General features: G+C 47.6%; 11 protein-coding genes and 1 pseudogene across 31 annotated transcripts; 9 read left to right on the forward strand and 3 right to left on the reverse strand.

Annotated features, from left to right (window-relative positions):
- Window positions 1-6,282: 6,282 nt before the first annotated feature.
- LOC128344283 (major histocompatibility complex class I-related gene protein-like) lies at window positions 6,283-29,388 on the forward strand. 3 transcript variants are annotated; one of them, XR_008315765.1, is made up of 8 exons: window positions 6,283-6,395; window positions 8,496-8,771; window positions 10,233-10,508; window positions 15,811-16,095; window positions 19,330-19,404; window positions 21,984-22,008; window positions 24,375-27,761; window positions 27,864-29,388. XR_008315765.1 is itself a non-coding variant. In XM_053294130.1 (7 exons), exons 1-7 carry the CDS (start codon window positions 6,290-6,292, stop codon window positions 24,499-24,501), a joined length of 1,170 nt encoding a protein of 389 aa, XP_053150105.1. In that variant the 5' UTR covers window positions 6,283-6,289; the 3' UTR covers window positions 24,502-29,388. The 3 variants fall into 3 exon arrangements, 2 of the variants coding, with proteins under 2 accessions (XP_053150105.1, XP_053150106.1); XM_053294130.1 differs by having other exon boundaries at window positions 24,375-29,388; XM_053294131.1 differs by having other exon boundaries at window positions 24,378-29,388.
- Window positions 27,541-60,493, forward strand: LOC128343836 (major histocompatibility complex class I-related gene protein-like). Its single transcript, XM_053293272.1, has 6 exons — window positions 27,541-27,739; window positions 43,456-43,737; window positions 49,421-49,702; window positions 56,127-56,411; window positions 57,068-57,110; window positions 60,487-60,493. The coding sequence occupies exons 1-6, from the start codon at window positions 27,541-27,543 to the stop codon at window positions 60,491-60,493; spliced, it is 1,098 nt and encodes a 365-aa protein (XP_053149247.1).
- Window positions 60,494-61,037: 544 nt separating this feature from the next.
- Window positions 61,038-85,278, forward strand: LOC128344280 (zinc finger and SCAN domain-containing protein 21-like). 6 transcript variants are annotated; one of them, XM_053294111.1, is made up of 9 exons: window positions 61,038-62,455; window positions 62,903-63,043; window positions 66,223-66,400; window positions 70,551-71,007; window positions 73,016-73,142; window positions 74,252-74,331; window positions 74,842-74,968; window positions 78,110-78,211; window positions 81,445-85,278. In XM_053294111.1, the coding sequence occupies exons 4-9, from the start codon at window positions 70,606-70,608 to the stop codon at window positions 82,176-82,178; spliced, it is 1,572 nt and encodes a 523-aa protein (XP_053150086.1). In that variant the 5' UTR covers window positions 61,038-62,455; window positions 62,903-63,043; window positions 66,223-66,400; window positions 70,551-70,605; the 3' UTR covers window positions 82,179-85,278. The 6 variants fall into 6 exon arrangements, with proteins under 6 accessions (XP_053150086.1, XP_053150091.1, XP_053150087.1 ...); XM_053294116.1 differs by having other exon boundaries at window positions 78,113-78,211; XM_053294114.1 differs by having other exon boundaries at window positions 62,446-62,577.
- Window positions 85,279-89,423: 4,145 nt separating this feature from the next.
- LOC128344275 (zinc finger protein 154-like) lies at window positions 89,424-119,562 on the reverse strand. 10 transcript variants are annotated; one of them, XM_053294082.1, is made up of 8 exons: window positions 105,146-105,276; window positions 104,116-104,220; window positions 102,301-102,901; window positions 98,454-98,586; window positions 98,135-98,220; window positions 97,782-97,908; window positions 97,147-97,224; window positions 89,424-91,271 (listed from the first exon to the last, which is right to left on the reverse strand). In XM_053294082.1, exons 3-8 carry the CDS (start codon window positions 102,724-102,726, stop codon window positions 90,199-90,201), a joined length of 1,923 nt encoding a protein of 640 aa, XP_053150057.1. In that variant the 5' UTR covers window positions 102,727-102,901; window positions 104,116-104,220; window positions 105,146-105,276; the 3' UTR covers window positions 89,424-90,198. The 10 variants fall into 10 exon arrangements, with proteins under 10 accessions (XP_053150057.1, XP_053150058.1, XP_053150055.1 ...); XM_053294083.1 differs by having other exon boundaries at window positions 105,159-105,192; XM_053294080.1 differs by lacking the exon at window positions 105,146-105,276 and adding an exon at window positions 104,956-105,137.
- LOC128344291 (zinc finger protein 850-like) lies at window positions 105,707-145,488 on the forward strand. The gene is made up of 8 exons (XM_053294153.1): window positions 105,707-105,804; window positions 108,695-109,301; window positions 111,420-111,555; window positions 111,791-111,876; window positions 112,090-112,216; window positions 112,774-112,851; window positions 114,972-116,743; window positions 138,091-145,488. Exons 2-8 carry the CDS (start codon window positions 108,840-108,842, stop codon window positions 139,390-139,392), a joined length of 3,963 nt encoding a protein of 1,320 aa, XP_053150128.1. The 5' UTR covers window positions 105,707-105,804; window positions 108,695-108,839; the 3' UTR covers window positions 139,393-145,488.
- A 4,346-nt stretch (window positions 145,489-149,834) lies between these two features.
- On the forward strand, window positions 149,835-164,499 carry LOC128343318 (zinc finger protein 345-like). 2 transcript variants are annotated; one of them, XM_053292190.1, is made up of 6 exons: window positions 149,835-150,116; window positions 152,191-152,786; window positions 156,588-156,720; window positions 156,955-157,040; window positions 157,253-157,379; window positions 161,858-164,499. In XM_053292190.1, exons 2-6 carry the CDS (start codon window positions 152,370-152,372, stop codon window positions 163,522-163,524), a joined length of 2,430 nt encoding a protein of 809 aa, XP_053148165.1. In that variant the 5' UTR covers window positions 149,835-150,116; window positions 152,191-152,369; the 3' UTR covers window positions 163,525-164,499. The 2 variants fall into 2 exon arrangements, with proteins under 2 accessions (XP_053148165.1, XP_053148166.1); XM_053292191.1 differs by lacking the exon at window positions 149,835-150,116 and adding an exon at window positions 150,378-150,836.
- A 2,467-nt stretch (window positions 164,500-166,966) lies between these two features.
- LOC128343837 (zinc finger protein 850-like) lies at window positions 166,967-206,751 on the forward strand. Its single transcript, XM_053293273.1, has 15 exons — window positions 166,967-167,100; window positions 177,529-177,729; window positions 180,793-181,260; window positions 181,884-182,489; window positions 183,735-183,867; window positions 184,093-184,178; window positions 184,390-184,516; window positions 186,085-188,079; window positions 188,511-188,705; window positions 189,262-189,351; window positions 197,715-198,181; window positions 199,573-199,705; window positions 199,931-200,016; window positions 200,228-200,354; window positions 201,923-206,751. The coding sequence occupies exons 4-15, from the start codon at window positions 182,028-182,030 to the stop codon at window positions 203,449-203,451; spliced, it is 5,430 nt and encodes a 1,809-aa protein (XP_053149248.1). The 5' UTR covers window positions 166,967-167,100; window positions 177,529-177,729; window positions 180,793-181,260; window positions 181,884-182,027; the 3' UTR covers window positions 203,452-206,751.
- Window positions 203,900-206,751, forward strand: LOC128343319 (zinc finger protein 32-like). Its single transcript, XM_053292192.1, has one exon. The coding sequence runs from the start codon at window positions 203,900-203,902 to the stop codon at window positions 204,515-204,517; it is 618 nt and encodes a 205-aa protein (XP_053148167.1). The 3' UTR covers window positions 204,518-206,751.
- A 4,087-nt stretch (window positions 206,752-210,838) lies between these two features.
- LOC128347713 (zinc finger protein 271-like) lies at window positions 210,839-224,233 on the forward strand. Of its 4 annotated transcripts, none has more exons than XM_053302728.1 (7): window positions 210,839-211,103; window positions 213,010-213,618; window positions 215,035-215,167; window positions 215,402-215,487; window positions 215,699-215,825; window positions 216,373-216,456; window positions 218,512-224,233. In XM_053302728.1, exons 2-7 carry the CDS (start codon window positions 213,193-213,195, stop codon window positions 220,572-220,574), a joined length of 2,919 nt encoding a protein of 972 aa, XP_053158703.1. In that variant the 5' UTR covers window positions 210,839-211,103; window positions 213,010-213,192; the 3' UTR covers window positions 220,575-224,233. The 4 variants fall into 4 exon arrangements, with proteins under 4 accessions (XP_053158703.1, XP_053158704.1, XP_053158705.1 ...); XM_053302729.1 differs by having other exon boundaries at window positions 213,050-213,618; XM_053302730.1 differs by lacking the exons at window positions 210,839-211,103; window positions 215,402-215,487 and having other exon boundaries at window positions 213,485-213,618.
- A 5,560-nt stretch (window positions 224,234-229,793) lies between these two features.
- LOC128347723 (class I histocompatibility antigen, F10 alpha chain-like) lies at window positions 229,794-247,413 on the reverse strand. The gene is made up of 8 exons (XM_053302746.1): window positions 247,302-247,413; window positions 245,317-245,586; window positions 242,620-242,898; window positions 240,546-240,830; window positions 239,042-239,128; window positions 236,914-236,952; window positions 231,750-231,782; window positions 229,794-231,263 (listed from the first exon to the last, which is right to left on the reverse strand). The coding sequence occupies exons 1-8, from the start codon at window positions 247,372-247,374 to the stop codon at window positions 231,193-231,195; spliced, it is 1,137 nt and encodes a 378-aa protein (XP_053158721.1). The 5' UTR covers window positions 247,375-247,413; the 3' UTR covers window positions 229,794-231,192.
- Window positions 247,414-247,815: 402 nt separating this feature from the next.
- LOC128343838 (zinc finger protein 501-like) lies at window positions 247,816-256,455 on the forward strand. Its single transcript, XM_053293274.1, has 4 exons — window positions 247,816-248,034; window positions 252,752-252,884; window positions 253,119-253,204; window positions 255,221-256,455. The coding sequence occupies exons 1-4, from the start codon at window positions 247,816-247,818 to the stop codon at window positions 256,316-256,318; spliced, it is 1,536 nt and encodes a 511-aa protein (XP_053149249.1). The 3' UTR covers window positions 256,319-256,455.
- A 19,334-nt stretch (window positions 256,456-275,789) lies between these two features.
- The window catches only part of LOC128347715 (zinc finger protein 271-like), an 8,716-nt pseudogene continuing 1,637 nt past the window's right edge, over window positions 275,790-282,868 (reverse strand).

The raw sequence follows: 282,868 nt of genomic DNA on the forward strand, positions 1-282,868 counted from the left end.
CCAGACACGCCCCCTGCATCTGATGTCAGACGCGGGGGCGTTATTTCGGTCCCCAACAGGGCCACACAGCCCCATTTGGAGCCGAAATTGGCCTGTGCTGTGTTGGCAGCATGGCCGGAGTTACTCTCCCTGCCTTAAAGGCAGGGAGAAGTGCAATACAAAACCCGTGAACAATAGGCAAAGCAAAAAATGCAAAGTATTGCATTTCTTGTACTTGTTACCCATGCTTCCTTATTTTTTCTTTGTCTTTAAAGGCAGGGAGAGTAGCTCCTGGTCTCGCTGCCAACACAGCAGGGCCAATCGATCTCCCTCCCAAATGGGGCCACGCGGCCCCGTTTAGGCGGGAGATCAGCCCGCACTGCATTGGCAGCATGGATGGAAAGGCTCTCTCTGCCTTCAAGGCAGGGAGAGTCGCTCCAGCCCACGCTGCCCAACACAGCACAGGCCGATCTATTTTCCAAACGGGGCCGCGCGGCTGAGGTGTGGAAGGGAGACCACACCTCCGCGTTTGATCTGGCTAGCCGGGCCCCCGCGCCTGATATCAGATGCAGGGGGCAGGGACAGGGGGACAGGGCAGCGGCTGCACACGGGCCGCTGCCAGCCTCTCTCCACTCTCAAACATCACTTATTTAAAATCATTCTATCCAACACGACCCCTTCTCTCTGGTCAGTCTGTGGCTGCTGTTGACTTAGTTTGTGTAACTGCTGATTAAACATAATTCATCTTAATTCACTCTCGTAACTGAACACTTCAAACATTGCCAGACATTAAAAACAAAAACAAAAAAACCTGCCCCCACTGTTCATACTGAGTTGGCTAACTTCCTGAGAATTTATCTCACGCTGTTGGCCTTAAGACCAGTGTTCCCTCTAAGAGGTATTCCCAGATGTTGTTGATTACAACTCCCAGAATCCCAAAGCAAAAGCCTTTGCAGCTGGGGATTCTGGGGATTGTAGTCAACATCTGGGAATCCCTCTTATCGGGAACACTGCTTAAGACATATCATCCCACAACCAATTACACTATCAGAACTACCACCACAATAAACCAGGAAACGTGCATACCCAAAAATGTTCATTGTCGGGCGGGGGGGGGGGGCATGGACACGTTGCACACTAAAGAGCCCCTTTAGAGCTTGTTGCGCCCCTGGGATGCGTGCAGCTATAACATTCTTTATCTCCTTACCATGGTTAAGAGATTGAGAGTGTGTGCCAGCTTACATATTTCTCCCCTTCCCATTTCCCACATGAATTCTTCCTCCCCTCCTTTTTATGGTTTATTCTACAAAGAATTACATCTGCCTTGGACCTAACTTTGGGATGATGGAAGAATACTATTCTGCCTGGCACAATCGCACATGGCATTCTTTGAATTTGTGTGTTTCTAAAATTTGATCTGCTTGTTTCACAAGAAGATGGCAAAAATTAAAAGAAAGTGGTGGCGGCATTGAAGAAAAATCTTACCACTCCATTTATGCAAATATCTAAATATATTCTGTATTCCTGGAGAGTATTTTTCAAAAACAAATTGAAATATTTTTCTCCAGGTTTTCCATAAAGGACCTCAAATATTTCCTGGTTTTCTTTAAAAATAAAAAATAAAAATTCACATTTGTTTGTTTTTGCAGAACTTTAGAGCCAATTTTATGCCAGAGGAGCTTGGGAAGCATTACATTGGAAAATGAGGAAAGAGAACTTGCATAGTTCTGGACAACCACTCAATCATCACATTTTGCTTCCCTCACAGGAAGTGTAAAAGTTATCCAGAAGCCACATGCATGGTTCCAGTTCCTTTTTCAATTTTTAGATCTTCCTGAGCACAGCTGGAAAGTTAATGCAGAAGCTGCAGACAGTGGTGGCAGACCGAGACTTCCCGCCCCATAAATAGCTTGCTTGTTGTGGCAGAGAAGGGGTACCAGAGAGGACCTTCCGATTGACTACTAGGCCAGGGCTTTACTTCAGAGGGGTAACTAGGGGAAACGGCGCTCGGGGCAAGCACTGAAATTGCGCCCCCCCTGCTGCCCCCCCGCCACCCCCCCAGCATACATCTGACTGACACACATGTTTCAGAAAACTTTTATTTTAAAAATTTAAAAAATTACAAAAATAACCAAAAATTTCAAAATTTGATAAATAAACAAAAATGCGAACTCTCCCTCCAAGTAGCCCAGAGTGGTGCACTACATACTTAGGTTTTTCCTCACAAGCAACAACCCTGTGAAGTTGGCCTGTATCTCAAACAACAGAATTATGATGCAATGATGATACACACCACATTATACTTTGGTTTTTCCTCACAAGCAACAACCCTGTGGAGTTGGCCTGTATCTCAAACAACAGAATTATGATGCAATGATGATACACACCACATTATACTTAGGTTTTTCCTCACAAGCAACAACCTGTGGAGTTGGCCTATATCTCAAACAACAGAATTATGATGCAGTGATGATACACACCACATTATACTTAGGTTTTTCCTCACAAGCAACAACCCTGTGGAGTTGGCCTATATCTCAAACAACAGAATTATGATGCAATGATGATACACACCACATTATACTTAGGTTTTTCCTCACAAGCAAGAGACAATCTCCAAAGGTCCTGGCATATAACCCCCTCCCTCATTTTTTTTTGCCAAACTTTGTGTCTTTAGCAGGATACCACAGGCACTTGTTAAAGCTAACACTGCAGGTTTTTCTGAGATGGAGCTGTTATAGGAGCACTTCAGCGTAAACTGAGATCACAAGGCAAGCTTTCACAGTGCAAAAACAAAACATGCCAGCAAGCAGAACTCATGGTAAAACTCTTTTGAAACACCTTGTAACAATGCACAGGCAGCTATGTTACACTGCTTGAGTCAACTCACACTGCTGTACTATCCAGGCTGTGGGAATTGACTCTCAGTTCCATATACACGCATGCATTTAAGATTGAGTGCCAAAGAATCTTTATGATTGTTTTTCTTTCTTTTGGGGCGGAGAGAGGAGCGTATAATGCAAACATTAACACCTGTTAGGCACCTGAGACCATAGTTGGGCAGCTAAATAAAAGCCTGATTCTTTAATATGTTTTTTTTCCCACATGTGGCTTCTGTAGTTTTTGCAACTCATTCTCACCCTGACACTTGGTCTGCTGCTTCCACCCGCCCGCCGCCGAATCCTTTCTTCCGTGCCGGGTGTCCGTGTGTGTCCTTGTCGTCCTGCCTGCGCCTGCTTCAGTGCAGCCCCAGCCCCAGCAACCACGCTTTCCTCCGCGACGGCGACCGCGCCACCACGTGCAGGCGAACAGAGGAGGACGGACACACCGCACACAAGCGCAGTGCGACTCGGCACACCGGCCGAGTCGCGCATGCGTGCGTCACTGACTAGAGACCCTCTGGCTGGCAAGCCACTAGAGGGCCTCTTTCTGGCTGTTCCAGACTAAGCGAGCGATGGAGCGAGCGAGCCTCAGCCAAGGGCAGGCGCAGTGAGCAGCATGAAAGGTGCCCGCCGTGGCGCCCACCGCCGCCAAGCCAGGCCACTGACTGGCCGCCAGCAAAGCAATGGGGTGGGGCGCGGAAGGGACCGCTCGTGGGGGAGGGGGCGCCGACGCTCTCCCTTGACTGCTGCACCGCTGCTGCACTGAGCAGGAGAAATTTGTATTTAAATTTTTTTTAAAAAAAAATTGGTCATGGCGGCGCCCCCCACGTGGCCCGAAAAGATGGCGCCCGGGGCACGTGCCCCCCCTGCCCCCCCTATAGTTACGCCTCTGCTTTACTTACTCCATTTGTGTGTGTGTGAAAGAACATTTCCATGGTTAGTGGGGGAAACAAAACAAGTTGAAGAAGTTAGAAAGGCAGTGCAGAAAGGTGAGGATGGGGGAATGGAATTAATGTGCATCACTAGGAGAGGAATAAACCAAAATCTTGCTTTCTGGAGAAAGTGAAGTTTGGGACATTTTATTGACTGATTGATTGTTAGATTTTTATACTGCCTTTCATTAAGACAATCTCAAGACAGTTTACAAAACATTTAAAACAATATAAAACTACAAAATAGTTACACAATAAAAATTGGAATATAAAAATAAAAATCTAATTAAAGTTTTTTGTTGTTGTTGTTGTTTTTAAAACACAATGAGATGATAAAATACAGAGCGGCAGCATGGTGGCCACCCTCTCTTTTCCAGATTTTCTGGGAAAGTAATGAATTTTTCCAGGGTTTTTTTATTTTGTCGGTAGTTTGGGTGAGGTCTGGAATCCACCAACAAAAATGACATGTTTCTATCTGTTCTGGTTTGAACTGAGAGTTCCATGTCAGACAGTAAGGCCAAAGCAGCTTTTATATTTATAGATATACTGTATACAGCAAAGGGATGACTTGTAGTCTTCATGAAGCTCAATGAGGTCTTATTCCCCATTGTTTCCAATCAGTAGAGGCTAGCGTGGACACCACGGCCGGGGGGGGGACGACCACAAAAGGTACCTTTAAGGGTAAATTAATAGGTGTTTACATCTGCTCTCGCCACACCTGCTCGTAGCAGCAGTAGGCCACCCAGCAGCCCCTGTGGCGGGGGATCACCTCTGCCACTCACCTGGCCTCCGTGGAGCCGATCCCCTGCCTGCTTCCAGCTGAGTGGCGGAAGCAATCCCCCACCACAGAAACTGCTCTGTGGTGGGAGAAATGATCCATTCTGAAAACGTCTTTGTTTACAGGGATAGTTGTGGGTGTGGAAGCTCCAACTGAACTTCAAAAAGTGAAGAAATTCAATATCCATTATATTCATGATATAGCCCATGGGGGCATGAGACCGGACATCCATTCTGAGGTTTTATTGTACTGCCCTACAAAATCATAACCATGTGAACATAATTTGACTAGGTCCTAGACATTAGCTCTCTTTTACTACTTGTGCCTGCTGTTGTTGTTGCCTGCTGAGGCACTCACCATATGCTCAGAGGAACTGTTGCCAAATTCCAAATTATGTTACAATGTTATGGTTTCTTAGGCGAATACAATATCTCAGAATGGACATCTGATCTCATGTTTGAAGTATATGAGCATTCTTGATCACCTGTGCACTGGAAATGAATTCCTCTCACAAACCTCTCAATTAGCACATTTAAGTATCCCTGCCACTTAGCTCAAATGAACTTTGGAAATTTATTAATATTCTGTCTTCCATTACCAAGGAATAGGAACATAGGAAACTGCCATATACTGTCAGACCATTGGTCCATCTAGCTCAGTATTGTCTTCACAGACTGGCAGCAGCTTCTCCAGGGTTGCAGGCAGGAGTCTCTCTCAGCCCTATCTTGGAGATGCTGCCAGGGAGGGAACTTGGAACCTAGATGCTCTTCCCAGAGCGGCTCCATCACCTGAGGGGAATGTCTTACAGTGCCCACACTTTTAATCTCTCTTTCATATGCAACCAGGGCAGACCCTGCTTAGCTAAGGGGACAAGTCATGCTTGCTACCACAAAACCAGCTCTCCTCTCTGAATTAATGCCTCAGAGCCATGCAAGCAATGCCAAAATGGTCTGAAGAAGAAATCTGCCTTGAATTGGTTGACTAGCTACTGTACAATATTGCAAATTACACACATGGAAAAAATAGTCAGGCTGACAATAGAGAATGTGCAACAGCTGTGACATGCAAATGATGAAAAACAATCAAAACAGCAGTTGACACATACTTCGTATTAGTAAGTGCTAGGGAAATGCATTAATTACTTCTTATAGTCCTTGAAACAACTTTTGGGTCTCTGCTGAGGATAGATTTTGAGTAAACATGGCAATAAGATGGCAATAATGAGTCGCATTTAACCCTTTCCATGCCACAGGAGGTGTGTGTCAGCCGAAAGTCCACAATCCAAAGATTTAGCTGCAGGTTTGCAAAAGTGACAGTTCTTACAAAGACCTTAAAAACACATCTCTTCAACCAAGCTTTTAATTAGATTGTAAATGCATATATTGTTTTGAATTGTTTTGAACGGAATTGTTTTTAAAATCTTATATTGTTGTTTTTAGTGCCTCTCAGTTCCCCCAAGAGCACATTTTCTCTCCCGGGTTCCCCCCTGCCCCGCTCCCACCCACGGTTAGAAGGGACTCGGGGGTGGGTGCGTGGGTGGAAAAGCCTCTTTCGCTTGCTTTCTTCACAGCAGAAGAGAAAAACCATGCGGGGGCGAATTCTCCCCTGCAGCTACCCAGCGTCTTCTCCCTATTGGCCAGCACCTTCACCCTCAAGTCACGTTGGGGTCTCCTTCCCCCGGCGGGGCGAGCGAGCGTCACAGCAACGAGGCTTTTCCGATGCACTCAGTTCCTCTTTTCCACTTCATCTCGATGGCGGGCGCTTGCTGCAGGTGCTTCTTGCTCCTGGGGGCAGCTGGCCCTCTAGTGCTGGGTCGCTGCTCTGGTGAGTAGGTCCAAGCGCGGGGAGGAGGAGGAGGAGGAGGAGGCTAAATTTGCAGATTTGCAGGCAGGGTAGAATTTGCACCCAGTTTATAAGCAGGAATGTCTTTATAGATTTGGAGATTCCTAGAAAGGAGGAATGCCTTTATAGACAGGGGCGGGGCGGGAGGTAGATGCCCTTTGGACTCCCCCCCCCCCTTCAGGGCTGGTTTAAAAAACAACAACGCGGGATTCTGCTGGGCATGAAGAACTTCAGCTGCTAGAGAGGAGGAGGGTTGGCATGCAGAGGGGGCAGCTGGGATTCTGGGAAGCATTGGCAAAACGCAGGGGTCTAGTGGAGGGGGGACGCAGATCCACAGAGGCCATTTGTGCACCATGGTTGGGTGGGGGTGGGATGTAAGATGACCTGTTAGTGTTTGGCTTTGCCTACCATTCAGCGGTGCTTTGCCATCAACCCCTGCACCAGGCCCCAGCAGGCAATAAACATCACTGGAACATAGGAAGCTGCCATATACTGAGTCAGACCATTGGTCTATCTAGCTCAGTATTGTCTTCACAGACTGGCAGCGGCTCCTCCAAGGTTGCAGGCAGGAATCTCTCTCAGCTCTTTCTTGGAGGGAACTTGAAACCTAGATGCTCTTCCCAGAACAGCTCCATCCCCTGAGGGGAATATCTAAGAGAGCTCACACTTCTAGTCTCCCATTCGTATGCAACTCTCTGGCGGACCCTGCTTAGCTAGGGGGACAAGTCATGCTTGCTACCACAAAACCAGCTCTCCTCTCCTCTCTCACTGGTCTAAGGGAGCATGAGACCTTGGGCTGGAACTGGTCTGTCGTGTTTATGCTCACAGGAGTGTAGAGTTCATTGGAAGTTTCATTCATTCATTCAAAGTTTATTACGGTCTATGACCAGCACAACAAGGGGGGACGGGACGACAATACAATTAAAATATAAATAATTTTTTAAAAACACAAAACAAGTCAACAGTCTAACCCATCAACAATATTATAACTGAAAGGTTATAGAGCAGCACTAGGACTGTTAATGGCACACTCTTCGAGCTGCTGCACAAAAGCCCACCACTTTCCAAGTAATGGCAGGTATGCTGTCCTCAAGCAGGAAAGCCACTTGTTGGCTAGGCGAATTTCCTGGGAAACGAGCCAACTTCATTGGAAGTTGACGGGGGAGAAATGATCCACTCTGAAGCTGCATCATCTGTCCTGGTAATAGAACGAGAGGGAGTAGGGAGTAGAGTCCGATTTAAAAACTCTATACCAGGATAATGGGTTTGTCACTGTTTTGAATTATATTAAGTCCTATATGGATCCCACTTCCTTCCCCATCTCCCCTCTCCTTTGTGCCCACAGAACAGAAGCAAAACTAGACACCTTCCCCATAACCTAATGGGAGTGGTGGTGGTCCTGCATAATGGATGAGCTTTGGCTAGATCTAACTTGGAATCCTGTGTCCAGTCCTGGGCCCTGCCTTTTAAGAAGGATGTTGATAACCAAAGTGGGTTCAGAGGATGAGTGTTCTAGAAATCAAATTCTATTAGGAAAGGTTGGAGGAGCTGATCTAGCCCATAAAAGAGAAGACTAAGGTGGGATATGTTAGCTGAAGGGCTGCCACACAGAAGCAGACTCGTTCCCTATTGCTCTTCAGGGAGGACTAGAATGAATAGATGGAAATTGCAAGGGAGCAGATCGAAGGTAGACATGAGATGAAGTTTTTCACACCCGGCTTTTAGCTCGCATCTCCTCCGGAATGGAGGTGTCTGTGCGTTCACATATTGGGCAGATTCACCCCAAAGTCCCTGCGAACTCTCAGGGAGCACTTCATATACCATTTGGTTTTTTCACTGTGTGTAGCCCGATATATATCTAGGGTTAAAAAATCCGCTTTTGGCATCAGTTTTGTGAGTTTCGAACTCGCAGTAAAGCCTTTGCATTAAACGTGTGGTAAAGCCTGCTGTCTGGGAGAGCTTGATGGGATTACACTTTCCTAACTATAGGAGCTGTTGGACAATGGAGAGTCTGTCTCATGGAGGAGTACGCTTTTCTCTGCTTCAGCCCTCCAAACTGTCTCCTCCTTTCTTCTCTTGCAGACTCCTCCTTTCATTCCTTGTGCTCATTTTTCACACTGGTGTCGGAGCCCCTCCAGGAAGTCCCCCAGTTTGTGCTTGTGGTCTATCTGGATGGCCAGGTCCTTGGTCACTATGACAGCAGGGAGCGGAGATGTGTGCCTGCAGAACCTTGGGTGAAGAAGATGGTGGCCCATGTTCCTATCTTCTGGGAGCTGTGTGCAGAGAGAGCCAAGGCCTATGAGACGTGGTTCAGAAAGGTCCTGACGACCATACAGCAACTGTCCAACCAGAGCAACGGTGAGTGAAAAGTAGGAAAGGGATGGATTTCCTCCTCTTGGGACAGGAGAGGGAAAGGCAAGGGGGTCAGTACAGCAAGTGAAAAGCAAGTGTGGCAGTCTTCCCAATCAGTTTGCTTTTCTGTTGCCCAGGCTATCCAAAATAATGTGTTACGGGGTCAGGAAATGGGACCGTCTGTACACACCATCAGCACCCTACAGAGGGGCCTGGCCTGGCCTGACCTGTTTTCAGGAAAGTCCAGAAAAGAAACAGTGCTTGCTTGCCACTAAGGCCAGGAACAGCCGAGGGAGTCAGGGGGGAAACAAGGCTACAGCACATGGAGGAGTCCTCAAATTGCACCCCGACACCCCTGAACCAGACTTCCCAGACTTCCTTTCTAGCACATCTATACATTCCTCACTTGGGCATTAAAGCCATTCAGTTATTATTTCCATGGATCCTTCTGAGCTTGAGGGCCAACAGAGCAACTTCCTAAAACCAACATTTTGTTATGTTATGTTACGTTACGTTACGTTACTTTATTTATTTATTTATTCATTCATTCATTCATTCATTCATTCATTCATTCTGTTTCTATACCGCCCTTCCGAAAATGTCTCAGGGTGGTTTACAGAGAGAAACAACAAATAAATAAGATGGCTCCCTGTCCCCAAAGGGCTCACAATCTCAAAAGAAACACAAGATAGAGACCAGCAACAGTCATTGGAGATACTGTGCTGGGGGTGGATAGGGCCAGTTACTCTCCCCCTGCTCAATAATTTTATCAAGAAAAGCCATCTTCCTGTCTGGCCCCTTGAAATCTATTGTTTCCACTTGTCCACCTTCATTATTAATCATTGTGCCCCAAGAAGTGTCTCCTGGATCTTTGGAACTTGTTGCTGATCCTTCATTAATCACTTCCTGAAATCACACTCAATCTTTTCACTTTCCTCCTGCCCAAATATTCCCATTAATGACTTGGCTTCAATTCTATGCACACTTTCCTGAGAGTAAAGCCCAATGAATACAGTGGGACTTTACGTTTGAGTAAACGTACATACATGCTGTTGAGATCACCATTTCCTCCTTTTTAATGTTTATGCTAAATTGCTGCGCTTGTGCTTTCAGTTATGGCGGTGGTGTGAGCAATATAGCACAAGATGATAATGTTACACTGATTATCTGGACTACCTCTAAAATGATTCTTTATCATAAGATATCACTAGTGTGCCTGTAACTCTTTTCTTTCTTTATGGATTAGGGGTTAGCAGTCTGAGAATCCAATATGGGGAGGAGATGTCAGCCTTGTTTGTTGAAATGTTCCCCTCCAATGCTTCCCCGTCAATACCAGTCTTCTCGACATCCCTAGGGACAATGGTCCTTCTACACAAATCATAAGAGCAATCGGACAGAAGTTGAAGGGGTGTGTGGGTCTGATCCTGTTCTGTATTTGATGCCCCTGCCTTCTGCATCTCCTTTCAGGGCTTCACACCTGGCAGAATATGAATGCCTGTGAATGGAGCAAATATGGACACAGAAGAGCACATAACTGGTATGCCTACGATGGGAGGGACTTCATGAGCATGGACTGGGAGACACTCACCTGGATGCCAGCCAATGCTGAGGCCACGGTGGTCAACAGGTGGTGGAAGGCTGAACATCCCGTCAGGCAGGATGCAATGCACTCACAGGATAAAGAGTGTGTTGATTGGCTGCAGAGATCCGTGAACTATGCAAAGGAAGCTCTGTTCAGGAGAGGTGAGGAAGGGGGCCAGGGAAAGCTTGTGGCAGTATGCTTCCTCTATACAGTGCCCCTTTGCTTTCATCCTGCACTTGTAGCTGAATGAAGCAGTAGAACATAGGACTGTACCACTTCATCCTGTACGCAGAGAAGAGTCAGCATGACTTTTCCAAAGGCCCATCCTGCCTCACTAACCTTCTAGATCAGGGATTCTCAATGTTGGGTCCCCAGATGTTATTGGACTTCCATTCCCATAATTGGGAATTACGGGAGTTGAAATCCAATAACATCTGGGGACCCAACATTGAGAATCCCTGTTCTAGATAGAGATGTGCCCGAATCATTTTGGCGCTTCATTAGAGAGGCATTGAAATGATTCAGGCGGCAGCATCTGAAATGTTTCTGTGCAGGGCAAGCGGTAGCTTTAGGAATGAGGCACGCAGGTCCTTACCGGCTCCTCCGCTGCCGCCCCACCACTGTTCCAGCTGCAGCAATGTTCTTCCCAAAAGGCCGCATGCGGCTGCGTCACAGTGGCGGCACACACATGGCTGCTGCACATGCGTGGTGGCCATTTGGGTAGTCACCATGGTTTTGCTGATCATGTGCATGCTGCTGCTGCAACACCTTTTGGGAAGGACAGCGCTGCGACTGGAACAGCGGCGGGGCTGCAGAGCAGCAGGTAAAGACCTGCGTTCCTCATTCTTAAAGCTACTGCTCGCCCCACCCACACTGCAGTTGCCTGAAACAATTTGCGCACATCCCTACTTCTGGAATTCTTTGAGAGAGTCCGCAGGAATGTGGATGGAGATAACCCAAGAGACACTGTGTACTTGGACTTTCCAAAAGCTTTTCCCTCCTCAAAGGCCCTTGAGTAAACTTAGTGATCATGGGATGAGAGGACAGCTCCTTTTATGGATTGTTGCTAGTTAAAGAATGGGACACAGAGAATAGAAATGAATGGACAATTTTCACAGTGCAGGGAAATAAGTGGAGTCTCTCTGTTTTGGGTGTGATACTCTTTAAGATGCTCATAAAGGATCTGGAGTTAGGGGTAAGCAGTGAAGTGACCATGTTTGTGGATGACATCAGATTATTCAGGTGATGAAAATTAAAGTGGACTACAAAGAGCTCCAGATGGATCTCTCCAGACTGGGTGAGTGGGCAACAAAATGGCAGACGTGGTTTAGGGTAAGTGTAAAATGATCCACACAGTAGAGGAGGGAAATCCTAATTTCACATATACATTGAGAAGGTCTGAGGTCTTGTTCATGAAAAAGAAAAGAGGTCTTTTAAAGACCTTGGATAGCTCAAGGAAAACTTTGACCCAGTATTTGGATTCTAAACCAGTTCAGCTATTTGATCTGGTAATATTAGCCAGGGGGCATTCTAATGTGCAGTGGGGCACGTTTTGTGTAGTGAAGCGGGGCAGGGGGTTGGAATGTGTGCAGTAGACTTTTGTGCAGTTGGGAATATGAGGGTTTCACAAGGAAGAGAGTTGTAGAAATAGATGAGGGTGAAATGCCTCAGTCCTCAAGTATAATACCTCAATTTTCTCCAGACTACAAAAAAATGAACATCATATTTCACCAAAACCACATCCAGAGTTTTGTGCCAGAAACCCCAGGTTTTGTGCTGCCTTTTTAGGGGTGTAATGGACATCTCAGATTGTGTGGTTCTCAGGAAATGTTGGGGGGGAATGAATATTGTCACATTATCACACATAGCCCTCTGCTAGAGTCTTGTGCTAGTTTTGTGCTGTTTTGTACCACAAAACCCACATTTTGTGCTGCCTCCTGTAACAGACACCTCAACAGACAGTTATGGCTCCCAAGAAATGCAGGAACAAAGATGAATATTATCGTTGTGATACCCCTCCACATGGTCTTGAGATGTCTGTAGCCACTTAATCAGCCCATTATCACCACTCGAGGAAACCTTCAGCAATCACCCTGATCCCTCAAGCTTCTCAGAGTAGCTGAGTTGTCTTGGCCTGACAATCCTTCTGTCTTCACATGGGAATTGACAGTAAAAGATGTCAGCATAAATGACAACTAAGGATTTGTTCTTGTCTGAAATAAATACACTTCTCTCCTTTACACGGAGCTACATAAAGCCCACCTTTCTATCAGTGGCAGTTTTACGCCAACTGACAGGCAGGGGTGCAGTTAGGAATGGACCGGGGTGGTGGGGGGCAGGTCTATATGCCCAGTCTCCTTGAGGACCCTATGATGTTCCCCAAGGAAAAAGAGGGCTCCTTATATATTTCTGGAATGGCTTGGACTGGAGTTCTGAAACTTGGCACAGATGTGGAACAGGTTATCAGAACTCAGTGTGTTGATTTTGAAGCAGATCGGTGTATCTATTGATTTGTAATTATTTTTTGCCCTCCCCCCCTTTTTTTTTACAAAAAAACTTCAAACAAGTTATATAAGTGGCTTGTTTCATGGCAGAAAATTACAAGAGCTTCTGGAACTGAACCCCCCCACCCCCGTTGAACCATCATTCCACCCCCATGTGGAGGAATCTACCCATTGCCTTCATAAAAAAAAGTGCAACATCCCCCCGCCTCTTTTTTTTTTTTTGCCCACCTCCATAATGGCTGTGTTTAGAGTTCTGAAATTGGGCACACATGTAGCCCCAGATGGCAGGACTCAGTTTATTTTTATTTCAAGGAAATCAGTAAATCCTGTGGTTTTTAATGAACCACATTATGATTAAAGAATCACTCTTTTAAGAGTGTAATATGCAGCTCAAGTTGTGGCTCCGTTTTTTTCTGCATTGGGGTGGCAACAATAGCAACTGCTGGAAGATGCTCTAGTTCCTGACCATCTCGAAGAATGGACACACTGGAAAAGTGTGCATGATAGATTTCCTTCACATGCTGCGAAGCAGCTGTCACCTCCAAAACCTTTTCTTGTGCTGTAGCAAGGGTCAGGTTGGATTCTGAGAGGAGGGGGCATTGCATCACTTCATCTTTACTTCCACAGATAAGGCGATCATAAAGCAGGCCATCTAGGAAGTCCCCAGACTCACAGAATTCAGCAAAAGTGCTGGAGCTTAGCCAAGTAATCTGCTTTGCCTGTGCTATCTTTTTGATCTCTTTAAAAATTGAACCTCTGCAAGGTAATTGGTGGTCATGGGCAAAAATGTACCTTAGGGCAACAAGTTCAACCTATGATCCGGTGCTTGGTAAGGCGGGTGCAATAAGTGAATGGCCAATGGTGAATGTTTTAGATCCACAAACTGTCAAAAGAATAACACATTTCTGTTCTGGGTTTTCTAATCCATCAGCTTATGAGTCCCATGAAGCTGGCTGGCTTACACGGAGCTCTTCAGTATAGCCTAATGCTGTCATTTCGATCACACAACATCGGAGCTGAGGAGAGGAGAATTGGGGGCGGTGGGGGGGGATCCTTCCACATGGCCTAGTCCCTGGAATGAAATCCCACCTTTGTCGCCAAAAATGCAGAGTTATGAGCAGATATGTCAGGCTCAATGATTGGTCAGCCTCAATGAAGGGACATTTATTACACAGGCACAGGAGTGCCTGTGTATTATGAGTGGAGAGGTAAAACCTTCTAGGGATGTTTTAAGGGACGTTCTTATGCTCAGAACTGCCTGCTGCACAATTGTGTCCATTTTTTAAATTGACTCCATGGAAAAGTGACTTGATATGAGAAGCAAATGTTGAAAAGCAGATGTGATAGTTCAGGACCACAGTTAGGTCTCTTCCACCCCACCCACCACCTCATCTTTATAACAGGATAAGAACAGCCCAGCTGGATCAGGCCCAAGAAGGCCCATCTAGTCCAGCATCTTGTTTCGCACAGTGGCCCACCACATTCCACTGGAAGCCACAGGCAAGAGTTGAGGGCATGCCCTCCCTCCTGCTGTTACTCCCCTGCAACTGTTACTCAGAGGCATCCTGCCTTTGATGCTGGAGGTGGCCTCTAACCCTCCAACTAGTAGCCGATGATAGACCTCTCCTCTATGAAGTTATCCAAACCCCTCTTAAAGGGGTTTTTTACCTTCACAAATTCTACCTTCAGAAAGGGAAGCTCAGATTGACTCAATTTCTTTGGAAGAGGTCTCCTTAGAAGATAGTGAGGTCATTCACACAATCAAAAACTGTGTTCTACCCAGGTTTGGGAACTGTGTGTACTCCCAATTTTTGATTGTGTGGAAGCAAGGTTAGAGGAAAACCTGGGTAGAAGTGATTGTGTGGAAGCAAGGTTAGAGGAAAACCTGGGTAGCTTTTTCTCCTACCTTGCTTCCACGCAGTCACTTCTACTCAGGTTTTCCTCAAATCTTGCTTCCACACAAGCAAAGATTGGAAGCACATACAGCTCCCAAACCCAGGTAGAACACAGTTTTTGATTGTGTGAATGACCTCAGTCTGTCTTCAACATGCTTTCATGGGTTTGCCAAGTAAATATATTTTGAATTTCTATCCTTTAAGAAAATGGCACCTTTTAAAAGTGGTGCTTCTCTTTATTCAGCAGGGGGAGAGCAACTGGCCCTATCCACCCCCAGCACAGTATATTGCTGGTGTCTATCTTATGTTTTGTTTTTAGATTGTGAGCCCTTTGGGAACAGGGAGCCTATCTATCTATCTATCTATCTATCTATCTATCTATCTATCTATCTATTTGTAAACTGCTTTGGGAACTTTCGTTGAAAAGCAGGTTATAGATATTTGTCATTTGTATGGTAATGTTAAATTCTGGCATGCTCAGTTCAGTCTGATTTTTCATGAGGAGAAAAGGAGCGGGAGGAAGAAAGGTGGAACAAACAGCCTCTGACCTTGTTGTGTTTAGCCCTGGAAACAGCTGGGAAGGGCCTCTGTCAGGGCTGGCTAGTGAAATCCCCCCCCCACCAGAGAAAGAGAAATGTCCTGAAAATAAAGGGTAACCATTCTGCTTGAACGGTTTAACTCATGTCTCTGAAGCAGATGGGAGAACAGAGGTTTGGGGGTCATATGACAATATTCTTCTTTCTTTCCCCCCAACATTTCCTGGGAACTGAAACTTGAAGTGTCTATTACACCCTTAAAGGAGGCAGCAGAAAACTTGGGGTTTGTGGCACAAAACTAGCACAGAACTCTGGTAGAGGTGTTTTTTTGTGGGGGGGGGATATGACAATAATTTTTACAGCATTTCCTTTACCAGCTTCCAGTGCAAATCCAGGGTGGCGGGGCTTAGGTTAGAATAAACCCTGATATCAGCTCTAAAGCAAGTTACGTGAATCCCCCTACCAAAATACTACCTCTATCCAGTGGAAAGATGCTGTCTTGAATTGTACCAATTGTGTGATTTCCAGAGTCCCCAGTAGTGAAGGTGGCATGCAAGGTGGGCAGCGACAACCTGGAAACCCTCACCTGCCGGGTGTATGGCTTCTACCCCAAAGAGATTGATTTCACCTGGAGTAACGACGGGGAGGTCCAGAAGCAGGAGACCCTCCGCGGCGGTGTCCTCCCCAACTCAGATGGCACCTACTATACCTGGCTCAGCATCCAGATTGACCCCAAAGACAGGCGCCGCTACTGGTGCCATGTGAAACACGAGGCCCTGCAGGAGCCTCTGGACGTGTCCTGCGAGGGCCCTGGTGAGAGACTCCAGGGCAGGAGGGCTGGCGCCTTTGTGTTGGGTGGGGGATGAGAAACACCGCAGGGGAAATGTTCACTAGGAAAGAAGGTGGGGGCTCAGAGAAGAGACCCCACTCAGCAGCATCACAGATCATAATAGCAACGCCCAGCGGGAACTCATATGTGCTTTGGGGAGGAAAGGGGTTGATGTGCAAGAGGAGAGCACAAAGAACACAGTTATGCACTGAGCACACCATAAACATGTTGCAGAAGATCAGGAAGGGCCTTTTTTAAAAAAAAGAGGGCGTGCCTGTTCTCATGATCATATGGGGATGGAGAGCCAGCGTGGTGTAGTGGTTAGAGTGCTGGACTAGGACCGGGGAGACCCGAGTTCAAATCCCCATTCAGCCATAAAACTAGCTGGGTGACTCTGGGCCAGTCACTTCTCTCTCAGCCAAACCTACTTCACTGGGTTGTTGTGAAAGAGAAACTCTAGTATGTAGTACACCGCTCTGGGCTCCTTGGAGGAAGAGTGGGATATAAATGTAATAATAATAATAATAATGGAGGGGAGGCATACCAGTACCCTATAGCTCCCAGACAACCCAAGACCACAGTTGGGCTTACTTGCCCCACCCCCACACGATCAGGCTGCTGGACACTCCAGGAGAGAATAAAAACCCGATCCGAGTCCTCCAGTATCCCACAATACATCATGTGAGCAGCAGGGAGGCAGCCCTCAGTACTGCAGGAGCTCTTCCTGGCCCCACTTTCCACAGAACTCTTCAGATGACCCAGATTAGAGATGTGCACGGTCCGGACCAGTCCGGACCGGCACCGAAGGGGGGCCCTTTCTTTTAGGGCGGGAGGGCTTTCTTACCCCTCCCGCCTCTTCACCCCCTCCAGCGCCCATATTTAACCAAATAACGGGGCGCTGGAAACCAGCCGCCCCCGCCGCCGCCCCCCCCCAGCAGATGCACATAGAAAGGTGCCGCCATACCCCTGCCGCCGTCGCCCTCCCTCCCTCCCAGCTGCCTGCCCGCCCAAGTCCTTACCCAAAGCTGGAGTAGTGAACGAGAGGAGCTCCCGGACAGAGCTCCTCTCGTTAGAAAGGCCTGATACAGAATGAAGGTGCTTTGCGCGCGCGCGCGCATGCACACACCGCAAAGGATGCCGGAGGCCCGGTCTACCCGCCGGGAAAAGGCTGGGTAGACCGGGCCTCCGATCGCCGGAGGCCCGGTCTACCCGGCCCTTTCCCAGCGGGTAGACCGGGCCTCCGGTGTCCTTTGTGGCGTGCGCATGCGCGCGCGCGCGCAAAGCACCTTCATTCTGTATCAGGCCTTTCTAACGAGAGGAGCTCTGTCCGGGAGCTCCTCTCGTTTACTACTCCAGCTTTGGGTAAGGACTTGGGCGGGCGGGCAGCTGGGAGGGAGGGAGGGCGACGGCGGCAGGGGTATGGCGGCACCTTTCTATGTGCATCTGCTGGGGGGGGCGGCGGCGGGGGGGGCTGGTTTCCAGCGCCCCGTTATTTGGTTAAATACGGGCGCTGGAGGGGGTGAAGAGGCGGGAGGGGTAAGAAAGCCCTCCCACCCTTAAAGTTATACCCCCCCACCCGGACCCGGACCAGCAAGGGCCGAACCGGTCCGGCAGTTCGGCCATTCCTTAGAATGGCCGCCGGACCAGTTCGGACTCACCCCTAACCCAGATAAAAGGGTAGGATGGCTCTCTTCATGTCTTACCTCATTTTTAACCTGGGCAGCAGATTTGGGCTACCCAGGTTCAGAACTGTTAGGTTGGGAGGGCTCCTGGTGCCAAATGACCGCACATTCCTGGATAAAGCCCCTCCTACCCAGGAAACTTTGGTTGTGAGAACAGCCTCTGTGTGAGCTTCTTTGGAGGCCTACGATGCTTGGCCCTGTTGGGCTTCCATGGGGAAAGAATAACTTTATATCTGGGCCACACTGTAGAGAAGGCCATGTTGTGCACCCTCTTTGATATCAGAAATGAAGTAGCATATTTTCATGGTCTCCTGGCCCCTGGGAAGATGCATACACATGTGCATGCTCAAACACACACCTGCTCTTCAGCTCCAGAGGGATTCTAGTTAACATTACTGCTTGGGCGTTGACTCCAACTCACTGTGGTATGCACTTGCTCATATATTGAGCTTTGCTGGAGAGGTCCTCATTCAAATCCCAACAATAGGGGAAAGTGCATTTGATGAATACATGAGAGAAGACAGAAGGCCGTCTCTGCGGTTATATCAAAGCTATGGAACCTCTCCCACTGGAGGGACATCTTGGCTACCTCTCTGCTGCCAAATGAAATGTTGTTCTTCTGAAACCTATTTATAATGGTCTTTAGAGGGTCTGTGGCTTTTCAGAGCTTCTGTATCTGTGGATGCTGCTTGCTTGTTTCCTGCTTTCATTCTTTGTGTCAGTTGATTAATCATGTGTGTCTTTTTGGTTGTGATGTTAGCTTCCTTGTGTGTTCTATGAGTGAAAAGGCAAGATATACGCATAGTATTAAATTAATAATTTAAAATATTAGAGCCCTAAAGACCCATCTTTTCAGCCCAGCTTTTAATATTTTAATTGGTTTTAAATAGTTTATTAAGTGTGTTTTATGTTAATTATTTTTATTTTTATATTCATATTAAAAAATGTAACTGTTATATTATCTTAAATGGTTTGTGTTAATCACCCTGAACTGTTCTGGGATGGTTAGTATATACATGAAATCAATACATAAACAAACAAAACAGATAATGAAGGGGAGGGGAATATTCCTTGTATAATTCAGACCTCAAGTGAGGCTGGCTAACTCCCTGTGTGTTTTCTAGGCCTGTACTTGGCCACTCCGAATATGAATAAATTGCACTGTTGTGCTGTTGAAAGGTGGAGGCTCACGACATGCCCAGCATGTTTCCTAAGCCAAGTCCCATAAGCCCTGACGACATGGGGGCACAGCAGGAATTGTGCGCAGGGAGCAATGGGTGGGGTAGTTCCTCTGAGAAATCTATGGGCAAGTGCTCGGCAGAACTATCTCTGCCCCCCACACTGGATGTGCACAGTACTGTGCATACCCAACCGCACTGCGAGTGGCCAGTTCCATGGGACGCCAATGTGATGGTGCAGTTAATTTGGAATCAGAGTGACTGATGCACAGGTCTAGTGCTCCCATCTCTTGCACACAGAAATCTCTTTCCCATATAAAAAAAAATCTTTGTGGCTCTTTTCTCTCTCCCATTTCAGTCTCTGGGCCTTTTGGGCTTATTGTGGGAGTCCTTGCTGCCATCCTCCTGCTTGTGGCTGGGATTATCTATGTCAGTAAGTAAACTGTGAATGCATGTGTGTGTGTGTGAGAGAGAGAGAGTGGGCGGGGGGGGGCAGAGAAATAAGAAAAACAGCTGGGATTGTCACAGGCTTTCTAGAAGTGGTCATCATGCCCCACAAAGACTTGTGGTATGGTCAAGCCCTACAACAACCCTGCTGGATGTATTACATCTTCCGCCATAGCGGAGCTGGGGATTTGAGGCTGAAAAGCCAGCTTGCTGCTCACCCCAGGCATGGATAAATGAGAAAAATATGTGGTGATCTCATTTCCACGCACTTGGGCTTCGTTACAGTCTGGTGGTGTGAGGACTGCCTGGATAGTCATTGGGAGAGCATTCCAGAGACTGGGGGCAACATCAGAGGAGACCCTGTCCCATGTGTACGACAATCTAGCCTCTCAGTGTCAGCACACGGAATAAAAGCCCTCTCAGATGATCTTGTTGGGTGGGCATAAACCCTTGGGAGCAGGCAGTCCTTCAGGTATCCAGGGCCCAAACCGTTATGGGCTTTAAAGGTAATAACCAGCACCAGGTAAGTCCCATAAGAGTCCATTACATGGGTGTGCTGCTCAGGATGGTGCAGTCATAAGAGGCCCAGAATCTCTGGCTTCTGGCCGTAATTCCCTGGGGCCAGAAACCTGAGGACTCCACTTATAGAGACCCAGACAATATCAGGGACAAGCCAGTACAAGCCATCTTTTTCTCCATCAGGAGGGGCTTGGGTTGCTCCTCCCACACATTCTTTCTAGGCACAGAAGGCACAATGCTGTGTACTTGCAAGTGGCGGTGGGAGCACATCAAGAGTTATTTTGTGTCCAGAAGTGGGGGAAATGAGCTCCCTGCAGCTGTTCCTTCTCTAAGCAGCAGTGCCTCTACAGCTCCCAAGAGGACTGAGAAGAATCCCCAGAAGGTCCCATTTTAAGGTCCGTTGTGCTTCTCAGGACAGCCATACGAACTGCCTTATAGACCCCTGTGCTGGATCTGACTCCTCCCCCAAGAGCCCATGGATTTTAGCAAGCGTGAACTGTCCCCTTTGCTAAGCAGGGTCCACTCTGGTTTCCATTTGAATGGGAGACTACATGTGATCACTGTAAGGTAGGGATGTGCATTAACCAGCACTGGGATGGTTTGGCGGGGGGGGCTTACCTTTAAGGAGCAAGGAGGGTGCTCACACACACACACACACACCCGCTGCTGGATTTCCCCTTCCAGCGCTGTCTCCAAAACTGCTGATGCGGGGTGGCAGCATAACTCTTTGCCACCCCGGTCGGTATTAGACTGAAAGTGGCCAGTGCACATGCGTGACATGCGCACGCACACCGACCACTTCCGTTCCGATGTTGACTGGGGCGGCAAGAGGTATGCTGCTGTCCCGCGCCAGCGGTTTTGGAGACAGCACCATTGGGGGAAATGTGGCAGGAAGGTGATGAGCACCCTCCCGGGCTTCTTACCTTACAGGTAACCCGCCACCACCACCGAACCAGCTCCAACTCTGGACCGGTCCGGTGGTCCAGAAAGAACCACTGAACCGGTTCGTGCACATCCCTACTGCAAGGTATTCCCCTTAGGGGATGGGGCCGCTCTGGGAAGAGCATGCAGAAAGTTCCAAGTTCTCTCCCTGGCATCTCCAAGACAGGGCTGAGGGAGACTCCTGCCTGCAACCTCGGAGAAGCCGCTGCCAGTCTGTGTAGACAGTACTGAGCTAGATGGATCAACGGTCCGACTCAGTCAGTGGCAGCTTCCTATGTTCCTGTTTCTGGATCTGCTTCCCTCAGTGATCTGGGAGGATGGTGAGCAGTCAGGAGGAGGAGAACTGAAAGGACAAACCAGCACAAACCATCCTTTTCTCCAAGGCGATGTCCCCAAATTATTAGCCTGAGCTCTGGGGACCCTTCAGCTTGATCTGCCTCCCCATGCTGCTATCTCTGAAGCCTCAAAGCCAATGGGTACTGCATCCTCCTTCCCCACTTCGTAACCTTTTGTACCTTTTCCAGCCTGCTCTGGTAACATTGGTATCCTCTGCAGAGAGAGGCTGGAGTCCAGTTTCACCTCTGATTCTGCAGTCCGCTTTCCAGCTTCTGAAACATGCCATGCCAGCTGCAACCAGCCACAAAGTGGATGCCCCGATTGCCACTCTGACCTTTAAACCTCTTTTCCTTTTGGAACCACCGTACAGGGCTCTTTCAGGCAGCTCTGATGCTCGGGAGGTTCTGCTTTCCATGGGTGGGCAAGAAGCATCCTGTTTCTCTCTTATCAAAGAAAGATGCTTTCATCCATTCAACCAGCTTCTTTGCACAGTGATCAAAGCTATCCTCCAACATTGTTCCAGAAGGAAGGACTAGTGGCAAAGGGGTTACTGGTGGAATTAAGCAGGTGGTGAATTGATACCTGTCAGGACTTCATCACTCTGGAAACAGCAGTTGCTTAGGCGTGGGCTGGGACCTCCTTACCTAGAGAGGCATCGGTCTAGAAGGCTTTGTGGTCCTGGAACCTTGCCTCACTGCAGAGAGTGCTTTTGGCTCATTTGGGAAGGTGGTCCCCTTCAGTTCTGACTCTCTGATTTTGTCTTTGCAGAGAAGAGGTGGCAGCAGGGGAACAGGTGAGTGACTACCTTTTTCTTTGAAATGTTAGTCTATCACAGGGCTGCTCAACTTTTGCCCTCCTGCAAATGTTGGCCTACAATTCCCATAATCCCTGGCTATAGGTCACTGTGACTGAGGATTATGGGAGTTGTAGTCCAAAAACAGCTGGGGGGCCTAAGTTGAGCAGGCCTGGTCTATCACATTGCAGTCTGAGGTTGAGAAATGGGATAGAACAGCTGTGCACAAGGGGAAGATGTCTAGGCATTAGGCTGGCCACGAAACAGTAGGAGACCTCCACTCCCCCATTTAGTGATCTGGGTCCCAGTTAGTTGCACATACAGCCAGGCTGCTAGGGCTCGTATCTGATCATGAGAAGATATAAAGTCTAAGGCTAGGTGAAAATCCTTCCCCCACAATTATTGTTACATTCACAGGTGGCCACATTGGGATGACGGGCATTGGTCATTTTGTGGGGGCCAAAATGGGGACCTTATGGTCATCACTCTTCTTGGCAGATTCCATTTCCCCGCAGAGTTTCAGGAGGTCTTATGACTTGCACATCATCCCAGAGGAGGAGTTCCACCACAAAACAGAGAGTATCGAGGTTTTTAATGGTTGGGTTTTTATTATTGAGACACTTATCACGTATGTATCCTCTAAATCAGGGATTCTCAAAGTTGGGTCCCCAGATGTTACAGGAGAGGAGAGCTGGTCTTGTGGTAGCAAGCATGACTTGTCCCCATAGCTAAGCAGGGTCTGCCCTGGTTACATCTGAATGGGAGACCTGATGTGTGAGCACTGCATGATATTCCCCTCAGGGAAGAGCAGAAGGTTTCTTTCCCTCCCTAGCTTCTCCAAGATAGGGCTGAGAGAGATCCCTGCCTGCAACCTTGGAGAAGCCGCTGCCAGTCTGTGAAGACAACACTGAGCTAGATAGACCAATGGTCTGACTCAGTATATGGCAGCTTCCTAAGTTCCTATGACTTGAACTCCCATAATCGCCAGCCCCAGTGGCCTTTGGTTGGGGGTTATGGGAGTTGAAGTCCAACAACATCTGGGGACCCAACGTTGTTGTTGTTGTTGTTGTTGTTGTTATTAAAACTTTTATACCGCCCTTCCAAAAGGCTCAGGGCTGTTTACATTAAAACACCATTAAAATCAGTTAATAATTAAACAAAAATTATAAAGCATAAAAACAATAATTAACAATTAAAAACATCCTTGAGAATCCCTGCTCTAGATTATTGATTTGAAATGGCTTGTGGCTAAAGAAAGTAATCAGATTGAACAGATGGGGAAAGAGGGAAGGGGCTGGGGCGATCCCCACAATCCACACAGGATTATGGACTTTCCCTTCCCAGTGGTCAACAAAGGGCCTAACAGCTCTGTCGAGGCTAAACTGGGGGTGTTTAAAAGCAAAAGGACATGCCTCCAATTTAGAATGGATCTTATATCCCAATTTTTTCACTTAATCCTCCAAGGCTGCTAGGAATGAGTTAAAAATCAGGGAATGTGGACATGGACTCTGCGAGGAATGTGCTTTAATTCTGAGGTTTTCTGTGTTCCTGTGGCCCAAACGTCAGAGTTTTCCAGGAGTTACATAATCCGGGGAAGTGGGTAAGATTTTGTACACCACCTAGAGGTGTACATATCAAGTGGTATAAAAATATGATTGATAAATAAATGATGTATTGGGGATGTGTTGGGTACACAGACTATTTATATACCGCTTTTCAGCAAAAGTTCCCAAAGCGGTTTACATAGAAAAATAGTAATAATTAAAGATGGCTCCCTGTCCCTGAAGGGCTCACAGTTTTAAAGAGAAACATAAGAAAGACATCAGCAACAGCCAATGGAGGGTTGCCGTGCTGGGGGTGGGTAGGGTGCTGTGCACCTGTCTTGACTGAACTTGTGCAAGAACTGCTAAAGACTTGAAGGAGGAGCTGTGTGTGTTTTTTTCCAGAATATGAGGGCAGGCACCATTTTTGAGGAGCAGGGGGGATTTCTCCTCTGGGTCAGACTTCTTAGTGCCCTGTGGGTTTTCTGCCTTCCCCTGACACCGGCAGCTTGGCTCACTTGCTATTTAAACAAACCATTTGGAAGCATTTGCTTGCTCTGCTGGCACTTGATAGAAGTAGAACTGTGCTCTCCTAGTTATATCATATGTTGTGTGGTGGGACAGTGCTTTAGTTGGCCTTGAGTCCCTTCCAGTTGCCTGACTCTAACGTCCACACACTGACAGTTCAGTTGTTTTGTTTTATTTCTCAAATTTGTCTACCGCCCCAAACTTTCGTCTCTGGGTGGTTTCTTTAGGCTCTGGGAGGTTTTTGTAACTTTGCACTCTCTTGTTCCCTGTTTCTGTATCGTCCCATTTGTGTGTGAGGAGAGAGCAGAGCGAAAGAAGAGAAATGATGACCACACAACTGCACGAAGCCTGTCATAGCCCACCTCAGGTATCCAGACTTCAAAGCAAAGATGCAGCTCCAACCAATGATCAGACTACACTCTGAACTACTGTGTAAAATCCTATCCCCTCCATTTCAGGACTTATAAGCTATGAAAAGTTGGCAGGATTTTCTCTGAGAAAAAGACACGTCTTAAGAACATAAGAACAGCCCTGCTGGATCAGGCCCAAGGTCCATCTAGTCCAGCATCCTGTTTCACAAAGTGGCCCACTAGATGCCGCTGGAAGCCTACAGGCAGGAGCTGAGGGCATGCCCTCTCTTCTGCTGTTACTCCCCTGCAACTGGTACTCAGAGGCATCCTTCCTCTGAGCCTGGAGGAAGCCTGTAGCCTTCAGACTAGTCGCCATTGATAGACCTCTCCTCCATGAAGTTATCCAAACCCCTCTTAAAGCCATCCAAACTAGCCATCCACTTTCTCTACACCATGCATGATTTTATAGACCTCTATCATGTCTCCCCACAGTCATCTTTTATCTAAACTAAAAAGCCTGATCATCTTGGTTGCCCTCTTCTGCACCTTTCCCAGTTCTACAATGTCCTTTTTTAGAAGTGGTGACCAGAATTGTACACAGTACTCCAGGTGTGGCTGCACCATGGTTTTGTATAAGGGTGTTATAATATTAGCAGTTTTATTTTCAGTCCCCTTCCTAATGATCCGTAGATGATCCCCTTCCTAATGAGCCCTAGACCACGTCCACAAGATCCCTCTCCAGGTCAATCACCAAGAGCTCAGATCCCATCAGCGTATACTTGAAGTTGGGGTTTTTCATCCCAATATGCATTACTTTACATTTGCCAACACTGAGCGGGTGAGCACATGTTTATCGCCCACTCCCCCAGTTTGGAGATATCTTTTTGGAGCTCCTCACAATCTGTTTTGGATTTCACTATCCAAAAGAGTTTGGTATCATCTGCAAATTTGGCCACCTCGCTGCTTACCCCTGCTTCTAGATCATTGATGAATAAATTAAAAAGCACCCGTCCCAGTACAGATCCCTGGGGGACCCCACTTCATACTTACTTCCATTGTGAAAACTCTCCATTTATACCTACCATCTGTTTCCTGTCTTTCAACCAGATAGCAATCCACACATGTACTTGTCCCCTTATCCCATGACTGCTAAGTTTCCTCAAGAGTCTTTGATGGGGAACTTTGTCGAAAGCTTTTTGGAAGTCCAGGTAGACTATGTCAACTGGATCACCTTGATCCACACACTTGTTGACACTCTCAAATAACTCCAAAATGTTTGTGAGGCCAGATTTACCTTTGCAGAAGCCATGCTGGTTCTCTCTCAGCAGGGCCTGTTCTTCTATGTGCTTTACAGTTTTATCCTTGAGGATGCTTTCCATCAATTTGCCTGGAACAGATGTTATGTAACCGGACTGTAATTTCCTGGATCACCCCTGGATCCCTTTTTGAAAATCGTTGTTATATTTGCTACTTTCCAGTCCTCTGGTACAGAGCCTGATTGCAGGGATACGTTATATATTTTGACAAAGAGGTCGGCAATTTCACATTTGAGTTCTTTGAGGACTCTTGGATGGATGCCATCCGACCCTGGTGATTTGCTGGTTTTTATTTTTTTCAGACAGTTTAGAACATCATCACTTGTCACTTCTATCTGACTCAGTTCTTTAGCCTCCATCCCCCCAAAAACTGGTTCAGGAACAGGTATATGCTCAGTATCCTCTGCCGTGAAGACGGACGCAAAGAACTCATTTAGCTTCTCTGCAACTTCCATATCCTCCTTAATAATCCCTTTCACTCCCTCATCGTCTAATGATCCAACCGCCTCCCTGGCAGGTTTCCTGCATCTGATGTATTTAAAGAAGTTTTTGTTATTCCCCTTGATGCTTTTAGCTAAATGTTCCTCAAACTTTCTTTTCACCTCCCTTATTGTCACCTTGCATTTCTTTTGCCAGAGTTTGTGTTCCTTTCTGTTCTCTTCATTTGGAAAGGCCTTCCAATTTTGGAAGGAAGTCTTCTTCCTCTTTATGGCTTCCTTGACTTCTTAGCCATGCTGGCATCCTCCTGGACTTAGTGGTACCTTTCCTCCTTTTGGGTATACAATCTGACTGGGCTTCTAGTATTGTGGTTTTGAGTAAACTCCATGCATTCTGAAGTGACTCTCCTGATTTATCCTTTCAGCTTTCTTTTCACCATACTCCTCATTTTGGAGAAGTTTCCTCTTCTGAAATTCAAAATGTCTGTATTAGACGTCCTTGGTGATTCTCTCCCAGCATGTGTGCTGAATTCGATCTCACTATGGTCACTGTTCCCTAAAGGATCGATGACACTGACATCACACACTAGGTCCTGGGTGTCACTCAAGATTAAGTCCAGGGTCGCATTCTCTCTTGTTGGTTCCATGTTCAACTGTTCTAGGTCACAGTCATTCAGCGTATATAGAAATCTGACCTCTTTGTCATTAGCTGACTGTGAATTTACCATGTGTGAGTAATTGAATTCACCTATTGTTACTGCCCTGCCTCTCCTTGACGCCTCCTTGATTTCCTCCTGCAACTCCCAGTCACTGTCAGCATTTTTATCAGGAGGGCGATAGCACATCCCCAGTAGCACATTTCCTTTCAGGCCTTGTATTGTCACCCACAGGGTTTCTGTGGAGGACTGCAGTCCACCTAGGCTTTCTTCTTTGTTAGATTCTATCCTTTAAAGCAGGGACCCTCAATGTTGGGCCCCCAGATGTTCTTGGACTTCAACTCCCATAATCCCCAGCCAGGGGCGTAACGATAGGGGGGGCAGGGGCGGCACGTGTCCCCGGCGCCATTTGCTAGGGGGCGCCAAAAAGTACCCCCGCAGATCCCCTGCCTTTGCAGAATTTTTTTTTTTAAAAATTTGGTGCATTGCAGCTGTCCGCCAACTTCAAAGAGCTCTCCCCCGGTCCCGGCGCCCCGCCCCCCCCATTGCTCAGCTCCGGCAGTGCCGCGGCGCCGGCGCCTAAACTTTGCAGCTTTGTCTCTCTGACTCTCTCTCTTTCGCGTCTCTCCAAGAGTCTGCTGACGCCACTCACCCGCCGCCCCACCCCGCCCCCAGTCACGCATGCGTGTCAGGAGGACACGCGCATGCGTGTCTGGCCTGCCTGGGACTGGGAGGAGAGCTCGCTACGCCGCCTGCACGTGCACGGTGCACTTTGTCTTCCTGCTGTGCGGTGCGTCGGGCTGTGTCTTCCTTCCTGCCTGGACAAGGAGAGGAACAGGAGCGGACTGCGGAGGAAGGATCCCAGGGGCCAGGGGTACTGGACAACAAGCAACAAGGACGGAGGTCGGAGGAGGACAAACAATAGGTGTGTGTGTGATCTCTTGTCTTTTTTGAAATCTCGTCCTCTCTGGCTCCGCTCCCCCTGCCTCCTTTTAAAAGATTCTTTCTCCTTTTTAAAAAAATCTAGTTTTTTGGATCCCCCCCCCAGAGAAGATGCGGTGTTTTCCCTTTGCTTTCGGCAGGAGCTGTTGTGTGTTAAGCCTTCGCTGATTTTCGTGAGAGATGCTCCGAAGTCTGCACCGGTGTGTGCGTGTGTGTGCGCGCGCCAATTTAGTCCCGTGTGCTGAGAAGTAGAGGTTTCAATGGGACTAACTCCCTAGCGTGGGCATGGAATCGAAGCCTTTTTTTAATTTTTTTGCCTGGTTATGGAGTTCAGTGAGGGGCTGGGAAACTGTGCGCAAGATTGAAGCCTACATGAGGGGAGCCTATATCAGTGGAGCTTGCTTCCAAATGAGACAAAGAACCATAGCCTTAGTTTTTTAAATGTTATCGTAGACATGCAGAGTCAAAGGCATTCTCTCCACTTTCCCCTTTCCTTTAGTGGCATCCATGTGTTGAAGCCTCAGTGTAAGGGAATTGCTCGAAGAGGAGACCAGTAGCAAAAAGGAAAGGGAAGGGGGGAAAGGAAAAGTTCAACTCACTTGCAAAACTATTCTCTGCTCAGAAGCTGTTTTCTTCTTCGCAAAGGGGAGCGGATAACACGCTCTCCCTCTCGGCCAAGTTAGGGATCCTCTCCAAATGTCCGCCCCCGCTCGCACAAGGAGGAGGAAGCAATTCCCTTACACTGAGGCTTCAACATGTGTGTGTGTGTACATATGGTGTGTGTGTACACAAGCCTACTTCACAGGGTTGTTGTGAGGAAAAATCTAAGTATGTAGTGCTCCCTGTGTATCAGCTCCACTGATATTAATGGCATTAGCTTCCAGGAAAGTTTGTTATTGAATCAGGATACACACAAAATGCATCCATAATTATCTCAGAACACACATATACTTCTCTGCAGAGTAAACAATCTGCCACCATACAGGAAAAGACTCACAGTAAAAAACTAACCAATCCACTTACATTGCAGAGGGCTGACTAACAGAGAAGGGTGGGGGGAGGAGTACTGTCAAGTTTGTGTGAAGTTATGAGACTGCCAATTACATTTGGTAATCAAGCTGTGTGTGTACATATGGTGTGTGTGTACACATGGTATGTTTGTACACAAGCCTACTTCACAGGGTTGTTGTAAGGAAAAACCTAAGTATGTAGTGCAGCACACACACTGGGCTACTTGGAGGGAGAGCAGGATATAAACTGTAAAAATAAATAAATTGAAATACAAAAAATAAATACTATTTTATCTCAAAAAACAATAATAGCACCTCTGCTGACTGGAAGAACAACCAACCACAAACCAATAAATAAACCAAATTTATTGCATTTGTGGTTATTGCATTTTGAAATTTTTGGTAATTTTGGTAATTTTTGTAATTTTTAAAATAAAAGTTTCCTGAAACATGTGTGTCAGTCAGATGCACGCTGGGGGCGGGGCGGGGGGCGCAATTTCAGTGCTTGCCCCAGGCGCCGTTTTCCCTAGTTACGCCTCTGTCCCCAGCCAAAGGCCACTGGGCCTGGGGATTATGGGAGTTGAAGTCCAAGAACATCTGGGGGCCCAACGTTGAGGATCCCTGCTTAAAGAATGGTTAGAATTTAACGAAGTAGAAAACCTAGTTGGACTGGAGTGTTACTCCACTTCCAAGGTGCCCCTCCCTGTCCTTTCTATAGAGTTTATATCAAGAGATAACAGTGTCCCACTAGTTCTTACTATACCACCATGTTTCTGTTATGCCCACTATATCTATTTTTGTGTTAGCAACCAAGTATTCCAGCTCAGTCATCTTGGCTCGGAGGCTTCTGGCATTGGCAGATAAGCACCTGTAAGCTGAATCTCTTACCTGGTGTATGCTATCTTTCTTTGGACTCTTTGACCAGCTGGCACAACCTTCTGTCTGCTCTTTGTGGTTCTGCTCTGCCCCCTTCTGTTTTATCTGAATCCTTTACACCCTCACACTTTAAAGGATGGCATTTGCTGAACCGGATACTGCCCATCTCCTGTAGGCTATTCCCCAGGCATCCTTTTAAAAGCTGCTCTTTGACATTTTTGATTTTAAGCACCAGCAGTCTGGTTCCATCTTTGTTCAAGTGAAACCTGTCCCTTTTGTACAGGCCTTGCTTGCCCCAAAATGTATCCCAGTGCCTAACAAATCTAAATCCCTCCTCCCGGCACCAACATCTCATCCACGCATTGAGACCCTTAAGCTCTGCCTGTCTCTCTGACCCTGTGCCTGGAACAGGTAGCATTTCTGAGAATGCTACTTGCAGGTCCTGGACTTCAATATGCTATCTATCGCCTAAATTTGGCTTCCGGGACCTCCCAACTACATTCCCCGGAAGGAACAAGTACACAGCTTCTGGATCCAAGCCTCTCCCTAGTGTCCCAGGTTGAGGCAGTGGCCAGAAGTGCCTTCTATCAGCTTTGGCTGATACGCCAGCTGCCTCCATTTCTTGAGATAAACAACCTCAGAACAGTGGCCCATATGCTGGTCACCTCCAGACTGGATTACTGCAATGCGCTCTATGTGGGGCTGCCCTTGTGTGTAGTCCGGAAACTACAATTGGTACAGAATGTGACAGCCAGGTTGGTCTCTGGGTCATCTGGGAGAATCCATATTACTCCCGTTTTGAAAGGTCTACACTGGCTGCCGATAAGTTTCTGGGCAAAACACAAGCTGCTGGTTATAACCTATAAAGCCCTAAACGGCTTGCGCCCTGGGTATTTAAGAGAATGTCTTCTTCGTTATGAACCCCACCGCCCATTGAGATCATCAGCAGAGGTACGTCTGTAGTTGCCACCGGCTCGTTTGGTGGCTACTCAGGGATGGGCCTTCTCTGCTGCTGCCCCAAAGCTTTGGAACACACTCCCTGCTGAAATAAGAGCCTCACCATCTCTGACAACTTTTTAAAAGTCTTTAAAGACACATCTATTCATCTAGGCTTTTAACGAAATATTGTTTTAATAGATTTAACATTGTTTAAAATGTTTTAAGGTTTGAATTGTTGTAGAGTTTTAACTTTTAAAACTTTTATCATTTATTTTGTTTTAACTGGTGTTTTAATTTTTGTTGTCATTTTAACTGTTGTTTTGACTTTTTCTGTTTTGTTTGCTTTGTTGTTAACATATAAATTATTTATTATTCATATGTTAAATAAATAAATAGTAGTAGTAGTAGTAGTAATTTCCCTACATTGTTGCTGCCGACGTGCACCACGACAGCTGTCTCCTCCCCAGCACTGCCTAACAGTCTATTGCGTGATATTGCGTGATGTCCACAACCTTTGCACCAGGCAGGCAAGTCACTGTGCGGTCAACACGTAGGTCACAAGCCCATCTCTCTATACCTCTAATGATCAAATCGCCCACTACAAGGAGGCCCCCACCCCCCAGAGGAGTATCCCCAGTGCGAGAGGATATGGGCTCATCATCCACGGAAGGGGTCCCTTCTAAAGGAGCATTTCCTTCTTCCTCAGACCGATGTCCTCCTTTTTTGAGACTTTCTTTCTCCCCGACAGCAGAGGAGCTATCAGCCCTGGAGTGGGATGCCTCTACCATGTCCCTGAAGGTCTCATCCGCATGTTTCTCTGAGCTTCTCCAGATCCACCCTGGTCTCAAGAGAACAAACAAAGTTGAAGAGGAGGGCACATGCCCACACAAATGGACATACACACAGAATGCTGGGTGATCTCATAAGCCTACTGGAAAGTAGGCTAAAAGATTGGGAGGGGGCACAGAAGGGGGGGAAATGCAGTTATGGGTGGGCCAATTCTGTCCCGCATATTAGATTTTTGAAATAGAAAGAGGGTGGGGGTGGGCCACTTGTCTGGGGCTGGAGGAGCTTGCCCATCCATACCCCCCTCTGGAGCTGCCCTTGATTCAGAGGCAAATTGAAAGGAATCATAAGCTGTTGAAAAGACTTTTATAAATCAGTTGAAGCAGGGGCGTAGCTATAATTGAACGAAAGGGTTCAAAGAACACGGGCCCCCAACTCCAGAGGGCCCTCCAGCTGCATCCCTCCCTATTTTCTTCATTATCTCCCTCAGTCTGGGGGGCCACCAGAAAGAGGGATGAACACGGGCCCCCTCTCCCCTAGCTACGCCCCTGAGTTGAAGCATATCAGTACATGTGTGTACGTAGAAATTTCCATATGGTGTTGGACTACAATTCATAGGAACATAGTAAACTGCCATATACCGAGTCAGACCATCAGTCCATCTAGCTCGGTATTGTCTACACAGACTGGCAGCAGCTTCTCTGAGGTTGCAGGCAGGAATCTCTCTCAGCCCTATTTTGGAGATGTCAGGGATGGAACTTGAAACCTTCTGCTCCTTTGGGTATGGTGCTACTGTTCTGTCAATCATTCACCTCTCCAAGAATTCCATGCCATCTCACACTGCACTATGGAGGAGAGCTGGTCTGGTGGTAGCAAGCATGACTTGTCCCCTTAGCTAAGCAGAGTTTGCCCTGGTTGCATATGAATGGGAGACTTGATGTGTGAGCACTGTAAGATATTCCCCTCAGGGGATGGAGCCACTCTGGGAGGAGCAGAAGGTTCCAAGTTTCCTCTCTGGCATCTCCAAGATAGGGCTGAGAGAGATTCCTGCCTGCAACCTTGGTGAAGGTGCTGGTAGTCTGTGCAGACAATACTGAGCTAGATGGATGGTCTGACTCAGTATATGGCAGCTTCCTATGTTCCACCTTGATTTGAGAACTTTAACCTGGGTGCAAGGAGTGTGCAATTTCTACAGGCAAGATCAGCCCTGCAACTGTGGCTGCAACAGAAGCATATTTTCCCTATTGGCTAAAGTTTTCACCTTCACCCATTCCAGAGCTCAGCAAATCCCTCCAGAGGCTACTCCTACACTGGGGGACTGCTCTGGTGAGTAATGGGGGGAGGTATAAATGCCCCACTCCATTTGCAGTGGAGGCAGGTGGGGTGGAATTTGCACCCAGCCAAACCGGTTGTGTGCAAGCAAGAAGGGAAATATTTTTTCCATGTGCAAGCTGTTGTCGTTAGTGTGACTTAAAAGATTTGGGCCCTAGGCCCACAAAGCTCAGCTCTGGCCCACAGCCTCTGCCCCACCACAATGTTTTTGAGAACCGTTTCCATGCTCTCTAAAGGATGCAAAACTCTCTTCCATTTTTGGCAGACATTAATCGCCAAGACAGCCTTCTTATAGCTGGCGTATTTAGCCCACCATAAGGTAAAGGTAAAGTGTGCCATCAAGTTGATTTTGACTCCTGGCGCCCCCAGAGCCCTGTGGCTTTCTTTGGTAGAATGATTGATTGAATGATTAAGTGCCATCAAGTCAGTGTCAACTCTTAGCAACTACATAGATAGATTCTCTCCAGGATGATCTGTCTTCAACTTGGCCTTTAAGGTCTCTCAGTGGGGCATTCATTGCTGTCATAATTGAGTCCATCCACCTTGCTGCTGGTCGTCCTCTTCTCTTTCTTCACACAGACACCCCACATACCCTGAGTTTTTTCTTTTTAATTTTTTCAGCAGTGAAGCAAAGAAAGACAAATTGAAGTCCTAACCACTCAATCTGGCTTGCTTGGCCTTTAAACTCTTTCTCTTTTTCTTTCTTTCTCTCTTTCTTAGTTGTCGTGCTGCTGGCTTGTTGCCCTCACGCTCACACACTGCTCTGTTTTCTTCATGCTCTAGCTCTCTCTTTTTAACTTGAAAAAGTAAAAAACAACAGCTGTTTCTTTTTCCCCTGCTGTTGAGAGTTTGCTGCTGCAGCTGCAGCTGCAGCTGCCGCCACCAACTAAGAGAGCAAGCTGGTCTTTTCCTCAGCCATGGTTGAGCGGCCAAGGTGCTGATGAGCATAGGCAACCGCCAGCCCCCTGGGAGGGCCTTCTGCTCCCTCTGGAACTTCATAGCAGCTTCTCTTGTTCCCATCTGCTGAGTACCAGGGACAAGGAGAGTGTTGCTTAGCCCTGATGGGCTTAGTTTTTTGTTGGTTTTTTGGTGAAAAACAAGTGAATTAGGGATACTGAGGCCGGGATAAGAACATAAGAACAACCCTGCTGGATCAGGCCCAAGGCCCATCTAATCCAGCATTCTGCTTCACACAGTGGTCTATCAGATGCCTCAGAGAAGACCACCAGTAACGGGTGAGGGCATGCCTTCTCTCCTACTGCTACTCCTCTGCAACTGGTATTTAGAAGCATCTTGCCTCTGGGGCTGGAGGTGGCCTATAGCCCTAAGACTAGTAGCCATTGATAGACCTGTCCTTCATGAATGTATCTAAACCTCACTTAAAGCCATCCAGGCTGTTGGCTGTCACCACATCTTGTGGCAGAGAATTCCACAAGTTGATTATGCATTGTGTGAAGAAGTACTTCAAGGGGGCTTCAACCCTCTTTCTCCACTGCCACAGTCCCCATCAGTGGGACCCATTAGTGTGCACTAAATATATTGGATCAAGTCTGACAATTGCCTTTATTAGTTGCCAGAGTGCCCCCCACCCACCCAACACAAGGGCTGGAGTTTGCTACTTAATTTCCACTATGCCAGGGGTCCTCTAACGGGGGTCCCCAAGGGGTTCCAGACAACCTGAAAGGGGGACCCAAACACCTCAGGAAGCAGCTGTCAGGAGGACAAAGGTCTTACCTGATTCCTGTCGAAGGTGTGGAGATGATCAGGGAGGATGGGAGGCAGAGAGGGGGACAGAAATCAATGACTCCTTGCCTCCTCCGCCACTCACAACACCCAGGGCCAGCACAGCAGTGTGGAATGAGGGGAAAATGCCTTTTCTGAAAGCTGCTTTGTAATTACTTTGTTCTCATGGAATGGGAAAGTGTCTTTACAATCCAGTGCCTTCGTAATCGTTCCACTCTCCATTTTCCGAGATAGAAACTGCTCGAAGTTTTAGGGTGGTGGTTCAGCCACAAAGCGCGTGAGACAGAACTCAGGTTTGCACTGGTCAAGAAATGGTTAATCAGGTTTGTAAGTTGCCTTGCCTAATTGCAAGTTGTAAAACCATAAATTTGCTGACCTGGCTAGAATGTGAAAAGAGGCCCCTCTTCTAGTATCTCCTGATAGCCGAGCCTGAAAAATAACACCTCAAGGACACATCTGGCTAGAGAAAGGAAAGGGAGATAGTTTTGCTTATCAATAGGTAGTAGAAAAGGCTAGACTGAAATAGAGGAATGTTTGTCTAATTAGCAATGATTATAATATTTGTAAAATGACGGACAATGATGCTAACCAATGAAGATTGTATCCAATGAATGTAATTATGCTAAAGTATAAAAACCTGAGACAAAGGCAGCTGTGCGCGACTCTCTGGTACAGCCGTGAGGCACAGAGAAGTCCGCCGCCAGCGCTGGCTGTAAAACAATAAAAGGTGTTTGCTTCTTTCAGCCATCCTTGTTGTCTGGTTTGTGGTTGCTGGGTTGCTCCCAGGTAACAGCAGTGGCACCTCTTAGGCTGATGGGCCAGAGGAGAGTTTGTTTGTTTGTTTGATATCCCACTCTTCCTCCAAGGAGCCCAGAGCGGTGTACTGCATACTTAAGTTTCTCCTCACAACAACCCTGTGAAGTAGGTTAGGCTGAGAGAGAAGTGACCGGCCCAGAGTCACCCAGCAAGTATCATGGCTGAATGGAGATTTGAACTCGGGTCTTCCCGGTCCTAGTCTGGCACTCTTACCACTAATCCACACTACTAAAGAAGTGCCATTGCTGTGCTGCCCTTGGCCTTGTGAGCAGTGGAACAGCCGGGTGATCTTCAGCTCCTCCCAATCTTTATAAAGACTATTTTAGTATCATTGTGTGTGTGTGTGTGTGTTTGTATGATTGCGATTTTTAAAACTGAGTCTTTTAACTCCCTAACTGGACTGTGTCCCATTGTAATTTATTTATTTATTTATTTTTATTTTTAACGTTTTATATCCTGCTCTTCCTCCAAGGAGCCCAGAGTACTACAGTACTAAGTACTACATACTTAGGTTTCTCGTCACAACAACCCTGTGAAGTAGGTTAGGCTGAGAGAGAGGTGACTGGCCCAGAGTCACCCAGCTAGTATCATGGCTGAATGGGGATTTGAACTCCGGTCTCCCTGGTCCTAGACCAGCACTCTAGCCACTACACCACGCTGGCTATTTAAAGGATATTTGCAAACATATATGGAACATAGGAAACTGCCATATACTGAGTCAGACCATTGGTCTATGCATCCCTGCGGACGACCCTGCTTAGCAAAGGGGGCAAGTCGTGCTTGCTATCAGAAATCCAGCTCTCCTCTCCAGACCAGCTCTCTCTGGCTCTTGCTCGCTCTCGCCCTCTTCCCTCGCCCCACACACATGTGGAACCTCGCTTGGACAAATGGATGCTTTGTTGAATCCATATAGGGTCGTTTTTTGTCGCATTCGAATAATGAAACACAACACACAGTATGCCGAGCATACTGTGAGTGACTCATGCCATTCGAGCCGCCTCTCTCCAAATTCTCCGACAAACGCATTTCCTCTTTCGGTTTTGATCGCTCCCCAGCAAGGAAGAACGATCATCCCAGTGGCACAATCTCTCTTCTCGATCCCAGCGACGAAAGAGCGAAGCGGAAGCCGGCGGGGGCGAGTTCTGCCTAGCAAATGCCCCGGGGCATCTTTTGGCCAGCGCCTTCTCTCTGGGGTCACCCGCGGGGCGCCCTCCCCGGCCTAGCATGAGCAAATCCCGCTTCACAGCAAGACTTCTGTTCTGATCTTCTTTTCCTTCTTCTCCGTTAAGGCCTAGATGGAGGGTTCTCTCTGCTGGTGCTTCTTGCCCTTGGAGGCAGCGGCCTTCCTAGTACTGGGACTGGGAGGATGCTCCGGTGAGTAACTGAGGCAGGGGAGGTCTGCATGGGTGCCCCCTTATTTGCAGGAGATTTGTAGGCAGGGTGCAATTTGTCGTGTGTTGTCCCCTCCCCCCCGCCCCACCCACTATACTGAACTGGCTGGTGCTGCTTGTGCTCAGAAAGGTCTAAAGAGCCAGCCTTGGTGGGCAAATCCACATTAAGTGGAAGCAGATGGGCGGGAAGCAGATGTGGGCGGGAAGAAGCCCTTTTGGACCCCCTTCCCCCCTTTTAGGGCTGGTTTTTAAAAAATCAAACATGCAGGATTCTGTGGGGCCTCAGTGGCCAGAGAAGGTGGCGGGGTGGGGGGAGGGTTAGGGGTTCTGAGGCTGAGGAATGGTGGGGTGCGTTCAGACAGGCAAAACACACCCAAGACTGAAAGGAGACGGGTTTTAAAGTGTGTGTGTGTGTGTGTGTGTGTGGAGGGGGGGGATCAGCCCATATAGCCACATCGACAAGTTATCCTACAGAACAGGGGTTCCCAACTTGTAGTACTCCAGATGTTGATGGACTACAGCTCCCCATCATCCTCAGCTACCGTTTATTGGGGCTGGGGATGTTGGGAGTTGTAGTTCAGCAACATCTGGCTGGAATTCCACACGTTGGGAACCCCAGGAGAGATACTCTTTCTGTCTTCTAAAGAGGAGGCTACAACTCAGACATTGGCTATTCCTCGTGCTGGAATGAGGCTCATCGCCATGGGCGTAACGATAGGGGGGGCAGGGGGGCATGTGCCCCCGGCGCCATCTTCGCGGGTCACGTGGGGGGCGCCGCCATGACCCCCACCGATCCCCCCCCCCAAATTTTCAAAAAAATTTTTCTTTAATAAAAATTTCTCCCCAGCGGTCCCCGAGCGGCGCCCACAGCGCCCGCCCCCCATTGCTACTGGTCTGGCTCGGCGGCCGGGGTGCCGCGGCTGGCGCCTATGCTCACTGTGTGTCGACTAGTGACGACGACAACTTATCGGCAGAGCAGAGGCCCTCTAGTGGCTTGCCTGCCTGCCAGCCAGGGGGGGTCTCAGTCTCTGGCGCACGCGCGACTCGGCGGTGTGCCGAGTCGCGCTGCGCATGCGTGCCATCTGTCCTCCTCCCAGCTCGGCTCGCCAGCTTATGCACGTGGCGCGGCGGAGCCGGACGGTGAGCGACGTTGCTTGCTTGGGCTGCAGGGCGCAGGCAGGAGGAGGGCCGCCGAGCAGAGCTCCCCGCAGTTTGCACCACCAGCAGCAGGTCAAAGAAGTCAGCAGCTTTTTCTTGCCGCCGCCGGCCGGTCCTTAAGGTACTCCTTTCATTCCCCCCTACCCATTAGACTAATATTTTCCTGTTTGTTATGTTACCAGTTCATGCTGTGGTGCCGTAACAGGAAATGCGAACTTTATTGTGGCCACTAAACAGCTTGTGATTTTAAAAAAACCCTAGAGGTGTCCCCCCCCCTTGTTTAAAAATGGACAGTTCGCGTTTCTCTCTCTAGAAAGTTTTTAGATTGAGTGGGGTTTTTCTTTTCTTTTCATTTCCGTTCCAAGTCCTGCTGCACGCTGTCCTATAGGACTAGAAACCTGCAATTTTATTCACACTTAGAAATCCCCCGCTTCATCTCCCCCCCCCCGCCCCGCCGTGGTGTGTGTGTGTGTGGCATGAGATCGCTTCTATCTTCTAACAGAGCGGAATGTAGCCGGCTGGAAAATGCAGAACTCAAACTCCGTGTGCACCTCATTCTCCAACAGAGAGGGCAACGTGAGCTCACAAGGGAGCCGAGCAGCCGCCGCCAAAGGCAGCTTGGAGGGTTAAGCCCGCTCTTTCTCCCCGCCCCACCCCAGGGTACGCTCCTTCCAATGAATGAGAATGGACAGAGATGAGTAGAAACAACAAATCAAGGAAGCCGATGGACTTGGGAGGTGTGTAAACTCCCCTAGAAACGGGACGGGAGGGAGGTGAGCGCAGGCTAACTCGGAGCTGCACCTAGAGGCTGCGTTGACTTGAAGGCAGCTGCTCTATAGGAGAAAGGAAGCCAGTTTTTCGGAGGCACCCTGTGGGCAGAGGGGCTGGGGACACGAGCCTGGATATGCTTGCTTCAATCACTGCCTTCTCCCTCCTCTAGTAAAACAATAGAGTTTTAAGCACGGATTTTGTGCCTGTTATTTTGACACACATCTCTTTTGCCCCAAACAAATAGGGCCCCCGAGGTTTGAAATGCAGGCTGCTACGATTTTTGACCTCCAGATTTTTTAATTATTTTTTTTAAAGGCGGAGAAGGAGGGGTCTGATTTATTGGCTACAGATAACAGAGTCCCCCTTTCTCAGCATCAGGTGGGGCGGGGAGGAACAGAGCATCTCACAGGAGAGCAGCGGGACTTTTTAGAAATGTGTCTGAAAAGTCACTTAGAAACGAGTCCGCCTGCAGGCATCCCCAAAGGGGCTCCCCGATCTCCTCATCAAACCCGGAGCGTCCTTCTAGACATGCAGCCTTCGACATGCTCTAAGCCCCAAGAATCTAGTCCGCTCCAAAGGAGGCCTTGGGCACGCGGGTGGTGGAAGAGCAAGCGCTGCCTGCTTCCCTTGGGGGGAGGGGGTTATTTACTGCGGAGGACGAACGGGGAGGGAAAGCGCTGAATCGCTTCCTGTTTGGGACACTCAGGGTTTTACCCAAGTTGCTCCCCCTCTCCTTCCTTTACTAGGAAGCGGGAGAGAAATTGGGGCGGGAGAGGGATGTACTTGTGAGGGAATCAAGGAAGTGTTGCTTTTGGTGAGGTGGTGGAGTGAGGTAAGGCAGGCACTTTACTGAAACTGGAGTATGTTGCCCCATCTTTTATGGTAGAAAATTTCGGTCGTGACGCTTAAAGAGGGAGTGTTTTTGTGACAGGCCTTCTCCCTTGCTGCCCTGAGGCTTTGGAACCTGCTCCCTGCTGAAATAAGAGTCTCTCTGACCACTTTTTAAAAGGCAGCTAAGACACATTTGTTCATCCAGGCTTTTAATTAGTTTACAGTTTTTAACAGTTTTAACATTGTGTTAAATTTTAAATGGTTTTAATATTTTAATTTTGTTTTATTTTGTATTGTTTTTATTGTAAACTGCCCACAGACTTATGTTTTGGGTGGTATTTGTTTGTTTGTTACATTTATATCCCGTTCTTCCACCGAGGAGCCACCGAGGTTATTTTTATCCTCACAACAACCCTGTGAGGTAAGTTAGGCTAAGATACATGACTGCCCCAGAGTCACCCAGTGAGTTTTATGGTTGAGTGGTGATTCGAACTTGGGTCTTCCCAGTCCTAGTCCAACACTAACCAATGAATGAATAAATAATTGCTGGTGGAAGTGCAAGAATGCAGGTCTCTGTTTGAATTTGTGTGGAAGCTAAGATAGAAGGAAAAGGAAAATTGCAATGGTAGAGGTCTGGGAAGTCAGGATTCCAGCCTTTCTGGAATTTTCCTCACCAGTTAAAACGGGGGGCATACACAATTTTTAAAACACTTTAAAACTCTCTCTCTCTCTCTCTCTCTCTCTCTCTCTCTCTCTCTCTCTCATCTCCTAGGTGTACCCATTGCGAATCCCGTGCATGGCAGCTTTTGCGAGCAGCTGCTGGATAGTGATGGGGATGGGCAGGGGGGAAGAAAAATGGTGGCAGCAGGCAGGCCAGCAGGGGGGAAAGAAAGCAGCTGGGCAGCCGGCAGGCAGGCAGAGAAAATGGTGGGAGTGAGTGGGAAAAGGCGTCCGTGGGCAGGCGGGAAGAAAACGGTGGTGCAGGTGGGCAGAAAGGAGGGAAACAGCAGTGGCAGGCAGGCGGCGGGGGGGCAGGGTGGGAAGAAAACGGTGGCGGGTGGGGGGGAGCGGTGGCACAGATGCTTTGTGCCTAGCCCAACTAGTTAATTAAAACATTAAAAACAGTTTAAAAACCCTGGAAGGCCAGGCCAGACAGAGCTCTCTTGAAGGCCAACAATAAACTCAAGCTACGGATTTCTGCCGGAAGTGCATTCCACAGCCCAGGGGCAGCTACAGAGAAGACACACACACACACCCCGATAGATAAGGTTGTTCACAAACTAGGGTTTGACACAGAAGGCCACACATTTCTGTTCTGTCACATAACCTGCTTAGGAGAGTGATTTTTCAAGGACCACCACTCTATACTTAACTGTGAGGTATTTATGGGCAAAACACACCAGCTTGACATACACACACTGCTGGGGGTCTTAGCTGTTGGTGGCTGAACAGGAGAGGGATCTTGGGTGTTTTGTGAAATTGAAAGTGTCAGCTCAGCGTGCAGCAGCATGCTAGGATCATTAGGAATTATAATCTTACTAGCTGATCCCACACAGGGCATGTGTGCGGTAGTACACTGCTCCCAAGCCTTCTGCCCCAGTCTCTCGTGCTGCCACCGCCTCACCCCACCACCTCTACCGTGGCCAGCTCCCCGCTGGCTTCACCCTTCTCTTTCCTCCTCAGGGTGGTGGGGCTTCACCCACTGCTGGTCTTGTGGTAGCAAGCATGACTTGTCCCCATAGCTAAGCAGGGTCTGCCCTGGTTGCATCTGAATGGGAGACTTGAATGTGTGAGCACTGCAAGATATTCCCCTCAGGGAATGAAGCCGCTCTGGGAAGAGCAGAAGGTTCCAAGTTCCCTCTCTGGCTTCTCCCAGATAGGGCTGAGAGAGATTCCTGCCTGCAACCTTGGAGAAGCCGCTGCCAGTCTGTGAAGACAATACTGAGCTAGATAGACCAATGGTCTGACTCAGTATATGGCAGTTTCCTATGTTCCTAGGGCGGTGGGCGAAGCTCTCTGGCTTCAGTGGGCGAAGGCTTCCTCCTCCTCAGGGCGGCAGGGCTTTGCCCGCCGCCCATCCTCCTCCCCACCCACTATCTCTGTCTCCTCAGGGCAGCAGGGCTTTGCCTGCCACCCATCCTCGTCCATCCGCCCTTCTTCGTCCTCATCCAGCCTTCCTTCCGCCGCCCGTCCTCCTCCCCACCTGCTGTCCCTGTCCTCAGGCCGGCGGGACTTCGCCCGCCGGCCATCCTCCTCCCCAGCAACTTTCACACACTCTTGCGAGAGTTGCAGCGCATTCCCACACCTGGCCCATCTACAGGAATTACATATATACTAGCCGACCCCACACAGAGCATCTGTGTGCTCTTCGGTGCCGGCAGTTACCTCTCCTCCCCAGGGCTGCCTCCGCGGACGGGCCCGCCGCCACTGCCTGCCTCCGCAGACGGGCCCGCTGTGGCTGCCGCTTGCCTCTGCGGCCGGCCCGCTGCTGGGCCGAGTGCCGCCTCCACCGCCGGGCCGAGTGCCACCTCCGCTGCCGGGCCCGCTGCCGGGCCAAGTGCTGCCTCCGCCACCAGGCTTGCCACCGCTGCCACTTTCCTCCACGGCCATGGCTGCCGCCGCCTCTGGTCTCCTGGGTGTGCCAGCGCCCAGCCAGTCAGCTGGGCCGCCAGGACGGACATTCGAAGGCACACCCGAGAGAGAGAGAGAGAGAGAGAGAGAGAGAGAGAGAATACCTTTATACAGTTCTATGTTATGTACAGTTCTGGTCACCATTTCTCAAAAACAATATTTTAGTACTGGAAAAGGTGTGGAAGAGGGCAACCAAAATGATCAAGGACCTAGAGCATCTTTCTTACAAGGCAAGGCTACAACAACATCCGGTACTGTTTAGTTTCGAAAAAAGGCAACTAAGAGGAGACATGATAGAGGTCTATAAAATTATGCGTGGTATGGAGAGAGACTTTTTTCTCCCTCTTTCACAACACTAAAACCAGGTGTAGTTCCATGTAACTGATTGCTAGGAAAATTAGGACAGACAAAAGGAAGTTATTTTTCACACAGAGCATAATTAATCTATGGAACTCTCTGCCATGGGATATGGTGATGACCACCAGCTTGGATGCCTTTAAAAGAGACAAATTCATGGTTTATCACTGGCAACTAGTCAGTGTTCCCTGTAAGAGGGATTTCCAGATGTTGTTGACTACAGCTCCCAGACTCCCCAGCTGCAGTGGCCTTTGGCTGAGGATTCTGGGAACTGTAGTCAACAACATCTGGAAATCCCTCTTAGAGGGAACAGTGGTCTTGGCAGCTACAGGCTACCCTCAGGCTCAGAGGCAGGATGTCTCTGAATGCTAGTTGCAGGGGAGCAACAGCAGGGGAGAGGGCATGTCTTCTTTTCCTGCTTGTGGGCTTCCCAGAGGCATCTAGTGGGCCACTCTAGGAAACAGGATACTGAACTAGATGGGCCTTTGGCCTGATCCAGCAGGGCTGTTCTTAACATCCTCTTATCTCCATACTATGTCATGTGGTCACAAAGCTCTTTCCTATTGCTCTTCTTAAGGGGGTGGGGTTCACACTGCCCAGTTTGTGCCCTGAAAAAAGGCACAAGATGGTCACCACTCTTTTTCACACAAGCAACCCGGAGCAATTCAGAGCCATGAAACTGATGCCAACTGGTCAAGGATGATGGTGCGTGTTTGTAGAGTGGTATTTCTGCCCCCTCCAAATGTGCAAGATGGCTGCTCTGTATGATTGCAGCCTTAGAGCAACTAAGAGTGTGAAACCTATAAATGTGCTACTCTGCTGTCACATACCAGAGCGAAACCAATTTAAAAAATCATACTGGCCACGCCCAGGCCAGTTCAGAGATAAGTCACATGGCCTAGGTCCTACATTCCTATGACGTAAGTGCAGCCTCCTGGCCCTAGGATAATTAATCATTCTGGAAGGAAGGTACCCCGCTCTTACTACTGAGGGCCCACAGCTTCAGCTCTCCTAACTGTGTCCCCTTCCCTCGCAGGCTCTTCCTTGCACTCCCTGAACTTTTTCTCTGCCATGATGTTGGAACCCATCCCGGACGTTGTGCCCCAGTTCATGACTGTAGTGTATTTGAATGACCAGCTCATTGGCCACTATGATGACAACAGAAGCAAGTGTCTGCCTGAACCGTCTTGGGCAGAGAAGGTGGAGAAGACAGAGGATGCCCCCTTCTGGGACTGGTGCACACTGGTTTCCCTGAAGTCCAAGAACGGTTTCAGAGAGGATTTGTCGAGCCTGCAGAACCACGACAAGCAGAGCAGAGGTGAGTGGAGGGTGGGAGAGGCTTGGATTCCCCCCTTCCCCAAGGAAGCCCCCAAGGAAGCAAAGTGGGGATGCAAGTTCCAGGAGAGAAAGGGAGGCAGTGTTCCCTCTAATGGGGATTTCCAGATGTTGTTGACTACAGCTCCCAGAATCCCCAGCTACAAGGGCTTTTGCTTGGGGATTATGGAAGTTGTAGTAAACTAGGAACATAGGAAGCTGCCATATACTGAGTCAGACCATAGGTCCATCTCACTCAGATTGTCTACACAGACTGGCAGCGGCTTCTCCAAGGTTGCAGGCAGGAATCTTTCTCAGCCCTATCTTGGAGATGCCAGGGAAGGCACTTGGAGCCTAGATGCTCTTCCCAGAGCGGCTCCATCCCCTAAGGGGAATATCTTACAACACTCACACTTCTAGTCTCCCGTTCGTATGCAACCAGAGTGGATCCTGCTTAGCTTAATGGGACAAGTCATGCTTGCTACCACAGGACCAGCTCTCTTCATCAACTACATCTAGGAATCCCTGTTAGAAGGAACACTGAAGGTGGGGGGAGAGAGAGAGGCTTATTTTCCCTTCACAAATTCACAACCATCTTTCCTCTTCCCATGTCTTCTGACTTAAACCAGAGGGTGAAGAAGAAGGGGGCAGGGGGCTGGGGGTGGATGGGCTAAGAGTAGGCACCAGAAAACAGCTGCCACAGGGTTGGGCAAACCTTTTAGCTCCTGCTTATTGGGCCTTCATAGATGCAGATTCTCAGGGGGAATCACCCCACACCTTCTAGTCCATCTATTCCATGCTCCAAATGCTTAACTCCTCTCTCATTCAGTGGATGGAAGCACTTTTAAGTCACTTTGTTTGGAAAGGGGAAGGGACTTCCCTTAGGGTGAGTTATGGAACAGCAAAATGAGTAGCTCCTTCTACCTCTTCTCTCTCTCCCTGTCTCCACCCTGTGCTTTTTCCTAATATAAATATCCCCCAACAAACACATGCACACACCAAGGGCATTCACACAATCAAAAACTGTGTTCTACCCGGGTTTGGGAGCTCTGTGTGCTCCCGATTTTCAGTTGCGTGGAAGCAAAGTGTAGGAGGAAAACCTGGGTAGAAGTGATTGTGTGGAAGCCAGGTGGGAGGAAAAGCTACCCAGGTTTTCCTCCTACCTTGCTTCCAAGCAACCAAAAATTGGGAGCACACACAGCTCCCAAACCCGGGTAGAAGACAGTTTTTGATTGTTTGATTTATTTATTTATTTATTTATTTATTAGGCACATTTAATATACCGCCCACTCTGAAGACTCCGTGCGGTGCACAAAAACATGCAAACAAGGCAACTTTAAAAATGACATTCTAAATTCAAAACTAAAATAACTAACAAAAAGCAAATAGGTAAACTACAGGGCAAAAGCCTGGCGAAATCAGTAAGGAAGGGGCTAAACGAATCTGAAGGGGAAGAGAGTTCCAGAGAAGTGGGGCCACAACCGAAAAGGCCCTTTCGTGGGTCTGAGAGCCCCAAACGTCTTGGAAATCAGGAACCGACAAAAGGGCCATCTGAGATGATCTAACCAGATGGGATGTAACTGGATGGCAGAGGTGGGTCTGTAGGTAGACAGGCGCCAAGCCCCACAAGGCTTTGAAAGTCAGAATCAGGACCTTAAATTGAACTCGGAAGTGAATAGGCAACCAGTGCAATGACTGCAGGAGTGATGTTACCCTGTCATATTTTCTGGCACCCATGAGGAGGCTAGCCGCTGCATTCTGGACCCGTTGTAGCTTCCCAATCGTCCTCAAAGGTAACCCTAGATAATATCACCTTCTGCTTAGTTTTCATACAGAAATAGAGACAAGCACACACATTCTGCCAAAAGGTCAACACTGGATCGACACATTTCTTCATAGGTTTTATAGAAAGGTGCCATTTGTGTCCAGGGCCTGCACTATAAAAAATATCTGACTCAATTGTTTTGACAAGGCACGGATCCTCAATACTTTTGTGGGACAACCTCCAAAATACACTACCTAATCTGAGCTCACCTCCATGCTCACTGAAAATATCTTAAAAATACAGATCTGGCATTTTCTAGTGCAGCCATAGTACAAAGACAGAGACCTGGGGCAAAAGCAAAAAAATAAATAAATCCCACATTAAAACAAGGTATGGGGCCACAAATCTAGGTGTCAGGCAAACATTAGCATAGATCCTCAGTTATCCCCTGGTAACTGAGCAAAGAGGCACCTTTTTAAAGTGGTGATCCTCTTTATTTAGCAGGGAGAGAGCAACTGGCCCTATCCACCCCCAACACAGCATCCCTCCAGTGGCTGTTGCTGGTGTCTATCATGTGTTTTTTTTTTAAGATTGTGAGCCCTTTGGGGACAGGGAGCCATTTTTATTTATTTATTTATATCTATGTAAACTGCTTTGGGGACTTTTGTTGAAAAGTATTCATCATATTCATAAGAACATTATAAACAGACAATTCATTGGCTAATTGTAGCTCACATCCATGCCTGCAAGATGTATTGGATAGTTTATGGATGCAGCAATTAATGGCACTGCCCTGAAACAGACATATAAATGTGAGGCCGAGATCCTTATGAATTTGCTTCTAAAATTCATCAGCATGCACAAGGCAGAGTTTCAGAGGCACCAGAAAGAGCTGCCTCTGTGTGTGTGAGGCTGGAATTAGTGGTCCTAGCAGTGGGCTGTGAGATAGTGATGGACTGGCAAGCAGTGATCAGGAATGTCCATGAGGATCCATGATTCAGTTTTGTTTTGTTTTAAAAAATTAGAATGCTTACTGCTTTTCAAAAAGCTCTTACAGCTGTCTTACCTGGCAGTAGTAATAAAGTAATGTTTCACTGCCTCAAAGGTACTCAGAATTAAAAAAGGAACACAGTTGGATTGGATAGGGACAATTGCTCCCCACCTGCTAAAGACAAGAGGCTGCCATTTTAAAAGGTTCCTTTTGACCCAGTCAGCAGGGATGAAGCAGATACCCTGTACAGAACAAGGGATTTGGGGATTTGAACCATCGTAACACCATGCAGCACCGGATTCATGTGGCCATGGATGTCAACAACAACAATAACAACAAATATTTATACACCATTTTCAACAAAAGTTTCCAAGTGGTTTACACAGAGAATGAATGAATGAATGAATGAATGAATGAATAAATAAATAAATAAATAAAATAAAATAAAATAAAATAAAATAAAATAAAATAAAAATGGATCCCTGTCCCCGAAGGGCTCACAATCTAAAAAGAAACATAAGGTAGGCACCAGCAACAGTCACGGGAGGTACTGTGCTGTGGGTGGATAGGGCCAGTTACTCTTCCCCCTGCTAAATAAAGAGAATCACCACATTAAAAATGTGTCGCTTTGCCCAGTTAGCAGGGGATATGATTAAATGGAGAATTTGGAGCATCTGCGGGGCCAGAACTATCATTGGGTGACTAGCGTCAATGAACACGGGCCACCCGATAGGGCTGGAGTGGGGCCACATTCCATCGTCCTTCACAGCCGCCTGCCTGCCTCGCTCTCTACCTTCCTTGTCCATGCCAACAAAGAGCCGCCGTGCATGGGGCCAGGCTGGGGGAGCTGCCTGCCATTTTCTCTCCCTCTGCTCTTGTTAGCACTGGCCATGAAGGCTAATGACATCACTGGAACATAGGATCATAGGCTGCTGCCACATACTGAGTCAGACCATTGGTCTATCTAGCTCAGTATTGTCTTCACAGACTGGCAGCGGCTTCTCCAAGGTTGCAGGCAGGAATCGCTCTCAGCCCTATCTTGGAGATGCCAGGGAGGGAACTTGGAACTTTCTGCTCTCCCCAGAGTGGCTCCATCCCCTAAGGGGAATATCTTACAATGCTCACACTTCCAGTCTCCCTTTCATATGCAACCCCCTGGCCACATGCATGCAAATTCCTTGCCAGCCCTGAAAAAGGAGCATGAGGGCAGTGGGAGTCAGAGCCCCCAAAAAAGTCCAGCCGTGGGCCACCACCCACACTGCTATGCCACTAAGCATCTGCCTCCAATAGTCATGAAGATCCTGCCTCAGACCTAGGTTTTTCAGCACAGAATCATCATGTGGGTATTATGGTTCAGTTCTTTTCAGCAATGAACTGTACAAAGATATTTGTGAGATGTTGGTTAGGGCAAGTGTTTTATAGGCTGTATTAACACATAATGTGGAACTGAGGGTCCACTGGACCCACAGTTCTGCACCCCCACCCCACCTGCTTACTTGTCCTCATTCGGACGTAACTGCCAGGACCTGAGATGCAGTCAGGGAGACAGTAGACAGGAGGGGGAACTGGATGCTGGGCTTCCTCTTTCACATGAAAGACAGCCATGGCAGCCAACTGGGACACAGAGAGGGAGCAACGTCCTCCGTCAACACCGCTTTCAGAGAATCCAGCCTTATGTTCAGAATTTGGATGTACTGCAGCTGGTTGCAAACCTCAGGTAGGAGCAGTGAAACGTACAACAGACCAAGGGTTCAGACTGGAATTTGGGAAGGAAATCTTGGATTGTTATCCCTACAGGCAGAGGTTCCATGCATTTGGATGCACAGGAAATCCAACCTCTGCTCCGGAAAACTCCGGTTTCCCGTTATGTGCGAATTCAGCCTTACAGTGCCATCTATGGTAAAAGAGATGACCTGACATCAGAAGGGAGAACCTGCCTGTAGAAATGATAGGAGTTGATTGCTTGTCTTGAATCTGCATGTTTGTGCCATGATGGTGCCAAGAAGGGCTTGAACATTTTTCCAGAACAGTCTATGGGCCCAAACTGAGCCATGATTAGGCAGTGGCTGCAAAGTCAGGGGGCCCATGCAAGTCAGGAGAACCTGCATCTCAGGTTGATGCATTTGTGATATGGTGGGGAACCCCTCAGAACAGGGCTGTGTCCATGTTTTTGACTGGGCAGTACCATAGATGTGAGACACAATTAAGGAGTGGATTCCCCCCCCCACTTGTCCCAATTCAGAGCCCAGGTCATGGGTTCTGATCGGGTGAAAGGGAGCACTGAGATAGGTTTTCAATTAGAAATCATTTGGCCTTGGATTAACCTCATGGTGTTTGTTGAAAGAGCTCCGAATGCCCCCTCCCCAAATCAGTATCCTCAATCTGGAGGAGAGTGATGGGGGAGAAAAGCTTCCTGTGCAGATCAGAGGAGCAATAGTGCAGGGGGTTGGGGTGGTGTGTGGGACTGATCTTGTTCTCTCTCTGATAGCCTCACTTTGTGTGTCATAGGAACATAGGATGCTGCCATATACTGAGTCAGACAATTGGTCCATCTAACTCAGTATTGTCTACACAGACTGGCAGTGGCTTCTCCAAGTTGCAGGTGGGAGCCCTATCTTGGAGATGCCAGAGGGGGGACTTGGGACACGATGCCTCTCAATACCAGTTGCAGGAGAGCAACAGCAGGAGAGAGGGCATGCGTCCTCTTGCCTGTTGGCTCCCCAGAGTCATCTGGTGGGCCACTGTGTGAAACAGGACACTGGACTAAATAGGCCTTGGGCCAGATCCAGCAGGGCTGTTCTTATGACCTTCTCACAATGTTCACATGTAGTCTCCCATTCAAATGCAAACCAGGGCAGACCCTGCTTAGCAAAGGGGGAAAATCCATGCTTGCTACCACAAGACCAGCTCTCCTTTCCTGTCTCCTTTCAGAGCTCCACACCTGGCAGTGCATACATTACTGTGAGCTGAGTCAACATGGAAACAGAACACCACATTACCGGGTTGCCTATGATGGGAAGGACTTCCTCAGCCTCGACATGGAGACCCTCACCTGGAGGGCAGCTGGAAATCATGAGGCGTTGGCCCTGGTGATCATGAGGAAGTGGGAAGCTAAGTCTTATGTCACTCAGGCCAAGGCATATTTCACGAAGGAGAAATGCGTGTGGCTGGAGAAGTTCTTGAAGTATGGAAAAGAAGCTCTGTTGAGGAGAGGTGAGGGTGGTGGTGGAGAGAGATTGTGGCGTGAGAGGCAATGTTCCTTTTTTACTCCCCCATCCCCGCATTAATACTACAGTAGATAAGTTGCTGAGTGAAGTGGTAGAATGTGAGACCATACCACTTCAGACCGTATGGGGGGGGTGTCATGGGCAGCTGACAGATTCCAAGGATGAGGAGGAGACAGGCAGTGTGACAGCAGAGGAGGGAGTGCCGCAACCTCAAAGGCAAGAAGTTGCAGAGGTAAGTGGGACCGACGCATGGGACGTTGAAAAAGAAATGGAGCCTCTTATGACAGCTCCTGTGGAGGAGGCGCAGCCGATCTCAGCTGTAGAGAGGCGTCAGGAGGAGATAAAGGAGACACACACAGAGAACGGCTCGACAACGAGAAGAGCTGCTGAGTCAGGGACCCATGATTGAAAGTACATGGCTTCAGCCTATTTAAGACGGCCTTGCCTCAGCCGCATTGCTGGTAGCAACGTTGTGCTTTGGTGAGTGACCCAGCTGTGTTCCTGCTTGTTCTGACGGTGCTTTGACTACGGACCGTTTGTACTCTGCTTGTGGAATTTGACTTGGTTTGACCGACTGGATATTGTGATGACTCAGACTGGCTTTGGTTTGGAATTTGCTTACTGCTTGGCTCTGACATTCTCCTTTTGACCCTTTGCCTACTTCATGCTCCATCTGCTGATACATAGCTCTAGATTAGCCTGACAGGTTTACAACAGCAGGAAGATTTAGCATGGCTCCTGCCTACTTGGCTAACCTTCAGAGTACTTTGAGAGTCTCCGCAGGCATGTGGGTAGAGGTGAACTGGTGGACTTCTTTGTCTTTGTCTTGGACTTTCCAAAGGAATTTCACAAAGTCCTTCATCAAAAGTACTTGAGTAAATTCCAGCCGAGCACTATTGAAATGCAATGTTCAGCACTCCTACAACAAATGTATGGTATGCACAGGTACAGATCTGTACACAGGTACGGTTACTCACGTGTTATGTTGAACACAGGTCCAGAAGTACCCTTCCTATCTGTACCAAGCATTTGAGGGGTTCACATTTACAATGAACGCAGGCATAGACATGCATACCGTCATGGATTTGACACTTTTTATTAGGAGAGCCTGCATATGTGGCAGCCACGACTGTATACATTATCTCAATTTAGGCTTTTCCTCTCCAAGCAAAATGAACACCTGTGGTATTAGGCTAGGCTAAACAAAGGATAGTTGAGACAAGTGAAAAAGAAGATGGGACACTTACCTTCAGTGCCAGATAAATTGATGGAAAGCATACTTAAGGGCAAAATGGTTAAACACACAGAAGAACAGGCCCTACTAAAGGAGAAACAGCATGGTTTCCGCAAGGGAAAGTCTTGCCTCACTAACCTTTTGGACACTTCTTTGAGAGTGTCAGCAAGCATGTGGATAAAGGTGATCTGGTTGACATAGTATACTTGGACTTCCAAAAAGCTTTTGACAAAGTTCCCCACCAAAGGCTCTTGAGTCAACTTAGCAGTCAAGGAATAAGGGGACAGGTTCACGTGTGGATTGGTAACTGGTTAAAGGACAGGAAACAGAGAGTAGGAATAAATGGACAGTTTTCACAATGGAGGTAGGTAGGAAGTGGGGTCCCCCAGGGATTGGTACTGGGACCAGTGCTATTTAACTTACTCATAAATGATCTAGAAGTTCGGGTAAGCAGCAAAGTGGCCAGATTTGCAGATGATATCAAACTCTTTCAGGTAGTGAAATCCAAAACAGATTGTGAGGAGCTCCAAAAAGATCCCTCCAAACTGGGTGAGTGGGTGACAAAATGGCAAATGCAGTTCAATGTAAGCAAGTGTAAAGTGATGCATATTGGGGCAAAGAACCCCAACTTCACATATATGCAGATGGGATCTGAGCTGTCAGTGACTGACCAGGAGAGAGATCTTTGGGTTGTGGTGGGTAGTTCATTGAAAGTGTCATAGGAAAGTGTCATAAGAGTCAGTCCATTGGTCCATCTAGCTCAGTATTGTCTACACAGACTGGCAGCGGCTTCTCCAAGGTTGCAGGCAGGAATCTCTCTCAGCCCTCTCTTGGAGAAGCCAGAGAGGGAACTTGGAACGTTCTGCTCTTCCCAGAGCTGCTCTATCCCCTGAGGAGAATATCTTACAGTGCTCACACTTCTAGTCTCCCATTCATATGCAACCAGGGTGGACCCTGCTTAGCTAAGGGGACAAGTCATTCTTGCTACCACAAGACCAGCTCTCCTCTCCCCAGCTCTTAGTGTGCGGCAGTGATTTTAAAAAGGCCAATTCCATGCTAGGGATCACAAGGAAGGGGATTGAAAATAAAAATGACAATTTATAATTAATTAATTAAGGTATTTATTACATTTATAGACCATCCCATCCAAAGGCTCTGGGCGTTTAAAAAGAAATAAAAACAAACACAATTTAAAACACACTGCTTAAAACAATATAAAAACAATTTTAAAATAATTCAAAACCATTTAAAACAAATTAAAATACTTAAAGACAATTTAAAAACCTTGGAAGGCCAGGCCAGATAGGTTTTGAGGGCTCTTTTAAAGGCCAACAGTGAGCCTAATCTGCAGATATCTGCCAGGAATGCATTCCATAGGCCAAGAGCAGCTACAGAGAAGGCCTGGTTATGAGTCACCAGCAGACGTACCAGTGGTAACTGGAGACGTACCTCTCAAGATTACCTCAACATGCGATTTGGATCATACAGAAGAAGGCGCTCTCTAAGGTAGCCTGGACCCAAACCATTCAGGGCTTTAAAGGTAATAACCAGCACTTGTATTTTGCCCGGAAACATCGGCAGCCAGTGCAACTGTTTTGAGACAGGCATAATATGGTTTCTCCGGGTTATCCCAGAGACCAGTCTGGCTGTTGCATTTTGAACTGACTGAAGTTTCCAAACTACGTACAAAGGCAGCCCCAAGTAGAGCACAATGCAGTAGTCAAGCTTGGGGGTTACCAGCTGATGCACCACTCTTTTGAGATTGTTCTCTTCAAGGAATGGACGCAGCTGTCGAATCAGCCGAAATTGATGGAAAACGCTCCTGGCCATAGCTTCCACGTGAGATACCAGGGTGAGGCCTGGATACAAGAGCACTCCTAAGCTCTTGGGAGTGCTCACCTGTTCCTTAAGGGGGAGTGTAACCTCATCCAGCACTGGAAGATCTAACTCATCCCTCAAATTCCGATCCCCCACAATGAGCAGTTCCATCTTGTTTGGATTCAGCTTCACTTTGTTATCCCTCATCCAGCACATTACTGCCCGTAGGCAGTAATAATATTATAATGTCTTTATACAAATCTATGGTGCAGCCACATTTGGAGTACTGCATACAGTTCTGCTCACTGTACCTTAAGAAGGATATTGTAGAACTCGAAAAAGTGCAGAAGAGGGCAACCAAGATGATCAGGGACCTGGAGCACCTTCCTTATAAGGCTAGGCTACAGCATCTAAAGCTTTTTAGTTTGGAAAAGATGCAACTACGGGGAGACATGATCAAGGTGTATAAAATTATGCATCGGGTAGAGGGAGTGGACAGAGAGAAATTTTTCTCCCTTTCTCACAACACTAGAACCAGGGGTCATCCCATGAAACTGAAGATTAGGAAATTTAGGACCTACAAGAGGAAGTACTTCTTCACACAACACATAATTAATCTGTGGAATTCTTTGCTATGGGATGTGGTGATGTCCACCAGCTTGGATGGCTATAAAAGGGTCTTAGACAGATTTATGGAGGACAGGTCTATCAATGGCTACTTGTCTGGTGGCTGTGGGCCATCTCCAGCCTCAGAGGCAGGATGCCTCTCAATACCAGTTGCAGGGGAACAACAACAGGAGAGTGACCTCAGCTCCTGCCTGTGGGCTTACCAGAGGCATCTGGTGGAATACTGCAGGAAATAGGATGCTGGACTAGATAGGCCTTGGACCTGATCCAGCAGTGCTGTTCTTATGTTTCCCCACTAATGTCTTTTTATGTGTAAACTGACAGACAAAATACATGTTGGCATTAGGCCATGGCACATTATTCAAAGAAAAGTTGCAAAATTGAAGCAATTATGTGATGTCAAGGTACACAACCTGAAGAGGCTTTCAGTTTCAAAAGGCAGTGGCAGTAGCAATAAAGCAAATGGTCCAAAAATCCAAAAAGCAAGCTTCAGAATAAAAATCTCTCTCTGTTTTGGAGGGCTTGTTAGAAAAAGCTTTCAGGGTTGGCTTATCTATCCCAGATGTCTTCAAACTTGCTTCAGTATCCACTCAAGTTGTTTCCCTTCTCTGCTCCAACATACTGTTTTAGGCCTCAGTTAAGCTATTTCTCTCTCTCTTTCCTCCTCCCAATTCAGAACAAAAGTCAGGAGCAGATGATCTCATTGTTTTGGCTAGGAGGGCACAAGTGAAGCCCAGGCACAGAGTGCAAAACAACAAGGGCTGCTCTCAGCAAAAACAAGGCCTCCATCTTACATAAAGAAGACATAAGATGGCTTCTCCAAGGATTGCCTTTAACTTCTTTTCATCTTTTGAAAGCAACAAACAGCCCCCAAATAAGTCTGAAAAATGGATGTGATACATGACAATACAAAAATATGGTTAAGTTAGTTAGTACACGAGCCTGCTGGGATGATCACTACTGTCTGGGAGGACCAATGCTTTTTAGCCTACTTTCCAGTAGGCTTATGAGATCACCTGGCATTCCATGTGTGTGTCTGCCTGTCCACTTGTGCATCCCCTCCCCTATCAACTTCACAATGCCTGAGCCAATATGAAGCAAATTGGGTATAACTGTAGGGACACACCTCAATGGTGTAATTTGTGATTATGTCACCCAGTCCAGTTCAAGATGGCGGAAACGTCAACTTCCGATGCTCAAGTGGGCTAACTTGTGAACTGCCTAACCGATTAGAACCAAATTTGTTACTGCTGTAGGAACACATAGGGATGCCTTAGTGGCATAGTCTGTGATGATGTCATCCACCCCGATTCAAGATGGCAGATGCATGGATGTGTGAGGTGCAAATGGGCTAACTTGTGAACCGCCTAACGGATTTGAACCAAATTTGCTATAGGTATAGGGACACACAGGGAAGGATCAAAGGTGTAGTTTGTAATGATGTCATCTACCCTGATTCAAGATGGCGGATGCATGAACATTTGTGGCTCATGTGGGCTAACTTGTGAACTGCCTTACCAATTTGGACCACATTTAATCTACAGTGGGTTCAGGGCACCCAGTCAAACACTTGGGGCACAAGGCCTCTCATGCCCAGTGCTAGCAACATCAATGCAAAGTCTCTCACCAAAAACTCTTGAACAGGAAGCAAGGAGTAGGAATAAAGACAATTCTCATGATGGAGGGAAGTAAGAAAATGATTGACATCATTGATTTAAAACCAAGGTCCCCACTGATAATTCTTCACATGTTTCTGAAACAATGGTGCAAGTCTGTTCACCCAAACATGATGATTTACAACTCCCTAGAGTATTTACAATATCTTGGAGGGTTTGTGTAACATTTAGATAAGTTGAATGTTTCTATGAACGTTTTTCTGTGGCAAAGTGTAGGAGGAATAGAGGAAACTGTACTTAAAGAATGCAATTGCAGCAGGTTTCCTTTATATGTTTTCCCTTTTTGACCCTGGAGAGGAATTTCTTCATAATATTCCCAGATAGCATCTCTCTTACATCCAGATGATAGTGTTTTCTGTGGCAAAGTATGGGGAAATCTAGGAAGTTGTGTACCAAATCATGTCTTCACTTTTTATTTCCACTATTTCTTTCTGCTTCACTTTCTTTCTTCGATTGTATCGCTGCTTCAGCTTAATGCTTCTGCCTTGGCCCAGCCCCACCACAAGCAACGATTCTGCTATCCAGCCTGCATCTTTGCACATGTGATTTTAATGTGCTTGGAGACAGAAACAAAAAGCCTAGAAACGTCTAGAAGCAAGAGCTTGTAGTTCCTGGGCAGGCTATAGCAATTTTTGCAAGACGAAACTGAAACGAATGCCTGTGTTACCTTGTTGGTCACAATGTGTGTGAGAGAGCTATTAATTATTTTTTAAGTGAGCTTAGGAGTAGCGTGTTTGTGATGACATTAAAATTTAGCCATATTGTGGTTTAAATGAGGAATGTGATAGTTTTAACTAGTTTTAACTGTGTTTTAATTGTGTTTTAATAGTTTTAACATTTTAAATTTTAATGTGTTCATCTTTTTATTAGTTTTTATTGTCTTGTAAACCGCCCAGAGAACTCGCATTTTGGGTGGTATAAAAATGTGATAGATAGATAGATAGATATTTTATCTACATATCATTTTTTAACAAAACCAATTTAAAATTTAAAATCTGCTTTTATTTTTATTTTAAAAACCCATCTTCAGTTTTTATCCACCTTGATTTCCACAGAGCCTCCAGTGGTGAAGGTGGTACGGAAGGCAGAGCCCGATGGTCAGGAGACCCTCATCTGCCGGGCCCACGGCTTCTACCCCAAGGAGATCAATGCCACCTGGAGGAAGGATGATCAACCCTGGGAGAAGAAGACCCTCCATGGCAGTGTCACACCCAACTCAGACGGGACCTACCACACGTGGCTCAGCATTGAGATCGACCCCAAGGACAGGGACCACTACCGGTGCCATGTGCAACATGTTAGCCTAGGGGATCCAGTGGACGTGGCTTGGGAGGAGTTTGGTGAGCAGTGTTCTCTCTATTTATTTTTTCCATCTGTGTGGGGGGAAAAACAGATGAAATCTGTTTTGAGTTTTGTTCTGGGCAGTGCAAGGCAGTGTCTGTGCATGTGTGCATTCAGAGTGGGACCTTCCTGGTTGAATCAATCTGGGTGGAATCTAAAATTAACTGAGCAGATATCCAAAAAGGTGGGTGCATTTGCGCACACCCTATTGTTTGTTTGTGTGTTTGTTTGTTTAACATATTTTTATACCACCCAAAACTCACATCTCTGGGCGGTTTACAACAAAATAAAAACAGAAAGTAAAACATTAGTTAAAAACAAAAACAAAAAGTTTAAAATTTTACAACAATTTTTTAAAAAGATTAAAACAATATTTTAAAACAGCATTAAAACCATTAAAACAATATTAATTAAAAGCCTGGGTGAACAGATGCGTCTTTAAAGACTTTGTTAAAGAGATGGAGAGGCTAGAAGGAACACTGCTGGTGAGAGACTGCAGGGAAGGGAATGCTTCTATGCAGGGAGGTGGGATAATAGAGAGAGGGGTTTTCTCTCAGGAAGGAAAGAGGGGCAAAAACGAGAGACCCCTTCAGCACCAGCACAGGCTACAAGAGCAACGCTCTGTACGTTTCCTGTCTGAGCCTTTTCTGTGCAGGCATCCGTAGATCCACTTGCCAGTTCTCCCGGTTGGCGGTCAGGTGGGTAGGGCACCCATTGCCACATAGATCCCCTCCCCAGAATCCTGGCACAAGGATGGAGGAAACATCATACAAGAGTCCTTTGCTTCAACATATTCTTTGCATCCTCCAATCCTTTATTGGAGGGATATGGCATATGTGTATTGGCTAAGACCAGTGTGAAGAACTGGTTAAATCACTCCCTAATTGATGCTCAGAGAGACTAGCATGGATAGCTAGCCAAATGTCCCCTGGCATCAAATCAGGGTTGATCTTATGCAATTTGAGAAGGGGGGAAATCATTAAAAATTGTGTTCTGCAACTCCACATTCCAGGTCAGGATCAGCCTTAATGAGATTAAGTGCTCTGTGATGTTCCACCCACAATTCCTTTGTAATATTGTCTAAAATTGTAGTTTTTATTCATACAGATATGGGGGTATGGACAACCTCTATTGCATTGCATTGGAAAATAAAAGCGCTATGCATTTATGGTGCTGGGGTCAAATTGACCCCACAGCATTGTAATACTGTAAGCACTCTTCATATCCATAGATGCTGAGACCAAAACCTGTTCCTTCCATGTCTTGTGGGAAGGGAGATAGAGACTGAACACACAGTAGGCCTTTTCACACAACAATTTGGGGGTAGATTGGGGGGTTATTGATTATCAGACCTCTGTTTGGGCCAGCAAACCCAGGAAACACACAAGTAAATCAAGTGAGGCATCCATTGCTTAAATCAGAAGCTGTGAGTCGAGAAAGTCGTCTGAAGGCCTAGTAGACCTTCCCAACATGCTTTGCGCTGCCAGTAGACTGGAAAGTCTCATTATATCAGTAGTTGACTTCCTGCCATGAAGGACAGGAGGCAGACCCAGACCCAGCCCAACTGAAGCTGCTGCAACTACAGGATCATAGAGTATGCTTTGCAGAGTGGCACATCCACGGATGGCAGCCCCAAGGTAAGTGGATTCACACAACCAGGAAAGCAAAGCAGGAGAGCTTTCCTGTCCTCCTACCTTGGTTAAGAGCAGGGTGCAAAAGTTGGACTGCCCTGAGCAACCTGGGTTGGAGGGATTTTCACGAGTTCACACAACTATTTGAAGCAAGATGGAATGCCTCTTACCTTGATTTTGATAACTGTGTGAACAGACCTAACATCTTTTCTAGAGATGTAAGCAACCAAGTACTCGGTGTTCTCAATATCTCTGCAAATGGCTTGGGGGTAAATAGTAGCCCAAGGACACTTAAAATGTACCTCATCAATCTAATGTTGGGGTAACAGGTACCCCAAGCTGCCAAGACACTTTTAAAAGGTTGCATTAAGCATAATGCTAACTGCACAGGAAAAAGCCAATGCCTTATTTACAAAGAAAATTAAAAAATTAACAAAGGTGGCACTTGGGACACATATCACCTCACACTTTTTGTTGCCATTATGAATACAGCAAAGATTTTGTGTGTTCAGCATCTATGTTGCTTTCCCAAAAGACATGGAAGGAATCAATTCTAGTTTTAAGCATCTATAAACGTAAAGAGTGATGTTAATATTACAGAGTATACTGTGGGGTCAATTTCACCCCTAGCATGATAATTACACAGTACTATCATTTCCCCTTGCAGTGCAATAAGGGTTTCCATACCCCAATATCAATAGCTGTTTTAGACAATATTACAAGAAAGTGGTGGATGAACTACCTCAGGGCACTTCACCTCATTAAGGTTACTCCTGACCTAGAACATGCAGTTGCAGAAGACTGAACACAATCCCCGCCTCCCCGTTCTCAAATCCACCCTGATTTAGACTGAGATCTAAGAGCTAAGCTCACGCCAGAGCAATGCAGGATGGGTGGTAGTAATCTGTCCATATAGGGAGAGGCAGTTGGAAAGTAGGCTCCCCACAGCTGAAGGGAGCTGGTAGTGGCCTATCTGGCAACTCCTGATCGTCTATTAGAGGGTTTCCCAACCAGTGGCACTCCAGATGTTGTTGAACTACAACTCCTACCATCACCAGCTACAGTAAATGGAAGCTGGGGATGATAGGAGTTAGGAACAGAGGAAGCTGCCATATACTGAGTCAGACCATAGGTCCATCTAGCTCAGTATTGTCTTCATAGACTGGCAGCAGCTTCTCCAAGGTTGCAGGCAGGAATCTCTCTCAGCCCTATCTTGGAGAAGCCAGGGAGGGAACATGGAACCTAGATGCTCTTCCCAGAGCGGCTCCATCCCTTGAGGGTATGTATGTATGTATTATTTTTACATTTTATAGCCCACTCTTCCTCCAAGGAGCTCAAAGCAGTGTACTACATACTTAAGTTTCTCACCACAACAGCCCTGTGAAGTAGATTCGGCTAAGAGAGAAGAGACTGGCCCAGAGTCACCCAGCAAGTCTCATGGCTGAATGGGGATTCGAACTCAGGTCTCCCTGGTCCTAGTCCAGCACTCTAACCACTACACCATGCTGGAATATCTTGCAGTGCTCACACATCAAGTCTCCCATTCAAATGCAACCAGGGTGGACCCTGCTTAGCTAAGGGGACAAGTCATGCTTGCTACCACAAGACCAGCTCTCCTCTCAGTTGCAGTTCAGCAATATCTGGCGGACCACAGGTTGGGAATCCCTGGTCTAGCACAAGATAGTAGGGCATGTGGAACAGGATGGTCTGCTTGAAGGCCTCTGGACTTGCCCTGGGAAGAGTCTGGTGAGAGGCTGCAGGGGAAGGAGGTCTGGTTCCTTTGCAGGTAGGGAGGTGGGCTTCCTGGAGGTAGCTTTTTCATCCAGGGAAGAGGTTGGGGGCTCAAAGGACAAACCTCTCAGAAGTTACATTCTGGGTGACATCAGCCACTCCTGGTAGTTCCCTGTATTTGGGGCTGAAATGTCGCTGATGTATTTCTGTGCTGAAGGCTAGAAGGAGGATACAGGTGGGCAGAGTAACCCTGCTGAAGCCAGAGACGTGAGGATGTTATTTCTATGTGGGGGCGACATGAGAATGCACTACAAGGAAACTGTCCTCTAAAGTCAGTCAAGACCTTTTGGAAGGAAGACGTTTTGCAAGCTTCCCCAGAGGCCTGTCGTGCTGGCCTCTGGGTGGGACTCCCAAGGAGGGAATGTTGCTCTCTCGGGGCCATTGAAGAGGGGCCTGGAGCTCAGTGTTTTGCAGGTGTGAGATTCCACAGTGGATTCCAGCCACTGGATTCCAGCCCCCAGTGTCTCCGGCAGTGATCCTTCTAACAGGGATTCCCAGATGTTGTTGACTACAACTCCCAGAATCCCCAGCTGCAATGGCTTTTGCTTGGGGATTCTGGGAGTTGTAGTCAACAACATCTGGGAATCCCTGTTAGAGGGAACACTGGTCTCTGGTGAAATAACAATAAGCATTTCTGTATGTGGCTCTGCAGGGCCTAATGCAGAAATGCTTATTTTACCAGAGACCAGTGTTCCCTCTAACAGGGATTCCCAGATGCTAGGGACATAGGAACATAGGAAGCTGCCATATACTGAGTCAGAACATAGGTCCATCTCGCTCAGTATTGTCTACACAGACTGGCAGCGGCTTCTCCAAGGTTGCAGGCAGGAATCTCTCTCAGCCCTATCTTGGAGATGCCAGGAAAGGAACTTGGAGACTAGATGCTCTTCCCAGAGCGGCTCCATCCCCTAAGGGGAAATATCTTACAGCGCTCACACTTCTAGTCTCCCTTTCATATGCAACCAGGGTGGATCCTGCTTAGCTTAAGGGGACAAGTCATGCTTGCTACCACAAGACCAGCTCTGTTCACTAGACCAGCTCTCTCTAGTTGTCGACTACAACTCCCAGAATCCATAGTAAAAATATATTTCTCCCATTTCAGCCTCTGGGACTGTGGAGATCGTTGTGGGAACCCTCTTGGGGATTGCAGCTGCTCTGCTGGTGGCTGGGATAGTCTTCTGCATCAGTTAAGTAAACTCTGAATGCATTTGCTGGGTCAGGTGTGAGCACAATAGATTTTGGATTGTGATCCCCTTGGGCCATGGAACCGCTTTTCATTTAGTGCAAAGCAGAGGCAGCCGGTTAGGGCAGTGCTGGAGCGGGTAGGGTGACATAACAGACAATTACCGGCAGCCCCCTGCCTACTGTCACCATCCCGGGTGGCAATTTCCCCACCTACCGTAATTATGAGCCCTTTGGGAACAGTGACCTATTTTATGTATTTATTGATGTAATTTATTGATGTGTAACCGTTTTGGAAACTTTTGTTGAAAAGCAGTATATGAATATTCAGCATATATTCATATAGTGCTTTTATCTAGTCTCTGTGCAGAGGCCAGATGAGTACGGTAGGTGGGGCAGCCGCCGAGTGGGGCGCCGATGCTCCCAGTGGCTTTCCAGTGCCACCAGTATGCCTCTCGCTGCCCCAGCACTGCCCTCACCGGTCACCTCTGCCTGGCAGGATGGTACCCAATCCCTCCCCACCTGAAGTGATATCTGGACATGCACTAGAAAATACCTGTCATATCATATTTTGGACACATTATGCGAAGACCCAGCTCCCTTGATAAGACCATAATGCTGGGGAAAGTTGAAGGAAAGAGAAGAAGAGGATGACCAGCAAGATGGATGGACTACCTGTAGATTACAACAGCAATGAATGCACCACTGAGAGACCTTAAAGGCCAAGTGGAAGACAGATCATCCTGGAGAGAATCTATCTGTGTGGTTGCTAAGAGTCGACACTGGCTTGACGGCACTTAATCAATCAATCAATCAATCAATCAATCAATCAGAAAGTACCTGAAGCCATCTGGTCCACTCAGATGCTTTGGAAGCAAGGTTCTTTACATTTGGTAGCTAAATAATATTTTACGGAGCAAGTATCTAAATCTCATAATCTGGTGAACTCGCAACAACTTGCCCTTTGGCTAAATTTTTCATCTGGATCCTAAACATACTTAGTTTGAATTCAGTCCCAATGTCTTCTGTGGAATTCCATCTTGCACAAATACCATCCGTGCATTTAAGAGGCTCTGCTTCCCCATGAACCTTCTCCCTTTGGCAGGAGGGTGTTCAGAAGAGAGACTGATTTTGATAGTGGGCTGAGTTTTCTCCTCCCTCCCTTTCATCTTGGAAGTTCTCATCATGAGCCTCCAAAACCCAAATACACCAGGCCTCTTGTTGCACCTCAAGCTGCAGCTTGCATTGAGCTGCGATATTCTCCTCTCCCTCCCATGGGTGGGCAAGGGGCACTTCAGTTCTGCGCTCCCAGGAGTGACCTCTGCCCACGCAACCCACCTCTTCTGGTGCTGATCTAAGTTATCACTCCCAGCTCTCACTTTTGGATTCTGTATTTGCAGAGAAATGGAAAAAACGAGTTGCCTACGAAGCAGCATTACGTGAGTAACTCCTTCCTCTTCAAAATTTTGATTTATATACTTCCATGTCTTATATCTATTTCTGAAGGAGCTGGGAACCTTATGGACTTTAGAGGTGGATAACTTCTAAGGAACTTCTGTGGGTGAGTGGGAGATACCAGTAGACTTGGAGTGACCTGCTGATATGTTGGTGTACAAAACATTTGAAGGGAGAAAACCCTAGGGGGCCAAGAACCCGCAAAACTGCTCCCATATTAGTCCATGGGACAGAATGTTTGTGGGCTCAGAGTGCTGTTAACAAACAAAACGGTGGCCCGAGCTAATGAAACTGTGGTGAAGATAGGAAGGAGGGCTTAAATAAAAAGAGGGGGGATTTTCTTAGCTTGGAGAATACTCCCTCAAGATAGTCACAACTTCTTCAGCTTCTGAGGGGGGCAAGTGTGTAAACCTCTTTTGTTTTCTCGCCAGCCATTTGACAGATCTGTGTCTCTGAGGGTTTGAAAAGAAGCTGAGATGGAGTACCAGGAAACCTGTGTGGTTTTCCTACCTTTTTTCTCAAGCACACAACTTGACTCGCTTGCTGGAGCCATCAGCTGGAGGCATTTCCAGGTGGGCACCTGCCTGAGCTCTGCCTTTTAGCACATCTGGTGTGTGGCCTGATATGTCGGAGGATGGTAGCCTCCACTTGTGGGGAAGCTTGGACTAGATGAGCCCTGGGGCTCTAATGCCCCCACACTGACAGGTCCATGATGTTGGCTTTTAACCTCCCACACTTCTGTTTGGGGGTTTCTGCAGCATGATCTCTTGTTGATGGGTGAGAAGAGAGCAGAGATAATGCGCTGAAGGTTTCCTGTGAATAGCACCTGCTAAGAGCTCCTGTCCGCACCCGATTGTAAATCATCCTGATGCTCAATTAGCTTTTAAATGAAAAGAACAAATTAGCAGTGGGCTTCGTATTAGTTTCCTACAGAGTGTTTTACACCTCTTTTGCCCAAGAGGGAAACTGGAACAGTATTATTGATCTCTGTGGGAGTGAAACTCAACTGGAAAATGCTACTGCAGGAGAGCTGGTGTCGAAATGCGGCTGACCCATGATGAAGATTGTGGGGTGGGGGGAGATAGATGATATAGCCAAGACTCATTGTTTGCAATCAGAATATATTTTGACATTCCAAGTGTTTTATGAGGGTAGTAAGCCTCTACTAGGCATATCGGTGTTGCCGAGTGGGCTAGAAAAGACTGATCACATACTACTGCAGTGATCTTCACTATTTTTCAAGTGTGGGCCACTTTGGCGAAAAGCCTGCAGTGTGTGAGAGGCATTTCCTGCCACACTGGCCTCCCCACAGCACCTTGCTTTCCCCAGCGCTTGGGGGTGGGGGCTTGGACTTTAAGAGAAGTGGAATCCAGTAGAGTCACAGCACCATCTTGGAAGGCATACATGGAGTGCTGGGAAGGGAAATCCTTCCTAGCATTTTCCTCCTAGAGTTCCATGGGGAAAGCACTCTGAAGGTCTACATTTCCTGGCGCTATGCACGCCTCCTAGTTCCCCTTAAAGGAGCCCCACTGTCTCTGGGCAATGCTTCCCTATGATGCAGTGCTGCATTCACCTCCATGAGGTGAATTTTACGCACAGCAGGTTTTACCGCGGGTTTACAGGGAGGCCTTACTATGAACTTGAAGTTGTCCGAAAAATCCGACACAAATTGTGCATATTTTTTTTACCCCGGATATACATCGGGTTACTCTAATGCACAGTGAAAACCCCGAATTGTGTGTGGAGTGCTCCCTGATAACCTGTGGAGACTTCAGGGTAAATTTAGCAGATACCGGTATGTGAATGCACCCCCTCCATTCCAGTTAAAGGGCTTCAAAAGCCCCATGTGAAAAGCTTCCAAGAGAGCTATGTGAATTATCCCGCCTCAGCCGAAGCTTTGCAAGGTTAGGGAGCTACACTTAGGGTTGATGGGCTTAAGCTTGGGGAGTAATTCCTTAATTTTGAGCAGGAGTGTGAAGAGACTTATGGTGGGGAGATATGGATGATTCGGTTGGGCAGTGGGGGAGTTCATTAAAACGAGGAAGGGAACTCCTCAAATGCATAGCAGGGGGCTTTGCACCCCTAAGCTCCCAGGCCTTGCGATGAAGAACTCTAATGTATGTATCAAGTGTAAAGTATCAAGTTTCTTGTTAGAGTGCCCGGCTGACATGATGTTAGCCTAGTAGGCGGGGCCCGTCGTTGGCCAGGCAAAGCTCAAGAAATTAAATATATGTAATAGAATTTTTTATGAATGTGCTTGCAAAAGAGAAGTAACAGAACAGTTTTGAACACGTAGCATTTCAAATTCAAACATTATTCATTTTGTTGACTAATTGCCATACATGGTAACTTTGAATCTGAGATTTTCTGCTTCTCTTGGGCATGCTGTCGTTTTTGAATTATTGATCTGATTATTGAGAGTTGGAACTCTGTTTAGAACAACAGTTAAAGTATGAGGATTATTTATTTATTATTGATTTTAAAATGTCTTATACCTCCTTTCACCTCCTCCAGAGACTCTAGGCGGTGAAAGATTATATTCAGAATTTATTCTAAAACATACCAAAAAAAATCAAACCTTTCAGACACCATGTTCTGGTGTAAAAAGTAGTACATTCAGCTAATTTAAGTGGCAGGATTGTGTATGTAAAATTTGGTATCTGCATGTAATCTGGAAGTATGACTTTATTTTGCACAAACAAATGCGCAAATGTTTATATATAAGAATAGATGAGACTATTTTGAGTAATTTTCCTCATTATGTCGGCCTCTATGTTGGGGGAAGGTATGTAAGGGGGAAGATACTTTTTTGATTAGTATGATGTTTGGGACTCGGGCACTGAAATTTGCATACTTACATTCTAAGAAAGACTTAATAAATTTTAATTTTTATTCTTCTATTATCATAAATTATAAATTAACAAGCAATATTTGAGACAAATATATCCTTCTGGTTTTGTGTGGTTTTCTTCCACCATCCCCCAAATTCTCCAAATTATGTTACTCTCTTGCCATCTAACCTGAATTCAAAGCAAATATACAACTTGGAATTAACGATGAAGTCACCAAAGTGGTAACCAAATTTTTTTATGGGGCAATGAGATAAACATCCCGCCACGGTCTTTTATAGGTTTGATTTTATGGTAGTTTTAATTTCATTTGTATATGTATTGCTATATTTACTCTATTTATTGTAATTTTGAATGGCTGTGTTATTGTCACTTCTGTTTCTGTTTGGCCTATGGCTGCAATAAAAGAACTACTACTACAACTTTGAATTGTTACAGCTGCATTATATATTCAGTCCTCCAAAAACCTTTGGTTTAATATGAGAGAAGCTGCTTTACATTTTCACTCGTGCTCTGAAAAGAATGGAAATTGCAAGTTAAGGTGCCCATCTTAGATTCTGCTCCATATACGCTGTAAAGATGTTGTACAGTCTACTATATGATGAAGACTTTAGAAATGAGGCTCCAGGCACTCAAACTTTGCCTTGATCAGAGATGCATCAGGCAGAAATTCATCATGGGCATCTCTAGGAAGTGATCAGGGGAACTTAACCTGTTAAATGTCTACCTGGATGCATCCCTCCCCAGCCCAATGTCCAATTGAAAGACCAAGACAATGTGTGGGTGGATGGAGCCTTATTTCTAAAGCTATCATGATATACCAGACTATACAAAGTATTTCCAGCTTGTGTGGCGCAGAAGTTAAGGTGAGCACCTTAATTTGCAATTTTCATTCTTTTTAGGGCACGACTGAAAATGTCAAACAACTCTCATCTTAAACTGAAGCTTTTGGATTATGGAATTTCCAGGTGTTTTAAAAAGGGAAATCCAATTAGACACAATGGGGAAGAGCTTACTCAAACCACAAAGTAGAACTTCCTGATGTTGGACACCAAAAACTTTGTAAAACCTTCAACTAAGGTAAAGTCACACATACCCCTCGCCTGAAAACACACAATTAAATGAAATTACTGGATTCAATAATGGTGACAGTGTGAGATCCCACCTCATGATTATTCAGCAGTGAATAAGGACACACAACAAGAAGCAAGTAGTTTGTATTCACTTTAAATCGGTACTTCATTTTCTCTCTCTTAACACACACACACACACAAACACACACATACGATAATTAGAAATTTAATTATTAGAACTACTTTTAACAACAGTGTTCAAAGCTATGTGGTTCTGAAAGAGAGTGTTGCAGGCCTCTATGAAGAGTGCTGCTTGGCCTATATGGTCAAGAATCCAAGTGGGACATAGAACTTAGGAAGCTGCCATATACTGAGTCGGGCCATCAGTCCATCAATCTCAGTATTGTCTACACAGACTGACAATAGCTTCTCCAAGGTTGCAGGCAGGAATCTCTCTCAGCCCTATCTTGGAGAAGCCAGGGAGGGAACTTGGAACCTTCTGCTCTTCCCAAAGCGGCTCCATCCCATGAGGGGAATATCTTACAGTGCTCACACTTCTAGTCTCCCTTTCACATGCAACCAGGGCAGACGCTGCTTAGCTAAGGGGACAAGTCATGCTTGCTGCTACAAGATCAGCTCTCCTCTCCCTACATCTGCCTGCAAGTGCATCTACCTGGCTGCTATTCAAGACTGTGGCATCCTCTATTGTAGCTCTTTGGGGCTCAGGACCAACCATGGATGCCTCAGTTGCTTGGAATTCTAGGAATCCACAGTCTCTGCCAGCTCTGACACCAGACAATGCTGAGGCCTGGACATAAAACATCTGATACAATGCTGCCTATTCAGGCTCCATCCCCAGAAGGATTCTGGCATTCACAGTCTCTTCTCACAGCTCCTTGTTGAGCTGCCCTTGGCGGCTTTATGTAGGCATCATGACTTGTAAATCTACTATTTTCCATAAATACATCTTATCCCCTTTTGAAGCCATCTTGCCAAGTCGCCATCAGCATATCATGTGGCAGTGAGTTCCATGAACTAATAATGCATTGTGGGAAGTATTTCCTTACTAGTTTTTTCATGCCCGTTAAGATAACGGGCACTAGGGGAGTTGTGCGCTCTGGGCCCCGCGCCGCCATTCCCCCTCCCGCCACCGTCAGCCTCCATGCCGCGGTCGGTCTCCCCGGCTGGGCAAGGGCCCCCCGCCACCTCCGGCCTCCCCTTTTCTGCTTCCCCCGCCGCCGCCTCCTCACCATGTCCGGCCACAGCGGCACTGCCACCACCTCGACCAGCTTCTTCCTCTCCCTTTTTTTCCCGGCGGCCGGGCAAGACCCGCTGCCGCCTCTCCTCTCCCCGCGGCTGTTTCTGCGGCAGGGCCGGTCCTGCCGCCGTCCCCCCCCCCCCGCAGTCAGGCCAGTCTGCCGTCCCCCCCCCCCCGTCAGGCCGGTCCTGCCGCCGCCGCCGCCGTCTTTCCCTGCCTTGCGTCTTTCCCTGCCCCATCTTTCCCTGCTCCCTTCTCCCGGTCCGGGAGCCAACATAGCCGCTGCTCTCTGGTCGGGCCAGTCCCGCTGCCGCCGCCTTTTTCCGCCGTACCCCCCCCCCCCCCGCGGTCAGGCCTGTCCTGCCGCCGCCTCCTTTCGCTGTCCTGTCTTTCCCTTCTCCCTTTTCCCTGCTCCCTCCGGGAGCCAATATGGCCGCCGTGTCCCTGCGGCCGTATCTTTCTCGGACGTTCTGGGCATGCGCTCTGCGCATGCCCAGAACGGCCAAGAAAGACACGGGCAGGGACACGGGCACACACAGCCATTATAGAGGATGGCTCTCCTGATTCTCCTGCCAATCTGTTTCACTAGATGACCACAAGTTCTCCCACAAGGATAGAAGAAGAAGAGAAACACACACACTTCCTCTCTTTGAATACCAGTTTCTGGGGACCAATGACTGGGCAAGACTGTTGTCCTTTGAACATTCTTTGAACATTCATATACCATTTTCCAACCACCACCACAACCAGAGGTGCATGTAGGTAATTTTGGTGTCTGGAAATAATGGCCTTTGGAGGGCCCCCCTCCCCTGCAAATTAAGCATCATCATGCTCAGCCAGATGACCACACCACCCGGGGCAGACTAAAGAGAATGTGGGGGTCCCCAGAAGCTGTGGAGGCCCCAGACTACAAGAGAGTTCTCAAATTGGTGCTCTGTCTCATAGGAAAATAAATGAGTGATGCCTGCTTAGAACTTTAGAGAGAGCCAATGTGGTGTAGTGGTTAGAGTGCTGGACTAAGACCCGGGAGACCTGAGTTCAAATCCCCATTCAGCCATGATAACTGCTGGGTAACACTGGGCCAGTCACTTCTCTCTCAGACTAACCTACTTCAAAGGGTTGTTGCGAGGAGAAATTTAAGTATGTAGTACACCACTCTGGGCTCCTTGGAGGAAGAGTGGGATATAGATGTAAAATAAATAAATAAATAGAACAAGGCTTTGCTGTCGGGCCCTAAATTAGCTTGGGGGGTGGGGTAGTGTGGGACTACCGCGCCCATCATCCGCAGTTAGAGAGCTACCGTAGTAGCTCTGAGCTACCGCTTGGCTACCTGTCCTCTGCTCGAAGGGGTTAAAGAAAACGAGCCCTGATTCCTAGAGAGCCGCCGAAGGAGGGGGCGGGGATGCGCTGGAGCATCACTTCCTGGTATTCCCCCTTCTCGGTCCTCCCCACCACCCCTGGAAAGGAGCTGTGGATTCTCCCACGCAGCTGTCGCCCTCCGAGGGGTCTAGTAAGTGCATTTGAGGTGCAGGGGTGGGAAGAAGGGGGGAAGGTTGAAAGGCCGAATGTGGGGAGAGATGCCCAGCCGCAGCAGAGAGGAAAGAGGCAGAGAGCTCGCTGGCTCGCTCACTCCATATCGGGATGTGTGTGATTGTGGATTCGCCCTAAAGAGAGGTGGATTGTGTCTTCCACTCCTCACAGCCCCACCCCCGCCAGTTAGAGAGCTGTCAAGCCAGGGTGTCACCAAGAGCAGGGGATTCTCAATGTGGGGTTCCCAAGATCTTATTGGACTTCAATTCCCATAATCCCCAACCAAAGGCCATTGGGGCTGGGGATTATGGGAGTTGAAGTCCAATAACAAGTGGGGACCCAACGCTGAGAATCCCTGGCCAACAGCACCTTCCTCCACAGGCGGTTGCAGGCAGGCAGGGTGAGCCAGCCTGGTCTTTAAATCTCTGAATGGCTGACACATAGAAAAGGGAGTGGACTTGCTCTCTGTTGCTCCTGGGTGGAAATGACAAGGAGGAGGCAGATTCAGGCTAGACATTAGGAAGCGTTTTGTAATTGTGAGGACTGGCTGACAATGAGACCGTGCCTGCCTCACAGTGTTCCCTCTAACAGGGATCCCCAGATGTTGTTGACTACAACTCCCAGAATCCCCAGCTGCAATGGCTTTTTCTTTGGCGATTCTGGGAGTTGTAGTCAACAACATCTGGGAATCCCTGTTAGAGGAAACACTGCTGCCTCATGCCATGGTGGTGGACTCTTCTCCTCCAATGTTCCCTCTAACAGGGATTCCCAGATGTTGTTGACTACAACTCCCAGAATCCCCAAGCAAAGGCCATTGCAGCTGGGGATGATAGGAGTAGTAGTCAACAACATCTGAGAATCCCTGTGAGAGGGAACACTGTCCCCCTGGAGGTTTTTGAACAGAGGCAGGACAGGTATCAGGGATGCTGCAGCAGTTTCCTGCACTGGAGATGGGGTTGAACTAGAAGCCCTCCAAAGTCCCTTCCAAGCCTACCATTCTATGACTCTATATGAGAGATTTGAGAAGAAAGTGGGTGAAACAGCCCAGTTATTGTGGGGAGGAAGGGGGTGAGGGTTGTGGGAAAATGCTAGAGATTCTTCTTTATCATTTTGGATGCAGTACAGAGGTCCATGGAGGAGGTACCCCCCTGCCCTCCCTCCCACTCCCTAGTCACCTCCTCCCCCATTGATGTTCATCTGTCTTTCTTACAGGGAGGAAAACAAGCCAGAAGGAACCTTTTTTATTACAGTCACTCCTTGGCAACTGTAATAGCTGCATGGGGGTAGGTGGGGGGACTTGCTACCTTGTGCAGGACTTAATCCTCACCCATCCCCCTAACTGCAGCATTTCTTGTCTTGACACTTGCAGCAGAGCAAGAAAATCTTTCTGCCAGCTGGAGGCAGCTCTGGAGCATAGGCAGGAGATGGAAGAGCAAAACCTGGGTGGTCCTGCAGTAGTTCGAGACCCTGAGTTTGGAAGCACTGGGGAATTCTGGGAAAGGACCCAGAAGATCCTGAGAGGAGACCGCACCAGCTCAGATGCCCAGTGCCGGAGATTCAGGCAGTTCTGCTACCAGGAGGCTGAGGGGCCTCGAGAGGTTTGCAGCCAACTCCATGATCTTTGCCGTCAGTGGCTGATGCCAGAAAAGCACACCAAGATGCAGATCCTGGACCTGGTCATCCTGGAGCAGTTCCTGACCGTCCTGCCCCCAGAGATGGAGAACTGGGTCAGAGAATGCGGAGCAGAGACCAGTTCCCAGGCGGTGGCCCTGGCAGAAGGTTTCCTCCTGAGCCAGGCAGAGGAGGAGAAGCAAGAAGAGCAGCAGGTGAGAATGTTTAATCCAGATAGATCTGTGGGGCATAGAATGTATGGGACAGTATCTTCAAAAATGCCCCCTAGTTGTCCAACTTGTTCTGTACGTTCTGGAAATCATGCAAAGAAGAGACATGAAATCCTTGTAGGCCAGTGGCTTTCATTTGTGGAGCTGACCTTCTTTAGGAGAGCATGAGTCACTTGGGAGGGACTGGGAAACTCCAGGAAGGGCGAATCCTGAGTGATGTCAGAATTCAGGAACCGGATTCTGTCAGAAGCTGTTTTCTCCCAGCGGTGAAGGTTTAGCTCTTGTGGTCACCAAAACTTATACAGTAATAATCGAAGCTGCAGAGAGACAGGGAACAACTGTGGGAGATATCGGTGACAGCAGCTTCACCCCTCCACAACTCTTTCCCTGTCAGGGCAGGGAGTCTCTGAGGCCCTATATCATAGGAACTTAGGAAGCTGCCATATACTGAATCAGACCATTGGTCCATTGAGCTCAGTATTGTCTACTCAGACCGGCAGCAGCTCCTCCGACTGCAGGCAGGAATCTCTCCCAGCCTTATCTTGGATGCTCTTTCCGGAGCGGCCCCATCCCCTATGGGGAATATCTCTCAGTGCTCACACATCAAGTCCCATTCCTATGTGACCAGGGTGGACCCTGCTTAGCTAAGGGGACAAGTCATGCTTGCTACCACCAGACCAACTCTCCTCTCCTTCAGCCCACTTCTCAAGCCAGGATTGGACCGATATTCCAAATGCACGGATCCCTATGTGCTCACCTGTGAAAAACAGGGTTGATGGTGGGATTTGGGGCTGGGAAGACAGAATATGTTTAGGAGGAGACCTGAGTTCTAAGAGAGTGGGGAATGCTGTCCCTCTGGGCCTTTTCCTCTTCCCCTTCCTTCGTAATCCTTACATAGAAAGCTGCTTTATACCAAGTCAGACTATTGGTCCATTCAGCTCAGTATTGTGATCACTAGTGTTTCCTGAAGTGTGTACATAAACACATGCGTGTGTGTGTGATGGGAAATCTATATAACTAGCTGGGCCGGGCTCAGAGCATCTGCGCCTCTGCTGGCCAGCCCGGCCCGCTTCTCCCCACCCCCCGCCTGGTTGCGGTTTCTGGCTGGCTTTCAAGCTGGCCGGCTTTCAGGCCTTCCTCCTGCCCGTTACCTGCTCCTGGTGGCCGGGCCGGCGCCGCCTCAGCCCAGCAGCCGGGCTGGCCCGCCACCGTCTCCTCATTCTGGTGGCCATTTTCTTCCCATCCCCGTCGCCAGTCCAGCAGCCGCTCGTGAACTCTCACAAGAGCTGCCACGCATGGGATTAGTGACGGGTATGCCTAGGAGAAATAAATATATAGACGGAAGCATGCTGCCGTCCCCCCCGCCCCACCACCACCTTTCTGGTGCTAGCAAAGGTACTGCATGGTTAATATTTATTTATTTTCTGCTTCCTTTGCTTGATCATTTTATGCAATTTATTCTTATTGATAGCAGTCCCTCATGTCCATCTTGGGGCTGATTCAACCCATAATAGCACTTAGCACTTAGCACTTACATTTATATACCGCTCTATAGCTGGAAGCTCTCTAAGCGGTTTACAATGATTTAGCATATTGCCCCCCAACATTCTGGGTACTCATTTTACCGACCTCGGAAGGATGGAAGGCTGAGTCAACCTTGAGCCCCTGGTCAGGATTGAACTTGCAACCTTCTGGTTACAGGGCGGCAGTTTTACCACTGCGCCACCAGGGGCTCTTTTATGCCCCAGGAAGGAAGCACCACTCCCCGTGCATAAGGGAGTGAGCCAGCTCTAAAAGTAGGGAACTGAAACTTGCTCTCTTAGGCACCGGGAAGGATACATCTTCCTCGTGCCTTATGGGCCAAGTTAGCTTCAAAAGTAAGGAGTTTAAGCTCTGTGTCGATCGTTGCAGATAATGAGCTACAGTCCTTCTACTGAGCTGTGGTTCCTTCCTCCCCACCCTTCTCTGCCTGGGATCTTCACTCCTGTTTCAGGTGCAGGGGCCATCAGCAGAAGTGACCACTGATTTCCTGGAGACAGAGGCGGTTCCATTGGACACCAGAGAGAAGCCACTCTTCAGGTGGATCTTGCAGGAGGGTGATGCAGGGGCCACTCCTCTAGGTAAGGATTAGCATGGCGTGTTTCAGCTTAATAATAGTAATTGTATTAAGAATATGTATATACTGCTTTTTGACATGTGGCGGGGGGCAGGCATCTCAAAGTGGTTTACATAGAAAAAAAGAATTAGATGGTTCCCTTTCCCCAAAGGGCTCACAATCTAAAAGGAAAACACAAGGCAGGCACCAGCAACAACCAATGGAAAGGAACAGTTACTCCCCCCTGCTAAATATTTTCAGTAAACCCAAAACCTTTGATTTAGGATGAGAATTAAGATGCTTACAGTTCTCACCCACACTCTAAAAAAGTGTAGAAATTGCAAGTTAAGATGTCCTCTGTGCCATATAAGCTTAACCTCCGTGCCATATAAGCTGTAAAGACTTTGTACAGTCATTCATTACAGTCACTACAGCCAGCGTGGTGTAGTGGTTAGAGCGCTGGACTAGGACCGGGGAGACCCGAGTTCAAATCCCCATTCAGCCATGAAACTAGCTGGGTGACTCTGGGCCAGTCACTTCTTTCTCAGCCTAACCTACTTCACAGGGTTGTTGTGAGGAGAAACTTAAGTATGTAGTGCACTGCTCTGGGCTCCTTGGAAGAAGAGCAGGATATAAAATGTAATAATAATAATTTCTATGATGCTGGCTTTAGAAATGAGGCCACACTTTGCCTTGGTCTTCCAGCTGGACATTAAGCTGGGGAGGGATACAGCCAGGAAAAAATTCAACAGGTACAGCTACCCCACTCACTTCCTAGAGATGCCCCTGAAGAATGTCTGCCAGCTGGATGTCTACAAGGCAGAGTTCCCTGCCCCCACCCCCGCCAAATGTCATGCCTGATAATTATGAGAGTCACCAGTTAAAAAGATGCATCTTTGCTATGTTAGCAGGGGTTAACTTAGCCTCCCTCTCTCAACCGTGCCCAAAATCCATGGGCTGCTTTTACAATCCCCTGGAGCCTGTGTGTAGAAGATGCTTTTACAAATCCAAACCAGCGCTTTGAATTGTGTCCTCAAGCAAAATGGGGACCGATTGGTTTTTCACTCAAGGAACTACACTATAAAAAGCTTATAAAGAAGCAGGGGAAGCTCACTTCCTTTCTTCCTCTCACAGGCAGCGAAAAGGCCCTGAAGCTTGTTTCTTGGACTTCTCTTGGTGGTGGAGTGGAAATGGTTGATGTGCAATCAGATCAGGTAAGGGAAGAAACATGGAGAGATGGGGAGGAGAGGAGAGCTGGTCTTGTGGTAGCAAGCATGACTTCTCCCCTTTAGCTAGGCAGGGTCCACCCTGGTTGCATTTGAATGGGAGACTAGAAGTGTGAGCACTGCAAGATATTCCCCGCAGGGGATGGAGCCGCACTGGGAAGAGCATCTAGGTTCCACATTCCCTCCCTGGACGCATCTCCAAGATAGGACTGAGAGAGATTCCTGCCTGCAACCTTGGAGAAGCAGCTGCCAGTCTGTGAAGACAATACTGAGCTAGATAGACCAATGGTCTCACTCCGTAGCAGGTTCCTATGTTTCTGTGGGTAGGGTACAGCGGAGGTGTTTCCATTTCCCAGATGTCTCCTTGGATCTGAAACAACCCGGCTCTCCTTTACATCTGTCAAGGCTGCCCACTAGGAAGACTTTGGATGCGCCTCATGAAACATCGGGTCCTGCAGAGGGAAACTGAACCACCTCACCCTTTTCTTCCTCTTTCAGGGCCCAATGACCTTGGAGGAGGTGGCTGTGTGTTTCTCCGAGGAGGAGTGGGCTCTGCTGGATGCAGGCCAAAGGGCTCTGCACAGGGAAGTCATGGAGGAGAATTCTGGGCACCTAGCCTCACTAGGTAAGGGTCCCTTTTTCCTCCACAGCAGGCCTGTTCAACTTCAGCCCCCCTGCAGAAGTTGGCCTACAACTCCCATAAGCAAGATGGAAGTGCTCATTGTGGGGGATTGGAATCTGAGGGCTGAGTTAGATCTTCCTGTGCTGGGTGGGGTTACACTCCCCCAGAAGGAACAGGTGTGCAGCTTGGGAGTGCTCTTGGATCCAGGCCTCACCCTGGTATCTCAGATGGAGGCTATGGCCAGGAACGCTTTCTATCAGCTTTGGCTGATTTGACAGCTGCGTCCATTCCTTGAAGAGAACGGTCTCAAAACAGTGGTGCATCAGCTCTTAACCTCCAGGCTCAACTACTGCAATGCACTCTACGTGGGGCTGCCTTTGTATGTAGTTCAGAAACTGCAGTTAGTTCAAAATGCGGCAGCCAGACTGGTCTCTGGGGTAACCCGGAGAGACCATATTATGCCTGTCTCAAAACAGCTGAACTGGCTGCCAATATGTTTCCAGGCAAAATACAAAGTGCTGGTTATTCCCTTTAAAGCTCTGAACGGCTTGGTTCCAGGCTACCTTAGAGAGCGCCTTCTTCGGCATGATATCCATCAATCTGAAGAGGTCTGTCTCCAGTTACCACTGGTACATCTGGTGGCGATTTGGAACCGGGCCTTCTCTGTAGCTGCTGCTGGCCTACGGGATGCACTCCCGGCAGAGATCCACAGTTTAGGCTCGCTGTCGGCCTTTGAGAGAGCCCCAAAACTTACTTGTTTGGTCTGGCCGTCCAAGGTTTGTAAAGTGTTTTTAAAAGTATTTGAATTGGTTTTAATATTGTTTTTAGCACTGTTTTGAACTGTGTGTTTTTATGTCTTTTTTTTTTAGTTGTTGTACACTGCCCAGAGCCTTTGGATGGGGCGGTTTATAAATGTAATAAATAAATAATCCCTGGCTATTGGCCACTGTGGCGGGGGTTATGGGAGTTGTAGTCCAGAAACAGTTGCGGGGGCGGGCCAAAGTTGAGCGGTCCTGCTCCACACTGATGGAGGCAGGGACAGCCCAAGATATGCTTGAGGCAAGGTGCCCCAGGTTGCCTTGCCCCGAGCCCCTGATGGGGGCAGCCCCCATTCATAACCAACCCTTGCATGCTTTGAAAAGGACACAGGTGGGCAGGGAGGGGGAAGTTTGCCAGTTTGCCTCTTCTCTCTTCATGCAGCTTTGCAGGGAGTATGAGGAAAGGTGTTCCTTGCATAGCTTGCAGGGGTCAGATCGGTCCCAAGGAGCTGCAGTGGCAGGGTGTCATCCCCCCCCCCGCCGTGTGTGTGTGTGTGTGTGTGTGTGTGTGTGTGTGTGTGTGTGAGTGAGTGAGTGAGAGAGAGAGAGAGAGAGAGAGAGAGTAGAGATAGATGTTCTAGACCAGAGATTCTCAAAGTTGGGTCCCCAGATGTTATTGGACTTCAACTCCCATAATCCCCAGCCAAAGGCCACTGGGCCTGGGGATTATGGGAGCTGAAGTCCAATAACATCTGGGGGCCCAACGTTGAGAATCCCTGTTCTAGACCACTTCGCTTCTGAGCATAATTCTCAGTTCATTGCTTTATTGTTTCACTTATGAAAGGCCTTTGGTTGTGGCTGGTATTATCTTCTAGTCTAAAGAACTCTAGGAACTAAGCAATGTGAAGACTGCTGCCTCACTTTGCCTCATGATCCAGGGTCACCCCCAGTGTTCCCTCTGACAGGGATTTCCAGGTGTTGTTGACTACAACTCCCATAATCCATTGTAGGGAACACTGGTCAGCACTGGATAAAGCAGACCTGCTCAGCTTTAGCCCTCCCATTGTTTTTGGACTACTACTCTCATAATCCCCAACCACAGTGGCCAATAGTTGGGGATTACGGGAGTTGCAGGCCAGCCGCTGTAGGAGGGCCCAAATTGAGAAGCCCTGGGATAGAGAGTCATACTTTCCACTCACTCCAGGAGTTTCACCGTCTCCAGGACCCCAAAACCGATCTTTTTGTCCCTTGGAATAGACAGAGCAGTGTGGGAAGAGAGTTTAGGAATTGTGTAGAAAGGGACCTTGGGGGTCTTCTGCTCCTACCCCCTACTCGGTACAGGAAGCAGCTGCAGCAAAACACAAAACCAAAAAGCCCTTGAGATCAAGCATCAAGTGGCAGCTTAATACAAGCAAGAAATCCACGCTTCAGATTCCAAGCAGGAATCCTTCACACACATTTCTGCATCATATGTACACGACGGAGTGAAGAGATAGGACTGTTCTGTGTTTGCTTGCTTTATTTATTTATGTATTTATGTATTTATTTTCATTTATGGGCTCCGGGGGAGCCTAAATTCCGATGCCCCACAATGAGCACCTCCATCTTGCTTGGATTCAGCTTCAATTTGTTATCCCTCATCCAGCCCATTACTGCCTGTAGGCAAGCATTTAGGGAGTGAATGCCATTTCCTGATGATGATGATGATAATGATGATGATGATGATAAGGAGAAATAGATTTGGGTGTTATCAGCATACTGATAACACCCTGTACCAAATCTCCTGATGACCTCACCCAGCGGTTTCATGTAAATATTAAAAAGCATTGGTGACAGAATGGAGCCCTGAAGGACTCCCTATAGCAGCTCCTGTTTTGAGGAGCAACTGTCACCCAGCTCCACCATCTGGAATCTACCTGAGAGATAGGAGCAGAACCACTGCAAAGCAGTGCCTTCTATCCCCAATTCCCCCAGGCAATCCAGAAGGATACCATGGTCAATGGTATCGAATGCCACTAAGATCCAAAAGAACGAACAGAGTTACACTCCCTCTGTTGATTCCCCGGTAAAGGTCATCCATCAGGCCGACCAAGGCAGACTCAACCCCATAGCCCGCTCTAAAGCCAGTTTGAAATGGGTCTAGATAATCGGTTTCCTCCCAAACTGCCTGGAACTGGTTAGCCACCACTCTCTCAATCACCTTGCCCAACCATGGGAGATTGAAGACCAGCCTATAACTATCCATCACTGAGGGATCTAGGGAAGGCTTCTTAAGAAGTGGTCTCTGTGGATGTTGGGTTAGTTCAGACAAGCTGGTTTGGGCTCCCTGAATATCTGTTTTAGTTGCAAGTGCCATCAGTAACTCCTTCCTTCCTTCCTTCTAAAGAAGGACTTCTAGTTCCCAGAGCTGAATTCCCATCCTGTCTGGAAGCGGGGGAAGATCCACTCATCCAAGTGGAGGACTCCGAGGAAGGAGAGAGCTCAGCAGGTACCGTCTTTTTTTGATTGATTGATTGATATACCACCCCTCCAAAAACGGCTCAGGGTGGTTAACAAACAAATAAAAACAATTAAAATCAATTAACAGTTAAAATCAAAACTAAATCAATAATAATTATTTTTTAAACAATGTAAACAATTAAAATCATTTAAACATTAAAAACATTAACATTAAAATCATTTAAAACCAGCATTATAAATTTAAACCATGAATCTAACTAAAATCCTGGGTGAATAAATGTGTCTTCAGCACCTTTTTAAAAGTTGCCAGAGATAGGGAGGCTCTTATTTCAACAGGGAGCACATTCCAAAGTCCAGTCCAAAGTCCAACTAAGCGCTTTGTCGGTGACGGATCTCTTGGTCAGGCATAAGAGGCTGTGAGTTCTCCTTCTGAGCACATAGCTAGCCAATTAGAGAGTGAGCCTTTGAGAAAGAATGGAGCGTGGCAGAAAAACTCCCTGCCTGAGGTAACTTAACATTGCAGGGGGCGCGGGAAGGAAGCAAGAGAAAGCAACCTCCTATAGATTGACAGAGAGCATTGGAAGTGTCCACCATTGCAGCAAAGCAAGGGTAAGGGATGGGAGAAAGTGGAGGACACTTATGGGATGCTAGGAGGGCGAGGCCTCACCTGCCTTTAGTGAGGGACTCCCCCTGCACCACTGCTGGGTATGGCCCACTTCTATCTGGTGGCCCACCAAGGTCTTTTCCAACCCTACTGCAGCTGTAAATGTCAAGGATGAACCTGTGACTTCACACAATCAGAGCATCCACAATTCAATAGGTTAAAGATAAAGTGTGCCGTCAAGTTGATTTCAACTCCTGGCACCCACAGAGCCCTGTGGTTTTCTTTGGTAGAATACAGGAGGGAGTTACCATTGCCTCCTCCCGTGCCATATGAGATGAAGCCTTTCAGCATCTTCCTATATCGCTGCTGCTCGATTTAGTACCAGTGGGGATTCGAACCGGCAACCTTCTGCTATTTATTTATTCATTCATTCATTCACCGCCCTTCCAAAATGGCCCAGGGCGGTTCACAATTAAAACGAACCATTAAAACAGTAAGGAGCTAAAACAAAAATTAAAAACAATACAATATAACAACAATTAACAATTTAAACACATTTTAAAACAACAATTAAACAATTGCAATAATTAAAAACCCTGAAACCAGGTTAAAATATTAAAACCAATTTTAAAAACCTGGAAAGCCAGACCAAACAAGTACATTTTAAGGGCTCTCCTGGAGGCTAATAGAGAATTCAGATTATAGATCTTCGCAGGGAGCGCATTCCACAGCCCCGGAGCAGCTATAGAGAAGGCCTGCCTCTGAGTCGCTACCAGATGAGCTGGTGGTAACTGGAGACGGACCTCCTCAGATGACCATAATGTGCAGTGGGGATCGCGCAGAAGAAGGCGCTCTCTGAGGTAACTCGGGCCTAAGCCGTTCAGGGCTTTAAAGGTAATCACCAGCACTTTGTATTTTGCCCAGAAACATATCAGCAGCCAGTGCAATTGTTTCAAAATAGGCGTAATGTGGTCTCTCCGGGTTACCCCAGAGACCAATCTGGCTGCCGCATTCTGAACTAACTGAAGTTTCCGAACTACGTACAAAGGCAGCCCCACGTAGAGCGCATTTCAATAGTCAAGCCGGGAGGTTACCAGCTGGTGCACCACTGTTTTGAGGTCATCCTCCAAGGAATGGGCACAGCTGTCGAATCAGCCAAAGCTGGTAAAAAGCATTCTTGGCCATAGCCTCCACCCGAGAAACCAGGGTGAGGCCTGGGTCCAGGAGTACTCTCAAGCTGCGCACCTACTCCTTCTGGAGGAGTGTAATCCCATCCAGCACAGGAAGATCTAACTCACCCCTCAGATTCTGAGCCCCCACAATGAGCTCCGTCTTGCTTTGATTCAGCTTCAATTTGTTCTCCCTCATCCAGCCCATTACTGCCTGTAGGCAGGCATTTAGAGAATGAGTGCCATTTCCTGAAGAAGAAAGGGAGAAGTAGATTTGGGTGTCATCAGAATACTGATAACAACCAGTACCAAATCTCCTGATGACCTCACCCAGCGGTTTCATGTAGATATTGAAAAGCATTGGTGACAGAATGGAGCCCTGTGGGACTCCATATAACAGCTCCTGCTTTGAGGAGCGACTGTCACCAAGCTCCACCATCTGGAATCTACCCAAGATATAGGAATGGAACCACTGCAAAGCACTGCCCCCTATTCCCAACTCCCCCAGGAGACCCAGAAGGATACCATGGTCGATGGTATCGAACGCCTCCAAGAGGACCAACAGAGTCACACTCCCTCTGTCGATTCCCAGGTAAAGGTCATCCATCAGGCCAACCAAGGCAGTCTCCACCCCACAGCCCACCCGAAAGCCTGTTTGAAATGGGTCTAGATAATCAGTTTCCTCCAAAACTGCCTGGAGCTGGTTGGCCACCACCCTCTCGATTACTCTGCCCAACCAGGGGAGATTGGAGATTGGCCTATAACCATCCATCGCTGAGGGATCTAGGGAAGGCTTCGTTACAGAAAACAAGTGCTGGCCGGCAGGTGGCGCTGCTGTGAACGTGAAAAGGTGAAGTGTTCTGTCAAGTCAGTGTTGACTCCTGGCAACCACAGAGCCCTAGGGTTGTCTTGGGTAGAATACAAGAGCATGAATTCATGTTAGAAGACAGAACACAAGCCTGCTGTGGTGTGTGGAAATGGAGTAAAACCACACTTGGGAAAGTGCTGTGCTAGCACTGCTTAGCACCGTCTGGAAGAGTCATTCTGTTGTTTACACAGAAGTTACCATATTTACCCAAATCCAGTTCTTCCCTGTTAAATATTGGGGAGGGTGGGCACCTTAAATTCAGGGTCCTCTTTCTTTTGGGTAAATACAGTAATTATTATTATTAATTATTTATTCGATTTCTATACCACCCTTCCAAAAATGGCTCAGGGTGGTTTACGCAGAGAAAGAGTAAATAAATAAGATGGATCTCTGTTCCCAAAGGGCTCACAGTCTAAAATGAAACACAAGACAGACACCAGCAACAGTCACTGGAGGTAGTGTGCTGGGGGTGGATAGGGCCAGTTACTCTCCCCCTGCTAAATAAAGAGAATCACCACGTTAAAATGTACCTCTTTGCCAAGTTAGCAGGGGTTAATTGGTGTTTCTCCCCCAGTTTGGAGAAGAAGCACAGTTCTTCACCTTTCTCTTTGTTCTTGCAGGCGATAAGAGGAAGAGTGAGAAAGACAGTGAATTGCATCAGTGGAAAACTGAAGCAAAACAGAAGTGGAGAGAGAAAGCCCTTGCTTCTGAAGCTGTGACATTCCATGAAACTCCAATCCAAGAAGAAAATCGCAAAGGATATGTAAGGAGCACCTTCCCTCCCTATGCGAGCATTTTAACCAGCACATCAAACCTTAGAACTGACAGAGGAGAACAGTCATATCAGTGCACAGAATGTGGCAAGAGCTACAGTCAAAAGACAAACCTTACTAGACACCAAAGAGTCCACACAGGGGAGAAACCATTTAAATGCTCCGACTGTGGGAAGAGCTTCAGCCAGAGCTCAAGCCTGACGTACCATCAAAGAGTCCACACAGGGGAGAAACCCTATCAGTGCTCTGTATGCGGAAGGAGCTTCAGCCGGAGTGCGAACCTTACAAGACATCACCGAATCCACACAGGGGAGAAACCCTATCAGTGCTGGGAATGTGGGAAGAGCTTCAGTCAGAGAAGGAACCTCCTTGCACATCACCAGATCCATTCACGGAAGAAACCATCTCAGTGCCAGGAGGGTGGAGATTGCACAGTTTGTAGCAAAAACCCAAATGAACACCCGAGAACTTGCACAGGGGAAAATCCAGTGAACCCCACAGTTGCCTGGAGCGCAGAAACGACTTCAGGTGAAGCACAGACTTTCGTGACAATGATCTTATACCCAGGAGAAACTGTATAAATAATCAGAATGGAGCTTTTCTGACCTCTCCAGGAGAGGAGATCTGATCTGGTGGTAGTAAGCATGACTTGCCACACTAGCTGAGCAGGTTCTGCCCCGGTTGCATTTGAATGGGAGACCACATGTGAGCACTGTAGGATATTCCCCTCAGGAGATGGAGCCGCTCTGGGAAGAGCAGAAGGTTCCAAGTTCCCTCCCTGGCTTCTCCAAGATAGGGCTGAGAGAGATTCCTGCCTACAGCCTGGGAGAAGCCACTGCCAGTCTGTGTGTAGACAATACTGAGCTAAATAGACCAATGCTGACTCAGTGTATGGCAGCTGCCTATGTTCTGTGATCCTTAGCATCTTCAGGTAGGGTTGGGGAAGACTTCTGCCTGGAGATCTGCTTCCAGTTAGTGTAGACCAGGGACTCCCAACCGGTGGTACACCGGCTGTTGCTGAACTACAACTCCCATCATCCCCAGGCACAGTTTGTTGTGGCTGGGGATGATGGGAGTTGTAGTTCAGCAACAGCTAGCATACCACAGGCTGGGAACCCCTGGTGTAGACGGTACTGAGCTAGCTGCCCCACTGCTCTGACTTGGTATAAAGCAACTTCCTATGTTCCTGAAGCCCACAAGAGAAACAAATGCTCAAAATCTTTTATTTATCTATTTTTTAATATATATTTACACCTCCTTAAACCCTGTTAGAATCAGGGTTCTGGTATCTATAGACATTAAGAGTGACTACAGTATTATGATGGGATTTTGTGGGGTCTCATTGATCCCTAGCATAGTAAGTACATCGTTCGTTCTTAACAAGCAATGCAAAAACTGCACTTTTACACAACATTACAGGGCGGGGGGGGGGGTGAGGGGCTGAAATGCCACAGGGCACTTAACCTCATTAAGGTGGATCCTGACCTGGGACATGGGGTTGCAGAACAGTGAACACAGGTTTTATTCCCCCCCCCCGCCACACACACACACACACACACACTTCTCAAATCAGGTACCGTACACCATGATTTTGACTGAGGGTTATGGGATGGGATGTGTAGAAATATGCAGAACTTTCTGCTGGGATGCTGATTGTTCTACAAATCAGAGAATGAGCAATTGTGGGAACAAAACTGTAGTGCACTGCAGGAGTCCCCAGATGGTGCTGGACTACAACTCCCATCATCCATTGCAGCTGTGGATTATGGGAGTTGTAATCCAACACCATCCAGAGGCCCAAGTTTGAGAACCTCTGCTGTAGTGAATCAGATTTTACTCTGTGACCAAATTTCAGCCATTTCCTTGCCCCCAGCCCTTGCTGTTGCTTGGAGCTGCTGCAGAGGAGAGATGTTAGCCAGGGAGCACTCCTCAATCTGCTACTCCAAGAAGAGAAGCCGGCTGCCCCCTGCAGTTGTCATCTGCTGCTAGGTTCTTCATCGTGGCTAGCTTCTTGGGGATTATTTACATCCGGCCTGTTGCAGCTTTAACAACGACCCTGCTCCAGGCCCATCATCCAATGTTGAAATCAGAAGCTGATAGTTCTCCAAGGCCTCCATACCTTCCCAGCATGCTTTGCTTTGCCCGTAGTCTGGAAAGCCTAATTTCAACAGGAGTTGTCCTCTGATTGGCTACGAAGGGGCAGGAGGCGGATCCAGCCTTGCTGAAGAGGCTCCAGCGGCTCCAGCTTTGCTGAAGTACCTCCAGCTCCAGGATCATAAAGTGTGCTTTGTAGAGTGGCACCATCCATGTATGGCAGCCCCTGTAGCCACAGCACTCTATTGTTTCCAGTCCTGCTGGGTAGAAGAGGTAAGTGGAGCCACATGATCAGAAAAAGCAATTTTTTCCCCCTACCTCATGTTAAGAGCAAGGTTACCTGCAGGATGGGTTACCCAGCTTTGAGCAACCTTAGGATTCGTGTGGGTTCTCACTCTCACAATAATGCAAAACAAGACAACATAGCTGTGACTGAGCTGTCATGGTGACTGACCAGGAGAGAGATCTTGGGGTCGTGGTGGACAGCTTGTTGAAAATGTCGACTCAATGTGCGGCAACTGTGAAAAAGGCCAGTTCCATGCTAGGGAACATTAGGAAGGGACTGAAAATAAAACTGCTACTATTATAATGTCCTTATACAAAATTATGGTGTGGCCACGCCTGGAGTACTGCATACAATTCTGGTCACCACATCTAAAAAAGGACACTGTAGAACTGGAAAAGGTGCAGAAGAGGGCAACCAAGATGATCAGGGGCCTAGAGCACCTCTCTTATGAGGCAAGGCTACAACACTTGGGGCTTTTTAGTTTAGAAAAAAGATGACTGCGGGGAGACATGATATAAAATCTATAAATCATGCATGGAGTGGAGAAAGTCTATAAAATCATGCATGGAGTGGAGAAAGTGGCTAGAGAGAAATTCTTCTCCCTCTCACATAATACTAGAACCAGGGGTCATCCCATGAAATTGATTGCCACACATAATCAACTTGTGGAATTCTCTGCCACAAGATGTGGTGACAGCCAACAACCTGGATGGCTTTAAGAGGGGCTTGGATAACTTCATGGAGGAGAGGTCTCTCAACGGCTACTAACATAAGAACAGTCCTATTGGATAAGGCCCAAGGCCCATCTTGTCCAGCATCCTGTTTCACACAGTTGCCCACCAGGGCCACCTCCAGCCTCAAAGGCAGGATGCCTCTGAGTACCAGTTGCAGTAGAGTAACAGCAGGGGAGAGGGCATGCCCTCAACTCCTGCCTGTGGCTTCCAGCGGCATCTGGTGGGCCACTGTGTGAAACAGGATGCTGGACTAGATGGGCCTTGGGCCTGATCCAGCAGGGCTGTTCTTATGTACCATGATTTAATGTTTGGACAAACCAGCATTTGGTGTTTACATTTGTCTTTGGGCAGGTTTTCAAAATCACTCCATACACCCCTAAACCTGCTGCTCCCACGTAGTGCTCGAACTACGTACATATCTGGCTTCCCTGACCTGTTCTCTCTTCCCTAGGAGCTCACGTTTCAGAACTAAATAAATAAGCTTTGCACTTCCAATAGAATCTGCCAGTGTCAGGATAACGGCAAGCCTTTGGATGGGGCAGGATAAACCTGTAACAAACAAACAAATGTGTCAAAATTCTTGCTTCATTCTCAAGTAGACCATGCTTTGTATAACTTTGACAGCACCAGCTAGCAATGGGTTTTAATGGAGGTCCAGAACACCTTCGTAACTTTTGAACTGCTGCTCGAAATATCACCAAATCAAAAAACTATTGACTTACTAAAAATGGCTGAAAAGAAAACACCAGTCATTTTCAGCACAATGTGAAAGAAATACATGATATGGGTATCTAAAAAATGAAGAAGAAAAGGGTCTATGTGCCATTTTCTGCCATCTTAACTTGCTGTACTTGTGGCCATTTTTATCAGATTACTTTGAAATGAGACACATTTGAAGGCCCTCCTAGTAGAGCATGTATGCCAAGTGTCAAGTTAGTTTCTCAATAGGGATGTGCATGAACTGGTCCAGAGGCCATTCTAAAGGCCTCCAAACTGGTTTGAAGGCGGTGCCGGCTCGAAGGTTTGATGCCGGGGGGGTGCACTTACCCCTCCTGCCGGTGCTCTGTTTTTAGTGAAATCCATGGGGCGGCAGCATATCTCCCTGCTGCCCCTTCCCCTGTTCTTGGCCGGCAGTCTCGCCTATGCACATGCGCGACTGCACATGCAACAGGCACACACACAGGCGATATTTCCAGCCAAGAGCGGGGGGAAGGGGCAGCAGGGCGATATGCTACCACCCCATGGATTTTGCTAAAAATCCAGTGCCGGCGGGAGGGGTAAGTGCACCCTCCCCCACCCTTAAAGAGGCATCCCCACCGGCATCATAGCACACCTTTGAGGTTCCGTGCACATCACCATTTCTCAATCTGTCATATTTATAAAGAAGAAAAAGTTGAGACTTAACCTGGCAGAACCTGTTTTTTGTAACTCTCCTTAACCAAAAGGGGAGTCCTGTGCCCCTTTAATAGGCCCAGAATAAAAACAAAGTGAGTTAGAATGAGATTTAGCAAGGCACTGTTCCAGAAAGAAGTCTTAAGCTTGTTTACACTGGATCAAATTCATCAGGATACAGCCTTTACAAAAAAATATGTGGGCAGCAAAAACTTGTTCTTGAAGAGTTCGTGCAGAACGCAACCGACAGGGATATGTCAGTTATATCAGTAACACCAGAAAATAAGTTCATGCAAAACTGGACTGGGTGACAACTGTATTAGCTGCAGGCAGTCCATAATTTACGTTAAGCATATTTATTCATTCATTTGATTTCTATACTGCCCTTCCAAAAATGGCTCAGGGTGGTTTACACAGAGAAACAACAAACAAATAAGATGGATCCCTGTCCCCAAAGGGCTCACAATCCAAAAAGAAACACAAGATAGACACCAGCAACAGTCACTGGAGGTACTGTGCCGGTGGTAGATAGGGCCAGTTACTCTTCCCTTGCTAAATAAAGAGAATTACCACATTGAAAGGTGCCTCTTTGCCCAGTTAGCAGGGGTTAACGAGTATCTGCTTAGAAACAGGTTGTGATAAATGATGTGAAACTTGAAAATAAAGTGGATGTTAGCCTTTTCAAAGTCATGATGCATTTGCCTTCATCATCCACAACTGATTTCTTTTGTGATGTAGAGGAAGAGAGTTTTGTTTTACCTATAACCCGTCGGAGGTGGAGCTTAAGGCAGCAGAGGATGCAAATCTAGGTGATTGCCTAGGGCACCAATTCTGGGGGGACACCAGCACTGCTGCCCACCTGCCCAAGTAAATTAGTCCATGTGTGGGTGAGTGCAGGTGCTTCACCGTACTATAGCAGCCAGGTAGTCAAATTTGGGAGTGTGTGGGTTGGGGGGGGGTGGACCACCTCCACCTGTCTGCAGTGGTGCCTTCCTGGCTGAGGGGAAGATGATGCTTTGCTGTCCACTGGCCTCCGCACCCACCCACTGCCTGCCACAAGCCATCTTTACCTGCCTGCTTGCAACTCTCTCTGCCTTCCCTGAGTCCCTGCCATTACTCAGAGGTGCAGCCGGACACATGCAGGCCCTGGAGCATGCCCCTCCCTTGAATCTCTGCTGCCAGCGCCCCACCAGCAATTCCACTCACAGAGAGAGATTCCAAACTAGCCAGGGAAGGCGAAAGGAGAGAAGGGGGGGAAAGAAAGGGGGAGGGGAGCCCAAAGAGGAGAGTGCTGCGAATCTAGCAATGGGACATGCAGGAGAAGCGCAAAGGGGGAGTTAGGGGAGGCAAAACAGCACCAAAAATGCCACTCGGGGAGTTTCCCAGCAATCCAGTAGGCAACTCACCAGTGCTACTCATTGAGGCATGGAACACAGGGGCTACGAGGGCTCATGCCAATGTTACCTCTCGTTTGGACACTTGTAATGTGCTCTACCTAGGGAAGCCTTTGAAAACGATTCAAGCCTTAACTAGGCCAGAATGCAGCAGCCCGGCCTGCCTCCTTATGGGGGCGTAGATTTGATAGTGTTACACCTCTTTTACGGTCACTGCACTGGTTGCCTGTTCTCTGCCCGTTTAAAAGCGCTGGTTCTCACCTACAGATCCCTTATGGGCTTAGCACCGGAATATCTCCGGGATCGCCTCTCTCAGCTGGTTGGATCCAGTCCTGTGAGGTCTTCTCAGCTGGCCCTCCTTAGTGCCCCGGCCCTGGTGTGGTGTGTGGGGTCTGGGCCTGCAGCAGGGCCTTCTCTGTGGCCGCCCCCCGCCACCCCCACCAGATTCGATCAGCCACCTCCTTAGTGGCTTTTAAGGCCCTTGTTAAGACATACCTTTTTCGCCAGGCAGTGGCCCTTTAACCTTTAAAAAAAAAAAAAACCACCTGGTTTTGTTTTTGTTCACTGCCCAAATCTTTGGAGGGGGTAGTATACAAGAAATTTTAATAAATAAATAAGTGTCCACCACAATGGTAACATGTTGGGGGGGGGGGAGAAAAAACTTCCTTGCTGATAGCAACCCCATTGTTTTCCCCAGCAATCAAAAAGTATGGTCAGAAGGAGCCTTAGAAGGACTACAGCCAGGCATTCAGCAGTTCAGGCTCTTAGGAGGATCAGCAACAGTCCCCCGGTTCACATCATGAGGACGGCCCAAGAATACCTCCACACATTTTACCGAGCCCTGGCTCCCACCTCCTACCGATTGCACTGTCCTCCAGATCTTTGGCATCCAGCTTGCTGGTTCCAAGTTACACATGAGTCCTCTCAAGGCCCCCTGGCTTCACTTAGGATTAGAGTTTACAGAGATGGACAGAGCAGTGGCAGATAAGACTACACCCTCTAGTGTACGTCCAGTTCTGAACTGGGACTATTGCCATCCAGGACAAGGTCCCCATTGCTTAGAGGGGCTCAGACACTGTCATCGACTCTTCCATATAGTCACACTGATATACCACACTAGTCCAAAAGTACCACTGAAGAGGTTAGCCAGCACTCCTGAAAAGTTTCATTAACACTCTTCTCAAACAGTGTCCAGACTGGGAGGGCGGGATGCTGTTCGTGGCAGGCAGAAAAGTTGGCCTTCTTAAAGTTTTTCCACAATCTGAGCATGTATGTGGTGTCTCCCTGTGTGGATTCTATGGTGGACAGAAATCCCACCCTTCCAACTGAAGCTCTTTCCAGACACTGAGCATGTATAGGGATTTCTCTCTGTAAAGAATCCACCCACTGACCGGTCAAGGCCAGCTACTCAGGAGGGAGGCTTTATCAGCTGAGTCAACCCTCCCTGCAATCTGAGAAGCTGACTCAGATTGCACACAGTCGTTTAATCTTTAACTTTTAAGACAAAAGATAAATAAGAGACTCTGGCAGTTTAAATTGCTGCCACCAAATCACTCCCTAATAAATTTGCTTAACGGGAATTGGAGTGATTAAAAATCCCAGTTTCAGACTTTACTTCCTCCTGCTAACAGGCAAAGACAAAAACAACTGCTCCTCCCCACCCGTATGCCTGCACATGGTGAGCTAACAATAGCTGGCTTAGTGTCCCTGTTTGGAGACAGACTGCACTAGAGCAGGCCTGCTCAACTTCAGCCCTCCTGCAGATGTTGGCCTACAACTCTCATAATCCCTGGCTACTGCCTACTCTGGCAGGGGATTATGGGAGCTGTAGTCCAAAAACAGCTGGGGGGCAAAAGTTGAGCAGGCCTGCACTAGAGGATTCCCCTCCACCAAGAGTTAATAAAACACTCTATGAGGGTTTGTAAATACAGAGAAAAATCTTTTATTAAGTTTCTACAAACTAGGGGGTTTAGGTTTCACCTTTTTGGTTGCACTTAGAAATGCTTAGCTTGGTTGCAATAACATTCAAAATGACCAGATCTTTTCGTAGGCGGCACATAGTTCATCTTGGTTTTTCAGTTACAAGGAACATATATTTAAGAAATGCACAGCAACACACACGAAGTAAAATAACTTCTGACGTTAGTCTTACTAACAATACTTTCTCCTGCACTAACTTCTGAAAGCCAAAGCCTGACTTTCTCCCCCTTGACTCTCCCCAAAGCCCTGGCGAGATCCAACCCCCTGCAAATCTGTCTCGCAAGATTCTGCAGACTCAGACGGAATGTGGTCAGCCTCCATCATTCCCCTCTCGCCTGGACAACTCCAGCCCAAGGAGCCCTCTAGTAGGGATGTGCACGAACCACTGAGCCAACGGTTCGGTGGCAGGGGAGCTGCCTTTTAAGGAGTAGGGAGGGTGCCGTTACCCCACCACCACATTTCCCCCGCTGGTGCTACTGCTGAAACTGCTTGAACAGGGTTACTGCGTAGCTTCTTGCAGCCCTGCGCCAGTGGTTTTGGCAGGGGCGGGTAATGGCACCCTCCCTACTCCTTAAAGGAACCCCCCCCCGAACTGTCTGGAAAATGACCCCCAAACCAGTTCTTACACATCACTACCCTCTAGTCCCGCCTGCATGGTTGATTGTTTGGTCAAGAGCTAGGGTAGCCAGTCTGGCAATCAAGGACATGTGTTCCTTTCCTGTTAACTCTTATCAGTGCTGGCAGACTGCTCACTACATTCTCTTGTGTGGATTCTTTGATGGGCAGAAAGGTAGCTCTTCCGGCCAAAGTTCTGTCCACATTCTGAGCAGGTATATGGTTTCTCTCCTGTGTGGATTTTTTGATGGGCAGAAAGCTTGTCCGTCCGACTAAAGCTCTTTCCACACTCTAAGCACATATATGGTTTCTCCCCCGTGTGGAGTCTTTCATGGACAGAGAGATGGCCTTTCTGACTGAAGCTCTTTCCACACTCTGAGCATGTATAAGGTTTCTCCCTTGTGTGAATTATTTGATGGACAGAAAGCAGGCCCGTGCGACTGAAACTCATTCCACACTCTGAGCACATATATGGTTTCTCCCCTGTGTGGATTCTGTGATGGATGGTAAGACTTGAGGAGAACCTGAACCTCCTTCCACACTCTGAGCACATATAAGGTTTCTCCCCTGTGTGGATTCTTTGATGGGCATTAAGATTTGACTTCCGATTGAAGCTTTTTCCACACTCTGAACACTTATATGGTTTCTCCCCTGTGTGGATTCTTTGATGGGCAGAAAGATTTGACTTCCAACTGAAGCTCTTTCCACACTCTGAGCATGTATAGGGTTTCTCTCCTGTATGGCAACTTTGATGGGAAGGAAGCTTATCTCTGTCACTGAAGCTCTTTCTGTACTTGGAGCATGTATCTGGTTTCTCTCCTTTGCAGACACACTGGTGGACAGCAAGGGCATCATCATGACTGAATCTCTTTCCACACTCCAAGCACAGCTTCTCTCCTGTATGGGTTTTCTGATGTTCATACAAGTTCAACCAATTTCCGAAGCAGTTTCCACACATTGTGCATGGATATGCTTTCATGCTTGTATGGATGCTGTGATGTGCACTAAGCTGTGATCCATTAGTTAAGATGTTTCCACTTAGAGGAATATTACTAGCCTTGTCTTCAGCTGGAATTGCACAGAAGCCTGTCCCTTCAGAAGCTGCCGAATTCTTCTTCTCTTTTTCTTCAGTTCTTCTTCTCTGCACTTTCCCCTTTTTTCTGTTCTTCCAACGATTACCTGCAGGAATAAAATTAGAATTTTGGTGAGGGAGGAACAAAGCCTCAACCCAAGAAAAGCCCAACTAATGGCATTGCTGTTAAAACAGGGCTGGTGATTTTCTAGGGTTTGATTTCTGGCTGAGTGGAGGTGTTTGTGTCTTTGACAGAAGAGTACCCTGAGCGGGGGATTCATTCCAGGTGAGTGCCCAACGGTGCAGGGAAATGTAGGTGGGAGGTCTTGGAAGCCAAATTTAGGCTGATAGCTAGCATACTGAAGTACACGACCCATTTCTCAGAAACGCTACCTGTTCCACGCACAGGTTCAGCATTACAGGCAGAGCTGAGGTGTCTCAATGCATGGATGAGATTTTGGTGCCGCATGGAGGGATTTAGATTCAAGAGGCACTGGGATACATTTTGGGGCAAATGAAGCATGTACAAAAGGGATGGGCTGCACTTGGACCAAGATGGAACCAGACTGCTGGCACTTAAAATCAATAAGGTCACAGAACAGCTTTTAAAATGATGCCTGGGGAATAGCCGACAGGAGCTGGGCAGTATCCAGTTTGGCAAATGCCACCCCTTAAGGTGCGAAGGTGGAAAAGATTCAGATAAAACAGAAAGGGACAGAGCAGAACCACATAAAGAGCTGTGCTAGCTGGTCAAAGAGCCAAAAGAAAGATAGCATACACCAGGCTAGGTGGCCAGATTTGGCTTTTAAAAAGCCAAATTCTGGCTTACGAGTATACTCCTTAGGTTCTGGCAACTCTGACACCAGGTAAGAGGTTCAGCATACAGGTGCATATATGCCAATGCCAGAATCCTCCACGGCAAGATGGGCGAGCTGGAGTGCTTGGTTGCTAACACACACACAAAATAGATATAGTGGGCATAACAGAAACATGGTGGAACAGTGAGAACCAGTGGGACACTGATATAAACTCTATAGAAAGGACAGGGCAGGGCGTCTTGGAGGTAGAGCAGCACTGTATGTTGGGGCACTGTATGAAGGGATAGAATCTAACAAGGTAGAAAACCTAGGAAGAAAGGAGTCCTCCACAGAAATCCTGGGGGTGACAATACAAGGCCTGAAAGGAAATGTGCTACTGGGGACGTGCTATCGCCCTCCTGATCAAACGCTGACAGTAACTGGGAGTTGCAGAAGCAATCAGGCAGGCGTCAAGGAGAGGCAGGGCTGTAATAATAAGTGACTTCGATTACCCACACATAGACTAGGTAAATTCACAGTCTATGTGAGGTCAAATTTCGATATACTCTGAATTTATGTATTTATTCGATTTATATACTGCCCTTCCAAAAATGGCTCAGGGTGGTTTACATAAAAACAACAATTAAAATCAAAACTATAAAAACAGCATAAAACCAACTGACAGTTAAAACATTTAAACAGTTAAAAACCTTGGGGAACCAGGCTGAACATTTACAACAGTTTAAAAACCCTGGAAGGCCAAGCCAAACAGATAGGTTTTAAGGGCTCTTATGAACGCCAATAATGAGCTCGGTTTACAGATTTCTGCTGGTAGTGCATTCCACAGCCCAGGAGCAGCTACAGAGAAGGCCCGCCACCCACGGAACACCTCCCGATCTGAGCAGAAGATCACACTGAGTGTGTGGCCAGCAGCATGAGTTGGTTCAGAAACTAATTGGGATAGGCCCATAGTTGTCATGGACGCTATGAACTCCTGAGCCACACCAGACAAACCAGCCCCAGAGTAGATGTTGAAGTCCCCCAGCACCCAAAGTCTGGGAGATTCCAACTCTGAGACCAGCTCCATCAGTTTAGTTAGGGAGTCCGTTGGGCAGTGGGGTGGATGGTACACCAACAGAATCCCAAATCTATCTAGGGCTGTGCCCTAGAACAGTTGGTGAGAAGGTAATCCTGAGTGGCACCCAGGATGTAGTACATGATATCATTCTCATGGACCCCTTAAGGAACAGTGACCATAGTGTGATCAAATTAGGCATACATATGGGGAGAGAATCACCAAGGACGTCTAACACAGACATTTTGAATTTCAGAAGAAACTTCTCCCAAATAAGGGGTATGGTGAAAAGAAAACTGAAAAGGAAAATCAGGAGGGTCACTGCACTCCAGAATGCATGGAGTTTACTCAAAACCACAATACTAGAAGCCCAGTTAGAATGTATACCAAAAAAGGAGGATGCCAGCATGGCTAACAGGTAAAGTCAAGGAAACCAAAAAGGAGAAGACGACTTATTTCCTAAATTGGAAGGCCTGCCCAAATGAAGAGAACAGAAAGGAACACAAATTCTGGCAAAAGTTTGGACCAATAAACGGAAGTACTTTTTCACGCAATGCATAATCAACTTGTGGAATTCTCTGCCACAAGATGTGGTGACAGCCAACAACCTGGATGGCTTTAAGAGGAGTTTGGATAACTTCATGGAGGAGAGGTCTATCAACAGCTACTAGTCGGAGGGCTATAGGCCACCTCCAGCCTCCAAGACAGGATGCCTCCAAATACCAGTTGCAGAGGAGTAGCAGTAGGAGAGAGCACATGTCCTCAACTCCTGCCTGTGGGCTTCTCAGAGGCATCTGGGGGGCCACTGAGGCAAACAGGATGATTGACTAAATAGGCCTTGGGCCTGATACAGCAGGGCTGATCTAACGTTTTACAATCATGGAAAGGATGTAATGGCGGGGGGTGGGGGTGGAGGCAAATCCTGCCATGTGCTAAGCAGCGTCTGTTGATTAGTCCAGCTACATGCTCCAAAGGCTGCAGTATTGCAGAGGCATTTCGCTCCGGTGGAATAAAAATTTTCAATCAATTTAACCTGCCCCCTTACCTAAGCCACCTAATGGTACAGCGGGGAAAGGACTTGCCTAGTGAGCAAAAGGCTGCCAGTTCGAATCCCCGCTGGTATGTTTCCCAGACTATGGGAAACACCTATATTGGGCAGCAGAGATATAGGAAGATGCTGAAAGGCATCATCTCATACTGTGCGGGAGATGGCAATGGTAAACCCCCTCCTGTTGTCGCCAGGAATCAACACCGACTCAACGGCACACCTTACCTTACTGGGATGGGGCTGCTCTGGGAAGAGCCTCTGTATGCTTGAATGATGAAGGTTCTGAATTCCCTCCCTGGTCTCTCCAGAGAGGGCTCCTGCTTGCAACCTTGGAGAAGCCACTGCCCGTCTAGGTAGACAATACTGAGCTAGATGGACCAGTGGCTTGTCTCAGTCAAAGGCAGCTTTGTATGTTCTATGTCCCAATCTCTGTAGCTACTCCTTTGCTGTCTCCCGACCGCTCTCTAGGTTGTGAGACAAGAGTGACTCATCCTAAAGAGCTGGAGGGAAAGACCTAAAGGAGACAGAGCTGCATCTTCTGCTGCATGTAGAGGCACAGGCCACTGAGCAAACATCGGAGGAGCAAGCGCTAGGTGGAGGAATGGCTCTCCAGGCAGCCAAACTTCTGCAGGGGCTTCCTGATCACCAATAATGGTGCCCATGTGCTGAGTGGAAGCTCCTTTCTGAGATGGCCTTGACACTTGAGCCGTTCTCCCTTGAGGCAAGCACCTTTTGTGCTGAGACGGCAGCTCTGAACCAGACTCTGCCCGCTGCTCTTCGCCTGGAGAAGATGATGGCTGAACCTGAGACTACTCTGACCACTGGGGAGGCATGGAACATTAGGGATGTGCGAACAGATTTGGAAAGAAACCTGTTCAACATCAAACCTGTTTGGTTCAATGGCTCAGTATCGGACTGAACCACCACCACCCTGGTTTGGTTCGTTATCAGGCCGAACCACCCAGCCTGTTCTGAAAATTTATCATTAACAGAAATAGAACTCGCCGCCGTCACTCCAGGGGCTTCTCCAAGGTTGGGGGGATGTCCCCAGAAGTTCCCCCTCCCCCCTGCCGGCCTCCATTATTTGCCAAATCGCCTGGTTTAAGTGGTCTTTAGCCCATTCCGGGCCTCATTCCTGTGGCGGTGGCCATTCAGGAGGCCACCATGCATGACCCGGCCCCACAGAGGCCCATTGGGCCTCAGAAATATCCGTTGCCATGGGGTTGAGGCCCGGAACAGGCTGAAGACTGCCTGAACTGGGCGATTTCGCAAATAATGGAAGCCAGAGGAGGGAGGGGGAATGGGTGCCTTGGCGCCTTGCCAGTGGTAATGGAGGCACTGACTGAAGTGGTGCCGAGCAGAGTGTTCTGCAGTACCTGCAGGAACTGGTGGTGGAGGACCCCAAGATGGATCCTGTTCAGTTTTGGGCAATGGGTTGCCAAGTCTGGCTGGACTTGGTAACCATTGCTGGATGGCTCCTCTCTTGCTCCCCAACCAGTGTCCAGAGTGAGAGGGCCGGAGATGTGGTGAGACCCCATCGCTCACATTTGGATGCTGACTTGGTGGAGCAGCCGGTCTTCCTGAAGGCCAATTTCCGCCTGCTGGGCTACCCTGAGCTGGATGTGGAGGGCGAGTGACTCATGATCACCAGTGTTCCGTCTAATAGGTATTCTCAGATGCTGTTGACTACAACTCCCATAATCCCCAAGCAAAAGCCATTGCAGCAGGGGATTTTGGGAGTTGAAGGCAACAACATCTGGGAATCCCTGTTAGAGGGAACACTGATGGTCACCCCCACCTGCTGCAAAAACAGCTCACCCTGGCCAATCCCAAATGGGTCACAGGCTGCCCGTTAGTGCTGCTGACACATACAGACATGGATGAACTCCATCAGCCCATGATGATGGCCTAGAGCCCCAGGGCCAGCACCCATTGGAGGCTGTCGTGGAGCACAGGTGGTTTTGTTTGGGCTTGATGGCCGGCTTGTGTGGGCACACCAGGCTTGTGAGGATGGGTTTTTTTGGTTTGCTGGCTGGCTTTGTTGTTCTGTTGTTAGCTCTCCTGCAGCACAGCCAAACAAACACACATGGCGCGCGCACACACATATGCATTGGTCCATGATGAGTCTAGACTGCTTCCCTGGCATGTGTCACTGCAAGCTGTCAGCCAGAGCCCAGCCCTACCTGAGGCCAACTTACTGCATACACAAAAAGTAGAAAGAAGACTTCTCTCATGTTGCTTACGCTTTTCAATCTCAGAGCACTAACTCTCCATTTCTGCTTGCTTTTGCTGGATTTCAGATGGACAAAGGGAGAAAAAATTGGTTGCCAGGCTTGCCTGCCCTTCCTTCTGGTCACTGGTGTTGTAGTGAAATCTCTGTCTGCTGTTGATTTGCAGTGAGAGATTTGCTCCATGACATGTGTCGGGTTCTGTGCATTCTGCAGGTACACTCAGTCAGGGTCACCTGGTGGGCCACTGTGTGACAAATGAAGCTGGACTAGATAGGCCTTGGGCCTGATCCAGCAGTGCTATTCTAATGTGATTCAACCTTCTGTCAAAGGGGTTAGGGAATTATGGGAATGCAAATCAGCCCATTATTTCCTAAGGGTAGCACCTGGGGACACCAAAAGGGGTTGTGTAGTATGTCATGATGGGTGATACCTACTACACAACCCACAAAGCAATTAGACAATAGGGCTATTTTTTAATGATTTTTAAAAATTTGTCTATGGTCAATAAATCACAAGTTGACCTGCTGATGTCCCTGGACATTTTTTAAAAATTCATTAAAAATTGCACAAATGCCGAATAGCTTTGCGGGTTGGTTGATAGGTAGCACCCATCATGACGTACCAACTAACCCAATTTGGTGTCCCTAGGTGTTACTCATAGCGAATAATGGGACAGTTTGAATTCAAATTATTCACTATGGATGAACCATTGGATCCAGTTCAATGGAACCGATACACAAATGAGGGCATCGGCTTAGAAACCAGTTCAACCTCGAACTGAACTGGGAAAACTGGTTTTGTGCACACCCCTAAACAAAGCAACGCAGCTACCTGCTGATCTCTCTTCCTCTTCCTCAGGGGCCTCAATAAATGGATCTTCTGACCAAGAAGTGAGTTCATGTTTCGGAACTGAAAGAAACAGACAAAGGAGGTTTTGCAGTTCAAACTAGAACAAATCTTCAGGGAGCCCAATTCAGCCTGTCAAAACTGTTCTCCAGACCACAGCCACGTAGAGGGCCAAGAAGGGGTGGCAAAGACTTTGAAAGAGTCCTCACCAGCATTGGAAATAGTCCCAGAAGGAGGTCTAGTAGAGGAAGCCACATGTATTTCTCTCAGCCACACTACAGGCCAGGGAAGCCTTAACTGGAGGGAGGTTCCCTCTGGGACCATGTCAGACACCACCAAATGAAGCAAAAACAGGGCCATCAGTTAAGGGCTGAAGTGAGCTGACACTTCTGCCCATTAGGAAGAGGAAAGTAGGAGTGTTTTACTGTAATCTCTAGAAATGACCCCTTTTAGGCTCAGGTTGGGACTCATTCTTCTCTTCAACTAAGGAGAATGTCCAAGGAAAGTAGACCAGCTGCTAACATCCTCCACAACATCCTCACAATGCACTGATATGCACCAGGAATAGCAACAATTCCTGCCTTCCACATCCATCAGCCAAAGGAAAGAGGGAGCCTTACCCAGCCAGGCCAGATGCCCAGAAGTCTCCTCCATGACTTCCCTGTGCAGAGCCCTTTGGTCTGGATCCAGCAGAGCCCACTCCTCCTCGGAGAAACACACAGCCACCTCCTCAAAGGACACGGGTCCCTGAAAGATGAAGAAAGCATTTTCTCTATCTGGATATTGTTATTAATGTCATGGCTGGATGTTCCTCTAAAGGATCTTCCAAAGTTGCTTTCAAGGTCTCTTTAGAGGCAACTTTTGTCTTCTAAGGAAGCGTATTTGAGCAAAAGAGAAAAGGGAAAGACAGAGCTATTTCCCCACCCAGAGACAGGTGAGGCCTTTCTCCCTCCTTCCATGATGCTTCCCCTACCTGATCCGGTGACCGCACAGCAACACCTTCCTCTCCACCAACAAGAGGAGAAGGACTAGAGAGAATGTTCAGAGACATTTCACAGCCTGTGAGGTAAAGAAAGGAAATGTCTTTTATGCTTTTGGCATTTTGCATTTCAGTGACTGGAGTGAAATCAATCTGTCTCGACAATATTTTTTGGAGTCTCAGTGTGAAATTACTGAAAACTGAACAGAGCCTAGAGAAAAGCGTCTCTTGCACAGAGACTTAAAGGGAACGTAAAAGCAATCCAGGGATTTCAGGAGAAGGCCGAGATGAAATACTCCCCAATCATCCTTACCCAGAGAGGTGGTTCCTCCATCCCCCTTCTCCTCCCACAGGATCCCCCTGAAGAGCAGCCTCTGCCTGGTGTGTGACGGAGCCTTCTCTGCCTGCAGGGGATCAGTGGCCATGTTGGCTAACATACCCAGTGCCTGAAAGAGGAGAAAGGGAAGAGGGATGAAGAAAGGGAATGGATCATTGATTTGTATTATATGTTTATTGTTTGTGTTGTTGTTTTGTTTTGCCCATTGGCCGTAAATAAATAAAGGAAAGTATTATATTGATATGTCACGCTACTCTGGTAGAAATCCCCTCAGGGCAGACATTACAAAGGTGTTTTATTGTTTTTTTTAATAGAGGACAAGAAAACTAAGGAAAATAAAGACCTAAAGCAGGCCTGCTCAACTTTGACTCCCCCAGCTGTTTTTGGACTATAACTCCCATAATCCCCAGCCACAATGGCCAATAGCCAGGAATTATGGAAGTTGTAGCCCAACACCAGCTTGAGGGACAAAGCTGAGTGGCCCTGACATAAAGCAGTAGAAGATATAGTGCCCATCAGGAAGCTGGTCTGGATGAAGAACAACATCCTCAGATGATGTTTTTAAATGGACAGGGGATATAAAAAGGTATATTTTCTCCAGGTACTAAAGAGACATGTGAGCAGGCATCAGTCTGGCATCTCTGCGAAGAGCATCCCATAGCAGGAGCCTCAGCCGAGAAGACCCTCCTGGAGGCAGCAAAAAACACCTGGAGGGGATGCTTGACATCCCAGTAGGGAGAGGTTCCTGTGGAGTGAGGAGCCAGAGGCCCTCTCCTCTCGGCAGCAGAGGCTGAATGGGGGCTGGACAGGCAGTGGCCAGTGGTTCCCAGTCACTTTGGACTTGGTTATCCTTCCCTGGTAGTCCTGCAACCCACTCACAGGCCTGACTTACTTAGGGAGGTGCATGAGGACCAGTGGATTGGGACAGGAATCCAGCCAAGGTAGTCAAACGGATCTGAAGAGGAAGGCATCCCAGACCACCCCTCGGCCCCCGTTAAACCTGCCAGACAGGAAGGAGGCAGGAAAGGAGGGCTAAAGACCACCTCCAGCCTCAGAGGCAGGATGCCTCTGAGTACCAGTTGCAGGGGAGTAACAGCAGGAGAGGGCATTCCCCCAACTCTTGCCTGTGGCTTCCAGCGGCATCTGGTGGGCCACCGTGTGAAACAGGCTGCTGGACTAGATGGGCCTTGGGCCTGATCCAGCAGGGCTGTTCTTATGTTCTTAAAGAGAAGCTGGTGTTGCTCCTGCATACGTTATTTGCTCTTTCTGCGGTTCCATTGCTAGTACAGCAGCTTGGCTGACTATAAGCACTGTATGTATTTGTTTATTTCGGCCCAAGGCCAGCATAAATACAAAAAGAAAAACAAACAACAGCAGTAAATACATAAAATACATAAAACATTAATATCTTCAGATACCGTATACATGGCTAATTTCGTTCAAATAAAACCGGTTAATCTGAAGTGCACAATCCAGCATCTCGTACCTCAATCACTCTAAACCGAATCTTGCCTGCTATGAAGAGAAATTTTGCTACCCTCCTGTAAGCATACTCTGGCCTAGCAGTAAGCAGGAAAAGGACCTTGTCCCCATCAGAAGGGCAATTGTAATGCGTTAGTAGTGGGGAGAGAAGCTTTCCCCTTAATTCGGTATAAAATCTGCACTTCAGCATCAGATGTTCCGTAGTCTCCACTTCACCGTTATGACAGAGGCATAATCTTTGATCGTAGGGCACCTTCCCAAAACGTCCTTCCAATACCGCCGTATGAAGGGCGTTAGGTCTAGCTGCTGAAAGAGCCCTACGATGATCCCTGTTAGAGATCCTAAGTAAATATTCAGCGGGGGAATGACTGCTGATTTGATCTCCTAAGAATAGGCTAGGGCCTATTTGGGCAACAACCCCCTGCTTCGTCATATCCCAGATACATTGAGTTATGGCAATTTTGGCTTTGCTGTGGCCCAGAGTTCTAATCAGGGGCAGGGAAAAACCCAAGGATGCTAACATTGCATTGATATCATTTTTCCCAACGGGTCATAAAGCCATCCTCCAATATCAAGGGAGCAATGCCCGTGGGGTGAAAAATCAGATTAAGCCAATAGGAGAAAACCATTTCCCACAATCTCGCTTCTACAGATGGCCATCCGATCTCCAGCCTAATGGCAGCATTTGAAACTGAACACGGTAATCTAAGGAGAGACCTAATAAACTTAGATTGGACCGTCTCCAACTTCAGATAATTAGTTTTATTCCCTAGCACGCCTCCCACCAGAAGCAAGGCAAGAGCCTTGGCCTTAAAAAGCTCTAAAGCTACTTGCCGCGAGTGAGCTCGTTTCTTTATGTGCAAGGAGCAAATTGCTGAGGCGGCTTTCTGGGCGTTGGCAATAACATACGCCCTATGTGCTATAGTGCTTATGTTGGCCTGTAACACAACTCCAAGATATTTAAATTGTCTGATCTGCTCTAAAGTATGCCCGTTAAGTTTCCACGTAAGCGTCCTAGGTCTAGCCGCAGAGACCATGATTTTGGTTTTGTCATAATTCAAAGACAGTTCGTGGTCATTGCAAAAGTTGGCCAGCTCTCTCAAAATTCGCTTAAGTCCAACCCTCGTCCGAGAAATCAATGCTGCAGCAGCAGAAGCAGCGTACAGTAGCACATTAATATGTTTTTGAGCTAATTTAGGCGGGTGAAAGTCCAATTTCCTCATGCGTTCCACAAGGGGGTTAAAATAAAAATTAAATAATGCCGGGGCTCAAACACACCCTTGCCTGACACCAGTCCTGGTTGAAATTGAATTAGTCACCTGACCTTTCCTGTTTAGCCTGACTTTGAGGGTGGTGTTCTCATGTAGTTTAACCATCAACAGGAGAAGTCTTCTGTAGATATCTGATTTGGGCGAGCCTCTCCCATAATTTGCTCCTGGAAATCTGATCGAAAGCTTGTTTGAAGTCAATAAAAGCAGTTTGGAGTGCCCCTGGAGATTTCCCTGAGTATTTTTCTGCCAGATGTTGAAGGACAATTATCGAGTCCGTGGTGGATCTACCTGCCCTGAACCCATTTTGCTCATCTGCCAGGATTTGATTGACATCAAGCCATTCCATGAAGTGACCCAATAGGTGCCTGGCGTACAGCTTTCCAATGACACTCAAAAGGCTAATAGGACGAAAATTAGCTGGTTGATCTTTGGGACCCTTCTTATAAATGGGGATAACGATGGCAAGTCCCCAGTTCTCAGGGATCTGGGCTGTTCGATCCACAAGAGAAAAAAGGGCTGCCAGGACCGGTATCCACCAATCACTGTTTTCCTTTAAACACTCTATGGTGATATAATCTGAACCCAGGGCTGTACCAGACTTAGACTGGTTCAACAGGGAGGCTATTTCGGCTTCTGAGACAGGCGGCCAGTGTGGAGCGCTCTCTAAATCGCCTGTTATTTCATAAGAATTTCCAGAAGCTGCATATAGCTTAGTAAAATGTTGTTCCCACACCCGTGCTGGTATTTGGAAATCCACTCTAGGAATATCCTTGCCCAGATATCTGGCAATTAAACGCCAGAACAATGAATGATTATTTAATTGGGCAGCTGAAATCAATCATGCCCAGTCCGCTGCATCAGCTTTAACTTTTTTCCGCTTAATAAATCTTTTATATTCCCTCTTAAGTTGTATAAGAGCGCCGTTGACTATAAGCACTGAACTTCTGCCAGACAGGAAGAAAAAGACTCTAGCTCTGCTTGCAGGAGGACCTTACTTGGCAACTGGTGGCATAATCCTAAAGGTTCTCAGCCCCCTGAAACTACTTGGATAAAACAGCCCTGCTTCTCACCTGCTGCTCCTCCTGCCTCTTCTCCTCTGCCTGGCTCAGGAGGAAACCTTCTGCCAGGGCCACTGCCTGGGAACTGGCCTCCGCTCCGCACTCTCTGACCCAGCTCTCCATCTCCGGGGGCAGGACAGTCAGGAACAGCTCCAAGATCACCAGGTCCAGCATCTGAGCTTTGGTGTGCTTTTCTGGCTTCAGCCACTGACGGCAAAGGTGGTGGAGTTGGCTGCAAACATCTCGGGGTCCTTCAGCCTCCTGGTAGGGGAATTGCCTGAGTTTCTGGCATTCAACATCACTGCTGGTGGGGTCTCCTTCCAGGATCTTCTGCACCATTCTTTCCCAGAATTCCTTGCCACTCCCTACCTGGATGCTTTGGGGGTCTTTTTCTGCTCCCACCCCTGATCCATTTCTTACTGGGCTTTGCAAATCCATTTTTTTCTTTGACTTCAAATGAAACTTCCAACGCAGCCAGAAGATTTTCTTAGTCCAACAGTTAGTCTCATATGGCCAAAGAGTCTTTCTTTGTCAAGTTATTGTTTTCTCCAAATAAGCACTTAATTTCCCTGCAAAACTTTGCTTCTCTTTGAGAAGGGGTGGGGGAAGAATCCTGTGAATTAGAGAGAAGCACCAATCAACACATATTTATATCACAGCTTCACTGTATTTGGTAGCTATCGGGTAACAGGGCCTGGAAATCTACAGGAGCCCTGTGACTACCAACCAGACCCAGCCTGAGACCAATCCAATTTGAAATACACTTCCCCTCTTTTGCGGGGAGGAGAGGTTAATAGCCCAGTTAAGTTGGAGCTACTTTCTATTTTGTAGTTCAATATCTTGGAAGCTGAAGAGAAAGGAACCAGAAAAGGCTGGAATCACACTCTATCTCCCAGGTTCTCATTGGGAGGGCTAGACTGAGAAAGTTGCAGTATAAGTAATACTTTAAGGAAGGTTTGCCATCTGAGAAAAAACAGTTGTAGGAGTTCTTAGTCAGACACTGCCTTAGGTTGTTTTTCTTTTGTTTCTGGTGTGCCTCTGAATCCTACAAAAATGTGTGTGTTACCAACCTATTACAAACTCTTATGTTCTCTCAGTAATCAAGTAGTTTAAAAAACTACTTTCTAAGAGTAGTTTGGAATGCTCTGTGGGGAAGCGAAGTCCCCTGATACCACGTCAACAAGCCTTAGAGACTAGGGGTCACAAGTTGCAACTGTCCTGTGATAATCCTTTATTGATTCATATGGTGGGTGGCCTACTTTACCCAGCCCAGGATACCCAATGGGAAGGGGGGGGGAGAATTCTACCCTAAAGGAGAGTAGGTGGTGGCAGCAATCATTACCAGCCGGGAGAGCCAGTCTCTTTAGTGGAAGTTGATCCTTCAGTCACCCTGTAACAAAAGAGTAGTCTGCCCAGTAGATAGGGGGTATTCTGCTGCTATACTCAGTCATAAGTGTTCCCTCCTTCCATTTGATTAATAACAAATAAATAGAGTTGAAGGAGTTTTGCATAGCTCAGAAGTTCACACAGTTGAATGTTTGATTGGTCAAATTCATCAGTCTAGAGACAAACACTTCCTCTTCTCTTTCCTATGGCGAATCTTTTAATGAAACCCCCCTTTTAGTAACTGGTTGGCATGGAGGTTCCTACCTTCCCTTTTCCATTGTGTGCAAAGGGGAGGGGGAGGCGACTGAGCTCAATGTAGGGGCCGGAGGGTGGCTGCACAGGAGGGGGGGCTCAGTAACCCCCTGAAAAGAGGACTCTTACCCAGCCCCCAACTCTGCTGGGTTTTTTAAAAATATGTGGCAGCAAAGTTGTTACTCTCACCAAGGAAGGTTGTGGGGTGTGATATTACTGCACAGTGACTCCCTCCCACTCCATTCATGCGATGGCAAGACTACTGCAAGAACTGATTGAAAACAGAAGGGAAATCTGAAAAGAAAGAAAAAGAAATCATCTTACTTAATAGGGTTGACAAACAAGAAGAAGAATAAACCAAGTCCAGAAACAGAAGGACATCCGGGTGCTTAATGGCTTCAAAAATGAAGATAATTTTGAATTCCTTCAAAACGGGAAGAGCTGGAGTGGGGACAGTCCCCTGACCTACCCAGATCCCCAGAGGAAAGGAGTTAAGGGACGTGGGGTGGGGGGGACAGAATAGCAGAGGAGTTGGAAGCTAGATTCAGCCACTCTGGAATCCCCAGGGAGGAGGCCCCCCAGTCCTGGCCTCTGCAAGAACCCCTCCCACCCTCGCCACAGGAAAGGCCTCCACGCTGCTGCAGCTGAGCGGCTTCATCATTTGTCTCTTTTGCGAGGGGGAAGCGCAGGGGGCAGCGGGTGAGAGGGAGGGAGCTCGGTCTGCAGGGATGGAAGAACTATAATAGGACCAAGTGTCTGGCAGCAGCGGAGGATGACCCTGATCCCCACCCCACTCCCAGGCCCATCCTACCTTCATTGCCGGGCTGACAGCCCTGGTGGTGGGGCCAGCCAGGCGGGGAGCTGCGGAAGAGCGCTTCCCAGCGTGCATCCTGCGGCCAGGCAGAGGGAGGCCGCCAGTGTCCCAGGGGTCGGCAGGGCCCCCCTCTCTCCCGCCACGCCCCAGGCTATCCCAGAAGCAGGTGGAGGAGGATCCCGCTCCCCACCGGCCCCTCCGCCTGCATCTCTCACCTGCAGCATCAGCAGCTCCCTCCAAGCTTCCGAGGGGTGCAAAGTGCACGTGGAAGGGGCCTGGCTCCCAGGGAAGGAAGTGCAGGGCCGGAGGGTGGGAGTGGGGGGTGAGGGGGAAGGGTCTGGGGGGCCCCGGGATATGCCTCTTTCCACCCCTACTGGATCCCTCTTTCTGCAAGGATCTCCCTACCCTAAGCACACACCTTCCTCTGCTACTTCCTCCTTCCTCTGAAGAGGCGCGATTTCCCTCGTGGCTTGCTGGGCAGAGAGAGCAGAGCTTCCAGATTCCTAGAGAGGCGGCCGGGGATGACGGGAGTTGTAGTTCAATGACAGCTGGAGGGCCAGGTTTTCTCAGCCCAGCTCTAAGGGTTAAAGGGAGAGCAGAGCTTCCAGATTTGATAACTGTTTTAACTGCTGTCTTTTAAAAAAATCTCTGAATGTACATAAGCCGCCTGGATATGTGTCATATTTGCTGGTTTTTAAATCAAATCATAAATCAAATAAACAAATCATAACCCCTCCTTTTCCACCAGAAAGGAGCAAAGCAAGAAACGACTCTGAAAACTAACAGCTCCTTCCATCTTTTAGTCGCCTCTCTAGAAAATCTGGAAGCTCAGCTCTCCCTTTGACCCTTAAGAGCAGGGCTGGGCAAACTTTGCACTCTAGCTGTTGGTGAACTACAACTCCCATCATCCCCAGCTGCTCCTCTAGGAATCTGAATGCTCTGCTCTCCCTTTAACTCTTAGAGTGACGGCGCAGTAAGCAAAGGGGGAAATCCCTCAGAACAAGGTAATAGCAGAGGAAGGGGTCTGCATAGCGGGATTCTTGCAGAAAGGGACCGAGGTGGAAGTAAGTCTATCCTGGGGTCCCCCAGATCCCTCCGTCATCACCCCCACCTTCCTGCCTTGCATTGCCTTCCCTGGGAGCCAGGCCCCGACGGGCGCTTTGCAGGCATCGGGAGCTTGGTGGGAGGTGAGAAATACAGGGGAGGGGCGGGATCCTCAACTTTCTGGGCTAGATTGGGCATGGCGGGGGAGGGGGGGACCCTGCCAACCCATTAGACACTGGCGGCCTCCCTCTGCCTGGCCGCAGGATGCAGGGCTCGCAAGCGCTCTTCCGCAGCTCCCACTGACCCCCACCTGGCTGGCCCCACCACGGCTCCCCCCCCCCGCAAAAGAAGGAGGATGGGCCGTGGGGGATCAGGGCCCTCCTCTGCTGCTGCCAGACACAGGACCCTCTTATAGTTCTTCCAGCCGTGTAGACTGAGCCCCCTCCCTCTCTCTCTCTCACCCGCTGCCCCCTGTGCACCCACCCACCCACAAAAGAGACAAAGGAGGTCTTTTCTCTGGCGAGGGCAGGAGGGGTTCTTGCAGAGGCCAGGACTGGTGAGCATCTTCCCTGGGGGTCTGAAGAGTGGCTGAATCTCCCCTGCTATTCTCCCCCGTTCCATACCCATTTCCTCTGGGGATCTGGCTAGGTCAGGGGTCTGCCCCCACCCCAGCTCTTCCCGCTTTGATAATTGCAATCTTTGAATGCCTTCGAAGGAATTCAACATGATCTTCCATTTTTGAATTCGTTAAGCACCCGGGACGTCCTTTTATTTCTTGGCTTTTTTTTTTGTTGTTGTTCTTATTGTTTGTCAGCCCTGTTAAGTCAGATGGGGTCTCTTTCTTTCTTTTCAAATTTCCCTTCTGTTTTCAATTGGTTCTTGCAGGAGTCTTGCCATCGCATGAATGGGGGTGGGAGGTGGAGTCACTGTGCACTAATATCACACCCCACAACCTTCCTTTGGGGATGAAACAACTTTGCTGTCCCATTAAAAAAACAAAACAGAGTTGGGGGCTGGGTAAGAGTCCTCTTTTCAGGGGATTACTGAGCCGCCCCCCCTCCCCGCAGCCACCTTCTGGCCCCTACATTGAGCTCAGTCACATTCCTCTCCCTTTGTACACAAACAAAAAGGGAAGGGAGGAACCTCTATGCCAGCCAGTTACTAAAAAAGAGGATTTCATTAAAAGATTCGTCATAGGAAAGAGAAGAGGAAGTGTTTGTCTCTAGATTGATGAATGTGACCAATCAAACATTCAACAGTGTGAACATCTGAGCTACACAAAACTCTTCACTCTTTTACCAGTGCTCCTTGCTCTTAATGATTATTGCCACCACCTACTCTCCTTTAGGGTAGGATCCTTCCTCTCCTTCCCGTTGGGTATTCTGGGCTGGGTAGGGTAGAGTAGGCCACCCACCATCCAATGGAAATCAAGAAAAGATTAATTTTATTTATTTATTTATAACTTTTATATCCCGCTCTTCCTCCCAAGAGATCAGAGTACATGGAAGTCAATAAAGGATTATCACAGCACAGGTGCAACTGGTGACCCCTAGGCTCCAAGACTTGTTGACATGGTACTTAACTTCCCTTCCCCACAGAGCATTCCAAACCACTCTTGGAAAGTAGTTTTTTAAACGACTTGATTGCTGAGAGAATATAAGAGTTGGTGAAAGGAAAGTTTGTAGGATCCACAGGCACACTAGAAACAAAAGAAAAACAACCTAAGGCAATGTCTGTCAAAGAACCTTTCCTACAATTGTTTCTTCTCAGATGGCAGTCCTTCCTTAAAGTATCTATCTAGCTATCTTCTTTCTGTTTAATTATCTTAGCTGGCATGCTTGGCGGCGGAACTCTCACGACACATTGCGAGAGTTCCTGGCCTTGGGTGAGAGTTGAGAGCAAGAGAAAATGGCGGCGGTGGGCCGCAAAATGGCCTGGGGAGCCGGCCTTGGCTGGCTGCTGGAAGGTGGAGGTGGCTGGCCTGGCTGCTGGAAGCAGGAGACAGCAGTGGGATGGCGAGGCCCAGATGGGGGGGGAGGAGGCCCTGGCAAGGCGGTGGGGAAGCAAGTGGGGCAGCCTGGGGCGGGAGGGAAACGGGCAGTGGGGCGCAGCCCCGGCACCCGTTGGAGGCCGGGGTGGGAGGGAAACGGGCGGTGGGACTTCCCAGTTCGCCGCCCGGGAGGAGGAATGGCGGCGGTGGAGCCCTTTTTGGCCCTCCACCTCCCGGTAAGGAGGACCTGGCTGTGGCGGCGGTGAGGTCCAGCCGGAAGTTGCTCAGTGCGGGTGGGGGTGCGGGGCAGGGAGGAGAGGAACGGAAGGGGATGGAGGACAAGAGAGAGTGGGAGAGGGGAGCTAGAGAGAGTGGGGCATGGGGAGGGGGGAGGGAGCAAGAGAGAGTGGGGCAGGAGGGAGGGTAGCGAGAGAGAGGGGGCAGGAGGAGGGGGGGAGAGGGGCCAAGAGAGAGTGGGGCAGGAGTGGGGGGAACAGCTAGTCTATATATAATACATTAAGGTCCTAGGTGGCAAGTTCCGCACACACAGTGCTTTACCAATCAGAGGTTACAGAACAGAAGCACAGTGGTGATTGGACACTTCAGATATGCAGATAGGGAAGAGGAGTGGGTAGAGGGCAAGTGAATGAGCGGTGGGGAGGGGTTGGGTGGACAGCGGGGAGGGGTTGGGTGGGCGGCAGGGTGGCTGACACTGAACAGTGATGCAGGGGCTGTGGTGGGGGCCAAAGAGAGCAGCAAAGTCCTAGCACACACATGCGGGTTCAGATGGTTTCTAATACTGCAGGTTTCTCAGTCCAGCCCACCTGCAGATTTCCAGGCCCTGTTACCCCCTAGCTACCAACTACAGTAAAGTTGTGACCTAAAATGTGCTTTGATTGGTGCTTCTCTCTGATTCACAGGATTCTCTCCCCCACCGCCCCTCCTAATTTCTCAATTAGAAGCAAAGTTTGGCAGATACATTAAGTGCTTATTTGGAGAGAGAAATAACTTGACAAGAAAGACTCCTTGGTCATTTGGGACTAACTGCTGGTCGAAGAAGATCTTATGGCTGCATTGGAAGTTTCATTTGAGATCAAAGACAAACATGGAATTGCAAAGCCCAGTAATGAATCAGGGGCAGGAGCAGAAAAAGATCCCCAAAGCATCCAGGCTGGGAGTGGTAAGGAATCCTGGGAAAGAATGGTGCAAAAGATCCTGGAAGGAGACCCCACCAGCACCGATGTTGAATGCCAGAGACTCAGGCAGTTCCCCTACCAGGAGGCTGAAGGACCCCGAGACCTTTGCAGCAGACTCCACACCCGTTGCCATCAGTGGCTGAAGCCCGAAAAGCACACCAAAGCTCAGATGCTGGACCTGGTGATCCTGGAGCAGTTCCTGACTGTCCTGCCCCCGGAGATGGAGAGCTGGGTCAGAGAATGTGGAGCAGAGACCAGTTCCCAGGCGGTGGCCCTGGCAGAAGGTTTCCTCCTGAGCCAGGCAGAGGAGAAGAGGCAAGAGGAGCAGCAGGTGAGAAGCAAGGCCATTTTGCCCAGGTAGTTTCAGGGGCCTGAGAACCTTTAGGATTATGCCACCAGTTGCCAAGTAAGGTCCTCCTGCAAGCAGAGCTAGAGTCTTTTTCTTCCTATCTGGCAGAAATTTGGTGCTTACAGTCAGCCTAGCTGCTGTTCTATCGTTCTATCTATCTATCTATCTATCTATCTATCTATCTATCTATCTCTATCATTAACATATTTTTATACCACCCAAAACTTACGTCTCTGGGCAGTTTACAACAAAGTTAAAACAAAGTGAAACATTAGTTAAAACAAAAATGAAAAGTTTAAAACATTACAACTATTTAAAACTTTTAAAAGAATATTTTTAAAACAGCATGAAAGCCATTAAAACAATTTTAATTAAAAGCCTGGGTGAAGAAATGTGTTTTTAAAGACTTTTAAAAAGCTGTCAGAGATGGGGAGGCTCTTATTTCACTAGGGAGTGCATTCCAAAGCGACGGGGCAAGCAGCAGAGATGACCCGTCCCTGAGTGGCCACCAGACGAGCTGGTGGCAATTGCAGATGGACCTCTCCAGTGGATAACAGTGGGTGGTGGGGTTCATGAGAAGGCCCAAGCTGTTTGGGGCTTTATAGGTTATAACCAGCACCTTGTAACCAGCGGATCACAGCGGGATCCACTCCCTACCAGGATGTCCAGCACCCCCTCCAAGTGTCTTGTGCTCCCCCAGGAGGGTCTTCTTGGCTGTGGGTCTCCTGCTATGGGATGCTTTTCCCAGAGATACCAGACTGACACCCATCTCACGTCTCTTTGGCACCCACTGCTAGCCATAGAGCTGCAAATAGAAAAAGGAATGGTGCGGGAGTGACACCAGCTTCTCCCCTCCTTCCTCTTCGCTGCCTGGGAGGTTTTACAAGAGTTCTGGGATGTCCTCTTCAGGTCCTTTTTACTGCCTTGGCTGGATATGTATCCCAGTCCACTGGTCCTCATGCACCTCCCTAAGCAAGCCAGGCCTGCGAGTGGGTAGGGATGTGCACAGAACCAGGTGTGGGTGGCTGATGGTGGGGTGTGTGTGTCACTTTAAGGGCAGGGAATGGTGCACTTATCACTCCCTCCACTTCCCCCCCCCTTCCGGCACCCGGGATTTTATAGGTCCTACAGGACGGAAGCGTACTTCCTTGCCTCTCCGTTTGCTCTTCAGCCAGCTTACCCACCTGGCAGCACATCAGAACACGACAGCTACTTCTGGCCGAAGGGCAAAAGGGGCGGCAAGGAAGTATGCTACCACCCCATAGGATGTGTAAAATACCGGGCGTCGGCGGGGGGAAAGCGGAGGGAGGGATAAGTGTACCCTCTCCTGCCCTTAAATTGAGACACCACCACTCTGCCTTGGAAATCCGAACCCCCAATGTTAGAACCAGTTCGGAGGCTCTTAAAAGGGCCTCGGAAGAGGTCCGTGCACATCCCTATGAGAGGGTTGCAACGGTTCCAGGGCAGACTGCCTGCCCAGCCCACCTTCAGCCTCTGCTGCCAGGGGGAGAGGGCCTCCAGCCCCCCGCCCAGTGGAATCCTCTCCCTCCCAGGAAGTCGAGCATCTCCTCCAAGTGTCTTGTGCGGCCCCCAGGAGGGTCTTCTCGGCTGTGGGTCTCCTGCTACGGGATGCTTTCCCCAGAGATGCCAGATTGACGCCCATCTCATGTCCCTTTGGCACCCCCCAAAAACACCCCTTTTTATTTTATTTTATTTCCCAAGGCTGTTTGAAAACATCATCTGAGGATGTTGTTCTTCATCCAGCTGCCTGATGGACACTTTATCTTCTATTGCTTTATGTCAGGGCCGCTCAACTTTGTCCCTCTGCCGGTGTTGGCCTAAAACTCCCATAATCCCTGGCTACTGGCCACTGTGGCTGGGGATTATGGGAGTTATAGTCCAAAAACAGCTGGGGGGGCGGAGTCTAAGTTGAGCAGGCCTGCTTTCGGTCTTTATTATTCTTAGTTTTCTTGTCCTTTTTAATATCTTTGTAATGTCTGCCCTGAGGGGATTTCTCCCAGAGTTGCGTGATGCTTCCATATAATATAAATGAATGCTCCATTCCCTTTCTTCATCTCTCTTCCCTTTCTCCTCTTCCAGGCACTGAGTATGTTAGCCAACATGGCCACTGATCCCCTGCAGGCAGAGAAGGCTCCGTCAGACACCAGGCAGAGGCTGCTCCTCAGGGGGATCCTGCGGGAGGAGGAGGAGGGGGATGGAGGAACCACCTCTCTGGGTAAGGATGAATGGGGAGTATTTCATCTCAGCCCTCTCATGAAATCCTTGGATTGCTTTTACATTCCCTTTAAGTCTCTGTGCAAGAGATGCTTTTCTCGAGGATCTGTACAGTTTTCAGTAACTTCACACGGAGACTCCAAAAAAACATTGTCAAGACAGATTGATTTCACTCCTGTCCCTGTAATGCAAAATGCCTAAAAGCATAAAAGACATTTCCTTTCTTTGCCTCACAGGCTGTGAAATGTCCCTGAACATTCTCTTTAGTCCTTCTCCTCTTGGTGATAGAGAGGAAGGTGTTGCTGTGTGGTCAGCGGATCAGGTAGGAGAAGCATCATGGGAGGAAGAGGCAGGCCTCACCTGTCTCTGGGTGGGAAAATCCCTCTCTCTTTCCCTTTTCTGTTTCAATCAAATATGCTCCCTTGGAAGACAAAAGTAGCTGCTAAAGCAGCTTTGGAAGATCCTTCAGAGGAACATCCATCCATCTCTTTTCTGACAATATCCAGATAGAGAAACTGCTTTCTTCATCTTTCAGGGACCCGTGTCCTTTGAGGAGGTGGCTGTGTGTTTCTCCGAGGAGGAGTGGGCTCTGCTGGATCCTGGCCAAAGGGCTCTGCACAGGGAAGTCATGGAGGAGACTTCTGGGCATCTGGCCTGGCTGGGTAAGGCTCCCTCTTTCCTTTGGCTGATGGATGTGGAAGGCAGGAATTGTTGCTATTGCTGGTGCATGTCAGTGCATTGTGAGGATGTTGTGGAGGATGTTAGCAGCTGGTCTACTTTCCTTGGACATTCCCCTTAGTTGAAGTGAAGAATGAGTCCCAACCTGAGCCTAAAAGGGGTCATTTCTAGAGATGGGAGTAAAACGCTCCCACCCTCCTCTTCCTAATGGGCAGAAGTGTCAGCTCACTTCAGCCCTTAACTGACAGCCCTGTTTTTGCTGCATTTGGTGGTGTCTTACATGGTCCCAGAGGGAGCTTCCCTCCAGTTAGGGCTTCCCTGGCCTGTGTGTGGCTGAGAGAGATATGTGTGGCTTCCTCTACTAGACTTCCTTCCTGAGACTATTTCCAATGCTGGTGAGGACTCTTTCAAAGCCTTTGCCACCCCTTCTTGGCCCTCTGCGTGGCTGTGGTCAGGAGAACAGTTTTGACAGGCTGAGTTGGGCTCCCTGAAGATTTATTCAAGTTGGAATTGCAAAACCTTCCTTGTCTGTTTCTTTCAGTTCTGAAACATGAACTCACTTCTTGGTCAGAAGATCCATTTATTGAGGCCCCTGAGGAGGAGGAAGAGAGATCAGCAGGTAGGTGCTTTGCTGTGTGTAGGGGTGTGCGCAAAACCAGTTTCCCCAGTTCAGTTCGAGGTTGAACTGGATTCTAAGCTGCTGCCCTCATTTGTGTATTGGTTCCATTGAACTGGATCTAATGGTTCGTCCATACTGAATAATGGGAATTCGAACGGGCCCATTATTCGCTATGAGTAACGCCTAGGGACACCAAATTGGGTTAGTTCGTACATCATGATGGGCGCTGCCTGTCAACAAACCCGCAAAGCTATTCGGCATTTGGGCTATTTTTAATTGCTTTTTTAAAAAAATTCCAGGGACATCAGCAGGTCAATTCTTGACTTATTGACCATGGACAAATTTTTAAAAATCATTAAAAATAGCCTCATTGTATAATTGCTTTGTGGGTTGTGTAGTAGATAGCACACATCATTCACCCAGCCTCCTCTCACTTCCTGACTAACTTCTCTCACCTGAATGGCCCTCCATTTGGGCAGTGTGTCAGGACTGACCGCATTGATGTTGGCTGGGTCACACAGGCAGGCCCAGTTTTGCTGATTGACAAAATGTGGTGCTGAGCTGCTCCATAACTCCTGCCCTCAGCCGACCTGCCATTGCACATTGGGCTGTGTATAAAGCTGAGTTGCATGGTTCGGTTCGAGTCCAAACAAGAGTTGAACCAGACATGTTCGATTTTGTGCAGCTCGAACAGGTTTGTGTTCAGGGTGTTCAAGGGTTTAGAAAAAAAATGTTAACCCCCACCACCGAAATAGAGCTCTGGGGCTTTTCCAAGACCGTAGGGTCTCTCCAGAAGTTCCACCTTCCCCCAGTGGCCTCCATTATTTGCCAAATTGCCTGGTTCAGGCGGTCTTCAGCCCATTCTGGGCCTCACCCACATGAGGTCAGCCATTTTGGAGGCTACCGCACATTTCCAATGGGCCTCTACATGGCCGGGCCATGCGCAGTAACCTCCAAAAATGGCCACTGCCATGGGGGTGAAACCCGGAAGAGGCTGAAGACCTCCCGAACTGGGCATTTTAGCAGATAATGGGGACCAGCGGGCAGGGGGGACTCCTGGAGAACCCCTTGGAGAAGCCCCCAGAGCAGCAACGGTGATATATAGAACTCTCAAACCCCCTGAACAGGCCGGGAAGGTTAGCTTGATACCGAACGAGGTGGGTGGGTGTTGGTCTGATATCAAGCCATCAAACCAAACCTGTTCGATGTCAAACAGGTTCATTTCCCAACCTGTCCGCACATCCCTAATTGTACATGCCTCCCCAGTGGTCAGAGTAGTCTCAAGCTCACCCATCGTCATCTCCAGGCGAAGAGCAGCGGGCAAAGTCTGGCTCAGAGTTGCCGTCTCGGCACAAAAGCTGCTTGCTGCAAGGGAGAACGGCTCGATTGTCAAGGCCATCTCAGAAAGGAGCTTCCACTCAACACATGGGCACCGTTATTGGTGATCAGGAAGCCCCTGCAGAAGAGTGGTTGCCCGGAGAGCCATTCCTCCACCGGGCGCCTGACGACCACCAACAGCTCATCCGATGTGCGCTCAGTGGCCAGAGGCTCTACATGCAACAGCAGAAGATGCAGCTCTGTCTCCTTTAGGTCTTTCCCTCCAGCTCTTTCGGATGAGTTGTTCCTGTCTCGAGACCTATCTGGGGAGGCAACAAAGGAATAGTTGCAGAGACTGGAACAAGATAAATATGAAGCTGCTTTTACTGAGTCAGGCCACTGGTCCTGCTAGCTCAGGATTGTCTACCTAGACGGGCAGTGGCTTCTCCATGGTGGCAGGCAGAAGCCCTCTCTGGAGATACCAGGGAGGGAACTTGGAACCTTCTTCACGCAAGCATGCAGAGGCTCTTCCCAGAGCGGCTCCATCCCAGTGAGGTAAGGGGGCAGGTTAAAATGATTGAAAAATTGTATTCCGCCTGAGGGAAATGCTTCTGCAATACCACATCCTTTGGAGCATGTAGCTGGACTTCGTTCTAATCAACAGATGCTGCTCAGCACATGGTGGGATTTGCCCCTCCACTTCATCATTTCCTTGGTTTGAACTGCAATGCTGTTAATTGGGTTTGTTTCTTGGGTTGAGGCTTTGTTCCTCCCCCACCATAATTCTCTTTTTATGCCTGCAGGTAATCGGAGGACGAACAGAAAAAAGGGGAAAGTACAGAGAAGAAAAACTGAAGAAAAAGAGAAGAATTGGGCGGCTTCTGAAAGGACAGACTTCCATGCAATTCCAGCTGAAGATAAGACTAGTAAGCGTACTCTAAGTGGAAGCATCTTAACTAATAAACCACACCTCGGTCCACATCACAGCATCCCTACAAGCATGAAAGCATATCAATGCACAGTGTGTGGGAACGACATCAGGAATTGGTTGAACTTGTATGAACATAAAAAAAACCATATAGGATTGAAACTGTGCTTGAAGTGTGGAAAGAGATTAAGTTGTGACACTGCCCTTGCTGTCCACCAGTGTGTCTGCCAAGGAGATACATGCTCTAAATACAGAAAGAGCTTCAATGGCAGAGATAAGATTCCTTCCCATCAAAGTTGCCATATAGGACAGAAACCCTATACATGCTCAGAGTGTGGAAAGAGCTTCAGTTGGAAGTCAAACCTTTCTGCCCATCAAAGAATCCACACAGGAGAGAAACCATATACGTGCTCAGAATGTGGAAAGAGTTTCAGTCATACGGGCCAGCTTTCTGACCATCAAAGAATGCACACAGGGGAGAAACCTTATATGTGCTCAGAGTGTGGAAAGAGCTTCAGCTGGAAGTCAAGCCTTTCAGCCCATCAAAGAATCCACACAGGGGAGAAACCATATACATGCTCAGAGTGTGGAAAGAGGTTCAGGTTCTCCCCAAGCCTTGCAATCCATTACAGAATCCACACAAAAGAGAAACCATATATGTGCTCAGAGTGTGGAAAGAGCTTCAGTCGGAAAGCTCAGCTTAATGGCCATCAAAGACTCCACACAGAAGAGAAACCATATACATGCTTAGAATGTGGGAAGAGCTTCAATGAGAAGGGCAATCTTTCTATCCATCAAATAATCCACACAGGGGAGAAACCGTATACATGCTCAGAGTGTGGAAAGAGCTTCAGTGAGAAGGGCAGTCTCTCTGGCCATCAAAGAATCCATACAGGGGAGAAACCGTATACATGTTCAGAGTGTGGAAAGAGCTTCCGTTGCAAGGGTAATCTTTCTGTCCATCAAAGAATCCACACAGGGGAGAAACCATATATTTGCTCAGAGTGTGGAAAGAGCTTCAGTCAGAAGTACAAGCTTTCTGTCCATCAAAGAATCCATACAGGGGAGAAACCATATATGTGCTCAGAGTGTGGAAAGAGCTTCAGTGAAAAGGGCAGTCTTTCTGCCCATCAAAGAATTCACACAGGGGAGAAACCATATATATGCTCTGAGTGTGGGAAGAGCTTCAGTTGCAAGAGCAGTCTTACTGCCCATGAGAGAATCCACACAGGGGAGAAACCATATACGTGCTCAGAGTGTGGAAAGAGCTTCTGTCAGAAATACAAGCTTTCTGTCCATCAAAGAATCCACACAGGGGAGAAACCATATATGTGCGCAGAGTGTGGAAAGAGCTTCAATGAGAAGGCCAAGCTTTCTGCCCATCAGAGAATCCACACAGGGGAGAAACCATATATGTGCGCAGAGTGTGGAAAGAGCTTCAATGAGAAGGCCAAGCTTTCTGTCCATCAAAGAATCCACACAGGGGAGAAACCATATACGTGCTCAGATTGTGGAAAGAGCTTCAGGCAGAAGTTCAAGCTTTCTGTCCATCAGAGAATCCACACAGGGGAGAAACCATATATGTGCTCAGAGTGTGGAAAGAGCTTCAGGCAGAAGTATGAACTATCTGCCCATCAAAGAATCCATGCAGCAGAGTGTAGTGCACAGACTGCCAGCACTGATAGAGTTAACAGGAAAAGTACCCATGACATTTACTGACAGAGTGACAACCTTAGGTCCTGACCAGTCAATCAGGAAGGCAGGATTAGAGGAAAAGGATGTGCATGAACCAGTATCTCTGTCCTTTTCTGGACTGCCAAACTGGTTTGGAGGTCCAGCGTTTCGACTGGTTTGCCACTGGAGGTTACCTTTTAAGGTGTAGAGCTGGTGCTGTTACACCCCCTGCCATATTTTCCCCGCTGGCATTGCCACCAAAACCAGTGGTGCAGGGCTGCAAGAAGGTATGCAGTCATATTTTTAGCGAATAGCGGATTTAGCGAATAGCGGATCAAAGCAAGCCCAGGTGGGGGAAAGAAAAATGCTGCATCATTCCCTCCATGTTTTCTCAAACGCTGTTCCTTTAAAGCTTAAAACTGTTCCTTTGGTATTTGCTGCCACTACGCCCACCTTTTAACAGAGTTTATCCCCACCCACCCCTTGGTGAAGGGCGAAATTCCAGAGAAACTCTCCTTCTCATTTACCAATGGGGAAGTACAAAAGCCCCTCCACATGCAGCTTCCACATGATGGGAAAACTTGGTAGGCTGCTGAACAATTAACATTGAGGCATGTTTGCACCAGAGTAAAAACCCCTTTTTCCTGAGTTAAAAATACACTCAGAGGCAGGTGAGTAAAAGAAGAAAACGAAAAGAAAAACTTTATTCAAAATACTACACACTGCTTCAGGCTGAGGCTCTCTCAGCCTTGAGTTACAGGTAAAAAGAAAAAGATTGCTTCCAAAGAACACTTCAGCTGGTATTTGGAGTGGCACACTTTAAAACTAGTGGTTACCCAGTTGCATAGATAATTCAAAAAGCACTCCCCCCAGTTGCAAGCAACCTTTAAAAGCACTTTTACAGGGTACAGAGACTTCTACAGAGCCCTGGCTGGGTAGAAAGGGCTCAGGCTAGAGTTTCTTAGAAGGTTACATTACAAAATAAAACACAATAGACCAGGTATAAGGATTTACAAAGCACAAAAGGAAAGTAAATAGTCTAACACAGGGTATCTATCTATTCCACACTATTATCTGGACCCATTATTATCTGGACCCCACTATTATCTGGACCCATTGCAAACTGGCTTTCAAGCGGGCTATGGGGTGGAGACTGCCTTGGTCAGCCTGATGGATGATCTCCAATTGGCAATGGACAGAGGAAGTGTGACTCTGTTGGTCCTCTTGGATCTCTCGGCGGCTTTCGATACTATTGACCATAGTATCCTTCCGGAACGTCTGAGAGTGTTGGGAGTGGGGGGCACTGTTTTACAGTGGTTCCGCTCCTACCTCTCGGACAGATTCCAGATGGTGTCAATTGGAGATTGTTGCTCTTCAAAATCTGAGCTTAAGTATGGTGTCCCTCAAGACTCCGTCCTTTTTCCAAGGCTTTTTAACATCTACATGAAACCACTTGGATAGATCATCAGGGGATTTGGAGCTGGGTGTTACCAGTAGGCTGATGACACCCAGATCTACTTCTCCATGTCAACTTCTTCAGGAGTTGGCATATCCTCCCTAAATGCCTGCCTGGATGCAGTAATGGGCTGGATGAGGGAGAATAAACTGAAGCTGAATCCAGATAAGACGGAGGTACTTATTGTGCGGGGTCAGAATTCTAGAGAGGATTTTGATCTGCCTGTTCTAGACGGGGTCACACTTCCCCAAAAAGAACAGGTTCGCAGTCTGGGAGTACTTCTGGATCAACTTCTCTCCTTAGTTTCTCAGGTTGAGGCAGTGGCCAGGGGTGCTTTTTATCAGCTTCGGCTGATACGCCAGCTGCGCCCGTTTCTCGAGATCAATGACCTAAAAACAGTGGTGCATTTGTTGATAACCTCCAGACTTAACTTCTGTAATGTGCTCTATGTGGGGCTGCCTTTGTACGTAGTCCAGAAACTTCAGTTGGTTCAGAATGCGGCAGCCAGGTTGGTCTCTGGGTCATCTCGGAGAGACCACATTACTCCTTTGTTGATGGAGTTACACTGGTTGCCAATAGTTTTCCGGGCAAAATACAAAGTGCTAGTTATCACTTATAAAGCCCTAAACAGCTTAGGCCCTGGGTATTTAAGAGAGCGTCTTCTTCGCTATGAGCCCCACCGGCCGTTGAGGTCACTTGAGGAGGTCCGTCTTCAGTTGCCGCCAACTCCTTTGGTGGCTACACAGAGACGGACCTTCTCGGCTGCTGCCCCGAGATTGTGGAATGCGCTCCCTGCTGAGATACGATCCTCCCCATCTCTGGCAATTTTCAAAAAACACCTGAAAACACATCTCTTCAACCAGGCTTTCTCAGCTTTTTAAAACTTGTTTTTAAATTCTTCTGATTATTTAATTGTTGTTTTACGATGTTTTTAATTGTTAAAACATCGTTTTAACAATTAAATTATTGTTTAAATTATTGTTTTTATGCTTTATAATTTTTGTTTTAATTATTAATTGATTTTAATGGTGTTTTAATGTAAACCACCCTGAGCCTTTTGGAAGGGCAGTATAAAAGTTTTAATAATAAATAAATAAATATTACCTGTCCAAGTCTTTCTGAAGCCAAAAAGCTCTTGGCTTCCTTTCTCCATGAGCTCACCCCAAACTCCAGGAGAGAATACAAGCTTCCTACGGTACAATCCTGTCTCTCAAGGCTCTGCAGATGCCCTTCCATGAGAGAAGCCTCCAGGCTGGCTGTTGGCCATGACGCAGAAAGACTTCATGGCTGGTGCTCACGAAGCCTGCTCCCCATCTTCCTTCATCGCTTTCCTGGCACCAGGCCCTCTAGATCCCGGTCACTGTGTGCTGAGTGGCTGATCCCTCAGGGGTCACTGCCTGTCAGTCAGGACAGGGTTCACTTCCGGTTCACTCTTTAGGGTAAGAGAGTGTGGGGTAGAAGGTGAATGCTTCAGTGGTGGGGGGGCGGGTAGAAGGTGGCAGGTGAGCGGACAGAAAAAGTGGCCGGCCAGAGAGAAAAAACATGGGAGGGGGGCTGAGAATGAGGGGTTGAGAATGAGGGGTTGAGAATGAGGGAGAACTAGAGGCGCAGATAGTCTGCGCCCAGGCCAGCTAGTTTTATTATTTCACTATTTATTTTACTACATGTATATCCTTCTCTTTGTCCAAAGAACCCATTGGGGTATACATGGTTCTGTTTATCCTCACAACAACCCTGAGGGGTAGGCGAAGATGAGAGATAAATGACTGGTCCAGGGTCACCCTGCAAGTTTTATGGCTGAATGATTTGAGCTCAGGTTCCTAGGAAGTTTTCCACAACTGGCTTTCAGCCCACATCTCTTTCGGCATGAAGCGGGCGTGTTCACATATTGGGCAGATTTATCCCGAAGTCCCTGTGAGCTACCAGGGAGCACCTCACACACAATTCGGGTTTTTCACTGCTCCTTAGAGTGCAACCCAATTTATATTCAAGATTTTAAAATCCATTTTTTTGCATGGGGTCTTTTTGGTTAGTGTTGTGTTCGTAGTAAAGCCTCGCAGAAACCTTGCGGTAAAGCCTGTTGTGTGGAGAACTCCCTGGTCCTAGTCCAACACCCTAACCAGTACATTGCACTGGCTCCCTTCAAGTACAGGAGTAAGAGGAGGCGATTCTTCTGTTCGATCAAATTGGAGGGCTTCCACAGCACGACCTAATTGTTTGGGATAACATGGTTTGTGCTGGTGGGTTCACAATCTGGTCCTCCTCAGAGAGCTCACCATTCTACCGCAAGGAGGCATCAGTAACAAACATGCATTGGCTCCTGGAAGGGGCAGATAGCACGAGGGGCTCCATCAAAGGGAGGAGAGCTGGTCTTGTGGTAGCAGGCATGACTTGTCCCCTAAGCTAAGCAGGGTCTGCCCTGGTTGCATCTGAATGGGAGACTTGATGTATGAGCACTGCAAGAGATTCCCCTCGGGATGAAGCCGCTCTGGGAAGAGCAGAACGTTCCAAGTTCCCTCTCTGGAAGCATCTCCAAGTTAGGGCTGAGAGAGATTCCTGCCTGCAACCTTGGAGAAGCTGCTGCCAGTCTGTGTGGACAATACTGAGCAAGATGGACCTATGGTCTCAGTATATGGCAGCTTCCTATGTTGTTCCTAAGGCAATTCTAGTTTCCTTGTCCTTGTGGAATTAGTGCCAGAAGTAGCAGTTTTTAGGGAAGATGCTCTTGCATCCATCCCAAGAAGCACTACCTTGCAATGGTGGATTATCCCTAGTTCTCCAGGGAGCTGTATGGACCCTGCTTCTTAGAAAAGGAGCAGAGCCAGGAAGTTTCCTCCCCATTCCCAGCACGGCCATGTTCAGGAGTTAGATGGTCAGCGCTGCATTTGCAGCTAGGCCAGGTGTGGGGCTCCCTGTCTTTCCAGCCACACTGCAAGCACAGTGCTGGCCAATTTAACTCCCAAATGGGGCCACACAGCCCCGTTCAGAAGTTAAATCACACACCCCACATTTGACATCAGACACAGAGGGCATGGCTAAATGCTCCCTGCATCTGACATCACATGCAGGGGGCATGGTGTGGCGGGACCGTGTTGGCAGTGGACGAACCCAGGGCCGCCATTGGCCTTCCTCCACCACTGGTCTTTTCATTTAGAGCACTGGACTAGGAGTGGGGAGACCCGAGTTCAAATCCCCACTCAGCCATGAAGCTCACTGGGTAACTCTGGGCTAGTCACTTATCGCTCAGTCTAACTAACCTCACAGTGTTGTCGTGAGGATAAACATATAGACATAAGGAGAGCTGGTCTTATGGTACCAAACATGAATTATCCCCCTTGCTAAGCAGGGTCTGCCCTGGTTTGCATTTGAATGGGAAACTACATGCGAGCACTGTAAATATGGGACCTCTGGGAAGAGCATCTGCATCCAGAAGGATCCAAGTTCCCTCTTGGCATCTCCAAGATCAGGCTGGGAGAGGCTACTGCCTGTAACCTGCCTGTCTCGGGAAAGCCGCTGCCAGTTTATGTAGATAATACTGTTTCCGCTGCTGCTTCCGCTAAGGTACAGAGTACCCTTTCTCTTTCCCCCCTCCCACCCCACATATAGGATAGGGAATGACCCCTTTACTTGCCAGATTCCCCTTTACAAGTATACTAGCTGGGCCGGGTGCAGAGTACCTGTGCCTCCGGGCGGCCCACCCAACCACCTGCCACCGCCTTCTTCCCCCGCCAGCCCATATGCTGCCTTTTTCTTGTCCCCCGCTCCTGCTGCTTTCTGGCCGGTCAGGTGCTGGCTTCTTCTCCCCCCACCCCCACTTTCAGGTGGGCTGGCTTCTTCCCCCCTCCCCTTTCTGGCCGGCCAGCATTTTCTTCACTGGCTGCAGCCACCATTTTCCTCCCTCCCACCCTGGCTATCCAGCAGCTCTCCAAACACTCGCAAGAGCTACCACACAGAGGATTAGCCACGATTATGCCTCAGAGAATTAAATATATAGAAGATATAGATCCCCAAACCGTCCAAACTGGGCTGGCTCGATTCGAACCACATTTCAAATGGAGCTGGCTCACACATCCCTACCTCTGTCGGGCTTTTTTCTGCACATTGATTTATATGTGCACTGTCTGGCTTCTAATTTATCTCTGTATTGAATGGGGGGGGGCACCAAAATAATTGTTTGCCTAGGGCCCGTTAACTCTAGGACCAGCCCTGCCCAGCAGGGAATATCTGTGGTTATGTGTGCATTTTACATTTATATTTTATATCCCGCTCTTCCGCCAAGGAGCCCAGAGTGGTGTACTACATACTTAGGTTTCTTCTCACAACAACCCTGTGAAGTAGGTTAGGCTGAGAGAGAAGTGACTGGCCCAGAGTCACCCAGCTAGTATCATGGCTGAATGAGGATTTGAACTCGGGTCTCCCCGGTCCTAGTCCAGCACTCTAGCCACTACACCACGCAATCACCAGAAGAAGAGATTTTATTGGCCACCCTGCCAACCCTCTCCTGCATTTCTCTTTCTCTGCCCCACCTCAATTGCTCTCATACAATCACTTCCCACTCAATCCCTGCACTTTAATATGAAGGAAACACAGAAATCAGTGGAGGTGTGTCTGTAAGATGCTTAGAGGCAGTTTTTCTGCAAGGTTCCCCTCTGGACCCCTTCTCAGAAACTTTCTGTGCACCTGTCCTCCTGATATATCGCTCAGGTGTGTGTGCAGTTTAAGCACACACTTCCTCATGTTGTTGCCATAGCAAGAAGCCAGTCCTCCTGTGTGTAAAGGGAGTGGGTGCATAGGGGCCTACAAGGGAGGGAAGGAAGAGACCAAGAGTCTGAAGCCAAGGGCACTCCCAATCCAGGTACCCTCTCTCCCTTTCCCATGATCCTGGCTTCTGATCCTGGAGGGAAGGGTCTTTTGCCACACCATGTCACAGAACCACCGGTTAGAGTATGGGGGAACGCCCTATTCAGACATTCTGTTGAACAAGTGTACAGTGTACACAGGTACTGATCTATGCACAGGTACCGATCACCTCTTACTGTATGTTGAGTGCAGGTACAGCAGTACACTTCCATCTCTACCATGCAACTTAGGGGCCTTTACTCAGATTCCCTTTATAAATGACTGAATGTAGATAGTCATTCTTTTTTTAAAAATGCTTTTATTAGTATTATAAGTAGAAACAGAAAGGTTACATCTCTGAGTATCCAACAAGACCAAACAAGTTTACATACAAGGTCTTATCCTTCAAAACCAAAACATCAGAAAAATACAATAGTGTTAGTTGAATCTAGAAAGTCCTTAACTAGGCATCAGGCATCAGTAGCTATCAATAATGAATCTTGAACCCCTCAAGGGAAAACTAAAAAATAACAAGTCTGCCCCAGCATGATTAATCATCCTACTATCAGGCAGTCTAAAGAGGAGAGAACCAACCTAACTATGACATATAAAATGGAAATAATACGAGTAATTCGAACGCAGAGCGAGAAATCCCCAATGCTCTGTGGTTTGAGCACCACAAGTTCAAAATATGTTATTAAGTATTAATGATTAGATTCTGTATTCTATAGGAGAAAGTGTAATTTCCCTTGCTCTAATTTTGTCCTACATCTGATTTGAGACCTGTATAAGTAATAATAAGAAAAGAAATTTATTCAAAAACTTTCATTAAGTGGGTTAACTGAGTCTTATAATGTGTATGTTTAATAAAATATGTTTTGTTATGTATTATTCTCCAATACTAAACAAAAAGGAAATTTCTAAAAAATATTAGATCTTCTAGCCTTTTCTGTCCCAGCTGCATTACATGAGAGATATAGTATATTATCTTAAATCTTAAGCTGATGGACTGAGAAAATCTAGAATGATCAAAGGACATCCATGATTCTAGCCAAACCAAAAACCAAAAAGGTAGTCATTCACACAGAAACATAGACGAGTGTGCAGACATCTGTACACTGGTACAACATAATGTCTGATTAGGGTCACTGTGTCTAGTGGGGCCTGCCAGCAATAAAGAGAGAGTAAAACGGAGGAGGGGACAGAGGGAAGGACAGAGGGAGCCACATTGATTTCAACAGAGTTTCAAAACAGCAGAAAATCCATCACCCTGGTGTGGATATTTTTTTTAGTCCCTCCTTGCTGTCCTAGCACCAGGCCAGAGGATACAGCTTCAGACTGAGTTGGCCAGGATCACCATTACAGGCTTTACCTTCATTGCTGCCCAGGGCAGCTTCCCTGAACTCTGCAGTCCTAAACACTGGAGACAAGTTCAAGCCAAAGGTCTCCTGCTCCACCACTCATGATTTCTTGTGCTCCTTATATGTTGCACTCCCAGCTCCACAAACTCAGAATACATGGTCTCATTTCTCCCTTTTCCTTCAAAACCCATCACTTCCATTTGGCTCTGGCTTATCTGTTGGAGATCACAGTCCAGAGCATTGACCTTTTGCACCAACTATCCTTATGACCACTAGGGGCATTGGGAGTAGAGAGAGTGAGTAAGGATCTCCCTAACTGTTCTACCTGTCTCTACTCTATGACCCCTGATCTGACTCTTCAACTATTCCTGTGATTAATTGATTGATTGAGTGAGTGCCATCAAGTCAGTGTCGACTCTTAGTGACCACATAGATAGATTATCTCCAGAACTAGCTGTCTTCAACTTGGCCTTTAAGGTCTCTCAGTGGTGCATTCATTGCTGTCGTAATCGAGTCCATCCACCTTGCTGCTGATCGACCTCTTCTTCTCTTTCCTTCAACTTTCCCCAGCATTATGGACTTCTGAAGGGAGCTGGGTTTTCACATAATGTGACTGAAGTATGATAGTCTGAGCCTGGTCATTTGTGCCTCTTGTGAAAATTCTGGATTGATTTCTTCTATGATACATTTGTTTGTTTTCCTGTCCATGGTTGTCCATGGTATCCTCAAAAGTCTTCTCCAACACCAAAGTTCAAAAGTCTCATTGCTTTTTCTACCTCGCTTCTTCAAAGTCTAGCTTTCACATCCACAGACTGTCATGGGAAAAACCATTGTCCGAACGATTCTAATCTTTGTAGGTATAGACACGTCATGGCATCTAAATATCCTTCCCAAGGCCTTCATTGCAACCCTACCAAGTGCTAGTCTGTGGTGTATTTCTTGACTGCTGGATCCTTTACTGTTGATGGTCGATCTTAAAAGGCAGGAGCCATCCACCACTTCAATGTCTTCATTGTCAATTCTGAGGCTGGTTGCTGTATCCGTTGTTATTAGTTTAGTCTTCTTGACATTTAGTCATAGTCCCAGTTTTTCATTGTGCTTCTTGACTTTCATTACTAGAGCTTGCTGCAATCAGTTTCTAGACATCAGTCCTGTGTATTTTTCTACGTAACCGGCTTTGGGTCTGCTCCTCCCTAACACACCCTCCTCCCCAAGAGATGTGCCTACGCCAGCCGCTTCCTAGCCTCCAACCCAGCCAGCCGGAGCTTCTCTCACTCCACACATGTAAACTGGGCTCAGTGCAACCAGATGGGGAGGAAACGAGTCTGCTGCTGTCCAGAGGAACAGGCTGTTGGTCTGGCAGGAATAGGGGAGGAAAGACTCCCCCTCGTCCTAGTACTGCGTAGGATGACCTCCTGGGAGCGCCAGCCTCGGAGATCACCCCCCATATCCAATTCACCACCTCTCCATTACCAGCTCTTCCCTGCCGTTGGCTGCCCCCATTTCCTTGTTTGAGCCTCTGAGCAAATCATACATCATACGTGTACTTTGCGCGCTCTAGATCCTTTGGAGAAATGTTCATATAGGGGTGAATGTGTGCGTCTGTGTGGAGGTGGGGGCATCAAAAGTGGTGGAATTTTAAAGTTATATAACAGGGTTTTTAAAATTATTTAACGATTTTTTATTACTGTGTTTTCAACTTTTTAAATTGCTTTTAATTGCTGTCTGTTTTTAAAATCACTGAATTTACATAAGCGGCCTGGATTTGTGTCATTCTGTATGTTTTTTAACTTTTGTAAACCACCTTGGGATTGTTTTTAATGAAAGGCGGTATATAAATTAAACAATAAAAAATAAAAATCTGTTTGTTTTTAAATCAGATCATAAATCAAATAAATAAATAAAAACCGTTCCTTTCCCACCAGAAAGGAGCAGAGGAGGAAACGACTTGGAATGAAAACTCACAGCTCATTCCCTCTTTGAGGCGCCCGCCCCTCTAGGAAATCGGGAAGCTCTGCTCTCCCTTTCACCCTTGTAGTAGCAGGGCTGAGCAAACCTGGTCCTCCAGGGGCAGGTGAACTACAACTCCCACCATCCCGAGCCGCCTCTCTAGGAATCTGGAAGCTCTGCTCTCCCTGCCCAGCAAGCCAAGCGGGAAATCGCTCCTCCTCCAAACGAGCAGGAACAGGAAATAGCAGAGGGAGGTGTGTGCTTTGCTTCGCGAGAGACTCTTGCAGAACAGGCAGGGGAGAGAGCATATCCCTGGGCTCCCCAGATCCTTTTACGCCCCCCCCCCCCGCCTTGCACTTCCTTCCTTGGGGGCCAGGCCCCACCACGTGGACTTTGCACACACACCCCGGAAGCTTGGAGGGAGCTGCTGATGCTGCAGGTGAGAGATGCAGGCGGAGGGGCCGGTGGGGAGCGGGATCCTCCTCCACCTGCTTCTGGGATAGCCTGGGGCGTGGCGGGAGAGAGGGGGGGCCCTGCCGACCCCTGGGACACTGGCGGCCTCCCTCTGTCTGCCGCAGGATGCATTGCACGCTCGCAAGTGCTTTTCCGCAGCTCCCGCTGAACCCTGCCTGGCTGGGCCCGCCACGCTGTCCGCCCCGGCAAAGGAAGGAGGATGGGAGTGGGGTGGGGATTAGGGCCCTCCTCCGCTGCTGCCTGCTAGACACTTGGCCCTATTAAAGTCCTTCTACCCCTGCAGGCTGAGCTCCCTCCCTCTTACCTGCTGCCCCCTGTACTCCCCCCTCCGTCCCCCAAGAGACAAATGAAGCCGCTCAGCTGCAGCAGCGTGGAGGCCTTTTCTCTGGCGGGGGCGGGAGGGGTTCTTCCCTGGGGACTCCAGAGTGGCTGAATCTTATCTTCCAACTCCTCTGCTATTCTGCCCCGATCCTTACCCTTTTCCTCTGGGGATCTGGCTAGGTCAGGGGTCTGTCCCCACCCCAGCTCTTCCTGCTTTGATAATTCAGTCTTTTAATGCCTTTGAAGGAATTCAAAATTATCTTCATTTTGACTTGGTTTGTTGTTCTTATTGTTTGTCAGCCCTATTAAGTAAGATGGCTTCTCTCTTTTCAGATTCCCCTTCTGTTTTCAATCACTTCTTGCAGTATTATTATTATTATTACATTTATATCCCGCTCTTCCTCCAAGGAGCCCAAAGCGGTGCACTAAATACTTGAGTTTCTCGTCACAGCAACCCTGTGAAGTAGGTTAGGCTGAGAGAGAAGTGACTGGCCCAGAGTCACCCAGCTAGTTTCATGGCTGAATGGGGATTTGAACTTGGGTCTCCCTAGTCCAGCACTCTAACCACTGCACCACGCTGGCTCTCTTCTTGCCATTGCAAGAGGAGTGAGTCACTGTGCACTAATCTCTCACCCCACAACCTTCCTTTGGGGGAGAAACAACTTTGCTGCCACACATTAATAAAACAAAACAGAGTTGGGGGCTGGGTAAGAGTCCTCTTTTCAGGGGGTTACTGAGCCCCCCCATGCAGCAACCCACTGGCCCCTATATTGAGCTCAGTCGCCTCCCCCTCCGCTTTACACACAAACGAAAAGGGAAGGGAGGAACCTCCATTCCAGCCAGTTACTAAAAAAGGGATTTTATTAAAAGATTCATCATAGGAAAGAGAAGAGGAAGTGTTTGTCTCTAGACTGATGAATTTGAGCAATCAAAGTGGAGTTATGACATAAAATGTGTGTTGATTGGTTCTTCTCTCTGATTCACAGGATTCGCTTCCCCTGCCCTGCATTTCTCAATTAGAAGTAAAGTTTTGCAGGTAAATTAAGTGTTTATTTGGAGAGAGAAGAATAATTTGACAAAGAAAACTCTTTGGCCATATAAGACTAACTGCTGTTATAAGAAGATCTTATGGCTGCATTGGCAGTTACATTTGAGATCAAAGAAAAAAATGGATTTGCAAAACCCAGTAATGAAGGTGCAGAAAAAGGCCCCCAAAGCATCCAGGCTGGGAGTGGCAAGGAATTCTGGGAAAGAATGCTGCAAAAGATCCTGGAAGGAGACCCCACCAGCAGTGATGTTGAATGCCAGAGACTCAGGCAGTTCCCCTACAAGGAGGCTGAAGGACCCCGAGACCTTTGCAGCCGAATCCACATCCTTTGCTGTCAGTGGCTGAAGCCAGAAAAGCACACCAAAGCTCAGATGCTGGACCTGGTGATCCTAAAGCTGTTCCTGACTGTCCTGCCCTCAGAGATGGAGAGCTGGGTCAGAGAGTGCGGAGCAGAGACCAGTTCCCAGGCGGTGGCCCTGGCAGAAGGTTTCCTCCTGAGCCAGGCAGAGGAGAAGAGGCAGGAGGAGCAGCAGGTGAGAAGCAGAGCCATTTTATCCAAGTAGTTTCAGGGGGCTGAGAACCTTTAGGATTATGCCACCAGTTGCCAGGTAGGGTCCTCCTGCAAGCAGAGCCAGAGTCCTTTTCTTCCCATCTGGCAGAAGTTCAGTGCTTACAGTCAGCCAAGCTGCTGTACTCGCAGTGGAACCCAGAAAGAGAGCAAGGAATGGTGCGGGGATGACACCAGCTTCTCCCCTCCTACCTCTTCGCTGGCTGGGAAGTTTTACAAGAGTTCTGGGATGTCCTCTTATAGTCCTTTTTACTCCCAGGGCTGGATTCCTTCCCCAATCACGTTTTAAATTTTTTATTGGCTTTTACAATAGCTTTACGTTCAAATTACATTCATTTATTTAATTCTACACATAAGTAAATATTGACTTACTGATTACCTATCTGTTCACGATAATTATACATATAAACCATTTTTATATGAAAGGTGGTATATAAATTTAACAATAACAATAAATAAAATGCTATAATAATTCAAAAGCATAAATACTCCATACTACTACTCGATTTTACCCAACCCAACCTGCTGTTATTACTATATTTCAAACCCTGCTGAAAAGTCCATATTAGAAAAATATTTTTTTAAGTAAAGCAAAAATGGTTCCCAATCTTCTTTAAAACTTTCCAAATTTTCATCTCTTATAAGTGCTGTAAGCTTTGCCATCTCAGCATATTCCAAATTTTTTATCAACCAGTCTTCTTTTGACAGCATTTTAATGTCTTTCCATTTCTGCGCATATACTATCCTGGTTGCCGTGGTTGCATACATTAAAAATGTTGAATTTCTTCTGGAGAACTCTTTCAGTTATTCCCAGCAGGCAGGATTCTGGCCTCTTCAGAAATGTCATTTAAAAATTTTTCTTCAACTCATTGTATATCATATCCCCAAAAGCCTTTGCCTTCCCACATGACCACCACATATGGAAAAAAGTTCCTTCACATTGTCCACATTTCCAACATTGGTTTGAAACATTTTTATACATTAATGCTAATTTTTTCATTGTCAGATACCACCTATACATCATCTTATAATAATTTTCTTTTAAAGTATAACATTCAGTAAACTTTAAATCAGTTTTCCATAATTTTTTCCAAGCAGCCATATCTATATTATGACCCACATCATGAGCCTATTTTGTCATAGTCGTTTTAACCACTTCATCTCTTGTCTCCTCCCAAAGCAACAACTTATACATCTAATCTTTCATCATTTTCACACAACTCCTTCTCAAATCTCGACTTTGTATCCACAAATCCAACCTTAAGATCATTTTTATCAATTTCATTTAGCTGATGATACTGAAACCAATTACTAACCAAATTTTGTACTTCATTTAAATTTTTTAATTTACAGCCCTTCTCTTGAAAACATAACAAATCCCTATAAGTACCCCATTCAGATTGCATATTTGTCTCTACGTGCCAAAGCCTCAATCTGGGATACCCATAATAGAGTTTTATACTCCAACCATTTTTTATATTTTGCTCATACTCCCATCAGACTCCTTCTTACATAGTGATTAAGAAAGTCTTTATACACTTTGCTTTTATCATACCACAAATATGAGTGCCAGCCAAACCTTCTAACAAATCCTTCCAGATCAAGTATTCTGCGATTTCTTAATGTTATCCATTCCTTTAACCACGTCAAACAAACAGCATCAAAATACAACCTTAAATCAGGCAGGGTAAGACTACCTCTTTCTTTAGCATCTGTTAAGTTTTTAAATTTAATTCTTGGTCTTTTCCTTTGCCAAACAAACTTAGTTATGTCCTTTTGCCATTGCTTGAAACAGGCAAGTGTATTAATTATAGGAATAGTGTGAAAAAGAAACAACATTTTAGGTAAGACATTCATCTTCACAACTGAAATTCTTCCCATTAAAGATAAGTTCGTTCTAGTCCATCTTTGCAAATCAATTCTTACTGTATTCCATATTTTAATATAATTATTTGAAAACAACAAAGAGTTTTTATGTCAACCAGAAGCCCAAATATTTGATTTTCTTCTCCACTTTCACTTCCCATCTCATAAAGTCTATCATTTGATTTCGGGTCCATATTTTTTGTCAACACCTTCGTTTTACTCTTATTAATATAAAACCCGGCCAATTCGCCAAATTGTTCTAGTTTTTCCAAGAGCCTTCCAACCTTTCCTAATGGATTTCCTAGAAAAAACACCACATCATCCGCAAAGGCTCTGAGTTTATACTCCTGTTTCCCTAGTTCTGGTCCTTGTATTTGGTCATCTTCTCGAACGTTTCTGCAAAGCACTTCCAGAACTAATATAATTTTTTTTACAATCCTACCAGGGCTGGATTCCTATCCCAATCCACTGGTCCTCATGCACCTTCCCTAAGCAAGCCAGGGCTGCAAGTGGGTAGGGATGTGCATGGAACCAGGCGCGGGTGCCTGATGATGGTGGGTGTGGGTGTATCACACTTTAAGAGTGAAGGAGGTGCACTTACGCCTGCCTCCCGTTTTTCCCACACCAGCGCCCGGTATTTTACACGTTCTCCGGGGCGGCAGTGTACTTCCCTGCTGCCCTGTTTACTCTTCAGCCAGAAGTGGCCAGAAATAGCTGGTGCGCATGTGCCCTCCGGACATGAGTGCATACATGCACCAGCTACTTCTGGCTGAAGAGGAAATGGTTCAGCAGGGAAGTACACTGCCGCCCTGTAGGAGGTGTAAAATACTGGGTGCCAGTGGGGGGGGAGGAGCAGAGGGAGGGGGGTAAGTGCAGTCTCCTTCACCCTTAAAGAGACAGTCCCCCCACCGCTTTCCCCCCTCCGGCGCACCATATTTTAGATAAATTTTTGGGGCAGCAGCGTTCCTCCCTGCTGCCCCTGCCCCCTTGTTGACCAGTAGAAGGCGAAAGTATCTTCCGCACATGCGCGCGCCACCGACGCTCACACCCCCGCCGCGTAGCGTGCGCACGCAGCGTGTGACGTGTACAGCAGGGGCACACGTCGGGGGTGCGCTCATGCGTGGAAGATACTTCTGCCTTTTACCAGTCAACAAGGGGGCAGGGAGGAACGCTGCCGCCCCGAAAATTTCTCTAAAATATGGAGCGCCGGAGGGGGGAAAGCGGCGAGAGGAGTAAGTACAACCCCCCGCCCTTAAAGCGCTACCCCCACTTGGCGTTGGACCGCCAGACCGGGCCACTTGCGAACCGGTTCGCAGGCCTCTAACATGGGCTGCAGACCAATTCGTGCTCACTTCTACTTCTCAGGGTCTCTTGCTATGGGATGCTTTTCCCAGAGATGCCAGACTGATGCCCATCTCATGTCTCTTTGGCATCCGGAAAAAAACACCCCTTATTATTTCCCCTGGCCGTTTAAAAACATCATCTGAGGATGTTGTTCTTCATCCAGCTACCTGATGGGCACTTTATTTATTTATTTATTTATTTATTTGGAACATTTAATATACCGCCGACTCCGAAGACTCCGGGTGGTGCATAAAAGCATGCAAACAAGAAAACATTAAAATTACATTCTAAATTAAAAACTAAAGTAACTAACAAAAAAGGGGAAAAAACCAAATAGGTAAACCACAGGGCAAAAGCCTAGCAAAAAAGAAAAGTCTTCAATAGAGATTTAAAAATCAGTAAGGAAGGGGCTAAACGAATCTGAAGGGGAAGAGAGTTCCAAAGGAGCGGGGCAGCAACCGAAAAGGCCCTTTCATGGGTCCTAGAGCCCTGACCATCTCGGAAATCAGGGACCGACAAAAGGGCAATCTGAGATGATCTGACCGGACGGGATGTAACTGGATGGGAGAGGGGGTCTGTAGGTCCAAGCCCTGCAAGGCTTTGAAGGTCAAAACCAGGACCTTAAATTGGAAGCGAATAGGCAACCAGTGCAGCGACTGCATGAGAGGTGTTACCCTGTCATATTTTCTGGCACCCATGAGTAGGTGAGCTGCTGCATTTTGGACCCATTGTAGCTTCCCGATCATCTTCAAAGGTATCCCTAGATGGAGAGTATTACAATAATCTAAGTGGGAGATAACAATGGCATGGGTCACTGTCATTAATGTCTGCCGATCAAGGTAAGGGCGTAGCTGGCAAATCAGATGACGTTGGGCAAAAGCACTTCTGGCCACAGCCTCCATCTGCTGTTCAAGCAGGAGGCACAAGTCCAAAAGGACCCCCAAATCATGAACAAGCTCCTTTGAGGGCAGCGCCACCCCATCTAAAACAAGGTTCACATCCAGCTGTTGGCCGGTACAAGGGCTGAGTAAAAGTAGTTTAGTCTTAGTGGGATTCAGTCTGAGCTTGTTTTGATTCATCCAGACCTTAACAGCTTCCAGGCATTGAGTAAGCACAGAAACAGCATCTCCAGAATGGTCTGGGATGGCAACATTCAGTTGAGTATCTTCAGCGTATTGATGAAATCTCACCCCAAACAGGGAAATGACCTGACGCTTCATATAGATGTTATAGAGGACAGGGGCAAGAACTAAACCCTGGGGAACTCCATAAAGGAGTGGCCATAGGTCAGAGCATCTGTCCTCAATGCATACCGACTGGACACGCCCACTAAGGTAAGAACAGAACCACTGTAAGACAGTGCCCCCAATACCCAACCCACGCACGCGGTCGAGAAGGATAGCATGATCGATAGTGTCAAAAGCTGCTGAGAGATCTAAAAGGACCAGGAGAGGGACACTACCCTCGTCAAGGTTCCGAAGAAGATCATCTACCAGAGCAACCAGTGCTGTCTCTGTGCTATGCCGAGGCCTGAAACCCGACTGATAAGAATTAAGATAACTAGTTTCTTCCAAGACCCTCTCAAGCTGGGCACATACAACCCTCTCTGCCCCCTTTCTAAAAAAGGGAGGTTGAAGATCGGTCTATAATTGCCAAGGACCGCAGGGTCCAGGAAGGGTTTCTTCAAGTGAGGGCGAACTATCGCCTCTTTAAGGGCTGCTGGCACGAAACCCTCACGTAGCGAGGAGTTAGCCAACTCCTGTAGCCAAGAATTAACATTCCCACCGGCTGTTCTATCCAGCCAGGAGGGACAAGGGTCCAAGCAACATGTTGCCGCACCCATACCTGAAAGAATTGTGTCCATATCCTTGACCAACTCAAAGGTGTCCCATATAACATCACAGGGCGGAATCTCCTCTATCTGATCAGATCCTATAGAAGTAGAGTCCAACTCTAGCTAAAGGCGGGAGACTTTATCTTCTGTTGCTTCATTAGGTCTTTATTATTCTTAGTTTTCTTGTCCTCTTTTTAAAAAATATCTTTGTAATGTCTGCCCTGAGGGGATTTCTACCAGAGTTGTGTGATGTGTCCATATAATACAAATCAATACTGCATTCCCTTTCTTTATCCCTCTTCCCCTTCTCCTATTCCAGGCACTGGGCATGTTAGCCAACATGGCCACTGATCCCCTGCAGGCAGAGAAGGCTCCGTCAGACACCAGGCAGAGTCTGCTCTTCAGGGGGATCCTGCGGGAGGAGGAGTGGGGTGGAGGAACCACCTCACTGGGTAAGTATGCTTGGGATTTATTTCATCTTGGCCCTCCCCTGAAACAGCTGAATTGCTTTTACGTTCCCTTTAAGTCTCTGTGCAAGAGATGCTTTTCTCTAGGCTCTCCACTGTATTCAGTAACTTCACACTGAGACTCCAAAAAACATTGTCGAGACAGATTGATTTCTCTCCAGTCCGTGTAACGCAAAATGCGTAAAAGCATAAAAGACATTTCCTTTTTTTACCTCACAGGCCGTGAAATGTCCCTGGACATTCTTTCTAGTCCTTCTCCTCTTGGTGGTGGAGAGGAAGATGTTTCTGTGCTGTCACCAGATCAGGTAGGAGAAGCATCAAGGGAGGAAGAGGCAGGCCTCACCTGTCTCTGGGTAGGAAAAACTCTATTTCCCTTTTCTCTTTCGATTAAAGATGCTCCCTTGGAAGACAAAAGTTGCTGCTAAAGAGACATTGAAAGCAACTTTGGAAGATCCTTTAGAGGAACATCCGGCCATGACATTAATGACAATATCCAGATAGAGAAAATGCTTTCTTCATCTTTCAGGGACCCGTGTCCTTTGAGGAGGTGGCTGTGTGTTTCTCCGAGGAGGAGTGGGCTCTGCTGGATCCCCGCCAAAGGGCTCTCCACACGGAAGTTATGGAGGAGACTTGTGGGCATTTGGCCTCGCTGGGTAAGGCTCCCTCTTTCCCTTGGTGGATGGATGTGGAAGGCAGGAATTGCTGCTATTGCCGTTCTGTATCAGTGCATTGTGAGGATGTCATGGAGGATGTCAGCAGCTGGTCCACGTTCCTTGGATATTCCCCTTGGTTAAAGAGAAGAATGAGTCCCAACCTGAGCCTAAAAGGGGTCATTCCTAGAGATGGCAGTAAAGCACTCCCACCCTCCTCTTCCTAATGGGCAGAAGTGTCAGCTCACTTCAGCCCTTAACTTCATTTGGTGGTGTCTGACATGGTCCGAGATGGAACTTCTCTCCAGTTAGCGCTTCCTTGACCTGTAGTGTGGCTGAGAGAGATACTTGTGGCTTCCTCTACTAGACCTCCTTCCTGGGACTATTTCAAATCCTGCTGAGGACTCTTTCAAAGCCTTTGCCACCCATTCTTGGCCTTATGCATGGCTGTGGTCAGGAGAACAATTTTGACAGGCTGAGTTGGGCTCCCTGAAGATTTGTTCTAGTTGGAACTGCAAAACCTCCTTTGTCTGTTTCTTTTAGTTCTGAAACATGAGCTCACTTCTTGGTCAGAAGATAGAGAAGATCCATTCATTCACGTCTCTGAGGAGGACGACGAAGAGAGATCAGCAGGTAGGTGCTTTGCTGTGTGTAGGGGTGTGCACAAAACCAGTTTTCCCGGTTCACTTCGTGGTTGAACTGGATTCTAAGCTGGTGCCCTCATTCGGGAATCAGTTCCATTGAACTGGATCCAAGTGGTTCGTCCATAGGGAATAATGGGAATTCGGACTGTCCCATTATTTGCTATGAGTAATGCCTAGGGACACCAAATTGGGTTAGATGGTACTGTATGTCATGATGGGTGCTACCTATCAACGAACCTGCAAAAGTATCGGGCATTTGGGCTTTTTAAAATGAATTTTTTAAAAAAAATTCCAGGGACATCAGCAGGTCATCTCTTGACTTATTGACCATGGACCAACAAAAATAAAGATCATTTAAAATAGCCTCATTGTCTTTTAGGCTTGTGCCCGAAACGTTTTGGCATCCATTGAAAAGGCCGCCGAAACGTTTCGGGTGTCGGGGCAGATTTGGCGCCGGCGGGGGTAGGGCTTTAAGGGCGGGGGAGAGTGTACTCCCCCCCCCCCGCCGGCGCTCTCCGAATTTGAAGCCCCTCGGGGCGGCAGCGTTCCTCCTTGCCGCCCCGTCGGCCAGAAGTGGCCGGAAGTTCCGAGCGCGCGTGCGCCCGTTGTGCGCGCACGGTGGGTGGGCGGGCGGGCGCGCGCACAACGGGCGCACACGCGCTCGGAACTTCCAGCTGACGGGACAAACGGGGCGGCAAGGAGGAACGCTGCCGCCCCGAGGGGCTTCAAATTCGGAGAGCGCCGGCGGGGGAAACGCGGCGGGGGGGTGAGTACAGGGGCCTTTCTGAGGCAGAATGGGGGATGGGGGTTCCGGAAGTTCCCCCTTCGGCCTCCATTATTTGCCAAATTGCCCGGTTCAGGCAGTCTTCAGCCCGTTCCAGGCCTCTCCCCTGTGGCATCAGCCTTTTTGAGGCTACTGCACATGTCCAATGGGCCTCTGCATGGCCAGGTTATGCACGGCGGCATACAAAATGGCCACTGCCACTGGGGTGAGACCCAGAACAAACTGAAGACCTCTTGAACTGGGTGTTTTAACAAATAATGGGGACTGGTGGGGAGGGGACACTTCTGGAGAAGCCCTTGGAGAAGCCCCCAGAGCAGCAGCAGTGATATATATAACTCTTGAACGCCCTGAACAGGCCCGGGAGGTTCGCTTGATACCAAATGTGGTGGGTGGGTGTTGGTCCGATATTAAGCCATAGAACCAAACAGATTCGATGTCAAACAGGTTTATTTCCCAACCTGTTTGCACATCCCTAATTGTACATGCCTCCCCAGTGGTCAGAGTAGTCTCGAGTTCACCCCTCATCATCTCCAGGCGAAGAGCAGCTGGCTCAGAGCTGCCGTGTCGGCACAGAAGGTGCTTGCTGCAAGGGAGAACGGCTTGAGTGTCAAGGCCATCTCAGAAAGGAGCTTCCAGTCAGCGCATGGGCACCATTACTGGTGATCAGGAAGCCCCTGCAGAGGTTTGGCTGCCCGGAGAGCTGATGTGTGCTCAGTGGCCAGAGGCTGTACATGCAGCAGAAAAAAATATACAGCTCTGTCTCCTTTAGGTCGTTCCCTCTAGGATGAGTCTCTCCTGTCTAACACCCTTGAGACCTGCCAGGGGAGACAGCAAAGGAATAATGATAAGAGATGTGGTGACAGCCAACAACCTGGATGGCTTTAAGAGGGGTATGGATAACTTCATGGAGGAGAGGTCTATTGACTGCCACTAATCGGAGGGCTGTTGGCCACCTCCAGCCTCGGGGGCGGGGTGCCTCTGGGTACCGGTTGTGGGGGAGTAACAGCAGGAGAGAGGGCATGCCCTCAACTCCTGCCTGTGGCTTCTAGGAGCATCTGGTGGGCCACTGTGCGAAACGGAATGCTGGACTAAATGGGCCTTCGGCCTGATCCACCAGGGCTGTTCTTATGTTCTTAACTGCAGAGATTGAGACATAGAACATACAAAGCTTCTTTTTACTGAGTCAGGCCACTGGTCCATCTAGCTCAGTATTTTCTACCTAGACTGGCAGTGGCTTCTCCAAGATGGCAGGTAGGAGCCCTCTCTGGAGATACTACCAGGGAAGGAACTTGAAACCTTCTTCATTCAAGCATGCAGAGGCTCTTCCCAGAGCGGCTCCATCCCAGTGAGGTAAGGGGGCAGGTTAAAATGATTGAAAAATTGTATTCCGCCTGAGGGAAATGCTTCTGCAATACCACATCCTTTGGAGCATGTAGCTGGACTTCATTTTAATCAACAGATGCTGCTTAGCACATGGTGGGATTTGACCCTCCACTTCATCTTTCCCTAGGTTTGAACTGCAGTGCTGTTAATTGGGTTTTTTCCTTGGGTTGAGGCTTTGTTCCTCCCTCACCAAAATTCTCTTTTTATGTCTGCAGGTAATCGGAGAAAAAACAGAAAAAAGGGGAATGTGCAGAGAAGAAAAACTGAAGAAAAAGAGAAGAAGAAGAGCTTCAATGGCAGAGATAAGATTCCTTCCCATCAAAATATCCAGACAGGAGAGAAACCCTACACATGCTCAGACTGTGGAAAGAGCTTCAGTTGGAAGTCAAGTCTTTCTGCCCATCAAAGAATCCACACAGGGGAGAAACCATATACGTGCTCAGAATGTGGAAAGAGTTTCAGTCTTATGGAACAGTTTTCTAAACATCAAAGAATGCACACAGGGGAGAAACCTTATATGTGCTCAGAGTGTGGGAAGAGCTTCAGTTGCAAGTCAAGCCTTTCAGCCCATCAAAGAATCCACAAAAGGGAGAAACCATATACGTGCTCAGAGTGTGGAAAGAGTTTCAGTCTTGTGGGCCAGCTTTCCGACCATCAAAGAATGCACACAGGGGAGAAACCTTATATGTGTTCAGAGTGTGGAAAAAGCTTCAGTTGGAAGTCAAGCCTTTCTGACCATCAAAGAATCCACACAGGGGAGAAACCATATACTTGCTTAGAGTGTGGAAAGAGGTTCAGGTTCCTCTCAAGCCTTGCCATCCATTATAGAATCCACACAGGGGAGAAACCATATATGTGCTCAGAGTGTGGAGAGAGCTTCAGTCGGAAGGCTCAGCTTAATGACCATCAACGACTCTACACAGAAGAGAAACCATATACGTGCTCAGAGGCTGAGAAGTGCTTCAGTGAGAAGGGCAATCTTTCTGCCCATCAAATAATTCACACAGGGGAGAAACCATATACATGCCTAGAGTGTGGAAAGAGCTTCAGTGAGAAGGGCAATCTCTCTTGCCATCTGAGGATCCATACCGGGGGGAAACCGTATACGTGTTCAGAGTGTGGAAAGAGAATCAGTTCCAAGGGTAATCTTTCTATCCATCAAAGAATCCACACAGGGGAGAAACCATATAAGTGCTCAGAGTGTGGAAAGAGCTTCAGGCAGAAGTCATATCTTTCTATCCATCAAAGAATCCACACAGGGGAGAAACCATATTCGTGCTCAGAGTGTGGCAAGAGCTTCAGTGAGAAAGGCAGTCTTTCTGCCCATCAAAGAATCCACACAGGGGAGAAAACATACATATGCTCGGAGTGTGGGAAGAACTTCAGTTGCAAGAGCAGTCTTTCTGTCCATCAGAGAATCCACACAGGGGAGAAACCATATACGTGCTCAGATTGTGGAAAGAGCTTCAGGCAGAAGTTCAAGCTTTCTGTCCATCAGAGAATCCACACAGGGGAGAAACCATATATGTGCTCAGAGTGTGGAAAGAGCTTCAGGCAGAAGTATGAACTATCTGCCCATCAAAAAATCCATGCAGGAGAGTGTAGTGAGCAGCCTGCCGGCACTGATAGTTAGCAGGAAAAGTACCCATGACCTTTATTGACAGACTGACTACCCTAGGTCCTGACCAGTCATCCAGGCAGGCAGGACTAGAGGGTAAGGATGTGCACAAAACGAAAGGATGTGTCCTTTTCTGGACTGCCAAACCCGTTTGGAGGTCCCACATTTTGACTGGTTTGCCACTGGAGGATATCTTTTAAGGAGTAGAGCTGGTGCTGTTACACCCCCTGCCATATTTTCTCCACTGGCACTGCCACCGAAACCAATGGTGCAGGGCTGCAAGAAGGTATGCAGTAGCCCGGCCCATGCCCGCGATGTTGGTGGCAGTGCCGGCGGGGGAAGTGCAGTGGGAGGGGTTTAGCAGGACCCTCCCTGCTCCTTAAAGGTAAGCCCCCTGCCACCAAACCCGTCTGTCTGACAGTTCGTGCTCATCCTTACTAGAAAGCTCCTGGGTAGAAGAAAAGGGAGTTGCCCAGGTGAGAAGGGATTGATGGAGACTGACCACATTCCATCTCAGTTAATCTGCAGAAATTGGGGAGACAGATTTGCAGTGGCTTGGATCTCGCCAGGGCTTTGGGGGGATTCAAGGGGCAGAAAGCCAAGCTAAGCATTTCTAAGTGCAACCAAAAAGTCGAAACCTAAGAAAACCTAGTATGCAACAAAAAAGGGTTGTCTCTGTTTTTACAAACCCTCACAGTGTGTTTGATTAAATATGGGTGGAGGGGGAGGGGACGCCTCTAGTGCAATCCGTCTCCCAACTGGGACACTAAGCCAGCTTTGATTAGCTCACCATGTGCAGGCATACAGTTGGGGAACAGCTGTTTTTCTAGTTGCCTGTTAGCAAGGAGAAGTAAAGTTTGAAACTGGGATTTTTAATGACTCTGATTCCCATTATGAAAATTTATTAAGGAGTGATTTGGTGGCAGCAATTTAAACTACCAGAGTCTCTTATTTACCTTTAGTCTTAAAAGTTAAAGATTAAATTCCTTTGTGCAATCTGATTCAGCTTCTCAGATTGCAGGGAGGGGTGACGCAGCTGATAAAGCCTCCCTCATGAGTTGCTGGCCAAGACCAGTCAGTGGGTTGATTCTTTACAGAGAAAAACTCTATCCATGCTCAGTGTATGGAAGGAGCTTCAGTTGGAAGGGTGGGGTTTCTGTCCATCAAAATATTCACACAACCAAGAAACTTTATATGTGCTTAGAGTGTGGAAAGAGCTTCCGTCGGAAGGACAGTCTTTCTGTCCACCAAAGAATCCACACAGGGAAACACTACATATATGCTCAGATTGTGGAAAAACTTTAAGAAGGCCAACTTTTCTGCCTGCCTTGAACAGCATCCTGCCCTCCCAGTCTGGACACTGTTTGAGAGGGGTGTTAACGAAACTCTTCAGGAGTGCTGGCTAACCACTTCAGTGGTACTTTTGGACTCTTCTGGGATATCACTGTGACTATATGGAAGAGTCGATGACAGTGTCTGAGCCCCTCTAAGCAATGGGGACCTTGTCCTGGATGGCAGTAGTCCCAGTTCAGAACTGGACGTACACTAGAGGGCGTAGTCTTATCTGCCACTGCTCCATCCATCTCTGTAAATGCTTATCCTGAGCGAAGCCATGGGGCCTTGAGGGTACTCATGTGTAACTTGGAACCGTCAGGCTAGATGCCAAAGATGTGGAGGGCAGTGCAGTTAGTAGGATGTGGGAGCCAGTGCTTGGTAAATTGTGTGGAGGTATTCTTGAGCCGTCCTCATTATGTGAAGCGGGGGACCATTCCTGATCCTCCTATGATCCTGAACTGCTGAACGCCTGGCTATAGTCCTTCTAAGGCTCCTTCTGTCCGTGCTTTTTGATTGCTGGAGGAAATAATGGGGTTGCTGTCAGTAAGTGACACCACACACACACACACACACACCCCTTTCCACATATTGCCATTGTTTTGGACATTGCCTGTAATGTGGGGCCTAAACTTGTATTTGTCAACACATGGCTGAAGGGAGTACAGGCAAGAAGCATACACATGTTCCCTTGAGAAAATAACTTGAAGGAATTCCAAGCCGCATCCTCCTTACGGGATATAATGCTGCTTAAATTTTTTTCGCTGCAAGTAGAAATGTTTCAAGGTAAGGATTAAAATGAAAGTGAGGTAAAAGTTTATGTGGAGGAATTGCATCTGGGTACAGAGACCGAGCTCTGTTTAAAACATGCTGAGTTAAATCCTGAATACATTGCTCTGTGATTATTTTGCATTCCCAGGAATTTGGGATTTCCACGCCCAAACACCATGACTCTGGCATACGCATAGCGCGTCTAGTCATGACTTCATGGGGTCTAAGTCCATAACGCAGAGGCAGGACTTCTCTGTAGCTGCTCTTGGGCTGTGGAATGCACTCGTGGCAGAAATTCGTAATTTGAGATCATTGCTGTCCTTCAGGAGAGCCCTTAAAACCTATCTGTTTGGCCTGGAATTCCAGGTTTTTTAATTATTAACTGTTTTAAATTGTTGTCCTGATTTCCAGGGTTTTTAGCTGTTTAATTGATTTTATTGTGTTTTAATAGTTTGATTTTAATTATTTTTGTTTTTATCATGCTGTAAACCGCCCTGAACTATTTTGGAAGAGCAGTAAACAAATCCAGTCAATCAATCAATAAAAACTGATTTTGAACCTCTCAGTGCTGTGAGAATAGTGGTGAGGTTCTCATCACAGTTTTTACCACTGGATGAGGCCATGTTACTTAAAGCTTCCTTGATTGTGCGACTGGATCTCTCATCAAGGCCAATGACTACGGGTGTCGTGCTATGTGGAACCTCTGCTTGATGCCTGTCCCGTGAAGGAACTTCCTCTCAGAATCGAGGTATTTGGGGACCCTGAATCTGCTGCAAACTACATTGAAAAATACTCTTGCAGTGACTGAAGCTTAATCAAGTAAATGAATGTAATTTGACGGTAAGGTTATTGTAAAAGCCAATTAAAAAAATTTAAAATGCAAAAGAAGCTGTATCAGTTCTGATTGGTATTGATTCAATCTAGTTTGGAAAAGGTTCCAGAATGACAAGGCAGAACCGTTTGCCTCTGGAGGTGGTAGAAATTGAGCCAATGTAATCCATTTGGATGTGGCTCATCACAGAGTCCACGTGTTGTTGTCTAACAGGGCTTTGGCTGGCAGTTGACATTCACATGTGCACACCACAAACAGCTTTCACAAAAGGCACTCACATCATCATACATTTCTGGCCACCATCCTGTATGCTGAACTCTTTCAAGTGGGGGCTGTTTACTGCTGTGTCCCATGTCATGCACGGACTGGATGAATTCATGTCTGACTGCGGCTGGAACTATCCAGTGGTGGTCTCCAGTGGCCGCTGCACCCACCAGATTCCATCTGCCTTCTCTACTTTAAACATCCCTGTCGAATCTGAGCCTTTTGAAGCTACAGTAGGCCTTCAATCTCGGAGTCTTCTTCTTGAAGGGTACTTACATCTAGAATAGGAACTGGTCCTCCTCTGAGTTGGGAGGGAGAAACCATAGGAGAGAGGGCATGCCCTCAGCTCTTGCCTGTGAACTTAGCAAAGGCGTCTGGTGGGCCATTGCGTGCAACTGGATGCTGGACTAGATAGGCCTTGGGCCTGATCCAGCAGGGCTGTTCTATTAATTTGACTGTGGGTAATGACGGGCAAGAAGCTCGGCTTCACCAGGCTTGCTAGGTGTTGTTGCCTCTGGCTAAAGAGTCTGCTTCATTATTCCAGCTGTCTTTTTCTGATGTGCTGCCACGTGGGTAAGCCAGGTAGGCGCTGTTCTCTTTTGGACTAACTCTGCTGTTTTCTGCCATTTATCTGAGTGTGCCTCAGGGCGTCTGTCAGATGCCTCCATTTCACGACTCAACCATATGGGAAGCTATGTTGTGTCGTGAAATGATGTATTTTAGGGGAGAATGCTTTCTTTGAACTATTGCTTTGGAACCCCTTAATAAGTATTCCCACTGTGCAATAATCCAGACCAGCGCAAGACATGCCTTCTCACAAGGGGACAAGGACTGCTCTGTTGAACTCTGCAATCGTGAGGCATATGTGATGATGCACAACTTGTCTTCTGAATGCTGATTCAAGGTTGTTGCTCTACTAATCTCTGAGGTGGCCAAATGAACCACAAAGGGGCACCAAAGTGGCAAAAGCTTTCATTTGTTCTGGACCCCACCAGTGTTCCCTCTAACAGGGATTCCCATATATTGTTGACTACAACTCCCATAATCCCCAGCCAAAGGCCATTGAAGCTCGCGATGCTGGGAGTTGTCTTCAACAACATCTAGGGATCCCTGTTAGAGGGAACCCTGAACCCCACTCATACTGATGACTCTTCTTCAAAAGCTGATAGGCTTTGCCTTGGCTGCAAAGCCTTCTTTAAATTCATGAAAGTTGTTCATGATGCCAATTTGGGTTCTAAGGGAGTGAATGTCCGTGGGGGCTGGAAGTTTAGAAGACCTACCATCTTCCCTAAAGGCAGATAGATATTTTGATACCCCGCAGCATGAAACCATGTCTAGATAACTTCCAGAGGGGGAAGGGCTGAATATCACAAGAGCTGACATTTCCAAGGGAGCAGGCCAAACCCCAGTGGTGGAGCCTGACCCCCAGTGGCCCATGTGCAGCGGCAGCCTCGCCGTCCCTGCGTCTGACGTCAGACACGGAGGCGTGGTCTGGCTCCCCAATGGAGCCACAGCTCCGTTTGGGACTCAGTCAGTTGGGACTGGAGGAGGGAGTGAGTCAGGCCAGCACTGCCCCTTCAGGAGCTAAACTCGGGCTAGCGCTGCGTTCGCTGGCCATTTAACTCCCGAAGGGGCCACACGGCCCCTTTGGGAGTTAGACTTCTGCTGGCTCTGCATTCACAGCACAGCCAGGAGCAGCTTTTCCCTGTCTTAAAGGCAGGGAAGAACCACTGCTGGCCGCAAATGCAGCGGCCCTTTAACTCCCGGCCCTTGCTCAAGAGCTAAACCAGCACCCCCATGTCTGACGTCAGATGCTGGGGGGGGTGTCGGGGCCACGAAGCGCAGTCCCTGATTGGACATGGCCTGGGTTCTTTGAACCCGTTCACCCAATGGTAGCTCCACCCCTGCCAAACCCCTGGTTGTAGCTTTTGCTAGCTTCTGCTACAGGAGAAGGTTGAATTTGTCCGTGTGGGGCAGAGCGGGAGTCAGGCCTTCTGTAGGGATGTGCATAACATTTCAAAAGTGAAATATATTGAGCTTGAAACAGAACCTTCTTCAAATAAAGGGTCTGTTTCGAGCCTGGACCTAAACAACCTCATTTTGAGTTGAAATGTTTCAATGTTCCGAGTTCCATTTTGTAGGCCTGTTTTCCCCTTGCTGATAGGTTTCCTGGCACTGGCTTCTGATTGACTTGTGATCTCCTAGCTTCTTAGTTGGCTTGTTCTACAGATCAAGTGTTGTCATGGGGAACTATGCCCCCATTGACTTGGGTGTTACCTACCACCCAACCCTCAAAAGAAATGGGCAAGTGGGTGACTTTTAACAAATTGTTAACCTTTTAGGATCCTATGGCAGTTTGAGGGAAAGGTAAAAATGTGTTGATCTGCAGCATTCCCCTTTTGCCATCTCCCACGGTCATCTCCCAGTGCTGGAAGGGGCTCTTCTGCAGGAACCAGAGTCCATGGGACACCTGGAAAGGCACATATAAGCATTGGGAAAATACACGGGGATATCTGGGAAACTCCAATTTGGTTATTGATATTTATATAGTACAGATTTATTGTGTTTTTAAAACTTTTAATTAGATTTGTATTTTTATACCCCAATTTAATATTTTATTGTGTAACTGTTTTATAGTCTTATATGGTGTTAAATGTTTTGTAAACCACGTTGAGATTTTTTTTTATACCACCCTTTTATACCACCTTGAAAGGTGCTATAAAAATTTATTGGTAAATATTTAGGGTTCATTCGGGGCTGCAGTTTTTTAGTATGAATGTGATAAATCGTCGCACGAACAGTATAACTTGTAATCTGCTGCTGAATGTTAACACATTTCAACTGTGTTTAAATCTATTTTACTTTATGCTGCTCAAAGACCAAAATAAACCGTATCTATCTGTTTGTCTGACTAGCATCTGGGAAATGTCTTTCCTCATAGCATTGTACCCGTGGCAGCAATGGAGTGGCGCATGGACTAGCAAGGGAATGCGAGGAGGTGGGAGGGGCTCAGCAAGGGGACTCAGGGTGGGGCAAATGGACTGAGAAAGCCCAAGGTGGGCAAATGCAAAGTAATGGAGGCCTTGTGAGGCAGGGTGGTACAAAGAGATTGCACAAAGTCGTTACAGTTGATATGGCGTGGAAGTTAAGCTGGGTACCTTAACTTGCAACTTCCATGCATTTCAGAGCATGAGTGAAAATGTAAAGCTTCTTAAACCAAAAGGTTTTTGGATGACTGGATATAAACTTGCTGCCTGAAGATTGCACTTCATGCATCTGATGAAGTCCATGAATGTAAATGCCACACTGTGTGGCTTAGCTGACATACCACATAGGAGATGTCTGCGCAGTAACACTGTCTGCAGACAAATTGTGCAAATGCAAATATTATGTAACTGCTACACAGAGGTAAATCAATGATTGACAATCGGCTCGCATTTTTTGCAAGAATTGAATTCTTGTGCAATTTTTTTGCATTTGTGCAACATGCATGCACTCAGTGTTCCTGGGCTGATCTACCCTTACATGGTATGGCAGCCAATGTGTTCTTCTTTAAGGGGTCACAAGACCTTTGGTTGTCTTTGCTGCTACAGACTAACACAGCTACCCTTGCAGAAGTGGGAAAGCAGTGGCACCTGCCACCTCCGACAGGACTTTGAGGGTAAAGAACAGCAACAATATATCTAAGTTGACCCACTGTATTTTTAGCGAATAGCAGATTTAAGCCCAGCCTCTGTCTCAAAGCAAGCCCACGTGGGGGAAAGAAAAATGCTGCATCATTCCCTCCATGTTTTCCCAAACGCTGTTCCTTTAAAGCTAAAACTGTTCCGTTGGTATTTGCTGCCACCACGCCCACCTTTTAACAGAGTTTATCCCCACCCACCCCTTGGTGAAGGGTGAAATTCCAGGGAAACTCTCCTTCTCATTTACCAATGGGGAAGTACAAAAGCCCCTCCATGTGCAGCTTCCATGTGGTGGGAAAGCTTGGTAGGTTGCTGAACAATTAACGTTGAGGCATGTTTTGCAGCAGAGTAAAACCCCTCCCCTGCCCCAAGTTAAAAATCCACTCAGGGGCAGGTGAGTAAAAGAATAAAAAAGAAAAAGAAAGAAAAAGAAAAACTTTATTCAAAATACTACAGACGGCTTCAGTCTGAGGTGCTCTCAGCTTTGAGTTACAGGTAAAAAGAAATACTCACTACTTTACAAGATTACTTCCAAAGAACACTCCAGCTGGTATTTGGAATGGCACACTTTAAAACTCTTGGTTACCCAGTTGCATAGATAATTCAAAAAGCAACCAGTTGCAAGCAACCTTTGGAGTGTCATGGGGGAAACCGTTATCCGAACAATTCTAATCTTTGTAGGTACAGACATGTCACAGCATCTAAATATTGTTTCAAAGGCCTTGATTGCAAGCCTACCAAATGTGACGTATTTCTTGATTGCTGGATCCTTTACTGTTGACGGTCGATCCTAAAAGACAGAAGCTATCCACCACTTCAATATCTTCATTGTCAATTCTGAGGCTGGTTGCTGTACCTGTTGTCATTATTTTAGTCTTCTTGACATTTAGTCATAGTCCAATTTTTTCACTGTGCTCCTTGACTTTCATTACTAGAGCTTGCAGATCATCTGCATTCTCAGCTATCAGAGTGGTGTCATTAGTGTAGCGCAGCCGCAGGTTATTGATATTTCTTCCTCCAGTTTTAAAGCCACGCTTATCTTCTTCCAATCCAGCTTGACTCAGTGTATGTTCAGCATATAAATTGAATAAAAGAGGAAGTAGACAGCCTTGTCTTACTCCTTTGCCGATCTGGAACCAGTCTGTTTCACCATGTTCCATCTGGACTGTGGTTTCCTTCCCTGTGTATTGGCTTCTCATCAGGGGCGTAACTATAATAGGGCAAGGGGAGACAGTTGTCTGGGGGCCCACTGCCTTGGGGGGGCCCCCAGAGGCAAGTCACATGACTGACTCCTCCAGCCACGCACCCGCCCGTGCTTCCTTCAGTTGCATTCATCCTCCGAAATTGATGTGAGTGTTAAGACCTGGAGCTACCAGAACAGCATGTCTTTCTCTAGTACCATTACATGACTTGCATCCTCCACAATTTACAAAACCTTTTTAAAAATAATTAAGGATTATGTTCTATTGTGGCACATTGTGTGTGTGTGTGTGTGTGTGTGTGTGTGTGTAAATTTTACTATGCTTTTTGTTACCACTATTCAGCCTCATTTAAGATTTCTTCACTTCATGAGCTGAGTGTCAGTAAGGGGGGGGGGCATTTTAAAATCTTGTCTCTGGGCCCACTCCAACCTTGCTACGCCCCTGCTTCTCATGAGAACAATGAAGTTCTCTGTGATGCCCATTTTCCTAATGATATTCCACAACTGGACTCAGCACTTCCTGTGCTGAGACACCATCTTTCCTTTCGTCTTAGAGAGAAGATGGAAACATCTCTCTCCTTCCTTACCTATTCATTATGTAGTCCTTTAGATTAGGTGTAGGTCCTTTCCTATCCAAGTGCACTTAAGCAATAAATACTTAGTATTTCGTACTACAAGAATCTCCATGTGTATTTCTCTAAACAGCTGCAACAACTAAACCATCCTCTGCTACCTAGGGGTGTGTACGGAACCGCCACACTGCGGTCCGGCACTGGGGTGGGGGGTAGCTTTAAGAGCGGTGGGAGGGTTTACTTACCCCTCCCGCCGCTTTCCCGCTCTGGCGCTGTAATGTTATGAGTAATTGGGGCGGCAGGATACCTCCCTGCTGCCCCTTCCCCGATGTTGCTCTAAAAAAACTCCCAGTAGTCCTTTGCATGCGCGCGCGCAAAGGACTATTGGGAGGTTTTTTTTAGAGCAACATTAGGGAAGGGGCGGCAGGGAGGTATCCTGCCGCCCCAATTACTCGTAACATTACAGCGCCAGAGCGGGAAAGCGGCGGGAGGGGTAAGTAAACCTTCCCGCCGCTCTTAAAGCTACCCCCCACCCCTGAACCGAACCACCCAGGTCCGGACCGGTCCGGAGGCCTTTAGAATGGCCTCCAGACTGGTCCGGGCCCATCCCTACTGCTACCTACTCTGTAACTGGAGTGTGTGCTCATTCCTTAGTGCTCTGCTGTTTTACCTGACTGATTGATTAAGTGCCGTCAAGTCGGTGTCGACTCTTACTGACCACATAGATAGAGGCTTTCCAGATGTTTTACCTACTGGGGGTAAAAATTAACAACCCCCAACATTATCCTCTTCTTTCTTCCCAACTGTAACCAAGTTTTAAGTATGCATGGTAAGATGGGGTGCCTACTCCACGTTACCTGACGAAGGAAATCCCAGAAAGGCTGCAATCCTCAGTTTGTAGACCCTGTCTTTTTTATTTTTCTACGTAAACGGTTTGGGGTCTGCTCCTCCCTCACACGCCTTCCTCCCCAAGAGCTGTGCCTACGCCAGCCTCTTCCTGGCCTCCAACCCAGCCTGCGAACCATCTCTCATTCCACACATGTACAGTAGGCTCAATGCAACTGGATAAGGAGGGAAGTGAGTCTGCTGCTGTGCAGAGGAACAGGCTGTTGTTCGGGCGGGCAGGAAGGAGGGAGGAAAGACTCCCCCTCGTCCTAGTACTGGGTAGGATGAACTCCTGGGAGGGCCAGCCTCAGAGATCACGCCCCCCGCCCCCGTCTGCCACTTCTGTCTCCATTAGCAGCTCATCCCTGCCTTGGGCTGCCCGCATTTCCTTGCTTGAGCCTCTGAACTCCTCAGACATCCTACAGGTAATTTGCGCGCTCCTGATCCTTTAGAGGAATGTTGAGATAGGGGTGAAGGTGTGCGTCTGCGTGGAGGTGGGGGCATCAAAAGTGGTGGGGGAGGGGTTAGTTATAGAACAGCTTTTACAATTATAGAACAATTCTAATTACTGTGTTTTCAACTTTTTACATTGCTTTTAATTGTTGTCTGTTTTTAAATCTCTGAATTTTCATAAGCCTCCTGGATATGTGTCATATCTGTCGGTTTTTAAATCAAATCCTAAAACAAAATAAATAAATAATAACCGCTCCTTTTCCACCAGAAAGGAGCAGAGGCGCAAACGAGTGTGAAAACTCACAGCCACTTCCATCTTTGAGGGGTCTCTCTAGGAAATCGGGATGGAAGCTCTGCTCTCCCTTTAACCCTTGGAGCAGGGCTGAGCAAACCTGCCTCTCTAGTGCCTGGTGAACTACAACTCCCATCATGCCCAGTCGCCTCTCTAGGAATCTCGAAGCTCTGCTCTCACTGCCCACCAGCAAGCCAAGAAGGAAATCGTTCGTTCCTCCTCTTCAGAGCGAGGAGGAAAGTAGCAGCAGCAGAGCAGACTCTGCAGAGGGAGGCGTTTGCTTAGGGAGATTGTTGCAGAAAGAGGGACCCAGTAGGGGAGAGAGGCATATCCCGGGGCTCCCCAGATCCTTCCACCATTACCCCCCACCCTTTCCTGCCTTGCACTTCCTTCCCTGGGAGCCAGGCCCCTTCCACGTGCACTTTGCACCCCTCGGAAGCTGCTGATGCTGCAGGTGAGAGATGCAGGCGGAGGGGCCGGTGGGGAGCGGGATCCGCCTCTGGGCTAGACTGGGGCATGGCGGGGGAGAGGGGGGCCCTGCCGACCCCTGGGACACTGGCGGCCTCCCTCTGCCTGGCCGCAGGATGCACGCCCGCAAGCCCCCTTCCGCAGCTCCCTGCCTTGTACCCTGCCTTGCTGTACCCTGCCTTGCTGGCCCCACCACCACGGCTGTCTGCCCGGGCAATGGAAGGCGGATGGGCTTGGGAGTGGGGTGGGGAGGGCTGGGGATCAGGACCCTCTTCCTCCGCTGCTGCCAGACACAGGGCCCCATTACAGTTCCTCTACCCCTGCAGACCGAGCTCCCTCCCTCTCACCTGCTGCCCCCTGTACTCCCCCCCCACCCGCAAAAGAGACAAAGGGAGCGGCTCCGCTGCAGCCGCTTGGAGCCCTTTTCCCCGGGGGGGGGGGCAGAAGGGTTCTTGCAGAGGCCAGGACTGGGGGGCCTCTTCCCTGGGGACTGGCTGAATCTGTCTTCCAACTCGCCTGCTCTTCTCCCCGTTCCTTACCCCCTTTCCTCTGGGGATCGGGCTAGGTCAAGGGTCTGTCCCCACCCCAGCTCTTCTCGCTTTGAAGGAATTAAAAATTATCTTCATTTTTGAAGCCATTAAGCACCCGGATTTCCTTCTCTCTCTTGGCTTGGTTTGTTCTTCTTCTTGTTTGTCAGCTATATTAAGTAAGACAGGGTCTCTTTCTGTTCAGATTTCTCTTCTGTTTTCAATCAGTTCTTGCAGGAGTCTTACCATTGCATGAATGACGTGGGAGTGGGGAGTCACTGTGTACTCATCCCTCACCCCACGACCTTCCTTGGTGGGAGAAACAACTTTGCTGCCCAATATTTGCTGTCCCAGAGATGGGGGCTGTGTAAGAGACCTCTTTTCAGGGAGTTACCGAGGCCCCCCTCCCATGCAGCCACTCTCCAGCCCCTACATTAAGCACAGTCTCCTACCCTTCTCCTTTGCACACAATGGAAAAGGGAAGGGAGGAACATTTATGCCAGCCAGTTACTAAAAAGGGGGATTTCATGAAAAGATTTGTCATAGAAAGAGAAGAGCAAGTGTTTGTCTCTAGACTGATGAATTTGACCAAGCAAACATTCAATTGTGTGAACATCTGAGTGACACAAAACTCCTTCAACTCTATTTATTTTGTTATTAAATGGAAGGAGGGAACGCTTATGACTGAGTATAGCAGCAGAATGCCCCCTACCTAATGGGCAGACTACTCTTTTGTTACAGGGTGACTGAAGGATCAACTTCCACTAAAGAGACTAGCTCTCCCGGCTGGTAATGATTGCTGCCACCACCTACTCTCCTTTAGAGTAGGGTCCTTTTCCCGGCTCCCATTGAGTATCCTGGGCTGGGTAAAGTAGGCCACCCACCATACAATGGAAGTCAATAAATGATTATCACAGGGCAGGTGCACTTGGTGACTGACCCCTAGTCTCTAAGGCTTGTTGACATGGTACTAGGGAACTTCCCTTCCCCACAAAGCATTGCAAACCACTCTTAGAAAGTAGTTTTTTAAATGACTTGATTGCTGAGAGAACATAAAGAGTTGGTAATAGGAGAAAACAGTTTATAGGATTCAGAGGCACACCAGAAACAAAAGAAAAGCAGCCTAAGGCAATGTCTGTGGAAGAACTTTTCCTACCACCGTTCCTTCTCAGATGGCTGTCCTTCCTTAAAGTATCTCTCTCTATATATATAATACACTAAGGTCATAGGTGGCAAGCCCCCCACACACAGTGCTTTACCAATCAGAGGTAACGGAACAGAAGCACCATGGTGATTGGACAGTGGTGGGCAGCCGGGAAGGGTTGGGCGTGCGGGAGGGTGGCTGACATTGGGCAATAAAGCAGGTGGGGGCCAAGGAGAGCAACACATATGGGTTCAGCTAGTTAGTTATACTGCAGGTTTCTCAGTCCAGCCCACCTACAGATTTCCAGGCCCTGTTACCCCTTAGCTACCGACTGCAGTGAAATTGTGACATTAAATGTGTGTTGATTGGTGCTTCTCTCTCATTCACAGGATTCTCTCCCCCCGCCCCCCATTTCTCAATTAGAAGCAAAGTTTTGCAGAAAAATTAAGTGCTTATTTGGAAAGAGAAAAATAACTTGACAAGGAAGACTCTTTGGCCATATGAGACTAACTGCTGGTCAAAGATCTTATGGCTGCATTGGAAGTTTCATTTGAGATCAAATTAAAAAATGGATTTGCAAAGCCCAGTAAGTAATGAATCAGGGGCAGGAGCAGAAAAAGACCCCCAAAGCATTGAGGCTGGGAGTGGCAAGGAATTCTGGGAAAGAATGGTGCAGAAGATCCTGGAAGCAGATCACACCAGCATCGCTGTTGAATGCCAGAGACTCAGGCATCTCCCATACCAGGAGGCTGAAGGACCCCGAGACATTTGCAGCAGACTCCACGCTCGTTGCCATCAGTGGCTGAAGCCAGAAAAGCACACCAAAGCTCAGATGCTGGACCTAGTAATCCTGGAGCAGTTCCTGACTGTCCTGCCCCCGGAGATGGAGAGCTGGGTCAGAGAGTGCGGAGCGGAAACCAGTTCCCAGGCAGTGGCCCTGGCAGAAGGTTTCCTCCTGAGCCAGGCAGAAGAGAAGAGGCAGGAGGTGAGCAGCAGAGCCGTTTTATCCAGGTAGTTTCAGGGGGCTGAGAACTTGTGGGATAATGTCACCAGTTGCCAAATAGGGTCCTCTTGCAAGCAGAGCCTGAGTCCTTTTCTTCCTATCTGGCAGAATTTTGGTGCTTATAGTCAGCTAAGCTGCTGTACTAGCAATGGAACCGCAGAAAGAGCAAATAACGCGTGCAGGAGCGTCACCAGCTTCTCCCCTCCTGTCTCTTTGTAGGCTGGGAAATTTTACAAGAGTTCTGGGATGTCCTCTTACAGCCCTTTTTACTGCCAGGGATGGATTCATATACCAATCTACTGGTTTTCGTAAGAACATAAGAACAGCCCTGCTGGATCAGGCTCAAGAAGGCCCATCTAGTCCAGCGTCCTGTTTCACACAGTAGCCCACCAGATGCCTCTGGAAGCCCACAGGCAGGAGTGGAGGGCATGCCCTCCCTCCTGCTGTTACTCCCCTGCAACTGGTACTCAGAGGTATCCTGTCTTTGAGGCTGGAGGTGGCCCACAGCCCTCCAACTAGTAGCCGATGATAGACCTTTCCTCCATGAAGTTATCCAAACCCCTCTTAAAGCCATCCAGATTGTTGGCTGTCACCACATCTTGTGGCAGAGAATTCCACAAATTGATTATGCATTGTGCGAAAAAGTACTTCTGTTTGTTGATCCTAGATTTCCTGTCAATCAATTTCATGGGATGACTCCTGGTTCTAGTGTTATGTGAGAGGGAGATGAATGTCTCTTTATTTACTTTCTCCACACCTTGCATGATTTTATAGACCTCTATCATGTCTCCCCACAGTTATTCCCCCCCCCCTAAACTAAATAGCCCCAGGTGTTATAGCCTTGCCTCAGAAGAAAGGTGCTCTAGGCCCCTGATCATCTTGGTTGCCCTCTTCGTCATCTTTTCCAGTTCTACAATGTCCATTTTTTAGGTGAGGTGACCAGAATTGTATGCAGTACTCCAAGTGTGGCTGCACCATAGTTTTGTATAAGGGCATTATAATATTAGCAGTTTTATTTTCAGTCCCCTTCCTAATGTAAATTTTTATTTGGTTGTAAACTGCCCAGAGACTGTGGTATAAAAATATGATAAATGTCTGTCTATCTATCCCTAGCATGGAATTGGCCTTTTTCACAACTGCTGCACACTAAGCTGACACTTTCAAGATCCCTCTCCTGGTCAATCACCGACAGCTCAGATCCCATCAGCGTATACTTGGTGGGGTTTTTCATCCCAATGTGCATCACTTTACACTTGCTAACACTGAACTGCATTTTCCATTTTGTCGCCCACTCACTCAGTTTGGAGAGATCCTTTTGGAGCTCCTCACAATCTGTTTTGGATTTCCCTACCTGAAAGAGTTTGGTATCATCTGCAAATCTGGCCACATTGCTGCTTACCCCTGCTTTTAGATCATTTATGAATAAATTAAAAAGCACCGGTGCCAGTACAGATCCTTGGGGGACCCCACTTCTTACTTCCCTCGATTGTGAAAACTCTCAATTTATCACCTACTCTCTGTTTCCTGTCTTGCAACCAGTTAGAAATCCACACATGTACTTGTCCCCTTATCCCATGACTGCTAAGTTTCCTCAGGAGTCTTTGATGAGGAACTTTGTCAAAAGCTTTTTGGAAGTCCAGGTATACAGTGTCAGCTGGATCACCTTGATCCACGCACTTGTTGACACTCTCAAAGAACTCCAAAAGACAAACCTGTTTGACAAACTCTCAAGGAACTCCAAAAGACAAAGAACTCCAAAAGACAAACAAGGCAAGATTTTTCTTTGCTGAAGCCATGCTGGTTCTCTCCCAGCAGGGCCTGTTCTTCTATGTGCTTTACAATTTTATTCTTGACGATGCTTTCCATCAGTTTGCCTGGAATGGATGTTAAGCTAACTGGCATGTAATTTCTATCTGACTCAGTTCTTTAGCCTCCATCCCTGAAAAGCCTGGTTCAGGAACAGGTATATGCTCAGTATCCTCTGCCGTGAAGACAGACGCAAAGAACTCATTTACCTTCTCTGCAACCTCCATATCTTCCTTAATAATCCCTTTCACTCCCTCATTGTCTAATGGTCCAACTGCCTCCCTGGCAGGTTTCCTGCTTCTGATGTATTTAAAGAAGTTTTTGTTATTCCCCTTGACACTTGTAGCTAAATGTTCCTCAAACTCTCTTTTTGCCTCCCTTATTTTCACCTTGCATTTCTTTTGCCAGAGTTTGTGTTCCTTTCTGTTCTCTTCATTTGGACAGGCCTTCCTTCCAATTGGAAGGAAGTCTTCTTCCCTTTTATAGCTTCCTTGACGGTACCTGTGAGCCATGCTGGCATCCTCCTGGACTTAGTGGTACCTTTCCTCCTTTTGGGTATACAATCTGACTGGGCTTCTAGTATTGTGGTTTTGAGTAAACTCCATGCACTCTGGAGCAAAGTTACTCTCCTGATTTTCCCTTTCAGCTTTCTTTTCACCATACTCCTCATTTTGGAGAAGTTTCCTCTTCTGCAATTCGAAGTGCCTGTGTTAGACATCCTTGGTGATTCACTCCCCTCATGTATGCTGAGTTTGATCGCACTATGGTCACTGTTCCCTAAAGGGTCAATGACACTGACATCACACACCAGGTCCTGGGTGCCATTCAGGATTAAGTCCAAGGTTGCATTCTCTCTGGTTGATTCCAAGACCAACTGTTCTAGGGCACAGTCATTCAGCATATCATGCACCTTCCCTAAGCAAGCCAGGCCTGAGAGTGGGTAGGGATGTTCATGGAACCAGGCGCGGGTGGCTGATGGTGGGGTGTGTGTGTGTCTCACTTTAAGGGCGTGGGAGGGTTCACTTACCCCTCCCTCCGCTTTTCCCATGCCAGCACCCTATGGAGTGGCAGCCTACTTCCCTTCTGCCCCATTTACGCTTTAGCCAGAAGTGGGCGGAAGTAGCTAGTGTCCGGGTGCGAGCGTGACGTGCATCAGCTACTTCCAGCCGAAAAGCAAATGGGGTGGCAGGGAAGTACACTGCCTCCCTGTAGGACATGTAAAATACCGGGCGCCAGTGGGGGGAAGCAGAGGGAGGAGGTAAGTGCAGCTTCCCTCGCCCATAAAGAGACACACACCCCTGCCTTCGAACATCCCAGTGTTCGAACCACTTTGGAGGCCCATTAAAGGGCCTCGGAACAGGTTCATGCACATTCCTACAAGTGGGTTGCAAGGCTTCCAGGGCAGACTGCCTGCCCAGCCCGGCTTCAGCCTCTGCTGCCGGGAGGAGAGGGCCTCCAACTCCCCTCACAGAGGGATCCTCTCCCTCCCAGGAAGTCGAGCATCTCCGCCAAGTGCTTTCCCCAGATATGCCAAACTGATGCCCATCTCATGTCTCTTTAGTACTTGGAGAAAACACCCCTTTTAATTTTCCCTGGCTGTTTAAAAACATCATCTGAGGATGTTGTTCTTCATCCAGCTGCCTGATGGGCACTTTTTCTTCTCTTGCTTTAAGTCAGGGATGCTCACCTTTGTCCCTCCTGGCGGTTTTAGCCTACAACTCCCATAATCCCTGGCTACTGGCCCCTCTGGCTGGGGATTATGAGAGTTGTAGTCCAAAAACAGCTGGGGGAGTCTTATGTTGAGCAGGCCTGCTTTGGATCATTATTATTCTTACTATTCTTGTTCTCTTTCTGTTTTAATACCTTTGTAATGTCTGCCCTGAGGGTATTTCTACCAGAGTTGCGTGACATATCAGTATAATACCAATAAATGCTCCATTCCCTTTCTTCATCCCTCTTCCCTTTCTCCTCTTCCAGGCACTGGGTATGTTAGCCAACATGGCCACTGATCCCCTGCAGGCAGAGAAGGCTCCGTCAGACACGAGGCACAGTCTGCTCTTCAGGGGAATCGTACGGGAGTTGGAGGGGGATGGAGGAACCACCTCACTGGGTAAGGATGGATGTGGAGTATTTCATCTTGGCCCTCTCCTGAAAACCCTGGAGTGCTTTTATGTTCCCTTTAAGTGTCTGTGCAAGAGACGCTTTTCTCTAGGTTCTCTTCTTTTTCCAGTAACTTCACACTGAGACTCCAAAAAACATTCTTGGGACAGATTGATTTTGCTCCAGTCCCTGTAATGCAAAATGCCTAAAAGCATAAAAGACATTTCCTTTCTTTACTTCACAGGCTGTGAAATGTCCCTGAACGTTCTTTCTAGGCCTTCTCCTCTGGGTGATGGAGAGGAAGGTGTTGCTGTGTGGTCATCGGATCAGGTAAGAGAAGCATCAAGGGAGGAAGAGGCAGGCCTCACCTGTCTCTGGGTGGGAAAATCCCTCTCTCTTTCGATTAAAAATGCCCCCTTGGAAGACAAAAGTTGCCGCTAAAGAAACCTTGAAAGCAACTTGGGAAGATCCTTTAGAGGAACATCCAGCCATGACTTTTCTGACAATATCCAGATAGAGAAACTGCTTTCTTCATCTTTCAGGGACCCGTGTCCTTTGAGGAGGTGGCTGTGTGTTTCTCCGAGGAGGAGTGGGCTCTGCTGGATCCAGGCCAAAGGGCTCTGCACAGGGAAGTCATGGAGGAGACTTCTGGGCATCTGGCCTGGCTGGGTAAGGCTCCCTCTTTCCTTTGGCTGATGGATGTGGAAAGCAGGAATTGTTGCTATTGCTGGTGCATATCAGTGCATTGTGAGGATGTCATGGAGGATGTCAGCAGCTGGTCCACATTCCTTGGAAGGAATTCCTTGGTTAAAGAGAAAAATGAGTCCCAACATGAGCTTGAAAGGGGTCATTCCTAGAGATGGCAGTAAAGCACTCCCACCCTCCTCTTCCTAATGGGCAGAAGTGTCAGCTCACTTCAGCCTTAACTGACGGCCCTGTTTTTGCTGAATTTGGTGGTTTCCACATGGTCCAAGAGGGAGCTTCCCTCGCCTGTAGTGTGGCTGAGAGAGATACTTGTGGCTTTCTCTACTAGACCTCCTTCCTGGGACTATTTCCAGTCGTGGTGAGGACTCTTTCAAAGCCTTTGCCACCCATTCTTGGCTCTCTGCCAGGCTGTGGTCAGAACAGTTTTGACAGGCTGAGTTGGGCTCCCTGAAGATTTGTTCAAGTTGGAACTGCAAAACCTCCTTTGTCTGTTACTTTCCATTCTGAAACATGAAGACACTTCTTGGTCAGAAGATAGAGAAGATCCATTTATTGAAGTCTCTGAGGAGGAGGAGGGATCAGCAGGTAGCTGGTTTGCTGTGTGTAGGGGTGTGCACAAAACCAGTTTTCCCGGTTCATTTGAAGTTGAACTGGATTCTAAGCCGATGCCTTCATTCTTGTATCGGTTCCACTGAACTGGATCCAAGTGGTTCGTCCATAGTGAATAATGGGAATTTGAACCCAGAATTGGGTTAGTTGGTATGTTATGATGGATGCTACCTATCAACCAACCCGCAAAGCTAATGGGCATTTGGGCTATTTTTAATGAATTTTTAAAAAAATTCCACGGTCTTCAGCAGGTTAACCCTTGACCTACTGACTATAGACAAACAAAAATAAAAATAATTAAAAATAGCCCCATTGTCTAATTGCTTTGCAGGTTGCACCCATCATGACATACCACACAATTCCTTTTTGGTGTCCCTAGGTGCTGCCCATTGGGAATAATGGGCTGGCTTGAATTCCCATTATTCCCTAACCCTTTTGACAGAAAATTGAACACTGGAATAGCCCTGCTAGATCAGGCCTATCTAGTCCAGCTTCATTTGTCACACAGTGGCCCACCAGGTGACCCTGACTGAGTGTACCTGCAGAATGCACAGAACCCGACACATGTCATGGAGCAAATCTCTCACTGCAAATCCACAGCAGACAGAGATTTTGCCACGACACCAGTGACCAGACCCAACCTCATCCCTTGAGAAGGAAGGGCAGGCACGCCTGGCAAGGCTACCACGTTCTTCTGCCTTTGTCCATCTGATGGCACCAAGCCAGCCCTCAAGCGAAAACAAAACCACCTGTGCTCCACAACGGCCTCCAATGGGTGCTGGCCCTGGCGCTCTAGGCCTCATTGTGGGCTGGTGGAGAGCATCTATGTCTGCATGTGTCAGTAGCACTAACGAGCAGCCTGTGAGACATTCGGGGTTGGCCAGGGTGAGCTAGTATTGCAGCAGGTGGGGGTGACCATGAGTCACTCGCCCCCCCACATCCAGCTCGGGGTAGCCCAGCAGGGGGAAATTGGCCTTCAGGAAGACCGGCTGCTCCAGCAAGTCAGCATCCAAATGTGAGCGATGGGGTCTCACCATATCCCTGGCCTTGGAGAACACCCTCTCACTTTGGACACGGGTTGAGGAGCAAGAGAGGAGCCGCCCGGCCATGATTACCAAGTCCGGCCAGACTTACTGCTTTATTTTATTCATGGATTTGATTTATATACCGCCCTTCCCAAAATGGCTCAGGGCAGTTTACATCAAAATAAGAACAATTAAAATCAATTAATCAAAACTAACTCAATTGAACAATTTCAATCATTTAAACATTAAAATCATTACAATTAAAATCATGTAAAACCAACATTAAAAATTTAAAACCATCAATCTAATTCAAAGCCTGGGTGAACAAACGTGTCTCCAGTGCCTTTTTAAAAGTTGCCAGAGATGGGGAGGTTCTTATTTCAACAGGGTGCGCATTCCAAGGTCCAGGGGCAGCAAAGGAGAAGGCCCATTCCTGACTAGCTGCCAAACGTAGACTGACCTCTCCAGATAATCTTAACAGGCGGTGGGGCTCACTTTGAGGAAGATGTTCTCTTAAATACCTTCTGTTAAACAATGTCCTCAGATTTAAGAGAATACGTTCTCTTAAACACTTGGCAATGCATTGCCCCAAAGTGAATGAGATCCATCTTGGGGTCCATCACCACCGGTTCCTGCAGGTCTTGGCAGAACACTCTGCTCTGCATCACTGCAGTCAGCGCCTCCGGTACCATTGGCAAGGCACCAATCCACTCCCCATTTGAACCCCGGTAGAACGAACAGTTAGTACCACTGGCTGCGTTGGAGCTGCCAGGGACACCATGCTGCTGGACTGGGAAGCGGTGATGATGCTGGGCATACACTGTGCCTTCAGAGGAGGCACTCCTGCCCCGCATCCTGGTGTTTTCCTAGTCTCCTGTCCACTCCCTGATGAACCTCTCTCACCAGGAGGGCCCCCCATTCAGGCAGCATGTGTGGACCAGCTGCATTGCCCTTCCTGGTTGGGTCACACAGCGCATGCCCTACGATTCACCCAACCTGCTCAGAACATGCTCTGCTGATTGCCCCAATCAGCAGAACAACTCTGCTGGTGCTGAGCCTCTCCACAACTCCAGCCCTTAGCCCACCTGCCATTGCACATTAGGGTTTGCATAAAGCTGAGTTGCACAGTTCAGTTTGAGTCCTGACCAGAGTGGAACTGGCTGTGTTCAGTTTTGTGCACCTCGATCAGGTTGTGCCTCCACCCCGAAATAGAACTCACCACCGCCACTCTAGGGGCTTTTTGATGGGGGTGGGGGTGGGGTGTCTTCAGAAGTTCCACCTCCCTGCCACCCTCTGACCTCTGTTATTTTCCAAATTGCCTGGTTTGGGCGGTCTTCAGTCTGTTCCGGGTCTCACCCTTGTGGCGTCGGCCATTTTGGAGGCCACTGCACATGTCTAATGTGCCTCTGCATGGCCAGGTCATCTGTGGCAGCCTCCAAAATGGCCACAGACATGAGGGTGAGACCCGGAACAGGCGGAAGACCGCCAAAACTGGGTGTTTTAGCAAATAATGGGGACCAGGGGGGGATGGGACTTCTGGAGAGTCCCCCAAGCAGCAGCAGTGATATATAACCCCCAGAACAGTGGGGTGTGTGTGTGTTGGCTTGATACGGAATGGGATGGGTGGGTGTTGATCCGATATTAAGCCATTGAACCAAACTGATTCGATGGCAAAACAGGTTCATTTCCGGACCTGTTCACACATCCCTAATTGTACATGGCTCCCCAGTGATCAGAGTAGTCTTGAACTCACCCATCGTCTTCTCCAGGCGAAGAGCAGCAGGCAAAGTCTGGCTCAGAGGTACCGTCTCGGCACAAAAGCTGCTTGCTGCAAGGGAGAACGGCTCGAGTGTCAAGGCCATCTCAGAAAGGAGCTTCCAGTCAGCGCATGGGCACCATTACTGGTGATCAGGAAGCCCCTGCAGAAGTTTGGCTGTGCGGATAGCCATTCCTCCAACTAGTGCCTGATGACCACCGACAGCTCCTCTGATGTGTGCTCAGTGGCCAGAGGCTCTACACGCAGCAGCAGAAGATGCAGCTCTGTCTCCTTTAGGTCTTTCCGTCCAGCTCTTTAGGATGAGTCTCTCTTGTCTCACACCCTTGAGACCTGTCAGGGGAGACAGCAAAGGAATAACTGCAGAGATTGGAACATAGAACATACGAAGCTGCCTTTTACTAAGTCAGGCCACTGGTCCTGCTAGCTCAGGATTGTCTGCCTAGACTGGCAGTGGCTTCTCCAAGGTGCAGGCAGGAGCCCTCTCTGGAGATACCAGGGAGGGAACTTGGAACCTTCTTCAATCAAGCATGCAGAGGCTCTTCCCAGAGCGGCCCCATCCCAGTGAGATAAGGGGGCAGGTTAAAATGATTGGCAAACCAATCTGCTAACTTGGCAAAGAGGCACCTTTTAATGTGGTGATTCTTTTTATTTAGCAGGGGGAGAGTAATTGGCCCTATCAACCCCCAGCACAGTACTTCCAGTGACTGTTGCTGGTGTCTACATTATGTTTCTTTTTAGATTGTGAGCCCTTTGGGGACAGGGATCCATCTTATTTATTTAAGGGCAGTATAGAAATCAGATCAAACAAATACATGGTATTCCGCCTGAGGGGAATGCCTCTGCAATACCACATCCTTTGGAGCATGTAGCTGGACTTCGTTCTAATCAACAGACGCTGCTTAGCACATGGTGGGATTTGCCCCTCCACTTCATCTTTTCCTTGGTTTGAACTGCAATGCTGTTAATTGGGTTTGTTTCTTGGGTTGAGGCTGTGTTCCTCCCTCACCAAAATTCTCTTTTTATGCATGCAGGTAATCGGAGGAAGAACAGAAAAAATGGGGAAGCATCAAGAAGAAAAACTGAAGAAAAAGAGAAAAAGAATTCAGCAGCTCCTGAAGGGACCAACATCCATGCAGTTCCAGCTGAAGATAAGACTAGTAACCACACTCTAAGTGGAAGCATCTTAACTAATAAATCACACCTAGGTGCACATCACAGCACCCATACGAGAGTGAGAGCATATCAATGCACAGTCTGTGGGAACGGCTTCAGGAATTGGTTGAACTTGTACGAACATCAAAAAACCCATACGGAAGAGAAACTGTGCTTAGAGTGTGGAAAGAGATTCAGTTGTGACACTGCCCTTGCTGTCCACCAGTGTGTCTTCCAAGAAGATACATGTTCTAGATACAGAAAGAGCTTCAGTGGCAGAGATGAGCTTCCTTCCCATCAAAGTATTGACACAAGAGAGAAACCCTATACGTGCTCAGAGTGTGGAAAGAGCTTCAATCGGAAGTCAAACCTTTCTGCCCATCAAAGAATCCACACAGGGGAGAAACCATATACGTGCTCAGAGTGTGGAAAGAGATTCAGTCAGATGTACAAGCTGTCAATCCATCAAAGAATGCACACAGGGGAGAAACCGTATACATGCTCAGAGTGTGGGAAGAGCTTCAGTTGGAAGTCACGCCTTTCTGCCCATCAAAGAATCCACACAGGAGAGAAACCATATATGTGTTCAGAGTGTGGAAAGAGGTTCAGCCAGAAGGCTCAGCTTAATGGCCATCAAAGACTCCACACAGAAGAGAAACCATATATGTGCTCAGAGTGTGGGAAGTGCTTCTGTGAGAAGGGAAGTCTTTCTGCCCACCAAAGAATCCACACAGGGGAGAAACCGTATACGTGCTCAGAGTGTGGGAAGAGCTTCAGTTGCAAGGGTAATCTTTCTGACCATCATAAAATCCATACAGGGGAGAAACCATTTACGTGCTTAGAGTGTGGAAAGAGCTTCAGACGGAAGCACAAACTTTCTGTCCATCAAAGAATCCATACAGGGGAGAAACCGTATACGTGCTCAGAGTGTGGGAAGAGCTTCAGTTGCAAGGGTAATCTTTCTGACCATCAGAAAATCCACACAGAGGATAAACCATATACATGCTCAGAGTGTGGAAAGAGCTTCCGACGGAAGGACAAGCTTTCTCTCCATCAAATAATTCACACAGGGGAGAAACCATGTACATGCTCAGAATGTGGAAAGAGTTTCAGTCATACGGGCCAGCTCTCTGACCATCAAAAAATCCACACAGGGGAGAAACAATATACATGCTCAGAGTGTGGAAAGAGCTTCAGTTGGAAGTCACGCCTTTCTGCCCATCAAAGAATCCACACAGGAGAGAAACCCTATTCATGCTCAGAGTGCGGGAAGAGCTTCAGTTGCAAGGGTAATTTTTCTGTCCATCAAAGAATCCACACAGGGGAGAAACCGTATATTTGCTTGGAATGTGGGAAGAGCTTCAGTCAGAAATACAAGCTTTCTGTCCATCAAAGAATCCACACAGGGGAGAAACCATATACGTGCTCAGATTGTGGAAAAAGCTTCAGGCAGAAGTACGAACTTTCTGCCCATCAAAGAATCCATGCAGGAGTGTGTAGTGAGCAGACTGCCAGCACTGATAGAGTTAACAGGAAAAGGTCCTGACCAATCAACCAGGCTGGCAGGACTAGAGGGTAATGGTGTGCACAAACCAGTTGGGCTGTCCTTTGCTGCACTGCCAAACCGGTTCGGAGGTCTAGCATTTTGATTGGTTTGGCAGCAGGGGTTAACTTTTAAGGAGCAGAGCAGGTGCTGTTACCCCACCACCACCTGCCACATTTTCTTCGGTGGCAGTTCTGGCGGGGGAAATGCGGGAGGAGGAGTTTAGCGGGACCCTCCCTACTCCTTAAAGATAAGCCCCCTGCCAACAAACCATATGTCTGATAGTTCGTGCACATCCTTACTAGAAAGTTCCTGGGTAGAAGAAAAGGGAGTTGCCCAGGTGAGAGGGGATTGATGGAGGCTGACCACATTCTGTCTCAGTGAATCTGCAGAAATTGGTGAGACAGATTTGCAGGAGCTTGGATCTCACCAGGGGTTTGGGGAGGTTCAAGGGGCAGAAAGCCAAGTTGTGGCTTTCGGATGTTAGTACTGGACGAAGTATTGTTAGTAAGACATGCATCAGAGGATATTTTACTTGTTGCTGTGCATTTCCTAAATATCTGTTTCTTGTAACTGAATAAGAAAGAACACACCACCTACGAAGAGATCTGGGTGTTTTGAATATTCTTGTAACCAAGCTAAGTGTTTCTAAGTGCAACTAAAAAGTCGAAACCTAAGACCACCTGGTCTGTGGCAACTTAACAAAAGGGTTTTCTCTGTTTTTACAAACCCTCACAGTGTGTTTGATTAAATGTGGGTGGAAGGGGGGAGGGGAAGCCTCTCCTGCAATCCATTTCCAAACAGAGACACTAAGCCAGCTATGGTTAGCTCACCATGTGCAGGCATACGGGTGGGGAGAGGTTGTTTTTATCTTTGCCGGTTAGCAAGGGGAAGTCAAGTTTGAAACTGGGATTTTTAATCACTCCAATTCCCGTTAATAAAATATATTAAGGAGTGATTTGGTGGCAGCAATTTGAACTACCAGAGTCTCTTATTTACCTTTTGTCTTAAAAGTTCAGGATTGAATCTACTTTGTGCAATCTGAGTCAGCTTCTCAAATTGCAACGCAGGATGAGTAGCTGGCCAAGACCGGTCTGTGGGTTGATTCTTTATAGAGAGAAACCCTATCCATGCTCAGTGTATGGAAAGAGCTTCAGTTGGAAGGACAATCTTTCTATTCACCAAAGAATCCACACAGGGAGACACCACATACATGCTCAGAGGGTGGAAACAGCTTAATTAAGAAGGCCAACTTTTCTACCTGCCGCCAACACCTTCCCAGTCTGGACACTGTTTCATTCATTCATTCATTTGATTTCTATACCGCCCTTCCAAAAATGGTTCAGGGCGTTTTACACAGAGAAATAATAAATGTTTGAGAAGGGTGTTAATGAAACTTTTCAGGAGTGCTGGCTAACCACTTCAGTGGTACTTTTGGACTAGTGTAGGATATCAGTGTGACTATATGGAAAAGTCAGTTACAGTGTCTGAACCCCTCTGAGCAATGCGGACCTTGTCCTGGATGGCAGTAGTCCCACTTCAGAACTGGACGTACAGTAGAGGGCATAGTCTTATCTGCCACTGCTCCATCCATCTCTGTAAACTCTAATCCTGAGCAAAGCCAGGCGGCCTTGAGGGTACTCATGTGTAACTTGGAACCAGCAAGCTGGATGCCAAAGATCTGGAGGGTACTGCAATTGGTAGGAGGTGGGAGCTAGGGCTCGGTAAAATGTGCGGAGGTATTCTTGGGCCATCCTCATGATGTGAAGTGGGGGACCGTTCCTGATCCTCCTATGATCCTGAACTGCTGAATGCCTGGCTGTAGTCCTTCTAAGGCTCTTTCTGACCATACTTTTTGATTGCTGGGGGAAATAATGGGGTTGCTATCAGTAAGGGACCCCCCCACACACACACATACACTTCTTTCCACATATTGCCATTGTGTTGGACATTGCCTGCAATGTGTGGCCTAAACTGGCATTTGTCAACACATGGCTGAAGAGAGTACAAGCGAGAAGCACACACGTTCTCTAACTTGAAGGAATTCCAAGCCAAATCCTCTTTATGGGATGAAATGCTACTTGAACAAACGTTGGCTGCAATGAAGCAAACATTTCAAGGTAAAAGATAGCGTTAGGCTGTGAACAAGAAGTGTTGTTAGGCTGGAAAACAAGCCTAGGGTAAAAATGAAAGTGAGGTAAAACTTTATCTGGAGGAATTGCATCTGGGTACAGAGATGGAGCTCCTTGCTAACGTCCCACACTCTAGGGTGACTGTTCCAGCCAAGATATCTGTCTGTGTCTTGCTCAATGATGCCCAACTTGTGGGAAGCTTTCAGGTGCAAGCATGCTGAGTTAAACCCTGAATCCATTGCTCTGTGATTATTTTGCATCCAGGAATTTGAGATTTTTACGGCCAACCACCATGACTCTGGCATACACATAGCGCATCTAGTCATGACTTTGTGGGGGCTAAGTCCATAACTGTGTTTGAACTTCTCAGTGCCGTGCGAATAGCGGTGAGGTGCTCATCACAGTTTTTACCACTGGATGAGGCCATGTTACGTAAAGCTTCCTTGATCGTGCGATAGGATCTCTCTACAAGGTCTAATGACAGTGGGTGTCGTCCTATGTGGAATCGTTGCTTGATGCCTGTCCCGTGAAGGAACTTCCTCTCAGAATTGAGGTATTTGGGGACCCTGAATCTGCTGCAAACTACAATTAAGAAATAATAATACTCGGTACTTTACAAGATTACTTCCAAAAAACACCCCAGCTGGTATTTGGAGTGGCCCACTTTAAAACCCGTGGTTACCCAAATGCATAGATAATTCAAAAAGCACTCCCCCCAGTTGCAAGCAACCTTTTAAAAGCACCTTTACAGGGTACAGAGACTTCTACAGAGCCCTGGTTGGATAGAAAGGGCTCAGGCTAGAGTTTCTTAGAAGGTTACGTTACAAAATAAAACACAATAGACCAAGTGTAAGGATTTGCAAAGTACAAAAGGAAAGTAAGTGGTCTAACACAGACTAGCTATCACACTATTCCCTCTCCCAAGTCTTTCTGAAGCCAAAAAGCCCTTGGCTTCCTTTCTCCATGAGCTCACCCCAAACTCCAGGAGAGAATTCAAGCTTCCTACAATCCTGTCTCTCAAGGCTCTGCAGATGCCCTTCCATGAGAGAAGCCTCCAGGCTGGCTGTTGGCCATGACGCAGAAAGACTTCATGGCTGGTGCTCACGAAGCCTGCTCCCCATCTTCCTTCGTCGCTCTACTGGCACCAGGCCCTCTAGGTCCCGGTCACTGTGTGCTGAGTGGCTGATCCCCCAGAGGTCACTGCCTGTCAGTCAGGGCAGGGTTCACTTCCAGTTCACTTTTTTAGGGTAGAGGAGTGGCCAATTGCTACAGTATTTATATCCTGTAGAAATCCGGGGCGGCAGTAGTAGTCTTAAATTCAGAGTCCTTTTTCTTTCTTGTAAATACAGGTATAATGTTTTTTAAGGAGATTGTTTTAAATTCAGAGTCATCTTCTATTTTGATAAACACTGTTTTTGGAGAAAAGCCACAAAAACCCACACAGCAAGTAAGTTATGTATTTATTTTTAAAAAATAATATTCCATCATTCTTCATAAACTAATTCAAAGCCGCTGACAACATTAATTAAAAACAGAGTAAACTGGAGTCTTCTGTCACTTATATTGTAACCGAAGGATAGGTATCAAAAGTGACCATTTGTGTTCTTTTCAGTATGTGCATCTCTAGACAGTGTACAGAATTAAAACACAAATATTTAGTTAAATATTTTGACATTTAACTAAATATATTTAGTTAATATCACTTTAAAAAAATTCCAAGTGTGAATGATTTATGATTCTTGAGCCACCTAATGGCAGAGTGAGGAAGCAACCTGCCTAGCAAGCAGGAGGCTGGTGGTTCAGATCCCAGCTGGTGTGTTTCCGAGAATATGGGAAACTCCTATATCAGGCAGCAGTGACATAGGAAGGTACTGAAAGGCATCATCTCATACTGTATCACTAACCCAACAGGAGCCACGTTACATATAAATGAATGAATAGCACAACATGACTAGATAAACTGGAATAGGAATGCTCAAGAAGTCAGTCAATCAACCCCAGTTTTATATGGTACACATATCTGAGCAAAAATAACACACCCCCTTAATGGAACAAAGTACATGCAAATATTGCAAAGAATCTTCCACAACATATAGATAGTCCATTTTAACACTTAGGTGTGATCAGAACAGTTCTTATCTTAGAATCCAGATAGTCCACAAGCAGGGTTCAACACCAGTTGAGCAAGATGGAAGAGAATTCTTCTCATCGTTGTGCAGCAATGCATTCCCATTCTCAGTCCCATAGGAATGGAGGTGATATTTGTAATCCAACCATGTGTTTCAAAGAATGACAGATTTTCCGGATAATACCTTGTGTAACTAGTTTTATACAAGGGTTTTCTTTTTCATAATAAACGGTTACTTCATCAGATTACAACTTGAACGGAAGAACAACAATACGCATCACATTATCAGACATCAATATTAATTTATCTTCCAAATGTAGTTCCTCTCACAAAAAGATCCACTTAGAAACACTCACCACTGTCGATACAAACACAGCATTTTTTAGCTTTCTAATCACAACTGCCTTGTCTTCCCATGGTTTCTTATCTACACCTGTGGAGGCATTGCTTACTTGCTCTACACACTCCCTTTTAAACTATGACCCAATTAACCACACAGAGCACTAATGCCAGACAACTGTGCTCTCTAAAAAATTAATTAAGTGCTGTGCCTTCCTCCTTCTCTACTGATCCTGCAAATCACATGATTACAGCTCACAATGCTGTTTTAAGATAGCTGAATACATCTCCCCCAGAAAACAAGAAAGGTCCTGATTAGTGTTAAGGCCTCCAATATGAGTCCTGAACAGGTGTATAAAAACGCCTCTTTCCTTAATAACACTGTATTCATGTCCTCATTACAAAATCTCCGAGATGTATATTTATAGAGGACAAAAAAATTAAATTCCTCACACGTGTGTCCCTTTTCTAAAAAGTGGGCAACAACTGGTGATTCACAATGTCCCGTTCTAACTCTCGATTTAAGTTCCAGGATCCTTGATCTAACCTTTCGCACACTCTTGCCTATATATAATTTAGGACATGCAGATCTCATACTGTGTGGGAGGAAGCAATGGTAAGCCACTCCTGTATTCTACCAGGAAAACCACATTGTTCTGTGGTTGCCAGGAGTTGACACTGACTTGACGGCACAATCTTTCCTTTCCATGTTTTCCTACTTCGCTAAAAAGGTTCTGAAAGGTAGAACCTCCCCCACCCCACTTTTACTGAAATGCAAACTGAACCCTAAACCTTAGACAGCCCCATAGGAAAACAATTTTCCCGCAACCTCATTCCCCAAATGAATCCAATTTGCCATTTCAACGGAGGTTGTTGGTGCTGGACAAGAGCAAGGAATGGTGCTAGTCCATATCTGTTTTTGAGCTCTTATTAGTAGGACCAATTTTTATTTAGATTCTTGTACCTGTTATTTATAACATTGAAACTCATGTGGAAGAGAACTGTACAGCATCTCGCTGGTGAAGTCTGTTGCTGTGGTTCCTATTGTAAATTGGTTATCCGGTTGGATAGAACAAGGAATTTAAAAAATTTTGAATTCATTTTCAGTTTGGCTAGAATCATGGATGACCTTTGATCATTTTAGATTGTCTCAGCCCACCAGCTTAACATATAAGTTAATACATTATATCTCTCATCATTTAATGTTGATGGGATGGAAAAGGCTAGAAGATCCATGGTTTAGGAAACTTCCTTTTGTTGAGTACTGGAAAATAACACATTATAAAACATACTTTATTAAACATATACATTACAAGACTCGGTTATCCTACTTATTGAAAGTTTCAATAAATTTTGTTTCTTATTATTACTTATACAGGTCTTAATTCAGAAGTAGGACAAAATTAGAGCAAGGGAACTTATATTCCCCTCCCTATAGAATACAGAATCTTATCAATAATACCTAATATCATTTTTCGTGTCTGTGATGCTCAAATCATAGAGTATTGGAGATGTCTTGCCCTGTGTTTGAAATAATTGTATCCTATCTACTTTATATATCATAGTTGGGTTGGCTCTCTCCTCTTCAGACCATTATGATAGTGGGATGATAAATCATGCTGGGACAGACCTTCCCCCCCCCCACTAATTTCCCCTTGTGGGGTTCAAGATTCTTTACTGATTGCTACTGATGTCTGATGCCTAGTTTAGGACCCTTTAGATTCAACTCACACGATCGTATTTTTCCTTCGTTTTGGTTTTGAAGGATAAGACCTTGTATGTAAACCTGTCTGGCCTTGTTGGAGTCTCAGAGATGTAACCTTCCTGTTTCCACTTGTAATACTAATAAAAGCATTTTTTAAAGAATAGGGGTGTTCCCCTCTCCCCAGACCACTTTCTCTGCAGGCTCAAGTCCTGATGATCAGACTTCTTCCCCCACTCCACAGTTCTTCAATCTCTCACCACAGAGAGAGAGAGAGAGAGAGAGTCACTCACTTAAGGCTGCTGTGGAGCCATCGCTTTGTGGCTTCTCTGCAAAATAAAAATATTAAAAAATCAGAGCTGAAAATGACACCACACCAAGTGATCAAATCTTGCCCTCTGCAGCAAGGCAGGGCCCTCAGACCCTAAACCAGGGCTCTTTCTTGTAAAGCTCGGGGCCAGTGGTTGGCCCCCATCAACCCCAAGTGTGTCCCCATCTAATCTGTTGTATCTGTGCGATGCTTCAGCCATAGGTGAATACACGCTGCGGTTCCCCTGGCATCATGTGGATACTACCATTCCCATGGTGCAGTGCTACGTTTTGCCCAGAGCCGGGGGAGGGGCTCCCTTAAGGGAAATGGAGACCTCTTGAGCCCCAGCCCCATCTTGAAAGGCAGGCACATTGTGCTTCAAGACCAGGCCTGCTCAACTTTGCCCCCCCCAGCTGGTTTTGGACTACAACTCCCATGATCCCCATCCACAGTGGCCAATAGCCAGGGATCATGGGAGTTGTAGGCCAACAGCTGTAGGAGGGCTGAAGTTGAGCAGGCCTTTTCTAGACCAATGTTGGAGGATAACTCCCTTTAAGGCAGGGAGAGTCTCTCCGGCCACTCTGTAAACGCAGCACTGGCCAATTTAACTCCCAAACGGGGCCACGCAGCCCCATTCAGGAGTTCAATCACGCCCCCGCATCCTGCCAGATTGCCCTTTACAAGTATACTAGCTGGGCCGGGAGCAGAGTACCTATGCCTCTGGCCAGCCCACCACCCATCCACACACACCCCTTCTTCCCCCGCCAGCCCACATGCTCCCTTCTTCTTGTCCGCCAGCTCCCCCCCCCCCCGCCACTTTCTGGCTGGTCAGGTGCTGGCTTCTTCTCCCCCCCCCCCGCACCCCCACCTTCAGACGGGCAGGCTCCTTCTTGCATCTGCCTGCCCCCCCCCCTTTCTTGCTGGCTGGCCCACCAGTCACTTTCTGGCCAGCCAGGCACCGGCTTCTTTTCCCCCACCCCGGCTTTATTGCGGTCCCCCCCCATTTATTGCTACCCCCCCCCCGCTTTCTGGCCAGCCAGAGTTTTCTTCACCTTCCTCCCACCCGTCCCGTGGTTATCCGGATGCCTGTCCCGTAAACAAACTTCCTCTCAGAATCGAGGTATTTGGGGACCTTGAATCTGCTGCAAACTACATTGAAACATACTTTTGCAGTGACAGAAGCAGTATCAGTTCTGGTTGGTATTGCTTCAATCCAGTTGGGAAAAGGTTCCAGAATGACAAGGCAGAACCATTTGCCTCTGGAGGTGGTAGAAAATGAGCCAATGTAATCCATTTGGATGTGGCTCATCACAGAATCTACGTGTTGTTGTCTAACGGGGTTTTGACTGGCAGTTGGCATTCACATGTGCACACCACAAACATCTTTCACGAAAGGCACTCACATCATCACACATTTCTGGCCACCATCCTGTATGTTGAACTCTTTCAAGTGGGGGCTGTTTACTGCTGTCCAGTGGCCGCTCCACCCACCAGATTCCATCCACCTTCTCTATTTTAAACATTCCTTTGGAATCTGAGCCTGCTGAAGTGAGACCTTCAATCTTGGAGTCGTCTTCTTGAAGGCTACTTAAATCTAGAGTAGTAACTTGTCGTGCTCTGAGTTGCAAGGTAGAAACAGTAGGCGAGAGGGCATGCTCTCAAAGTGCTTGTGGACTTAGCAAAGGCGTCTGGTGGGCCACTGTGTGAAACAGGAAGCGGGACTAGATAGGCCTTGGGCCTGATCCAGCAGGGCTGTTCTTCTATTTCACTTTGACTGTGGGTAATGACAGGGGTGAAGCTCGGCTTCACCAGGCTTGCTAGGTGTTGTTGCCTCTGGCTAAAGAGTCTGCTTTATTATTCCAGCCTTCTTTTTCTGATGTGCTGTCACGTGGGTAAGCCAGGTAGGCGCTGTTCTCTTTTGGATTAACTCTCCTATTTTCTGCCATTTATCTGAGTGTGCATCATTGCGTCCGTCAGATGCCTCCCTTTCACGGCTCAACCATATGGGAAGCTATGTTGTGGCTGCTCTTGCTGTCCAATCAGCGTCTGTGTATGTTGTTACAGGGACGTCTGGGGCCTTGAATTCAAGAATGGCTATGGCAGCGTGAACTTCTGCATCTTGTGCAGTGAAGGTGGGCAAGACCTTTTCACAAAAGGCACTTGTATCATCACGCATTTCTGGCCACTATCCTGTATGTTGAACTCTTTCAGGTTTGGGCAGTTTACTGCTGTCTCCCATGTCATATATGAACTGGATGAGTTCATGTCTGATTGATTGATTGATTTTTATTTAAATCTTTTCTATCCCACCCAAAACTTGCATCTCTGGGTGGTTTAAATTAAAATCATTTAAAACAACAATTACAATTGTTTAAAAGATTAAAAACATTTAAAACCCAGTATTAAAATATATTTTAAACCATAAATTTAATTAAAAGCCTGGTTGAATAATTGTGTTTTCAGTGCATTTAAAAAGGTTGCCAGAGATGGGGAGGTTCTTATTTCAACAGGGAGCACATTCCAAAGTCCAGGGGCTGCAACGGAAAAAGCCTACTCCTGAGCAGCCGCCAGACAAGTTGGCAGCAGCCACAGACGAACCTCTCCAGATGATCTTAGCAGGCAGTGAGGCTTGGGAAGGAACTATCCAGTGGTGGTCTCCAGCAGACGCTACCTCCCACCGGATTCAATCCACCTTTTCTATTTTAAACATGCCTGTGGAAACAGAGCATTTTGAAATGAGGCCTTCAGTCTCGGAGTCTTCTTCTTGGGTACTTAAATCTAGAGCAGGAACTTGTCCTCCTTTGAGCTGCGAGGGAGAAACAGTTGTAGGGGAGTAACAGTACGAGAGAGGGCATGCCCTCAGCTCTTGCCTGTGGACTTTGCAAAGGCTAGATAGGCCTTGGGATTGATCCAGCAGGGCTGTTCTTCTATTTTACTTTGACTGTAGGTAATGAGAGGGGCAAGAAGCTCCGAAATAAATAAATAAAATCATACCCGTGGCTAATCGCATGTGTGGCAGCTCTTGCGAGAGTAGGGGGAGAGGAAAGCAACAGCGGTGGGGAACATAAAGACAACGAACAGGCCAGCAAACAGGCAGGCAGGTGGGGGGAGAAAGCTGTGGTGGCCAGTGTGGGGGGAGAGAAAGTGAAAGCTTTAGTGGGGGGGGAGGAAACCAGTGGACAGGCGAGCAGAAAAAGCAACTGGCCAGGTGGCCGGCCAGAGAGAAAAAACATTGGAGGGGGATGAGGAGGAGGAAGAGGGCTGAGAATGACGGGTCGAGAACGAGGGAGAACTAGAGGCACAGATGCTTTGCACCTGGGCCAGCTAGTTTTAATTATTTCACTCTTTATTTTACTACCTGTATATCCTGCTCTTCATCCAAAGAGCCCATTGTGGTGTACATGATCCTGTTTATCCTCACAACAACCCTGTGGGGTAGGCGGGACTGAGAGATAAAGGACTGGTCCAGGGTCACCCTGCAAGTTTCATGGTTGAATGGGGATTTGAGCTCAGATTCCCAGCTTTGCACCTGGGCCAGCTAGTTTTAATTATTTCACTCTTTATTTTACTACCTGTATATCCTGCTCTTCATCCAAAGAGCCCATTGTGGTGTACATGATCCTGTTTATCCTCACAACAACCCTGTGGGGTAGGCGGGACTGAGAGATAAAGGACTGGTCCAGGGTCACCCTGCAAGTTTCATGGTTGAATGGGGATTTGAGCTCAGATTCCCAGGAAGTTTTCCACAACTGGCTTTAGACCTGCATCTCCTCCCGCATGGAGCGGGTGCTGCATTCACATACTGGGCAGATTTACCCTGAAGTCCCTGTGAGCTATCAGGGAGCACTTCACACACAATTCGGGTTTTTCACTGCTCCTTAGAGTGCAACCCAGTTTATATTCAAGATTTAAAAATCCTTGCATGGGGTCTTTTTGGTTAGTGTTGTGTTCATAGTAAAGCCTCGCAGAAACCTTGCGGTAAAGCCTGTTGTGTGGAGAACTCCCTGGTCCTAGTCCAACACCCTAACCAGTACATTGCACTGGTTCCCTTCAAGTACAGGACTAAAAGGAGGTGATTCTTCTGTTGGATCAAATTGGAGGGCTTCTATAGCACGACCTAATTGTTTGGGATAACATGGTTTGTGCTGGTGGGTCCACAATCTCTCTCCCCCTCAGAGAGCTCACCATTCTACCACAAGGAGGCATCGGTAACAGAGGCAGATCCGAACATGCATGGGCTCCTGGAAGGGGCAGATAGCACAAGGGGCTCCATCAAGGCAATTCTAGTTTCCTTGTCCTTGTGGAATTAGTGCCAGAAGTAGCAGCTTCTAGGGAAGATGCTTGCAGCTTTTGCATCCATCTGGAGAAGCACGACCTTGCAATGGGGAATTTGGGGGATTATCCCCAGTTCTCTAGGGAGCTGTATGGACCCTGCTTCTTAGACAAGGAACAGAGCCGGGAAGTTTCCTCTCCCTTCCCAGCGTGGCCCTGTTCGGGAATTAGGTGGCCAGTCCTGAATTCGCAACGTGGTCAGGTGTGGCGCTCCCTGCCTTTAAGGCAGGGAGAGTCTCTCCAGCCACACTATAAATGCAGCGCTGGCCAATTTAACTCTCAAACGGGGCCCCGTATATGGGGCCCCGTGTCGTCAGCCAAGCGGCAGACCCCTTCAATACGCCTGTGTGTGTGACGTCACACACACAGGGGCATGGCTCGGGCTCCAGAGGAGCCAAGAGCCAACTTCCCCGTCCCATGAACTGAGAGCCTCCCTCTCTCCCACGCCCGGGACGCCGAGAGCCCAGGCGAATTCTTTGCCAATTATTTCAAGCAACTCCGACTGCCCGATAGAAGGTTTTTCCCTGTCTCTCCCTCTCTGGAGGAAGAGAAAGGGGGGGGGGATCCTATCAAGCAGCTGACATTGCCTGAAATGATGAGCTGAGACCTCGTTCGGGCTCTCAGTAGCCCAGGCCACGCCCCCTTGTCACATGCAAAGGGGGCATGACCCGAGAGCTTAGAGCCGAGAGCCCAAACGATCTCTCCCCTCCTCATTTCAGGTAGCGTAGCAGCGGCTGCCCAAAAGGACGTTTTCCCCTTTCTCTCCCTCCAGAGAGGGAGAGGAAGGGGAAAACGTTCTATCGGGCAGTCAGAGCTGCCTGAAATAATTTGAAGAGTTCGCCCGGGCGTGGGAGGGGGAGTTTGTTCTGGGCTCCTATGGAGCCCAAGACACAAGGCAGGGCTCAGTGGCCTTTTCCCATTGGCGGCCTGGGTTCTTTGAACCCTTTCACCCAATGGTGGCTCCGCCCCTAATAGGGTCACTGTGTCTTGTGGGGCCTGCCAGCAATAAAAAGAGAGTAAAAGGGGGAAGGGGCAGGGGGACGGATGTAGGGAGCCACATTGATTTCAACAGGGTTTCAAAACAGCAGGAAACCCATCACCCTGGTGTGGAGGGGGGGGGAGAGAGAGAGATATTATTCTCTCCTGCCCTAGCACCAGCCCAGAGGATGCAGCTTCAGACTGAGTTGGCCAAGATCACCAGGATAGGCTTTACCTTCATTGCTGCCCAGGGCAGCTTCCCTGAACACTGCAGTCCTAAACACTGGAGAGATGTCCCAGCCAAAGGTCTCCTGCTCTCTTAGGCTCCACTGCTCATTATTTCCTGTGCTCCTACATGGTGCACTCCCAGCTCCACCAACTCAGAATACATGGTCTCACTTCTCCCTTTTCCTTCAAAACCCATCACTTCCATTTGGCTCTGGCTTATCTGTTGGAGATCGCGGTCCAGTGCATTGACCTTTTGCACCAACTGTCCTGATAACCACTAGGGGCATTGGGAGTAGAGAGAGTGAGTAAGGGTCTCCCTAACTCCTCTACCTGTCTACTCTATGACCCCTAAAATGACTCTTCAGCACTTCCTGTGATTGATTGATTGATTGATTGATTGATTAAGTGCCATAAAGTCGGTGTCGATTCTTAGCAACCACAAAGATAGAGTCTCCAAGACTAGCTGTCTTCAACTTGCCCTCTAAGGTCTCTCAGTGGTGCATTCATTGCTGTCGTAATCAAGTCTGCCCACCTTGCTGCTGGTCGACCTCTTCTTCTTTTTCCTTCTACTATTCCCAGCATTATGGGCTTCTCAAGGGAGCTGGGTTTTCACATAATGCGTCCAAAGTATGATAGTTTGAGCCTGTTCATTTGTGCCTCTTGTGAAAATTCTGGATTGATTTGTTCTATGATCCATTGGCTTGTTTTCTTGGCTGTCCTTGATATCCTCAAAAGTCTTCTCCAACACTAAAGTTCAAAAGTTTCAATGCTTTTTCTTTCTTGTTTCTTCAAAGTCTAGCTTTCACATCCATAGATTGTCACAGAAAAAACCATTGTCCGAACCATTCTATTCTTTGTAGGTATAGACACATCATGACATCTAAATAACTTCATAAACCGCCTAGAGATATTAATACTAGGCGGTATATAAATTTAATAATAAATAAATATAAATAAATAAATATCCTTTCCAAGGCCTTCATTGCAATCCTACCAAGTGCTAGTCTGTGGTGTATTTCTTGACTGCTGGATCCTTTACTGTTGACAGTCGATCCTAAAACGCAGAAGCCATCCACCACTTCAATGTCTTCATTGTCAATTCTGAGGCTGGTTGCTGTATCCGTTGTTATTAGTTTAGTCTTCTTTACATTTAGAGGCCAACCTGGTATGTATTACCAAGACTTGGTTGGGGGAGGCTAGTGGTCCAGTTTGGTCCAAGCTCCTCCCTCCAGGATATTCTGTATAGGAGCAGGTGAGGGGACGTGGGCTGGGAGATGGGATGGCTGTGGTCTATAACATCTCCCTTACCAGGGTCCCTGTCAGGGTATCGGACCATATTGAATGTGTGTACTTGAGTTTGGGGACCAGGGATAGATTGGGACTTCTGTTGGTGTACCGATCGCCCCGCTGCCCAGCGGAATCCCTTTCTGAGCTCACAGACTTGGTCACGGAACTCGCGTTGGAGTCTCCCAGACTCTTGGTGCTGGGGGACTTCAATGTTCATTTCGGAACCAATCTGTCCGGGGTACCTCAGGAGTTCATAGCGGCCATGACAACTATGGGCCTCTCCCAAGTGGTCTCTGGACCGACACATATTGCAGGTCACACGCTTGATTGGGTCTTTTACTCTGATCAGGGTGGTGTTCCACGGGTGGGGACTCCTGTGATTTTCCCATTGTCATGGACGGACCACCATGTGCTTAAGGTTGGACTTACAATCACTTCCCACCGCTGCAGGGGTGAGGGGCCCATTAGAATGGTCCGCCCAAAGAGGTTATTGGATCCACTAAGATTCCAAGAAGCCTTGGAGGGATTTAATGTTGGCTTTGCTGGTGATCCTGTTCCAATTCTCAACCAGGGCATCAACTTGCTCACCAGGGCAGTAGACACTATTGCTCCCAAGCGTCCCCTCCGACTCGCTTCAAATTTGGCCCCTTGGTATACAGAAGATCTACGGGGGCTGAAACGGCAAGGTCGGCAACTGGAGCGCAAGTGGAGGAAAACTCAACTCGAATCGGACAGATTGAGACATAGAGTACATCTAAAGATCTATGCTCAGGTAATACGTGTGGCATAGAGGCGGTTCTTTTCTGCCCGAATTGACTCTGCGAGTTCACATCCCGCGGAGTTGTTCAGGGTTGTGAGGGGATTAGTATCTGCCTCCACTCCCTTGAACCAGAATTTGGAGTCATCAGTTACCTGCTGTGATGTGTTTAAAGAGTTTTTCGCACATAAAATCTCTCGGATTCGGGCCGACCTAGATGGAGACTCCACAATTAATGTGATGTCTGAGCTGGAGGTGCCCAACGACTCCTCTTATATGATTCGACTGGATTGGTTTCAGTTTGTGATTCCTGAGGAAGTGGACAAGCTGCTTGGAGCGGTGAAGCCTACCACTTGTTCTCTTGACCCTTGTCCAACATGGCTTGTTTGATCTAGCAGGGAGGTTGTTGCAAACAGCCTGGTGGAAATGATAAATGCTTCTCTGAAGAAGGGCAGGATGCCTCTTTGTCTTAAGGAGGCAATCATTAGACCTCTTCTATAGAAGCCTGCATTAGATCCCTCAGAGTTGAGCAATTATAGGCATATTTCCAGCCTCCCATGGCTGAGCAAGGTAATTGAGAGGGTGGTCGCCAGGCGGTCTTGGAGGAAACCGATTATCTAGACCCATTTCAAACAGGTTTTCGGGCGGGTTATGGGGTGGAGACTGCTTTGGTCGGCCTGATGGATGATCTCCAATTGCAATTGACAGAGGAAGTGTGACTCTGTTGGTCCTTTTGGGTCTCTCGGTGGCTTTTGATACTATAGGCCACAGTATCCTTCTGGAACGTCTGAGGGGGTTGGGGGTGGGAGGCACTGTTTTACAGTGGTTCCGCTCCTACCTCTCGGACAGATTCCAGATGGTGTCGATTGGAAACTGTTGATTTTCAAAATCTATGCTTAAGTATGTTACCAGTACGCTGATGACACCCAGATCTACTTCTCCATGTCAACTTCTTCAGGAGTTGGCATATCCTCCCTAAATGCCTGTCTGGATGCAGTAATGGGCTGGATGAGGGAGAATAAACTGAAGCTGAATTCAGATAAGATGGAGGAACTTATTGTACTGGGTCAGAACTCTAGAGACAATTTTGATCTCCTATTCTAGATGGGGTCACACTTCCCCAAAAGGAACAGGTTTGCAGTCTGGGAGTACTTCTGGATTCACACCTCTCCTTGGTTTCTCAGGTTGAGGCGGTGGCCAGGGATGCTTTCTATCAGCTTCGGCTGATACGCCAGCTGCACCCATTTCTCGAGATCAATGACCTCAAAACTATGGTACATCTGTTGGTAACCTCCAGACTTGACTTTTGTAATGTGCTCTACGTGGGGCTGCCTTTGTATGTAGTCTGGGAACTTCAGTTGGTTCAGAACGCAGAGGCCAAGTTGGTCTCTGGGTCATCTCAGCGAGACCATGTTACTCCTTTACTGATGGAGTTACATGGGCTGCCAATAGGTTCCCGGACAAAATACCAAGTGCAAGTTATCTAAACGGCTTAGGCCCTGGGTATCTATGAGAGCGTCTTCTTTATTATGAGCCCCACCACCCATTGAGGTCATCTGAGGAGGTCCGTCTTCAGTTACCGCCGTTTGTTGGCTACACAGAGACAGGCCTTCTCGGTCGCTTCCCCAAGATTGTGTAATGTGCTCCCTGATGAGATACGATCCTCCTCATCTCTGGCAGTTTTCAAAAAAAGCACCTGAAACCCCATCTTTTCGCCCAAGCTTTCTCAGCTTCCTAATTTTGGAAGTTTTAATATCTGGTTTATTTTTAAATTAAAAACCCGATTTCGGGGTTTTTAATCACTGTAATTGTTTAATTGTTTTAAAATGTTTTAAAATTGTTAATTGTTATATGGTTTTTAATTTGTTTTAGCTGTTTAGTGTTTTAATGCTTTATTTTAATTGCAAACTGCCCTGAGCCATTTTGAAAGGGCGGTATATAAATCAAATAAATAAATAAATAAATAAATAAATAAATAAATAAATAAATAAAATATTTATTTATTTAATTCCCCCCCCCTTCGTCCTCCAAGGAGCCCAGAGCGGTGTACTACATATGTTTTATGTATTTACAGTTGTTGTTTCTTTTTCTTTTTGTATTTAGGCTGGCCTTGGGCCGAAATAAACAGATAGTCCAGCACTCAACCCACTACACCATGCTGGCTCTTTAGTTTTAGTTTTTAGTTTGGTTTTAGTTTAGTTTTTAGTTTGGTTTTAGTTTAGTTTTTAGTTTGGCTCTTTAAATTTAGTCACAGTCCCAGTTTTTCATTGTTCTTCTTTACTTTTATTACTAGAGCTTGCTGCAGTCAGTTTCTAGACCTCAGTCTTGTTTATTTTTCTATGTAAACGGCTTTGGGTCTGCTCCTCCCTAACACGCCCTCCTCCCCAAGAGATACGCCTGCCGCTTCTTGGCCTCCAACCCAGCCAGTCATAAATTCTCTCACTCCACACATGTACACTGGGCTCAATGCAAACAAGTGAGGAGGGTGAAGTGAATCTGTTGCTGTCCAGAGGAACAGGTTGTTGGTCTGGCAGGAACAGGGGAGGAAAGACTTCCCCTCATCCTAGTACTGGGTAGGATGACCAGCCTCTGAGATCAACCCCACCCACCCACCCCCCCCCAATCTGCCACCTCTCCATTGGCAGCTCTTCCTGCCTTTGGCTGTCCCCATTTCCTTGAGTCTCTGAGCAAATCATACATCATACATGTACTTTGCGGGCTCCTGATCCTTTGGAGGAATGTTCATATAGGAGTGAATGTGTGCGTCGGCGTGGAGGTGGGGGCATCAAAAGTGGTGGAATTTTAAAGTTATATATAACAGTTCTTATTATAGAACCATTTTAATTAGTGTGTTTTCAACTTTTTAAATTGCTTTTAATTGCTGTTTTAAAAATCTCTGAATTTACATAAGCCGCCTGGATATGTGTCATATTGTAGGTTTTTTAACTTTTGTAAACCGCCTTGGGATTGTTTTTAATGAAAGGCGGTATATAAATTAAGGAATTTTTAAAAATCTGTGTATTTTTAAAGCATATCATAAATCGAATAAATAAATAATAAGGGTTCCTTTCCCACCAGAAAGGAGCAGAGCAAGAAACAATTCTGAAAACTCGCAGGTCCTTGCATCTTCGAGGCGCCTCTCCAGGAAATCTGGAAGCTCTGCTCTCCCTTTAACGTTTGCAGCAGGGCTGGCAAACCTGTCCCTCCAGCGGCTGGTGAACTACAAATCCCATCATCCCGAGCGGCCCCTCTAGGAAGCTGGAAGCTCTGCTCTCCCTGCCCAGCAAGCCACGCGGGAATGGAAATCGCCCCTCCTCCGAACGAGCAGGAATTAACAGAAGAGGGAGGCGTGTGCTTCCGGACCGGAGATACTTGCAGAAGGAGGGACCCGGCCAGTAGGGGAGAGAGGCATATCCTGGGGTTCCTCAGACCTTTCCACCCCAAGAGCCCACCCCCGTGTCTTGCACTTCCTTCCCTGGGAGCCAGACCCCCTCCACGTGCACTTTGCACCCCTCGGAAGCTTGGAGGGAGCTGCTGATGCTGCAGGTGAGAGAGGCAGGCGGAGGGGCCGGTGGGGAGCGGGATCCTCCTCCACCTGCTTCTGGGCTAGCCTGGGGCGTGGCGGGGGAGGGGGGTGCCCTGCCGACCCCTGGGACACTGGCGGCCTCCCTCTGTCTGGCCGCAGGATGCACGCTGGCAAGCGCTCTTCTGCAGCTCCCGCTGACCCCTGCCTGGCTGGACCCGCCAAGGCAGTGCGTCCCGGCAATGAAAGTAGGGTGGGGGTGGGATGGGGTGGGGATCAGGGCCCTCCTCTGCTGCCCCCATACACTTGGCCCTAATAAAGTACATCCACCCCTGCAGGCCGAGCCCCCTCCCTCTCACCTGCTGCCCCCTGCACTCCCTTCAGTCTTTTAATGCTTTCGAAGGAATTCAAAATTATCTTCCTTTTTGAAGCCATTAATCGCCTCCCCCTCCGCTTTGCACTAAAAACGAAAAGGGAAGGGAGGAACTTCCATGCCAGCCAGTTACTAAAAAGGGGGGTTTCATTAAAAGATTCGTTACAGGAAACAGAAGAAGAAGTGTTTGTCTCTAGATTGATGAATCTGACCAATCAAAGTGAAGTTGTGACATAAAATGTGTGTTGATTGGTGCTTCTCTCTGATTCACAGGATACTCTCCCTGCCTGCCAGTTCTCAATTAAAAGCAAAATTTTGCAGATAAATTAAGTGCTTATTTAGAGAGAGAGAGAGAAATAACTTGATAAGAAAGACTCTTTGGCCATATGAGACTAACTGCTGTTCTAAGAAGATCTTATGGCTGCATTGGAAGTTTCATTTGAGATCAAAGACAAACATGGAATTGCAAATCCCAGTAATGAATCAGGGGCAGGAGCAGAAAAAGACCCCCAGAGCATTCAGGCTGGGAGTGGCAGGGAATTCTGGGAAAGAATGGTGCAAAAGATCCTGAATGTAGACCCCACCAGCACCGATGTTGAATGCCAGAGACTCAGGCAGTTCCCCTACCAGGAGGCTGAAGGACCCCGAGACATTTGCAGCAGACTCCACACCCGTTGCCATCAGTGGCTGAAGCCCGAAAAGCACACCAAAGCTCAGATGCTGGACCTGGTGATCCTGGAGCAGTTCCTGACTGTCCTACCCTTGGAGATGGAGAGCTGGGTCAGAGAATGTGGAGCAGAGACCAGTTCCCAGGCGGTGGCCCTAGCAGAAGGTTTTCTCCTGAGCCAGGCAGAGGAGAAGAGGCAGGAGGAGCAGCAGGTGAGAAGCAGGGCCGTTTTATCCAGGTAGTTTCAGGGGGCTGAGATCCCTTAGGATTATGCCTCCAGTTGCCAAGTAAGGTCCTCCTGCAAGTAGAGCCAGAGTCCTTTTCTTCCTCTCTTTCCAAAGTTCAGTGCCAGGGCTGGATTTATATCCCAATCCACTAGTCCTCATGCACCTTCCCTTGAACCAGGCACAGGTGGCTGATGGGAGGCGGACTCACCTTAAGGGCGAGGGAGGTGCACTTACCCCTCCCTCCGCTTTTCCCACACGAACACCTGGTATTTTACACATCCCGTTTCCTCTTCAGCCAGATTAGCTGGTGTGATGTGTGGTGGTGTGAGTGTTTGCGTGCACCAGCTACTTCTGGACGAAGAGGAAAAGGGTCAGCAGGAAACTACACTGCTGCCCTGTAGGAGGTGAAAGATACCAGGCACCAGTTGAGGGGGGAAGCGGAGGGAGGAGGTAAGTGCAGCCTCCCTCGCCCTTAAAGAGACAGCCCCCCCCCCGACTCCGCTTTCGGACTTCGAACCCGCCCAGTGTTCGAACCACTTCGGAGGCTTGTAAAAAGGCCTCTGAACTGGTCCGTGCACATCCCTCCGAGTGGGTTGCAAAGCTTCCAGGGCAGACTGCCTGCCCAGCCTGGCTTCAGCCTCTGCTGCCGAGAGGAGAGGGCCTCCAGATCCCCTCACAGAGGGATCCTCTCCCTCCTAGGAAGTCCAGCATCTCCTCCAAATTTCTTGTGCTGCCCCCAGGAGGATCTTCTCAGCTGTGAGTCTCCTGCTACGGGATGCTTTCCCCAGAGATGCCAGATTGATTCGCATCTGATGTCTCTCTAGTACCCAGAGAAAACATCCCTTTTTATTTCCTCTGGCTGTTCAAAAACATCTTCTGAGGATGTTGTTCTTCATCCAGCTGCCTGATGGGCACTTTATCTTCTCTTGCTTTCTGTCAGAGCCGCTCAACTTCTCCCTCCTGCCGGAGTTGGCCTACAGCTCCCATAATCCCTGGCTATTGGCCACTGTGGCTGGGGGTTATGGGAGTTGTAGTCCGAAAACAGTTTGGGGGAGGCTAAGTTGAGCAGGCCTGCTTCAGGTCTTTATTATTCTTAGTTTTCTTGTCCTTTTTAATATCTTTGTAATGTCTGCCCTGAGGGGATTTCTACCAGAGTTGCGTGATGTCTATATAATACCAATAAATGCTCCATTCCCTTTCTTCATCCCTCTTCCCTTTTTCCTCTTCCAGGCACTGGGTATGTTAGCCAAGATGGCCACTGATCCTCTGCAGGCAGAGAAGGCTCCATCAGACACCAGGCACAGTCTGCTCTTCAGGGGAATCGTACGGGAGGAGGAGGGGGATGGAGGAACCACCTCACTGGGTAAGGATGGATGTGGAGTATTTCATCTTGGCCCTCTCCTGAAAACCCTGGAGTGCTTTTATGTTCCCTTTAAGTCTCTGTTCAAGAGAGGCTTTTCTCTAGGTTCTCTTCTTTTTCCAGTAACTTCACACTGAGACTCCAAAAAACGTTCTTGGGACAGATACTCCAGTCACTGCAATGCAAAATGCCAAAAGCATAAAAGACATTTCTTTTTTTACCTCACAGGCTGTGAAATGTCCCTCAACATTCTCTCTAGGCCTTCTCCTCTTGTTGGTGGAGAGGAAGGTGTTGCTGTGCAGTCACCGGATCAGGTAGGGGAAGCATCATGGAAGCAAGAGGAAGGCCTCACCTGTCTCTGGGTGGGGATAAAGCCCTCTCCTTCCCTTTTCTCTGTTGATCAAGTATGCTCCCTTTGAAGACAAAAGTTGCCGCTAATGCAACTTTGGAAGATCCTTTAGGAACATCCAGCCATCTCTTTTCTGACAATATCCAGGTACAGAAACTGCTTTCTTCATCTTTCAGGGACCCATGTCCTTTGAAGAGGTGGCTGTGTGTTTCTCCGAGGAGGAGTGGGCTCTGCTGGATCCTGGCCAAAGGGCTCTGCACAGGGAAGTCATGGAGGAGACTTCTGGGCATCTGGCCTGGCTGGGTAAGGCTCCCTCTTTCCCTTGGGGGATGGATGTGGAAGGCAGGAATTGCTGCTATTACTGGTGCATGTCAATGCTTTGTGAGGATGTCATGGAGGATGTCAGCAGCTGATTCCTCTACTAGACCTCCTTCCTGGGACTCTTTCCAGTCCTGGTGAGGACCAATTAAAAGCCTCTGCCACCCCTACTTGGCCCTTTTCGTGGCTGTGGTCAGGAGAACAGTTTTGACAGGATGAATTGGGCTCTCTGAAGATTTGTTCTAGTTGGAACCTTTCCAGTCCTGAAATATGAGCTCACCTCTTGGTCACAAGATAGAGAAGATCCATTTATTGAGGTCTCCAAGGAAGAAGAGAGATCAGCAGGTAGCTGCTTTGCTGTGTGTGCACAAAACCAGTGAACCACTGGTGTACAAAACTGGTGCACAAAACCAGTTTTCCCGGTTCAGCTGGAGGTTAAACTGTACTCTAAGCCGGTGCCCTCCTTCGTGTATCAGTTCCATTGAACCGTTTCCAAGTGCTTCGTCCAAGGGGATTAATTTGAACCCAACCCCCTCTCAAGCGGCCAGGGGTTTCGGCTCGATAACGAACTGAACTGTTAGGGAAGGTTCAGTCTGTTATCAAGCCATCAAGACAAACCAGATCGATCTTAAACTGGTTTATTTCAAAATCTGTTCGCATATCCCGAATGGTCCATGCCTCCCCAGTGGTCAGAGTAGTCTTCAGTTCACCCATCATTTTTCTCCAGGCAAAGAGCAGTGGGCAAAGTCTGGCTCAGAGCTGCCCTTTTGGCACAAAGGCTGCTTGCCACAAGGGAGAACAGCTCGAGTGTCAAGGCCATCTCAGAAATGAGCTTCCAGTCAGCACATGGGCACCATTATTAGTGATCAGGAAGCCCCTGCAGAAGAGTGGCTACCCGGAGAGCCTTTCCTCCACTGGGCGTCTGATGACTGCCAACTGCTCCTCCGATGTGTGCTTAGTGGCCAGAGGCTCTACACGCAGCAGCAGAAGATGCAGCTCTGTCTCCTTTAGGTCTTTCCTTCCAGCTCTTTAGGATGATTCTCTCCCATCTCACACCCTTGAGTCCTGCCAGGGGAGACAGCGAAGGAATAACTGCAGAGATTGGCACACAGAACATACGAAGCTGCCTTTGACTGAGTCAGGCCACTGGTCCATCTAGCTCAGGATTGTCTACCTAGACGGGCAGTGGCTTCTCCAAGGTGGCAGGCAGGAGCCCTCTCTGGAGATACTACCAGGGAGGGAACTTGGAACCTTCTTCATGCAAGAATGCAGAGGCTCTTCCCAGAGCGGTCCCATCACAGTGAGGTAAGGGAGCAGGTTAAAAGGACTGGAAAATGGTATTCCGCCTGAGGGAAATGCCTCTGGAATACCACATCCTTTGGAGCATGTAGCTGGGCTTAGTTCTAATCAACAGACGCTGCTTATCACATGGCGGGATTTGCCCCTGCACTTCATCTTTTCCTTGGTTTGTACTGCAATGCTGTTAATTGGGTTTGTTTCTTGAGTTGAGGCTCTGTTCCTTCCTCACCAATTTTTTCTTTTTATGCCTGTAGGTAATCGTTGGAAGAACAGAAAAAAGGGGAAAGTGCAGAGAAGAAGAACTAGAGAAAAAGAGAAGAAGAATTGGGCGGCTTCTGAAGGGACAGACTTCCATGCAATTCCAGCTGAAGATAAGACTAGTAAGCGTACTCTAAGTGGAAGCATCTCAACTAATAAATCACACCTCGGTCCACATCACAGCATCCCTACAAGAATGACAGCATATCAATGCACAGTGTGTGGGAACGACTTCAGGAATTGGTTGGACTTGTATGAACATCAAAAAACCCATACAGGAGAAAAACTATGCTTGGGGTGTGGAAAGAGATTCAGTCGTGACACTGCCCTTGCTGTCCATCAGTGCGTCTGCCAAGGAGATACATGCTCTAAATACAGAAAGAGCTCCAATGGCAGAGATAAGATTCCTTCCCATCAAAGTTGCGATAGAGGACAGAAACCATATGCATGCTCAGAGTGTGGGAAGCGCTTCAGGCATAAATACGAACTTTCTATCCATCAAAGAATCCACACAGGGGAGAAACCATATACGTGCTCAGAGTGTGGAAAGCGCTTCAGTGAAAAAGGAAGTCTTTCCGCCCATCAAAGAATCCACACAGGGGAGAAACCATATGCGTGCTCAGAGTGTGGGAAGAGCTTCAGTTGGAAATCAAATCTTTCTGTCCATCAAAGAATCCACACAGGGGAGAAACCACATATGTGCTCAGAGTGTGGAAAGCGCTTCAGTGAAAAAAAAAGTCTTTCTGCCCACCAAAGAATCCACACAGGGGAGAAACCACATACGTGCTCAGAGTGTGGAAAGCGCTTCAGTGAAAAAAAAAGTCTTTCTGCCCATCAACGAATCCACACAGGGGAGAAACCATATGCATGCTCAGAGTGTGGGAAGAGCTTCAGTTGGAAATCAGATCTTTCTGTCCATCAAAGAATCCACACAGGGGAGAAACCACATATGTGCTCAGAGTGTGGAAAGCGCTTCAGTGAAAAAAAAAGTCTTTCTGCCCATCAAAGAATCCACACAGGGGAGAAACCATGTGCGTGCTCAGAGTGTGGAAAGAGCTTCAGTCATAAATACGAACTTTCTGCCCATCAACGAATCCACACAGGGGAGAAACCATATACGTGCTCAGAGTGTGGAAAGCGCTTCAGTGGAAAAAAAAGTCTTTCTGCCCATCAAAGAATCCACACAGGGGAGAACCCATATGCGTGCTTAGAGTGTGGGAAGAGCTTCAGTTCGAAATCAAATCTTTCTGTCCATCAAAGAATCCACACAGGGGAAAAACCATATACATGCTCAGAGTGCGGAAAGAGCTTCCGTGACAAGGGCAGTCTTTCTGCTCATCACAGAATCCACACAGGGGAGAAACCATATGCGTGCTCAGAGTGTGGAAAGCGCTTCAGTGACAAGGGCAGTCTTTCTGCCCATCAAAGAATCCACACAGGGGTGAAACCATATGCGTGCTCAGAGTGTGGGAAGAGCTTCAGTTGGAAATCAAATCTTTCTGTCCATCAAAGAATCCACACAGGGGAGAAACCATATGCGTGCTCAGAGTGTGGAAAGAGCTTCGTTCAGAAGTCCAGCCTTTCTGAACATCAAAGAATCCACACAGGGGAGAAACCATATGCGTGCTCAGAGTGTGGAAAGAGCTTCCGTGACAAGGGCAGTCTTTCTGCCCATCACAGAATCCACACAGGGGAGAAACCATTTGCGTGCTCAGAGTGTGGGAAGAGCTTCAACCGGAAGCACATACTTTGTGCCCATCAAAGAATCCACACAGGGGAGAAACCATATGCCTGCTCTGAGTGTGGAAAGAGTTTCCGTGACAAGGGCAGTCTTTCTGCCCATCAAAGAATCCACACGGGGAGAAACCATATGCGTGCTCAGAGTGTGGGAAGAGCTTCAGAAGGATGTCAAATCTTTCTGTCCATCAAAGACTCCCCAAATAAAAACAAGTCCCCTGTGTCAGAGAAGAGTATATGTTTGTGGTATGCTGACTGAATCTATGCAAAATACTACAGATATAACCCAATATTGGGAAATAAGTTACCCCTGAAAATACCATGCTCCATGTAGTATGGACAAAAACTTTAAATATATGAACCAAAACCAAATAAAATTGTTACCACACTGTAAGTGATAATAAGAAATTATGTATAAACATCAAACAAAGATTCTAATAGTAACCAATGAAAAATGACCAATACCCAAACAAACACATATCAGAAAAAATGTGTTAATGAATAACGACAATATGATGCCAAAGGCTGATGTCCATGATAGTCCATACTAACTAATAATAACAGACACAGAAATGTTGGGAAGATAAATGCATGCTGAATGAATGACTTCTTCAAACATATCACTCTGTGCTGTGTCCAAATAACTCCTCCACCGACATGGGTGTGTTGAGATATCAAATGCCAGTCGATGGAAAGGCCTACCAATGCCTCAAATGCTGGCAGATGGCAACGGATGAAAGTGCCAAAATTAGTGCCCGACAGGGCAGTCTTTCTGCCCATCAAAGACTCCACACACAGGAGAAACCATATACGTGCTCAGAGTGTGGGAAGAGTTTGAGTTGTAAGGGTAATCTTTCTGTCCATCAAAAAATCCACACAGGTGAGAAACCTTATATGTGCTCCGAGTGTGGAAAGAGCTCCATTTGATGTCATATCTTTCTCTCCATCAAAGATTTCACAAAGGGGAGAAACCATCTACATGCTCAAAGTGTGGAATGAGCTTCAGGCAGAAGGGGAATCTTTCTGTCCATCAAAAAGTCCACGCAGGAGAGTGTAGTGAGGAGCCTGCTGGCACTGATAGAGTTAACAGGAAAAGAACCCATGACCTTTGACAGACTTGCAACCCTAGGGCCTGACCAATCAACCAGGGAGGCAGGACTAGAGGGTAAGGATGTTCACCAACCAGTTGGGCTGTCTTTTTCTGGGTTGCCAAACCGGTTTGGAGGTGCAGCGTTTGGACCGGTTTGGCAGCGGGGGTTACCTTTTAAGGAGTAGTGCAGGTGCCGTTACGACCCCTCCCCGGCAGTGCCACCAAAACCACTGGCGTAAGGCTGCAAGAAGTTATGCAGTAGCCCCATTCCACCGGCTTCGGTGGCAGTGCTGGTAGGGGATATGCGGCAGAAAGGGGGTAACGGCACCCTCTTTACTCCTTAAAGGCAAGTCCTCTGCCGCCAAACACTCTGTCCGACAGTTCGTGCACATCCCTACTTTGGGGCTGCTGGGTAGAAGAAATGGGAATTGCCCAGGTGAGAGTGGAAGGATGGAGGCTGACCACATTCCATCTCAGTGAATCTGGAGAAATTAGTGAAGCAGATTTGCAGGGGCTTGGATTTCGCCAGGGCTTTGGGGAGATTCAGGGGGCAGAAAGCCAAGATTGTGGAGGTGTCCAGCGACTCCTCTTGTGTGATTAGTTTGGATCAGTTCAAGTTTTGACTCCTGAGGATGTATGTATTAGTTATTATTTATTTGATTTGTATACCACCCTTCCAAAATGGCTCAGGGCGGTTTACAGTTAGACCACTAAAACAGTAAAGAGCTAAAACAAATTAAAAACAAAATAACAATTAACAGTTTAAAGACACTTTAAAAGAACAATTAAACAATTACAGTGATTAAAAACCCAGAAATCGGGTTTTTAATTTTAAAATAAACCAGATATTAAAACCTCAAATTTAGGAAACTGAGGAAGCTTGGGTGAAAAGATGGGGTTTCAGGTGTTTTTTGAAAATTGCCAGAGATGGGGAGGATTGTATCTCAGCAGGGAGCGCATTACACAATCTCGGGGCAGCGACCGAGAAGGCCCGTCTCTGTGTAGCCACCAAACAAGCTGGCGGTAACTGGAGACGGACCTCCTCAGATGACCTCAGAGGGCAGTGGGGCTCATAATAAAGAAGACTCTCTCTTAGATACCCAGGGCCTAAGCCGTTTAGGGCTTTGTAAATTATAATTAGCACTTGGTATTTTGTCCGGGAACCTATTAGCAGCCCGTGTAACTCCATCAGTAAAGGAGTAACATGGTCTCTCCGAGATGACCCAGAGACCAACCTGGCTGCCGCGTTTTGAACCAACTGGAGTTTCTGCACTACGTACAAAGGCAGCCCCACGTAGAGCATTTTACAAAAGTCAAGTCTGGAGGTTACCAACATACGTACCATAGTTTTGAGGTCATTGATCTCGAGAAACGGGCGCAGCTGGCGTATCAGCCGAAGCTGATAGATAGCACTCCTGGGCACCGCCTCAACCTGAGAGACCAGGGAGAGGTGTGAATCCAGAAGTACTCACAGACTGTGAACCTTTCTATCAGCGCTTTCTATCAGCTTCGATTGATACGCCAGCTGCGTCCGTTTCTTGAGGTTCATAATCTCAAAACAGTAGTACGCTTTCTGGTAACCTCCAGACTTGATTACTGCAATGCGCTCTATGTGGGGCTGCCTTTGTAAATAGTCCGGAAACTACAATTAGTATAAAATGCGGCTGCCAGGTTGGTCTCTGGGTCATATATTACAGGAGTTGCACTGGCTTCCAATAAGTTTCTGGGCAAAATACAAAGTGCTGGTTATAACCTATAAAGCCCTAAACAACTTAGGCCCACGGTACTTAAGAGAGCGTCTTCTTCTGCATGATCCACTATGTACATAAGGGGAGGATTGTCTGTGGCTACCTTCATGTTGTCTGGTGGCCACCCAGGGACAGGCCTTCTCTGTTGTCGCCCCGAGCCTTTGGAAGGCACTTCCCGTGGGAATTAGAATCTCCCTATCTCTCGTGGCTTTTAAAAAGTGTCTAAAGACTCATCTTTTTACCCAGGCCTAAGTTTTGGATTGTTTATTGACTTGTTTTAAACTGTTTTTAGTATTTAATTGATTTTAATATTTTGTTCTTGTTTGTTGTGAACCGCCCTGAGACCTTGGGTTAGGGCGGTATAAAAATGCGCTAAATAAATAAATAAACAAACATCCAAACCAGTATATTGCAGTGGCTCCCTTCAAGTACAGCAAGTCACAGGAGCAAAAGGAGGTGATTCTTCTGTTGGATCCAGTTGGAGGGCTTCCACAGCATGACCTAATTGTTTAGGAAAACATGGTTTGTGCTGGTGGGTCCACAACCTCTGTCCCCCTCACAGGCTCACCATTCGACCACAAGGAGGCATCGGTAACAGAGGCAGATCCTAACATGCATTGGCTCCTGGAAGGGGCCGATAGCACGAGAGGCGCCATCAAGGCAATTCTAGTTTCCTTGTCCTTGTGGAATTAGTACCGGAAGTAGCAGCACAAAGATAAATTCTCTCCCGGATGATCTGTCTTCAACTTGGCCTTTAAGGTCGCTCAGTGGTGCATTCATTGCTGTTGTAATCGAGTCCATCCACCTTGCTGCTTGTCGTCCTCTTCTCTTTCCTTCAACTTTTCCCAGCATTATGGACTTCTCAAGGGAGCTGGGTTTTCACATAATGTGTCCAAAGTATGATAGTTTGAGCCTGGTCATTTGTGCCTTGAGTGAAAAATCTGGATTGATTTATTCTATATTCCATTTGTTTGTTTTCCTGTTTGTCCATGGTATGCTCAAAAGTCTTCTCCAACACCCAAGTTCAAAAGTCTCAATGCTTTTTCTATCTTGCTTCTTCAAAGTCTAGCTTTCACATCCATAGATTGTCACAGAAAAAACCATTGTCCCAACCATACTAATATTTGTAGGTATAGACACATCATGGCATCTAAATAACTTTGTAAACCGCCTAGAGATTTTAATACTAGGTGGTATATAAACTTAATAATAAATAAATATAAATAAATAAATATCCTTTCCAAGGCCTTCATTGCAATCCTACCAAGTGCTAGTCTGTGATGTATTTCTTGACTGCTGGATCCTTTACTGTTGACGGTCGATCCTAAAAGGCAGAAGCCATCCACCACTTCAATGTCTTCATTGTCAATTCTGAGGCTGGTTGCTGTATCTGTTGTTATTAGTTTAGTCTTCTTTACATTTAGGGGCCAACCTGGTATGTATTACCGAGACTTGGTTGGGGGAGGCTAGTGGTTCAGTTTGGTCCCAGCTTCTCCCTCCAGGATATTCTGTATATGTGCAGGTGAGGGGACGTGGGCGGGGAGATGGGATGGCTGTGGTCTATAAGGATAACATCTCCCTTACCAGGGTCCCTGTCAGGGTATCGGACCATATTGAATGTGTGTACTTGAGTTTGGGGACCGGGGATAGATTTGGACATCTGTTGGTGTACCGATCGCTCCGCTGCCCAGTGGAATCCCTTACTGAGCTCACAGACTTGGTCGCGGAACACGCGTTGGAGTCTCCCAGACTCTTGGTGCTGGGGGACTTCAATGTTCATTTTGGAACCAATCTGTCCGGGGTAGCTCAGGAGTTCATAGCGGCCATGACAACTATGGGCCTATCCCAAGTGGTCTCTGGACCGACACACATTGCAGGTCACACGCTTGATTGGGTCTTTTACTCTGATCAGGGTGATCACTCCTGTGATTTCCCCATTGTCATGGACGGACCACCATCTGGTTAAGGTTGGACTTACAATCACTTCCCAGCTCTGCAGGGGCGAGGGGCCCAATGGAATCTACTAAGATTCCAAGAAGCCTTGGAGGGATTTAATGTTGGCTTTGCTAGTGATCCCGTCGTTCCAATTCTCAACCAGGGCATCAACTTGCTCACCAGGGCAGTAGACACTATTGCTCCCAAGCGTCCCCTCCGACCCGCTTCAGATTTGGCCCCTTGGTATATGGAAGATCTACAGGGGCTGAAACGGCAAGGTCGGCAACTGGAGTGCAAGTGGAGGAAAACTCAACTCGAATCGGACAGATTGAGACATAGAGTACATCTAAAGATCTATGCTCAGGCAATACGTGTGGCATAGAGGCGGTTCTTTTCTGTCCGAATTGACTCTGCGAGTTCACATCCCGCGGAGTTGTTCAGGGTTGTGAGGGGATTAGTATCTGCCTCCACTCCCTTGAACCAGAATTTGGAGTCATCAGTTACCTGCTGTGATGCGTTTAAAGAGTTTTTCGCACATAAAATCTCTCGGATTCAGGCCGACCTATATGGAGACTCCACAATTAATGTGATGTCTGAGCTGGAGGTGCCCAACAACTCCTCTTATGTGATTCGACTGGATTGGTTTCAGTTTGTGATTCCTGAGGAAGTGGACAAGCTGCTTGGAGCGGTGAAGCCTACCACTTGTTCTCTTGACCCTTGTCCAACATGGCTTGTTTGATCTAGCAGGGAGGTTGTTGTAAACAGCCTGGTGGAAATAATAAATGCTTCTCTGAAGGAGGGCAGGATGGCTCCTTGTCTTAAGGAGGCAATCATTAGATCTCTTCTAAAGAAGCCTGCATTAGATCCCTCAGAGTTGAGCAATTATAGGCATATTTCCAGCCTCCCATGGCTGAGCAAGGTAATTGAGAGGGTGGTCGCCAGGCGGTCTTGGAGGAAACCGATTATCCAGACCCATTTCAAACAGGTTTTCGGGCGGGTTATGGGGTGGAGACTGCTTTGGTCGGCCTGATGGATGATCTCCAATTGCAATTGACAGAGGAAGTGTGACTCTGTTGGTCCTTTTGGGTCTCTCGGTGGCTTTCGATACTATAGGCCACAGTATCCTTCTGGAACGTCTGAGGGTGTTGGGGGTGGGGGGCACTGTTTTACAGTGGTTCCGCTCCTACCTCTCGGACAGATTCCAGATGGTGTCGATTGGAGACTGTTGCTCTTCAAAATCTGAGCTTAAGTATGGTGTCCCTCAAGGCTCTGTACTTTCTCCAATGCTTTTTAACATCTACATGAAACCACTGGGAGAGATCATCAGGGGATTTGGAGCTGGGTGTTACCAGTATGCTGATGACACCCAGATCTACTTCTCCATGTCAACTTCTTCAGGAGTTGGCATATCCTCCCTAAATGCCTGCCTGGAAACAGTAATGGGCTGGATGAGGGAGAATAAACTGAAGCTGAATCCAGATAAGATGGAGGAACTTATTTTCCTGGGTAAGAACTCTAGAGACAATTTTGATCTCCTGTTCTAGACGGGGTCACAATTCCCCAAAAGGAACAGGTTTGCAGTCTGGGAGTACTTCTGGATTCACACCTCTCCTTGGTTTCTCAGGTTGAGGCGGTGGCCAGGGGTGCTTTCTATCAGCTTCGGCTGATACGCCAGCAGCGCCCGTTTCTCAAGATCAATGACCTCAAAACTATGGTACATCTGTTGGTAACCTCCAGACTTGACTTTTGTAACGTGCTCTACGTGGGGCTGCCTTTGTACGTAGTGCAGAAACTTCAGTTGGTTCAGAACGCAGCAGCCAAGCTGGTCTCTAGGTCATCTCGGAGAGACCATGTTACTTCTTTACTGATGGAGTTACATGGGCTGCCAATAGGTTCCCGGACAATATACAAAGTGCTAGTTATAACTTACAAAGCCCTAAACGGCTTAGGCCCTGGGTATATAAGAGAGCGCCTTCTTTATTATGATCCCCACCGCCCATTGAGGTCATTTGAGGAGGTCCGATCTCCAGTTACTGCCAACTCGTTTGGTGGCTACTCAGAGACGGGCCTTCTTGGTCGCTTCCCCAAGATTGTGGTATGTGCTCCCTGATGGGATACGATCCTCCTCATCTCTGGCAGTTTTCAAAAAAAACACCTGAAACCCCATCTTTTCACCCAAGCTTTCTCAGCTTCCTAATTTTGGAGGTTTTAATATCTGGTTTATTTTAAAATTAAAAACCCAATTTTGGGGTTTTTAATCACTAATTGTTTAATTGTTTTAAAATGTGTTTAAATTGCTAATTGTTATATTGTTTTTTAATTTGTTTTAGCTCTTTACTGTTTTAGTGGCTTATTTTAATTGTAAACTGCCCTGAGCCATTTTGAAAGGGCAGTATATAAATCAAATAAATAAATAAATAAATAAATAAACAAAAAAAAAAGATAAAATATTTATTTATTTAATTTATACCCCCCTTCGTCCTCCAAGGAGCCCAGAGCGGTGTACTACATATGTTTTATGTATTTTATGTATTTACTGTTGTTTCTTTTTCTTTTTGTATTTATGCTGGCCTTGGGCCGAAATAAACAGATACATACCCTGTTTCCCCGAAAGTAAGACCTAGCAGTAATTTCTGATGTACCGCTAATTGCCCTAGTCCTTTTGGGGGGGCTAAAATTAATATAAGACACTTATTTATACCCCCCCTTTGTCCTCCAATTAAACATATGTTTAATGTATTTTATGTATTTACTGTTGTTGTTTCTTTCTCTTTTTGTATTTATGCTGGCCATGGGCCAAAATAAACAGATACATACATACTTGAGTTTCTTCTCACAACAACCCTGTGAAGTAGGATTAGGCTGAGAGCGAAGTGACTGGCCCAGAGTCACCCAGCTAGTTTCATGGCTGAATGGGGATTTGAACTCAGGTCTCCCGGCTCCTAGTCCAGCACTCTACCCACTATACCATGCTGGCTCTTTAGTTTTAGTTTTTAGTCTGGTTTCAGTTTAGTTTTTAGTTTGGCTCTTTAAATTTAGTCGTAGTCCCAGTTTTTCATTGTTCTTCTTTACTTTTATTACTAGAGCTTGCTGCAGTCAGTTTCTAGACCTCAGTCTTGTTTATTTTTCTATGTAAACGGCTTTGGGTCTGCTCCTCCCTAACACGCCCTCCTCCCCAAGAGATACGCCTACCACTTCTTGGCCTCCAACCCAGCCAGTCATAAATTTTCTCACTCCACACATGTACACTGGGCTCAATGCAAACAAGTGAGGAGGGTGCCAAGTGAGTCTGCTGCTGTCCAGAGGAACAGGTTATTGGTCTGGCAGGAACAGGGGAGGAAAGACTCCCCCTCATCCTAGTACTGGGTAGGATGACCAGCCTCTGAGATCGGCCCCACCCACCCACCCACCCACCCCCAATCTGCCACCTCTCCATTAGCAGCTCTTCCTGCCTTTGGCTGTCCCCATTTCCTTGTTTGAGTCTCTGAGCAAATCATACATGTACTTTGCGGGCTCCTGATCCTTTGGAGGAATGTTAATATAGGAGTGAATGTGTGCGTCGGCGTGGAGGTGGGGGCATCAAAAGTGGTGGAATTTTAAAGTTATATATAACAGTTCTTATTATAGAACCATTTTAATTACTGTGTTTTCAACTTTTAAAATTGCTTTTAATTGCTGTCTGTTTTTTTAAAAAATCTCTGAATTTACCTAAGCCGCCTGGATATGTGTCATATTGTATGTTTTTTAACTTTTGTAAACCGCCTTGGGATTGTTTTTAATGAAAGGCGGTATATAAATTAAGGATTTTTTAAAAATCTGTGTATTTTTAAAGCATATCATAAATCGAATAAATAAATAATAAGGGTTCCTTTCCCACCAGAAAGGAGCAGAGCAAGAAACAATTCTGAAAACTCGCAGCTCCTTGCATCTTCGAGGCGCCTCTCCAGGAAATCTGGAAGCTCTGCTCTCCCTTTACGGCTTAGAGCTGGGCTGAGAAAACCTGGCCCTCCAGCTGTCATTGAACTACAACTCCCGTCATCCCCGGCCGCCTCTCTAGGAATCTGGAAGCTCTGCTCTCTCTGCCCAGCAAGCCACGAGGGAAATCGCTCCTCTTCAGAGGAAGGAGGAAGTAGCAGAGGAAGGCGTGTGCTTAGGGTAGGGAGATCCTTGCAGAAAGAGGGATCCAGTAGGGGTGGAAAGAGGCATATCCCGGGGCCCCCCACACCCTTCCCCCCTCACCCCCCACTCCCACCCTCCGGCCCTGCACTTTCCTTCCCTGGGAGCCAGGCCCCTTCCACGTGCACTTTGCACCCCCCCTCGGAAGGTTGGGGGGAGCGGCTGACGCTGCAGGTGAGAGAGGCAGGCGGAGGGGCCGGTGGGGAGCGGGATCCTCCTCCACCTGCTTCTGGGCTAGCCTGGGGCGTGGCGGGGGAGGGGGGGCCCTGCCGACCCCTTGGATACTGGCGGCCTCCCTCTGTCTGGCCGCAGGATACACGCTGGCAAGTCCCCTTCCGCAGCTCCCGCTGACCCCCGCCTGGCAGGACCCGTCAAGGCAGTGCGTCCCGGCAATGGAAGTAGGATGGGGGTGGGGTGGGGTGGGGTGGGGATCAGGGCCCTCCTCCGCTGCCCCCAGACACTTGGCCCTAATAAAGTACATCCACCCCTGCAGGCCGAGTCCCCTCCCTCTCACCTGCTGTCCCCTGGACTCCCTTCAGTCTTTTAATGCTTTCGAAGGAATTCAAAATTATCTTCGTTTTTGAAGCCATTAATCGCCTCCCCCTCCGCTTTGCACTAAAAACGAAAAGGGAAGGGAGGAACTTCCATGCCAGCTAGTTACTAAAAAGGGGGATTTCATTAAAAGATTCGTTAAAGGAAACAGAAGAAGAAGTGTTTGTCTCTAGATTGATGAATCTGACCAATCAAAGTGAAGTTGTGACATAAAATGTGTGTTGATTGGTGCTTCTCTCTGATTCACAGGATACTCTCCCTGCCTGCCAGTTCTCAATTAAAAGCAAAATTTTGCAGATAAATTAAGTGCTTATTTAGAGAGAGAGAGAGAAATAACTTGATAAGAAAGACTCTTTGGCCATATGAGACTAACTGCTGTTCTAAGAAGATCTTATGGCTGCATTGGAAGTTTCATTTGAGATCAAAGACAAACATGGAATTGCAAAGCCCAGTAATGAATCAGGGGCAGGAGCAGAAAAAGACCCCCAGAGCATTCAGGCTGGGAGTGGCAGGGAATTCTGGGAAAGAATGGTGCAAAAGATCCTGAAAGGAGACCCCACCAGCACCGATGTTGAATGCCAGAGACTCAGGCAGTTCCCCTACCAGGAGGCTGAAGGACCCCGAGACCTTTGCAGCAGACTCCACACCCGTTGCCATCAGTGGCTGAAGCCAGAAAAGCACACCAAAGCTCAGATGCTGGACCTGGTGATCCTGGAGCAGTTCCTGACTGTCCTGCCCCCGGAGATGGAGAGCTGGGTCAGAGAATGCAGAGCGGAGACCAGTTCCCAGGCGGTGGCCCTGGCAGAAGGTTTCCTCCTGAGCCAGGCAGAGGAGAAGAGGCAGGAGGAGCAGCAGGTGAGAAGCAAGGCCGTTTTATCCAGGTAGTTTCAGGGGGCTGAGATCCCTTAGGATTATGCCACCAGTTGCCAAGTAGGGTCCTCTTGCAAGCAGAGCCAGAGTCCTTTTCTTCCTCTCTTTCCAAAGTTCAGTGCTTTACAGTCAGTCAAACTGCTATGCTAGCAATGGAACTGCAGAAAGAGCAAATACCGCATGCAGGAGCGACACCAGCTTCTGCCCTCCTGCCTCTTCGCTGGCTGGGAGGTTTTACGAGTGTTCTGGGATGTCCTCCTTTTTACTGCCAGGGCTGGATTTGTATCCCAATCCACTAGTCCTCATGCACCTTCCCTTGAACCAGGCACAGGTGGCTGATGGGAGGTGGTTTCACCTTAAGGGCGAGGGAGGTGCACTTACCCCTCCCTCCGCTTTTCCCACACGAACGCCTGGTATTTTACACATCCCGTTTCCTCTTCAGCCGGATTAGCTGGTGTGATGTGTGGTGGTGTGAGTGTGTGCGTGCACCAGCTACTTCTGGACGAAGAGGAAAAGGGTCAGCAGGAAACTACACTGCTGCCCTGTAGGAGGTGAAAGATAGCAGGCACCAGTTGAGGGGGGAAGCGGAGGGAGGAGGTAAGTGCAGCCTCCCTCGCCCTTAAAGAGACAGCCCCCCCCCGACTCCGCTTTCGGACTTCGAACCCGCCCAGTGTTCGAACCACTTCGGAGGCTTGTAAAAAGGCCTCTGAACTGGTCCGTGCACATCCCTCCGAGTGGGTTGCAAAGCTTCCAGGGCAGACTGCCTGCCCAGCCTGGCTTCAGCCTCTGCTGCCGAGAGGAGAGGGCCTCCAGATCCCCTCACAGAGGGATCCTCTCCCTCCTAGGAAGTCCAGCATCTCCTCCAAATTTCTTATGCTGCCCCCAGGAGGATCTTCTCAGCTGTGAGTCTCCTGCTACGGGATGCTTTCCCCAGAGATGCCAGATTGATTCGCATCTGATGTCTCTTTAGTACCCAGAGAAAACACCGCTTTTTATTTCCTCTGGCTGTTCAAAAACATCTTCTGAGGATGTTGTTCTTCATCCAGCTGCCTGATGGGCACTTTATCTTCTCTTGCTTTCTGTCAGAGCCGCTCAACTTCTCCCTCCTGCTGGAGTTGGCCTACAGCTCCCATAATCCCTGGCTATTGGCCACTGTGGCTGGGGGTTATGGGAGTTGTAGTCCGAAAACAGTTCGGGGGAGGCTAAGTTGAGCAGGCCTGCTTTAGGTCTTTATTATTCTTAGTTTTCTTGTCCTTTTTAATATCTTTGTAATGTCTGCCCTGAGGGGATTTCTACCAGAGTTGCGTGATGTCTATATAATACCAATAAATGCTCCATTCCCTTTCTTCATCCCTCTTCCCTTTTTCCTCTTCCAGGCACTGGGTATGTTAGCCAAGATGGCCACTGATCCTCTGCAGGCAGAGAAGGCTCCATCAGACACCAGGCACAGTCTGCTCTTCAGGGGAATCGTACGGGAGGAGGAGGGGGATGGAGGAACCACCTCACTGGGTAAGGATGGATGTGGAGTATTTCATCTTGGCCCACTCCTGAAAACCCTGGAGTGCTTTTATGTTCCCTTTAAGTCTCTGTTCAAGAGACGCTTTTCTCTAGGTTCTCTTCTTTTTCCAGTAACTTCACACTGAGACTCCAAAAAATGTTCTTGGGACAGATACTCCAGTCACTGCAATGCAAAATGCCAAAAGCATAAAAGACATTTCTTTTTTTACCTCACAGGCTGTGAAATGTCCCTCAACATTCTCTCTAGGCCTTCTCCTCTTGTTGGTGGAGAGGAAGGTGTTGCTGTGCAGTCACCGGATCAGGTAGGGGAAGCATCATGGAAGGAAGAGGAAGGCCTCACCTGTCTCTGGGTGGGAATAAAGCCCTCTCCTTCCCTTTTCTCTGTTGATCAAGTATGCTCCCTTTGAAGACAAAAGTTGCCCCTAATGCAACTTTGGAAGATCCTTTAGGAACATCCAGCCATCTCTTTTCTGACAATATCCAGGTACAGAAACTGCTTTCTTCATCTTTCAGGGACCCGTGTCCTTTGAAGAGGTGGCTGTGTGTTTCTCCGAGGAGGAGTGGGCTCTGCTGGATCCTGGCCAAAGGGCTCTGCACAGGGAAATCATGGAGGAGACTTCTGGGCATCTGGCCTGGCTGGGTAAGGCTCCCTCTTTCCCTTGGCGGATGGATGTGGAAGGCAGGAATTGCTGCCATTGCTGGTGCATATCAATGCTTTGTGAGGATGTCATGGAGGATGTCAGCAGCTGATTCCTCTACTAGACCTCCTTCCTGGGACTCTTTCCAATCCTGGTGAGGACCAATTAAAAGCCTCTGCCACCCCTACTTGGCCCTTTTCGTGGCTGTGGTCAGGAGAACAGTTTTGACAGGATGAATTGGGCTCTCTGAAGATTTGTTCTAGTTGGAACCTTTCCAGTTCTGAAATATGAGCTCACCTCTTGGTCACAAGATAGAGAAGATCCATTTATTGAGGTCTCCAAGGAAGAAGAGAGATCAGCAGGTAGCTGCTTTGCTGTGTGTGCACAAAACCAGTGAACCACTGGTGTACAAAACTGGTGCACAAAACCAGTTTTCCCGGTTCAGCTGGAGGTTAAACTGTACTCTAAGCTGGTGCCCTCCTTCGTGTATCAGTTCCATTGAACCGTTTCCAAGTGCTTCGTCCAAGGGGATTAATTTGAACCCAACCCCCTCTCAAGCGGCCAGGGGTTTCGGCTCGATAACGAACTGAACTGTTAGGGAAGGTTCAGTCTGTTATCAAGCCATCAAACCAAACCAGATCCATCTTTAACTGGTTTATTTCAAAATCTGTTCGCATATCCCTAATGGTCCATGCCTCCCCAGTGGTCAGAGTAGTCTTGAGTTCACCCATCATTTTTCTCCAGGCAAAGAGCAGTGGGCAAAGTCTGGCTCAGAGCTGCCCTTTTGGCACAAAGGCTGTTTGCCACAAGGGAGAACAGCTCGAGTGTCAAGGCCATCTCAGAAATGAGCTTCCAGTCAGCACATGGGCACCATTATTAGTGATCAGGAAGCCCCTGCAGAAGAGTGGCTACCCGGAGAGCCTTTCCTCCACTGGGCGTCTGATGACTGCCAACTGCTCCTCCGATGTGTGCTTAGTGGCCAGAGGCTCTACATGCAGCAGCAGAAGATGCAGCTCTGTCTCCTTTAGGTCTTTCCTTCCAGCTCTTTAGGATGATTCTCTCCCGTCTCACACCCTTGAGTCCTGCCAGGGGAGACAGCGAAGGAATAACTGCAGAGATTGGCACACAGAACATATGAAGCTGCCTTTGACTGAGTCAGGCCACTGGTCCATCTAGCTCAGGATTGTCTACCTAGACGGGCAGTGGCTTCTCCAAGGTGGCAGGCAGGAGCCCTCTCTGGAGATACTACCAGGGAGGGAACTTGGAACCTTCTTCATGCAAGAATGCAGAGGCTCTTCCCAGAGCGGCCCCATCACAGTGAGGTAAGGGAGCAGGTTAAAAGGACTGGAAAATGGTATTCCGCCTGAGGGAAATGCCTCTGGAATACCACATCCTTTGGAGCATGTAGCTGGGCTTAGTTCTAATCAACAGACGCTGCTTATCACATGGCGGGATTTGCCCCTGCACTTCATCTTTTCCTTGGTTTGTACTGCAATGCTGTTAATTGGGTTTGTTTCTTGAGTTGAGGCTCTGTTCCTTCCTCACCAAATTTTTCTTTTTATGCCTGCAGGTAATCGGAGGACGAACAGAAAAAAGGGGCAAATGCTGAGAAGAAGAACTAGAGAAAAAGAGAAGAAGAATTGGGCGGCTTCTGAAGGGACAGACTTCCATGCAATTCCAGCTGAAGATAAGACTAGTAAGCGTACTCTAAGTGGAAGCATCTCAACTAATAAATCACACCTCGGTCCACATCACAGCATCCCTACAAGAGTGAAAGCATATCAATGCACAGTGTGTGGGAACGACTTCAGGAATTGGTTGAACTTGTATGAGCATCAAAAAACCCATACAGGAGAGAAACTATGCTTGGAGTGTGGAAAGAAATTCAGTCGTGACACTGCTCTTGCTGTCCATCAGTGCGTCTGCCAAGGAGATACATCCTCCAAATACAGAAAGAGCTTGAATGGCAGAGCTGAGCTTCCTTCCCATCAAGGTGGCCACACAGGAGAGAAACCCTATACATGCTCAGAGTGTGGAAAGAGCTTCAGTCAGAAGTCACACCTTTCTGTCCATCAAAGAATCCACACAGGGGAGAAACCATATACATGCTCAGAGTGTGGAAAGCGCTTCAGTGAAAAAGGAAGTCTTTCTGCCCATCAAAGAATCCACGCAGGGGAGAAACCATATGCGTGCTCAGAGTGTGGGAAGAGCTTCAGTTGGAAATCAAATCTTTCTGTCCATCAAAGAATCCACACAGGAGAGAAAGCGTATACGTGCTCAGAGTGTGGGAAGAGCTTCAGTAGAAAAGGAAGTATTTCTGCCCATCAAAGAATTCACACAGGGGAGAAACCATATGCGTGCTCAGAGTGTGGGAAGAGCTTCAGTTGGAAATCAAATCTTTCTGTCCATCAAAGAATCCACACAGGGGAGAAACCCTATGCATGCTTAGAGTGTGGAAAGAGCTTCAGTGAAAAAGGAAGTCTTTCTGCCCACGAAGGAATCCACACAGGGGAGAAACCATATGCGTGCTCAGAGTGTGGAAAGAGCTTCGTTCAGAAGTCCAATCTTTCTGAACATCAAAGAATCCACACAGGGGAGAAACCATATGCGTGCTCAGAGTGTGGAAAGAGCTTCCGTGACAAGGGCAGTCTTTCTGCCCATCACAGAATCCACACAGGGGAGAAACCATATGCGTGCTTAGAGTGTGGGAAGAGCTTCAACCGGAAGTACATACTTTGTGCCCATCAAAGAATCCACACAGGGGAGAAACCATATACCTGCTCTGAGTGTGGAAAGAGTTTCCGTGACAAGGGCAGTCTTTCTGCCCATCAAAGAATCCACACAGGGGAGAAACCATTTGTGTGCTCAGAGTGTGGAAAGAGCTTCAGTCGGAAGTACAAGCTTTCTATCCATCAAAGAATCCACACAGGGGAGAAACCATATGCATGCTCAGAGTGTGGAAAGAGCTTCAGTCAGAAGTACAAGCTTTCTATCCATCAAAGAATCCACACAGGGGAGAAACCATATTTGTGCTCAGAGTGTGGGAAGAGCTTCAGAAGGAAATCAAATCTTTCTGTCCATCAAAGACTGCACAAATAAAAACAAATCCCCTGTGTCAGACAAGAGTATATGTTTGCGGTATGCTGACTGAATCTATGCAAAATACTACACACATAACCCAATATTGGGAAATAGGTTACCCCTGGAAATACCATGCTCCATGTAATATGGACAAAAACTTTTAATATAGGAACCAAAACCAAATAAAATGGTTACAACACTAAGTGATAATAATAAATTATGTATAAACATCAAACAAAGATTCTAATAGTAACCAATGAAAAATGACCAATACCCAAACAAACACATATCAGAAAAAATGTGTTAATGAATAACGACAATATGATGCCAAAGGCTGATGTCCATGATAGTCCATACTAACTAATAATAACAGACACAGAAATGTTGGGAAGATAAATGCATGCTGAATGAATGACTTCTTCAAACATATCACTCTGTGCTGTGTCCAAATAACTCCTCCACCGACATGGGTGTGTTGAGATATCAAATGCCAGTCGATGGAAAGGCCTACCAATGCCTCAAATGCTGGCAGATGGCAACGGATGAAAGTGCCAAAATTAGTGCCCGACAGGGCAGTCTTTCTGCCCATCAAAGACTCCACACACAGGAGAAACCATATACGTGCTCAGAGTGTGGGAAGAGTTTGAGTTGTAAGGGTAATCTTTCTGTCCATCAAAAAATCCACACAGGGGAGAAACCTTATATGTGCTCCGAGTGTGGAAAGAGCTTCAGTTGGAAGTCATATCTTTCTCTCCATCAAAGATTTCACAAAGGGGAGAAACCATCTACATGCTCAAAGTGTGGAATGAGCTTCAGGCAGAAGGGGAATCTTTCTGTCCATCAAAAAGTCCACGCAGGAGAGTGTAGTGAGGAACCTGCTGGCACTGATAGAGTTAACAGAAAAGTACCCATGACCTTTGACAGACTGGCAACCCTGGGGCCTGACCAATCAACCAGGCAGGCAGGACTAGAGGGTAAGGATGTGCATGAACCAGTTGGGCTGTCTTTTTCTGGGCTGCCAAACCGGTTTGGAGGTCCATTGTTTGGACTGGTTTGGCAGCAGGTGTTATCTTTTAAGGAGTAGTGCAGGTGCCGTTACGACCCCTCCCCGGCAGTGCTACCAAAACCACTGGCGTAGGGCTGCAAGAAGGTATGCAGTAGCCCCATTCCACTGGCTTCGGTGGCAGTGCTTCAGTGATGGAAGTATGTTTTCTTTCCATTAAAGTCGCCACACAGGGGAGAAACCATATTCGTGTTCAGAGTGTGGAAACAACTTCAGACGAAAAGCCAGTCTTTTTGCCCATCAAAGAATCCACACGGGGGAACCATATACGTGCTCAGAGTGTGGAAAGAGCTTCAGTGAGAACAGCAGTCTCTCTGCCCATCAAAGACTACACTCAGGGGAGAAACCATATACGTGCTCAGTGTGGAAGGAGCTTTAGACGGAAGGACTATCTTTCTGTGCATCAAATAATCCACACAGGGGAGAAGCCATATACGTGCTCAAGGTGTGGAAAGAGCTTCAGTGAGAAGGGCAATCTTTCTGCCCATCAAAAAATCCACACAGGGGAGAAACCATATATGTGCTCACAGTGTGGGAAGACCTTCAGTCAGAAGCACTATCTTTCTGCCCATCAAAGAATCCATACGGGGTGTGTGTGTGTGTGGAACCATATACGTGCTCAGAGTGTGGAAAGAGGTTAAGCTTCTCCACAAGCCTTACTATCCATAACAGAATCCACACAGGGGAGAAACCTTATACATGCTCAGAGTGTGGAAAGAGCTTTAGTCAGAAGGGCCATCTGTCTGCCCATCAAAGACTACACACAGGGGAGAAACGATATGTTTGCTCAGAGTGTGGAAAGGGCTTCAGTTGCAAGAGCAGTCTTTTTGCCCATCAAAAAATCCACACAGGGGGAAAACCATATACCTGCTTAGAGTGTGGAAAGAGCTTCAGTGAGAAGGGCAGGCTTTCTTTCCATCAAAGAATCCATGCAGGGGAGAAACTATATACATCCTCAGAGTGTGGAAAGAGCTTCAGTCAGAAGGATAATCTTTCTGCCCATCAAAGAATCCACACAGAAGAGAAACAATATACTTGCGCAGAGTGTGGGAAGAGCTTCATTCAAAAAGCCAATTTTTCCACCCATGAAAAAATCCACACAAGGGAGAAACCTTATACTTGCTCAGAGTTTGGAAAGAGTTTTCTGTCCATCAAAGAATCCATGCAGGGGAGAAACCATTTATGTGCTCTAAGTGAAGAAAGAGCTTCAGTTGGAAACCAAGCCTTTTTTCCCATCAAAGAAACCACACAGAGGAGAAACCATATAGGTGCTTAGAGTGTGGAAAGAGCTTCAGTCAGACGGATAAGCTTTCTGTCCATCAAATAATCCAGACAAGGGAGAAACTATAAACGTGCTCAGAATGTGGACAGAACTTTGGCCAGAAGAGCTACCTTTCTTCCCATCAAAGAATCTACACAGGAGAGTGTAGTGAGCCACTTGCCAGCACTGATGGAGTTAACAGGAAAGGAACCCATGCCCTTGACTGACAGACTGGCAACCCTAACTCTTGACCAAACAGTCAACCAGGTGGGCAGGACTAGATGGTAGGAATGTGCACAAACTGGTTTGGCAGTACTTTATCAGACCGCTGAACCGGTTCAGAGGTACCTTGTCATGACCAGTTCGGTGGGGGTGGGATGTTACCTTTTAAGGAATAGTGAGAGTTCCCCTGCCGTTAACCCTCCTCTTACGATGTTTTCCATGGTTGCAGCAGCAGCACCAGTGGGGAAGTGGTGGTGTTGGGAGGGTAATGGCACCCTCCCTACTCCTTAAAGGTAACCACCAAACTGTCCACCCGATGGTTCGTGCACATCCCTACTAGAGGGCTGCTGGGTAGAAAAAAAGGGAGTTGCTCAGATGAGAAAGGAATGATGGAGGCTCACCACATTTTATCTCAGTGAGTCTGCAGAAGGTTGTGAGACAGATTTTCAGGGGCTTGGATCCTGCCAGGGATTTGGGGGGATTCAAGGGGCGGAAAGCCAGGGTGTGCCTTTCAGAAGTTAGTGCAGGAGGAAGTATTGTTAGTAAGACTTACGTCAGAAGTTATTTTACTTTGTGTCTGTTGCTGTGCATTTCCTAAATATCTGTTCCTTGTAAATGAATAACTAAGATTAACTACATGCCACCTACGAAAAGATCTGCTCTTTTTAAATATTCTTGTAACCAAGCTAAGCATTTCTAAGTGCAACCAAAAAGCTGAAACCTAAGCATCCCTAGTTTGTAGCAATACAAGTTTTCTATCTGTTTTTACAAACCCTCACAGAGTGTTTAATTCTTGATGGAAGTGGGGGAGAGGGGAAGCCTCTAGTAAGGATGCGCATGGAACCGCAGTGGGGCAGTTCGAAGGCAGCAGGGGTGCTGCTTTAAGAGCGGGGAAGGTGCGCTCCCCCCCCACCGCCGCTTTCCCCCCACTGGCATCCTTTGTTAAGAAAGCTGATCAAGGCGGCAGTGTACCTCCTTGCGCCCATGTCGCCAGCGAGCACAAAGGCGTTAGGGAGTTCCGGCCCATATCCAAGCAACAGGGTGGCAGGGAGGTATGCTGCCACCTTGATCAGCTTTCTTAACAAAGGTTGCCAGCGGGGGGAAAGCAGCGGGAGGGGTAAGTGCACCCTCCCCCGCTCTTAAAGTGGCAACCCCAAGGGCCCCCAACTGGCGGAACCGCCAGTTCTTCGAACCGGTTCTGTGCACATCCCAAGCCTCTAGTGCAATCTGTCTCCAAACCAGGACACCTATTTTTGTACACTGACCAGAGCATTCAGTTAGGGCAGTTTATCGATGAAATAAATAAATAAATAGATAGATAAATAAATAGTGTTGTTAGCTCACCATGTGCAGGCATACACATATACATACGTGTTAGCAAGGGGAAGTAATGTTTGAAATGAGGATTTTTAATCACTCTGTTAAGAAAGTTTGGTGGCAGCAATTTAAACTAACAGAGACTCTTTATTTACCTTTTGTCTTAAAAATTAAAGATTAAACTGCCAGTCAGCTTCTCAGATTGCAGGGTGGGGTGACTCAGCTGATAAAGCCTCGCTCCTGAGTAGCTGGCCAAGATCGGTCAGTGGATTGATTCTTTATAGAGAGAAACTCTATATATGTTCAGCGTATGGAAGGAGCTGCAGTTAGAAGGGTAGGATTTCTGTCCATCAAAATATCCACACAACCAAGAAACTGTATACATGCTCAGTGTGCAAAGAGCTTCAGTCAGAAAGACAATCTTTCTGTCCACCGAATAATCCATACAGGAGAGACACCATATACATGCTCAAAGTGTGGAAACAGTTTAATTAAGAAGGCCAACTTTTCTGCCTGCCACGAACAGCATCCTGCCCTCCCAGTATGGACCCTGTTTGAGAGAGGTGTTGATGAAACTCTTCAGGACTTCCTGGCTAACCACTTCAGTGGTACTTTTGGACTAGTGTGGGCAGGGCCGGATTAGGCTCATGCGTGGCCTGTAGCATATGTTATAAAAGGGCCCTAAATTTTAAAAATACACATAAATATTAAAACATAATTTACTTGCATAGTAAAGTAATTCACTGAGTCGTGAATTAATGAATAAAACAAATGAAAACAAATATTGTTCAAATTCATCCCCAGAGTAAATCTTGCTCTGATATTAACAGCAGATGGTTTTTCCTTGGATCAGCTTTTTTTAAAGGTACTTTTTAAATGTGCAAACAATGGATAAGGCTATTAGCACCTTTCAGAGTACTGGGGGCAGGGCAGTGGGACATGGGCATCACCATCTCATCCAGCATCGTAAGGAAAGTGAGTGTGACAAGAAATTTCCAAGAGCCAGGGGCGGATCCAGCAGGTAATTACAGGGGGTGCAACATGATTTCCCTCGCCCCATAAAAGATTCCCCCCTCCCATATAAAAATATTGGGGCTTGGATCTTCTCTCTCTTGCAAATGCACTATGCCAGGAGGTGTCAAGCTCAAATCTGGCGGTGGGCCAGATTAGATTCTGATGCACTTCTGAGGAGCCACACATAGCCTTGCACCCACCTCACTCCACTTTCTGTCTTCCTCCTCCTCTCTGCTTTCTCTCATTCCTTTTCTTCCACACACACACACACACCCTTTGCCCTGCTATGTAATATATTTTATTTATTTATCTATTTATTTATTTATTTATTTATTTATTTAACATATTTTTATACCACCCATAATGTACGTCTATGGGTGGTTTACAACAAGATAAAAACAACATTAAAGCATTAGTTAAAAACAAACACAACAATTTAAAAAAATTTACAACAATATTCTAAAACAACGTTAAAAGCTATCAAAACAGTATCAGTTAAAAGCCTGGGTGAACAGATGCGTCTTTAAATACTTTTAAAAAGCTGTCAGATGGGGAGGCTCTTATTTCACCAGGGAGACTTGGATCCAGAAGCACCCTTAGACTGCGTACCTGTTCCTTCTGGGGAAGTGTGACCCCATCCAGAACAGGCAGATCAAAATCGTCTCCCGAGTTTCGACCCCACATATTGAGTACCTTCAACTTATCTGGATTCAGTCGGTTCGTTACCCCTTATCCAGCCCATTACTGACTCCAGGCAGGCATTTAGGGAGGTTATGCCCTCTCCTGATGATGCTGACACAGAGAAATAGATTTAGGTGTCATCAGCATACTGATAACACCCTGCACCAAATCTCCTGATGATCTCCCCCAGCGGTTTCATGTAGATGTTAAACAACATCGGAGACAATACGGAGCCCTGAGGGACACCATACAAAAGTTCAGATTTTGAAGAACAGCAGTCTCCAAGGGACACCATCTGGAACCTGCCCGAGAGGTAGGAGCGGAACCACTGCAAAGCAGTGCCTCTCACTCCCAACCCCCTCAGATGCTCCAGAAGGATACTATGGTTGATAGTATCGAAAGCCGCCCAGAGGTCCAAAAGGACCAACAGAGTCACACTTCCTCTGTCAATTCCCAGTTGGAGATCATCCATCAGGCCAACCAAGGCAGTCTCCACCCCATTACCAGCCCAGAAGCTATCCACCACTTCCGTGTCTGTATTCTCAGCTCTGAGGCTGGTTGCTGTATCCGTTATCATTAGTTTAGTCTTCTTTACATTCAGTTGTCTCATTTTTTCACTGTGCTCCTTGACTTTCATTGCTAGAGCTTGCAGATCATCTGCATTGTCAGCTATCAGAGTGGTGTCGTCAGCGTAGGGCAGGTTATTCTCTCCAGGTGTTTTACCTACTGGGGGTAAAAATTAACAACCCCCCACATTATCCTCTTCTTTCTTCTCAACTGTAACCAAGCTTTAATTATGCATGGTTAGATGGGGTGCCTACTCCTCGTTTTACCTGGCGAAGGAAATCCCAGCAAGGCTGCAATCCTCAGTTTCTAGACCTCAGTCTTGTTTATTTTTCTGTGTAAAAGACTTTGGGTCTGCTCCTTCCTAACACGGCCTCCTCCCCAAGAGTTGTGCCTACTCCAGCCTCTTCCTGGCCTCCAACCCAGCCAGCCGGACCTTCTCTCACTCCACACATGTACACTGGGCTCAATGCAACCAGATGGGGAGGGAAGCGAGTCTGCTGCTGCCCAGAGGAACAGGCTGTTGGTCGGGCAGGAAGGGGGGAGGAAATACTCCTCCTCGTCCTAGTACTGGATAGGATGATCTCCTGGGAGGGCCAGCCTCGGAGATCACCCCCCTCCCCAATCCGACACCTCTCCATTAGCAGCTCTTACCTGCCTTTGGCTGCCCTCATTTCCTTGCTCGAACCTCTGAACAAATCATACATCCAACATGTACTTTGAGTGCACCTGACGAAGGAATGTACACACAGGGGTTAATGTGTGCGCCTGCGTGGAGGTGGGGGGCATCAAAAGTGGTGTTTTTAAAATTATATAACAGTTATTATTATTATTATTATTATTATTATTATTAAAGAATTTTACTTAGTGTTTTCAACTTTTTACATTGCTTTTAATTGCTGTCTGTTTTTAAAATCTCTGAATTTACATAAGCCGCCGGGATATGTGTCATATCTGTTGGTTTTTAAACCAAATCATCACTCACATAAATAAATAAATAAATAAATAAATAAATAAATAAATAAATAAATAAATAAATAAAAACCGCTCCTTTTCCACCAGAAAGCAGCAGAGCAGCAAACGACTCCGAAAAATCACAGCTCCTTCCATCTTCGGGGTGCCTCTCTAGGAAATCGGGATGGAAGCTCTGCTCTCCTTTTAATCCTTGGAGCAGGGCTGAGCAAACCTGGTCCTCTAGCGGCTGGTGAACTACAACTCCCATCATGCCCGGCCGCCTCTCTAGGAATCTCAAAGCTCTGCTCTCTCACAGCCCCGCAAGCCAACAGCCCAGAGGGAAATCGCTCCTCTTCAGAGCGAGGAGGAAGGAAGTAGCAGAGGGAGGCGTTTCCTTAGGGACTAGGGAGATTCTTATCGAAAGAGGGTCCCAGGGCAGGCAGAGAGGCATATCCCGGGGCTCCCCACACCCCTTCACCATCACCCCGCCCACACCCCACACCCACTTTCCTGCCTTCCCTGGGAGCCAGGCGGGCCCCTTCCACGTGCACTTTGCACCCCTCGGAAGCTTGGAGGGAGCCGCAGATGCTGCAGGTGAGAGATGCAGGCGGAGGGGCCGGTGGGGAGCGGGATCCTCCTCCACCTGCTTCTGGGCTAGCCTGGGGAGGGGGGGGGCCTGCCGACCCCTGGGACACTGGCGGCCTCCCTCTGCCTGGCCGCAGGATGCACGCCCGCAAGCCCCCTTCCGCAGCTCCCCATGACCCCCGCCTGGCTGGCCCCACCACCACCACCACGGCTCTGGCAATGGGAGGAGGATGGGCCTGGAAATCGGATGGGGATCAGGGTCCTCCTCCTCCGCTGCTGCCAGACACAGGGCTCCATTACAGTTCTTCCACCCCTGCAGGCCGAGCCCCCTCCCTCTCGCCTGCTGCCCCCTGTGCACCCCCACCCACCTACAAAAGAGACAAAGGAAGCCGCTCAGCTGCAGCAGCGTGGAGGCCTTTTCTCTGGCGGGGGCGGGAGGGGTTCTTGCAGAGGCCAGGACTGGGGGGGCCTCTTCCCTGGGGACTCCAGAGTGCCTGGATCTAGCTTCCAACTCCTCTGCTGTTTTCTCCCGTTCCTTGCCCCCTTTCCTCTGGGGATCTGGCTAGGTCAGGGGTCTGTCCCCACTCCAGCTCTTCCTGCTTGGATAACTGCAATCTTTTAATGCCTTCTAAGGAATTCAAAATTATCTTCTTTTTTGAAGCGTCCTTCTATCTCTTGGCTTGGTTTGTTGTTCTTTTTGTTTGTCAGCCCTATTTAGTGAGATGGGGTCTCTTTCTTTCTTTTCAGATTTCCCTTCTGTTTTCAATCAGTTCTTGCAGGAGTCTTGCCATCACGTGAATGGGGAGAGGGGGGAGTCACTGTGCACTAATATCACACCCCACGACCTTCCTTTGGAGGAGGGACAATTTTGCTGTCACACTTTTAAAAAAAACCACAGAGTTGGGGGCTGGTTACTGAGCTCCTCCCCCCATGCAGCCATCCTCCGGCCCCTACATTGAGCTCAGTCGCCTCCCCTCCCCTTTGTACACAAACGAGAAGGGAAGGGAGGAACCTCCATTCAGGCAAGTTACTAAAAAGAGGGATTTCATTAAAAGATTCGTCATAAGAAAGAGAAGAGGAAGTGTTTGTATCTGGATTGATGAATTTGACCAGTCAGACATTCAACTGTGTGAACTTCTCTGAGCTATAAAAAACTCTTTGAACTCTTGTACCAGCCCTTCTGTCTGCTAATGATCCCTGCCCCCACCTACTCTCCTTTAGGGTAGGGTCCTTTCTTCCCCTCCCATTGGGTATTCTGGGCTGGGTAGAGTAGAGTAGGCCACCCACCATCCAATGGAAATAAAGGAAGGATTATTTATTTATTACATTTATATCTTGCTTTCCCTCCAAAGAGCTCATGGAAATCAATAATGGATTATCACAGGACAGGTGCACTTGGTGACCCCTACTCTCCAAGGCTTGTTGACGTCGTACTAGGGAACTTCCCTTCCCTCCCCCACACAGCATTCCAAACCACTCTTAGAAAGTAGTTTTTTAAACGACTTGATTGCTGAGAGAATATAAGAGTTCGTAATAGGAAAAACAAACACGTTTTAGGATTCACAGGCACACCAGAAACAACATGCAGATAGGGAAGAGGAGTGGGTAGAGGGTGAGCAACTGAGTGGTGGGGAGTGGGTGTGTAGGCAGCGGGGAGGGGTTGGGTGGGTGACAGGGTGGCTGAACCCACATGTGTGTGCTAGGACTTTGTTGCTCTCCTTGGCCCCTGCTGAATTGCTCAGTGAGAGCAACAATGTCTTAGCACACACATGTGGGTTCAGCTAGTTTCTTATATTGCAGGTTTCTCAGTCCAGCCCACCTGCAGATTTCCAGGCCCTGTTAACCCTTAGCTACCAACTACAGTAAAGTTGTGACCTAAAATGTGTGTTGATTGGTGTTTCTCTCTGATTCACAGGATTCTCTCCCCCTGCCCCCCCCCCCCATTTCTTAACTAGAAGTAAAGTTTACAGGTAAAGTGCTTATTTGGAGAGAGAAAAATAACTTGACAAGAAAGACTCTTTGGCCATATGAGACTAACTACTGGTCTAAGAAGATCTTCTGGCTGCATTAGAAGTTTCATTTGATATCAAAGAACATAATGGATTTGCAAAGCCCAGTAAGTAATGAATTAGGGGCGGGAGCAGAAAAAGACCCCCAAAGCATCCAGGCTGGGAGTGGCAAGGAATTCTGGGAAAGAATGGTGCAAAAGATCCTGAAAGTAGACCCCACCAGTAGTGATGTCGGATGCCAGAGACTCAGGCAGTTCCCCTACCAGGAGGCTGAAGGACTCCGAGACATTTGCAGCAGACTCCACACCCGTTGCAACCAGTGGCTGCAGCCAGAAAGGCACACCAAAGCTCAGATGCTGGACCTGGTGATCCTGGAGCAGTTCCTGACTGTCCTGCCGCCGGAGATGGAGAGCTGGGTCAGAGAATGCGGAGCAGAGACCAGTTCCCAGGCGGTGGCCTTGGCAGAAGGTTTCCTCCTGAGCCAGGCAGAAGAGAAGAGGCAGGAGGAGCAGCAGGTGAGAAGCTGGGCCATTTTATTCAGGGAGCTGAGAACCAGTTGCCAATTAGGGTCCTCCTGCAAGCAGAGCCAGAGTCCTTTTCTTCCTATCCAGAAGAATTTCGGTGCTTACAATTAGTCAAGCTGCAGTACTAGCAATAGAACCGCAGAAAGAGCAGATAACGCGTGCAGGAGCGACACCAGCTTCTCCTTTCCTTCCTCCTTCCTGTCTGGCAGGTTTTACGAGGGTTCTGGGATGTCCTATTTAGGTCCTTTTTACTGCCTTGGCTGGATTACTGTCCCAATCCACTGGTCCTCATTCACCTCCCTAAGCAAGCCAGGCCTGTGAGTGAGTAGGGATGTGCACAGAACCAGGCGTGGGTGGCTGATGGCGGGGGTGTGTGTGTCTCACTTTGAGGGCAGGGAATGGTGCACTTACCCCTCCATCCGCTTTCCCGCTGCGGGTGCCTACTTCCTTGCTTCCGTCCTACTTCCTTGCCTCCCCATTTGCTCTTCGGCCAGAAGTAGCTGGTGCACATGTACCTACTGGGTGCGAGCACAACATGCGCACACACGACAGCAACTTCTGGCCGAAGGGCAAATGGGCTGGCAGGGAAGTGCGCTACCACCCCGTAGGATGTGTAAAATCCTGGGTGCCGGCGGGGGAAACGTGGAGGGAGGGGTAAGTGCGCCATTCTATGCCCTTAAAATGAGACACCATCATCCCACCTTTCAACTTTGAACCCCCCAGTGTTCGAACCAGTTTGGAGGCCTGTAAAAGGGCCCCCGAACAGGTTAGTGCACATCCCTACGAGAAGGTTGCAAGGGTTCCAGGGAAGTCTGCCTGCCCAGCCCACCTTCAGCCTCTGCTGCTGGGAGGAGAGGGCCCCCCATCTCCCCTCAGAGCGGGATCCACGCCCTACCAGGACATCCAGCACCCCTCTAAGTATCTTGTACAGACCCAAGGAGTGTCTTCTCGGCTGTAGGTCTCCTGCAATGGAATGCTTTCCCCAGAGATGCCAGCTGATGCCCATCTCATATCTCTTTAGTAGCCGGAGAAAACACTCCTTTTTATTTCCTCTGGCTGTTTAAAAACATCATCTGATGGGCACTTTATCTTCTATTGCTTTATGTCAGGACCACTCAACTTCAGCCCTCCTGCCGGTGTTGGCCTACAACTCCCATAATTCCTGGCTGTTGGCCACTGTGGCTGGGGATTATGGGAGGTGTTGTCCAAAAACAGCTGGGGGAGTCTAAGTTGAGCAGGCCTGCTTTAGGTCTTTATGATTCTTAGTTTTCTTGTCCTCTTTTTGTTTTTAATATCTTTGTAATGTCTGCCCTGAGGGGATTTCTTCCAGAGTTGCATGATGTCAGTATTACACAAATCAATGCTCCATTCCCTTTCTTCATCCGTCTTCCCTTTCTCCTCTTTCAGGCACTGGGTATGTTAGCCAACATGGCCACTGATCCCCTGCAGGCAGAGAAGGCTCTGTCAGACACCAGGCAGAGGCTGCTCTTCAGGGAGATCGTGCAGGAGGAGGAGGGGGATGGAGGAATCACCTCACTGGGTAAGGATGATTGGGGTGTGTTTCATCTCAGCCCTCTCCTGAAATCCCTGGATTGCTTTTACATTCCCTTTAAGTCTCTCTATAGGAGACACTTTTCTCTAGGCTCTCTTCTGTTTTCAGTAACTTCACACTGAGACTGCAAAAAACATTGTCGAGACAGACTGATTTTGCTCCAGTCACTGAAATGCAAAATGCCTAAAAGCATAAAAGACATTTTCTTTCTTTACCTCACAGGCTGTGAATTGTCCCTCAACATTCTTTCTAGGCCTTCTCCGCTTGTTGGTGGAGAGGAAGGTGTTACTGTGCGTTCACCGGATCAGGTAGGAGAAGCATAATGGGAGGAAGAGGCAGGCCTCGCCTGTCTCTGGATGCAAAAAAGCTTCTCTTTCCCTTTTCTCTTTTGATCAAAGATGCTCCCTTGGAAGTCAAAAGTTGCCGCTAAAGCAACTTTGGAAGATCCTTCAGAGGAATATCCGGCCATCACTTTTCTGACAATATCCTTGTAGAGAAACTGCTTTCTTCATCTTTCAGGGACCCATGTCCTTTGAGGATGTGGCTGTGTGTTTCTCCGAGGAGGAGTGGGCTCTGCTGGATCCTGGCCAAAGGGCTCTGCACAGGGAAGTCATGGAGGAGACTTCTGGGCATCTGGCCTGGCTGGGTAAGGCTCCCTCTTTCCCTTGGGGGATGGATGTGGAAAGCAGGAATAGTTGCTATTGCTGGTCTATATCAGTGCATTGTGAGGATGTCGTGGAGCTGGTCCACGTTCCTTGGATATTCCCCGTGGTTAAAGAGAAGAATGAGTCTCAACCTGAGCATAAAAAGGGTCATTCCTAGAGATGTCAGTAAAACACTCCCACCCTCTTCTTCCTAATGGGCAGAAGTGTCAGCTCACTTCAGCACTTAACTGACGGCCCTGTTTTTGCTGCATTTGGTGGTGTCTGACATGGTCCCAGAGGGCACTTCCCTCCAGTTAGGGCTTCCCTGGCCTGTAGTGTGGCAGAGAGAGATACTTGTGGCTTCCTCTACTAGACTTCCTTCCTCGGACTATTTCCATTCCTGGTGAGGACTCTTTCAAAGCCTTTGCCACCCCTTCTTGGCCCTCTGCGTGGCTGTGGTCAGGAGAACAGTTTTGACAGGCTGAGTTGGGCTCCCTGAAGATTTGTTCAAGTTGGAACTGCAAAACCTCCTTTGTCTGTTTCTTTCAGTTCTGAAACATGAGCTCAAGTCTTGGTCAGAAGACAGAGAAGATCCATTTATTGAGGTCTCTGCAGTGGAAGATAAATCAGAAGGTAGCTGCTTTGCTGTGTGTAGGCGTGTACACAAAACCAGTTTTTCCAGTTCAGTGTGAGGTTGAGCTTGATTCTTAGCCAGTGCCCTCATTCGTCTATCGATTCCATTGAACTGGATCCAAGTGGTTCGTCCATAGGGAATTATGGGAATTTGAACCGATCCATTATTTGCTATGAGTAATGCTTAGGGATACCAAATTGGGTTAGTTGGTACATCCTGATGGGTGCTACCTATCAACAAACCTGCAAAACGATTGGGCATTTGGGCTATTTTAAAGGATTTTTTCAACAAATTCCACCGTCATCAGCAGGTCAACCCTTGACCTATTGACCATGGACAAACAAAAATAGCTCCATTGTCTTAATTGCTTTGCGGGTTGCGTAGTATGTAGCGCCCATCATGACATACCACACAACCCCTTTTTGGTGTCCCTAGGCACTACCCATAGGGAATAATGGGCTGCTTTGAATTCCCATTACTCCCTAACCCTTTTGACAGAAGGTTGAACAACGTTAGAATAACCCTGTGGGATCAGGCCCAAGGCCTATCTAATCCACCATCCTTTGTCACACTGTGGCCCACCAGGTGACCATGACTCTTAGAGGGTATTCACATGAGCGAGGAAAACCGGGCTAAGGCACAGAACCCGACTCATGTCATGGAGCAAATCTCTCACTGCAAATCCACAGCAGACAGAGATTTTGCCACGACACCAGTGACCAGACCAAACCTCATCTCTTGAGAAGGAAGGGCAGGCACGCCTGGCAAGGCAACCACATTCTTCTGCCTTTGTCCATCTGAGATCCGGCAAAAGCAAACAGAATTGGAGCGCGTGTGTTTGTGTACGTGAGCATGCACATGCTTTGATTGAAAAAAATAAGCCACATGAGAGAAGACTTCTGTCGTCTTTTTGTGTAAGCAGTAAGTTGTCCCCAGGTAGGGCTGGGCTCTGGCTGACAGCTTGCAGTGACACATGCCAGGGAACCAGTCTAGACTTATCATGGGCGTGTGTGTGTGTGTGCGTGCGCGCGCCGTGTGTGTGTTTGGTCATGCTGCAGTAGAGCTAACAACAGAACAACCAACAACCGGCCAAAGCAAGCTGCACACAAGCCAGCCTTCAAGCCAAAACAAAACCACCTGTGCTCCACAACAGCCTCCAATGGGTGCTGGCCCTGGGGCTCTAGGCCATCATCATGGGCTGGTGGAGAGCGTGCATGTCTGCATATGTCAGCAGCACTAGCGGGCAGCCTGTGACCCATTTGGGGTTGGCCAGGGTGAGCTGGTATTGCAGCAGGTGAGGGTGATCATAAGTCACTCGCCCCCCACATCCAGCTCGGGGTAGCCCAGCAGGGGGAAATTGGCCTTCAGCAAGACCGGCTGCTCCAGCAAGTCAGCATCCAAATGTGAGCGATGGGGTCTCACCATATCCCTGGCCTTGGAGAACACCCTCTCACTCTGGACACGGGTTGGGGAGCAAGAGAGGAGCCGTCCGGCAATGGTTATCAAGTCCGGCCAGACTTACTTATTTAATTAATTCATTGATTTGATTTATATACCTCCCTTCCCAAAATGATTCAGGGAAGTTTACATCAAAATAAAAACAATTACAATCAATTAAACAATTAAAATCAAAACTAAATTAAACAATTTCAATCATTTAAACATTAAAATCATTACAATTAAAATCATGTACAACCAACATTAAAAATTTAAAACCATAAATCTAATTAACAGCCTGGGTGAACAAATGTGTCTTCAGTGCCTTTTAAAAAGTTGCCAGAGACGGGGAGGCTCTTATTTCAACAGGGAGTGCATTCCAAAGTCCAGGGGCAGAAATGGAGAAGGCCCGTTCCCAAGTAGCCACCCAACGAATTGGCAGCAACCGTGGATGAACCTCTCCAGATGATCCTAACAGATGCTGCTTAGCACATGGCGGGATTTGCCCCTCCACTACATCTTTTCCTTGGTTTTAACAGCAATGCTGTTAATTGGGTTTTTCTCTTGGGTTGAGGCTCTGTTCCTCCCTCACCAAAATTCTCTTTTTATTCCGAAAGTGCAGAGAAATAGAACTGAAGAAAAAGAGAAGAAGAATTCAGCAGCTTCTGAGGGGACAGACCTCCATGCAATTCCAGTTGAAGATAAGACTAGTAACCACACTCTAAGTGGAAACGTCTTAACTAATAAATCACACTTTGGTGCACATCACTGCATCCTTACAGGAACGAAAGCATATCAATACACAAAGTGTGGGAATGGCTTCAGGAATTGGTTGAACCTGTATGAACATCAAAAATACAATATGGGAGAGAAACTGCACTTGGAGTGTGGAAAGAGATTCAGTTGTGATACTGCCCTTGCTGTCCACCAGTGTGTCTGCAGAGAAGACACATGCTCTAAATACAGAAAGAGATTCAGTGGTAGAGATGAGCCTCCTTCCTATCAAAGTTGCCACACAGAAGAGAAAACATACACATGCTCAGAGTGTGGAAAGAGCTTAAGTTGGAAGTCAAACCTTTCTGCCCATCAAAGAATCCATGCAGACGAGAAACCATATACGTGCTCAGAGTGTGGAAAGAGCTTCATACGGAAGGACAAACTTTCTGTCCATCAAAGAATCCACACAGGGGAGAAACCATATACGTGCTCAGAGTGTGGAAAGAGCTTCAGTGAGAAATACAGTCTTTCTGCCCATCAAAGAATCCACACAGGGGAGAAACCATATATGTGCTCAGAGTGTGGAAAGAGCTTCATACGGAAGGACAAACTTTCTGTCCATCAAAGAATCCACACAGGGGAGAAACCATATACGTGCTCAGACTGTGGAAAGAGCTTCAGTGATAAGGGCAGCCTTTCTGCCCATCAAAGAATCCACACAGGGGAGAAACCATATACGTGCTCAGAGTGTGGAAAGAGCTTCAGACGGAAGGGCCATCTCTCTGCCCATCAAAGAATCCACACAGGGGAGAAACCATATACGTGCACAGAGTGTGGAAAGAGCTTTGGACAGAATGACAAGCTTTCTATCCATCAAAGAATCCACACAGCAAGAAAACCATATAGATGCTCAGAGTGTGGAAAGAGCTTCAGTGATCAGGGCAGTCTTTCTGCTCATCAAAGAATCCACACAGGGGAGAAACTGTATATGTGCTCAGAGTGTGGAAAGAGCTTCAGCTGCAAGGGTAATCTTTCTGTCCATCAAAGAATCCACACAGGGGAGAAACCATATACGTGCTCAGAGTGTGGAAAGAGCTTCGGACGGAAGGGCCATCTCTCTGCCCACCAAAGAATCCACACAGGGGAGAGACCATATACGTGCTTAGAGTGTGGAAAGAGCTTCGGTCAGAAGTACAAGCTTTCTATCCATCAAAGAATCCACACAGGGGAGAAACCATATACGTGCACAGAGTGTGGAAAGAGCTTCAGACAGAATGACAAGCTTTCTATCCATCAAATAATTCACACAGGGGAAAAACCATATAGGTGCTCAGAGTGCGGAAAGAGCTTCAGTGATAAGGGCAGCCTTTCTGCCCATCAAAGAATCCACACAGGGGAGAAACCATATACGTGCTCAGAGTGTGGAAAGAGCTTCAGACGGAAGGACAGTCTTTCTGCCCATCAAAAAATTCACACAAGGGGAAAACAATATATGTGTTCAGAGTGTGGAAAGAGCTTCAGTCAGATGTACAGGCTTTCTGCCCATCAAAGAGTTCACACAGGGGTAAAACCATATATGTGCTCAGAGTGTGGAAAGAGCTTCAGATGCAAGGGTAATCTTTCTGTCCATCAAAGAATCCACACAGGGGAGAAACCATATATGTGCTCAGGGTGTGGAAAGAGCTTCAGTCAGAAGTACAAGGTTTCTGTCCATCAAAGAATCCACACAGGGGAGAAACCATATATGTGCTCAGTGTGTGGGAAGAGATTCAGTCGCAAGAGCAGTCTTTCTGCCCATCAGAGAATCCACACAGGGGAGAAACCATATACATGCTCAGATTGTGAAAAGAGCTTCAGGCAGAAGTACAAACTTTCTGCCCATCAGAGAATCCACAGAGAGTGTACTGAGCAGCCTACCAGCCCTGATGGAGTTAACAGGAAAAGAACCCATGACCTTCATTGACAGACTGGCAACACTGGGGCCTGACCAATCAACCAGGCAGGCAGGACTAGAGGGTAAAGATGTGCAGGAACCAGTTTTGCTGTCCTTTTCAGAGGTCCAGCGTTTGGACCGGTTTGGCAGCAGGGGTTACCTTTTAAAGAATTGAGCAGGTGCGGTTAACCCCCGCCCCCCCGACCACATTTTCCCCACTGGCACTACCACCAAAACCACTGGCACACAGCTGCAAGAGGGTATGCAGCAGCCCCATGCCAGTGGTTTCAGTGGCAGTGCTGGTGGGGGAAATGTGGCAGGAGGGGCGTAACTGCACCCTCCCTATTCCTTAAAGGTAAGCCCCCTGCCGCCAAACTGTCCGACAGCTTATGCACATCCCTACGAGAGGGCTGCTGGGTAGAAGGAAAAGGAGTTGCCCAGGTGAGAGGGGAACAATGGAGCATGGAGGCTGACCACATTCCGTCTCAGTGAATCTGCAGAAATTTGTGAGACAGATTTGCAGGGGCTTGGATCTCGCCAGGGCTTTGGGGAGATTCAAGAGGCAAAAAGCCAAGCTGTGGCTTTTGGACGTTAGTGCAGGAGGAAGAATTGTTAGTAAGACTTGCATCAGAGGTTATTTTACTTGTTGCTGTGCATTTCCTAAATATCTGTTCTTTGTAACTGAATAACTAAGAACACGCCACTTACGAAAAGATCTGGGCATTTTGAATATTATTGTAACCAAGCTAAGTGTTTCTAAGTGCAACCAAAACTGTGAAACCTAAGACCACCTAGACTGTAGCAGCTTAACAAAAGGGTTTTCTCTGTTTTTACAAACCCTCACAGAGTGTTTGATTAAATGAGGGTGGAGGGTGGACGGGAAACCTCTAGTGCAATCCGCCTCCCAACAGGGACACTAAGCCAGCTATGGTTAGCTCACCATGTGCAGGCATACGGGTGGGGAGCAGCTGTTTTTCTAGTTGCCTGTTAGCAGGGGGAAGTTTGAAACTGGGATTCTTAATCAATCCAATTCCCATTTAAAAATTTTATTAAGGAGTGATTTGGTGGCAGCAATTTAAATTACCAGAGTCTCTTATTTCTCTTTCGTCTTAAAAGTTAAGGATTAAACTACTTTGTGCAATCTTATCCACTTCTCAGATTGCAGGGAGGGGTGACTCAGCTGATAAAGCCTCCCTCGTGAGTAGCTGGCCAAGACCGGTTAGTGGGTGGATTCTTTACAGAGAAAAACTCTATCCATGCTCAGTGTGTGGAAAGAGCTTCAGCTGGAAGGACAATCTTTCTGTCCACCAAAGAATCCACACAGGGGACACCATATATGTGCTCAGAGTGTGGAAACAGCTTCATTAAGAAGGCCTATTTTTCTGCCTGCCACAAACAGCATCCCGCCCTCCCAGTATGGACACTGTTATAGAGGGGTGTCAATGAAACTCTTCAGGAGTGCTGGCTGACCACTTCAGTGGTACTTTTGGACTAGTGTGGGATATCAATGTGTCTATAGGAAAGCGTCGATGACAGTGTCTGAGCACCTCTAAGCAATAGGTGCCTTGTCCTGGATGGCAGTAGTCTCAGTTCAGAACTGGACGTACACTAGAGGGTGTAGTCTTATCTGCCACTGCTCCATCCATCTCTGTAAACTCTAATCCTGAGCGAAGCCAGTGGGCCTTGTGGGTATTCATGTGTAACTTGGAACCAGCAAGCTGGATGTCAAAGATCTGGAGGGCAGTGCAATTGGTAGGAGGTGGGAGCCAAGGCTCGGTAAAATGTGCGGAGGTGTGAACTGGGGGACCGTTCCTGATCCTCCTATGATCCTGAACTGCTGAACGCCTGGCTATAGTCCTTCTAAGGCTCCTTCTGTCCATGCTTTTTGATTGCTGGGGGAAATAATGGAGTTGCTATCAGTAAGAAAATCCACCACCACTACCCCTTCTTTCCACATATTGCCATTGTTTTGGACATTGCCTGCAATGTGGGGCCTAAACTGGAATTTGTCAACACATGGCTGAAGGGAGTACAGGCGAGAAGCACACACGTTCCCATGAGGAACTAACTTGGAGGAATTCCAAGCCGTCCTTATGGGACGAAATGCTGCTTGAACAAATTTTCGCTGCAAGTAGAAACTTTTCAAGGTAAAAGATAGCATTAGGTTGGAAGACAAAGCCTAGGGTTAAAATGAAAGTGAGGTAAGACTTTATCTGGATGAATTGCATCTGGGTACAGAGATGGAGCTCCTGTCCAGACTTTGAGCGGGATGAATGGAACCGTTTTCTCCAAAGCAAACCCCAACCTTTTTGGAAGGAAGTTCAACCTGGTACACGTGTGGACTGGCTCTGTTTGCCAAGTGGGTGGGGCCATCTCATCAGTGGGACACTGAATGCTGTTTGATTTGAAATTTCCTGTATATGACTGATTGGCCAACGTCCCACACTGTAGGGTGATTGTTCCATACAAGAACCCCCCTATTAAGTATTCCCAGTGCCCAATAATCCAGGCCAGTGCAAAACATTCCTTCTCACAAGGGGAGAAGCGCTGCTCCATTGAACTTGGCAGTTGTTGGGTGGGGGGGAGTTACACATTTTATTTTAAAGAACGAACATTACAGTCCAAGACACTCACAAGAATGAATCACTTTCATATAAAGTTTTAAAGTAAAAAAGAAGAAAGAAAGAAAAAGAGAAAAGGAAAGGAAAAAACCCAACAAACAATGCATATATATGTAATCACCTTCTAAAGCACATACAATTCATTAAATTTTGACCATATAGCTTGAAACTCTTCTTCTTTGCCTAAACAGCGAAACAAAACCCAATTCAAATGCAGATAATGAACACATTTCAGTAGTCCAAAGCTGAAGTTCTGGAGTAAATCTGCTTTTCCAGTGTTGAGTTATAATCTTTTTTGGCGGCTGCCCAAGCACGAAGAATCCACGGTTGTTGATAAAGTGTTAAGTTCCATATCCTGGGAATATATCCCAGGAGAACCTAGCTATCTTTAAAACACAATGATGTCTTATTTACAATTGTCTTAGTGTCTTATTTACAATTTTATGGACTTCATCCCAAAAAGATGCTATAATTGGGCATGACCAAACCATATGTGACAATGTCCCCTCATAAATACATTTCCAGCCTACAGCGTTCTGAACCCAGCCCTTTCTGAACATCCTCAGGGGAGTCCAGTAAGAGCGAAACAAAAGTTTTTGCTGAACAAGTCTCAATTTAAGATCTATATATGCTCGTTTCATTATCCTTAATGCTATTAACCATTGGTCTACCGTAATGGTATATTCAAGATCCTGATTCCATAATACACGAATATAATCAATATCAACCTTGTCTTTCTTTTTAAGTTTTAAATACAATGAAACTATAGGTTTAGCTTTTTCTGGCAGATGTTCCAAATCCAGTATTAATGATGGAGTTTCTGAAGCAGCAAGTGCATCATGTCCAAATAACTGTGTTAAAAGGTGCCTTAATTGTCTATATGGTTTTAATGCTGTTTTAAAAGATTATTTTAAAAAATTTAAAATGTTGTAATGTGTGTGTTTCCCCCCTCCCCATTTTTGTCTTAATGAATGTTTTACTTTGTTTTTATCCTGTTGTAAACTGCCCAGAGATGTAAGTTTTGTGTGGTATAAAAATGTTTCAATAAATAAATTAATTAAATTGCCAGCTGGCATTCGAAAGGATATTAAATTCATTTCTCAAAGCATCAAAAGATTTAAAAACTTCTTCTGGGGTAATGAATTGATCTAAAGTAATCATATTAGAAGTTGCCCAATTGGCCCAATAGAAAGGTTTCTGCCCAATCTTCAAATCTGGGTTCATCCATAATGTAAACTTTGCGTGCTGAAAAGGATCAATACCATACTTAAGGCCTAAACTCCTCCATATATGTCTAGCTGCCTGAACTGTCGGTAGTTTACCAGAAGAGGGAATAAATAACAAACCCAGGGGCGTAACTACTATTAGGCAAGGGGAAGTGGCTGCCTGGGGCCCCCCACACCTCGAGGTTCCCCCCAGGGGCAAGTCGTCTGACTCCCCAACACCGGCAGAGCTTCGGTGCTGTGGAAAAGCCAACTCCAGTTCGGAGCAAAGGCGGCATGCATGCAGCAAAGTCCTTGTCTGCAGAAGCAACTCTGAGCCGGAAGCGCTCTTCCCCATGGCGAGGGTGGAGGGACGAGGCAAGCAGAGGGTTAAAGCGAGGGAGCCTTCCGTGAGGACAGTCCCCTTCCCCTCCCTCCGAATGCAGCCTTGGCTGGATGGTGAGTGTGCAGCAGCCGGAAGGGAAGGGAACGGGGTGGGGGCAGTGTTGAAAGTCTGTGTCTGAAAGTCTGGGGGCCAGTGTTGAGAGTCTGTGGGGGTAGCTCCTGTGAGAGGAGATGTTTTCTCCCTGCTGCTGCTGCTGCTCTGCGATCAGGAACAATCACACTTCCTTGGGGAACAGCAAGCACTCAATCCAGAGGGACTTCTTACTGACAAGTAAACAAGCACTGGCAGGAGCTGCACGGCTGCAACCCTGTGCACCTTGACTAGAAGCAACGGGTGTGGGGCTTGCTTCTGAGTAGAAGTGCTCAGGACCGGGCTGTACAAAGGAATGGAGCAGTTGCTCTTCATTTTCTTGCAGCTGAAAACAAGCGTGTAATTCTCTCCTTCAAATTCAAACAAGAGGAGTGCTGACAGCCTGATTTGAAATCAGTCTACAGCCCTTGCTGTGGGTACAGCAGCTGCTCCGAGATATCATCTCACAATATCCCCTAAACTCCCCCCCCCCCAATTTCAACTTGTTCGGGAAGTCATTACCATGCATCCCATCTCCTGAGTATTAAGTACTCTCTCTCAGTTCTGGATATGTAAAGGTAAAGTGTGCCGTTGAGTCAATGTCGATTCCTGGCGATTACAGAGCCCTGTGGTTGTCTTAGGTAGAATATGAGATGATGCCTTTCAGCATCTTCCATGTAGCATGTGTATAAATGTATCTGTAAGGGACAGAGAGGAGTCATGAGATTTCATAACCCCGTGTGAATTAATGACCTACTAGCTGAACCCGCACAAAGCATCGGTGCAGTAGTTCACTTCCTTTTTGGGGTTAGTTGGGAGAATTTGTTTAGCTGGTCCTCCCACAGCTCGCTCGCTCGCTCGCTCGGTCCCCCCCACAACAGCTCTCCCGCTCGCCCTGTCCCCCCCCACACTGCCTCTCTCGCACGCCCTGCCCCTCCCCCGCGCGCCTCTCGCTCACCCCCGCTCTCCACCGCGCGCCTCTCTCGCTCGCCCCCGCTCTCCCCCGCGCGCCTCTCTCGCTCGCCCCCGCTCTCCTCTCGCTCGCCCTCGCTCTCCCCCGCGCCTCTCGCTCTCTCCCGCACGCCTCTCTCGCTCGCGCTGTCTCACCCCCGCGGGCCTCTCTCGCTCGCGCTGTCTCACCCCCGCGCCCCTCCCTCGCTCGCGCTGTCTCACCCCCACCGTGCCCCTCCCTCGCTCACGCTGTCTCTCCCCCACCGCGACCCCTCCCTCGCTCCCGCTGTCTCTCCCCCACCGCGCCCCCTCCCTCCCTCGCTCTGTCTCCCCCCCCCCGCCTCTATCGCTCGCTAGAGTCAAGTGACCTCAGCGGCCGGTGGGGCTCATAGCGAAGAAGACGCTCTCTTAGATACCCAGGGCCTAAGCCATTTACGGCTTTGTAAGTTATAACTAGCACTTTGTATTTTGCCCGGAAACCTATTGGCAGCCAGTGTAGCTCCATCAGCAAAGGAGTAATGTGGTCTCTCTGAGATGACCCAGAGACCAACCTGTCTGCTGAATTCTGTACCGACTGAAGTTTCCAGACTACCTATAGAGGCAGCCCCACATAGAGGGCATTACAGAAGTCAAGTCTGGAGGTTACCAACATATGTACTGTTTTGAGGTCGTTCATCTCAAGAAACGGGCGCAGCTGGCGTATCAGCCGAAGTTGATAGCCCCTGTGGCCACCGCCTCAACCTGAGATACCAGGGAGAGGTGTGGATCCAGAAGTACTCCCATATTGCGAACCTGTTCCGTTTGGGGAAGTGAGACCCCATCCAGAACAGAGAGATCAAAATTGTCTCTGGAGTTCTTACCCCACACAATAAGTACCTCTGTCTTATCTGGATTCAGTCTCAGTTTATTCTTCCTCATCCAGCCCTTTACTGCCTCCAGGCAGGCATTTAGGGAGGTTATGCCTTTTCCTGAAGAAGTTGACATGTAGAAATAGATCTGGGTGTCATCGGCATACTAATAACATCCTGCTCCAAATCCATACCACAATAACAGATTATTTCAAATAGTTAAAGACTGAACTGGAAGGCTACAGTTCACCACTCTAAGTCTCGACATCAGAAGAGTCCTGCTGGATCAGGTCCAAGGACCATCTAGTGCAGCATCTTGTTTCCCACAGTGGCCCACCATTGTCTTGATGTTTGAAGATGAACAGTCCATTCAGTCCAGGCATTCAGTGTTTCTGATGTGCTCAAATTGGGACATTTTGCTACAGAAACAGTTATGGATTGTCTTTTACAGGGCCCCAGTTAGAACAGTTGAACAAAATAATTAATTAATGAAGTAAAACATTTCAAATAGTTGTTAAGATGAATGGCCCCAGTCCAGCCCATTCTGTTGCTGAATTCAACTGGCTCATTTTTTCCCCTTCCCTTCCGTCCCCCTTGCAAAACCTGGCTCTCAGATCACCCGAAGGGATGTGCAAGAACTGTGGTTTGAGTTCTTTTGGAACAGGGGGACTAGGGACTTTAATAAAAAGGAGAGCCAGTGCTTAATCACTCTCCACTGCTCCGTGCAGCTTCCTGTAATGCGTCCCAATAACCTCTGCATGATGCACGCACATGGCCTCCGCACATTTGCGGGCACCATTTCCATGGCCAGCATGGTGTTACTGACCACGCAAATGGCGCCCGTGCATGCGCAGATGCCATGTGTATTCTGGTGCTGCGTGGGGGTTATTGGGATGAGCACTGCCCCAGGAAACTGCATGGGGCATTGGAGAGCTCAATCAGGAAGCAAACGCTAGCCAATGGAAGCATTGGAAACAGGGCAAATTAAGATAACAATGCAGCCCCACCCACCCCTGCCTTGTTTGTAGTGGCTTTGCTTAAGGTGGGGTGCTGGTAGGGGACAAACTGAGGAAGGTGAAGCAGCCCTTCCCTTCTACCGGGCATCTCCCTCCAGCCTAGCAACTTTAGGCCGGCATGCAGAGGGAAGGGAAGATTCATATTGTCAAGGCACACGTGGCCAGGAAATTTAGGACCAACAAACAGAAGTACTTTTTCACACAACGTGTAATCCACTTGTGGAATTCTCTGCCACGAGATGTGGTGACAGCCAACAACCTGGATGGCTTTAAGAGGGGTTTGGATGACTTCATGGAGGAGAGGTCTATCAATGGCTACTAGTCGGAGGGCTGTGGGCCACCTCCAACCTCAAAGGCAGGATGCCTCTGAGTACCAGTTGCAGGGGAGTAACAGCAGGAGAGAGGGCATGCCCTCAACTCCTGCCTGTGGCTTCCAGTGGCATCTGGTGGGCCACTGTGTGAAACAGGATGCTGGACTAGATGGGCCTTCTTGGGCCTGATCCAGCAGGGCTAGTCTTATGCTCTTATGGAGCCCCGGCAAAGGAAAGAAATGCAGCCAGATAGTTGCTAATAATAATAAATAAAAAATAAAAATAAATATTACACTTTGTTAGCCATAACAAGTTGTTCTCTGGGTGGCTCACAAGATAACATTAAAGCATAAAATAAAGACACGCAACACATTAAATCATAACAGCCCCAAAAGGAAAAAACAAAAATACAAAATACAATACAAAGCAATTTAAAAACTCTTTTAAAATCAGTTTTAAAATGAAATTTAAAAACCAAAATTTAAAAGGCCTGTGTGAACAAAAAGGGCTTTACTCGGCATCTAAAAGAACAAAGTGATGAAGCCAGGCGAACATCACTAGGGAGGCTATTCCATAAAGAGGGTGCAACCACCAAAAAGGCCCTCTCCCTAGTAGCCACCCACCTCACCTCATTTGGCACTTTTGTCACTGCCTTGCCGCTCAGTTCAGTGTGGACTTGGACTCACTGAGAGAGTACAGAGTGTGAACAAGGGGAGGGCAGTGGCAAGGAGGTGTGTGCAAGCATCCTGCTACTAGTTGGAGAACTATAGGCCACCTCCAGCTAGGGGTGTGCAAGGAACTGGCTGGCCCGGTCTGGTTTGAGTCTGGACCGGACCCAAACCAGACCAGTTCGGTCTGGCACCACCTCGAACCCCCACCTCCCTGGTCCAAATGGGGGATTTGGACATTTTTAAAAAACAATAAAGACTTGTTTATTTTGCATTTTGAATTTTTATTGAATTTTACAATAGCTTTTACTTCCAAATTGAATTCATTTATCTAATTCTACACATAAGTAAATATTGACTTCCAGCTTGCCTATCTGCGCAGTTCACAATAACTATACATATAAACCAGTTCACAATAACTATACATATAAACCAATAACTATACATATAAACCAGTTCACAATAACTATACATATAAACCATCTGGAGCGCATGCCCAGAACAGAGCAGGGAGACACGACCGCCAGCACCCGGCGGCCATGTTGGGCGGCCAGAAGCGGCCGCCCAGAAGAAGCCAGGAAGAGGCGGCGAGGGGAACGGCGGGGCTGGGAAGAGGCGGCGAGGGAAACGGCGGGGCCAGAGGCGGCAAGGGAAACGGCGGGGCCAGAGGCGGCCGCCGCGAACACAGGACAGAGGCGGCAGGGAAAGAGGCGGTGGGGGAAGCCGGTTGAGGTGGCGGCAGAGCCGCCAACGAGGCCCCCACCCGCTCACAGCCGCCGCCCCCGCCCGCTCACCCGCCCTCCCAGCTTCCCAAAATTACCTTCCCCGCACCCCCCAAAAAAGGTTAAGGGCCAAAATGGCCCATGAGAAGGCCGCCGCCCCCGCCTATCGCCCTCCCGCCCACCCAGCTGCCGGAACCCACCTTACCCGCTCCAGCCTGAAGAAGAGAGGAGCTCACGAGCAGAGCTCCTCTCTGTGCTAAGTCGCTGCCCAAACTGCCGCTATGGACGCAAAGGACACGTCCTTTGCGCCCAAAGCGGCAGTTCGGGAACAGCCTTTGCAGAGAGAGGAGCTCTGCTCGCGAGCTCCTCTCTCTCTCTTCAATTAAGGACTTTCTTCGCCCTCCTGACACGGGCCAGGGTAAGGTGGTCTTGGAAGTTGGGAGGGAGGGTGGGAGTTTGGTGGAAACGGCGGCGGCAGCATTTCCTTTTAAATGATTTCTTCGGCCTCCCCTCGGCCCCCGTTCCCGGCCTCCATCTCCGAAGAGGAAGATGCGGCTGCGACAGCCGCAGGAAGGCAGAGGCAGCGGCGGCACCAATGTATATATATCCAACACACACACACACACACACACACACACACACACACACAAAAGGAACGCATAAAGTGGGGGGGGGAAGGCTAGCGCCCGTTATTATAACGGGCTTAAAAAAACTAGTTGCTATAATAATTCATACTCCACAATACTACTCGATTTTATCGAATCCAATGTACTGTTATTAGTATATTTCAAACCCTACTGAAGAGTCCATATTGGAAAAATAATTCTTTAAGTAAAGCAAAAATGTTTCTCAATCTTCTTTAAAACCTTCCAAATTTTCATCTTATAAGTGCTGTAAGCTTTGCCATCTTGGCATATTCCAAAATTTTTATCAACCAGTCCTCTTTTGAGGGCATTTTACTGTATTTCCATTTTTGTGCATATACTATCCTGGCCGCTGTGGTTGCATACATTAAAAATGTTGAATTTCTTCTGGAGAACTCTCTTTCAGTTATTCCCAGCAGGAAGGATTCTGGCCTCTTAAAAAATGTCACTTTAAAGATTTTCTTCAAAAATGGCCACTGCGCAGAGAGAGAAGGCCCAAACAGGCCGAAGAGCCAGCCGAATGGCCGATGGAGGCTAAAAGGGAGGCTGGAGGGGGAGCAGCAACCTCTGCAGAATCCCCCACCACCTTCAACAACTCCCCCGAAGGGGTTAAGTTTTTAAAAAAGGTTTTTTAAAAACTCTGCGAACACCCCCAACCGTTGGGGGGTGTTTGGTCCAGGATCAGACCGAACAGGGGATGGTTCGGTTCGACCCCAAACCGTCGAAGCTGTTCGAACATCCCTACCTCCAGCCTCCAAGGCAGGATGCCTCTGAGTCCCAGTTGCAGGGGAGTAACAGCAGGAGAGAGGGCATGCCCCTTTCAACTCCTGCCTGTGGGCTCCCAGTGGCATCTGGTGGGCCACTTTGTGAAACAGGATGCTGGCCTGGATGGGCCTTGGGCCTGATCTAGCAGGGCTGTTCTTATTTTAAAGCTCAGCCAAAAGAAACCCATTTCTTCAGCCCCAGATCATTAGGCAAGCATTCAGTTCTGCATTCAGATTTGGTATTCAGAGCATGTACTATGTATTCGTTTCTGTATTAGGATCCAAAGTATTCAATCCGATGTTTGGTAGTCGATGGGATATTGGAATTGAATATGATAGAAGCCTAATATTCAGCCACAGTTTTGCACGGCTCTACAAATCACTCTGCTGGCTGGAGATGGCGTGCTGGTTTAGCCAGAGACAGGATTAAGTAGAAGGTCCAGGATTGCCACGGGATCTTAATTCATGGAAGGTCTTCAGTGGTATCCCTCTGCTCCCTTTTCACACGTCAACAGGAGATCATGCCGCAGAAACCCAAAACAGGAGAATGGAAAGTTAAAAGCTAAAATCATAGACCTGTCAGTGTGAAGGTATTAGAGTCACAGAACTCAGGGAGACACAAAGGCCATCTAGTCTAATCCTCCAAGTTGAGGTCACCATCCCCCCACACATCTAGGCACACAAAAAATGTACTACAAGCAGAGCTTGGGAGCAACACCAGTGTGGTGTCATGATTAGTGTGTTGGACTCAGACTGGGTGGACCTGAGTTCAAATTCCTGCTCCAACCATGAAGTGTATTGAGTGACTCTGGGCAAGACCATTCGCATCCAGTGTCTGTCCCAATGTGGATCATCTCCAAGCAGGCCTTGCAATTTGGGCCAGAGGAAACCCCAGCAACCCGTTAAAATTTAGACCCAATAAAGAGTCTGTAGCAAGAGTTCCCATTTTCAAGATGGATGCTATCTCATAGACACACACTCACCTTCGGCAGGGCTGTCAGATCCCTGGTTGCTTGCTGCAAAAGAGCAGGGAAAGAGAGTGTTGCATGCATCGTAGGGCAAGGGCCCCGATCACCCCAGCACCTTCCCCTTCAGATCTGATCATAAGCATTAGGCATAACCCATTGCAAATCCATCATGCGGTATAGCTAGGTAGCAGCCTGGAAGATTCCCAACTTGACCAGTCCCACAGAGGCAGGCATTTGGTTCCTCCAGATTTCACAGTGATTTTAGAATGGGAAGATTTCCCTTCCCATCAGCCTGTTGTTCATTCAAACATCAAACGTGGGTTTTTCAGTGACTGATTAGATTAGGCAGCTCTTGTTCCTTAGATCTACCACTGTGTCAGTATCCCCATGGCTATGCACCCAAACGTAACAGACCAACACTTGCAGCAACACTTGCAGCCTCCATGCTTTCCTTGCTGCCCCACTGGATGAGTTGCTGTGATGTCATGGAATGGAATGTAGACGAGATTTTGATTAGTCAGAGCAGTGGGGGCTGGTCAGTAAGGGCAGAGTGGGGGCTGTGCAGATCGCCCCCCCCCAAAAAAAACATGCTAGTAAAAGTTCAGACTTAACAGCAGCCAGGGAATCCTCCAAAGCAGGGAGCTTCCTCCAGCCCATCTCCCCCACTCTGTCACTTCCTGTTTTGGTTTTACTGGCTGGAAGAGCTGCTATTCAAGCTGCTCTAGCCAATCTGATTCCTAGGGGGCTCCTCCTGGCACTGCCCCCAGGAAGAACTAAAATAATGGGTAAAAATTGCACTTCCTGGTTGCTTCAGGGAGTATGTTTTTAATATGTATTTTCCCCATCTTCGTTCTGCCTTTTGTGTCTGCTTTTTGCCCTTCCTTTTCTGCCTTTCTCCCAGCTTTTTGCCTGCCTTTCTCCTTGCTTTTTGGCAAAAAAAGCTGCTTCTGCCTCCCTCCCCACACCACCCTGCCACTCCACAAAACCTTTCTGTTTTCTTCTTTTTGCCCCTGCTTTTCTGCCTTTCCCCCTTTCTGTTTTCCTCCAAGCTGGCAGGCTTGGGTAAATGTCCAAGCCCACTGGGGTGGAGGAAAGCGGGGGTGTAGGCTCCGGCCTCAGTGACCAGCTTCTTCCCTGTCAACTCCCACAACCGCTCCAGTGCCCACCAGCTGCTACTGAGTCAGAGCAACAAACGAATACTCTCCAGAACAGGGTAGGCAACCTTAGCTCTCGTGAAGAGACAGTCCACATGTTTAGCATAACTTGCAGTTTGGCCCTGTGAGATAGGGACTTGGGGAACTATGAGTGGACCAAGCATGGAGCTGAACCAATGTTGGAAACCCCATACAAGACTCTGTATCATCAGCAAGAAGGGTGTAAATGGCTGAGGTCATGGGACCGGAAAAGGAGGCCAAAGTATTTAAGAGTATTTAAGTATTTAAGAGAGCGTCTTCTCCGCTATGAACCCCACCGCCCATTGAGGTCACTTGAGGAGGTCTGTCTCCAGTTGCCGCCAACTTGTTTGGGGGCTACACAGAGACGGGCCTTCTCGGCTGCTCCCGAGATTGTGGAATGTGCTCCCTGCTGAGATACGATCCTCCCCATCTCTGGCAATTTTCAAAAAACACCTGAAAACACATCTCTTCAACCAGGCTTTCTCAGCTTTTAAAAACTTGTTTTTTTAATGGTGTTTTAATGTAAACCGCCCTGAGCCTTTTGGAAGGGTGGTATAAAAGTTTTAATAATAAATAAATAAATAAAAATAAAGTGGGAGATGGGTAGTTCTCTGAAGGTTGCACACAGTTGAACTCATGAGTTCCAGGTCTCCCATCAACCAAGATTTCTACAGCAAGTTCTTTCTTTCCTTTCTCCTCCTCCCTGACTATTGTTGCTTCTTTAGAAACTTTCCCTTCACTTCTCTTTCTGCAGGTTTATTTCTTGGCCTAGACAATTGTTGTGATCTGCAGACACACTGAGCAGCCCAGTTGTACACGCAACAGAACAGGGGTGGGCAAACTTGTTGAACTACAACCCCCATCTTCCCGAGCCACAATGTATTGGGGCTAAGGAACATGGGAGCTGTAGTTCAACAACAGCTGGAGGGCCAAGTTTGCCCATGCCTGCAACAGAGTCAGCTTTCTCAGAGGCTTTCATGGGGGCATGGGGGGATATTTGACCTGCCAACAGCTCCTCTTTGGAGACAAACTTACTCAAAGGAAGTCCTATTGAAATTAAATAGTCTTTTAAATAGTCCTCCCGAGTGACTTCGTTGGATGTCGGTCACTGGATATTCACAGTCCCCAGCTATTGCATTTACTCATTTCTGCATCATCATCATCATCATATTATTATTATTATTATTAAATTTTTATACTGCCTAACTCGGATGGCTGTAGGCATTTCACATGAAGAAGAAAATGAATGGCCCATTAAAACAATTAAAAATTAAAACCATTTAAAAATCATTGAAGGCCAGGCTAAAATGATGTTTCTTTAGGGCCCTTTTAGAGGCTGCTAAGGATCTGAAGCCTCAGATCTATAGGGAACGCATCCCACAGACCAGGAACAACTACATAGAAGGCTTGAACCCAGGTTGCCACCAGGTGAGCTGGCAGCAGCTGGAGATGGACCTCTCCTGATGACCTTAATGTGTGGTGGGGATCATGCTAAAGAAGGGAACATAGGAAGCTGCCATATACGGAGTCAGACCATTGGTCCATCAAGCTCAGTATTGTCTACACAAACTGGCAGCAGCTTCTCCACAATAAATCTTTGTTTTGCTGCTGCTTCATCAGAAATACATTGTTTCCAACCGTGAATGCCAAAACAGTTTCACAAAGTCAGCGTCTTCACCTGGTTGCTGTAAATATTCTTTATTACGTCCTCCAATCTCCATTGCCAGGGGGATTCTTCCAGGGGAGTGTAACCCCTGCTAACTTGCCAAAGAGGCATCTTTTACCATGGTGATTCTCTTTATTTAGCAGGTGGAGAGTAACTGGCCCTATCCATCCACAGCACAATATCTCCAGTGACTGTTGCTGGTGCCTGGGGGTTGTTTCTTTTTAGATTGGGAGCCCTTTGGGGACAGGGATCCATCTTATTTATTTATTATTTCTCTGTGTAAACCGCCCTGAGCCATTTTTGGAAGGGCAGTATAGAAATCAAATCAAATCAAATCAATCAATAAAATAAAAATAAGTTGCTCCACAAAAACGTTTCAAATGCTGATGCAACAAGGAATAAATCAAACATTAAGGAAAACGCTTTTACATAAACATATTAATACATTAATACAAACGTTCTATGTACATGATAACAGAAACCGCATTTACCCAGGTGAATACGCCAAAACAGGAGAAATTGTGCTGAGTCAGTCTTTTGTCCATTTATAAACATATCCACTAGTATAATCCTGAGCATCTCTAGAAAGTTTTTTCTTTTTCATTTCCTTTAATTGCTCCATATACTATTTTAATTCAGTCTCAATGCCATGAGACATTGAATCTCGGCGTTTTGTTTGTGAATGGTACTCGTTAGATAAGGGGAATGTGGAGGAGATTAACAATTCTAAATAACTGAGTGGTATGTTGAGTATGTAATTGAGTGGTCAACACTATAAATTGTATGCAAGAGAGCTGTTGGTTAACGAAGCTGGCAAGAGGGAGGCTGAATGTCCGGTCTCAGCACAGTTGGTCCTGTTTGGGCGTATTCACCTGGGTAAATGCGGTTTCTGTTATTATATACGTAGAAAGTCTGTATTAATGTATTAATATGTTTTATGTAAAAGCGTTTCCCTTAGTGTTTGGTTTATTCTTTGTTGCATCAGCATTTGAAACGTTTTTGTGGAGCAACTTATTTTTATTTTATTGATTGATTGATTTGATTTCTATACTGCCCTTCCAAAAATGGCTCAGGGCGGTTTACACAGAGAAATAATAAATAAATAAGATGGATCCCTGTCCCCAAAGGGCTCACAATCTAAAAAGAAACATAAGAGAGACACCAGCAACAGTCATTGGAAGTACTGTGCTGGGGGTGGATAGGGCCAGTTACTCTCCACCTGCTAAATAAAGAGAATCACCACGGTAAAAGGTGCCTCTTTGCCAAGTTAGCAGGGGTTACACTCCCCTGGAAGAATCCCCCTGGCAACGGAGATTGGAGGACGTAATAAAGAATATTTACAGCAACCAGGTGAAGACGCTGACTTTGTGAAACTGTTTTGGCATTCACGGTTGGAAACAATGTATTTCTGATGAAGCAGCAGCGAAACAAAGATTTATCATGAAATCTTGTTAAATATATACTCATTGTATTGTACTGGTTATACATCATTTACATCATAGAAAGTTGATGTATTTCATGTTTCTATAAATGGTTTACATCCTGTTCATTTAGTGGTATTGATTTTGTATTATTTCTCCAAGGTTGCAGGCAGGAATCTCTCTCAGCCCTATCTTGGAGATGCTGCCAGGAGGGATCTTGGACCCTTCTTCTCTTCCCAGAGCGGCTCCATCTCATGAGGGGAATATCTTACAGTACTCACACATCCAGTCTCCAATTCATATGCAACCAGGGCAGACCCTACTTAGCTAAGGCGACAAGTCATGCTTGCTTCCACAAGACCAGCTCTCCTCTTAGGGTAGCCCTGAACCTAAGCCATTTATGGTTTACAAGGTAATTACCAAATACCACCGTAATATAACAATGGCACAGCACAAAACCAAGTGCAAGGGATCCCTCTTTTCCCACTAGTCAGGACCAAAGGAACTCTCACATTTTCAATAGCTTACAAGGGCTAAGAGGAACAAGGCAGCATGGACTTCCTATGGGAGAGAATTCCAGAGCCTAGGTTCTGTCCCATACACTTACCAAACAAACTTCAAGTGGCCTTGACAGGTGACACAGGGCCTCCCTAGCAGTCCTTCACAGGCAGGCAGATTCATGGGCACAGACCGTCCTTAAGACATTCTGGACCCAAACCATTTAGGGCTTTAAAAGCTGAGGAAGTAACACCTTGGATTGGACCCAAAATCAAGATGGCATGGGAAGCCGTCATAAACAAAACAAAACAGGAGTCATATGTTCCACACAAACGGCCTCCCAACACCAAACGGGCAGAAGTATTCTGCACCAGTTGTATCTAAGCTTTCAATATTTCACAGAGGAAAGAACCACTCACTTAATGCTGCTGTATAAGCTGTGTCCTCTTGCTGTCTTTCTGCAGAAATAGAATCACAAAGTCAGAGCAGGAAGGCAGCTACAAAGATAATCTAATTCCACCCTCTGCAGAGAGGCAGAGCTCTCAGATCTTAAACCAGGGCTGCTCAACTTCGGCCCTTCTGCAAATGTTGGCCTAATATCCTCATAATCCCCGACTATTGGCCACTGTGACTGGGAATTATGGGAATTGTAGTCCAAAAACAGCTGGGGGGCCTAAGTTGAGCAGGCCTGTAAAACTCTCAAGGGCAGATTAGGTGCCAGCCTTTTGTTAATCTCCGGGGAAGGAAATTCTAGAAGGAACACAGGCAACCCTTTCAAACTTTGCTCCAAAAATGTAACGCTGTTGCTTCTGGGGGACCAGAGGAGAACTTGGATCACCATCAGAAGAAGTGGACTGGGTGGGTGGAAGCTGTTTCTGGGAGCTGGGATGGAAGTGCCCCTTACCTATTTGTGGAAAGTAGTGGAGAGCATAGCAGCTCAAGACAAGTGACAGCTTGAGATGCAACAAGAGACTCCACCTGTTTTGGACATTGGAGGCTGATGAGAAGAGCTTCCAGGAGGAAAGGCAGGGGAAGGAGCCAACCTAACCCATGCCCAAAGTATGGGCATCATCTGAACATCCCTCAAAAGCAGTGGCCAAGCCAAGGAACAGAGGCCCAGGTTCTGCCCTGTCCTCGGTGGCCCTGTTATGTGCATGCTGTGCGTGCCAGTGACGCCACTTGTGCATGACATCACACACACATGGGCGTGACCTGATCTCTGGAGGGCCCACGCAAACCCTCCGGAGTGCATTCCCAGCCAGCGTTTTCTGGCTGGGTGTATTTATTTCCCTTTCTTTCCCTTGCTGGAGGGAGAGAAGTTCCTAGAAGCTCGCTGGAGGGAGAAAAGGGGAAATAAATGCACCCAGCCAGCAAATGCTGGCTGGGAATGAACTCCGGAGGGCTTGCACAGCCCTTCTGTGGCTTGCGGCCAGGTTCTTTGAACCCATCCACTCAAAAGCTGAAAGGTGACTCAGTTTCCGCCCCTGCTCAAAAGAGAGAAAGTTCATGGGGAAGAAGAGCATCTTAAACACAAGGATTATGTTCATTAGAGTTATGCACGGCAGTCATTATGAGGATCAACTTGATCCCAGTAACAATCAAATAAAGCACTGGACATCAGAGGTTCCTGGGATTATATCGAGCTGAAAATTGTTGCTGGCTTGATGCATCAGAATGTGAGAGCAGGGGGTAGGGGTGGGGATTACCTTTTTTGCAGATCTGGCTGTTCTCAAAGAAACATGACTGCCAAGGCAGACTAACGGATGGCGTTTCAAAATCATTCCCTTTCCTTCCACTGTCTTGCTCTAGCATAGGGCAAGAAGGAAGCAATACCATGACATTGCATCCTTTTCCTGGGGCATTACTGAGGAAAACGTGAGCATGCCCTATAGTTACAGGCAGATCTACATTAAAAGTAACCCCCACACTCTGCTAATATTCAATGCAATGCTGATACGACATGGCATTGCATAAAATCAGTTATTGATATGGGGATGTTTTTCATCAGAATCATTTCCAACGAAAAGCACCCCAACAGGGACCGTATCAAATCGGATCGGATCATTATTCTGATTTGATGCACAGCCCTAATATTTATGCAAGATACTAATTCCATAATTCAGTGAGACTAAATACAAACTAAGTGTGTTTAGGATCTAGATGAAAACCTGGATCCAGAGGATAAAGTGGTTTCTAGTCCTGGGAAAATCTATGGGATCTGGAATGTGTAGTTTCGTCAGTAGAGGATTATTTAAATATCAAATGTAGAGAACTTTAATTATGGAGAATATGGGTGGACCAGATCAGATACTTCCCAGTCTATGTTGAGAAACAGCCGCCTCCACCAAGTACATTGCAGGGGGCTGTTTTTCACACAGCCAGGAGAGGAGACCTGTACCATCAGCACTTCCTTTATCTCAACAGCACCAGCAGCGTGGCCTGGCACTTTGCAGAGAATGAAAAGGCAGTTCTTTGCCTCTAGGGGCTCACCATCTCAAATCCACGCACGCATACCCAGCCCAACAAATTCACTCACAGTTTACTTACTGAGATAAAAGGCGATCCCAGCCATCAGCAGAACTGCAACCAGGACGGCAGATATGACTCCCACACTGGTCCACACGAGCCCAGAGGCTGAAATGGGATACACGTCTCTTTACTCAGACGGTACGCAGCTCCCCCGGGGCTTGAGCAGAGATGCCTTAACCAGAGACCTGGTGCTAAAACCAGGGCCCCACACCTGGAGAGGAGAGCTGGTCTTGTGGTAGCAAGCATGACTTGTCCCCATAGCTAAGCAGGGTCTGCCCTGCCTGCATATGAATGGGAGACTTGATGTGTGAGCACTGCAAGATATTCCCCTCAGGGGATGGAGCCGCTCTGGGAAGAGCAGAAGGTTTCAAGTTCCCTCCCTGGCAGCATCTCCAAGATAGGGCTGAGAGAGATTCCTGCCTGCAACCTTGGAGAAGCCGCTGCCAGTCTGTGGAGACAATACTGAGCTAGAGAGACCAATGGTCTGACTCAGTATATGGCAGCTTCCTATGTTCTTATCTGCACATTTCTGCCTCTCGTTTCAAAAGGGTCACTCTGCTCACGCATCTCCTTCTTCAGCTTAGCTGCTTTGCACCCTGTGGAAGACTTAGCTGAATCCTCCACTTTGGGTTATCTATGAAATGGTTGTCAGGGTGGGAGTGGGGTTTAATTTGCTTTCTTTGTTTATACAAAAGTTAAAAGTTTAGTTCAGTAAGTGCAGTGACCAAAACCAAAGTAAGGAAAATGTCTGGGTGGAAATCTGTACATTTCAGTGAATAAGCTAAAAGCAAGAGGAAAATTAGAAGTTTAGTTTGCTCAACTTTAGGTTTAGGACAAACACATTTTTAAAAGGCCAAACAGAACCTATCCTATTTTGGGAGGGGCAATAGTTATGGGAGATACAAAGGCAGAGTTTGGGAAAGCCCAGAAGATAGTGTTGGAAGAAGGAACAGAAGTGCTGGGGAAGAAAGAACTGACTAAGGGAGCTGCTGGCGAAAATGACTGTTAAGGTACAGTTCAGAATAAGATAGCTGGATGCACTTATCCCATTTTATTTTGTCTTTTTCTCTCACGGTTATTGTCCTTTTATAACAAAAATACTTCAGAAACTATTGCTAAAATTGGATTACTCTCTTTTGTTCTTCAAATAAAAGTATATCTTTAATCTCATCTTGTGTGGTCTCTATGTTATGTCCCTCACACCATGCTTAATTGCCCTACCATTTTACTTAAGTTGGGAAGAGGCAAATCTCTGGTGGGCTCTTTAGTGGAGGCAGCCAGGGAATAAAGGTTTCCACTTGGTGGCAGTGGAGAAGCTTCTTTAATCACAGGGCTGGTTAACACCAGGCTAGTGACGCATCCACAAACCCTGAAGCCTACTGGGAATTGTGGATATACCTTGTGATACTCCTGAGGGGTTTCTTCTTCTCTGAGGTCCTACCTTCCTCCCTGAGTAAAAATTCACCTCCCAGGACCTGCCAAGGACCCCACCCTCCTCCCTTCCTCCCCTGCAGTCTCTCACCAGGCTCCTCCCAGGCCAAGTGCAGGGGTTCTGGAAGGCTATCGTGTTCCACGTGACACCGATACTGGTCCCTGTCCTTGGGGTCAATGTCAATGCTGAGCCAGGTGTGGTAGGTCCCATCTGAGTTAGGAATGACGCCCCCACGGAAGGTCTCCTGCTCCCAGACCTCCCCATCCTTCCTCCAGGTGGCATCGATCTCCTTGGGGTAGAAGCCATGGGCCTGGCAGATGAGGATCTCTAGGCCTTGGCTGCTTGTCTTGCGTTTCACCTTCACTTTTGGAGTCTCTGTGGAAATAGGTAACATTGGTCCAATTTAAGAAAGTGTCTTCCAGCGGCTGGTAGGATTGATGTGGTCTTCTAACAGGAAAGAGAGCCCTTGAGTGAAGTCTCTTCCTCACTGGGAGCATTAGGGTTAATATCACTAGGTCTCAGTAGCTGAAATGGTTCCGCTGCTGCAAACAGAAGCAATGTGTTCACTGAGCTATCCAACTCCAAGACCTCTTTGACAGTTTGGCTCCACCAATTCAGACTGCATCAATAGTGAAATGATGACTTACTTATTTTTTTGCCTAAGTGTGCAGCACTTATAGTTCCTTACACAGTTGTGCAGGGGGATTGGACTAGATACAGGGTTTCTTAACCTTGGGCCCCCAGAGGTTGATGGGCTCCCATAATCCCCAACCATAGGCCACACTGGGGCTGGGGGTTATGGGAGTTGTAGTCTATCAACATCTGGTGGCCCAAGGTTAAGAAACCTTGGACTAGAAGATCCCCAGGGTTCTTTCTAATTCTACCCATATTTTATTTTTACCATTTTGTTGCCCATTCCCCCAGTTTGGAGAGATCTTTCCAAGTTCTTTGAAATCACTTTTGATTTTCATTACCATGCATGATTTCTTGCTCTCTGCAAACGTGGCCACCTCACTGCTGACATTTTAATCCACATGATTAATGAACAATAGGAAAAGTGCAAGTCCCCATATTGATCCTCAGGGGACTCCATTTCCTACTTGCCTCCATTGTGAGCACTGTCTTTATTCCTTTCTCTTTGCTTCCTGTTCTTTAACCAGTTAAAGGTAAAGTGTGCCGTCAAGTCGATTTCAACTCCTGGCGCCCACAGAGCCCTGTGGTTGCCTTTGGTAGAATACAGGAAGGGTTTACCATTGCCTCCCCCGGCGCGGTATGAGATGATGCTACCCAATATAGTACCAGCAGGGATTTGAACCGGCAACCTTCTGCTTGTTAGTCAAGCATTTCCCCACTGTGCCACTTAAATTTGCTAAGCCATAAAAGAACAGCTAAGCTTATGCAAAGAGCCTTTGAAAAAAGGACTTGCCATGAAGCTTTTGGAAAGTCCAAGTACACAATGCCTCCTGGATCCCTCGATCCATATCCCTGTTGACCCTCTCAGAGAACTATATAGGGTGAGTGCAGCAGGACTGACCTTTACAGCAGCCATTTTACATCTTCCCTACATAAGTCCACTATTCTACCACCTTACTCAGATGCATGTCTAGAGTTAATTCTACAGGGTGTGGGGAGGTGTGTAGAAGGAATATCCTCCCCCCACACCAGGGGCGTAGTAAGGTTGGAGTGGGCCCAGAGACAAGATTTTAAAATGCCCCCTCCCCCTCACTGAAGCTCAGCTCATGAGGTAAAGAAATCTTAAATGAGGCTGAATAGTGGTAACAAAAAGCACTAATATATATGTGTGTGTATATACACACACACACACACACACACACACACACATATATACACACACACAAAAAAAAACACCTATGTGCCACAATAGAACAACATCCTAAATTATTTTTTTTAAGGTTTTGTAAATTGTGGACGATGCAAGTCATTAAATGGTATTAGAGAAAGACCTGCTGTTCTGGTAGCTCCAGGTCTTAACGCTCACATCAATTTCAGAGGATGAATACAGCTGAAGGAAGCTCGGGCGGGTGCGCGGCTGGGGGAATCAGTCATGTGACATGCCTCTGGCCCCCCCCCAAGTAAGTTGGCCCCCAGACAACTGTCTCCCCTTGCCTTATTATAGTTACACCCCTGCCCCACACATCCTCACCTCTCCTCAACAGAGCTTCCTTTCCTCCATATTCCAATAATTTCGTCAACACGTCAAAACATATATCCTCCATGAAGCGTTTCCTATGCTCAGTAATAAAAGACTCGGCATCCCACTTCTTCTTGATCTCATGGGCCGTGGCATTGGCTGCGGTCCAGATGAGAGTCTCTGTGTCCAGGCTAATGAAATCCCTCCCATCATAGGCATACTGAAAATACCCTCTTTTGCGCCCATCTTCGCTCAGTTCACAACCATGCATACGCTGCCAAGTGTGAAGCCCTGAAAGGAGAGACAGACAGCATAGTTTGAAAAGTTGCTGTCTTTAATGAAGGAGAGTGCAGGGGAAGTACAATTGCAAACTGCTTCAGCGCAGATTTGTGATTATAAACATGACCATTCTTTGTTTTATGCATGTGCAGAGAAAGAGAGAATGAAAATGTTGTTGGCTTTTTGCGTGGAAAAGAAATCAGAAAAAAGAGAGAAAGTTGTTGCAATCAAATTATTAAACACACTATCAATGCAAGTGGAGGATTAACAATACAAGAAAGGAAATCCGAGTGAGTGAGTTGTCAGGGCAAGTCAGAGCGGGATCATCTGGATATCAGGGATGGGCCCGGACCGGTCCGGAGGCCATTGTAAAGGCCTCCGGACCGGTCCAGACCTGGGCGGTCCGGTTCGGGTGGTGGGGTAGCTTTAAGAGTGGCGGGAGAGTTTACTTACCCCTTCCGCTGCTTTCCCGCTCTGGCGCCGTAATTGTAGGAGTAATTGGGGCCGCGCACACGATGTCTCTGTGACGTGCGCACGCGCAAAGGACTCCTGGGAGTTTTTTACAGCAACAGCGGGGAAGGGGCGGGAGGGAGGTATCCTGCCCCCCCAATTACTCCTACAATTACGGTGCCAGAGCGGGAAAGCGGCGGGAGGGGTAAGAAAACTTAAAGCTACCCCCCACCCCAGTGCCGGACCTCTTAAAGCTAACCCCCACCCCAGTGCCGGACTGCAGTTTGGTGGTTCCGTGCACACCCCTACTGGATATTGATGGGGAGTCAGGGAGGGGGTAGGCTGAGTTAATCAGTAGCTTGTGGGGAAATTAATCTGGCCAAATAAATACATCAGCACAGGTATTATGGAAGGAGAAGAGCTACAACCACTACTCTGAACTCCTCCAGGAACATTTCCAGACAGGGCTTTTATCCGCTGGATTCACAGGGATTTTTCATTGCACGACAGAGCCTAGATCGATTTATGTCCGGGGTTTTAAAAAAATAATCTACTTTTTGCATTGGTTTATTTGGGCAAATTTCAATTCGCAGTAAAGCCTGCTGTCTGGGAAAGCTCTGGCTGCCGATTTCTACCCTCCCACCACATTTCCTCTCTATGCTCAGAAATACCCCCACTTCCCTTTATTACTTGCCCTTTTCTGTTCTCTCCTTGGCACTGAGGGATGTCACTGGGCAGAGGGAACACAGGCTGCTAGGCACAGTTCAGCAGCTTCTGGCTGCTGGCACCGCCCCCTTCTTTCCTGCTCTGCCTGTTCAAAATGGGGGGGACGGGACTGAACAACATGATAAGCTTTAAAAAACAACAACCATACACTTCCTGTCACACGTGCAGCCTAGTTCTGCCTTTTGGGAAAAAAACAGAATTTGGAAGGGCACTGATGGGTGGAAGAAGCAGTCGAGAGCTAGGTGCAGCTAGGCACTCTCTCCCACGCTCCATGATGGATGGATGGATGAAGTGCCGTCAAGTCGGTGTCGACTCTTAGCAACCACCACATCGATAGATTCTCTCTAGGATTATCTGTCTTCAACTTGGGCCTTGAAGGTGCCTCTAATGCTGCACTTTTTCCCTGGAGGGCAGAAGTGGCTGGTGTGGTGAGATCTGGGGCTCTGAGTCATTCACTGGGGGCCTGTGCTGCCCCCACCCCCATGATAGCCTGGGGGGAGATACTGTAGAAATTACTGCCCTCTCAGCTTATTTGCTGAACTAAGGTGAAATTTGGTGATAATATTCTTGTATTTTCTTTCTTAGTTCTTGTGTGTATTTACTCCCATTTCCCCATGTTTCCCCCAGTTGCTTATTCTGTATGCAAATCCTAGTCTATTAATAAATTTCATATAATTAGAAGTTGCTTCAGTCCAGGTTTAAAAGCTTCTGGATTTGGAGGATTACTTGCAAAACTCTTCCCCGCATGCTTTGTATTATTTGGGAGAAAGCCGGAACATGCTGGGATAGGCTGGAACAATCCCTTCGGAAAAGAATCAAACTGCATTCAAAAACCAGAGGGATGTGTTAGAGACACTGGAGAATGATATTTTAGCACTGAAATATTTCCAATTTATTTGTCTAGAGCTGGGTTAGGTACACAGAGAGAGTACATTCCAAACCAGACAGCTCTAGGGAGTGGTAAACCATTCAGACCCATCAGTCTTCAACGGGTGGCCACCTACCTTGAAGGAGCAGTGTGCTCCTAAATGGGAACTGGAACAATCTCTCTACTGAGGGCAGATCTTAGGTACATATAAATTAATTCCCCAGTCAGTCTGTCACATGGCGTGATGGTTGTGAATTTGTGAAATTAGATTGGGGGGGAGGCCTCTTTCCTGGGAGAGGTACCCTATTTCGCTCATGAGACCTGTTTCTCCCTCATTTCCTGCCCTTGGGGAGGAAAGAATCCCACTTCTCCCACCATCTACTCACCAGTAGTCTGGTTGAAGTGTTCCTGCAGAGTCCTCAGATCCCTTCTGAAGACCACCTCAGATTCCTGGGCTCTGTCACTGCACCATTGCAAAAAGCGGCTAGTCTCCAACTTCTTTGCCCAGGGTGCGTCAGGCAGACACCTCCTCTTGTTGCTGTCATAGTGACCAAGGAGTTGGTCATCCAAATATGCCACACCAATGAACTGGGGTGTGTCCTGCATGGGCTCCGATACCAGCGTGTAAAATGCACGCAGGGAGTATGAGGAGGACCCTGAAAGAGGAGGACACCATTAGGAGGTCTGAAGCCGAGTGCACTCCAGTTCCAGCTATGAGGCCTCCTTTCCATGATACTGCCGCCTCCATGAAGGCTTTGCCACTCCAGTCAACAGAACCAAATCACTCCCGTTATGCTAAGCAGCCATGGTGGGAAAGCCTTTGCCTTATTCTCTTAAAGCTTGGTTACTGTGTGGAAGTGGGTGGTAAAATAGGTTGTATGCTCCCTTTTTTACCCATGAGATACCAGAAATGATGACAATGAATATTTATATACTGCTTTTCAACAAAAGTTCCCAAAGTGGTTTACATATGAATTAATTAATTAATTGATATTATTTTGAATTTATATCCCGCTCTTCCTGCAAAGAGCCCAGAGCAGTGTAGATGGCTATGTTTACCCTCACAACAACCCTGTGAGGTATGTTAGTCTGAGAGATACGTGACTGCCCCATAGAATAGCTCCCTGTCCCCAAAGAGCTCACAATCTAGAAGAGAAACACAAGATAGACACCAGCAGCAGCCACTGGAGGGATGCTGTACTGGGGCTGGATAAGGCCAGTTGCTCTCCTCCAGCTCAATAAATAGAATCGCCACTTTTAAAAGGCCCCTTTTTGCTCAGTTAGCAGAATCAGTTAGCCCTTTCAGAAATGCTGAAATCCTAAGGTTCTAGACCTCAAGGAACATGATTTCCCTTTTCTCCCCTTACATTGTCACAGACCAGCATTCTCAATTTCAATGCAGGTGTGATTTTGATTGGGAAAAGAGCTCAGGGGAAAGGGTTAAATCACCCCTCCCCTCTGAAAACCTAATCATTGGTGAAACATCTCCAGCTCTAGGCTAATTCTTAGTGGAGCCCGAGCAGACTTAACACATGCACAATCCAGGAAAGGAAATTGTGGCTCACAGTGATGAAAATATATCACAATGTTTCTTGGGTCTCCCCACAATCTCCTTAGTGGTGAATGCTGTGGGTGGAATGTTTTGCACTGGCTCTCCAGAAAGTTTTTCAAGAGAAGACCAATATTTCTTCCATGGAGGTGAACGGCAGTTTGCGGGCAAGTTTAGAAAGAGCTAAACGCTCTAGCCCCATCCCCTCAATCAAAAGTGGAGCACCCACCCCTGAATTCCATCTTCTAAGGGCTTCTCATCATTTTCAGCCCTTGTTTCGTTTTACATATCTTAACATTTCCCAGCCTCCAAATGCTCTGAACACTCCCTCATCAGATACTGAAGCAGGACTTCCCAACTGAACCGCATTTCTGAACACTGGCCCTAAATAAAGAGGGGGATTACAAGAGGCACCTTCCAGCCCACCTGTGCTCTCTTGATGCCGGTTTGTACATGGTCAGCTTTTTCCCTTCCTGCAAATACGCAATCAGTTGACAGAACAAGAGGTGCGGTCCCTGCCCCAGAGCGCTTACTAAAACATGCAGGCTAGCGCCTCCCAGACGTTATCGGACTTCCGCTCCCATAATCCCCAGCCCCAGTGGCCTTTGGTTGGGTATTATTGGAGTTGAAGTCCAATAACATCTGGCGACCCAACTTCTGCTGTTTGGGATCCAGCATCCAAAACCTTCCCACACCCCTCGCCTTACTGCAGGCCAAGGAAATCCATTGCATCGAAGGCTCTGCTTCTCCCACCCCGCACCCAGGTTCAAATTCTAAGCCCCCGGCCAGCAAACGGGGGAGCTTCGCCGCAGAATTGCTCACCGAGGCAGGACCCCAGCAGAAGGGCAGCCGCCGCCCCCAGGAACGACAGGAGCAGCCCCCGGGGAAATCCCATCTCGAGCACAAGTGCAACTCCGATCACAGAAGGACACACCCCGAGGAATCCGGACTAAAAGCCACGATTGGCGGAGGGGAAAATATCCGACCAGTAGGAATATCCCACTCGGATTACGTCAGTGGTTGCCGGGCAATCCACTCGTCAGCAGGAGAGACAGGGAAAGAGAAAGTTTGTGCGGCGCTCCCAATTCCTTTCGGGAATCCCTTTCGGGCGGCGGGTGACTCGGCTGTAGAAACGAGGGAGTTCGGAAGACTCTTGCAGAAAGAGGGACCCAGGAGGGGAGAGAGGCATATCCCGGGGCTCCCCAGACCCTTCCACCATCACCCCCCACTCCCACCCTCCGGCCCTGCACTTCCTTCCCTGGGAGCCAGGCTCCTTCCACGTGCACTTTGCACCCCTCGGAAGCTTGGAGGGAGCTGCTGACGCTGCAGGTGAGAGATGCAGGCGGGGGGGGGGAGCGGGATCCTCCACCTGCCATGGGGCGTGGCGGGGGAGAGGCGGCACCCTGCCAACCTCTTGGACACCGGCGGCCTCCCTCTGCCTGGCCGCAGGATACAGGCTCGCAAACGCTCTTCCGCAGTTCCCGCTGACCCTCGCCTGGCTGGCCCCACCACCACGGCTGTCAGCCCCGGCAATGGAAGGCGGATTGGCCTGGGAGTGGGGTGGGGATCAGGGCCCACCTCCGCAGCTGCCAGACACTTGGCCCTATTACAGTTCTCCCACCCCTGCAGGCCGAGCCCCCTCCCTCTCACCTGCTGCCCGCGGCACTGCCCCCTCGCAAAAGAGAAAAATGAAACTGCTCAGCTCCAGCAGCATGGAGGCTTTTTCTCTGGCGAGGGCAGGAAGAGTTCTTGCAGAGGCCAGGACTGGGGGGCCTCTTCCCTGGGGACTCCAGAGTGGTTGATGCTATCTTCCAACTCCCCTGCTATTCTCCCCCCTTCCTTACCCCTTTCCCCTGGGGATCTGGCTAGGTCAGGGGTCTGTCCCCACCCCACCTCTTCCAGTTTTGATAATTGCAATCTTTGAATGCCTTCGAAAGAATTCAAAATTATCTTCATTTTTGAAGCCCTTAAGCACCCGGCCCTCCTCCTGTCTCTTGGCTTGGTTTGCTGTTCTTATTGGTTTATTTATTTATTTATTTTATTGTTGCATTTATGTACTGCCTTTCGTTAAAAGACAACCCCAAGGCGGTTTACAAAAGTCAAAACATACAATAAAAATATTAAGCTAAAAAAATATAAAAACAAACCAAATTTAAAATCTATAGAATACAAGCATAAAAACAATACAACAGGTAAAAACACACAGAAGCAGCAATAAAAACGATTATGTAAAAGCCAAGTTTTAACAAGCTTTCAAAAAGCCGTGATGGAGTCCGAGGAGCGAATGGCCACTGGGAGAGCATTCCAAAGTCTGGGGGCAGCAAGAGAGAAGGCCCTGTGCCGAGTGCACGACAGCCGAGCCTCTCTCATTGTCGGCACCCGGAGCAGGGCTCCCTCAGATGACCTCATCAAGTGGACAGCAACCCTTGGGAGCAGGCGATCCCTCAAATACCCCGGGCCCAAACCGTTAAGGGCTTTAAAGGTCAAAACCAGCACCTTGAATTGGACCCGGAAACGAACCGGCAGCCAGTGCAACTCTTTGAGAATGGGGGTGATGTGCTCCCAACGGGCAGCTCTGGATAAAACCCTCGCTGCCGCGTTTTGCACTAGCTGCAGTTTCCGGATATTCTTCAAGGGCAGCCCCACGTAGAGCGTATTACAGTAATCCAGCCACGACGTGACTAAGGCTTGGGTAACCATGGCCAGATCTGCCTTCTCGAGAAAGGGACGCAGCTGGCGAACTAGCCGAAGCCATGGAAAGGCACCCCTGGCCACCGCCTCCACCTGAGCTTCCAAAAGCAGAGCCGGGTCCAGTAGTACCCCCAAGCTGTGTACTTGCTCCTTTCAAGGGGAGTGCAACCGCATCCAGAACCGGTAAAATCTCATCCCAATTGGCTCTCCTACTGACCAACGGTACCTCCGTCTTGTCCGGATTCAGTCTCAGTTTATTAGCCCACATCCAACCCATCACGTTGTCAGCCCTGTTAAGTCAAATGGGGTCTCTTTCTTTCTTTTCAAATTCCCCTTCTGTTTTCAATCAGTTCTTGCAGGAGTCTTGCCATCGCATGAATGGGGTGGGGGTGGGGAGTCACTGTGCACTCATCCCTCACCCCATGACCATCCTTTGGGGAGAGACAATTTTCCTGCCACACTTAAATAACCCCAAACCCCAAAAACCAGAGTTGGGGACTGGGTAAGAGTTCTCTTTTTCAGGGGGTTACCGAGCCCCCCCCCATGCAGCCACCCTCTGGCCCCTACATTGAGCTCAGTCGCCTCCCCCTACCCTTTGCACACAAATGAGAAGGGAAGGGAGGAACCTCTATGCTAGCCAATTACTAAAAGGTGGGATTTCATTAAAAGTTTCATCATAGGAAAAAGAGGAAATGTTTGTCTCTGGATTGATGAATTTGACCAGTCAAACATTCAACTGTGTGAACTTCTGAGCTATGCAAAACTCTTCAAACTCTTTTACCAGCTCTTCTGGCTGTTAATGATCACTGCCACCACCTACCCTATTTTAGGGTAGGATCTTTTCTCCCCCTCTCATTGGGTATTCTGGGCTTGGTAGAGTAGAGTAGGCCACTCACCATCCAATGGAGATCAAGAAAGGATCATTTATTTATTTATTTATTTATTTATTTCATATCACACTTTTCCTCCAAAAAGCTCAGTGCTGTGTACATGGAAATCAATAACGGATTATCACAGGACAGGTGCACTTGGTGACCCCTAGGCTCCAAGGCTTGTTGATGTACTAGGGTACTTTCTTTCCCTTCCCCACAGAGCATTCCAAACCACTCTTAGAAAGTAGTTTTTTAAACGACTTGATTGCTGAGAAAATATAAGAGTTGGTAATAGGAAAAACAAACACGTTTGTAGGATTCACAGGCACACTAGAAACAAAAGAAGAACCACCCAAGGCAATGTCTGTCGAAGAACTTTCCCTACCCCTGTTTCTTCTCAGATGGCTGTCCTTCCTTAAATTATCTCTCTCTCTATCTATAATACACTAAGTTTGTAGGTGGCAAGCCACACACACAGTGCTTTACCAACCAGAGGTAACAGAACAGAAGCACAGTGGTGATTGGACACTGCAGATATGCAGATAGGGAAGAGGAGTGGGTAGAGGGCGAGTGAATGAGCGGTGGGGAGGGGTTGGGTGGGCGGCAGGGTGGCTGACACCGAGCAATCAAGCAGGGGCTGTGGTGGGGGCCAAGGAGAGCAACAAAGTCCTAGCACACACATGCAGGTTCAGCTGGTTTCTTATTCTGCAGGTTTCTCAGTCCAGCCCACCTGCAGGTTTCCAGGCCCTGTTACCCCCTAGCTACCAACTACAGTCAAGTTGGGACTTAAAATGTGTGTTGATTGGTGCTTCTCTGTGATTCACAGGATTCTCTCCCCACTGCCCTCCATTTCTTAACTAGAAGCAAAGTTTTACAGGTAAATTGAGTGATTATTTGGAGAGAGAGATTCAAGAAAGACTCTTTGGGAATATGAGGCTAACTGCTGGTCTAAGAAGATCTTATGGCTGCACTGGAAGTCTCATTTGAGATCAAAGAAAAAAATGGATTTGCAAAGCCCAGTAAGTAATCAATTAGGGGTGGGAGCAGAAAAAGATCCCCACAGCATCCAGGCTGAGAGTGGCAAGGAATTCTGGGAAAGAATGGTGCAAAAGATCCTGGAAGGAGACCCCACCAGCACCGATGTTGAATGCCAGAGACTCAGACTCAGGCAGTTCTGCTACCAAGAGGCTGAAGGACCCCGAGACCTTTGCAGCAGACTCCACAACCGTTGCCATCAGTGGCTGAAGCCAGAAAAGCACACCAAAGCTCAGATGCTGGACCTGGTGATCTTGAAGCAGTTCCTGACTGTCCTGCCCCCGGAGATGGAGAGCTGGGTCAGAGAATGTGGAACGGAGACCAGTTCCCAGGAGGTGGCCCTGGCAGAAGGTTTCCTCCTGAGCCAGGCAGAGGAGAAGAGGCAGGAGGAGCAGCAGGTGAGAAGCAGGAGCATTTTATCCAGGTAGTTTCAGGGGCCTGAGACCCTTTAGGATTATGCCACCAGTTGCCAAGTAGGGTCCTCCTGCAAGCAGAGCCAGAGACCTTTTCTTCCTGTCTTTCCAAAGTTCAGTGCTTTACAGTCCGTCCAACTGCTGTACTAACAATGGAACCACAGAGAAAGCAAATACCGCATGCAGGAGCGACACCAGCTTCTCCCCACTGCCTCTTCACTGGCTGGGAAGTTTTACAAGAGTTCTGGGATGTCCTCCTATAGTCCTTTTTACTGACAGGGCTGGATTTGTATCCCAATCCACTGGTCCTCGTACACCTTCCATAAGCAAGCCAGGCCTGCGAGTGGGTAGGGACGTGCATGGAACCAGGAAGGGTGGCTGATGCTGCGGCGGGGGTGTTTCACTTTTAGTGCGAGGGAGGGGGCAATTACCCCTCTCTCTGCTTTTCCCACACTAGCGTCCAGTATTTTACACATCCTACGGGGCAGCAGCGTACTTCCCTGCTGCCCCATTTATTCTTCGGCCAGAAGTGGCGGGAAGTAGCTGGTGCCCGAGCGCTCTCCAGGCATGAGCATGACGTGCTTGTGTGCACCAGCTACTTCTGGCCTAAGAGCAAACGGAGCGGAAGTACACTGGGCACCTGTGGGGGGTGGGGGAAGCACATTCCTACAAGTGGGTTGCAAGGCTTCCAGGGCAGACTGCCTGCCCAGCCCGGCTTCAGCCTCTGCTGCCGAGAGGAGAGGGCCTCCAACTCCCCTCACAGAGGGATCCTCTCCCTCCTAGGAAGTCGAGCATCTCCTCCAAGTGCTTTTCCCAGAGATGCCAAATTGATGCCCATCTCATGTCTCTTTAGTACTCGGAGAAAATACCCCTTTTTATTTCCTCTGGCCGTTTAAAAACATCATCTGAAGATGTTGTTCTTCATCCAGCTGCATGATGGGCATTCTCTTGCTTTATGTCAGGGTTGCTCAACTTCTCCCTCCTGCCGGAGTTGGCCTACAGCTCCCATAATCCCTGGATATTGGCCGCTGTGGCTGGGGATTATGGGAGGTATAGTCCAAAAACAGCTTAGGGAGAGTCTAAGTTGAGCAAGCCTGCTTTAGGGCTTTATTGTTCATAGTTTTCTTGTCCTCTTTAAAAAAAATATCTTTGTAATGTCTGCCCTGAGGGGATTTCTACCAGAGCTGTGTGAGGTATCAATATAATAGAAATGAATGCTCCATTCCCTTTCTTCATCCCTCTTCCCTTTCTCCTCTTCCAGGCACTGGGCATGTTAGCCAACATGGCCACTGATCCCCTGCAGGCAGAGAAGGCTCTGTCAGACACCAGGCAGAGGCTGCTTTTCAGGGGGATCGTGCGGGGGGAGGAGGAGGATGGAGGAACCACCTCACTGGGTAAGGATGATTGGGGAGTATTTCATCTTGGCCCTCTCCTGAAATCCCTGGATTGCTTTTACGTTCCCTTTTAGTCTCTCTATAGGAAACACTTTTCTCTAGGCTCTCTTCTCTTTTCAGTAACTTCATACTGAGACTCCAAAAAACATTGTTGAGACAGATTGATTTTGCTCCAGTCCCTGTAATGCAAAATGCCTAAAAGCATAAATGACATTTCCTTTCTTTACCTCACAGGCTGTGAAATGTCCCTGAATGTTCTTTCTAGGCCTTCTCCTCTTGTTGGTGGAGAGGAAGGTGTTGCTGTGCAGTCACTGGATCAGGTAGGAGAAGCATCATGGGAGGAAGAGGCAGGCCTCACCTGTCTCTGGGTGGGAAAATTTCTCTTTCCCTTTTCTCTTTCGATTAAAAATGCCTCCTTGGAAGACAAAAGTTGCTGCTAATGCAACTCTGGAAGATCCTTCAGAGGAATATCCAGCCATCTGTTTTCTAACAATATCCAGATAGAGAAACTGCTTTCTTCATCTTTCAGGGACCCATGTCCTTTGAGGAGGTGGCTGTGTGTTTCTCCGAGGAGGAGTGGGCTCTGCTGGATCCAGACCAAAGGGCTCTGCACAGGGAAGTCATGGAGGAGACTTCTGGGCATCTGGCCTGGCTGGGTAAGGCTCCCTCTTTCCCTTGGGGGATGGATGTGGAAGGCAGGAATTGCTGCTATTGCCCATCCGTATCAGTCTGTTGTGAGGATGTCATGGAGGATGTCAGCAGCTGGTCCAAGTTCCTTGGATATTCCCCTTTGTTAAAGAGAAGATTGAATCCCAACCTGAGCCTAAAAGGGGTCATTCCTAGAGATGGCAGTAAAACACTCCCACCCTCTTCTTCCTAAAGGGCAGAAGTGTCAGCTCACTTCAGCCCTTAACTGACGGCCCTGTTTTTGCTGCATTTGGTGGTGTCCGACATGGTCCCAGAGGGCGCTTCCCTCCCGTTAGGGCTTCCCTGGCCTGGAATGAGCTGAAGACCTCCCCACACACAGAACCTTGGAGAAGCCCCCAGAGCAGCGGTGGCGAGTTCTATCTGAAAACAATATATATAAACTGGAACCCCCTGATACCTCGGGCTGCATTGGAGCTACTACTACAGATATTTAAATACCGCTGTTCAACCAAAGTTCTCCAAGCAATTTACATAGACAAAACAAACACATAAATAAGATGGTCCCCTGACCCCAAATGTCTCACAGTTTAAAAAGAAACACAAGGTAAACACCAAACCGGTTCGATGTCAAACAGGTTCATTTCCCAACCTGTCCACACATTCCTAATTGTACGTGCCTCCCCAGTGGTCAGAGTAGTCTCGAGCTCAGCCATCATCTTCTCCAGATGAAGAGTAGCGGACAAGTCTGGCTCAGAGCTGCCATCTCGGCACAGAAGGTGCTTGCCGCAAGGGAGAACGGCTCGAGTGTCAAGGCCATCTCAGAAAGGAGCTTCCACTCAGCACATGGGCACCATTATTGGTGATCAGGAAGCCCCTGCAGAAGTTTGGCTGCCCAGAGAGCCTTTCCTCCACTGGGCGCCTGATGACCGCCAACTGCTCAGCAGCAGCAGAAGATGCAGCTCTGTCTCCTTTAGGTCTTTCCCTCCAGCTCTTTCGGATGAGTCTCTCCCGTCTCACACCCTTGAGTCCTGCCAGGGGAGACAGCAAAGGAATAACTGCAGCGATTGGTACACAAAACATACGAAGCTGCCTTTGACTGAGTCAGGTCACTGGTCCATCTAGCTCAGGATTGTCTACCTAGACAGGCAGTGGCATCTCCAAGGTGGCAGGCAGGAGCCCTCTCTGGGGATACCAGGGAGGGAACTTGGAACCTTCTTCATTCAAGCATGCAGAGGCTCTTCCCAGAGCGGCCCCATCCCAGTGAGGTAAGGGGGCAGGTTAAAATGATTGAGAAATGGTATTCCGCCTGTGGGAAATTCCTCTGCAATACCACATCCTTTGGAGCATGTAGCTGGACTTAGTTCTAATCAACAGACGCTGCTTAGCACATGGTGGGATTTGCCCCTCCACTTCATCTTTTCCTTGGTTTGAACTGCAATGCTGTTAACTGGGTTTGTTTCTTGGGTTGAGGCTGTGTTCCTCCCTCACCAAAATTCTCATTTTATGCCTGCAGGTAATCAGAGGAAGAACAGAAAAAAGGGGAAAGGATCAAGAAGAAAAACTGAAAATAAGGAGAAGAAGAATTTGGCCATTTCTGAATTGACAGACTTCCATGCAATTCCAGTTGAAGATAAGACTAGTAACCACACTCTAAGTGGAAGCATCTCAACAAACAAACCACTCCTTAGTGCACATCACAGCATCTATACCAGAGTCAAAGCATATCAATACACAGTGTGTGGGAACAGCTTCAGAAACATCAAAAAACCCAAAAGGGGGATAAACTGTGCTTGCAGTTTGGAAAGAGATTCAGTAGTGACACTGCCCTTGCTGTCCATCATTGCGTCTGCCAAGGAGATACATGCTCTAAATACAGAAAGAGCTTCAATGGCAGAGATGAGCTTCCTTCCCATCAAAGTTGCCACACAGGAGAGAAACTCTATACATGCTCAGAGTGTGGAAAGAACTTCGGTTGGAAGTCACACCTTTCTGCCCATCAAAGAATCCACACAGGGGAGAAACCATATACATGCTCCGAGTGTGGAAAGAGCTTCAGTCAGAAGAGCAGTCTTTCTACCCATCAAAGAATCCACACAGGGGAGAAACCATATGCATGCTCAGAGTGTGGAAGGAGGTTCAGACAGAAGGCTCAGCTTAATAGCCATCAAAGACTCCACACAGAAGAGAAACCATATGTGTGCTCAAAGTGTGCAAAGAGTTTCAGTCGGAAGGACCTTCTCTATGACCATCAAAGAATCCACACAGGGGAGAAACCATATACATGCTCAGAGTGTGGAAAGAGTTTCAGTCAGAAGGCCCTTCTCTATGGCCATCAAAGACTACACACAGGGGAGAAACCATATATGTCCTCAGAGTGTGGAAAGAGCTTCAGTCACAAGGGCAGTCTTTCTGCCCATCAAAGTTTACACACAGGGGAGAAACAATACACATGTTCAGAGTGTGGAAAGAGCTTTAGCTGGAAGTCAAGCCTTTCTTCCCATCAAGGAATTCACACAGGAGAGAAACCATATACGTGCTCAGAGTGTGGAAAGAGCTTCAGACGGAAGGCCAGTCTTTCTGCCCATCAAAGAATCCACACAGGGGAGAAACCTTATATGTGCTCAGAGTGTGGAAAGAGCTTCAGACAGAAGGATAAACTTTTTGTCCATCAAAGAATCCACACAAGTGAGAAGCCTTATATGTGCTCAGAGTGTGGAAAGAGCTTCAGACAGAAGGATAAACTTTCTGCCCATCAAAGAATCCACGCAGGAGAGTGTAGTGAGTAGCCTGCCAGCACTGATGGAGTTAACAGGAAAAGAACCCATGACCTTCATTGACAGACTGGCAACCCTGGGGCCTGACCAATCAACCAGGCAGGCAGGACTAGAGGGTAAGGATGTGCAGGAACCAGTTTGGCTGTCCTTTTCTGGACTGCCAAACCGGTTCGGAGGTCCAGCGTTTGGCAGCGGGGGTTACCTTTTAAAGAGTAGCACAGGTGCTGTTACCCCCCTCCCCTGTCACATTTTCCCCACAGGAACTGCCACCGAAACCACTGGGGCAGGGCTACCAGGAGGTGTGCAGTTACCCTGTGCCAGTGGTTTCAGTGGCAGTACCCGTGGGGGAAATGCGGCAGGAGGAGGGGGGAACAGCACCCTCCCTGTTCCTTAAAGGTAAAGTCCCCTGCTGCCAAACATGTGGGTGGAGGGGGGAGGGCCTCCAAACAGGGACACTGATCCAGCTATCATTAGCCTACCATGTGCAGGCATACAGGTGGGGAGGAGCAGTTGTTTTTATCTTTGCCTGTTAGCAAGGGGAAGTCAGGTTTGAAACTGGGATTTTTAATCACTCCAATTCCAGTTAAGAAAATTATTAAAGAGTGATTTGGTGGCAACAATTTAAACTAGCAGAGTCTCTTATTTACCTTTTAGTCTTAAATGTTAAAGATTCTCAGTTTCTCACATTGCAGGGAGGGGTGACTCAGCTGATAAAGCCTCCCTCGTGAGTTGCTGGCCAAGACCAGTCAGAGGGTTGATTCTATATAAAGAGAAACTCTGTACATGCTCATTGTATGGAAAGAGCTTCAGAGAACGTTAGGATGCAAAACAAATCCTAGGGTTAAAATGCAAGTGAGGTAAAAGTTTATCTGGAGGAATTGCATCTGGGTACAGAGATGGAGCTCCTTTCCAGACTTTGAGCTGGGATGAATGGAACTATTTTTTCCAAAGCAAGCCCCAACCTTTTTGGAAGGAAGTTCCACCTGGTACAAGCGTGGACTGGCTCTGTTTACCAAGTGGGCGGGGCCATCTCATCAGTGGGACACTGAATGCTGTTTGGCTGGAAATTTCCTGTATATGACTGATTGGCCAACGTCCCACACTGTAGGGTGATTGTTCCAGCCAAGATGTCTGTCTGTCTGTGTCTTGCTGGATGATGCCCAACTTGTGGGAAGCTTGCAAGTTGAAGCATGCTGAGTTAAATCCTGAATCCATTGCTCTGTGATTAGTTTGCAGTCCCAGGAATTTGGGATTTCCACGCCCAGCTACTGTGACTCTGACATACGCATAGCATGTCTAGTCATGACTTTGTGGGGGCTAAGTCCATAACTGCTTTTGAACCGTTCAGTGCCCTGAGAATAGCGGTGAGGTGCTCATCAAAGTTTTTACCACTGGATGAAGCCATGTTACGTAAAGCTTCCTTAATTGTGCGACTGGATCTCTCTACAAGGTGCAATGACTGTGGGTGTCATCCTATGTGGAACCTCTGATTGATGCCTGTCCCATGAAGGAACTTCCTCTCAGAATTGAGGTATCTGGGGACCCTGAATCTGCTGCAAACTACATTGAAAAATACTTTTGGAGTGACTGAAGCTATGTCACTGCTAGTTGGTATTGCTTTAATCTGGTTTGGAAAATGTTCCAGAATTAAAAGGGAGAACTGATTGCCTCTGGAGGTGGTAGAAAATGAGCCAATGTAATCCATTTGGATGTGGCTCATCACAGAGTTCACATTGTCTAATGGGGGCTTTGACTGTTTGGTGGTTGGGATTCACATGTGCACATCACAAACATCTTTCATAAAAGGCACTCACATCATCACACATTTCTGGCCACCATCCTGTATGTTGAACTCTTTCAAGTGTGGACTGTTTACTTCTGTCTCCCATGTCATGAACGAACTGGATGAGTTCATGTCTGACTTTGGCTGGAACTATCCAGTGGCGGTTTCTAGTGGCCGCTCCACCCACCAGATTCCATCCACCTTCTCTCTTTTAAACATTCTGGTGGAATCTGAGCTTTTTGAAGCAAGGCCTTCAATCTCAGAGTCTTCTTGAAGGGTACTTGCATCTAAATTAGGAACTGGTCCTCCTCTGAGTTGCGAGGGAGAAACAGTAGGAGAAAGGGCACTCCCTCAAAGTGCTTGTGGACTCTGCAAAGGCGTCTGGTGGGCCATTGCGTGTAACTGGATGCTGGACTAGATAGGCCTTGGGCCTGATCCAGCAGGGCTGTTCTTCTATTTCACTGTGACTGTAAGTAATGACAGGGGCAAGAAGCTCGGCTTTACCAGGCTTGCTAGGTGTTGTTGCCTCTGGCTTAAGAGTCTGCTTTATTATTCCAACCTTCTTTTTCTGATGTGCTGCCAGGTGGGTGAGCCATGTAGGCGTTGTTTTCTTTAGTATTAACTCTGCTATTTTCTGCCATTTATCTGATTCTGCAACTGGGTGTCCATCAGATGCCTCTATTTCAGACTCAATCATATGAGAAGCTATGTTGTGGCTGCTCTTGCTGTCTAATCCCCATTTAGCTGGCCAATCTGGGACTTAGGGGTTGGCAGCGGACACATGTGTCCCTCTCCCTCTGTGATTAAACCATAAGGGGCTGGTAAGGCTTGATATTCTTTCTTGAATGCCATGCCTAAGGCAAGGGTCCATTGGACTATGCTGTGGTTTGAAACCTGACCGTCTTGGATGTGTCCTGCAATGATGTATTTTAGGGTCTCAGTTGGAAACCTACTTGGGAAGGAGCAGGAGCAGCTTGAGCAGGTGAGCAAGCTTTTCTAAACAGAACACCATCTAGCTTTCCCCCTCATTACACTAATTAACAGGAAGAGGGGAGATTTTGAGGTGCTGGTTTCTCTTTAAGGGATAAGTCCGTGTGTGTGTGTGTGTGTGTGTGTGTGTGTGTGTGTGTGTGTGTGTGATTTGCCAGGGCTAGCAAACTCCAGTATTTTTGTTTGTCCCTTCCTGGAGGGGGTGGAATCAGCTAGGGCTGTGGGAGGCCTCACATTCCTTTGACATTCCTTTGACCCACACCCTGTGCCTCAGTTGGAAGCCTACTCTCTACATAGGAGGTGAAGGCCCCAGAGCATAGCAAACAAAGTATAGTGAACAGGGATAGCAAACAGGGCGTTGGCGTTTAGCAGGAGTTTAGCAGGAAATGTGCGGGGGAGCCTGAAACAAGCCCCTGTGATCACAAGGAGCCCGGTGGAGAAGAGAAGGGAAGAGGGAACATCTTGGGCACGGCATTGATTGTACTTTTTGCCTCTGCCCCACCTTCCCCAAGTGTGTATCATCTATGAGGCTGCTTCTGCTGCTTTAAAGCTCAGGCTGGGCTAAGGGCATGAGCTGAAGGGCGAGAGCACAAGGGCTCTCGTCCTTGTGGCTCTCAGCCTTGGGGTGAGCTGCCTGGGGTCGGAAGATCCTTCTGTCGTCTCTTCTCTCAAGAAGCCAGCATAAGTCTGTTGAGTCCTGGATCTGGTTTTGTTAAGTAGTGGAGCTGTGGTTGGTTGGACTGAGGAATGTGTCTGGGAGAGCAGGAAAGTGGGGTTGGTGTGGGGGCAGAAATATCATTGGTAGCGGGCAGAGGGAGATATGGCGGTGGGAGTTGGGCTGTCCATTACAGGGGGATACGGTCCAGGCAACTGAGGCCTGTTCCTTTTTCCTGCTCTTCTCCCAACCCTGAGACTCCTGGGAGCTCTGAGAACACTCCCTCAAGGTTTAGGGTGCTGCTGCTGAATGCCAGGTCAGTTGATGCTAAAACATCTCTCATCCACGATCTGATTGTGGATAAGCATGCTGACCTGGTATGTGTGACGGAGACCTGGTTAGATGAGGAGGGCAGGGTTGGTCTCTCTCAGCTCTGTCCTCCAGGTTTCCTGATCGTGCAGCAGCCCCGCCTGGAGGGTCAGGGAGGGGGCTTTTCAGTCATCTATCGAGAGACCCTCCCCATTTCCAGGTGCCCGGTAAAGCAATCTCAGAATTTTGAGTGTTTGTCCTTGAGGGTGGGCCTCCGAGATAGGCTGGGGATTCTGTTGGTATACCGACCACGCCGCTGCACTTCAGTCTTCCTACCTGAGCTGACGGGGGTGGCTTTGGGTTCCCCCAAACCTATTGTTTTGGGGGATTTCAGTGTTCATGCTGAGGTCCCCCTAGTAGGTGCAGCTCAGGATTTCATTTCCTCCATGGCAACCATGGGCCTGTCTCAATTGGTATCGGGCCCTACCCACATGGCAGGACACACTCTGGATCTGGTTTTTGCTGACTGGGGAATAAAAGATCTGGAGGTGGGGGAGTTTGAGATAACTCTCTTGTCATGGATAGATCGTTACCTAGTGGGGTTTAGTTTGACTGCTCTGTCTGCCCTCTGCAGGGGTGGTGGACCGATTAGAATGGTCCGCCCCCGGAGGCTTATGTATCTGCTTGGATTCCAGACAGCCTTCATGGAGTTTCCAGTGTCCAGAGCTGGTGATCCTGTCAAGGCCCTGGTTGATCTCTGGAATGGAGAGATGGCCCGGGCTGTTGACACGGTTGCTCCTAAATGCTCTCGCCGGCTTGGTGGAGCCTGTTTGGCTCCTTGGTGTTCCTCGGAGCTTAGGGCAATGAAACAACTTGGACAACTGCTGGAACGACGCTGGAGGAAGAGTCGTGCTGAATCTGACCGAACATGGGCTAGAGCCCAGTTTAGGGACTATTCCGTGGCAGTGGAGGCGGTGAAGAAATGTTTTTTCCTCCGCCTCCATTGCATCTGCTCAGTGCAGAGCAACGGAGCTGTTTCGTATGGCAAAATCATTGCTCCAAACACCCCCCCCAGGTGATGGAGGAGGAATTATCTTCAGCCCGCTATGATCAGTTTGCTTGTCACTTTGCAGATAAAGTCGCTCGCATCCATGCTGACCTAGACTCCAGAGTTGTGGCAGTTCCGGCAAACATGCCTTTGGTACCATCTGGTCGTGTTGGATTCTTTTCAGTTGGTGCAACTTGAGGATGTGGACAAGATTCTGTGCAGTGTGTGGGCAACACCGTGTGCTCTTGACCCTTGCCCTTTATGGCTAATAAGTTGCCAGGGAGGGTACAGGCAGATGGTTGAAGATGATCATTAATGCTTCATTAAGGGAGGGCAGGATGCCACCGTGCCTCAAGGAGGCGGTGGTAAGACCATTGTTAAAAAGCCCTCCCTTGATCCCTCTAACCTGGACAACTATAGACCTGTATCTAATCTTCCCTTTTTGGGTAGAACCCTGTTGGTTCTGCTGGACCTCTCGGCGGCATTCGATATCATCGACCATGGCATCCTTCTGGACTGCCTCTTGAGTATGGGAATTGGAGGTACTGTGTTGGAGTGGCTCTGTTCCTTTCTTGAGGGAGGGGGTCCAGAAGGTGGTGCTGGGGGACTACTTCTCGGCCCCGTGGCCATTGGTCTGTGGGGTCCCGTAGGGTTCGGTTTTGTCCCTCATGCTCTTTAACAGCTACATGAAGCTGCTGGGAGAGGTCATATGGAGACTTCGACTGAGTTGTCAGCAATATGCACATCAGGGGCGTAACTAGGTTGGAGTGGGCCCTGAGACAAGATTCTTAAATGCCCCCCCCCCCCTCCGCCATCACCGCTTACCTCTCCTTCTTCTGGCCCGATGTCTCTGCTAACTATCCCAACTAGTTGCAAGGTATAGATAACACGAAAGCAGAACCAACTAATACAACAGAACAAGAACTTTAATCATTGCACATATCCCAGTTACAAGGTATGCGTAACAGATCCAACTAAAAACAGTATCAATTTAAGAACAGTAAACATTGCACACATCCCAATAAAACTTTAAGGGTATGAATGACAGAACCAACTATTTCAACTGTATCAATCAAGAGCATAACATTGCACATATCCTAACCAAGACATCTCACACCACCATCCAGTACTTAATGCATTGGCTTCTTTCGTGATTTCACTTCAGCAAAGTTGTCTATGGTCTTTTGTATATCCAGTTTCTTTGCTCTTTCGTTTTCAATAGATAGCAGAGCAAGGCCACTGAGTCTTTCCTGAGACATGGAACTCCTCAGATAGTTTTTTATGAGCTTCAGTTTTGAGAATGATCTCTCAGAAGATGCTACTGTTACTGGTAGAGTCAGGAAAAGCATATATGCAGTGCAGACATCAGGGTAACTGATGCAAAGGCCACAATTGTCAATCATCAGCAGTTCAGCAACTTGCTTTATTGTGTTGGTTTTTTAAAAAATTTCTTCTTTCAATAAACCTCTGAACTGTATTAAGTGTCTTGGAAGAGAGGTAGTCAAGTCTGTGTCATATTTTGTGACCATAAGTTCTCCTGCTTCAAGTAAGTCCTCATCAGTTGCTGTTGCCAGTGTTGATGGGTGAAGGGCATTGAAGGTAGTGACGACTTCATGTAGGCCCTCAAAATGTAGTTTCAACTGTGAGGAAGCTATGTCCAGCACGCAGAAGAACACATTTACTCTGAAACTGTCCTCTGCATTTGTTAGCCTTTGATCCTCACATAGCTCATCATGAAACCTCGTCATCTTTCGCACACGTTGCTCTTCAAACACCTGGGATATTCCCCACTTTTCTGACATTTTTGCTGCAGTTTTGCGGAGGGAGTCATACTTATTTGTCTGTGGCTTCCAGCAGCATCTGGTGGGCCACTGTGCGAAACAGGATGCTGGACTAGATGGGCCTTGGGCCTGATCCAGCAGGGCTGTTCTTGTGTTCTTATTCCTGCTCTCTTGCAAATTAGTGTGAATGGTTTGGAGATAGGTTGCTGCTTTGCTGAGGTCAGTTTGTGGGGACTGCAGCAATTTTGAAACAGTATTAACAGGTTCTAAAGTGTTAGAGAGCAGTACAATGAGGAAGACAAACTTGAACTTCTCCATTTTGGATTTCAGAGCTTTGGCTTCTGTGATTTCCTCTTTTTTCTTGCTTAGGATAATTATTTCAGTAAGCACTTTGAGAATATCTGTGAAACGGCACTGAATTGCTACTAGAGCCTCATAACGTGAAGACCATCTGGTCGGACAAAGTTTCTTCAGTGTTGTTTTTGATTGAGATGCTAAGAGAGATAGTGTGTACCAGCGTTTAATGCTGTGTGCAAAAAAGATGTAGATTCTTTCCACAACTCCAAAGAAGTTCCTTACCTCTGGAACATTGGACATAGCATCATGCAGAACTAGGTTCAAGTTGTGAGCAGCACAATGAACATAAGTTGCCTTTGGTTGTAAAGCATGAATTCTAGCTTGCACACCACTGTAGACACCACTCATGGTTGCAGCTCCATCGTAACCTTGGCCTCGCAATTTTAGGATGTCCAGTTTATTGCTTTCCATAGCATTCAGAATACTTTGCGTGAAGCCAGATGCAGTCTGATCCTCCACCACCAGAAAGGCCAAGAATGATTCATGTATTTTTATTTCAACTGGCTGATCCTTTTCGTTGGTCTCAATAGAAACGAAGCGGACTACCTGGCTGAGCTGATGTCTTGTCAGCATCCTGCGTTGTGTCTATGATGACAGAGAAAAATGCAGTTGTGTTGGCATCCTTTATTATTTCTTCTTTGACGCTTTGTGAGAGTATATTAATCAGTTCATTTTGAACAGCAGGACTCAGATACTTTATGTGTCGCTCTGGAATATTTAGCAACTGTTGCAATTCAGGATCATATTTTGCAATTATTGTGATGATGGAGAGAAAGTTTCCACGGTTTCCACCTGAGCTCACATCTTCCCTGTGACCTCTAAATGCCAGGTTGGACATAGCCAGGGTCAGTGTGACATTGACGATTCTATCAAGTACTTGCCTCCAGAAGTTTGCCTCTTTCATAATAGCAGCTTCTGCTTCTGCTGACACTGTTTTTTTCAGCCGCCAGTGATCCAGAACAGTGCTACACTCCTGATGGCCAACACCACCTTCATGGAGTTCTATCTTCCTACCTAGATTATGCCAATCACAAACTCCTCTCACCCATCCTCCCTCTCTGTCCTGAGAAAAAAGCCAGCATGGATGACAGTAGGCTTTGTCTGAAGTCGGCGAGTAGCACAGCCATTTCCGCTGCAGTTTTAAGCCACTTTTACTCAATCCTGAATAAAAAGCTTTTGAGAAACGTCTGTTTGTCTGGCTGTGCCGTGGAAATGGACCTGGTGGTTGGCATGGCCCATTTGAGATAATAAAGCTCTTTTTATCTGTAGTAAGGGGTTCACTGAAGAGTGCTTTGTCAGTAGGAAATTCTTTGGAGATCAAATCTACATTGAATTTCTTGCCAACACATTCTCTTGTCTCTCCTTCATGTCCTCTCATGTGAATGTCTTCACCTTGCTCAGTAGGTAGTGACTGCTGTGCTGTCACATCCGCTGCAAGTTCACTTTGTTCCTTCTCTACAGGACTTGATCCCAGGCGCGTAACAATGATAGGGCAAGGGGAGACAGTTGTCTGGGGGCCCCACTGCCTGGAGGGGCACCCCAGAGGCACCTCATGTACTCCCCATTGCCCCCTGCCCAGCCCCATAGCCTCTCAGCCACTTGCCCTCTTCGCCGTCTCTCCTGCTTGTTCTGCTGGCCCGCAATCAAAGCAGCAGGCAAGCTGCAAAGAGCTCCTTTTCTCCCGCCTCTCAGCTGATCGGCGGGTGGGCGGGGCTTCCACGGAGGCCTCCGTGTAGGCCGCAGTGAAGCCTGAACTCCAGTAGGGCCCAAGCCAGCCAGGAAGGAGGAGGCAGCCAGAGTGTTCTCTGCAGCAGAAGACCCCTTGCTGCACTGCTTAACCCAGACCAGCATTTGCCAGGTAGAGTGTGAACTCCTTTTTGTGGTTACCTTTGCCGCCCCCCCCCCCCTATATAGGGATCTGCTTGCCATAGGGCTTGGATGTGGGGGGGGGGAGGGACCGAGAAGTCTCTGAATATTTATTTTGAAACAGCTTGGAAAATTTGCTGAAAATTTGCTGGAAAAAAAACTATCTAAAAAGTCCTATAAGTGGCTTGTTTCATGGCAGAAAATTGCAAAAACTTCTGGAACAGTATTTTATTAATTTTATTCATTCATTCATTCATTCATTTATAAATGCACTTATGTTCAAGTTGTTTTGCAACCCAGAAGGTCTGAGTGAGAACTGTGAAGCATGTGTGGTGCTTTTATTTTATTTTTCTTGTGTGTGAACTGCTCCCCAATAACTTGCAGGGACTTCAGGGTCAATCTGGCCAACATGTGAATGCAGCACCTCCATTCCAGAGGAGATGTGTCTTAAAGGGCTTTAAAAGCCTCCTGTGAAAAACCTCCTGCAATCAAACTTGACTGAATTTGTTCAGAATTCTGAGAAAACAAACATAGGTTCACCCTGCATGGTTGAAAGTCTCCTTTGCTAATCTGCAGCGAGGGGCCCATTTTAATCATTCATCTTTCTAGTGTGTTCTAGGCATTAAAAGTAATACAAATGTATAGTACTCAATGTATATCACTATATATTGTGATGTGTGTGTGTGTATTCAGTGAAATGTATTTGCAGGCAGCATACTTATTTTGGAATATCAGACTTAAATCCTTGGGGGCCTGGGGTGTGCGGAGGCCCTGGACTTTGGGGGGGGGCATTTTAAAATCTTGTCTCTGGGCCCACTCCAACCTTGCTACGCCCCTGCTTGATCCAGTGCAGATTGCACTCACTGTTGCCGTTTCTGCAGTCTGAGTCACCTTATCTTCCTCCATTGAAGTGCCTTGGATGGTCTTTGTGAAAAATGATGTAATCTTGGGTAGCTTGGCCTCCTCTGCTAGCCTTGCTTTCTTCAACCCGCATTTTTGAGCACCACTCATCTTTTTTTGTTTAAGACTGGAATGGGCCTGGCTGGCACTTGGAGTTTCCATTTCTAGTGTAAGTAAAATAGGAAGAATCACTAGCCTACTCAGCAATATCCCACCAGAGACCAGCCTTTGCAACACAACTGCAGTGCAGAACAGCATCATAGGTTACACGAGCCATCGGCGGTGCCACATACATTTCTTCCCCCAGGCCCAAAGAGGCAGATAAGGGAGACACTTAACAGAGACAAGCAACAGAGACATGCAAAGTCAACCCTGCACCAGAGACCAGCCTTTGCAACACAAAGCGGGGACCATGCGGGTGGGGAGAAGAGGGGACTTGGCTGGGGACCATGTGGGCGGGGGAGGGGGAAGGAGACCAGAGGACCATGCGGGTGGGCGGGCAGAGAACAGGCTGGGGGGGGGAACCAAACTGCACCCCTCGCCCTCCTCACTGTCCTCCTAACTAACCTGAGGACTGCTCCTGCTCCTGCCGCTCCTTCTCCATGTCTAGTTAGGACAGTTGCTGTTAGTGTTCACTGTTTTTGACTCCGAGAGTCCTCCTCTGAGCGGTTTGTTTGCGAGCGGTTTGTTTGCAGCAGGGGCGTAGCTAGGGGAAAGGGGGCCCGTGTTCATCCCTCTCTCTGGCGCCCCCCCCCCAGAGTGAGGGGCATAATGAAGATAATAGGGAGGGGTGGACCTGGAGGGCCCTCAGATGCTGGGGGCCCGTGTTCTTTGAACCCTTTTGCTCAATTATAGCTACGCCCCTGGTTTGCAGGAGTCTGCTTGCTTGCTCAGCTGGTGCGTTCTCCAGGCAGCCAGCTGATAATCATGTGACTCTCTTCAGTGACCACCACAGCCAGCCAATGGATGGGGATTTGGGGGAGGAGGAGGAGCCCCCATGATGCAAAGAGTGGACTTGCGGAGACAAACAACAAGGAAATAGTGGGCATCGCCAGAACAAGGAGGAGAAAAAAAATTAAAATCAATTCACAAGGAAGATCGGGCCGGCGCTGGGTGGGGGAGAGCCTCTGAGGGCCCCCCAAGGTGGGGGGGCCCCGAGAAAACAGCCTCCCCCTGCCTAATTGTAGTTATGCCCCTGATGCACATGATACTCAGCTCTGTCTCTCCTTGTCACCTGATCCTAGGGAGGCAGTGGATGTCCTGAATCAGGGATTGGAGGCCGTGATGGGCTGGATGTGGGCTAATAAACAGACTGAATCCAGATGGAGGTAGTGTTGGTCAGCAGGAGAGACAACTGGGATGAGGATTCTACCTGTTCTGGATGGGGTTGCACTCCCCTTGAAAGGAGCAAGTATGCAGCTTGGGGGTATTACTGAACCCGGCTCTGCTTTTGGAAGCTCAGGTGGAGGCGGTGGCCAGGGGTGCTTTTGCACGGTTTCGGCTACTGTGCCAGCTGTGTCCCTTTCTCGAGAAGGCAGATCTGGTCACAGTTACCCATGCCTTAGTCACGTCACAGCTGGATTACTGTAATGCAGTCTACATGGGGCTGCCCTTGAAGAATATCCAGAAACTAGGGCTTGTACAAAATGCGGCAGCTACGGTTCTATCTGGAGCTGCTCAGTGTGATCATATCACACCTACGTATTTTGAAAGAGCTGCACTGGTTACCAGTGTGTTTCTGGGTCCAATGGTTTTGACCTTTAAAGCCCTTAACGGTTTGGGCCCCGGATACTTGAGGGACCGCCTGCTCCCAAGGGTTGCTGCCCGCTTGACGAGATCATCTGAGGGGCCTCTGCTCCGGGTGCCGACAATGTGGGAGGCTCAGTTGTTGTGCACACGGGACAGAGCCTTCTCTCTTGCTGGCCCCAGACTTTGGAATGCTCTCCCAGTGGTCATTCGCTCCTCGGACTTCATCACAGTTTTTAGAAAGCTTGTTAAATCTTGGCTTTTTATCCAGGCCTTTACTTGATTGTATTACTGCTTCTGTGTGTTTTTATCTGTGTACAGTTTTTATCTTTGTATTTCATATATTTTAAATCAGATTTGTTATATTTTAAGCTTAATACTTTTAACTGTTATTTGTATTATATGTGTTTAACTTTTGTAAACCACCTTGGGATTGTTTTTAATGAAAGGCGGTATATAAATTTAACAATAAATAAAAATAAATAAAAGGTAAGTACTAATCTCTTCCTAATAATTACTGATCTCTCCCTCATAAATCTTGAGAAAGGCTGTTTGGACAGTTAAATAGCTGACCATTGCAGCTGAGACGTATCCTTCTAATAAACTATCTCTAAATACTGTAAACTGCCAACAGAACCAGTATGAAGATAGAAAGTCAGCAGGGGAAGGGGCACTTCCCAGTGTATTGCAAATGTATGACTATTTGCCCCATGGGCAGAAGTCATGGGTGTGTGCTTGGTGCAAGGAGCTCCTGGCTTTCAAGGAACAAGTTTGTTCCCTTGACCCCAAGGTGGCGGGTCTGGAAAAGCTCAGAGGCATGTGGACGAGACCTCCAGGGACATGGAGGTCTATAGAAAGGACAGTGAGGGGCGCCTTGGAGGTGGAGTAGCACTGTCTGTTAAAGAAGGGATAGAATCTGGCCTGTTATATATATACCTGTTCCTGAACTAGGCTTTTCGGGGATGGAGACTAAAGAACTGTGTCAGGTAGAAGTGACAAGAGAGGATGTTCTAAACTGGAAAAACGGAAAAATAGCAAATCACCAGGGCCAGATGGCATCCATCCAAGGGTCCTCAACTCAAATGTGAAATTGCCGACCTCCTTGTCAAAATATATAACTTATCCCTGCAATCAGGCTCTATTCCTGAGGACTGGAAAGTACCCAATGTAACACCGATTTTCCAAACGGGATCCAGGGGCGATTAGCTTAAGTTAACCAGGCCGGTTAGCTTAACGTCTGTTCCAGGCAATTTGATGGAAAGCATCCTCAAGGATAAAATTGTAAAGCACATAGAAGAACAGGCTTCTTCTATAGAAGAACAAGAATTGTGTTGCACTCTAAGGAGCAGTGAAAAACCCGAATTGTGTGTGAAGTGCTCCCTGGTAGCTCACAGGGACTTCGGAGAAAATTTGCCCAATATGTGAGCACAACCACGCATGCTGGAGATGTGGGCTGAAAGCCAGTTGTAGAAAGCTTCCTGGGAACCTCAAATCCCCATTCAGCCATGGAACTTGCAGGGTGACCCTGGACCAGCCATTTATCTCTCAGTCTCGCCTATCCTTGTTGTGAGGATAAACAGAACCATGTACACCACAATGGGCTCTTTGGACGAAGAGCAGGATATACAGGTAGTAAAATAAATAGTGAACTTAAAACTATCTGGACCGGGCACAGAGCATCTGCGCCTCTAGTTCTCCCTCGTTCTCAGCCCTTCTCCTCCTCATCCCCCTCCCCCTCCATTGTTTTTTCTCTGTGGCTGGTCACCTGGCCAGCTGCTTTTTCTGCCCACCTGCCTGCCGCCTTCAAACACCCCCCGCTACACATACACACACACACGTAACTAATTTATCTTGCTGTGTAGTTATTTGTGTCTTCTCTCAAAAACCAGTGTTTATCAAAATAGAAGATGACTCTGAATTTTAAACAACCTCCTTAAAACACATTATACCTGTGTTTACATGAAAGAAAAAGGACTCTGAATTTAAGATGACCACCACCACTGCTGCCCCGGATTTCTAACATTAAAGATACAAACACAGGATATAAATACTGTAGCACTCGGCCCCTCCCGTACCCTAAGGAGTGAACCGGAAGTGAACCCTGTCCTGACTGACAGGCAGTGACCCCTGAGGGATTAGCCACTCAGCACACAGTGACCGGGATCTAGAGGGCCTGGTGCCAGGAGGGCGATGAAGGAAGATGGGGAGCAGGCGTCATGAGCACCAGCCATGAAGTCTTGCTGCCTTGTGGCCAACAGCCATTCTGAAGGCTTCTCTCATGGAACGACATCTGCAGATCCTTGAGAGACAGGATTGTAGGAAGCCTGAATTCTCTCCTGGAATTTGGGGTGTGCTCATGGGGCAAGGAGGCCAAGGGCTTTTTAGCTTCAGAAAGACTTAGACATGGAATAGTGTGATAGCTAGCCTGCATTAGTCTATTTACTTTCCTTTTGTGCTTTGCAAATCCTTACACCTGGTCTACTGTGTTTTATTTTGTAACATAACCTAAGAAATTCTAGCCTGAGCCCTTTCTATCCAACCAGGGCTCTGCAGAAGTCTTTGTACCATATAAAAGTGCTTTTAAAGGTTGCTTGCAACAGGGAGATGCTTTTTGAATTATCTATGCAACTGAGTACCCAAGGATTTTAAAGTGTGCCACTCCAAATACCAGCTGAGGTGTTCTTTGAAAGTAATCTTGTAAAGTACTATTTCTTTTTACCTGTAACTCAAAGCTGAGAGAGCCACAGACTGAAGCAGTCTGTAATATTTTGAATATTTTTTTCCTTTTTGTTCTTTATATTTCACCTGCCTCTGAGTGGATTTTTAACTCAGGGAAAAGGGGTTTTACTCTGGGGCAAACATGCCTCAGTGTTAACAACCTAAAATGTTTTCTCACCACGTGGAAGCTGCACTTGGAGGGGTTTTTGTACTTTTCCACTGGCAAATGAGGAGTATTTCCCTGGAATTTCGCCCACACCAGTGAGGGAATAGACTCTGTTAGAAGGTAGGCGTGGTGGCAGCGATTACCAAAGGAACAGTGTTAAGTTTTAAAGGAACAGCCTTTGTTGAAGAAACATGGAGGGAATGGAGCAGCATTTTTCTTTCCCCCACATGGCTTGCTTTGAGACACAGGCTGGGCTTAAATCTATTCGCTACAAATACAGTGGGTCAACTTAAATATATTGTTGCTTTTGTTACCCTCAAAGTCCTGTCGGAGGTGGCAGGTGCCATTGCTTTTCCACTTCTGGCAGAGTAGCCGTGTTAGTCTGCAGCAGCAAACACAACCGAAAGCCTTGTGACCCCTTAAAGAAGAACACATTGGCTGACATACCATGTAAGGGTTGATCAGCCCGGGAATACTGTGTGCATGCATGTTGAACAAATGTGGGGGGGGGGGGGGAGGAAATTGTACAAGAATTTTTCTTGCAAAAAATGCAAGAGCGAGCCCATTGTAAATAATTGATTTGCCTTTGTGTAGCATTACATAATATTTGCATTTGCACAATTTGTCTGCAGTCAGTGTTACTGTGCAGACATCTCCTATGTGGTATGTCAGCTAAGCCACACAGTGTGGCATTTACATTCATGGACTTCCATCAGATGCATGAAGTGCAATCTTCAGGCAGCAAGTTTATATCCAGTCATCCAAAAACCTTTTGGTTTAAGAAGCTTTACATTTTCACTCATGCTCTGAAATGCATGGAAGTTGCAAGTTAAGGTGCCCAGCTTAACTTCCACACCATATCAACTGTAATGACTTTGTGCAATCTCTTTGTACCGCCCTGCCTCACAAGGCCCCCCTTACTTTGCATTTGCCCACCTTGGGCTTTCTCAGAAGTCCATTTGCCCCACCCTGAGTCCCCTTGCTGAGCCCCTCCCACCCCCTCGCATTCCCTTGCAAGTCCATGCGCCACTCCATTGCTGCCACAGGTACAATGCTATGAGGAAAGACATTTCCCAGATGCTAATCAGACAAACAGATAGATACGGTTTATTTTGGTCTTTGAGCAGCATAAAGTAAAATAGATTTAAACACAGTTGAAATGTGTTAACATTCAGCAGCAGATTACAAGTGATACTGTGCATGCTACGATTTATCACATTCATACTAAAAAACTGCAGCCCTGAACGAACCCTAAATATTGATCATTAAATTTTTATAGCACCTTTCAAGGTGGTATAAAAGGGTGGTATAAAAAACCGTCTCAATGTGGTTTACAAAACATTTAATACCATATAAGACTATAAAACAGTTACACAATAAAAATATTAAATTGGGATATAAAAATACAAATTAATTAAAAGTTTTAAAAACACATACAATAAATCTCTGTGTGTGTCTCTCTCTCTCTCTCTCTCTAACCAAATTAGTTTCCCAGATATCCCCATGTATTTTCCCAATGCTTATATGTCCCTTTCCAGGTGCCCCATGGTCTCTGGTTCCTGCAGAAGAGGCCCCTCCCAGAACTAGGAGATGGCCATGGGAGATGGCAAAAGGGGAATGCTGCAGATCAACACATTTTTAACCTTTCCCCCAAACCGCCATAGGATCCTAAAAGGTTAACAATTTGTTAAAAGTCACCCACTTGCCCATTTCTTTAGAGGGTTGGGTGGTAGGTAGCACCCATCATGCCCTACCACACCACTCAATTGAACATAAGAACTGCCCTGCCGGATCAGGCCAAAGGCCTATCTAGTCTAGCATCCTCTTTCACATAGTGGCCCACCAGATGCTTCTGAGAAACCCAGAGGCTAGTGGTGAGGGCAGGCCCTCTCTCCTGCTCTTGCTCCCCTGCAACTGGCATTTAGAGGCATCTTGGCTTTGGAACTTTGGTGTCCTTAGGAGCGACCCATGGGAACAATGGGGTGTTTTGGGTTTCCCCATTCTCCCCCATGGCCGAAACAGGTTGCACTCACAGAGTACACATACAGGTTTTGCACTGCAATTTGAAATGCATTTTGCAACCCTGTCCTGAATTTCTTTTTCATGTCAGCACATGTTTTTAGCACATAGTTTTCAGAAAAGGCTTTGTCTTTAATCCTTGGGATGTTGTAGGCATAATGAACCAAAGGGAAACCTCTGCTCTGATAGAAACAAGCACACCCACAGGCCTGACCTTGATCTGAACCAGTGTTTCTCTGCCTTTTTGGAGTCAAGGACCACTAAATTCTTCGTGCAGAGTTTCAAGGACTGCTACATTCTTCATGTGCAGTTTCCAGGACCAGCAGTTAGTAAAGGGGTTTCAAGTTTAAGTCTATCTACCTACCTACCTACCTACCTATCAGACTTCTATACTGCCCAAAACGTGCATCTCTTGGCAGTTTACAATTAATATAAGCACTAAAATCATTAAATTTGGGATCTTTTGCAAACATGGAATATTAGGGGTTCTCAACCCTGGGTCGCTAGATGCTGGTGGACTTAAACTCCCATAACCCCCAACCACAATGACATTTGGTAAAAGCTGTGATGAGAGCCTCACTACTATTCTCATGGCACCGAGAGGTTCAAAAGCAGTTATGGACCCACGAAGTCATGACTAGACATGCTATGCATATGTCAGAGTCACAGTAGCTGGGCGTGGAAATCCCAAATTCCTGGGATTGCAAAATAATCACAGAGCAATGGATTCAGGATTTAACTCAGCATGCTTGCACCTGCAAGCTTCCCACAAGTTGGGCATCATCCAGCAAGACAAAAACAGACATCTTGGCTGGAACAATCACCCTACAGTGTGGGACGTTGGCCAATCAGTCATATAGAGGAAATTTCCAGCCAAACAGCATTCAGTGTCCCACTGATGAGATGGCCCCACCCACTTGGTAAACAGAGCCAGTCCACACGTGTACCAGGTGGAACTTCCTTCCAAAAAGGTTGGGGCTTGCTTTGGAGAAAATGGTTCCATTCATCCCGGCTCAAAGTCTGGACAGGAGCTCCATCTCTGTACCCAGATGCAAGTCCTCCAGATAAACTTTTACCTCACTTTCATTTTAATCCTAGGCTTTGTCTTCCAACCTAATGCTATCTTTTGCCTTGAAATGTTTCTACTTGCAGCTGAAATCCATTCAAGCAGCATTTCGTCCCATAAGGGGGATGCGGCTTGGAATTCCTCCGAGTTAGTTTCTCAAGGGAACGTGTGTGCTTCTCGCCTGTACTCGCTTCAGCCATGTGTTGACAAAGGCCACTTTATGCCCCACATTGCAGTCAATGTCCAACACAATGGTAATATGTGGAAAGAAGGGAGGTGTCCTTACTGATAGCAAGCCCATTATTTCCCCCAGCAATCAAAAAGCATGGACAGAAGGAGCCTTAGAAGGACTACAGCCAGGCATCCAGCAGTTCAGGCTCTTAGGGGAATCAGGAACAGACCCTCAGTTCATATCATGAGGACGGCCCAAGAATACCATTTTACGGGGCCCTGGCTCCCCTCTCCTACCGATTGCACTGCCCTCCAGATCTTTGGCATCCAGCTTGCTGGTTCCAAGTTACACATGAGTCCTCTCAAGACCCCCTGGCTTTGCTCAGGATAAGCATTTACAGAGATGGATGGAGCAGTGGCAGATAAGACTACATCCTCTAGTGTACGTCCAGTTCTGAACGGGGACTTTTGCCATCCAGGACAAGGTGCCCATTGTTCAGAGGGACTCAGACACTGTCATCGACGCTTCCATATAGTCACACTGATATCCCACACTAGTCCAAAAGTACCACTGAAGAGGTTAGCCAGCACTCCTGAAGAGTTCCATCATCACCCCTCTCAAGCAGAGTCCAGACTGGGAGGGCGGGATGCTGTTTGTGGCAGGCAGAAAAGTTGGCCTTCTTAATGAAGCTGTTTCCACACTCTGAGCATGTATGTGGTGTCTCTCCCTGTATGGATTATTTGGTGGACAGAAAGATTGTCTTTCTGACTGAAGCTCTTTCCACACTGTGAGCACGTGTACAGTTTCTCACTTGTGTGGATATTTTGATGGACAGAAACCCCACCCTCCAACTGAAGCTCCTTCCATACACTGAGCATGGATAGAGCTTTTCTCTGTAAAGAATCAACCCAATCTTGGCCAGCTACTCATGAGGGAGACTTTATCAGCTGAGTCACCCCTCCCTGCAATCTGAGAAGCTGACTCACATTGCTCAAAGCCACTTAATCTTGAACTTTTAAGACAAAAGGTAAATAAGAGACTCTGGTAGTTTAAATTGCTGCCACCAAATTGCTCCTTAATAAATTTTCTTAACTGGAATTGGAGTGATTAAAAATCCCAGTTTCAAACTTGACTTCCCCTTGCTAACTGGCAAAAATAAAAACATCTGCTCCTCCCCACCCGTATGCCTGCACATGGTGAGCTAAAGATAGCTGCCTTAGTGTCCCTCTTTGGAGATGGATTGCAGGAGAGGTTTCCCCTCCCCCCACATTTAATAAAACACACTGTGAGGGTTTCTAAAAACAGAGAAAACCCTTTTGATAAGTTGCTACAGACCAGGAGGTCTTAGGTTTCGACTTTTGGGTTGCATTTAGAAACCCTTAGCTTGATTACACGAATATTCAAGACACCGGATCTTTTCGTAGGTGGTGTGTTCTTAGTTACTCACTTACTAGGAACAGATATTTAGGAGATGCACAGCAACACTCACAACGTAAAACTACCTCTGATGCAATACTTCCTCCTGCACTACTTCCTCCTGCACTAACGTCCGAAAGCCACAGCATGGCTTTCTGCCCCTTGAATCTACCCAAAGCCCTGGAAAGATCCAAGCCCCTGCAAATCAGTCTCACCAATTTCTGCAGATTCACTGAGATGGAATGTGCTGAGCACCCATCATTCCCCTCTCACCTGGGCAACTCCCTTTTCTTCTACCCAGCAGCCCTAGGAGCCCTGTCAAACAGTTCGAATGAAGTGTCAGGCAGATGGTTTGGCGGCAGGGGGCTTACCTTGAAGGAGTAGGGAGGGTGCCATTACGCCCCTCCTGCCACATTTCCCCTGCTGACACTGCCACCGAAACTGCTGGTAAGGGGCTACTGGATACCTTCTTGCAGCCGTATATCAGTGGTTTCAGTGGCAGTGCCAGCGGGGGAAAGGTGGCCGAGTAACAGCGCCTGCTCTATTCCTTAAAAGAAAACCCCTACTGCCAAACCTGTCCAAATGCTGGACCTCTGAACTGGACAGCAAAACTGGTTCGTGCACATCTTTACCCTCTAGTTCTGCCGGCCTGGTTGATTGTTCGGGACCCAGCATTGTCAGTCCGTCCATAAAGGTCATGGGTCCTTTTCCTGTTAACTCCATCAGGGCTGGTAGGCTGCTCAGTACACTCTCGGTGGATTCTTTGATGGGAAGAAAGTTTGTACTTCTGCCTGAAACTCTTTTCACACTCTGAGCACCTATATGGTTTCGCCCATGTGGATCCTTTGATGGATAGAAAGCTTGTACTTCTGACCAAAGCTCTTTCCACACTCTGAGCACGTGTATGGTTTCTCCTCTGTGTGCAGTCTTTGATGGGCAGAGAGATGGGTCTTCCGTCTGAAGCTCTTTCCACACTCTGAACACGAATATGGTTTCTCCCCTGTATGGATTCTGTGATGGATAGAAAGCTTGTACTTCTGACTGAAGCTCTTTCCACACTCTGAGCACGTGTATGGTTTCTCCCCTGTGTGCAGTCTTTGATGGGCAGAGAGATGGGTCTTCCGTCTGAAGCTCTTTCCACACTCTGAACACGAATATGGTTGTTCCCTTGTGTGAATTTTTTGATGGGCAGAGAGATGGGCCTTCTGTCTGAATCTCTTTCCACACTCTGAGCACGTATATGGTTTCTCCCCCGTGTGTATTCTTTGATGGGAAGAGAGATTGCCTTTCCGTATGAAGCTCTTTCCACACTCTGAACACATATATGGTTTCTCCCCTGTGTGGATTCTTTGATGGGCAGAAAGGCTGCCCTTATCACTGAAGCTCTTTCCACACTCTGAGCAACTATATGGTTTCCCCCCTTTGTGGATTCTTTGATGGATAGAAAGCTTGTTTTTCTGACCAAAGCTCATTCCACACTCTGAGCACGTGTATGGTTTCTCCCCTGTGTGCAGTCTTTGATGGGCAGAGAGATGGGCCTTCCGTCTGAAGCTCTTTCCACACTCTGAACACATATATGGTTTCTCCCCTGTGTGGATTCTTTGATGGGCAGAAAGTTCGTACTTCTGCCTGAAGCTCTTCCCACACTCTGAGCACGTATATGGTTTCTCCCCTGTGTGGATTCTTTGATGGGCAGAAAGACTGCTGTTCTGACTGAAGCTCTTTCCACACTCTGAGCACGTGTATGGTTTCTCCCCTGTGTGGATTCTTTGATGGGAAGAGAGATGGGTCTTCCGTCTGAAGCTCTTTCCACACTCTGTGCACGTATATGGTTTCTCCCTTGTGTGGATTCTTTGATGGACAGAAAGACTGCTGTTCTCACTCAAGCTTTTTCCACACACTGAGCACGTATATGGTTTCCCCCCTGTGTGGATTATTTGATGGGCAGAGAGATGCCCCTTGCTTCTGAAGCTCTTTCCACACTCTGAGCATGTATATGGTTTTTTCCCTGTGTGGATTCTTTGATGGATAGAAAGCTTGTACTTCTGACTGAAGCTCTTTCCACACCCTGGGCACACATATGGTTTCTCCCCTGTGTGGATTCTTTGATGGACAGAAAGATTACCCTTGCATCTGAAGCTCTTTCCACACTCTGAGCACATATATGGTTTTACCCCTGTGTGAATTCTTTGATGGGCAGAAAGCCTGTACTTCTGACTGAAGCTCTTTCCACACTCTGAGCATATATATTGTTTTTCCCTTGTGTGAATTTTTTGATGGGCAGAAAGACTGTCCTTCCGTCTGAAGCTCTTTCCACACTCTGAGCACGTATATGGTTTCTCCCCTGTGTGGATTCTTTGATGGACAGAAAGATGGTCCTTCCTTCTGAAGCTCTTTCCACACTCTGAGCATATATATGGTTTCTCCCCTGTGTGGATTCTATGATGGACAGAAAGGTCTGACTTCCAACTTAAGCTCTTTCCACACTCTGAGTATGTATATAGTTTCTCTCCTGTGTGGTAACTTTGGTAGGAAGGAAGCTTATCTCTGCCATTGAAGCTCTTTCTGTATTTAGAACATGTATCTTCTTTGCAGACACACTGGTGGACTGCAAGATCAGTATCACAACTGAATCTCTTTCCATACTCCAAGCACAGTTTCTCTCCCATATGCTTTTTTTGATGTTCATACAAGTTCAACCAATTCCTGAAGCCATTCCCACACACTGTGCATTGATAGGCTTTCATGCTTGTAGGGATGCTGTGATGTGGACCAAGGTGTGATTTATTAGTTAAGATTCTTCCAGTTAGAGTACGCTTACTAGCCTTATCTTCAACTGGAATTGCATGCAGGTTTGTCCCCTCAGAAGCTGCTGAATTCTTATTCTCTTTTTCTTCAGTTTTTCTTCTCTGCACTTTCGGAATCAAAAGAAAAGAGAATAAAATAAAAAGAGAATTTTGGTGAGGGAAGAACAAAGCCTCAACCCAAGAAAAAAAACCCTAGTAACAGCATTGCAGTTAAAACCAAGGAAAAGATGTAGTGGAGGGACAAATCCTGCCATGTGCTAAGCAACGTGTGTTGATCAGAACTAAGACCAACTACATGCAGGATGTGGTATTGCAGAAGCATTTCCCTCAGGCGCTATACAATTTTTCAAACATTTTAACCTGCCCCCTTACCTCACTGGGATGGGGCCGCTCTGGGAAGAGCCTCTGCATTCTTGAATGAAAAAGGTTCCAAGTTCCCTAACTGGTATCTCCAGAGAGGGCTCCTGCCTGCCACCTTGGAGATGCCACTGCCAGTCTAGGTAGACAATACTGAGCTAGATGGACCAGTACCCTTTCTCAGTAAAAGGCAGCTTCGTATTAATCTTGTTCCAATCTCTGCAGCTATTCCTTTATTGTCTTCCGATGGGTCTCAAGACAGGAGTGACTCATCCTAAAGAGCTGGAAGACACCCCTAAAGGAGACAGAGCTGCATCTTCTGCTGCTGCGTGTAGAGCCTCTGGCCACTGAGCACACATCGGAGGAGAAGTTGGTGGTCATCAGGCGCCCAGTGGAGGAATGGCTCTCCGGGCATCCAAACTTCTGCAGTGGCTGCCTGATCACCAATAATGGTGCCCATGTGCTGAGTGGAAGCTCCTTTCTGAGATGGCCTTGACACTCGAGCCATTCTCCCTTGCAGCAAGCTGCTTTTGTGCTGAGACGGCAGCTCTGAGCCAGACTTTGCCCACTGTTCTTCGCCTGGAGAAGACGATGGGTGAGCTCGAGACTACTCTGACCACTGGGGAGGCATGTACAATTAGAGATGTGTGAACAGTTCACAAAATTTAACTGTTAACTGATTTTAATGGTGTTTTAATATAAACTGCCCTGAGCCCTTTGGAAGGGCAGTATTTAAAAAATATTTATTTATTTATTTATTTGCGCAGTCAGACAGGTGTTATTGACTTGTTTGTTTTATCCAGACATCAAGTCCTTCCAAAGGACCTGGGATGTCAGAATTTTGTTATCAATAATGCTATTATTATTATTATTATTAATAATAATAATAATAATAATAATAATAATGGAGTTTGGACTAGTGATATAGCAATGGAGTAGCAGTAGCGATATATATAGCAGTAGCGATATAGCAATGGAGTTTGGACTAGACAAGTGTGCTGCATTAATAATGAACAGAGGGAAAATAAGAAAAACAGAAGGAATAGAACTGCCCAATGGAAGCAAGATCAAGAACCTGGAAGAGAAAGAACATTACAAATACTTGGGCATTCTCCAGGCTGATAACATTGCACACACTGAAGTTAAAGAAAAATTGAAAGTGAATACATCAGGAGAGTTAGAAAAATCCTCAAGTCCAAACTCAATGGCAGGAACACCACACAAGCCATAAACAGCTGGGTTATACCTGTTATCAGATACAGTGCAGGAATAATATACTGGACCCAGGCAGAGCTAGAGATGCTAGATCGTAAGACCAGGAAAATCATGACCATCAATCATGCTCTGCACCCTCGCAGTGATGTAGATAGGCTATACCTCCCTCGCAGCTCAGGTGGAAGAGGAATGCTGCAAGTCCATCAAATGGTAGAGGACGAGAAAAGAGGCCTTGAAGAATATATCAAGGACAGTGAAGAAGATGCACTTCAAATGGTCAATAACGAGAAACTATTCAACACCAATGAAACAAAGCAGGCCTACAAGAACGAACAAGTCAAGAACCGAGCAGAAAAATTGAAAAAATAAACCACTGCATGGTCAATATTTGCATAATATAAGTGGAAAATCAGACATCACCAAGACCTGGCAATGGCTTAAGAATGGCAGCCTGAAGAAAGAAACAGAGGGCTTAATACTGGCTGCACAAGAACAGGCACTAAGTACAAATGTAATAAGAGCAAAAGTTGAAAAATCAATAACAAACAGCAAATGCGGCCTTTGTAAAGAAGCAGATGAAACCGTGGACCACCTAATCAGCTGTTGTAAAAAGATCGCACAGACTGACTACAAACATAGGCATGACAAGGTAGCAGGGATGATACACTGGAACATCTGCAAAAAATACAAGCTACCTGTAGCCAAAACTTGGTGGGACCATAAAATTGAAAAAGTCGTCGAAAATGAAGATGCAAAAATATTATGGGACTTCTGACTACAAACAGACAAACATCTGCCACACAATACACCAGATATAACTGTAGTCGAGAAGAAAGAAAAACAAGTCGAAATAATCGACATAGCAATACCAGGGGATAGCAGAATAGAAGAAAAAGAAATGTAAAAATCACAAAATACAAAGATCTACAAATTGAAATGGAAAGGCTGTGGCAGAAAAAGACCAAAGTAATCCCAGTGGTAATTGGCACTCTAGGAGCAATTCCTAAACAACTTGAAGAGCACCTCTACACCATAGGGGCCACAGAAATCACCAGCAGCCAATTACAAAAAGCAACTTTACTGGGAACAGCCTATATACTGCAACAATATCTATAATAACAGCAACAACATTGATAATAAAATTCAGCCATCCCAGGTCCTTGGGAAGGACTTGATGTCTGGATAAAACAAACCATTGAATAACACCTGTCTTACTGTGTAAACAAGAAATAATATTAATATGAACCTGTTTGACATCAAAACAGTTTGGTTCGATGGCTTGATATCGGACCAACACCCACTCACCCCGTTCGGTATCAAGCCAACCACCCCGGCCTGTTCAGGGGGTTCGAGAGTTATATATATCACCGCTGGTGCTCTGGGGGTTTTCTGAAGGGTTCACCAGAAGTCCCCCTCCCCATGTCAATCCCCATTATTTGCTAAAATGCCCAGTTTGGGCGGTCTTCAGCCTGTTTTAGGTCTCACCCCCACGGCAGTGGCCATTTTGGAGGCCGCAGCACATGACCTGGCCATGCAGAGGCCCATTGGACATGTGTGGTGGCCTCAAAAATGGCTGGCGCCACGGTGGTGAGGCCCAGAATGGACCAGCTTGGGGAAGTAGACACCCAACTCCCACAGCTTCGGAACAGCCCCCAGAGCAGTGGCGGTGAGTACTATTACGCCGGTGGGCAGCAGGGGGTTAAATAATTTTTTTCTAAACTCATGAACACCCTGAACCCAAACCTAGGTTAGTCAGGGAGTGAGAGGAGGCTGGATAAAAACCAGGAGGATAGCGCTGGAGTGCCTCCTCTGAGTGTGCAGTCTATGCCCAGCGTCACTACTGCTTCCTGGTCCAGCAGCTCCAACGCAGCCAGTGGTACCAACTGGTAGTTCTACCGGGGCTCAAATGGGGGTGCCTTGGTGTCTTGCTAGTGGTGCCCAGCAGAGTGTTCTGCAGGACCTGCCAGAACCGGTGGTGGTGGACCCCAAGATGGCTCTCATTCAGTTTGGGGCAATGCATCACTAAGTGTGTCAGAGAATGTATTCTCTTAAATCTGAGGACGTGATTTAACAGAAGGTATTTAAGAGCACGACTTCTTCAAAATGAGCCCCACCATCTGTTAAGATCATCTGGAGAGGTTCATCTATGGTTGATGCCTTGGTTTGGCAGCTACTTGGGAATGGGCCTTCTCTGTTGCTGCCCCTGGATTTTGGAATGCGCACCCTGTTGAAATAAGAGCCTCCCCATCTCTGGCAACTTTTAAAAAGGCCCTAAAGACACATTTGTTCACCCAGGCTTTGAATTAGATTGATGGTTTTACATTTTTAATGTTGGTTTTAAATGATTTTAATTGTTTTTATTTTGATGTAAACTTCCCTGAGCCATTTTGGGAAGGGCGGTATATAAACCAAATCCATGAATAAAATAAATAAATAAGTCTGGCCGGACTTGGTAACCATTGCCGGACGGCTCCTCTCTTGCTCCCCAACCCGTGTCCAGAGTGAGAGGGTGTTCTCCAGGGCCGGGGATGTGGTGAGACCCCATAGCTCATATTTGGATGCTGGCTTGCTGGAGCAGCCGGTCTTCTTGAAGGCCAATTTCCCCCTGCTGGGCTACCCCGAACTGGATGTGGGGGGCGAGTGACTCATGGTCACCCCCACCTGCTGCAATACCAGCTCACCCTGGCCAACCCCGAATGGGTCACAGGCTGCCCGTTAATGCTGCTGACACATGCAGACATGCACGCTCTCCACCAGCCCATGATGATGGCCTCGAGCCCCAGGGCCAGCACCCATTGGAGGCCGTTGTGGAGCACAGATGGTTTTGTTTTGGCTTGATGGCTGGCATTGGCCCATGATGAGTCTAGACTGGTTCCCTGGCATGTATCACTGCAATTCCCAAAGCCCAGCCCTTCCTGAGGCCAACCTACTGCATACACAAAAGAAGAAAGAAGACTTCTCTCATGTGGCTTACTTTTTTCAATCAAAGCACGTGCGTGTGTGCGTGTACACACACACGCTCCAATTCTGTTTTCTTTTGCCGGATCTCAGACGGACAAAGGCAGAAGAATGTGGTTTCCTTGCCAGGCGTGCCTGCCCTTCCTTCCTGAGAGATGAGGTTGGGTCTGGTCACTGGTGTCGTGGCGAAACCTCTGTCTGCTGTGGATTTGCAGTGAGAGATTTGCTCCACG

This window comes from Hemicordylus capensis, chromosome 2 (assembly GCF_027244095.1).
Source record: "Hemicordylus capensis ecotype Gifberg chromosome 2, rHemCap1.1.pri, whole genome shotgun sequence".
Classification (NCBI taxonomy): domain Eukaryota; kingdom Metazoa; phylum Chordata; class Lepidosauria; order Squamata; family Cordylidae; genus Hemicordylus; species Hemicordylus capensis.

Bases quoted from the DNA above. Each gene is read 5' to 3' on its own strand.
- LOC128344280 (XM_053294111.1), top strand. From the start codon at position 70,606: ATGGAAGAGCAAAACCTGGGTGGTCCTGCAGTAGTTCGAGACCCTGAG. The intron at 71,008-73,015 runs GTGAGAATGTTT...CTCCTGTTTCAG, and splicing joins AGAAGCAAGAAGAGCAGCAG to GTGCAGGGGCCATCAGCAGA. The intron at 74,969-78,109 runs GTAAGGGTCCCT...TTCCTTCTAAAG, and splicing joins TGGGCACCTAGCCTCACTAG to AAGGACTTCTAGTTCCCAGA.
- LOC128343319 (XM_053292192.1), top strand. From the start codon at position 203,900: ATGGGTGTGTTGAGATATCAAATGCCAGTCGATGGAAAGGCCTACCAA.
- LOC128344291 (XM_053294153.1), top strand. From the start codon at position 108,840: ATGGCTGCATTGGAAGTTTCATTTGAGATCAAAGACAAACATGGAATT. The intron at 112,217-112,773 runs GTAAGGCTCCCT...TGTTTCTTTCAG, and splicing joins TGGGCATCTGGCCTGGCTGG to TTCTGAAACATGAACTCACT. The intron at 112,852-114,971 runs GTAGGTGCTTTG...TTATGCCTGCAG, and splicing joins GGAGGAAGAGAGATCAGCAG to GTAATCGGAGGACGAACAGA.
- LOC128343318 (XM_053292190.1), top strand. From the start codon at position 152,370: ATGGATTTGCAAAGCCCAGTAAGTAATGAATCAGGGGCAGGAGCAGAA. The intron at 152,787-156,587 runs GTGAGCAGCAGA...CTCCTCTTCCAG, and splicing joins CAGAAGAGAAGAGGCAGGAG to GCACTGGGTATGTTAGCCAA. The intron at 157,380-161,857 runs GTAAGGCTCCCT...TTATGCATGCAG, and splicing joins TGGGCATCTGGCCTGGCTGG to GTAATCGGAGGAAGAACAGA.
- LOC128347713 (XM_053302728.1), top strand. From the start codon at position 213,193: ATGGATTTGCAAAGCCCAGTAAGTAATGAATTAGGGGCGGGAGCAGAA. The intron at 213,619-215,034 runs GTGAGAAGCTGG...CTCCTCTTTCAG, and splicing joins AGAGGCAGGAGGAGCAGCAG to GCACTGGGTATGTTAGCCAA. The intron at 215,826-216,372 runs GTAAGGCTCCCT...TGTTTCTTTCAG, and splicing joins TGGGCATCTGGCCTGGCTGG to TTCTGAAACATGAGCTCAAG.
- LOC128343836 (XM_053293272.1), top strand. From the start codon at position 27,541: ATGCGTGTCTGGCCTGCCTGGGACTGGGAGGAGAGCTCGCTACGCCGC. The intron at 43,738-49,420 runs GTGAGTGGAGGG...GTCTCCTTTCAG, and splicing joins CCACGACAAGCAGAGCAGAG to AGCTCCACACCTGGCAGTGC. The intron at 49,703-56,126 runs GTGAGGGTGGTG...TGATTTCCACAG, and splicing joins AGAAGCTCTGTTGAGGAGAG to AGCCTCCAGTGGTGAAGGTG.
- LOC128343837 (XM_053293273.1), top strand. From the start codon at position 182,028: ATGGCTGCATTGGAAGTTTCATTTGAGATCAAAGACAAACATGGAATT. The intron at 188,080-188,510 runs ACTGAATCTATG...ATCAAATGCCAG, and splicing joins TATATGTTTGTGGTATGCTG to TCGATGGAAAGGCCTACCAA. The intron at 188,706-189,261 runs GTGAGAAACCTT...TACTCCTTAAAG, and splicing joins CCATCAAAAAATCCACACAG to GCAAGTCCTCTGCCGCCAAA.
- LOC128347723 (XM_053302746.1), bottom strand. From the start codon at position 247,374: ATGGGATTTCCCCGGGGGCTGCTCCTGTCGTTCCTGGGGGCGGCGGCT. The intron at 240,831-242,619 runs GTGAGGATGTGT...CTATTTCCACAG, and splicing joins GGAAGCTCTGTTGAGGAGAG to AGACTCCAAAAGTGAAGGTG. The intron at 231,783-236,913 runs GTGAGTGGTTCT...GCTCTTTTGCAG, and splicing joins AGCTTATACAGCAGCATTAA to CAAGCAACCAGGGATCTGAC.
- LOC128343838 (XM_053293274.1), top strand. From the start codon at position 247,816: ATGCAGGCGGGGGGGGGGAGCGGGATCCTCCACCTGCCATGGGGCGTG. The intron at 248,035-252,751 runs GTGGGGTGGGGA...CTCCTCTTCCAG, and splicing joins GAAGGCGGATTGGCCTGGGA to GCACTGGGCATGTTAGCCAA. The intron at 252,885-253,118 runs GTAAGGATGATT...TTTACCTCACAG, and splicing joins TGGAGGAACCACCTCACTGG to GCTGTGAAATGTCCCTGAAT.
- LOC128344275 (XM_053294090.1), bottom strand. From the start codon at position 102,726: ATGGATTTGCAAAGCCCAGTAAGAAATGGATCAGGGGTGGGAGCAGAA. The intron at 98,221-98,453 runs GTAAGGATGATT...TTTACCTCACAG, and splicing joins TGGAGGAACCACCTCTCTGG to GCTGTGAAATGTCTCTGAAC. The intron at 91,272-97,146 runs GTAGCTGCGTTG...TTATTCCTGCAG, and splicing joins AGAGGAAGAGAGATCAGCAG to GTAATCGTTGGAAGAACAGA.
- LOC128344283 (XM_053294130.1), top strand. From the start codon at position 6,290: ATGCACTCAGTTCCTCTTTTCCACTTCATCTCGATGGCGGGCGCTTGC. The intron at 8,772-10,232 runs GTGAGTGAAAAG...ATCTCCTTTCAG, and splicing joins ACTGTCCAACCAGAGCAACG to GGCTTCACACCTGGCAGAAT. The intron at 22,009-24,374 runs GTGAGTGACTAC...TTTGTGTGTGAG, and splicing joins AGGTGGCAGCAGGGGAACAG to GAGAGAGCAGAGCGAAAGAA.